Source organism: Anas acuta, chromosome 1 (assembly GCF_963932015.1).
Source record: "Anas acuta chromosome 1, bAnaAcu1.1, whole genome shotgun sequence".
In the NCBI taxonomy this organism is placed as follows: Eukaryota; Metazoa; Chordata; class Aves; order Anseriformes; family Anatidae; genus Anas; species Anas acuta.
The window spans coordinates 131,820,428-132,108,785 of NC_088979.1; the positions used below are offsets into that span (position 1 = coordinate 131,820,428).

Here is a 288,358-nt window from a genome sequence, read left to right on the forward strand (position 1 = left end):
CTGCCCACAATTCTTGGGAGTCTCTACGCAGGCGCAAGGTGCCAAAAGGCTAATTAGCATGAGAAGCGAGGGAAGGCGGGGATAGGTAATGCATATGTATAGGTGCTTGTAGAATATTGATAGATTGATTGTATAAATTCAAGACTTCTTTCCACTTTGGGTATGCACGATAGGTGGAGAGATCCCCCGTGCATCCAGCGCTGCAATAAAGAATATACCACTTAAAGGAATTTCGGCTTCGATCTTTGAATCACTTTCAGGGATGAAAGATCTCTTAGTAAGCCATTACAATTGTGTTTGTTTATTTACTGCCTTCAGATAAGTGGACAAGCAGCAGCTGATTTGCTTATGTATCTGCAAATAAACTGATTGTGTTGAATTCTCAGAAAAAAGATGTGACTTTGCCAGGCTTAGGAGAATATGATTACCTAATATATTTTACAGCTATGTCTGTGAGTTCTGTCCCAGATCCTACATTATTCTCCTGGGACTTTGGGCAGATCTTACTTCAAAAGACAACTGTAAAAGAAGATGAACTGAAAAAAAGCATTTTAAATGCTTGATGTTGCTCAGACCCTAACAGTCAGAAAGGATGAATTCAGGAGTGTGATTGAAATCTTTCTAATCTGTCTAACAGAAGCTCAATTTGATGCTGAGCTGGCAGAGGTATGCTAAGTCATTGATGTTTATAATAATTTAGGGACACTTCCTACTTCTTAGGTGCAACATTTCCCCATGTTTCAATGGGAGCAGATTCAAGACAAATATTATTTAAAAGATGTTAGATATGGTTGAAATCTTATATGAGTAGCTGAAGTGAAAGTAATAGAGAACTTGCAAAAGTAATATGAACTAAATTCTAAAATTTTGTTCTAAGAGTATTTTATCTGTGGCTTGTCACTCGAGTTGAAAAAGTTGCCATTTACTACCAGATTTTGCAATTAAAAACAAGGACACTACTCAAAGCTTAGTCACAAACATGCAGTGTTATGAGTGTGCATAGATTAGGTTGTGAACGCTGAGATGTACCAGCTGCTTTTTGTCTCAATGGTGGTGGGGGGAGGGGTTCTCAGCACACTTCTCACACTTGTGAGTTTATAAGCCATAGGCAGAGATAGGACTTGAAGGAGTGTTGGGCATTTATATGGTAATGTAACTGACACATTGAAAAATGGGGAGGATTCTCATGCACAATCTGCACCAGTGTTATTGCACACCTAAATTTTTGTATTGAAAATGTAGGAAACTGTAATCTTCCCCACCCCCAGTCTATCTGCTTTGTTTTTTGTAGTTTAAAATGTAAACATAACAGCTCACCTCACCCACATTAAACCAGTCTGTAAAAGGCTAAGCACATTTCAGCTGGATGACATATGCACCTGAAACACTTTAAATACTGTTTTGGATCAAGAGAAGATGCTGATGAGAATGAATATGCTTTCATATATGCACATGAAAGATAAGAGCTAGAGACTTGAGAAATCTCTATTTCATACTATGAAAAAACTTGCAGACTTTCATGTTGGGGGAAGAGGGTTACCAAGTTCTGCTTAATTGTAGACAACTTGCTGAGAAGCAGTCATGCAAAATATACAGAACAAAAGCACAATTATAAGATACTTATTTTTCTTAAGGAAAAGAATAAATTAGTAATGCAAATGAAGTATTTAAAAATATCTGATATCACTATAACACTTACTCATGTATTTACGCATGTACTGATCTATGTATTTTGAAATATAGATTCCAAGTATTGGCAAAGATACTGTGCCCTATGTTGACTTCCTGTTCACTAAAGTTGCAGAAAGTAGCAGCGTGCTAAAAAGGTAAGTGTTCCGTATTATGCAGTTAAATTGCGCCTGACTTCTAGTCACAAATCACTTGTGAGTTTTCTAGCTCTCAAAGCAGGGTCTAGCTGCTGATGTGAGCATCTAGTAAGGTAGACATACAATTCGTTTTTTTCTAGAAATGTTTTTCTTGTATATGTAATTGCCATAGTTGCCATAGGAATGTTGACTAATTGTTAAAGGGAAAGGAATGGTCTGCTAAGCCATTGATCTGCTACTGGGAAAATATGAGTCTTTGGCACTAATCAGCCTGTTAACTAAATTAACATTGTAAATTATTGTGTATTAAAGAAATCATAGCCAATGCAGTTTCATAAGGATTCAAAAATGAAAGGTAGATCCATATTCTACATAAAAATAATAATAAAAATATTATAAATAAGAAAGGTGCTCTCACAGCAGCTTTATTAGTGGAGCACTAATATTTTTTCACCACCACCCCTTGCTACTCCCCCCAGTGAAATATAAAGAATGTAATTTTGAAAAGGGATCTGCAAGGAAATTGTTCTTCCTCAAAAAAAATTTTTGTAAATTCCAGTCCAACTTTATTCCCAGCAAGTGCAAAGCTAAGAAAACTCTCAGACAAAGAAAGAACGAAGGCGTGTAATACCAGGGATACAAAAATAGGATTAAGACTTTGAAAGGAGGCAGGAGGAAGAAGAGGAGCTGCAAAAGAAAAGTAGAAAAAAAAAAGGAGGGACTTTTTCCTAGAGAGACAGAGGAGCTTAAAAATCCTAATTAATTAGTGGAAACTAATTAAATAACAAACGGGGGGTCTTTTCTGGAATAAAAGGTTAATCTTTTCTTTATTACATGAGACATAATAAATTGGTAAATCTTTTTATACACTTAGGGTTGGATTTTCCTCTAACATTCAAGGAGAATAAGATGTTACTCTTGATTTCCTTTTAAACTCACTAACATTTGGAACAGATCATTAAAAATTTGTTTTTTGGCCACCTAGAGATCTTTTGTTAGAGATCTTTTCTGAAACTGTGTGCAGTGTAAAGAAGTAAACATAACGGTAGGATTGTGAAAGCTATCAGAAACAGATATCTATACTTCCACCACTGGAGGGCAGTACAGGTGCTGTTTTCCAGAAGTTCTGATGGGATGAATTATGAGATACTTACTTTTCCTGTTTAAAACTCGAGAAATTCCACTGAATTCAGAGGCTGAAAATATGGCAAAAGTTAGCTTTGAGGACTCCATGCCACAAAACCAGATATGAATAACATTGTGCAAAGCTTTTCAGAACCAGTTACTTAAGGCTGAAAGCAAAGACAAATATGCAGAGACTAGAATTTTGCACATGTAGAGCCAGCTGTAGAAAGTAGACTTGGCTGGCCTGTTGCAAATCAATGGGACGAGGAAATGGAATTAAAGCAAGGTAATACATCTTTTTCATCTTTTTTTTTTTTTTTTTTTTAATTTCAAAAGGATTTTTCAAATTTTCAAAGTTACTGGTGAACAATAGGTACAAATAGATTTCATTTGTGCTTGGAGAGAAGGGGAGGAGGCATGTTTATAGTTTGAGGGACACTTGATGAGAGAGAATTAGCACTATAACTAGAAGGGAGAACTAGCTCTATAGCTTTCTTGACCTTGGGACTCTTGTATCATTCCAAGGGCCAAATACAGCAGCATATACGTATAGATATATCCTTGAACAAAAAATATTCTACACTAAGTCATCACACTGGTGAAAGAGGGACAGCTGCAACATCTCTGTTCTGCTCAGGGATCCAAATTAGTGATTTTGTTTACGAGCAGTGCAAAGCTGTGAGGAACAGCTAGAACGAAGGTAGGATCAAGCCACTTTCTTGCATTTGTAGTTCTTTGCATGCCAAGCCAAAGCTCCCCCATTCGTGTCCCTACAGTGGTCTTCAACAGTACTATTGTGGTTCATGTTCATCTATACTTTTTCTGTGTTTTCAGATCAAACAGCCAAGGTTGCCAGACAACGACATTAAGGCAGCTGGAATTACTGCTCAAGGAGAAAGTATGGTGACCAGGGTGATAGCACAAACCACGTGCTGGTATCGTAGGTCACTTCAGATAAGTAGATGGTGCTCTTGATCTACTGCTATCAATTTAGTAATGTGCATAAATGGATGTTGCCCTGTTGTATGCTTAAAGTGTTGTTTTTGTTATTATCATGCTAAAGTACGAAGTATTTTAACTCTCCTCTCCTAATCTATGCTATGAATCCCTTTTTAGCATCAAAAAGCTAAGTACTCTTCTCTTTCAAGCAGTCTCGTAACAAATCTCTGGCTTAGGACTGGCATAGTCCTACTGTGATTCTATTTCTTCATTACTAGATGCTTGTGGCTCGAGTAACAATGCTTGTTTTATATAAGAAACTAGATTCTCCACACCAGGACAATTCCTGAAATCATTTAGCTCTTTGCAAGACTGGTACAAAACATTCAGTCACATCACAAGCATAGTATTTTAACTATTTTGTACTCTTAAAATTATTCATCCACCTGAGAGCTCAGGCTACTTAAATCTCAGACAGGGTGGAACAGCATCAAAATACTTTTTTTAATTGGGGAAGACGTGGAGGTATGACTATGGAAAACCTAGACTTATTTATTCCACAAACTGAGCCACAAAAACCTGTCCATCAGTGTCATGATCTTATTATATTTGGACATTTTCAAATTAACCTGTAACCTGATGTCACATATCATGTCTGACTGAGAGAGGGAGTTAGGAGAATCTTAGCAAATAGAGATAGAGCGCTGATGGTATCAAACTAGTGGATGCTACTTAGTGTCTTTGCCAACTAGTGTGCATTCTGCAAATTAATTAAAGCAAGAAGCCTTGGGCCCCTTACCTCTCCTGCTAAGAGTGTGAGCCTATCTTAAGAAACTGGCAGAAACTGGTCCTTTTCAGGATGGCCAAAAGCATTCCCGACCAGAACAGCCAAGTCTCGGGAGGTAACTAAGATATTACTACAAGAAATAATACCTCGTGTTGGAGTTCCAGCAACTATATACTTTATCACAAAAGTGGTTCAACAAATTAGCCACCATTTGGGTATAGACTGGCAAATTCATACCCCATATCGCCCTCAGTCGAGTGGCCAAGTAGAAAAAATGAACCACTTAATCATAAAACAAATTGTGAAACTGGGACAAGAAGCAAATTTGGTCTGGCCTCAGCCTCTTCCTTTAGCCCTTTTGCATATACCAAGGCAAAGGAAGGGCTAAGCTCCTTTGAAATCTTACATGGACAACCCTATGGAATACAAAGAGGAACGTCCTTGCAAGCTGGGGATGAAATTATGACCTCCTATATAGCCTTAGGTAAACAGCTCAATTAAATTGGAAAGCATGTGAGTGGGACTTGGGGTAGAGGATTAGATGGACCAGTGCACAATATACAACTTGGAGATTGTGTGTATGTAAAGTCTCTTGCAGAGAAGACTTTGGAACCACAGTAGGAAGGACCATTACAGATACTCCTTACCTCTTTCACAGTGATCAGAATCAAGGAGCAGAATGCCTGGATCACACCAGAGTGAAAAAGACACCCTAGACTCCATGGAAGGTTACTCAGGTGCAACCTGGAAGGTTACGTTTTCCACGGTCTTATCATTGGTCAAGGAAGCTGAACAGTGGGAGTACAATACCTAAGAAGTGGAGCATGTCCATTTGGCAAGGTCAATTGTGAACATCTAGGGCAGAGATATGAACTTGAAAATGTTAACATATACACTTGAAAATGTTAACATATACACCAGATGCTAACTTCCTGTGTATATGTTAAGAAACAAAAACAGACTGAGGCTGCAGTAGCTCAGGATGATACACCCTGGGGATTTACAGATTTGATAGAAAAATTGACTTCTTGGTTGTCAAAATTAACATGGATGAAGCAATTGTTTATCACAATAATCATGGTCATAGTTTTATCCATGGTTCTTTGCGTGGTGAACCGATGTACCTTATGGTATTTTGAGATTACAGGAAACTCTTACAGCAAGTGGAAAAAGAACCAACTCAGACGGAAACTGAAGTCTAACAAATATTTTGAAAGAGAATTAGATGGGGAAACACTGTACTGAACCTAGAAATAGTAAAAAAAATTACTAACTTTTTAGAAAAGGGGGGACTGAGAAAAGGAGTTAGGAGAATCTTAGCAAATAGAGATAGACCACTGACAGTATCAAAGTAGTGGATGCTGCTTAATGTCTAACTATTGTGCATTCTGCAAATTAATTAAAGAAGCCTTGGGCCCCTTACCAAGGTTAGTATCTTGATAAGAGTGTGAGCCTATCTTAAGAAACTGGCAGAAACTGGTCCTACGGATGGACAAGAGCCAAGAAGCAACTGAGTCAGCGCAAGGACATGAGGTCAACTAGCGGTGACGAGGAAGAGTCACCAACCTTCATCCCCATGAGCCCTGGCAACCACCACCAGGAGACAATGTGCAAGTGCAGAGGGGAGGAGCTTATGGAAATGACTTCTTGAACTAATTTTAACGTGAAGTGGGAACAGGTTATGCCTATGTATAGGCACATTGTGAAACTTCATACATATGTAACACTTTACTGCATATAACCATGGTAAGTTGCCACATCAGGTGTGCATGACTTTGGTGGGACTTCCCCCCATGTTGCCCAGCACTGAATAAGCAAACCTACTTTACAATCTTACTGTTTGTGGAGTGTGTTTTCCACAAGTCAAAACCACCATCCTTATCAGTCTCTGTTAATATGTCAACCTGTACATCATAGCAGCTGAGGAGGCAGCACACATTTGTGTCTGCTGTCACTCCTGTATGGTGGCCATTTCTAGCAGGGAGGCAGAGGGCAGTTGGAGGTTGTGGCTTCTAAAATTGCTCTAATGTGCATTGCCAGGGTTTGTCATCTGCGCACAGGGAGAACTCCAGCAAAAGTTGTTGCATGGCATAACAATTTTACTCACCGATCAAGTGGCAAAATCCAGAAAAACAACTGGCAGTTTGTTACAGGAACCTCATCTAGGTCCCTCCATTAGCAGGGAGTACAGAGGCTTCTCCTCCCTTTTCTCTACTCCACTGGTTTAAACAGCTTCACTGTTTCTGAAGTCAGTTTATAGTATGGAGTCCTAAGCTATTAAAAAACAGTAATTCCCACACACTGGAGTCATAAACTACACAGAATCACCCTGCATTTTCATACACTTTTCTTGCGTTCATGTACTCTTGCAAGTCCACACAGCTCAGATGTTATCAAGACACTGGCTATTGTACGCACCTGTGTATAAGTTGAGCCTGATATCTGAAAAGAGGCTTTGTTCCAGTCTGCCTACAGAATCTGCCATCATTCTTCCATCTTTGCAAAGGATAATCTATACACAGATAAACTAGAACAGAGTGGAATTGGTGTTGTTGACTTCCTAGCCACTCCCTGAAGAGAGAACAGCAATTTTCACTGGAGTAGGACTCAGCATTTGAGGTCTAAACCACATTACGCTGATATCTGTCCAAGTTCTGTTTTTCAATGAAGGCATTCATTTTTGCAGATGCTCTTCCCATCATCACAATAAAGCACATAATTGGTTGCAATTATTTGTCTTATCTGTTTGATACACATATACAACACCACATGTAGCAGAAATACTCATCTGCGTGTTTCGTAATTCAGACACTAGGGAACACGAGTCTGCAGATCCTGTGGTAAAGAAGAATGCATTATTTAGTGATCATACTGACAGGATGTGACAGGATGTATTGAGATTACACATAATAATTTCTGTACTGTGTCCTTTCCATGGGTATGGTTCTTGGGTTTGGGATGTTTTGTTAATATTATTTGATTTAGCTAAGTCTCTGTTATTTCATGCTCCCTCTAAACCTGTACTTGTAACTGCTCAGTGGCATTGTGTATAACCAAGGAAAGACTAAATAGCATCATAATGGTGACTCAAGCCTATGAATCATTATTATTGCCAGAACTATTGGTGTCATGTTGTATTGGACTGAAATGCTTGCAAAGATCAGATAGCCAAAGTCAGAATTTCAGCACGGTGTCTGTAGGAATGGGCTTTGACCAGGCATTTGACTCCTCCACATAACAGCCAAAAGCAATGTGATCAAGGGATAGGAAAGATTAACTCTAGGTGAAGGCAATCCTTCCAGGTCTAGAAAGCAGATTCCTAGCACACAGCAACAAGTCCAAAATAAGGAGCTCCAGCATAGCTGTAGATACACAATAGATTATCACAGAGGTTATTCCTGTTATATTAAGTAAAGTTTTTTGGTTTGTACTAGCTGCTCCTCCTCCAGGTTGGTAGCTGGTGGCTCTCATTCAGCTAGATTCAGCATTGGCATGTATAGACACTTGGATGTTAAAAACATGGCCTTAGAACCCAACAGGTTTGCCTTTGGGGGCTGGCAATTGTTTTCTCATGCAGCAAAGGAGACAAACTGTGTCTAGGAATGCGAGTAGGATTCACTGCTGTCTTTTGAAACTTTAGAAGCCTTTTGAGCAGGTGGTAAGGATGTATTGCTCTTATGCCCTCAGGATTAAACAACTTCAGTGGATTTTTGGTGCCAATGATGTTTTCTTCTGACTCACATTCACAGGAATTGTTGGAAAATTTTGTCTTCCTCTGCAAAACTTCCACTGCAGATGTCTACTCTCTTTAGTTGTGTCTTCTTGTGGCTCATCACATTTTGTAGGTTGTAGTTTTCTGTATAAGACTAGGACTCCTCAGCATGGAGCTGCTGAGACCTGTAAGATAGAAGTCTACAAAATTCCAAGTGAACAGTGGATGGAATAGTGACTGTATCATCTGTTACAATGCGAGAACAAAGGAACATCACATTACACTATCTGTTGGCAGTCTCTAAGAAGACAAAAGGAGTCCTTTGTCACACAGTGTGTATTTAGATGATGAACTTACGGTCATAGGATGGTGTCAATACCAGCACAAGGGAATAAAAAAAAATTTAAGTACTACTAAACAACAAGATACATAGTCCTGTACTCTCAATTGTATTCTTGCACAAACTATTCCCCCTCTACTCTGCCCTGGTCAGGCCTCACCTGGAGTACTGGGTCCAGTTCTGGGCTCCCTGGTACAAAAAAGACAGGGATCTCCTGGAAAGAGTCCAGTGGAGGGCAACAAAGTTGATACAGGGCCTGGAGCATCTTCCCTATGACGGAAGAGTGAGACCTGGATCTGTTCACCCTGGAGAAAAGAAGACTGAGAGGAGATCTTATCAATGCTTATAAATACCTGAGGTGTGGGAGACAGAAGGATTTGGCCAACCTCTTTTCAGTGGTTTGTGGGGACAGGACAAGGGGTAATGGCCCCAAAATGAAGCACAGGAAGTTCTGCACCTACAGGCAAAAGAACTTCTTCATGGTGAGAAAACGCCTGGAACAGGCTGGCCAGTGTGTTTGTTGAGTCTCCTTCTCTGGAGATATTCAAGGCCTGTCTGGATGCCTACCTGGACAGCCTGCTTTAAGGAAGCTGATTTGGCAGGGGGGGTTGGACCCGATGATCTCTTGAGGTCCTTTCCAACCCCTACAATTCTGTGATTCTGTGTGAATCTGTGATTTGTTATAGGCTGCTGTCAGAAACAGCTCACTGGGTCAGACAGTGGTTTGATTTAATCTGCAGTTCTGTCCTAAATTAGGAGGTGTGGGTAGTGAAGCAGATCTGTATCTGAAGACTACAAGGCTTGAATTGGAGGTCTCCAAAATGAGCAAACCATAATGCATGGAACACATCTTTTATTCAATAAGCAAGCAAGCACAGAAGTATAATGTGTAGTGCTTAATATTCATACATTACTAAAAATATAAAAATAGAAATAAAATTTCACTGAAAGCATTTTCACCCACAAATATACAAGGAAAAGTGCTGTCAAGCCACATCATGCTACACCATTTGCCAGTTAAACTGACAGTTTGTTTTCCAACAGAACCGAAACACCCAAAATCTGCTAGTCTTTCCTCATGGCTTTTGGTGAGACTGAATATTTAACTAGCAAAAATGGCCCTCCTGCAGCTGAGAACCTAAAAGGCATTGATGTAATTACCTAACAGAATAAAATAATTCTGGAGAGTTTTACAGTGATAGGAGCCTGCTTCAGGCTGTTTGTGTACCTGTCACAGAAAATAAAAAAGAAATCAGCTTGCATCCTGATCATAATCCAGACCAACTAGCCATGACTAACAATTACTGAAACCATTCTGCATGAATATTTGTACAATACTCTCACCTGGTGGTGTATTTTTAAACTCTCTTCCCTCACTGCCGCCATTTCCTCTGCCTGCTAACACTGTCACACATATCCACTTTATCTTAGGTCTGAGGGAGTCCAGCACCACAGAGAACAGTGCTGAGTGTCCTTAAGTTTCGGTGGAACAGGAGGATATCCAGCACCCTATCTTCTCTGATTGTGTCTAATAGGTGAAATTCAGATCTGCACAGTAAACCAACATGAGTTAGAGACTGATTCCTGAAGAAAGACCTCTGCACCAGATGCCTTGGTCCCCATTTTGAGGGACTAAGCTAGAGCTGCAGGCTGAAAGCTTGTTTGCTGACCTTCTGCATGGAGCTGAACTTCTTCCGTCAAGAAGACTGCTGTGTGCAGTCATCCATGAAAGCATGCATGGGTTTGGGGATTAGTGACAATCACAACTATATTTCATAACAAGGCCTGTCTTGCAGAGTGTGCCAGTACACAGAATCTACTCAGAAATTACAGAGATAAGGGTGTGCAGAACTTAATGTGAACCCCACTTTGATAATTTATTTTGGAATGGGATTGATTTATACTTGATTTACCAGCTATAAAAATAAATGTGATGATTAACCCCTGAGATCATTCTAGCATACAGTTTTGGCCTGTTACTTGTTCCCCTCTGAAATAATTTATTTGGTTCATTGACATTTATAAAACATTAAATAAGCAAGATGGGCCTGAAAAGGTGTACATTCTAGTTGCACATTTGATACATACCTTATATGTATATAATACAATTCCTTAACAACTGAATGTTCTAGTATTGTCTAGGAAGTTCTTGCATGTGGACAAATAATCAAAATACCAGAAGATGAACAGGTGTTTAGGATCAAAGATAATCGTATCTGGTTTACACTTAAATTGTTTAAGGTTTTCTTAGATTGCTTACTTGATCTATGGTTTACTTCGATTGTTTTTCTTTCTTTAAATCTGGTTACACATAATAACTACAGTAGTTTGTCCAGCAGGTAATAAATGAATGCATAAAGCACTTCTATATTTGGATATCACATGCATGCATTTTTATAAATAAAAATCAAATGTGAGGTCACATTTTCCCATCTTCTGTTTATAAACTAAATCAAATTTCTCATTCATAGAAACAGTGAAGATGTCTTTCCATAGCCCAACTCGACCTGAAACACAGAGAGGGAACAGTCAGACAGTGGAGAGAACACCAAATTTTTACAATCTAATTGTACAGAGCACCAAGAATAATTTGTAAGAAGCTGATCAATCTTAACTTTCACTGAAACCCCAATGAGACCTGATAGTATTCATTATCTTCCCCAACTGCCTTGTCATCTGCACTGGAAGAGTACTATAAAAGAAAAATTAAGATTTTTATGAGATACTGCTCCAGCTTTAATTAACTATAAATACAGATTTTGTTTTGGATATTAACTTACAAGTTAATTTCTGGTGTCAGTTCAAAGTACGGATGCTTAATAATGCCATCAGATAACAACAATACATTTCAAAATGACCGTGCCTTCACCATATACTCATTGGAAAACAATTCAGAAACATGAAACACAGAGCATTAAGCTGATTATTGAATTTTGATCACTGAGATTTTAGCATAGCTGATTTCTAGTATTTTACATTTAAAGATAAGTTCAACAGATGAATTTATGTTTCTTAGAATGGAAAGAAACGATTTGTAAAATACCAGTGAATGCCCAGATTGTATCTATTGACAAGATATTGACAAGAACGTGTGCCATGCAATCAGTTTATGACATTTAAGTTTAATTTTGTACACGAGGAAGACGAATCTTTTGGTGGATACAGTATGAACACTGAACACTTTTACCTTGTATGGAGTATTCTTCTATTTTACTGAACCCAGCTAGTGATACAACCTGATGACACTGCTGAAGTCACCAGTCAAAGGCTACAGTCCCCTTATCAACAGTTACTCTGCAACAAATTTTAACTTGTATTCTTGTTGGGTTACTTATTGATGAATAAGCCCCATGGAATAACCAGAATGAGATAAACAATTATCTTCTCACTTATACTGGGTGTAAATAAAGACAAGGCTAGTTCAGCTGGAATAAATGAAAGGAAAACTAAGACTATGCTACCACAGAGTTTAATCATAACATCAAGAACAAAACTACGTGCAGGGAACTTAATTAAGCATCTGATGCATATGAAGAGTACGTATTTAATTACCATTGTTTTTATGCGGCAACTCTATAATTGAATCCAAAGATAAAACTGTTTGAAACTTCTATAAATTACGCATTAACATGATGATACAGTATGTGTGACAAGGGCCATTTAATGAAATCAGGATTTTCCTATAACTCTTGAAGGTATGATAGTGTTGTGGTTTGCTTCAGGATCAAAGAGTCAAAAGAACCTGAAACTGACTAAAAATGTAGCATTTTGTTTTTGCCAAGTTTGTCCTGTATCAAACATGAAGAAATTTCTTGCGATCAGAAACATCTGATAGTCAGTTTTATTCTGGTAACTCTAATTGCATAAAGTGCAGTATAAAACATAAAAGCCTGTATTTATCTTTCAATAATGTTAAGAAGTATTTTCTTCCTCTACTTCAGAAAGATAAATATTTTTTTTTCTGAATCTCCCTAACCGCACATATGAACAAATAACAACTTTTACAAAACACATATGCAGTGGATTATTTGCAATATATTTTTTTAACCACATGAATTTATAGGTTGTCAAAAAAAAGTCACCCACCTGGTTTATGATTTGAATCATGCAACTGTGTAAGTTATGATGTGATATGAGTCAAATGTAAATAATATATCTAATCATTGCTCTGCTTTCACAGCAGCTCAGGGTTATCTTCAGAATATAGATGAATGTGCTAAAAGAAAAAAAAATGAAGAACTAAAATAAAGCAAAATAATGTAAACGTAACTAATGACAAATTAAAAATATTTGAAACAAATTACAATAAGCTGTCATGTAACTGCCACAATTCTGTCACAGAAATGAACAGAAGAACAAAGCACTGTCAATGAAGCTACATTCTAAAGCAACAAAATATTGTAAAAGCCAGACACAAGTGAACAAAATAAATTCAAAATAAGGATTTATTTTCTAAAAAGCACATAGTGAACAAATGACAAAATATTAAATCAGCTGTTGTAGCTCCCTTCCTTCTTTATTACAAAACAGAAGCATCTTTTTGAAAGGTTTGTTAGAAGAGAGCAGTAAGAGGCTCTGACCCTTGACTGGGGCTTGCAGGCTCCACTACAGAACAATGAATACTAACACCATGCACAGAATGGTACATGCAAAAGTGGGCATCACCCTGTTTATCTGAATGGAGATGACCTGGGCAGCAGGGGCAGTTGTTGACCTTTCTGCCTGTTGAAGGACTCAAGAGCAGCTGTGTTCCCTTCTCTCTGGTTTCTCTGATATTGCAGCTTCACTTCTCTCTCACAACTGCCTTGCTGACTTTCACTGGGCAAAAAGGAGGGATTCTGGCTGTGCTGCTGCTCCACAGATCTCCAGGTAGCAGAGGTTAGATACAAATCTAGGTATTTGTGTTACTTCATACAACTGAACTGAAGAAAACATGGCTCCGTTGTTTGTAAGATCTTAAACTTATATCCAACACTTTCTCTGAGGCATTCAAGATGTCTTACCAGACTTATTTTTTGATCTTGCCTTCACAGTAGAGAAGTGAGCTGATAATATGAGTTTGGTTAATATGAGTTTGGTTATCTGCTGTAAAATTCTATGGCAAATTAGATGGTCTCTGTTTTTTACAGAAGATACAACCTGTATTACATGTTGAATTTTTCAGTTTGAACAAGCAGGAGGAGGGCAGGATGAGAGTTGAAAGTAAGATATCTAAGAGCAGAAAAACACACTATGCACTGGAGACTACCAAAGACTATAGAGATTACATTTTCCAGCGAAACTACAAACTTCTTTGTCTTTACCAAAATTTTACCTCAAGCCAGCAAACTTTAGATAGATTTTTACAAAGTCACAGATAAAAGCAAGGAAGTCTAAGCAATAGCTTTTGTAAAGTGTGACACTCTGAAATGTTTGTGCCAACATACAAACAGCATAAGTTACTGAGGGGCAGTTACCCTGACCACAGTCTGTGTGGGGAAATGAAAACTGGCATAAGGCCTGCCAAGACAATAAAGGTCATACAGAATAGCAGTGAGCTGCTTCCATGGGAAACATCCTCTCAAACAAACCTGACTGCATGTTCATAAGATTACAGTCTGACTGAGTAAAGGTAAATGCAAAGATAAAATGGACTTCTGTAAGGCACGTGATGTTAGTGTTTTTTAAGGCAATTACATAATGTTGTATTGGATTTACGTGGAAAGGTTTGGGGAGGGTGAAGGGGAACTGCAAGGCTGGCCTCTGTGAGAAAAGATAAGGAGCTGCCCATGTTGGACAGAATCAGTTCCAGCTGTCTCCAAAGCACTGTTGGCCAAAGCTGAGCACCATTAGCTGGTGGTACCTCTGTGATAACATATTTAAAAAGGGACAAAAAACTGCTGTGAAGCAGCTGTGAAAAAAGTTAGAAAAAAAATGCGAGAGAACCAACCCTGCACACAACAAAGTCAGTGAAAAAGAAGGGGGTGGAGATGCTCCACATGCCAGAGCAGAGATTCCCTTGCAGTCCATGTAGAATACTGTGGTGAGACAGGTTGTTCCCCCACAGCCATGGGAGGACCATGTCGGAACAGAAATCCACGCTGCAGCCCACTGGCACCCAGACTCTTCCTAAAGGACTGTACCTAATGGATAGGACCCATGCTTGAGCAGTTCTTGAAGAACTGCAGCCCACTGGAAGGAACCATGTTGGACCAATTTGTGAAGGACTGTATTTTCTCCAGGCCAAGTCTGTTTTGCCCATGATGGTAACTGGTGAGCAAACTCCCCAACTTTATCTTGACTCAGTTTTTTCATCCTTTTTTCTCCTCCTGTATCACTGAGAAAGGGGAGTGAGAGAGCAGCTTGGCAGGTATCTGGCAGCCAGCCAAGGTTAACACTGCCCCCCCCCCCCAGTCAGTAAAATGCATGATAAATGAGTAAACAATTGGCTTACTCAAAATCAGCAGTCAAATGATATTTGATAGAGATTTGATAGAGATTATCAGAGATTTGAGAATTATAAAAATTACAGCTAATAAAATTTGCACATAACAAGAAGATTGGCTGAGAGAAGTAATATGGAAGGGACTCCTACACAGAAACTTAAGAACAAAGCATTCAGGTCATGCTCCCTGAATAAGGGACAATAACCTTTCAATCAGTTCCTCTGAAAAGACTGTGTGGTCACGATAAGCATGAGCTTCATGTTTGATGCTGTAGCAAAACGTGCTAACGTGGCCACAGATAGACAAAAAAGGGAGAGGGAAACAAAGTTAAACTTAAAAATGAATTAAATTAGTGCATAAAGTGATTTTTATCCTGAACAAGGCACTTGTGACAATGACATAGGAAATCTGTCTCATTCTTTATGCTCTTGTTTTTAAGTGTTGTACAGCAGTCCACAGAAAATATGTAGAGGGAGATTTCTTGAGTCCACTTTCCTATGCTTATAAGAAAGAAGACTGAGAAAGGACTTGATTTCTTGGCATTGTTGAAATACATATGTATAAACAGATCAAAGGACACTTCAGGTTCCTAGAGAAAGACCTCAAAAGAATAAACGTCTATAAGCTACACACATTTTAAACAGCTGAGACAGACAATGAAAAAAGGACATAAGGAAAACTAGAAGTTCTTGTCATTTGATGCCTTGAAACTAGAATGATTTGCTATTCTAGAAAATCTGATAAAACAAAACACAAGCGTTTAGGCCAGGACAAATGGAATTGTATGGGCTTTGGAGTGCCAAATGTCAGAAGGAGCCAAGCAATCTTCCCAGCATCAACAGCTCAATCAGCTGAAGTAAGCCAAAGACATCTTGTCTTCTCCAACAGAGCAGTTTGGATGATGCTCAATATGCACTGTTGATCTTAAATGTTTCCATTCTTTTAATCACTTCCACCTGACTTTGTTCCGAAACAAACCTCAAAATTGTACCCGTTTCCTCACATCATTTATAGAGCAATATTTTGCAAACATCTTAGTATATCTTGAATGTACTAAGCTGTCAGATGCTTCTTTCAACTTCCACGCTTAAGTTTTACTGTGGGTTTTAAACATACCCCTGCCAACAGGAAGGGCTTCTGCATTACAGCACTGATCGATGAGTTGATGGCAGTGTTCCACCATGGATTCCAGCTGTGCTTTGTCATAAGAAACTCCCAAGAACCTCACGAGTTGTTCAACCATTGTTGCTAGGTCCTGTAAGAGAGCATTTAAAGATGAGTTTATTTTACAGTATTTTAAATGATTTTTGTGTATGAGTGTAAATACTTCAAAGTGAATTACATTCTGATGAGTGCAAAAAATATCAATGAAAAAGTTGCAGAAACATTACCATAAAAATTTTCCCATCTTCCTATTTGCTGAAAGTAAACCCACATATTCCAAGTAAATTAGGGGAGAAGAGATAGGAAACGGAGTGATGCTGTGATGCTACCAGCTTTCAGCAGCATCCCTCAATGAGGGGTTAGGAATATACTGTTATTCAAAATAATGGGTTTGAAATCATCATTACTGAATTATTAACATTCAACTCTAGCATCCAACTCCATGAGAAGGTTTAAGAAAAAATACAAGCTCAAATTATATAGATGTGCATTTTGAAATATTTTCACTAATTCTCAAAAATATATTATTGCAATAGGAAATGGAAATTGATGTTCTATGTAGTATTTCCATTACATTTCTGATTTAAAATACAGTGGATTTGTTATCCAACACACTGTAAGGACGTTAGAATTATGTTCACCTTATGCTACATGATCATCCCCAATCATTATTCAGATAGCTCACCATATGATAGTAAGAACAACTAAATAATCAGAATAAATGCGAATAAACGCTGAATACATAGGATAAACCCCCTGACGAGAGAGTGATACCTCTGTTCTCATTGATACAACACACACTGTAAGACATTTATTTTAAGTGAACACCAAATGTTGAGGGTAGCAAGCATTGAGCAGTTACACCTCTCTGCCTTCTGTGTGAGCAATGGAGCACCTAGACATGCAGGTGTATTCCTGAGTAAATTACTGCTTTTACAAAAGTGCTGACAGTCCATGGAATGAATTGAATGCCAGCACTTTAAAAATGCTATCAGACATTAGGAAGCCCAACTATGGAAACATGAACCATTTTTTTCCCTTCATATGTTTTAAATTCTGCAATGCTAAAAGCAATTAAAAATACCTCTTTGCTACATGTAACTTACCTTGTGCATATCTTCATATTTGAGGAAAAGCACGTTGGCATCCATGTGATGTTCCCAAAACTCTTGGACATGTTCAAACCAAGAACCATATCCTACTACAGGTAAGAAGATATTATGATAGGCATATAAAAAAAAAAAAAAAAGTTATTAATTCCTCTTCAAAAAAAGGAAAGAAATAAAATAATTGGAGAGGTTCATAGCTCACAAGAGAACCACCTAGTTTTGACCCACTGCCATGCACATCAATTAATTTAATTAAAAAAGACTGTTTCTATCAGTTTGGAATATTCAAAAGAGCTAACCTGTCAAAGAAAAAATGTTCAACTGAAAATGTAACTATATTTCACTATGAACCACTCTAGAGCTCAGTATTAGTAATGCCTGACTACTGCACAGAAGTGGAGCCAACATAAACATAAATTATATAGATAGTTTTTGCAGAAGGCAAATTTTTAGTGGCTTTAACCTGTGTGAATTTCTGCAATTAGCATTATCACACTGCACCTTCCATCATTTTGAAGCTAGATATTCACTAGTGGAAAGTTCCATAGAGCATCTTTTATGATGGACAAAAAACCTGCTAACAGCAATAATCTTTTCTTAATTAGATAAGTATTGAGGAAAGAGACCTATATGTTTTCTCCACTGTCATTCTCAGAAAACTGAAGATATACTGACAGAGTATTCTATTTATCGTTACATCTTTTGTACACTCTAAAATTTAAGGCCTATTCTCTTCTGTTGTAACTTTCTTAGTACTTCCATGCAACTGACACAGTTACGCCAGAACATGGTCTCAGGAATACTGTAGCCACGGTGCTACACTGGGAAGGCCTAAGTTCCCAGTTCTGCTCCAGCAGTGGTTACTAGAAATTCTAACACACACACACACACAACCCCAAACTTTCTTTCTTTATTTTCCAATTCTCTGATAAAGTCCATATTTGTGCTGATTTCAGTCCGTCTACATGTGTGCAGCAGAGCTACAGACACTAGCATTTATTACCCAGAGAGTATCTTTTGCTGCTATTATTACCAAAATGAAAACTGGAGGAGAAATGCATTCTGGATATTACTTTCTTACCAGTGATAAATTCCCCAAAAGTATGTCATATAATCAAGGCAGGAGCCAAGCAAATATGGTGAGCAGTTTTACACATTTTCTCAGTATTTTTAGTCATGTTTATAGTAAACAGCACTAGAAAACATTTAACATTTTAGCTTTGTATTTTGAAGCTGCCTTTTCCCTTTGAAAAAGAACAATATCATTTCAGTATATGAAAAGTTTTCAATGCACAGAAGTCAGTTTCATATGAAAAAGAATACAGAACTTCCGTTCTATATTAGGTCTTTTAATGTATCTTTCATACGTTTCCAGTCCAGTAGTTCATGCTCACAGGCTACAGACAAGATTCCCATTCCTGGGGAATGTAGAAGAAAAAACTGAACAGAACAGAACTAGAACAGAAGGAGATCATTCACCCTGCCTGCACAAAAGAAAATGACAAAGGTTATAAAGCCTGTTAACTAACCTCCACTGGCAGGCTTTTACTTTTTAATTCCCTTTAGTATTATATTGATTCTTTAGCATCAAGCCCTCCATACACCAACTTTAAGGAAGTTTGGATCTAGAAGAGATCCTGGTCTCAGAGCAGATCACAAGGTGTCTGGTGGCTTCTTAGCATCACATTAGGGTATCATAGAGAAGATTTTGTAGAAAAATAAAGCAGTAAAAAAATTGCTAATAATTTATTTTTTAATCTCACTAGCTACAACATGTAGCAATCCGTTAGCAAAAAGCCCAATGATAGCCAGTTACATGAGAACATAGGGCTTGCCCTCTCCCCTAAGTTTACTGATTTGGTGCAACAGAACTACTTAGGGTAGTGCAGTTGGAATGAGAACAGTTGGTGGGTGTGTCGCAATATAGCCCTTGCTCAAAGTAGTTACTTGGTATCCATCTACTGAGCTGCTGTAATGTATTCTCATTTACGTAGTATATATTCAGACAGTGGCAGCCTACAGCTGCTTTCTTACAGGGGCTCACTTCAACTTACTGATATATTTCTACAGATGTACTCCATGAGCTCAGTCTCATGCAAACTAGAAATATTTGTACATTAACAGATATCTTGCTAGCCACAAATTTCAAGTTTCAGAATTAAATAAGAATACTAAAGGAATTACCATAGCAAATGTTTCTTCAGGAGCAGAAAGACTACTCAGAAGTAGGTAAGCATAGAGAACTGAAAGCAACAGGTGCCAGGCACATTCACCACTTTTTACAGGGTACCCACTGCCTTGCAAACTGAATTTTAAAAAATAGAGTAGACCAGAATTTGCCTGAGTGAAGTAGAATGGTATCGGACCCATGGTGTGAGTAATTGTAAGGCAATTATTAAGAAGGCATAGCCACAGTTCACACAGTCCATGTGTGAACTCCATCCATTTAAGTCCATGCAGTGCTTTATCTGTAGCAACCTCCCTGCTCTATAAACAAAACAACTGCACCTTTATCCACTTCATTTCTGTACTTGCAGAGGGAATGCAGAGATGAAAATACATGTGTAACAGCATGTGCACATGCTCCTTACACTTGTCATTCATAAACCTTCTGCAGAACTCCTGAAATGTTCCTCTGTAGCTCATGGTTCTTAGGGAGCGGTGAAACTGGTAATAGGACACCACCAGGTCTTTGGGGTTGCGAGCCATGTATATTACCTACAACAGTGAGGGAAAATCATCTTAATGAAAGTTCCCTCCCCCCGTTTCCCAAAGCATGTAAACAACTGCTGCTAGTTCAGTTAAATAAACATGAATTAATTTTTACCTTTGAATTGCCATTATGGAGGTCTGAAGGCAAAAAACGATATGGTAGGTGGCTTTTTATGAGGCGAGGAGATGTTAGTTCCTAAAATAAAGCAAAGAAACATTTCTTATTGTGTATTATTTTTTGGTACATCCTGAGCTGTCCTGAGCCGTCACACTTGATGTCCTTTACTGTCCTGAGTTACATTCACTAAGTCACTTATTAAATTAATAGGGGTCTGCGACTAGATATTAGGTAAGGGAATTGCATCTGTTTTTTAAATCAAAAGGACAGATAATGTGTATATGCAGAAATTGTAGAAACTGTTGTGTGGGGTTTTTGTTTTGTTTTGAAACTACTTCCACTTGTAGGACCTTCTCAAGAAAAGTGTTATCGGTGTAACACTAACTTTGTTTCCTCCAATACTTCCACTAAAATACTAAAATTCTGTGTGTGTGTGGGGGGGGGGAAAGAAGCTCTAAATGAGGAGCTTCAGAAAATCCTTAACTTCTTAACTTATAAATTATAACCCTGCAATTTATTTTTTCCCCAAAAATAGGCCTAGACAATCGAGAGGTTTATCTTGAGTATATTAACACTTTTCAAAACAGAAAGCATTTTTCTATCATAATTTCAGAAAAAAATGTCTTATGACACAATCTCTCAGGAGTTAAAAGCTGCATAAACTAGTATTAGATCAAGTTGGTAGCACATAGTATTCATAATGTGTAGCCTCAAACTAAACCTCTCACTACTGCCACCACATATTTGCACTGAAGTAGCACTGAGGTTTCACTGGAATAGGGTCACACAGTGAAAAAGAAAAGCAACCTCTGACCTCTAAATGCTCTCAGCTTAAAAGCAGGCTGATGCTGCAGTTGTCAGTGACCAGAACTAGCTTAGATCTATCCATGTCAGCCTTAGCTAGCGCAATTCATTAAGCACTGTAGAAGTTCTAGAATGGAGCCTAGTATTTTGGCTAATCATTCCAAGGTATGACTATATTTAAAGTAGTTACAGCAATAATAAAATCACACATGCCATGCCACTAGTGTGAGTGATTCTTAATAACACGGAAATCATTACAGGTAGAATATTCCAAACTCCTCTAGGTACACTACAGAGTCTACAGATTCACAGACCCTAGGTCTCTAAGGATCTAGACATGCAAATCCAAAGTACAGGGTCTATAGATCCACAGATCTCTGTATAGTTCTTTTGCAAATTCAAGAAAGGGATCAAAGCAAATCAGTCTTATTTGGGGAGCTTCCAAGGAAAGGAGGCTTAGAACTCTCTTATTCAAGAAATCCATTCTCAAGATATTTAGGATGTTGAGAAACATGTTTTAAGACTTTACATAGAGTATAAACAAGCTTAATAAAAGCAACTTCAAAATAACCCAGTAATATTCTGAATCATTTCTACAAACTGAGCAAGTCCAGTGATGAAAAGGACAAGGACACAGGATGAGATGAAGTGACAAATATGGAGTCTACAAAAAAAGATATCCAAATGCTGAAAGACTTTCTTTGCAATACATTGTACCTTGATGATGTCCAGACCAGGCTGAGGATACTCTAGGACTGGAAGTTGTTCATCTATATTCATTAGTCCAATCTCATCTGGATCAGCTCCCTGACTCACTAGATAAACCACTTCCTGTAGCAAGCCTGTGCCTGCATAAACCAAACAATGAAAGAGAACAGATTGTATTACAGTTCTTATCTAAACAGAAGCATATGAAGGGAGACCTAGACATACAAATAATGATAACTTTTGTCCTTACAAGTCTGCTCTGAACTCAGTGTATAGCTACTGTTTTCATGTAGTATGTCTGCTCCCTTTGCTTTGTTCTTTTAATACGTGAATATCTCCTTTCACATAGAATATCTGAGGTTTATCTTTGGTGGTAACTTAAATATAACTATGTTTTTGTTTCCCGGTCCTTTTACCTGACTTGGAAAAGTATTTTTCCTGAACTGGAAAGCATTTTATATATACTGAGTCTTACCCTATGAATGTTAGTTAGGCAAATACTACTATCTCACTTTTAGAAATTAAAAAAAAAAAATGAAGCTGACAGAGGTCATCCAAGTTCATTATAGTGACCAAGTTGCATTATAGTGACCATACCAGGAAACAGCCACAGTGTCCTCTATTCTAAACTGTAGGCAGTTCTACTGTTATATACTTATTTGAGTCTATTTATACTTCCATTTTATGGATTGGATAAACCACCGACCACATCAATGTGTAGTGAGTTAGTCATAAGCTTTAGAAGCCCTAATTATGTACCTTTCTCCAGTCTGAAGACACTTAAAAAGCAACCAATAAATAATATAGCCTTAATGACTGCACATTGGAAAGTTAAAAGGTATTCCAAACATAAGTTTGAACAGGGAAACTATTTCAACTGATTTCACCTTCAGGCGGGTAGGACTGGAAAGCAGGAAACACTCTAAACAGACTAACAAAATTCAGAGATATTCACCAGGGCCTTAAAAAGAGAAAAGCATGGGCTTTTGGTGAGATGGAGAAACAGAATGAGACGAGATCAAGTTGATCTAACAGTCAAGGGACCCCATGGTTTAAAAGACAAGTCATGTGGACATGGGAAATCCTGGATACTGTGACAGACTTACCAATTCTTTAACAATTATGAGTAGTAAGGAAAACTAAACCAGGATTTATTCTCTTGTTACCTAAAGGACCAAATAACCCAAACCTATCTGCTTCATGACCTTGGAAAAACTAGCTGCAAATTTAGAAATCATGCCTTTTGGTCCCATTTATGTTGAAAATAATTTGCAAGTTGCAAGTAATTCGTAAATTCATTAAGTAATTCATGTTAGATATTATGACTGTACACATGAAAAAAGATACATGAACAAAGCACAAATTCCTGTATGTTCTTCCAACAAAAAGAAAATTGTTGTATCATTATTCATATTATTATTTTTTTTAAATCTATGCTAGGAGTAAGAAAAAAAAGATTCGCATACTGTAGAGGCTGGTTACAGTGAACACAGTCTGGATGAAATATGAAAGAACACACCTCTCTAAAAATTGCTTTGGAAAATAAGTACTTTAAGACTTCTGTTTCCTGACTGATTGGTGAGTAAATTAAAATTGCTTGAAAAAAATAAACTTTTACATTATCATCACTCAGAGACAGCTGTCACAGACTTAATACACACTTGCCTTTGAGGCTGTTCACTCTGCATTTTTAAGTCCAAGCATATATTTCATGTATTAAAATTAAGATACATAGGGTACTTCAGTATCAGTCCTTGTGACTCTGAATAAGCACAACCTTTGTTCTCATTAAATATTTATTCTGACAGAAGACATCCTGGTTCTCTGTAATTTATTTCTGTATTTCCAATTCTGCTTGAAAAAAAAAAAAGAAAAAAAAAAGAAAAAAAGCTATTACAGCAACCTTGTTCCATGAAAGGAAAAGGAATAACTGTGTAGGGATAAATACCAACACCAGGACTTTCTAAGTCTCAATCTATCTCCTCTTAGCTGCTCTCTAGACAAAAAGACACCATTTCCACTGTGCCTCTGAATACAGGATGGTTGAGGCAGGACTATGCTGAAAAATTCAGGAAAGCAGCATGTTCCCTCACAGCTCTTCACCAAGTCAACCAGGTAACTAGGAGGTAAAGGCTGAGAAGAACATTCCCCATGGGCTTACCTAGTTCTGCTCAGATCTGTGGCCATGTACTAGACTTGCCTTGTTTGCCAGCAAGATCCACGAAGCACTGGAGAGATAGGAAAAGACCTACTAAATGTCTTATAATCCACATAGTTTGCAGGAGGAATGGGGAAGAAGGTTTCTGATTTGGAGGAAAATGAGCCTCTGGAAGCTCAGAAGTCTTCACTGTTTTCATCTAAATGTGCTTCCATCAAAAATAATTATTCATTAAGAGTAATGCTGGGCACATGGCAGACAAAAAAATCTTGATCTTAAGACAGTACTTTGAATCTATGAACCTCAGTGCTAATAATAAGTATCCATACACACATATACATAAACTACTATAGCTACGCATGATTCTATGATTCAGTAGGATGCTGCACATACTCTAGTATCCTATTCTAATTCATATAGTCATCAATATTTCTGCAAACTCTTCTACAACAGGGAGGACTGTAAACTGATAGCATAGATACTTGGCTTCTGGCCAGCCAGCAGGTTAGTTTCTCCTCCCTACAGATGCATTAGGATCTCTGATCCTGAATTCTCCCACCCATGAACTCTGTGCTAGTTTTCGCTTTTGACACCAAATATATTAGCCTGATTTTCTTCTACATTAGTACTCAATTTATCCTGCCTATGATTTTTATACCATAAAAATCATTTTATATCATGTCCTAATGCCAATCAAAAGCAGTGATTTAACTTTTGAGAACTCTGATTTTGTTGTACTTGTCATCCTTTTCATTTATCCTCACCACAAACACAAGCCTCAGGTACAAAGTTATCAACCTGATTTCCTCCATGTAAAAAAAAAAAAAAAAAACTTGTTTAAAAAGAAAAAATAACTAAAAACATTTATATAAAATTATATATATACAACCTTTTCACATCTCCATTAGGATTAAGAACAACTCAGATCGAAATTACAGATATCAACAAAGCTGAACATTCGTTTGCTTTAGAAATGTTGGCTTAGCCTAGCAAGAGACAAATGGCAGCCCAAATTCCAGACCTAAATCCTAGGGCAGGATTTTCTACTCTGTTTTCTAGATGCCCGAGCCTACACTGGGGCTAACAAAGTTTATTAAATTTGCCACTGTGGAAGGTGAATGTGAGTCTTCTGTTGTTGCCCCTGACTTCCCATCTGGGTATAAAGCATATAGAAATGGTCTATTTAAACCAACTGACATAAACTGATGTCCGTGAAGTATGAGAACTGCCATTTTATGGGGTTGGACCTAGAGTAAATTGCTGAAAATTAGGTTTTCAAAAGAAATTATGTGAATTGGGTATTAAAGCTGATTTAATCCCTCTGATAATCCCTGTTTATCACAAAACCTGGGCAGATTGAAATGTTACAGAAAATTTCTTAGTAAAAGGGGCAATAATGACACTTGTTGGAGAGAAGAGGAAAGCTAAAGAAAATCAAAGAAAATAAAATAAAGGAAGCTAAAGAGAAAAAAAAAAAGTGCAGAGCTTACCTTTATACTCCCTAGATTTCTAGCCTGGCTGCCAACCATGATGCATTGTCACTTGAGGGCTCCTCACTTTTTAAGTGAAATTAAAGAAGCAGGTCACTAAGTGGAAAAGCTATCATTGATGTATATAAAGCCAAAGTTTTTTCTTGGAGCCAATCAGGGGATCTTGTGAATTCTCTAGTATTTTTCATCACCTTCTCCTTGTGTTTATGAATGCATGCACTTGTACTTGCATGCCTCACCTGGCATGGTACAGAAAGAGTGAACAGTCACAAACAGGATAAATCTGTCAGCCTTTGGGCATGAGGCACCAGATGCAACATTCGTAAGTACCCAGTGATTCTATTCTGCCTTCTTCTAACTGCTGCAAATCCACATTTCATCCTAGAAGACTACTGTCCCTGCTAACTCCAAGGTCATATTGCCAAAACAGATGTGAAACTCATTAATGCCTATCCAATTTCAACTAAAATGAACCTAGTCAGCAGAGGAACTTCAAAGTGCAAGTGCTGTACCCAAGAAACACTCTTCCCTGACAAGCTTTTCTGTTATGTCTATACAATGCCACGGGAGAAGCACTGTTCCAATTTATCATATAATATCTGGAAAGTGATGGAATGGGAAAACAGCAATAATAAGCTACTGCCAGAACCTGCAGGTTTTTAAGAGATCCTTTTAAGTTACCCATGAACCTATATTTCTACTCTGTATAAGGGCATGTACAAAAGAAACCGTACATCACAGCAGTTTGAAACTGTGCTAGTTGGGCTGTGCTGTCCTTTGCAGCCTAATGACATACAGAATCAAGACTCACTAAGAATCCTTCCACCCCACAAACACCCCTACAGAAACCCCTGCAATGAATGGGAACCCTCTTGCAAGGCCAGTGCCTCAGCAACACTAGCAATGTTAGTTCACAGTCGTAATGTCCCTGCTTATCAGTAAGTCTAACTGCTCCAGCAGCAACCAGACAGCATAGCAAGATAACCAGAACTTTGAAACACCTCCCAGTTATTCCTTTCTGTTTCTATACGTTATTTTCAACATGAAATACAGCCTCTGTAAGAGAGAGCATTATTTGTTTTGGGCAGATGTTCTCTGGCTCCTCTAAGTACCTTCTGGTCACTGGCACACTCACATGCAGCTATTGCACCTCACAGATTTCTTCCAAGTGAAGTGGCAGATACAAAGATGGATGCCTCCAGTGAAATTTTCCTTCCCTCCATTGTTTCTATTGTAGTTTATTTCAGTTTTCTCCCCCCTACTAACATGGGACAAGCCTGCAACTCAAAGATGTCAAAGTCTTTTGTATATTCTTTCTATTCATCCCTTGTAAGGAAAGTCATACTGAAAAACATAATAAATACTAATGTTAATATTAACAATTTTGTAGTACTCCCAATTGGTTGCACCTCATTTGATCTACCAGTGCTTGATCAAGTTTCAACTAATACAATGTAACAGACCCATTATGACTGATATGTGGATTTTTTTATAGCATTGGTAGACGTAGAGTGCTCATTAAAAATGAGGGCTGCAAAGCTGTTACAGATTGGTCTAGCAAGTGCTGTAAAACAATTCTCACACACAATTATAATTGCCTGCAAGCTCATTCCCCTTTCACTAATTTCAGTGTACATCTGCAGGTAAATATGGCAAATTCATCTTTGTCCTATAGCAGGGGAGGGAAAATCAGATTTTTCCATTAGAGGAAAATGAATAAAAACCATAAAAACCAACCATAAAAATCTCTCTTCTTCAAGTCCATATGTCCTTGTTCTCCTATACCTTGGAATTCCAACTGTCCTAAGAACATGGATTTTTATTTTTATCACTTAAAGTTTTAATAATAAAAATTATATGTAGACCTTGATATTCCAATTCTTCTGTTCCTAGATGAGACTCATGATTCAGAATGAAGGCTGAAATTATTATGTTTATATTGCCAATATTTTTGACTGCCTCATTATGGTGCTGATTTTCAGAAGGAACTGAATACTTATGCTGAGATTAATGCCCCCTTTACTTGGCCTAAATGACTCTAAATTCAGTATTCACTTGTCCAAGGAATCTGTGGAACATGAGGAAACTGAATCCAGATCCTGAAACTGATAGCAACAGCTTAAACATATTTGGATTTAAAACAAATGTTAACTGTACGATTTCCAATAACATTCAGTAAGTAGGGTCTTAGCTTTTTGGACTTATTAATCAGTTTAGTTTTCATTTAAGCTAATGGCTTTTAAAAACAGAACTAATAAGCTAAACTCTACTTGTCTTTCGCTAGACTTATATCAGAAAATACAGAACTGGGTCCATTGGGTCTGAGCTGTGTTTTGAATATACAGCACCAGAGGCTGTAAACCGTATTCTATAAAGTGTATTCTATTTGGAGCTAAGAGGTACTTTTATTTGGTTAAAAAAAAAAGCTATTGCTGAACTGTTTACACACATCTATTATCCTTAGAAGCATTACTACCATGTATAAGACCATATCCTAAAATAAAAATAAATGGTTACAAAACAGTGTTATTTTCAGTTCATGCAGTAGTACTGTTTTTAAAAGATGGCCCAAGTCCTAATTCTCCCTTACGTTAGGGCACTAACTACTCAAGCAAGTGTGGGATGAGAAATGCAGAATGAGCCAAGGTGCATCCCAGACCAGGCACCGACTGTAAAGGCTTCACCATTGCCAAAAGCAAGGCAGATGATGCAGTGTGTTCCACTCCTAACAACAGCAACAGGAGCAGCTCAGAAAAAGGCCTCCTTACACTAGTAACTGAAACATGCCAGGGCCTGTTCTCTGGGAGGACATGTTGGGCAGCCAAACTCGCATTCATAGAGATGAATTTCCCAAAACAAGACAGCCCCATCTGTAGCTTCCTGGAACCGTTCCCCGGCTCCAGCTACTTCCCACCCCATGCTAGGGAGCCTGCAGTCTGGGAAAGGGCTAACTCTGCCAGGGAACAGGCTAGCAACAAAGCTATGTTGATGACAGCCTGCCCCTGGTGGACCCTGTCTTCAGTTTACCAATGTAGACATGGAGAGCAGAAAACTAGATTGTCTATGTTCACTACTTTAGACTTCATAAAACCAGAAGATAAACAGCTTGGGTCACAAGCTCCCTAAAATCTCTATCCAAACGGTTATAAATGAAGTCTCAACTAATCTGAATTTAGTAATATTTATAAAAGAAATATTTATAAAAGGTATAAAAGGCAAGTAAACAGCGCTGGGTGTGTGGGGAGTCTACGCTCCACCAACACACACGCAGGAGCATCAAACATTCTAAATATATAGAACATTGATTTTACTTACTAAACCCGAATATGCCTATACAGTAAGAAAAGGTAACAAACAATCCTTTAAATTCCATGACTTAACAGTCTCCATTTTCCATTCCTTTTGAACAATAAGTCTCGCTTTAAGTTGTCAAGCAACTCGGCCTTCGGGCCTTATGTATCCTATTCTTCCTGTATCGACAAAAAACATATCAGTTTCCTTTTCAAGGCCAATAGGGCCTGGGTCAAAAGGCACTAGGGGGCATAACAGCAAAAGCCTTCGATGGCTGTAGCAGCAAAGGGGCCGATGGCTTAGTAATCGGTTCAGTAAAGGAGCCCGCAGCTAGTTCACTGTCTGGTAAACCACACGTTTATGATTGTGGCCCCACATGGCTCTTCAAGGCCTCAGAGATTGCTCGCCAGGTGCCGAGCAATCCCACTGCAACCTTGTCTTTTTTAGTTGCAGAGTCCCACACCTTGACCACAGTTTGGTCCCATATTTCAGGATCATAAACTGTCTGATTGTTAATAAGGAGAATAAGCTGAAAGGTTACCAGGACAGTCTTTGTTCCTAAGGATGTATTTCCCCATAATGCGCAACTGCTTACCAGCGAGGGGCAGTTGTGTGCGCAGGTCCGCTTCTCTCAACTTGAGCTTCTTTCCAGCTCCGGTGCACCTAATTTCCAGCGACTTTCAGTACAAGCTTCTTTGAGCTGTTTGCTGACTGGCCGAACCCATCTTCATGAGATGATCAGTGTGCCTGTTCCCATCCTGGTCTCTGTCTTGCTTGCCTGTTCATTTTCATTCCTTCTTTCTACTTCATAATTGATGACATAACTTCATCATATTTCCTTTTTTTTTTTTTTTTTTTTTTTTTTAATCTTGAGGGCAGACTCCCCTCTTATACCCTTCTCCCCACAGCAGTCCTTTTCAAAAAACAACTTTTCATTGGTCAAACAACTTTGCAAATAACAGCAACAGCAAACACCCAGAAACTTCCATGCCTTAACTGCTGGAGAACAAGCAACCCAAGACTGCATGGAGTCTCCTGAATCACCCTTTGTTCACTCTAAACTCTTTTACATTCCTGATGGCCTCATCGTTAAGAGTCTAATGTTATCTCAACCACGGGGTTTTCCAACCCCCATGGCCACATTCCCAAATCTCCCTCTTCTTTATTAATATCAACCATTTTCTCAACATGAATTACCACTCCATATATAACACAAACCATGGTTATGCCAATCCACTCCAACAGGCTGCAGACCACAAGGCAAAGGCCTCTTGCTGGGGACAGCTGGGGCAAAAAAATATTTCTCTATCCCTCTCAAATAAGCCATAACATCCTCACAGCCTCTGAACTACAGCACAGAGTAGGTGCATACTACCAGCACTACAAACCAAGAGACAGGTCCAGGTCCACAGATTGTTTTTTATCCCTAGATTTTGAGTAACAAGACAACACTGGTTTGTCTCTTTGCCTTTTGAATGATGAGTCAGGATTTATGCTCTCTAGCTTGTTCCCACATCCACGATTTTATCGTACCTAGGTGTTCCAGAATTTGTTACAGGTTCTTTACTGATAGCTGATACTGGTTGGTAGCTGAGAGGGGTGAAGGACTTTACTCATGGCCGTTCTCTTTAGGCCTTAGCTGGTCTGGTAAAATATGTCCCTGTCCATAGATGCTCCTGATGTCAGTACCAGATGACATCACCAATGGAGTAGCTTGTGTGAAGTTGTTCCAATTCACGTGAAACCACATCAGCTAAATTAACTTAAGGAGTTTATCTTTTTGGCATAAACTCACCAACCTAATTCTCCTTGAGATAAATGAGAATGCATTCACACAAAATGCTCTGCAGACATATCTTTAAGACAAACAGCAGCCTAAGGACACTAAAACCCTGCACTACTGCAGATGCTTTTAAAAGAGGTTGTCTACGCATATCCTTAGATTAATCCTCTCTTCCTGTTTCCACTCACCAAATAAAATATGCTGCCATGGCATAAGATAGCACAACACACACCTCGTTAAAACAAAAAGAAAAAAAAATTATGGTATAACATCTCTGGAAGGAATATTACATGTTGGGAATATGGAAATAACATCTAGATCAATTAAAGCTGCGGTCTTGCTTGGTGCCTTACTATCTGACAGACAGAATTACATCCCTCTTTGCCCTTTCCACACTTATTCAAGGTTGACTAGGCCTGAAGTAAACCTAGTCCATTCAGTTGTCACCTTCTTTCCCTGGACTTCTCTCTGAACATCCTACTTTGGGCATCCTCATGACACAATTCAGAGAAAAGAGCCCTTTTGTAACTGCAATGTGAGCACAGGATCATGCAGTCATGCCAAAGGGTAGGCCACCAGTAATTCATGGAGGAAAGACTGCTTTTATTGCTTTAATTTTATGCTACTGGGCAGATTCTGTCTCAAACATCTGGAAATTATCTGGCAAACTTTGTCCATATAAACTAGCAATGATAATTCTTCACAATGATGTGCCAATGGTGTACTACTAGACTTTCAAATCCTACTTTATCCCTGGAGCATACATAAGATACATGCACTTACCTCAATCTAACCTCAACTGTATCCCAACCCCTGCTTTCTCTGCAGTCCCACTCCCACAGTCTTTTAAGGCCTACATGAAAAAGATGACCAAACTGCAGCACTCATTACCCCAGCAAGCGCTCAACGTAATCTCCAGCAAAAAGTTCCCCCATGGCATCAAATTCACCTCCATTTTTACACAGGTGACACAACACTGTACCAAGGATAAGGCAGAAAAGAACACTGCTGTAACGACAAGTCATTGTTTGTTTGTTTTTTAAATCACCCTGAAGGACTTCCTCATGTTAATGGGAAGTCCTTAATTACCCTTAGCGCCACTGTTTTCTAGGTCAACTATATCACTTTGTCTTGTACTACAATGTTGTAATACAGACTGCAGCTAAAATACAGTGAAGGCAGGAGACAACAGGGCTTCTGTATCAGAAACTTGTGTTGAGGTTGTTCTCATACCATTAGTGGTGAATCTGTTTCACTTCCCCTATGGTAAACATATCTTGGAGGATGCCTGTCACCACTTGAAGTGCTTTGGTTGGCATTCAGACTTGTGTTGTTGTGGTTTAACCAGGCCGGCAGCTAAACACCACACAGCTGTTTGCTCACTCTCCCCCCTCCCTCTCTGGGATGGGGGAGAGAAACAGGAAAGCAAAGCCCGTGAGTTGAGATAAAGATAGTTTATTAAGAGGAAAATAATAATAACAATAATAATAATAATGATTATGATAATAGTACTAATAATAATAATGTGTACAAACAAGTGATGCACAATGCAATTGCTCACCACTTGCTGACCGATACCCAGCCCAACCCCGAGCAGTCCGGCCCCCTCCCCCAGCTAGCCACCCCTATATATTGTTTAGCATGATGTCAGATGGTATGGAATACCCCTTTGGCTAGTTTGGGTCAGCTGTCCTGGGTCTGTCCCCTCCCAGATCCTGCTGCACCTCCAGCCTGTCCGTTGGCAGGACAGAGCAAGAAGCTGAGACGTCCTTGGCTTGGTGTAAGCACTGCTCTGCAACAATTAAAACATCAGGGTGTTATCAGCACTCTTCTCATCTTCAGCCAAAACATAGCATTCTACCAGCTACTAGGAAGAAAATTAACTCTGTCTTAACTGAAACCAGGACAGTTGTGAACAGAAATGCAATTCTATGCCTCGGTTTCAATCCCTTCCAGGAAAATTGTTGGACAAAGCTTGCCTACACATTAATGTATATTTGCATATATTAGGTGGTTAAATCACAAGAAGGATAAAGATCTAATCGGGAGTACAAAAGGGGATCTGCCAATCTATCACCATGGGTTTTATCAGTATTGCTGCAAAATCCTTGAAGAGAGCACACTATTTCTGATAGGAAGTGCTGCTGATCCAACAGAAGCACTCACATTGATCATTTTTAATGTGCACTTCAACTACATATGCATAAAGCAATCCAATTTTAGCAATGCCTGTAGCAGTTCTGTGCTACTCTGGCAACCCTTATCAGCAGTAAACAGGCTTTTAACTGGATAGTTAACCTGGGTTTATGATTGCCTTGCATCAGCAGGACATTGCAAAAGCAGCCACTGTACTAGCAAATCTGGACTGCTGTGTGTATCTTCTGAACATGTGTCTCATCTCACCTGCTTCACATTTGTCTCATTTTGTTGGCTTGGATGAATTTATTACTCACATATTTGGACACAGTGAAGGGCTAATTCTGCACCCTTGTCTGTACCCCATATGGTGATCTAATGTTATTATACATCATACGGAACTTGCAGCCTTATAAAGGATGATGGCCTTCACATCCTGCACTATAAATGGTGGGTGGGTAAAAGCACATGAAATTAGCTTGCGTTTTTTTAAATTATAGATGTACTTTGGCATTTAGTAATAAAAACCTCTCGGTAGTTGGTTCTCCGCTGCTCCTCCTTTCACTTTATATCCTCTGCTATCTCAGCCACTGCCTCAGACTTAGCTAGCTAAACATTTCTTACACGCTTTCTGCCTCTGGTATGCTTCCTTTCTGCCATTTCTCAGTACCATGCATTTTCCTCACAATGGGTCTCATAAGCCTATAGTCCCATTTGACCAAAATGTTATAAATGAATGTTTCCTCTGACATGCCATGTGTGTCTATGCACATATAGAGCAAAACATTCTTCTTGCTACTGAATCTGCAATATGTTACAGGATTAACATATAACATAAATGGTTTGTTTGGTCTGTATCAGTTTGTAAAGGACTTTGGTATAGAGAACCCTAATTATTTCAGCTCTTAAGCCACATCTCTCCAGATTCTCCAAAGTGTTACTGAAATTTTGCATGGGCTGAAAGTGATTAGATGCTGGGTGCTTCATGTTATTAATCCTTTGTTTGTTGCTCCCTTCCACCAAGCTAAAAAACAAAAACATTCCCATATAAAGGTATTATTATGTGCTCAGCTCTAATACCTAGATGCTTGATTCAAATTTAGAGCTATAATTTGCTAGTTTATCTACAAAAATATAGATGGTAGATGATACCTTTTCTCTAAGAGAATTTCTAGTCATTTTACATGAAACAAATTCTGTCAGAGATGAAATACATCCATATGCCTTCAATGGAAAATGCAGACAAAATGCTTAAATAACTTGTCCAAGATCAGAGAATCTGTAGCAAAGAAATCATACCAAATGTCCAGCATACAAAACTTGCATCGCTTCTGAAGCAGCACTGATGGGACAATGCAGGCAGTAGTTTCTTCTCTCCGATATAGGGTGTTCAGTTTAGTAGGAATTTAAAGAAGAAATAAGTCATTTAATAAAAGACTGCATAATAAGAATGAAGAATCACTTGTGCTTAATCTAATTCAGTCTAATGTTCAAGCATTTTGCTTTACTTCATTAACATATTCACTATGAAAGATGAACATTAACATGAAATGAGAATGAGTTGGGTTTAGCTGATTTACATTATTTTCTAATTCTTTAGTCTTTAAGGTCATTATCATCTATCTAACCCAGTCAATACTGATTTCACATATGGGGAGAAGGTGAGCAGGCTGAGGAGCATTAGGGATTCAGAGAAGGAGGTCAGCTGGTGGGATCACTCTCTTACCATCCCTGAGACAGAAGCGACAGCACAAGAAATTAAGGATCTCCTACTCTCTCACCACCACGCAGTAGAAGGGGACTTAAGAGATGGGGAAATGGAAGCAGGTTTCTGTTCTGGGTGGCTGGTGAATCCCTCTCCGCTACCTCACCTTCCCAGGTGTTTTTACTCTACTAGATATTAGGACAGGCAAATGATGATGTGGATGAAGGTCAGTCCAGGTTAGAGGGATCACCTAGGGCAAGTCAACCTACCCCCAGTATCATGACCACCTCTGTCACAAGAAAAAGAAAGGTTGTTGTCATAGGTGACAACAACCCCTTTATGAGGGGAACAGACGGCCCCATATGCCAACTGGACCCGACCCATAGGGAAGTCTGCTGCCTCCCCAGGGCCTGCGTAAGAGTCATTACTAGAAAACACTAGCCCGGTATGGCCCTCTGATTACTATCCATTATAGTTTTTTTCATGTCAGCAACGAGAAGTTTTTTCATGTAGCAATGTAGCAAAAAGAAGTCCAAGGACAATCACAAGGGACTTAGGGCCTTGAGGCAATTAGTTAAAGGATCAGGCACACAGCTAGTGTTTTCTTCTATCCCTCCAGTACCAGAGAGCAACACTAAAAGGATTAGGCAGACCTAATATGTAGATCCACGGCTGGTGTCACCATCAGAAGTTGGGGAGTTTTTGATCATGTGATAGTCTGCATAACACCAGGCCTGCTGGTGCCTGACAGACCACACCCTTCTAAGAGGGTGAAAAGGATGTTTACTCAACAGTCAGCAGGGCTGAGTTTAAACTAGTTTTGAAAGGGGAAATGGACAAAAACAGGCTTCTGGTGATAAGCTACAGTACAGCTTAAACAAAACAAAGTGTGGGGTACAGTGAAGCAAATTTGAAATAATTCTACACAAATGCACGCAGCCTGAGGGACAAGCAAGAGGAACTAGAAGCCTTGGCTCTGTCCCAAACATGGTGGGAAGTCATGTGACTGGTGTGTTACAACAGACAGTTACAGGCTCTTCAGACAGGACAGGCAGGGCAGAAGAGGCAGGGGGCTGGCACTATATGTAATGGAGGGCTGGGCTGTACAGAGCTTGCCATTGGTGATGACAACATAGTTGAGAGCCTCAGGGTAAGAATTAAGGGACAAAATAGTAAAGCAGATGCCCCTGTGGAAGTCTACTACAGACCACCCTGCCAGGATGACAACACTGATGAATTATTCTTTAATGACACCTCTAGATCAGCCACCCTTGTCCTTATGAGTGACTTTAACTTGTCAGATATTAGCTGGGAATACTACACAGCTGATACAAACATCCAGGAGATTCCTAAAACACCCTGATGATAACTTCTTGGCACAGGTACTAAGGGAGCCAACCAGGAAAGGTGTCCTCCTTGATTTGTTGCTTATAAAAAGAGAGGGTCTCATGGGTGAAGAGGCAGTTGGTGGCTGTCTTGGCTGTAGTAACCATGAAGTAGTTGAGTTTAAAATCTTTGGTGATAGGAAGAAAACTGCCATGAAAACTTGAACCCTGGACATGGGAAGAGCAGACTTCAGGCTCTGCATGGAACTAGTTAGTAACATCCCACAGGCAACTGCTTTTGAAACTATTGAGATCCACCAATGACGGTCACTTTCTAAGTACAACTCCTTGAGAGCACAGGAACAGACAATCCCAAAATATCAAAGTCAAGCAGGTGGGGCACAAGACTGGCCTGGCCTAGCTGGATCTTTTCCTAGAGCTTAGGCAGAAAAAGAAAGTGTATGGCCACTGGAAACAAGGTCAGGCGACATGGGAGGACTACAGGGATGCTGCTTGCATTGTAGAGAAAAAATTTACACAGCCAAAGCTCAGAGTTGAAGTTGGCCAGTATCGTGGAGGACAATAAAAAGAGCCTTTTAAAATACGTTAACAGTAAAAGGAGAACCAGAGATAACATTTGTCTATTACTTGATAAGAATGGTCACCTCACAAACAGGGACATAGACAAGGCAGAGACATTTAATGCCTTCTTCAATTCTGTCTCCGGTACCAACGATGGTAGGACCATGATTGCAGGAATGATAAACTCCCAACGAGCCCCAAACTTGTGCAGGATCTGCTGCTCCAGCTGGATGCATGCAAGTTTTTGTCCTCTTCCCTGAGTCTTCTTTCACAAAGCAAGTCACTTGAGTTTTGCACTACTTCACAGTAGGGAAGCAATTATGCTAGAGACCCAGCAATACCTAATAGGTATTAGGTAACTAGAGAATTCTTCCTCTTCTGAACCACTGGTTCTTTCTCTAGTAAGACCTCTTCACTGTCTTGATAAATGACTCATAAGAGAAAAATGAGAAAAACACTGCTAGCTAGATAACAAAAACAAGTTTTCCTAATGACAGATCTTTCCTCACCACCTTTAGTTCCTGCTTTATGCATGTAAGGACATATTCAATTTTACTCCCACTGAAATCAAGCCAAACGCATCAGTGGCAAACATCTCATTGTCTTCAATTCCTTGTTATTTGACATTTTTATTTATCATTTCTTTGCCTAGTAATAGTTAGGATTGAGTCAATACCAGATGATATTTTGAGCTATACATAAATAAAACAAAAGATAATCCCATTTCAAAAGGGTTTTCAAAGCACAGGAACCCAATGGCCCTGACCCCTACAAATAATTGTTTATAGGTCTTGCTTTCCTGTACCTGGGTGGTCCTCAATGGAGTGCACTTAAGAAGCAGTGTATTTACTCTTTTAATTGTTGGAAAGAATAAGGCTTCAGTCACCAAAAACCAAGAGCATGAAATCAAATTCAAATGTACCCTATATATCAGTCCCTATGACAGCTCACAGAACACTTCGCCATCACCTAGTGCAGTTTGCTGACTCCTTTTTGTTTGTGCTAGAAGTCCATTCTTTCTGACTAGCTGAAGTAGAACTGAAGTACACTCATACCACATAAAAGAGGTTGGATATCTGAGTTTTACAAATTACTTAAAATAAGGAGAAACTGAAAAAATGACAGGATTAGAAAAGAGAAAAAGTTAAGTACCACCATTCTTACTTCCAAAATATTAACTTGTTCATGAAACTAACAGGCATGGTATCATTGTAAGTCACAGGGAAGAGCTTGTAAGCATGCATAATGTTGCCTTACAAAACAGAGGACAAAGGAAAAAAATCCCAAATGTATTTTGTGTAAAAAATCTCTCAATTTTTAAGCCAACCTCATGATTTCTCAAGGCATGTCTCTGGGCCAGTAACACTTGAATTCACTCCTAAAAGATAAACCAATTAAAAACAAATTGATTAAACTCAAGTGACCAAAATCCTGCATAGAGAATAGGACTATAAATCCAGAATAGCAGAATATGGCTATTCTGCAAGATAAGAAACTGTTGTCAAAAAAATGTAACAACAAAACTCTTCCCAAGAGTTCCTTATGAGAACACTGGAAATTAAGCCAAATCAATCAACTTAACACACAAAACATCCATGTGGATGGCCTTGTTCCCTGAGGAGCCCTACTTCAACAGCATAAGGCTTTCTTAAACCTGCTATTAACCAGGGTAAACCTCTGCTACCCACTGCAGCTGACACATCGCTGTCTGACAGCTCCCAGCCCAGAAACGCCCACAGACTGGACATATCCTTGGGCAACCTTTCAGCCTGATTCTCATCTTGTTTTTGTCTGCACAAATCAGGACTGTCAGCAGTGTTGGCCCTGTGTATGTCTGGGTCAGTGTGAAGAATCTGATTCCTTGTGCCCATGCTTATCAGTCTGCCACACCATGCAGGGGCAACTGGAATGCGTTTGCCAGCAAGGCAGCAACAGAGGTACCTCAAAAAAGTACAACTTACCAAGCCACATCTGGGATATGCTAATGGGCAGGTAAGAGGACACAAACACTCTGATTCCCTGACATAATACAATCACTGCAGCTTTGTGCAGACCTGCCACCTACTCACTGATTGCTATGTCAGGTCAGTGCAGATACATTAGCTAGTGAGTTAGATATCCACAGAGTGCAGGACACCCCTACAAGCACAGCTCACATGCAGCTATGTAAACCTAGCCAAGCGATAATGCTCTTTATATTGAAGGGTGTAACATCCCTGCCAAGAAATCACATAATCTGAGGACAACAAGAAGGATGGGATTGGAGAAGACGAAGCACAATTTCCACAGTCATTTGGTATAACTTCTACAGTATATTTACTAAAGACATTTTTCCCCTGTATTTTATAATACAGTCCCACAGACAATTGAAACTGGTCAGAAGGTGAAGGGGAAGAAACAACTGCCTAGAAATAAGAAGTCCTTGAATGAATTTCACAGCCAAAGAAAAGCACATGCATCTCAATCCCCAATGGTTCAAGCCTCCTTTTGCCTGAAGCACTCCCTTTGCGTGAGTGCTGAGTCTGATACAAATAATATTCTAGATGTTGATGAACAGATGTCTGTTGATTTTACGAGGAAAATCAGACAAGCAAAGGAAAGTGAGGATTACACTGAAACTTCCATGTCTGGTTCACAACCCAGAAGCTTCTTCCACTGCTCTAACTGTCTAAGGATCAAAGAACTGTTTTCCCTACAACAAAAGAAAAAACATGAGGCACATGGAAGGAATAACAGATTACAGTACAAGGGAAATGGAAGAATGCAGACAGAGCCCCAGGACATGGCAGGGAAAGGGGACGGACAGAACAATAAACAAAGCTCCTTCCAGCCAGGGAGGGAGGATGGGAGGGATACCACTGTCCCAGCAAGAGGTGTTAGATTCAGGAGCACTGGAAATAGAAGAGGATAAGAGACTGGCATGCCTGCAGTGGGAGAGGTATACACAACAGGAGGAGGCACAAAACCCATGATGTACACAACAGGAGGAGGCACAAAACCCATGATGCATGCAATGCACTTTTATCAGCAGGCACAACACGAAGCAAGACTTTCTTCTGTACGTACAGAATCTTTTATGCAAATAAAATAATGGCAAGCTCAAACAAACCTTCTCCAGTTCATTTCATACAAGACTGAAGGTAAGTGTTAAGAAAGAATTTGAAAAATGAGAACTCAATGAATGAACACACAGGAAAGCTGTCCTTGAGCTGATGTGCAAATTTACTGTTGGTACTTCATTAAGCCTAAGGCCTAAAGTCAGCCATCATATTCCCTACAAGCTATTGGGTAGTTACTGAAATCCAATGCTGCAAAAAAAATCCAAAATGTCGTCTATAAAAAGACAGGCCTACAGACAGCTGAAGGCCATATCCAGCACTCCATTTCACAGCGGACAACAGATCAGAGAGCAAGAGTTCTCATAAACTGACTGGACTTAAAGCTGGTATTTGCCCAGCAACTGACATTTTCCCACACAGAACTCCAGAACATTATTTGGCAAAATAATTGAAATTGGAGAGACAGCTCTGCTATTAATGTAAATAGCTCACTTTAACAAATTAACAGTTTTGCAAAAAGGTATTAATTTGTGGGCTTTGACCCAGGAACATTAAATGCACACTGATGCAGAACAGGTACAAGAGGGTATTAAGAAAGCTTGCCACTGCACATCAGTTATGATTAAAGCAAACAGAAAGATCTACAGTCAAGGGTTAGCATCATAAGCCACAGCACAATACCTAAGTGAACCTGGAGTCAGTACTATACTTTAGGTGCTGAATTAATTCCACTGAAATCGTTGACCTTAGCAGACAGATAGTCTAACTCTTGGCATGGTGACTGGGGAAATAGCATGGAAGAATTTGCTTGTTCACTAATTCTGTAGTTTATTACGTTCATAGAGAATAATTCCAATTTCCACCTAGGGTACAAAACCCCCGCAGTATGAGAGGGTTCCAGGAAAGTTATGACAGAGGTAGAACGTGCTTCTTCCCTAACTTACCTGTGAACCAAACTGTTGTGTGGGCTCCAATTATTTAATGCTATATAGAATAGTATTACTATACACTTGTAGTTACCATAAATCTCATTGCACCCTGCTTGCCGAGGCTCCGGGGCAGAAGCGTTCTGCAGTAGAGCGGGAGATCGGACAGGCAGGGCTAATTTGTCCGGCACCGAGCCCGCTCGAGACAGCCACCAGGACGCGGCAGCCCTCGCGAGAGAGGTGAATGAGGCGAGAATGGGGCGTAGGCGGAGCCAGGAGCGCCCCCTCCCCGGCCGTTCAAAAGCTGCCCCTAGGGAGTGCTGGGAACAGGACGGGCAAACAGTGCGTGGCACGTCAGAAGGGAGTGGCGCAGCAGTTAGCGCGGCAGTTCGCGCAGGAAGGGCAGAGCGTTCCCCCCGCCCATACGAACACCTCCTCTAACGGCGGCTTACCGCTAGCTCAGCTGCAATGGTGTACACCAGGCACAGCGCTCTCTTCAAGTCTGTACACACCCAGACTTGACTGCCCACTAAAAAATGCGGCAGTTCAGGTCTCCCGGTGCAGGGAGTGCCTGACCCTGTTGCTACCACCTGCGGGGGGCACAGAGACTGTGTGCGTGAGGTGCGAGCAGGTGGATGACCTGGTTCAGCTCGTGGCAGAACTCAAGGAGGAGGTCAAGAGGTTGAGGGATATCAGGGAGTGTGAGCGGGAGATAGACTGGTGGAGCAACTCCCTGCAGGGCCTGAAGGACAGGTGCCGGGCTGAGACACCCCAAATGGGGTGGACCCCGTGCCCTGTTGCTGTTGGGCAGAGGGAGAGGACCTAGGAGTTGAGGAGGAATGGAAACAGGTCCCTGCTCGACCTCGCAGGCAATGCCCCCCCCCCCCAGCCCTACCTTACCAGGTGCCCTTACACAACAGGTTTGAGGCCCTGGAGCTTGAGAGACCGGTAGCTGAGGAAGAGGTACAAAGTCTACCCAGGAGGATGCCTAGGGTGAGGAAGTCGACTCCATGCCTCAGGACTGCCTCCACCAAGAAAGACAGGAGGGTTATTGTTGTGGGAGACTCCCTTCTCAGGGGAACAGAGGAACCTATTTGTCAGCCTGACCTTACCCATAGGGAAGTCTGCTGCCTCCCTGGGGCCAGGGTCAGGGACATTGCCAGAAAGCTTCCCAACCTGGTTTGCCCCTCTGGCTATTATCCTCTTTTAATAGTCCAGGCTAGCAGTGATGACATTGAAGAGAGAAGCCTGAAGACCATCAAACGGGACTTTAGGGGACTGGGACGGCTAGTGGATGGAGCGGGAGTACAGGTGGTGTTTTAGTCCATCCCTACGGTGGCAGGGAGGGGTACAGAGAGGACACGGGAAGTCCACCTGATAAACACGTGGCTCAGAGGCTGGTGCCAACACAGAAATTTAGGTTATTTTGACCATGGGGCGCTTTACTCAGCACCTGGCCTGATGGCCACAGATGGGTCCCTATCTCTAAGGGAAAAACGCATCCTAGGCCAAGAGCTGGTGGGGCTCATTGAGGGGGCTTAAGCATACTGGCATATGCTTCATTGGGTTAAAAACTGGCTGGGTGGCCAGGCCCAAAGAGTCATGGTGAATGGAGTCAAATCCAGTTGGAGGCCGGTCACTAGTGGGGTCCCCCAGGGCTCAGTCCTCTTTAATATCTTTATCGATGATCTGGATGAGGGGATCAAGTGCACCCCCAGTAAGTTTGCAGATGACACCAAGTTAGGTGCGTGTGTCAATCTGCTCGAGGGTAGGAAGGCTCTGCAGGAGGATCTGGATAGGCTGCACCGATGGGCTGAGGTCAACTGTATGAAGTTCAACAAGGCCAAGTGTTGGGTCCTGCACCTGGGGCGCAATAACCCCAAGCAGAGCTACAGGCTGGGAGATGAGTGGTTGGAGAGCTGCCAGGCAGAGAAGGACCTAGGAGTAATGGTGGACAGTCAGCTGAATATGAGCCAGCAGTGTGCTCAGGTGGCCAAGAAGGCCAACAGCATCTTGGCTTGTATAAGAAGCAGGGTGGCCAGCAGGGCTAGGGAGGTGATCGTCCCTCTGTACTCTGTTCTGGTGAGGCCGCACCTCGAGTACTGTGTTCAGTTTTGGACCCCTCACTACAAGAAGGACATCGAGGTGCTCGAGCGAGTCCAGAGAAGGGCGAGAAGCTAGTGAGGGGTCTGGAGAACAAGTCTTATGAGGAATGGCTGAGGGAGCTGGAGTTGTTCAGCCTGGAGAAAAGGAGGCTCAGGGGTGACCTTATTGCTCTTTACAGATACCTTAAAGGAGGCTGTAGTGAGGTGGGGGTTGGTCTATTCTCCCACATGCCTGGCAACAGGATGAGGGGGAACAGGCTAAAGTTTGGATATTAGGAAGAACTTTACTGAGAGGGTTGTGAGGCATTGGAATGGGCTGCCCAGGGAAATGGTGGAGTCACTATCCCTGGAGGTCTTTAAAAGACATTTAGATGTTGAACTTAACGATATGGTTTAGTGGAGGACTTGTTAGTATTAAGTCAGAGGTTGTACTCGATGATCTTGAGGTCCCTTCCAACCTAGACAATTCTGTGATTCTGCTCAGCCTGCCCATTTTACACTACAAACTTGCATGAAAGATGAAATGATCTTTATCTTTGACTTGATCTTTTCAACAGAGCAGAAGCCCACCTGATTTTAAATTATGTACCATGACAAAAAAGGGTTTCTGTAATTAGTCCTACTAATATACATATGTAAAAAGCATACACGCACACTGACATATTTACACATCTGTTTAAATGAGTCTCTGGGTTTTAGGCACAAACTCATCCTAGTCCAGCAGCTACCAAAGTTGTTACCATTGATTGGATGCAGGTGTTAGGATCAAAGATGTAAGGAGTATCATTATTTAAGCATCTCTCAGTGGAAATCACATTAAAGCAGAGTCATCTTCCATTAGGCTTATTGCATTACTCCCAGTAAGGCCACTGGTACATTCAGTTTTCAACCATTATTGGAGCAGCTTTTTCCTGGATCGCTCCCAATTTGTCAATATCCATAACTATTTCCAAGCAATGTCTCCATCTCATGTTTAGAGCAGAAGCATCACCTAGTGCACAGCATGTCTTCAAAATGGCATACATACTTCTACATCAGTCACTAGAAATACTGAAGCAGTCGTGATACCCCCACCTCCCGGAAACACAGACTGTAAGCCACTTGTGTATTTTCTTTGCCAGATAAACCAACACATGGTCAAAAGCTACTGATGGAGCCTTTTGGTATTAAATTATGGGACAGGGCTCAGTAGGAGCTAGAAACACTTGCCTCTCACATCTAGAAGAAGGGCTCGTTTGTATATTTCTTCCACAATTCGTACAGATGGAAAGGTGGTGAAACAATGAACATGATTTCCTTTCATAAAACTATTCCATTAGACCTATCTGAAATTAGTGTATTTTTCTCTTCCTAAATTTGTTGTCAAAAATACTCTTGAAATTTTGTTCAAATGTAATTTATTAACAGAAACTAGGTCCCAAGCATGTTTTACATCTGAAGATTCCCCAAGAATGCCAAGGTATTTCATCCCTGTTAACTACATTTTGTGCACAAAACATGTTTTGTAAAACTATTTTTTCCATTATGAGAATTCTGATCAGCTCCAGTTAACAGAAAAATCTGTCAATGCTGCTGAGAGACAGGAGGATGAAGCTGTAGTTAAGGTAATGGAGAAGAGCATGCGGTTCTGGATTCAGTTTCTGGCTTTGATGTAGACTTCCTCTGTGACCTTGGGTAAATCAATGGAAACCACATTCAGGTTGTCTAATTTCTAGTGAAAGGACTGTCCCTAGTTAGCAGACCCTTTCACAGTTGATTCTTTCGCAGTTGATTCAGAAACCCTAAATAAGGCACCAAGCCATAAGCCATGTAGGATCAATGGACAAAGCACGTTCCAAGGGTTTCAGAAGACCTCAGACCACCCAAAGGTGGTCTGTTGTCTCCTGGAGCTTGCAGACATTATGACTGTGTTTTAAAGTCTATTGCTGTGACATGAACAGACTCAGGACCCATCCTAAATATTATCTGTCCTAGCAAGTAAAATACTACGGCACCTATTTTATTGTGAGGTGAGGCTGCCCCTCCAGTTCCTCCACACAACCCTGTACCTCCAGCTTCGGTGGTCCAGTTCTGCATCTCCCTTTTCGTCAGCTTTCACACTGTTAGTAAACCCTCCTATAGTAAGGCACTGCCACTAGCTTTGTTAAGTGAGCAGTTACTTGTCACTGACCTTAGCTGGGGCTATGTGAGACCTTCTATATTCACAAAATAATAGCAAATTACATATGATTATGCAAGTTGGCTTTCCATGGCCAACTGTATAGCCACCAAAACTAAACTATTCCCAGGTGACGTATTAACAGCTATTTTGTGCCTGGCTGCTAGAAACTGAGGTTAGGTGAGGATATTTAGCAATCTGTCAGTGCAAGGTTGGGGTGCTGTATTAACAGACGTGCCCAGATTCACAAAAATAAAACCTTAAAACTGAAATAATTAAATTGTGTGCTTCCTGTATGCTATATAAGTCTTTACAAGAACAATAAGGATGCAGCTGCCTGGTCCTAATCCTAGCATTCTCAGGGCCATTTGCCAGCCTACAAACTAGCCCTATCCTCTCTAATACATGCATTTGTCAAGCTCTAGGTTGTCTTTAATAGCATAATTTTTAGCTAAATGTTAAAAAAAAATATTTAAAACTCCTTGAGAAATGGCGTCGCAACAGATGCTGCTTTTTTGAAAATGCATTTGTGCAGACTGAGGAGAAAGAGCAAAGAACCCTTAATACAGCGAAATAATAGCTAGTCAGTAAGCTGTGATACTGAAACATTTCACAAGGGCAATTACAGAGCTAATATCTGTGATCTCCACTGGACTTTGAATTTTCTAGAAAGCGATCATCCTGTTACCTGGAAAGAACCTCACTCCAGAAAGGGCTTCCGCAAGAATCCTTTGTGTTTGCTGCTGGTTTGCTTGGCCGCCTCGCCGAGCTACCATACTGCCGCCTCCGTGCGGTCAGCACCGCATCCCCCCGCACCACTTTTAGGCGTTTCTGCACAGGAATCCAGGAGCTGGCAGCAGACACCCCGGCGGCGTAAGGCCGTGCCGGCGGCAGCGCAGAGTGCCCGGGCACACGTCCCCGGGGGACTGCCGCCCGCCTACCTGACTTAGGATAGGTGACGATCCAGACGTCGCTGTCCCTCACCGGGAAGTTAGCGATCTCCTCCATCTTCCCCCGGCAGAAGGGCGGCAGCCGCACCCCATTGTACTCGAAGTACTTGCTCTCGAACTCCCCCGGCGTGCTGGGGGTCTCGGCTTCACTCTCCGCCATCCTCGGCCTGGCCGACGGAGAGGGAAGAGACCGGAGGTGGGGGGGGGGAGGGGTGATGTGCGGGAGCGCCCGGTTGCGGCGGATGAAGCGAGGATCAGCCTCGGACCCCCAACACGCCTCCGCCCGTCCGCGCGCCCGCACGGCGAAGGGGGAGCGCGCGCGGTGATGTCATGCGCGGCGCCGCCAACAGCCGCCAAACGCCTGTGGGTTATCACCCAGGCGCTGCTGTTCAGGGTATTTAAGGCCTGCTGGCACCTGACAGGAAAGTATGAAAGGTCTAGCCATCAGTTAAACTACATTAAAGAAATCAGGAGAATTTTAGCTGTTTTGTCTGTTATAGATTAAAAGCCAGCAGTTCAATACACTTAGGCCTCTGTTAGTTCCAGGAAGGTTAGTAAAGAATTTTTATTTGCTTCTTTTAATGGTTGTTTGGCTGTGTGTATGCTTCTAAAGTGATATTAAAGTATAACATTCTTTGAAAGTTTCAAATACAAGGTGTCTACAATAAATATAAACTTCAAAAAACAACAACACATAAACAGGAAATTTGGGGAGGAGGGGGCAATTGCATAAACAAATGCAGTTCTGAGGGAGTAAAATATAGCTAACTTCAGGTTAATGTATTAAATTGTGAAGAACAACCAGATGGAAGTTGTCAAACTGTCCCTACTACAACCTCAGCAACCTCAAGGAAAACAACAATACAAACAGCTCAGAGCAGTAACAACTTTGAGCCTTTACAGTTCCATCTGTTATTTAGTAGAAATCAGTATCTTTACTGTAGTTTACTTGTTCTTGGTCCACTACTAAACTACAGGCATTAAAACTGTAGTTGGAACAGGTAGGAAGAGTTCACCAAAAGCTACTATTAATATATATATATATATCTCCCTTGAATGAAAATAATTTGTAGAAGTGGGTCAGCTTAATATGTATATATATACACACACATATACACTTAGAGCAATTCACCCTGGAGTGTTTTGACTAGTAAGAACTGCTGTAGAAGTTGAGAATATATGTTTAAATCCCTGTGATGCCAGGGTTAGTTTTGAACCTGTTCCTTCAAGATACCAAAGTCAAAATTCTCTCTAGAAATCTAGAAGAACTTTTGCAGCTTAAATAAAGAAATACATATTTGTGAAAGGTGGGTTAACAAGATTGGAGAATCCAAGGATCTGGGTGGTTGGCATTCTATATTTCAAGATAATATTGTGAACTCAGAAATGACTGGTATTCTGGGGCTGGGGCTTCTTATTTTCTTCCCATTGGTGTTTCAAGAGGTCTGTTTTCTTTTTATTCTTCCATTGCTTAAAAAAAAAATTAAAAAATAGTTCAAAGCTGCGATTTTCTATGGGAAGCTGAATTGTGGGGTTTTCTAGATAACCATCAAGACAAGATTTGTTAATGTTTTCTGATGCTTAAAATCATTAAATTGTATCAGTGATAACTTCAAACCCCAACAAAATAGACAAAGACTTGAATTCTAGTCTCTGCTGCTATTTATTGATTTAATTTTGCTTCTAGAATTCCTAACTTAGCCCTCAGGTGTGCACACAGACCTTTCTGCATATATCACGAGGAGGGAGCCATCCTGACAGTAGGAAAACTATATTTCTATTTTCCTTTTAAGTTAATAGGAGTTGTCCAAATGTGTCTTGGGGTGGAATTCTTTTATATAGGGAAAAAAGCCAGGCAGACATTAGCACAAGGTGTACAGTAATAATTGGAGCATCCTTCTAGCAGTGAATGCTTTCATTTACCTTCTGTTTTGAATGAAAGAGCAGTTGGAGCCCAATGGGGATGAGAAATTGGCTGTCATGGATTAACTGTCCTTGGAAAGATCTGGTATGGTGAATCCTAATATAAGCACATTGGACCTATAGTGCACCAATTGCACAGCTGATGTATGCATGTGAATATTCAACATACTGGATTTGCTGCAGGTATACAGATCACCTGCCCAGCACTTACCAAGGTCTGATGTATGAGATGTGCACCATACTTGCTGGGAATTCAGACTGCTGGACTACAGGATGTTTGAAAGACTGTTACTAGAAGTCACTGGACCACCCTCTGTATAAAACTTGGATAAGACTTGGAAAAGGAGATCCTAGAAGAAAAATGAAATACTGACTTTGGGGAAAAGTTTTCATTTTAAGATCAGTGGAAGCAGGATTCAAGCCTGGAAACAGATTAACTGTTCCTATGCTGTTTAGGTATGTCTGTATTTTTGTATTCTGTCACTACAAAAAGCACTTCTATAACCTTTGTGCTCCTGAAGAGTTAGATGTCCTTGTCTTTGCTATCAGATTTGCCTACTTATCAGATGAAGCTATAGTAAAGAACATTCCTGTCTTGAGATGTGTATGTGTACTGTTGCAGACACAAATAGTTCTTTCAAAAATCTGTCTGATGAAAAGATAAACTTGGCAATGTTCTGCCTTACCTTTTTATTAAAGCATTGTAATAGCAACCTGCATCAGGGTTGGAGAGACAAGCTTATTCAGAAGGAAAGGGTTCAGAGGAAGCTAGACCACTCCCACATGTTGAGGTGCCAACTACTGTTTAGTTTTAGACCTGAAACCTATAAATGCTATCACAAGCATGTGATGTTTATAATACCTTGCTTTCTGAGAGATGCTTGCTTGTTCAGGGAATACACATGAACTTCCAGTAATGTTTCTTACAGTCCCAGCCCATATATGAGTGAGAGCAATGTGACCTTCAAGCACACAGTCCTAGTCCTAGTTATTTAGTGAATGGGGCTGAGAAATAAGCCATTGATCATCACTCACTGTCTTGGGTTTTGTCTCTGGTACCCCATAAAGAGTGAACACTCTGGCCTCAGCCAGGACAGTAAGGAATTGTATCTCTTTTCTGCATAACATTAACAAAGTCTCCCTGTGTTTAAATTCCCACTTCTAAAACAGTGCAAGTACTCAAGCGTTTTCTGAAGGGATCTCTTATTATTATCCAAGTGCAAGATTCAAGGTCTTTCTAGGAGACAATATTGATGCAAAGCATACATTTCCCTGATGTAATCCTGTTCAATAGAGTCAGAATGCGAGGGTTTGTATTTGTAAAGTGTTCATAGCTGATACCTGAAAGAGACCATTGCTCAATGTCCCAGGTTGTGGAAGACCACTCAGCATTAAATTCAGAAGTATTGCAAGTCACCTTCTGGTGTTTCACTGAGACAGGTCCTTGCAACATGCAACATAGCAATTTTTATTTTTATACTTTTTACAAATTTAAAATGCTTCTAAAATTATAATATGGAGAGTTTCAAAGTTAGCAGACTTGTATCATGAATACTGGTAGACTTCATGCATAATATTTATTCTTAGCACTACACTTCCCAGAAGGCCATGTAGGAAGATGTATATACAATAGGAGCCTGTCTTACTGCCAGTTTAAACAGTGTAAGAAAGCATGTAATCACTTTGCTGGTGCATTAAGCTTGAAATGAGGAGAGGGAGACAAAAGGCAAGTGACTAAAACCAATCAGCATACTGTGGGATCACTTCAAAAGTACAAATGGAAGAGGTGCACCAGTATTTTGGATGAGTCAAAGCAAAGATCACATGAGAAGATGATGAGCAGGAAACAAGTCAACACTGCAGATTAATGGCTTTCCTTTCCTGAAAGGTCAGAATGGGAATTTTGTAAACCAGCATCATCACATCACATAAATTACACAATGATAATTCCACCAGGCAAGACAGTATGGGATATCTAGCATACCTCAACTAGCCACACTGTAAATATTTCCCTAGTGGGCTGTAGATCACTTTAGCTATCAGCATATTTCCAGCTATAGTCTATCATCCCAGAATTTTGAGCTTGGAGCTGTTTTTAACATGATTTTTATTCAAAAAATGACCATTAGGAATAATTTTTGAGGCACAAATATTTGTCTGGGACTGAGCCATAAGGAAAAGCAGATTTCTAACTTAACATGCTCTGTCTTTCACTGGAAATCTTCTTGGAAGCCAAATGGCCTTGTAGTCACAGTGCTGGCCTGGGACATAGGAATCTAAACTCTGTTGTAAGCTCTTGGTATTTCCATAGATGAACATGGATGTGTAGCTTCACCACCTTTAGCTTCCATCAGCCTCCCTTAAAAAGGGGTGCAGCAACAGTTGGTCATATTTGTTTGTAGGAGAAAGTATAATTTGATATCAATATATAACAAGGCTATCATTGATGCTTAATTATTATTATGGTTGCTACTTATGCCATTATTAAAGCTGAAGACATAGTTTGGGGATAAATAATCTCTTTAGCAAGATGAGGGCACTGGAGGTGAATGATGATTTCAAGACAGCAATTAATGTGGCTTTCACTGTATTCTTATGGTAACTATTTCTTAATTCTCAGTGTATTAGGAGAGGCAGAAAACTGAGTAGCCTTTGGGTATACTAGTTTCACTATCTTGGCATAGTAAGGGTAGTGTATCTTATAAAATTGCTTTACTTTTGAAGGACTAGATTTGAACATCTCCAGTGATCCAGCCCTACAGATCTACAGGATTTATTGTATTTACGGTTGTAACCCCACAGAAACAGTAGCCAAATAAGCAGTAAACTGGCCATGGCTGCTTTAGAGCTAGGGTCTCAGCTTTACTTTCCTTTCTGAATGCTTCTGAATTTAGCTAGAGAAGCTATTTCTCAAAGCAATCTGTTCTAGAAATGGCAGTTGCTGTTGTCCCTGATGAGAATTAATGAGAACATTTTCATATATTTTATGTTTCTAAAAGTATATTAGATTTTTTTTTTTTCATATCTAGACATTGGCTTAGAGATATGATAATCTTCAAATCCCGGAACTTAAACACATAAGACCCTATGAGTTTCTGAATGGACTTCATAGTGTGTGCTTTCATATCAGTTTTCTGCTATTCAAACAGCTGCAGAATGTCAAGTGCAGTTAACTGGGAGCATGTGTAAATTAAAAGACAAATCTGAGCTGACTCCACACAAGCCAGGCAGTGGCATAGTCAGGTTTGTGTAGTGATCCAGAGAAGTTTCAGTGCTCTAAGGCAACAGCTCAGCTTTCTGCTTACAGCTAAGCAACTGTGTGGATTTACTAAATAGAAACAAAACACATCTATCATATAGACAGCCTGTTTGTGGTGTACTAGAAAACTGAACGTAGCTCTTACAGACTAGAATTGATGAAAAATCCTCATTCCTTCTCTTTGATCAGCATCTTTGGGGCAGGTGAGGCCTGATACATATTACCTGCAAACTTTAGACACAACAGTGCCTCCATGCAGCACTGTTCTTAGCTGAACAACTCAAATTCTCAGGAAAAAAAAAAAAAACAAAAAACAAAAAACAACAGGTAGTACCATATATGATTTAATCATACACCTAGAGTACTACTTTCACATCCTCAGAGGCAGTGCTGCTTTTCGTTGCCTGAGGCCAAAGTTTGTCTCCTGTGCTGTTTTCTAGTCACTCATTTGGTTCATAGGTGCATAGTAGAGAAAGATGAATTGTAAGGGACTATTTTTATTTCCTCTTCTGTAATTCTGGGCAGTCTGCAATGATAACCCCTACAGGGCTAAATATCCTGGAGACCTATCAAATTGCTGCTTCTGCAGTTAATTTGAGGAAAGGGGGCTGGTAGATTCTAGTAGGAAGCTCAACAGCAGGGAAATGGTATTTGGAAAGAACTTGAAAAGGCAGAAAGAAATGTTACAGGTGCCTTGAGGAAAGATAGTTACTCAAAAATGTTCATACTAGAGTTCACATTAGAGAGTACAAGTTGCAGGTGTGGACTGTTACCTTGCTGCATAGTGAACACAGGGCAAAGTAAATCTTCCTCACATTTGTTCAGGCATTGGTGCAGCAGCTGATGAAAGGAGGAAAATATTTTCTCATACAATTGTTTGAACTACACTTATGTAAATAACAACAGACAGAACAGCTGTTAGCACACGAGAAACTGTATGCTGGACTTCCCCTGTGCTTTGCTAAGGCATCTTGTGTGAGTAGCAATAGCCATTTCATGACATCTCCTTTCTGATCCTCTGTTGCATCTCACGAAAAGCGTACTCCCTGAGGGCCTTTGTGGAGCAGGAAGCAGAAGCTAGGCTCTTCCTTTCTTCCTGCCACAAAGAATCTGTTCCTCAGGGAGCAGGACAAGCTGTGAGCAATGCCTGCACGGACTGTGTAAGACACAGGGGGAAGAACCCACAGGTTCGTATGAATAACTACACAAAACTAGCAACCTTCCGTATGTAAGAAATGCCGTGACTGGTTCTCTAACACTAGCAGCATTAATTCATGGTGGCCTGATTTTGACCAGGTGTATGTAATGGAGACTAACAAACTGTTACCACTGTACATTGATTGCTATATGCCAGGATTCAAAGCCACTCTGCCCCACAAATTCTGAAGTGATATGTGAATGGATGAGCAGGCTGATATATATATATATATATATTTTTCCAATGGCACTGTTTAGATCACAGGCAGCATTTAGAAATGAAATAGCTCATCTTTCAGCTTCTAAATCCACATGTTGACTATTGCAAAGTTCAGAGATTTTGTTTGTAAACCATTTTCGGCTACAACCTCATCCTAATACATCTAGCAATATGGTTCTTTAGTCCAAAGACTCACAAGGACTACAGAACAGTATCTGCTGGCATGTTGGTGGTATCATAACAACACTGGATGTATCATCAGCTGTGTCATGAAATCACCTGTAAACAGTTCAGATGTAATGTCTTCCACAAATGGCTACAGTCATCTCTGGTGGGTGGACCTTTAGTGAAGACAGAGGTCACAGTGTTTCAAGAATGTCATCTGTTCAGATGTAATATGACTCAACAGTACTTATTAATTTTACTTAATTTTACTGACAAGTAGATCTATGTTTTTCTGAACACTGTGCATTACTGTCAGTAGCAAGCCTAGCTGTTAGGTATAATTTAGAGCCTTTGGAATATAGCAACCTGGTATTATTCCTACCTTTATTATCATTGTTTAGGTGCTGAGGACTAATAAAGCACAGGTGCTGGGTGCTATATATATATATATTCAATTATATATATATATATATATATATATATTATATTATATTATATATAATTATATATATTCAAAAACAGAAAAACAGGTGATGTATATATATATTCAATTTAAATGCATAAACTCTTTTCTCACTAGTTTCTGTGGAACTCTATCATATGAATTAGGGATGTAGACTTAATTTCTTGAAAGAGAAACAATACTAATCAGTTATATTCTAGGAGACATAGTATTGTCCTGAATTTTAAGCACATGGCTGGTAAAAGGAACTCTTAATTTCTAACCCCAGTTTTGCTCTGATTTACTTGACTTTCAACTCAAGCTCTTCAACCTCTTCTTTCCCTACTTATGAAATACACAGAATGCTTTTGTCTCAGGAGTATTTATGATGGATTTGCCAAAGCCTCCTCACTTACAGCAGCCTCTTCAGAGCTAAACGTAACAGTATGTTTACCAGAATATGTTCAGTGCGAAGTTCATTCCAGCACAAACTAACTTGCAGTGTTTCATGGTTGTTCAACCTTCAGCTATGTGGCTGGACAAAATGGAATTTAAACTTGTTTGTATCAAAGACTGCCACAGAGGACAATTGCTAGGGAAAGAGGCTGGTAAAGAAGCTGTTGCCCAAGAAGTTCTGTATTAACAAGTATGGGAGTCTGACCTCATACTTTGTTCTGTGAGTCTGCCTGTGTTCTGATGCCATCTAAAGCTACTACATTAAGTCTAAGAAGTATCTGATTTTCTTGCAGGTGAGCCTCTCTTGTGCTTACACTGAAGAAATCTGAATGAGGGTCTTGGTAAACAAAATGCAAAACACATTTGTGAGACGTTCAAATCCCATCATCCACCTCCTCGGAATGTGGCCTAGTCATCAGATTATACACTAGGTAAGAATGGACTCCCATGCTTCCTGTGGATGCTGTGAACTAGAAAATTCTTTGGGCTAGGAGCAAGAAAAACTTTAGAAGTGTATCCCAGGAGTCTGACTTCTTTCCCCTGGTACTGGGCAAACAGAATGCTGGGGATCCTTGTCTGTTTTAGTGACCTGATTCTGAGCAAGTCAGGACTTAATACACAGCTCTAGGGCTCTACAGGTAATGCTTTTTATAATTTTAATTATTTTATTTTTTTTACTTCGATTAAAAATCATGATAGAGAGTTCCTCAAGCTGAATGTCTTGAATTACACTAGAGTCCTAACAAATACAGCTCAGATCAAACTGTAGACATTCTATATGTAATCGAAAGTGCTCTACTCAAAGTATTAAATAGCAGATAGAAATCAAGATAAATAAGCTGTCACTGAATCTTTCTCACTGCTTTGAGATAAGTAGTAAAAGAGATTTCTTTGGATATGCATGAAAAATCAACATGAAGTAAGACAGCCTTGAAGGAACTATGTGCAGATGAATACAAAGGGCTTTCAATTGCTGTTAGTACAGATAAATCTCCTGGACAACATAGCTCTAAGGCAGTAATACTAAATCAATAACAAGCATTCTGGCAGGCAGTGGCAGGAGGAGTTAACCAAGGAGGCTGTGATGGGTGATTTGGAGAGAGGTTTTCTCTAATTGCAAAACCAAATCCAAGGGTCTTCTCTTCTGAATCTTTGAGTCAGAAATAGAATGACATAAGCTTCTTAACCCTGGTTAATCAAGCTAGCATTCTACGGAGAAATTTGTTCTGTAAGTCTCTAAATACCAAGGCAAAGTGCCTTAATTTTTCATATTGCAGCTGTGAAGTTCATATTACTATGAAGTTAAGAGCTGCAATTGGCATTGACATGCACATCGTTTTATGCTTTACAGCTGTTCTTGTTTGCTTTTTTTTTTTTTTTTTTTTTTTTTTTGTAACAGTCATTAGGAAAAGGGAAGCTTTAACAACAGAGAATTTGCCCAAGTCCTTACTGTTTCCTTGCTCAGCTGTAGTTTTCCAAAGTACAGCTCTCCCCTCTCCAGAAGCTCAAGCTCAGGTTAATGTCCTGGACTGTAGCTGAACATAAGGCCTTCTTTTGAAACAAGGATAAGGGCTTCAGCTGTGGTGGTACATCATTGGGCAGGAGATGCTCTTTGGGTAGGTCTGATCTGCCTTTCACACATAGGCCCAAATTCATTATTATTCATAATGGAGGGCTGTATGTTCAAAAAGCATTCATGTTTCTTAAACTTTTTAGTATTTACAGCATGAAACAGTGAAAACTGTAGATAGCCTGTACAGAATTTCTGGAGCACCACTGTACCTTCATTACAGGCAGTGCTGAACAAGTAGCCTGCATTATTCTTGTCAAAATTATTTTTTTCAAATTGAACTGTATCTTTGACCAGTCCTTCTTTATTCATTCCTGATGTGACCACCACCTGAAGAAAGAGCCATCTTTCAAATGATGGGAAGTTGCCATGTTTTGGATGAGTGTTCCTGTTCCCCCCAGCAAGACATTTCTATTGTAGCAGTGTATGTTCACTGTGTGAACTCTCCTCTGATCTATTTTACTACTAGGTCATCCAGGCTAGTTCAGTCACTCTTGTGCCTGTGTAGCAAATAAATTAAAATGAGTGACTTTGCACTGAAGCAAATAAGGTATGCTTCTACTCCTCTCAACAACTGTGCTGTGGGAGCATTGGCCTTCAGAAGAGGATAACAGAGAGACCTGCTCTGTAGATTTATCACATGAACTTGTGGCCAGGCTATTTTACAAATTAAGTACCAGGTCCTTGTTCTTCATTTTTTGGTTTGCATTGAAAGTCATTACCAGAGTCAGACTTGCATGTTTCAAAATGATTAATTTTAAGATTGCAAAAATAATCAGGATGTACCCAGTACTCTTATTTAATCTGGCAATCATTTCCAATGCTAGAGAATTCACTTAATAGTAGTATAGCTCCATGCAATTTAAAAGATGTTTTGCAATTTCAGACAATTCAATCTGCATTCACAGACTGAAATTGTAGTGCCTGATGAAACTTCAGATGCTTTCTTTTTCAGTGGGGTGGTTTCCTATTGAAGGGTACAGATGTGACTATCAGATGCCTTAACAGTAGGGATGCATATTGGGCATAAACTGCATTGCTTTTTACCTCTCCTGTCACAGGGATGAACAGGTCTTGGATTTAAATATGGTTTTAATTGTTTTTTCTTTAAAAAAAAAAAAAAAAAAAAAGATTCCTCATAAAGTAAGCAATATGTGGAAGGAGAAAGCAAATGAAAGAATGGAGCTTTAGCTGTAATACGGAGTCTGTTTTCCTCACTAGTTCTAGGTATTGTATGACCATGTAACTCTTGTTCGAACTACATGTATTCTTTAATTATATTGTTGCACTTCCAAAAGCCAGTCAGGTGTCAAATGGGCCTTTTTGAAAATCTAACCTAAATGGAGTTTTTTCTTTCACAACAAGCTAAATCCATTTCTTAGTTCTCTTGCACCTGTTTTTTTCTCACATGCTTAAACCCGCATTACTTTCCATAATGTTACATGCAAATGAAGCCAGAAAAAAAAAAAAAAAAAAAAAAGGAAGTAAAAATTTGTCTTAATAGATCTGTTTCTGGAACTGAGAAACCGGAAGAAACATGTATGGGCCTTTAGCTGCTGAGTCTGTAAACTCTGCTTTCAGAGCAAGGCTGTGCTTATCTGTGTTATAACTACTTTCTAGATTACTGTTGTTATCCTTACAAAGGAAAAGCTATAAAGCTATAGAATTAAACAATGGTGGTTACTGGAATACATGTCACACATTTACTGGTAAATACTGTAACACCATTCACGTGTATATACCAATTTAGCTCCTCTAAATACTTGAGCACTATGTTTTCCCTGGTGTAAAAGTGTAGTGATAGCCCATTAGATCATACCAAATCTTTGATTCAAGCTTAAAGCCTAAAGCAACAAAGGTCTATTTGTGTGATTCCTTGTACCTTGCAAGAAGTGATTGACTGTTTAGGTCATAGATGTGCTTTTTTGTTCATTCTCTGTAAAGGAAGGTAAAAGGGTTAGAATGAGAAAAATAGTTACTTTTCCATGCATGTATTAATAACAAATGCAGAGGAAACATTCAGTGGCTCTTTGAATCTGCATTTAGAAACCTAGAAATCAAACTGCTGAAATTTCAGAAAATGGGCTACATGTATGACAAAACATTTAGAAATTATATCTGGTTCTTATGATCTGCAGCAAGTTTTTTTTTTCTATTATTCTGTAGGTTGTACTTGCAAATACATATATGCTGCAGATGTATGCCTCAACTTACGAAAATGACTACTGCAATGCAGTGTTCTCAGTGCAGTGTTCTCTGCTCTATCGTGTTTTCTGTTATTTTTAAGAGTTGTTTCAAGAAATAAAGGTCACTCTGCTTTGGTCCTTCTTTATCCTGTACTCTTCTAATTATGAAATGGACATTTGACGGACACAGTTGCATTGTCAAGATGTGCAGTGTTTTGAGAATCTAACTCGTTCATTTCAGGAAACTACAGATTAATTAAAGTTGACATTGGGATTTTTTAAACAAAAGATAAATTTTCAAATAGAGCTAGGATGGTTTCTTAAACTTGAAGCAGCTGCTTTGTGTGCATTACACTTAACCATTTTTGTTCTGAAGCCGTTCCAGACTGCCATTCCACCATACTTTCTCTTCAGCAGCTACTTCCCCATCTCCTTCCTTTACCCAACATCAGCTGTTCATTCTTGCTTATTTGCTTCTGTATCAGCTTCTTGGTTATACTGATTGCTTCTGTAGCTGCTCTTTTGCCTTACAAAGCAAAAAAATGAGAGGATAAGCTGCAGTCTTCTGTAAATTCAGAGTTTATTGGGAGGAGGAAATAAAAGGCTCAAAGATGTTGATAGTAAGTGCTTCAATGAGAATTATTTTAAATTAGGGAATCAGGCTTGATGTCAGAATAACAGTATGTAAGTTAATTATATGATATAAGAGATATTTATTTATAAGAAAAACAATATATGTATTAGGAACAATGCAACATAGAAGTGGTTCCTGTTGCTGCTGCAGGGCTCTGTTTCTTTAACCTAGAGCCTGTGTGCTACTGACAGTCCACAGTACATGAAACTGAATGGACAAAACCTTGGCATAAATGTAAACAATCTCGCATTAATTCTGTTCCGGAAAATAAAGATTTTGTAGTCTAACATTTACTTGGCACTACCTGGTGAGTATGATGGCCATACTGAACAAATTTCCTTGGGTTTATTTTGAAAACAGCTAAGTAGTCATTCAGTTGTTTCTTGGCATTTTTAAAGGTGATGGGATCTGAGGAATTAGTCATTTAGCTGCAACTTGAAATCACAGGGCGATCTAGTTTTCACTTCCTTCTTTCACCTTTTTCATAGGTGTTTTTGTAGGTGTTGAACCTGAAGTGTTCACACTTTCTTCAGAACTAGGAAGTAATATGTTTCTAGCTTTGAAGTACTTGCTTCAGTCAGGAGATTTACTATATTCTGAGGACAGACAGCTTTGATTTGATTCCTCAGGACAGAAAAAAGTATAATGGAGTTGGCATCAAGCAGGAGAGTGGAACTTAAAGTTCTGGGGTTACTAAAGCTAAAAACAGATACCAAGGAAAGGATGTGTCCCTTAGGGGACACATCACAGCCAGCTCACAAGATTAGGAGCTGTAGGAATATATCTATATATTGGTGTTGATTGGATTTTGAAAGGTTTGAGATCCTGGACTGAGAGCTGGCTGAGTTCTCTAGAACTGAGAATCAACAAACTGCTTGGGCAGCTTGGGATATACACTAGGCAAGATGTGTGCAATAGGTTTCCTTCATCTGATGTTGGACCTCTTATACTTTTAAGATTCATCAGTGAGTTAATAACAGCTGGACAACTGAGAGCTTCACTCGGGCCTTCACATCAAACTGTAGGGAAAAACCATTCCATGAACTCTTTCTGTTGGACATTGCATGTGGAATGTAGATTACATGAAATTGTGTTTTTTGAAGTAGATGGTAACTTCAGACTTGTCTAAAGACTTTCAAACTACTTGCATCCCCCATCATCCTGATTTAAATACACATGTATGTGCATGTTTTAGAAATGGAAAAGGAAATGTGGCTTGTCTCCACAAGCTTCTTGAAAGAATTATAGAATTATAACTAATCTGAGTTGACCCATCACTGGTGACCTCCATGAAAAATATTTTTAGCTGGAGACTGAGTAAACCTCTTAAGGATTAAAAACAAACAAAGAAACTCCATGTAATTTTTTTTTTTTTTTCCTGGATTTTGTTTTCCATGTGTTAGACAGTTCCTGGAGTATTGATGCTAGGGGTAGCTTTCACAGTTCACACATTGCTGATAGGTATTTCATATGAAGAGAATACATTGCTTGCACCTGACAACAGGAGAAAGTCCTATCTTTATCAACATTTTCTCTTTGAAAAGCCTTTTGGCTAGATTAACGAGGACAGAACTGTAGTGTGTGCTAGAGGAAGGCTGGAGGGCTGCCTTGTGTTACGGCAACAGAGCAAGGAGTCTGCTCCCTAAAAAGACAAGGAAAAAGGGGTGTTCAAGGACAGGCAGAAGTACAAGTATTAGCAGTCCTAATGCCTGTAAGAATGCAGACCTGGTAACAAAAGCCCAGCTGGTGTCACGTTCTCTGCCAGCAGTCACTGTAATGAGTCACCAGAAGAGCAGCTGATGAGCCTTGAGCAGGTGCTGCAGTTTGTTCAGCTGTCTGAAGTCATGAGGAGTCAGCCTGGCTGGCTACAGCAGACTTCATGAGCCTAGAGGGCAGAGCCAAGTGTCTACAAAACACAGGGCACCCAAGACCCATATTTGTTTCCAGTCTGACCTTCTCTGCCTTGCTCTCTGACTTTCATCTTGTCCATTGTGTAGCTTTGCCTAGATAAATATGCCCCTAAGCTAGCCTTTTTACATGCAGCAGTGTGCCTTAACTTTCTGACTTTGGAGCACACAGGTGTCAAGTGCCTCTTCAAGAAATAACCTCTCATGTTGGGATAGCAACTAGAAACTGAAACGTCAACTTCAGCTATTGCTTCTTAGAATGTCAGTTGTGTTACCAAATATACCTCAACCTCAGTAACTACTTGATGGGAAATGCAACCATTAGACAGATGTTTATACAGCTCTGGATATGAAAACACTTGCTGTAGGGTGCATTGTGGTCTCTTGTCTGCCTGTATGGCTGTGGTCAGGGAGATTTGCCAAAACTGAATTAGCTGCCCAGTAAGAGCCAACAGGCTTGGTGTGAGATGAATTGTATTAATCTGTGTGGCAGCTAATCCCAACTGAATCTTGGTGTTTTTGTATGCTGCATCTTGCTGTTTGGGACCAGGTTTCTATGCTTGGAACACAGAGCAGCATTCTCAGTACTCAGAAAGAGCTGAATAAAATGTAAGCAGCCATCAAGGTTGAAGCATTTGTCTATAAGTACGCAGGCACATACGTTGTTAAAGCATTTATGCTAATAAACTCAGATCACACAGCTTGTCACACAAAGTTTACACAGGTATTTGAATGTCCAGAAGGAATTAATTTGTGGTTGGGTAACACCTTAGCTTATAAAAATGGGGCAGGGAAAGACCTAAAGTTGTACTTCAGTACTTATGCTGTTAGTTCTGTACAAGTATACTTTTCTATGGTACAATGGAGGTGGAAAGTCGCATGGAAGTCTTCTCTGAGTAAAGAGGAACAGCTTACCCTGACATTAGACTGAAACTTTATGCACATAATCATAATTTTCTAACTGAACTTTGAAATGAACCCGTGAAGTCATGCAAAGCTTCTAGTTCTGCTTGGCAAATTTAAGGCAAGATTAACTAACTAACTAACTAACTTAACTAACTGTATTCTTTCTTCCCCCTAGTCTCCCAGTTAATCTTCACTTATATTGCTGTGTGTATAGGGGAAAGAAAAGTAGTGGCATTTCTTCTGCCCTAGTCTAGAATTGGGTTCCCCTTTCCATGGAAAATCCAGAAATGTTGAAGCGTTTTTGCTGTGGCAGGAAAAAAAAAAAAAAAAAAAAAAAAAAAAGCTGCAGTACTGGGGGTGGGAGGTGGAAATGTAAGGATTGGCTGTAGGAGAGTGAATCCTCTTCCTGGCATGTGTTGTTGTGTTTACAAGCTTCCTGTGACCTTGTGTTTTTTCTTGGGAATAATCAGTATTATCTTCATTTAGTGTACAATGAGATATGTTGCCCCTTTTAGAGGCAGCAAAGAAGGCGTTAATTTAGCAGGACTGTATTACTCTGTGTTTACCTGTGGTTGAGAAAAGAAGCACAGTCCACCTCTGGGTTTTAGGGATTGAGGACTGCACTGTGCCTGGCTGTGTGTACATCTGGAGGGCTGAGTGGGAAATCAATGGGTAGCAGACATATACAGCCCTGCCTCAAAGTGTGGATAGAAACAGGGAATTTTCTTATTCAGAGCTTCACTTTAGTGAGACTAATCTCCATTTGCTTTTGAAATTAACTGAACCAAATACCTTGTTCTCGTGTTGACCAAATCAATGCTGTAGCATTATTTGGTTAGAGAGGTTGTTGTCTTTACTTCTGTTTCTGGAGTAGTATAATCCATTCCATGTGACAAGTCAGGACCAGTCCTTTTAATGGAGTAAAGTTTAAAATAGGAGTTTCTCTGAATCTACCAGCTAAGAACTGAGATAAATTCTGGCTATTTCACAACCTAACTGACACATCTATCACTCCACAGTCAAATTCCCTTTAGTAAATCAACATTTGGCAGATGGGAAGCTGGGGAGGGGTAGGGGAGAAACAGTGACCTAGATTAGTAAACACGAATGGATTATGGGAGGGAAGAAATACTGTGCATTCTCATGCCTTAGATTCTTTTCCACATACTGAGAAGACAATGAAAATTACTGTGTTATATATAACTTAAGTCTTACATTTTACAGGGGGTGGTCCACTGCAGTATTACAGCCATCAGAAGTGCATAGGGCTGCACCTGCATGTGCCTGGGTTAAACAACGGATTTGGAGGTGCAAGGGAGGGATAGACCAAAACAAACAAATAAGATTTGTGGATTTTTTTATTTTTTTCACAACTCTTTTGTCATGGCAGAAATAGAAGCAAACAACAACAACAAAAGGCTTCTGAAAGAATTGAAGTCAGATACAACAGCAGTCTGTTTTCAATGGCATGTTTTTTGGGAGTTAAAGAGGGCAGCAGAGGTAAATGTCAGTCACTTCTCATACCAGACGCAGCTGACTCGCCCACTGACCAGCTTTGGCTGGCACTGTGCTGTGCCTTTTGCCCCTCACAGCCGATGGAGGGAAGGAGGGGCTGTTCAAAGTTCACAAGATGAGATCACTGTAAGTGCATCAGCATCCCTAGCCTCACTGCACTGGCCCCAGTCTTAAGCTGAAGTTGTGTTAGACCAAAACAATCAACCAGTTGGCTCCTGACAAGAAGGGGAAAAGACGGTCGCTGTTTGTCTGGTTCTTGCTAAGCCAATTCGTCTTTTTAAACCAGCAAGCTATTCACTCCTGTTGTTCTGAGCTTACATGGCTGAGCTGGGTAAGCATAAGATTAGAGAAGTGGCAGAGCAGTGACAGGAGGAGGAAAGGAGACTGGGGAGCATGTAAACATGGAAGCAGAAGAGGAAGGAACACAAACTGGAAGGATGAGGGGCAAAGGGACAAAATATGGACGCACCAGGAATCTGAGAGTCCTTGGTCTTGCAGTAGAGCAGAGCTGGGAAAGATGTCAGTACTCCTGGTCCAAAGGAAAAGCTGCCATAAGCTACATAATAACTTGTTTCAGAATAAGAAATCTTACAAGGATGAAAAGGTGAGGGAAGTCCATGAGCATGGGGTGTCCTTCTACGTGAGGAGCTTGTGCAAATCTGAGAAAATGGACAATGAACAATAAAATGAACAATAAAATTATCAGTGAAGTAGTGATAACCACCCGTAATTTCTGGAATACATTCACATATTTCTATTACAAAAACTATTGTTGTCCAAAGATGCCAATGGCCTGTTCTAGTGAGGAAAGAACAGATGAAGTTGAATAAAGGCCATGACTTGCTTAATGTGGCTCTGAGCTAATTGCCACTGTTCTTGTCTACCAGCACAAGTGAAGATCAAAAGCAAAAGTACAAGTAGTTAAACATTATCAATTTATATCAGTTTCAACTAAATAACACACAACATAGCATCTTTCAGAAACCCAACTTCATAGAAATAAGAGTAAATCACAGGAATGTGACAAATTCAGCAATATTCAATGGAAAAAGAACAAAATAATTGTTTCTACACTTACATTTAACTTTAACAACCAATTCATTTCCAGTAGGGTAAAATATTTCATTTAAACTCATTTGGTTTTAGTTGTATATTACACTTCATACAGTTTAACATTACCAAAACTGCTTATTCAAAGGAAACACTTGCATTTTCACACTGAAGTATTTCCAAATAGCCATTTTTTCTGCATTGTTAAGAAAAAAATAATCTGGGTTTATATTCTGAATCAGAATGCAAACACAGGTAACAATACTAGACTTTCTCAGAAAAAGGAAGCTGTAAAATCATTAAAAAGGGAGTGTTAAACAACCATGAGGGTATGCATTCATTCTGTTGTTATTCTTCAGCTTTTCTTTTGGTGATACAAAAATAGGTTTTATCAGATATGAGTATCAAGTCAAGAGGAAAAACATGGTAGGGAAAGTTTTATATTGAACTGCAGCAAATACTTCAGTGTAGCATCTGATCTTCATTTAAATAAATTTAGAACATCAGCTATAAAAAAACAAAAAAAAAAACAACAAAAAAAAACAGAGCATCAGTGTATGAATTGACACTGCTTGCTTGGAAAATCTTCTGTATTAGTTTTCAAGAATTTAGCCAAAACTTTGATGTGTGAATCTATTTCTCTGGTGACAAATTCTGAACATATATGCTTACCAAAGTAAAACCTGAAAATCCATACTATAAAAGGTGTATTACTATGGGAGATTCACTTAACACTAGTCAATGAACTGTGCAGTATGAATTTAGGACTGAAATAACTGTATTAGAAATACAAAAATAGCAAATGTACAATGGGAATGTGTATGCAATTTTTTCTTGAGCAACAGCAACAATAACATCTGTAGCAGACAGATGTTACCATTTAATTTTACTTACCATTTAAAAAAAAAATCTCTAAACTGAACTCTCTGAATATACAAAGTCAAGCTCCTGGATCAGTTACAGGAATTAGTTTCAAAATTATTCAGTTAGCAGTTAAATCAGATGTTTGTATTTTAGCTGAAGTATCTTGAGATGGGCTCTAATCTAGATAGTTTTGGCCTCCCCGGTGTGTTAAATGAGGCCTTCAGTCTGTTCCTGTGGAGACGGATAGAAGTTTCCTTAATGATACAGGCCCTTACCATTGCTTATGCAAATTGTCTTTAGCCAAAAATGTAACCCTACTTACATTTTGATTATAAACACTAAAAAGCTAGAAAAAGTCCATTTTTCAGTTGACATCATACATGTTCTGAAATCCTTCATTAATTTGTTCAGCTGTGTTACTTACAAGACTGTTGCACAACAGTGGGAGAAGTGGCAAATCCTGACAAATGCTCGCTTTGTCTAGAGATTAGTTGTTTAACTGCTTCTTTACCATCACATCCTACATTTTTGTCATGTGAAAGCCAGGCTTTAATCCTCCAAAGCCCTATGCCTCTACTTTATGGATGTGTTCCAGGGTCTCTAGTAAAAGGAAAGACTTTCACTGACTTGATTTATTATGAGCTTGAGTACCATTAGAAATTCCTTCAAAATTGTTTCAAAATTGTAAAGTGTTACATTGGTCAAGCACACTTATCATGGACTAGGGACATTGGGCAGCTCTTCAGCCTTGTACATGTAGGAGAGAACTGATGTGACTACGTATGTTTTTTCTCTCTCTCCTTTGTTCCTTTTTGCTGTTTTCTTTGAGGGAAAGTGGACCTAGGGTCCCTTTCACTGGACATATTTCAATGGCAGTAGTCCCCATGCTGTCATTCACCACCCAGGACAGCATGTTTGCTCAGCATCACAGCTCCCTCCTCACCTCAAACTATAGCAGAACTACATGCAGCCTTTTTTTTTTTTTCTAGTTACCCCTGATCCTCAGCTGAAGTTGTAGCAGACATACCATGTAGGTGATAAGTCTCTTTTCAGTTCATCTCTGCCATTCTATTTTATGGGTATAGTACATTTTGTCTTTCTGGCACAAATTTTATACTATTTTTTCTCAGCAAAAAGCATCACTGAAGCGAGGGGGAAGCACTGAAAGTAAAGGTATAAAAAGTTACTGAAAAGTAAAGGTTACTTTGGATGACCTTTAGTGACCTTTACTGAAGTTTACTTTTTTTTTTTTTAACTTTTTTTTTTGTTTTTACCTTTACTTAAGTTTACTGAAGAAACTGAAAACTTACTGAAAGTAAAGGTGCTCTAGCAGAGTAGTTGGCCAAATTCTAAAACTAAATGCAAATTTACCAGTAGATCTGAAGTGTGAGTGTGTTGATTTGCAGCAATGGAAGATCTGGACCTGGCAATACAAACAGATAAGGAGTTGTTGATTTAGAATGGCACTCAAATAACCAGTGACATTGGAAATCTAGAGTAAAATTTTTGCTGGTAGTGAACTTCCATAGGATTCCTGGGAAGCTGGGAGCAGAATAGGTTCCCACTTTCTGCTGTGCATATCACTTGCCTGTTGAACAACTAAACAATTAGCTATTATCTAGTGGCAGCTAGATGAAAATGAAACAATTAGACCTGCATAGAGAGATGGGTGTTCTATTTGCTGTTTCAACATCTAACTTGAAATGCTTGATGCGTGGGGCTAAAATTTACAGCACCGAGTTAAAGCTAAGCCTAAATTTCCTATGCAGCAAGAATTTTGAGGAATTGCGAATTCTTCAAAATGGGATTTATAATAGCCAGACCCCTGCACAGTTAACTGCCTGAAATATCTGACAGGAGAATGATGAGGGCGGATGTTTACTTTAAGCCAATGAGACATGCATAGCTTAGATGCCTTCCTTGATGAACTTACACAACATCTTTCCTCTGTAAACAAAAAGGTCTCTGTTCCTGTTAAAGCATTGCTGCAGGGAGGTGAGCCTTCCCCATCATCCTCCTCACACTAATTCAGAGATTAAAACAGAGGTGCACGCAGAGGAAGGTCACTGAAGATTACTCCTGTAACAGCTTGTTGACACACAGATGAAGCTGTAGCCAACTGTGATGGTTTCAGCCACTTTCCTCTAGCAGTATTCTCCACTATTTGGTCCAAACTTCTAGCTCTGCAGCTTATGTCAGTAACAGAGTCCTCTGAGACCTTTTGGGAAAAGGCAGACCCACTGAGTTGTCTTCGCTTTTTCATTCTCGTTTTTAGGAGAACTAGAAGCCTCCAAGCTGCAGTATTAAATTAGCGTGAGTGGTCATGATGCACACAGAGTAGTTGTCCAACTTCTCCATAACACAAAGATAAGTTAAGACCCTGAGCCTACAATGTTGTTGTTTTGAACAGAAGGGTCCCTAAACACTGTGCAGCATAGCATACATCACATCCACCTAGGCTACCCCCAGCCTCAACTTGCTTCCCCCGTTGTGTGGTGAATGCTCCTTCCTTTTGGGGTTCTTGGCATGGCCCCTTTTCTCCAGGTAACCCATTTTACAAAAACAGCAAGGAAGCTTGTCCACAGTGAGGCCATGGGTTTAGCAGTTGAGAAGCAGAATTGTTTAGGTTGAGAAACACCCCATAGGAAAGAGTTTTTTCTTGGAAGATTAATTCTTCCAGTCACTCCACTGTGCATAAATGCTCGTATGAGCACAGGAAAAGGCAGTGACTGATCATGTTGGTATTACTACCCAAGAGCTCACTAGGAGTCTTTGCTTTGACAGACTAAGATCATCTGAACTCCTTTGTGGCACCTGAAGTCCCTGCTCCTGCTGTGCTGGCATTACATAGCTCTTGTGGTTTGGTTTAGCCATCTGCAAGGTACAACTATTTGGTATCAGCTTCGTCCTTTCTCTAACTGCAAGAAATACAGAACTTTTCAAATCTCTGGTATTTAAAGAATCAAGGGAGCCACAACTACTACTATAACAGAGACCTATGTTCATGCACCTTGTATATGTTTGAATCCTGCTGACATACTCTGCTGACAGCATCTTTACCTGTGTTCATCTCCTTAATCCTTTCACCGTAATTTCTTACCGTATCTTCAAATGTAAAGAATAGGGCTAATGCATGCTAAGCAGCTTACTAGTTACAATTTACACAAGCAATAATTTCCTTTTATTCCACAGTTTTCTCTTTCCACCTCTCAGTGGTGCTGAATGAAGGACCAACTGTTTCTGTGACCTATTTTATATAGAATGGAAACCTGGTAAGTAGGTGAATATAAAATAATCTTCAATCTCGTCTTGCAGCACAACAAACCAACCAGTAAATATTCAAAATGTATCATAACTCTGGGGAAGTTTTCTGCTAGAGAAACAGTTCATTATCTACATATCTATCTTTAGAACAATTCTCCGAGTGTTACTGGTCTCGGAGTTGGGAAGACAAATATCTAGTCTTCAGAGCAATAGCAAGTTTAAAGTCTTCTCTTAGGTCAAGACCACAGAGGGAGGCTTTGATTATCTCTCAGTTGTTGTAAGGTGCTGATTATTAAGATGTTAGGTCTTTAAAGCACATTATTTGCCACAAAGCAGTTACCATATATAGTTATATCCAGAATTGCCATTAAATAATAAATATAGTTAATGTAGAAACAGCTGAAGAGGAAACAATACATTCTAATAGCCCCACCACAAACAGAAAAAGGAACTTTTTCTCTACAAGACAAGATTTGAAAAATCTAACTCTGGTGGCTGTCTGAATTTTTTTCAGAGTTTGTTAGCCATTCTCTTTTTTTTTTTTTTTTTCCTAGCATCCTGTCTTTAAACAATTCCAAGTACTTTAAAAATAACTAATCAGAAGAGCTAAGGTTGCAAATTAGCAATGGGCATGGTCATTGCTGTATCTCATTTGTAGGATATATAAAGCACCAAGGGGTCTTTGGCAATAAACTATTGCCACATACAAATCAGGCCACAAAGTTGTGAAACAAAAATGCTGTGAAAATATAGCTGACTTAAAATTTGACCTTGTTAATGTGAAATAGTTTAAGCTATTTGTTCTGTGCAATAGTAATGAAGACTAAAGGCAACAGCTGTGGTATCAGACCTGAGAAGCAAATTGTTACCCTCAAGATTTAACTTTGAGAATGAAAACCACATGTTGCACCAAGGAATTCAAAATAGGAAATGTCATTTTCTTCTACCAGAACCAGTTACACTGGCTTCCAGACAGCCTCTAAATATGAAAATATGCTATGTGCAGAATTTCTATTGACTTTTAGAAATAAATTGAAAAAGCAAGACTCGATAGTAACACAGTTCAGTCACTGTTTTCTTTAGCATGCGGTGTACAGTTCTACCTTTGATTATAGCCACCTCGTGACTATCAGTGAGTGGGCTGCATGTGCTGTGGATTAACTAGACTCCTGCTAGCAGCACAGTGATGCAGTGTGTGTGATGGAGTGCATGTCCCTTGCACCCCACTTAAAACCTGTTCTGTTCTTCACAGAGACCTGTTAACAAGATGGTCAAAGCCAAACGCGCAGAATGTTTTGTTACTTAGAATATACTGTATATTATCTTTTCAGAATTTGGTTTGCTACATTTCCCCATCCCCCATTGCTTTAAGTGAAGGTTGGCAGTAGAATTCAGCATTTGAACAGGTAGCATTTTTAAAACATGGGATGCACCCAGATCTAAGAATCTCCTGTCTGTTTTGAAGCTCAGTCCACCATCAACTGAAAATCAGAACAGGCCTCTTAACTTTAGTTCAAAGCATGCATAAGGATTATCCTGTGAAGTTTAGAAGCTGCACTGAAATTGCTTAAACTACCAGCATCTGTGTTAGTTGTGTACAGCACAGTTTTTGAGAACATACTCCATAATTTGTATAGTTTTATTACTCCCTGCCATAATAACTTAGGAACATAATTACCAAAACATTAACTCAGTCCCAAAGTCTTTCCCAAAGGGTAGCAGGATCAGGCCCAAGGGAAAAGCAGGTCAGTATCTTTCACTAAAAATGACCTACTTTCCATTGCTTGCCAATGAAACCTGAGAGTAGTTAACCTGAGATGTCTGCAAGCTTAATGAGCCATACTATGACATGTGAACAGAAAAAAATAACCACACAAACTACTCATGTCTTTGCTCATTGATACCACTGTTTTAGAAAGAACTGGAAGCCAGTTATGGACCAAGAATGATATTTTTGCCAAGAGCAAATTCTCTGCAAAGGCTAATATAGAGTAGAGGATATTTCAGGTGATGCTGCAAACTGATGATAAACTGTAAAAAGCTATATTCAGGAAAGTTTAAATAATGTTCTCTGTCCTTGCTCCCCAGAAATGCAGCCCTGTGGCAGAAGTCAGGGAAGAGAGCAGCACAGTGTGCATGTGGAGCCTTGGCACAAGGAACGTAAAGGGATTCCTGGTCCAGGTGATGATTAGTATTTGTCCTCAGTGCACCTCCTTCTGTAATTCAACACTCTCCTGTCCTTACCCTGTGGTTTCTCATGCATTTTTAACAGTCAAGGTTTCAGTCCTCTGGCCACCAATGGTGGTATTCCCTTAGGGTGTGCCCAAATAACACAGGATGACTATAAGAAAGAATTAAAATTCATCTGTAAAATATTTAAATTATTCCTCTGGTAAATTAGTATATTCAGGATGCATAAAAAGGAGTCACCTGAATAACAAAGACACCAGGGCTCATACTCTTTCTCCCCCAAGGTCTCAGACCTGATCACTTGTCACCTGTCCAGTAATGCTTCTTTGTTGCCTCCTATTTGTGCTCAGTCCTTTGTGGTTCCTTTACCTATAAATTATATGCCTTCATTAAACTTAATATTTAAATGGTATCTTTCTTCTAAGGAGTTTAAAAGCACTTTACAAATGCACTATTGCTTTTCTCTCTTCTTTTCCAATATATTTAATCAGTACCTTAGGAAAATGACACACCTAAATCATAATAAGTATTGTAGCTACATGGAAAGGATTAAGGGAGAAGCTTTCAGCAGCTAAATTATGGACAGATGGCACACCTGTTGAATTTATATGCCCAGCCCCTTGACTGGGCTGGGTTGACATCTGTTACAGATGTTTAAGCTGCATGCAAGTTTCCTGGTAGATTGTAATTCACTAAATTTCTGTTAACTTGCTTGAGGCTTTACTTCATTTCCCTGTATTTACTGGGAAATTATTACGGAGTAGATTCAGTAAAGGATTTAGGATGTCTGCAACACTGATTGCAGCACAGTGTATGTAGTGATATGTGAGATAAATGAGACAATTTTGAAACCATGTATTGTACAACCACAGTAGGGTTAGTTGGTAGTGCTTGTGATGGGTTGCATCATCTTTCTCGGATGGCCGAGTTTTTAGAGCTAGCTTGAGGATTTTTATCCTAAACATCTTAGTGGTGCAGGACGGATAAATTTGTACTTGGAATTAAATGAGTAAACTAAAAATGTGAAAAACAACAACAACAAAAAAGAATTAGAATAGGTTTTGAGAGGAAGAACAATTATCTTTATAAGCCTGGAGATAAAAGGGAGGTGAGATAGCCAAGTGATTAGACAAAGGTTCAGTGTGTCATACTAATCTATGCTTTTGATGAAACAGCTCATTTTCCAGGCAAGGGAGCTAGCAGCCATCTTGTCTGTGTACTTCTGGTGATATTTTGCATGAAAAACTATGCACTAAGCAGGAGATGATGTAGTGGAGAAATTGTAAGATCTGTTATGGAACAACCAGAGGAGATAAAAACCGGTACTGAAAAAGAATAAGCACATGCAGGAAGGGGTGTACCATGTAGAGAGAAATCTTGGTGTTGTGTACAGGAGAATTGAATTTAAAAAAAATAAGCAGAGATGAGGAAGGACCTGAATTTATCAGCTGATCACAATATGACTATAACTAATCAGAGCTAGTGATTCAGTTTCCTTAGCAAAGGCTGTAAGGCTCTAGTGATACCTCATCTGAAGGACTGGTTACTGGACTGGTCATGGCACATTTGTAGTGCCTTTCTGGTGACAAAGGGACGGAGGAGCCCAGCTACCCAAGTGTTACACGTGAGGACTGGCTGAGAATAAGGTTCATTGCTCCAAGCATTGCCAGTGAAAGAAAGGAGTTACTAAAGTCAAAAGACAGTGAAAAAGTAGATAGTTATGAACTGGCTGTGTATCATTTTATGGTAGAAATGCAAAGACTCCTCCCACCTATTAAAGAAATGAGGTTCAGGAACAGCTTTCTAGTGACAGGTTAGGACTAAAATTACTTTTTAAATGGAGTTGATCTCAGCCTGCAAAACAGATTAGTCACAAAAAAAATAATGATGTGATAATCCTTTGAAAATCCTCTACCGTTTCACTGGTTCTCCATATCTAATTAATGAAACAGGTTGCCCAGAGAGGTTGTGGATGTCCCATTCCTGGAAGTGTTCAAGACCAGGTTGAATGAGGCCCTGGGCAACCTGGTCTAGTGGGTGGTACGTCAACTCATGGCAGGGGGTTTGGAACTAGATGATATTTAAGGTCACTTCCAACCTGAGCCATTCTGTGATTCTATGCATTTCTGCAGTCAGACAGAAGTGTTCCTCTCTGAGCATCTGTGCCTCGTTTCAAGAAGTATGGATTAAGAAATGGTACTCTCTTGTACATAAGTTCTGAATAAATACACACACATGGATAGAATACAAAATACAGGAGAGCTGGCCTTTTAGAAGAAAATGGAAGAAGAAGAAGAAGAAAAAAGTGGTCACTGTATTTTAATTGAAATAGGACTCAGGAACTGTGGGATGTGGCTCCCTCATTATTTACAGCTCTCTCCTTCCCTCTGAGCTGAAATAGGTTCAGTCTTACGCCTTCTTCCCTAAATGAAGAGAAATGCCTCAGTGACAGACATGTTTGGGTTTAAGACACTCTGCTCTGCCTGTTGAAATGGTGAGATGACGAATGGATGAAGATACATGCCGCAAATAGATGTAGGTGGCTGGAGAGCTGAGGTAGAGACAGGAAAACTGAAGGTGTGACCCAGTGCTTGTGGTGTTCATTCAGACAAAATCCAGAGTTTCTCCTGATAGTGCGTGTTTTGTCCAAGGATTATTCAAGATCTTGCTGGTAGAACTACCTAGTAATTTTTCAGAATTGGCTTCAGGCCCACCCAGACTGAAAAAGAGCTTGATTCCCTGTTCTCTCTCTTTCTGGCAGCGTGCCCTGCAAATAAAAAATTGCACAACACAACCTCTCTCCTAGGTGTATTTTGGAGGTGTGAGCTCCTTTGTGTCTCTTTCAAGATGTTTTTGAATTCTGTTGTTAGGATAGGGTGATGCATGCAGATAGCTAAAGAGGGTTTCATTAGCCCTGACCAAAGCAATTAAATCCTGAAAGATTTCACATATGTTGTTCTGTTTTTCTCATAGTCCAGCCCTGGAGAACTCTGGGATTTGTGGAGGGTTGTCACATAAAACTACCAGTTCCTCTTAAACTATGAGAGGATACCAGCACCTTTCTCCAGGGAGATAAATCATGCCTGGAAGCAGTCAGGTGCATTTGAGACTTCCAGAGTATTTGTTTTCTAAATGTTTCTGTGCACCTCTCTGGCCTGCAATGGCCTACTCCACAGAAGTGTCTGGGCTAGCAGGGAAGGTGGTCTACAGAGCTGACACAGTGGCATTACTACACTGGTGTAGACCAGAGTCAGGGCTGGCCGACACCTCTTCATAGGGGTGTTATGTGGCTATGAGACAGCTCTTCCGTAGCATGTGTTGGTGAACAGGCCTGTTTACTGCTGGGCTAGATGTGGTGACGTGGTGGGGCATTAAGCAATTCTGTTCAGGCAGTTGCAGATGACCCTACGGGGAGGGAGGTGGGCTGGTGATGGGATGTGGTTGGATGTGTGGATAGTTGGATGTATCCAGCCTAGATGCTGCTATGGTTCTCTGTTAATCACTGATGGCCCGTCAAGCTGTCAGGACGTTCCAGGCTTTCTGGCAGAACTCAGCCACCTCAAGATGCCGATGTGAAACCTCCGGAGGCCCCTCTGTGCCTGGCTCCTGCGGTCGGTCGCTCAGTCTGCCAGGGACCTCACAAGCTCCGTCAGACGACGCTGGTTGTTTGGGCTGGGGGTGATATTTACCTCCTCTGCCCGTGCTTCTGTCCCTAAAACGCCGTTGGGGCGTGCCACCTAACGCACTCGGTGCCGAAAGCAAGCTGTAGGTCCATCCTCGCTTTTATTATTTAGCCCGTCATCCCCTCAGCCAGGCCCCGCCTCACAGCCGGAGGGGGGACGGGGACACCTGGAGGGGGCGGGGCTTTATTTGCATCCGCCTCGGGGTTGGCTGGGCCGCCGCTGGGCCATGGCGAGGTGGCGGGCGGCAGTTCGCCATTGGCTGTCCAGCGGGGCTGGGCGGGGCAGCGGCGGAAAGCCGCAGGATAGCCCCGCACTCGGGTATCGCGCCGGGCGACGGCCGCCGCGGTAGTTGGAGCAGCAGCACCGCGAGCGGCTGTAACGGCCAGCTGCTGGTGGCCATGCTGGACCGCGAGCGCGGCTGGAGCGTGTCGTTCGCCGGCTGCGGCTTCCTGGGCGTCTACCACATCGGCGCGGCCACCTGCCTGCAGGAGCATGCCCCGCATATCATTCGCGACGCACGGCACATCTACGGCGCCTCGGCCGGAGCACTGGCCGGCGCCGTGCTGGTCGGAGGCGGTTCGCTGGGTGCGGGGCTATGGGGCTATGGGGCTATGGGGGGGGAGGGGAGGGGTTCCCCTTCCTGCGGTCTGTGCGAACCGTGTAGTGCGGGGAGGAGGAGACGGACCGGCTGATTTTAACTGATATTAATTGTGACTGAAGTGGCTGAGTTGTTGGTGGTGTGTGATAGCAGATATTCCGTGGTAACAAATGCCAGTTTGCAGCTGTAGTCTCTCTCGGGAAATAAGCGCTCATTACCTGGCGGGAAGCAAAACCGTATACTTTACTTCGACTTATTTGGGACTGACAATAACCCAAATAAATGGTTATCTAATAAATTAGATGTGCTAATAATAAAAAAATTAGAAGTTAAAGCAGCCTGATGCGTGAAAAATATCCGGGTTGTTGGGTAGTGACTAAAGTGCATTTTAAAATGTGTATGAAACATCTGAAAGTTATTTTCCTTTTAAACCAGAGATCCACGGAATAAAGGCTTGGGATGCAAAACTGATAGTTTTTGTTCACAGGAGCCATAAGAGGTTTAGAACTAGGAGATTTCTTAAGTTCACGTTTCATCTTGCTCAGAGATAGAGGAGGAAAACCACTTATGTTGAATTTGGAGAGGGTTTGGTGGTGTTTTTAAACTTCTGAGCTCATCACTAAAATGTAAAAAAGTTCTCTGTAACTGTGAAGGGCTTGTGCTATGAAATGCTTGTCCCTGCAGCTTGGCCACTTATCTGTCACGCGTAACGTCTTCAAAGCTTTAGCAATAAACTTGTATTACTTAAACACTTTATTTTAAATTTACTTGAAGGTACTAGCACAGCATACATAAATTGTTATGAGCCTCATACCAGCTTTTAAAACAAGCCATGTTTATCCACAGTAGCTATTTGTTTTTAGTATGTATCCAGTGCTAGGTTTTTAGATATTGTAAGTGATTCAAGAAGACTTGAAAGCTGCTATAAATATAAGAAGTGTTCTGAAGCACACAAAAAATATTGTTTACCTGACAATATGTGATATTAACAGCTTTAAACATTTTTAGTATTTTAATAATTAAGAGTTGTAAACTTAAAATTATTCCAACATCTTTGTTATATGCCAAGTGGAATTTTTGCTTTTCTATAAGCACTAGATTAACTAGTGCATTTGTCACCACTGCCCAAGGTATTATATTTTATGTACAAGTGTATTTCTTCTGGAAACATTTTTTTAAGGCACTTGGGAATGTTACAAGACAATTCAAAAACAGCCATATTCTAAAATCTTTAAGTTATTAGCAGGAATTCAGATGTTAACTCTGCATCTTTTTAGTTGTTAATTTTGCGTTAACTGATATAACACGCAGTATTAATTTCTGCACTTATTGTTCCAAGGCCCACCTATTTTCACAGTTGCATTTCCCAGTGGGAAGACAGAACCCCAGGCTCTTCTTGGAGATGCCTGGTTTCCATCTGAAATGGGAGGCAGCAGCCACAGTGGGGAAAATGGGAAATTCTGATTAGATCAGAGGAAAAGGAAAATGCCGCAGCAGTGACAAAATACTGCAGTAGATGCACAGAGAAATTGTGGTATCTCTATCCTTGGAGGTGTTCGAGACTTGACTGGACCCAGGCTTGAATTACTATGCTTGTCCTCACACATAAAACCACAAGTGTGGATGTGTAGCTCTGAACAGGGTTTTTGACTAAACCTGGTTCACATATTTTACCTCTTCGAGGTTTGTAGCCAGATGTTTTGACTAAAGGGATTTCTTTTTGTTACCTGTTGGAAAGACAAACTTAGAGTCTGTAGGTTTTCAAGCTTGACTTACTGTGAACAGACATTAAATAGAGAAAACAGAATTGTACTGCTCTAGACTGAGGGAAAAGTTTCCTTCATTGCATTTGGAGGAAGATGAAGGTAGAAGCTCAGAGGCAGCTGTTCTTTTGAGGATGATACACATTTTGGGTTGATCCAAATTCGAACTGTTGAGGTGCATTCATCTTAGATCTTCTCCATAGATGTCTTTGGACATGCAGTATTTTTGTGGTGAGGTGGTAATCAGTTATAAATCTATTGGCTCAGGTTTTTTTGGGTGTACTTGTTTAAGCATAGGTTTTTGTTTTAGTATGCTAAGAAAGGCTGAGGTGTTCCTACTTGAGAGGAAAAAAAAAAAAAGCTTTGTAGAAAGATAGTATTTTCAAAAATAAATCTGAACTCAAAAGCGAAGTTCTTTTCAGTGAAGTGTTTGTGGTTGGCTTGATAAGTTGAATCCTATCTATTCCAGAAAGAAGCTATGTGAGTTAAAATATGCAAGTTCTGAACAGTTTTTTGAATGACCTTGTAGTGTATCACTCAGGTTAAACCTGTTACTTTGACCTTCCTCCTCCTCTTTTCCCAAGCTGACTTGCTTATCAGGCAATACCCACAAAGTATGCCCTGGAGAAGCATGGTACTAAGTATTTAAACAAAACCTTGACAGGAGGATGAGCTGTTATTCTCATTAAGCATGACTAGGTTTCTGGCTGATAGAATGGTTTAGCTGTTCTTCAGGAACAATCATGTCCTCTGTAGTGGTTTGATCTAGTTCCTAAATGCTGATTTAACTGAAGAAAATTCGATTATATGTCTGTTACATATTGGTAAAAACACCTATTGAAATGGAGACCTGTGTGAGAGGTGTTGCAGATCTCCCCCACATTCCTTATCCACTGCTTTAAAAATTTCCCTCTTGAAGTTCCCTACTGGAAGTTCCCATGTAATGTCTCCTTTATTGTGTTTATGTATAAAAGAAGATAAATGATGCCCTGAAATTTTAAGTTGGGTTAAAGTCCAGCAGGTATTACTAGTGGTGGTGAACCCAGGCTGTGATGAACTTCTTCAGCAGAGATACTGCGGAACTAAGATCTGTGCGTTGTATAGTTTTTATGGATTTCTTTTATGGATGTTGCATGTGGAATACTTCTATGCATACATGCTTATGGAAGGTTACTCATCTTGCTTTCTTGCTTGCTTGCTTCCTTCCTTCTTAAAGAATGTGTTTCTAGAATTAATAATTACAAACAGAAGCATATTACATGGCTATTCTATACCTATACTCAGAAATAACAGATATAAATAACTTAGTGGCAGAGTCTTCATGAGAACAAGTTCTAACTATTTGAAAGTCTTAGGTGACTACTTTTTTCCTTCTCAGAATACTTCTCAACTCGCAATTAAATGCTAGTGGACAGTTATTTCATGTATTAAAAAGCTCTTGAATTTTCGTATTGGCAATCAGAAAGAAAAGTTGGAGCTCTAGAGATGATTTAGTTATATAAAAAGTTTAGTTATATAAAAGTTTGGTTTGGAGGGGTATCTTTTTCTTTCTTTTTTTTTTCTTTTTGTTGGCATATTTTCTATTCTTAAATGAAATGCATTTTGTTTGCAGCTGAAGCTTGTGCAGATGTTCTGGCATTAGCAAAAGAAGCTAGAAAGCGAAATCTTGGACCTCTTCATCCTTCCTTCAATGTGATAAAGATAATACGAGATGGACTGATGAGAAATCTTCCAGAAAACACTCACCAGTTGTCTTCAGGCAGACTGTGTATTTCACTAACCAGAGTATCAGATGGTAAAAATACACTGATATCTAATTTTAACTCTAAAGAAGAAGTTGTCCAGGTATGTTTATTTTTGGCAACTTTTTGACATTTTTGTAATCTCAAGTCCATTTCATATCTTCCATTGGGTTTCCTTTTAAAAATTTAAAGATATTGTTACTTTGAAAGTATTTTAAAAAATAATTCAACCTTCATTATGCCAAATTTATTCTGTTTTCCCAGTTAATGTATCTGTGAACTGAGGGAGTAGGTATGTGAGATCAATCTTAAAATGGACAAAGGCCATTTTAAGACTGGACAAAAGGATGAAATGCTATGTATCTAATGACAATGTCTTTCATGAAGAAATTTTTTTAAGGTTATTCTTATAAAAGCAGTCATCAGGAAACAGTCAAAAATACTTTTTTTTTTTTTTTTATTTCTTAATATCCATGAATAACCTAGTTCTATATTATTACTCTGGGATAATACTAGTGTCCCCCATTAGTTATTTTGGTTACTCAGAAAAGTACTTCTACTTCCTTGCCCAGGGAAGCAGCTGAGTCACTATCCCTGGAGGTATTTAAAAGAAGTTTAGATATAGAGCTTAGTGATACATACGGTTTAGTGGAGGACTTGTTAGTGCTAGGTCATAGGTTGGACTAGGTGATCTTGGAGGTCTCTTCCAACCTAAATGATTCTGTGGTTCTGTGAAAATGTGTAGCTTGAGGGAATGATCATAAACTTTTTCTTGCTAATTAGCATTTCTACAAATGGTCTTTTAGTGAGTCTTATCTTTTTTTTAATGGATTGGGGTTGCATGCCAGAAAGAAGTTTGAACACCCTCAATTGTCTATGTAAAATAATGCTTGTTAATAATATTTTTTTTCTTTTTATTGAAGAATACTTGCTGTTGTTTGTTTTTTTTTTTGGTTCAGTTGTTCTTGCCAACAACTAAAGAGATAAAGATAAATGATAAATATAATAATATAAAAATTACCATTTAATTTATGTAATCTCATTTTTCCACAGGCTTTGATCTGTAGTTCATTTGTCCCCATTTATTGTGGCCTAATTCCACCATCGTTTAGAGGTGTGGTAAGTCCTAGTTTTTGATTTTTAAAAACACTTGTAGCTATTCAGAAAATAATAAAAGACAATGTATATTCTTTTTTGGTTGTTGTTGTTACCCTACAATAAAATAAATAAGCTCTCATCAGAGCTTTTAGTACTGTAGATGTATATATGTATACACTTGTGAAAAGAGCAAGGGAACAGTAGATGTGTTGGAAGTGGAAGATGTATGTCTTCTCCATCCTGGAAAAAAAAAATCCCCCCCTGAAATGTCTCATTTGCTGATGTAGTAATTAAAATAGAGTATTCTAAGCTAGCAAAAGTGAACATTTTAGGATGAATATTTAATGAAGACAGTGATGATCGCTAACCTGCATAAATTGATAGGAAGGGTCACTTGTTTATTTTGGGGAAAAAAAATCTGAGAGGTTATATTGTATATCTGCATATTCTTTGTATAGATAAATCTGCCTTAAAACTGAATTGAAGTTCAATTCAATTAGATATAACCAAAGACTTTTTAATGTCTTGTCATTGGTGTTAAATATGAAAGAGATTGATCATCAGTCTGTTCCCATTACTTCACAGGAACTCTTGGTTACAAAACCTCTTAATATTTCATGGCTATACTGGGTTTTCTAAAATCCCACGTTAAAGGGGCAACAACTGCAAAAAAAAAAAAACAGTATAGTTTGCAGATGTTTTGATTAACAAGTCTGAAAGTGGGCATGCACTTCATCATTTTTTTTTTTTATGGTGTTGCACTAACTTGCAATTTCTTTCCTTTCAAATTTGATGTTCCTTACATAAGGAGAGGGCAAGTATGTTGAAAGAAAACTCAAAACTTCCTTAACAGTGTTTGATTACAGACTGTTCTGAAGGCTATCTGGAAGTGCTAAAAGGTCAAGGATAGCCATTAAATGCATCTTCTGCTGCTGCTGAAATTAAAGCAAAAGTGATTAGACCTGTATAGGGATTTATCTTTATCTGTATTTCTAAACCTTGTATGTCTTCTTAAAATCCTCCAGATTAAAGGTGTTATGAAAACAGGACGTTGGACTGAAGCCAAGGTTTAGGTGGATCCAGGATAATCTGGCTATTCAGTCCTTGTCACCAGACAACAATGTTATTTTAAAAGGCTTAGTCCAGAGTACAAAAACATAGAAGAGACGTTTGGTTTGGTTCTGTTTTGAGGCAAGGGGAAAGAAGGAATCGTATCTTTTTGTTCTTTGTGATTATTTTGATATGATTTTAATGCATAGAAGTTATGTTGTAACATGGTAATAGTACTACACTTCCATATGCTTGGTGTGAGACCTGTAGGGTATAAACACAGTGGAATGTCTAGTACTTAAACTTTGTAGCATCTTGCTGTTTATTGGCTTGATGCTTTGTGTCTTTATACCCTGTCTTCCAAAGACTTGAGGATAACTTCCATTAGATGTACAGTACTAGTAATATGCAACAGCATATGCAAGTGCATCTACTGCAACAACTGAAGCTCAGAGTGTTTATAGAATATTACTTTGCAGACCACGTTGCATTCAATAGCATGGTAACGGTCAGCAAAAGAAACAGGTTTGCTGAAGTTTATTATATAACACAACTTCAGATCTGGGCTAGCTATTCTGTAAGCAGTAGAAATACCAAAGGCTAGTTTCTGTTGGATTTGAGGTGCTTCTCCAAGATGAACTTTTTTTCCTTTTTTGTGAAGTGTTTGGGTGATGTGTTTGTTTTACACTTTTCAAACACAGTGTTTGGGATTAAACATTTTGTGGGGGAATAAGTGGACAGAAACTGAAGAAGGAAAAAAAGGCAAAAAATAACAAAACCACAACCAACAAGTATTTATGTAGAACAGTAAATCAGATGTCTGCTTCCATCCTTGAATAATTTAATGAGAAGACTGCATGCTATGGTTTCACCCTTGCTTCTTGACCAAACAGCTCGCTTAATAATTCCACAAAGGACATGGTGATTGCCTGAGTACCTTGGTGATTGCATTATACACCTGGAGGAAGTTTGTCAGCAGCTGCATGTTGCTGAGTCTAAAAAGTGTTTGAGAAAGCTGGTAGGTAGGAACAAGCTGCTCTAAAACAGTATGTTGGATAAATTGCTCTGGAGCTGTCCTCTTCCTCATTCCTAATGTGTTTCTCAGAATACTCAGGGAGTGAGTGTCAAGACAGGTTAAATTGATAATCCAGGTTTCTCCTGCTCAAAACATTACCTAACCTTTACATTTTATGAAGGACCTTCAGTTCTCTCTGATGCCTAGTTAGGAGGGAGGAAAATGTAGTAGAACAGCAAAGTTGGTAATGAGGAATGGGCTTTTGACGTTGTCAGAATAAACTGGCTAAAATTCATCCTACTGGAAAGAAGGACTTTTTCTTTCTTCAGTGTCCAGAAAAGTCACAAATAGAATGCTCTTAGACTATCTATGGAGCTATAGGTACAAATGTTTAAGTGACGTAAGAGGACAAAACATACTACTCAAAATGTTTAGTCTGGGAACGTAAACAGAGACTGTACTATTTTTTTAAGTGATATTTAGTTCTCTAATGGGAAATCTGCTAGTTGGAAAATTTCAATGTTCTTTTTACTTCTTTTAATCTTTGTAGCGCTATGTGGATGGAGGAATCAGTGACAACTTGCCTCAGTATGAATCTAAGAATACAATCACAGTTTCACCTTTTGCTGGGGAGTGTGATATCTGCCCAAAGGGGAACTCAGCCAATTTTCATGAAATGAACTTGACCAACACCAGCATTCAGCTCAGTTTGGGGAACCTTTATCGTTTAACACAAGCACTCTTTCCACCAGAACCCAAGGTAACTTAATGTAGTTACTAAAACATTTTTCCAATATATAGGCTTTGTTTTTGCAGAAAGCTACGGTAATCTTAGCACTTCATCTAGTCATATAAAGTTTTCTGTTGACGCTTCTCTTGTTTCTATTTTATTCGTAGCCTGTCTTTATTCTAGAAGAATGAAGTTGGAACTAGATGATCTTTGAATCATAGAATGGCTTGGGTTGGAAGGGACCTCATTCTCCTTATTTTTAGTCTCTCTGCCTAAAAATGGTATTGGCTTTCTCTGTTTATTTAGGAATTAACACAGGATTCTATCATAAAATCTACACTGGTAAATTAATAACAGGCAGTTTAGAGTCCTTTCATGTTTACATGCTAATCAGTTTCTTCAGAACTTTGCAGTTCTGAAGCAACATGTCTTTGTAAACTTATTAATACCTGATGCAGGCAGCTTGCCTTTAAATTCTGCTAAGCACTTGTAATTGCAGATCTGATGAGGGAAATAGCTTGAATTGCAGTTGCTGAAGCTGAAAAAAAGAAAACGGACTTTGCCAACTGGTTTAGGATATACTACAGAGTAGAAATGTTTCTGACTACTATAGATTTTTTTTTTTTTTTCAATTAGGAGGGTTTTACAACTTGGAAAAAAAATTAATTTAACTTATGTATGTGTTAACTTTTTTCTTTTGTCTAGGACTGTGTACGTTATTAGCTGAGCTGGTGTTACATCTGGTGAAAGATGCTTTCATGTGGAAGGTTAAGTTTGAACTTGAACAAGAGAATTGCATAGCTGGCTTCTCACTGTTTTGGGAATTGGGAAGCACAGGAAGGGAAGAGGGGAATTGGCATATTCTACTAAGCCACCCTGTTACATTGCTTCTAACGTAGACTAGCCAAAGGAAGAAACTCTTGCGAACAGTTAGAATCTTGTCCTTTTAGCTGAGTAATTCAGTACATCTGTGATAATTGAAGAATAAGCTTACATATGCATGATTGCATGTGTGTCACACAGTAGGTTTATTGATGTGACTATGTTGAATTAGAGCAATTGTAAGAAACTTCTACAATTATAAAGATGAAAGGTAGATGTAGGTGGCTTTCCATTCTGTGAACTGTTGATCTTAAATCTCCTTTTATTTGGCTGACTAATTTACCCTCTGTTTGCAGGTACTAGGAGAGATTTGTGAGCAAGGATATTCAGATGCTTTTAAATTCTTGAAAGAGAATGGTATGTTACACTTGTGGACAGTTAGTGATGATATGGTCTTAACCTGGGTTTAAAAATAAAAAAAAAAAATGGGTGAAGCGGTTGTAAGTAGCTAAGAGGGGCTAAGTCATAGAGGCTTTTTGAAGGCATCATGGTAAGTTATATTTTCATTCTGAATTTCAGTTGATAGAAATTATCGTAGTCACTAGTCATCTGAGGCAGTTGTGCTGTCATGTAAAAATTGCACTTTAGGGGTTTTGTCAAACTTGTATGAAGTGAATATTATGGTATTGTTGAGTGAAATTACGAAGAAATTCTAATTCCAGGAAAAATATATTACTAGTTTCTTCTGTGTTATCCTTAAAGGATAGGAATAGTCTATTGTTACCCATTCCTGTGTAACCTGCTTCTCATAGCTTCCTCTTCTGTATCATCCAAATAAATTTGTAGGTGAACTCTTTAGTCCAGAACTGAGAGCTGCCTAACAATATAAAATCAGTAACGGACCAATACTTTGTATTATGAAAGACTTTAAAAGAAGAGGAATTGTACTGCAGCATTTACTGGGATCTGGATAAGTTTATGAATAAGAATTAACAGCTGCTTTATCTTGCTCTTCAATTCCAGTAACATGGTTTATATTGATAAATGCTATTCTTTGATCAACTTGGGGACAGACAACAACTTAATATTAGCATGAAATTAACCATATAATATTAAAAACAACAACTTAATATTAGCATGAAATTAACCATATGTAAGGTATGCCTACTCCCTGTATTTGTTGGAAGCAGAAGCAAATTGGAGATAGTACTTGGTCAGATTAGAGAAATGTAAATTGAATTGTGATACTTGTACTGTTAGAGCTAGTACTATCTGCAGTGCTGTAATGTAGTCATAGCTTAATGTGCTCATTACTCATTCTCTGTTAAAACTACGTATTAAATATTCAAGTTTCCTTGAAACAATTTCATCAATGTTAAAGAACAACACAGTTCAGATTAAGAGTTTCATTTCTAGTAATATTATTATATATTTACTGAGAGAGTCCCACTTTAGATCCTTTATGAAATTATTAAAAGCACAACTTTTACAAAAAGAACCCAGCCTATCATTTGAGGTTGCTCGTGCTAAGATGGGCTGTGTTGCTGTACTGTTTCACAAGCTTCTTGTGTGCACATTTCCATCTGACGCTGTCTGAGATTACTTGCAGGTCTTCCATGCTGTCTTTCCCACACATCTTCTCTGTATTGCACTATTGTCCTCCTTCTTGTACTACTGATACCTTTGTTCTTATTCTGTCACAGGTGTGTGAATCAGTGATAATTGTAGCCTCTCCAAACTCGTTCATTATTCATCCTTTCTTGTTGAGCTATTTCAGCTGTAGGAGGTATTCCCTGCTTTGGCAGGGGGGTTGGACCTGATGATCTTTCGTGGTCCCTTCCAGCCCCTTCAAATCTGTGATTTCCTCCACTCCCCCCCGCCCCCCCCCCCCCCCCCCCCCAAGAACATGTTGATTTAGATAACTTTCTGCTATATTCATTGTATGTTCTTTTGACTGACATTTATCTTTTAGGAGTACTTGTAAGTAGGATATAGATTCAATTGCATGTAGGTGTGGGTCCTAGTTAAACTTGGTAGTCTTTATATACATGTATAGTAACTTCATGTTGTTTTTCTGGAGACTGAATGTAAATACTCTTTTTGTTATAGTTCACTTTCTACTTATTTTCTGATGCTCAATTCTAAGGCAATTAGAAGTGCTATCTGTTAATTGGAATCCACTGCTTTTGCAAGGCAACAGATACCGATTTAGATCTATACTTTGAATAAATGTTTAAACAATATTGCACCCTACTTGCTTTCCTTTTTTGCCTTATTGTGACAGTAGCTCAGAGTACTCTTGTGAAAACTGCCATGTCAAATTTCTCAAATTGGTCTCATGTATTGAGGATATTTTCTTTCAAGGAAAAACAAAATCCGTTTTCCTCCTGTTAGCTATTTCCTTTGTTGCTGGAGAACAACTTTGGCAAATGACTGTGTGTTTCCAATGCAGTTTCAGTTAATTGCTCACTTTTTCATTTTCTTTAGAACTTGTTTTAAAATAAGACCTAAACCTGCAAAAGAGTGTTCATCAATATTAATAAATGTTTGAAGACTTATAAGAGCAAGTGTGTTGGACGTTGGGTAGATAATGTTCCCTCAGGATAAGGACTTCTGTAAAGATACAGAGTATAGGTACTCTGAAGATCTGTGGAGTGAGCCTAAGTGGAAGTTCTTGACTCTTTCAGGTATTCTGAATGACTCAATTTATGTCAGCTTGTCCTTCACTAAAAGAAATCCTCATGAGGCTATGCAACATGTTGGCTATATGAAGAAAAAAAATAGTTCTGAAAACAACAGGGTGGAAACTTCAAAACTGGAAGTACTCAGTAACCAGAAAAAGCAAAATTCATGGCCTTTGGAGAAGAGCATATTTGAGAGTCTACCTCCTAGGCTTCGTAAAGGTATGTTCTTCAGACTGTTCTGTAACTTTAAATGACAAACTTTGATTTTCCAACTTGCCCCCCTGCCTTACTGTTATCTTATAATTTGCATTAGGTGTTTTTTATTTAATCTTATAATTCCCTATGAAACTAGAGACTAGCTCAAGCCAAAAATGTTGTTTAAATGCTCACAAAATGTGAATGTGTACATTTTGATTTAGCTACAAAAATAAGATTGAGCTTAGAAGGAGCTACTTTTAACACTGTGGAGTCAGGAACAGGATTCTTATTTGGATATATTTTGCACATCCACAGTATCTTTATAAGTATATATTTCACAACAAAGTTGAACCTCAAATCCAAATACCAGTTACCACCATCTTATTTTTAAACCATACTTCAGTAGATTTCTAATTGTCTGTTTCTCTTGACTTTTTAATAAGATGTTAATAGACCAGGAACACTTCTAATATTTCTTAATCTATAATTTTTACCAAGGTTTTTTGTAGATGCTGAACAGTATTATCAAGATCTGAAATTTCTAGTTCCAGTGACCTAGGGGAACAAAATCCAAAGTGTGAAACTTCTGAAACTATATATATACATGTATAACAACTGGAATGTGTGGAACTCCAGAATTTAAACTCCTTGAAGTTACACAGTCTCAGATAAGACAAGGATGCTGTATAAAATACATAAATATTTTTTGGAGAGGGGAACCTTATATCCTTTCATCATAAATTAATGCTTATATTTATTGCTTAAAATTTCAGGGTAATACCTTTTTGTCCCTGTGGAATTAGTCAGTGCCTCACGTATTTTGAAGTAGCATAGAGAAGATTTATGATAAGAGTGCCTTGAGATTACCTTTTTTAGTTTCTGTCTGAGCATTGTTCAGTAAGACTTCACAATATTGACTGAAGATTACCAAACCTTGAGCAAATTATTTAAACAGTTTTCAAATAATCTTTTTTTTTTTTTTTCAAAACAATTATTCTTAAGCACTGCAGGAAGCATGTAAAGAACCAAATGGATTCTATGCTCAGTTCTCTAAACTCTTCCCAATACGAGTGATATCCTATCTGATGCTACCATATACACTGCCTGTGGAGTCTGCTTATTCTGCTGCTATACGGTAAAACTTTTTCATGAACAATTTTATATTTATTATACTTGAGTATAAATGAATGCCGATACTTTTTTTTTTTTTTTGTAGGCACTCTGGTACTCTATTATTCAAGTGTTAACTGTCTAAAGACCATAATATCTACCTACATAATACATCCTCCTAAAACCTGCATAGTCTAAGGATAGATAAACATACATGCATTAAGATTTCTAAAAACAGCAAACTACTAAAAGCTGTATTTTAAGGGGACTTTTTTTGAGCAATTTATTGTGTTTGCCAGGAGCAGATTCTTTACTACTACTGCTATATTATGCAGTAAAATATTTTTTCTCTGCCACTTAACATGGCCCTTCTGCATTGTATTTGACAGATGACAAGCAATCAACAGAATTACGTGGTGTTCCCCCCTCCCCCAGTGTAACTGACTGAGGTTAAGAGCACTGTAAGGAAAAAGAATGTATTTGTGACTTTGTTCTATTTCTGCCTTCTCTTGTTCTTCTTTTCCCACGTAACATTAAACTGACCACCAAGTTCCTACTATGCAGAAAGGTCTCAGAGACCGGGAGGTTCCTTCATTTTTCCTAAAAGTTGGTAACATTGTATAGAATACACACTAGTCAGACACTAAGCATAGATCAGAGACATAGTGTTGTGTGTTGCACTTTTTTTCTTAGCTTGTAGAAAAGAGATGAGTGAGATAAATGAAAATTTAGAGAGGTTGAGAAGACCTGGAGATACTGGTATGGGTGTTAACACAGCTTTCATTCTCCCCGAGTTACTTTGTTGGATGCGGGACTCGGTGTGTGGAAATATGATGTACTTCAGTTTTACTGCATTCAAAGTACCCTGTGTATTTTGATTTTGATTGTAGGTTAGTGAACTGGTTTCCTGACATGCCGGCTGATGTTCGATGGATGCAAGAACAGTTTTGTCAGATTGCTGGTACAGTTTATTCCCAGGCCAAAAGGAGGCTTTTCTGTACATACAGGTAAACTGGTGTGCTGCTGCATGTGGACGATGTATTTTTTTGGAATTCTCTCTTATCAGAGCTTCAAGAACTACTAAGTTTCCCCCTTTAAACAGGATTTAATAATCTTCTCAAGGGTAGCACAAAATGGTTCTCACTGCTTCTAACCCTCATCTTTGTTTTTTAAGAACATTGGGTGGAGTTTGTTGTTTATAACTGATCAATGACTGCTACATACCTGAGATGCAGAGGTGTTGCCTGTTGATAGGTTTATGCTTTTGGGGGTGTTACAGAGCAGGCATTGGACTGAAAAAGACCTTGTTTCTGCTCTGCTCCATAGCAGCTGGAAGATTGCTCAAGAAATTCTGAATCAGATGTGGGAGTTTGGAACTGGAAAATGTTGGGAAAGAGCAAGCTCTTGGTCATAAAACGGGGCATGGTGGTCACATGGCTTTTCCTTTGTGCTTTTATGGTATTTTAATGATGACTGATTGATTGTCCTGGTTTTGGCTGGGATAGAGTTAATTAATTTTCTTCCTAGTATCTAGTACAGTGTTGTGTTTTGGACTTAGGATGAGAATATTGTTGATAACACCTGTGTTTCAGTTGTTGGAGAGCAGTGCTTACAGTAAGCCAAGAGCTTTTCTGTTTCTCTCACTGTCGTGCCAGTGATGAGGCTGGGGGTGCACCAGAGGTTGGGAGGGGACACAGCCAGAACAGCTGACCCAGGCTGACCAAAGGCACATTCCGTACCATATAATGTTGTGCTCAGTGTAGTGGGTTTACGTGGCAAGGTTTTGGTAGCAGGGGGCCATAAGGGTGGTTTCTGTGAGAAGGATCTAGAAGCTACCCCATGTTTGGTAAAGGCCCCACTGCTGACCAGAGCTGAGCCAATAAGCAATGTTGTTTTGCGCCTCTGTGAGAGCATATTTAAGACAGGGGGAAAAAAACCGCTGTGTGACAGTAGCTGGGAGAGTGAGAGGAGTGAGGAACAGCCTTGCAGGCGCCAAGGAGGTGGAAGAGGGTGAATATGGAGGGGAAGGTGCTTTTGGTTTCTTTCCTTAGTTTCTCACTTCTCTAGCTTGTTAGTAATAAGCAATAAATCTTACTATCTCCCTATCTCCCTATGCAGAGTCTGTTTTGCCCATTATAATAATTACTGCGTGATCTCCTTGTCCTTATCTCAACCTTTGAGCCCTTTTCATCATATTTTCTCCCCGTTCCTCTTTGAGGAGGGGGAGTGATAGAGCTGCTGTGGTGGAGCTCGTTTGCCCACTCAAGCGGAACCACGACACTCAGCGATAAAAGCTGGGGGGAAGAAAGGAGGCAAGAGGGAGTGGATATTTGGAGTGATGCCATTTATCTTCCCAATAAACTTACGTTTAATGGACCTTGTTTTAGTAACAAATAGCTGAACTTCTCCTTGCCGATGGGAGACAGTGAAGAATTTCCTTTTTAAGCTGCTTTTAAAGCAGCTTTTGCTTTACCTAGTAAAGTGTCTTAATCTCAACCCACAAGTTCTTGTGCTTATACCTCTGACTTCTCTCTCCCATCCCACATGGGGAGAGTGAGCAAGCAGTTGCATGGTACTTGGCTGCCTACTGGGGTTAAACCATAATAGTGATCAACTCCCACAGAACTGTTTACATTGTAAAAAACTCTCAAAGTTTTCTGAAGCCTTTCTTTAAGTGGATTTCATCTTCAGGTAGCTAGGTCCCAAGGCTCTGTATGTAGAATCCTGCACTGTATTCTACAGGCAACCGGGCATGTGCTGTGTTTCAGCATCCATTAAGAACTTATTGCTGCTTTTGCAGAAAGTAATACCCATGCTGTTTTTTAACTCTCTTCTTATGTCATCAGATCTGGATTCTCTTGCAGTCAGACCTAAATCTTGTGAAAATTTGAGCTGTTTATAGTTTGGACATCCTCTTAGGAAACCTAACCTTCTGGATGGTATCTCCTAGTGCATGTGAAATTCAAGTATGGAAACTGAAGTTGAAAAGTGTGATAGGGAGGGAGTTTGTTTGGGGGGGGAGAAGAGAGGTGGTTTGATATGTATTTGTAGGTGTTTTTTTTTTTTGTCTATTTGCAAAGACACTGAAAGAGAAAAGACATAACTTTTTAGGAAAAAAAAAGTGCATTCTTGGTGACAACTTCAGTTTCCTATTTCTCAAATTACAAAGGACTAACCTGGTGGTTCAGGTGCTGTTGTAAAGCTTAAAGTTCTGTTCCAGCTATTTAAGTTGGTGATACATAGCTGGTTGTGAAGTGTAATGCAGAGATGGTGTTCATAAAGTCAAACAACTATCTTTGCTTGTGAATGTTGAGACCATGCTATTTAATGTCAGCTAACCGCTGTGATTGGTAAGTGACCAAATACTCCAGGTGGATAGCTGGGGGAGATCAGAACTCCTTAAGTGGTAACTTAAGTGGTATCAGAACAGTATGATGATTTTTGATATAACAATTTTGTACCTACATCTATGGAAAATACATAATGGTAGGTTACCTTATTCTAGGTAAGATTGCTTTAAGATTATTTTCCTGTTGTCCTATGTCCTAACTCAATAAATGCATTTAGTATTAACCTTTTTCCTGTAGCGTTCTTCCTCTTGGAGATTCCCTGTAAAATATCTGAATAGTAATAGAATTGTCATTGAAACATTATTAATCTTTTTTTTTCTTCTTAAACAGGAAAGACAAATATGCATCATTAAGGAAATGTCAAACTGCCCCATCTGCTGTGGAATTTCATTCCTCATACTGTCATCTTAAAATGCCTCACTCTTCTGCGGACATTGAAACCTGGCTCTGGGAATCTTCACAATACATGGACTCAGTTTTGAAACATGTTTCTGGTAATCCAAAAGAGCAGTCAGACTCCTATGCTAATTTTCTCCCAAATTCTGATGAGTCTGGACTGGAAATAGATTTTGACTCTTCCTCAGAGACAAGTTTCCAAACTTGTCCAGAATTAATTCCAGAAAATTAACGTGGAAATCGATTCCAAACTTCCAAAATTCCAATTTGGCAGAGAAATTTAAATCCTAAAAGGCTAAAGGTCATTTTCTTTATTGCCAATAAGTCTTGGAGTATTGTTTACAGTTTCCTAAAAAATCTGCCTTTAAAAATTCTTACATATTATGGATTATAAAAAAAAAAAATAAATGTGGTTGCTATTACAAAGTAACAGACTGCATGTCTGTCAAAGCACCAGCTCAGTGAACTATAACAAGGATTGCAGTAAAAAAAGTCTCTCTGGAAATTAGCTTTTTAAAGTCTACTTTCAAAATAAAAAATCAGTTCTGTAAGCAGCTTGTTAGACAAACAAACACTGAAAACAAAAGTTTTTTAAAAATACAATTCCTAATAGTATGTTTTGGGATTACTTTTATAACATTGAAATGAAATTGGATGTGTACTACATAAAGGTAGTTACACATTTTGAGCTTTTTAGTGGCTTCCTATGTCTGTTTGCCTTCAGTTTGAACATACTGGTCTATTTATGGAAAAGTTGTCTGTATGAGATGCTGTAGGAACAGTATTATTCTAGGTTATTCTATTTACTACACAATTCATATTACTGCTCAAGTTCCTCTATGGCTCTTTCTTGTTTTAAATACTTCAGTGGAAAAAGTTGTAAGAACTGGGACATTTCCACATAAAGTGTAAACAGGTGCAGTTTCAGTGACTTCACAGGACTTTTGTGTACTTAATAAGAGCTTAATACTTGACTAAGTATTGAAAAGTAGGCAAAATAGTGGCTGTGATTAGTAGCACAAAGTAATTCTCAAATTAGTGTTTAACTTTATGGCAAATATTAACATACATCAATGTATAGAAAGTGGTGGATGTTGTTTTGGTCTTCTAATTGCTACCCAATCATTCTTGATAATTTCCCCTGCCTTGCTTGAGATATTTTTTTTCTCTCCTTTCACTTCCCTCTTGCTAGAGGGGTGAAGAAAAAAAGGTCTTTTCTCTCAGTGAGGTATGATAGCACAAAGGAAGCTTTCTAAGAACAATTGTTGGAAGAAGCAAAAAAGACTTATCAAAGTAGCAATATCCAGGGCCATGTGCAAAGGCCTCAAATAATGATTTGAAAACCAGCCAACTCTTATCTGTGTTGAGTGATGAGGATTTTAAATACCCCACTACAAACATTATGTATAATTTTAATAAAGACAACATATCAGTGTATGAATACTTCAGGAAAAATAAGTAACTGCTGAGATTAACTCCCCTCTTGATGTTTTGGTATCATGTCTTTGACACAGTTGTTTTTACAGAAGAAGGCAACAACTGTGTCTTCAGAGATCAGGTTATGCACGTGGGATGGGGCAGGTCTATGATGTTTGAAGGCTTCGCTTTCAAGAATATGAATTCTGGGCAATCCAGGTGCAGTCCAGGGAAGAGACTCTGCATGCTTACTGAAAGCATCCTGTAAAAGGAGTAGCAGGGTTTAGGAATGTGATGCTCAGGAGGGAAGAAAAGGGCATGTCTGTCTCTTGCTGTAGTGTCAACTATGCTATGTAGAAATCTTTCAGATAGCAAAATCTAGCGTTTCTCAATCAGACCAGCCTTTAAATGGTTTCTGTGTTTCTCAGATTTCGCTACGCTCGAAGTGCTAAATTTTACAACATTAAAATGATTTCAGAATGGTGGGGGACAGGGGAGAAACTGTCAAGCTATCAATTTTATGTTACAGAAGACTGGTGCTATTTTACTTCAACTGCTTTATTCACTTATTGTATGTATTTTTAAATTTGCAAGAATTGTAATTGTAACAACATTTGTTATTGTAACCACAACTAAAAGATAGAACTTCTGAGTTTTATTGTCTCAAGTTTTCTGTAACATTTAACAGAGCATCATACAATTAGTTTTAACAGTATTTTTTAGTATTTAAGTGTGATTGCCAAGTTCTGCTTTCTATGTACTGAGGTAGTTCTACTAAATAGATTTAAAGCAATCTTATCCCCTTCTTCCATTCTGCATAGCTCCAATTTTGTCTAATTCTTCTAAAATAAAAAGACAGTCTTTTGTTACCACATTTTCTTGTTACTAAGCTTTCTGCAGTATAACTGACTGACTGCAACTTAAGTCAGAATGCATTAATTTCATAGAATCATAGAATGGCTTGGGTTGCAAGGGACCTTAAAGATCATCCAGTTTCAATGCCCCTGCTCCAGGGGCAGGGATGCCACCCATTAAATCTGATTGTCCGGGGCTTCATCTGACCTGGTCCTGAACATCTCCAGGGATAGGGCCTCCATCGTTTCTTTGGGCTCCAGTGCCTCACCGCCCTCTGACTGAACAATTTTCTCACAAAATCTAATCTTAATACACCCTCTTTTAGTTTAAAACCAATCACTGTTTTCCTGTCATTTGCCTGAGCAAAAATATGTTCTCCATCTTTCTTATGAGCCCCCCTGTAAGTATTGAAAAGCTGCAGTGAGATCAGCCTGGAATCCTCTCTTTCAGGCTGAACAGCCCCATCCCTCTCACCTTTTCTTCATGGGAGAGGTCTCCAGTTCTTTGAGAATCTTTGCAGCCCTTCTCTGGACTCACTCTAATATCCCTGCATCCTTCTGGTGTTGGGGATCTAAAAGCTGGACACAATACTCCAAGTGGGGCCTCACAAGGGCAAGAGGGATGATCCCCTGCCTTTTTTTTTTTTTTTTTTTTTTTTTTTTTTTTTTAAGCCAAGTCCTTGCCCACTGAAAGGTCTGCCCTTCACATCCAATTTTGAGAGATCTGGTTGTCATGTGGGACTGTCAAAGGCCTTGCAGAAGTCCACCTAGGTGACAGGTCAGTCTTGTCACCTGATACAGTCACTCTACCACTGAAGGCCCAGATTGGTCAGGCAGAATCTGTCCTTGGTGAAGCTTTGTCTTGCATGTACCTTAACGTTGCTTCTAGGAGGATCTGTTCCATGAACTTCTCAGGCACAAAGGGGAGGCTCCTGGTCTGCAGTTCCCTGGGTCCTCCTTTCTACCCTTTATTAAAAACGGGAGCAATGTTTCCCTTTTTCCAGTCATCGGTGACTCCACCTGACCGCCACGACTTTCTAAACACGACGGAGACAGCCTCGACGTCTCCCGCGGCCCCTTCCCCTCTACCCCGCCATCAAGCCCCACGACCCCGCCCGTGTCCCGAGCGCCGCCATTTTGCGACATCCGTGCGCCGCTGGCTCCGCCCCACCGCTTCCCCCCCGCCACCCAATGAGAGCCGGGGCGGTGCCACCTGTCATGGCCACCCCCGCGCTGCGGCCTTGAGCACCAGAGGCCTCTGTCGTCGATCCCGCCGCCGCCATGGGCACCGTGTACGCCCGGGTAGGGGCAGCGCCGCGGGCAGCGGGAGGGCAGGGACCGCGAGAGGGTGGCCTCGCTGCCTCCACCAAGCTCTCCCTTCGGCGACCTTCGGGCGGGTCCGGGTTGCGTCACCGGGTGGCCGAGCGGGTTCCCTCTGGGGGGGCACGGGGACATGGGAGCGGCCTGTCCCGGCCGGCGACTCCCTGCGCTGACCTTGGGGCAATCAGTGGCCCCGCGGAGCGGCCCAGCTGTCTTTCCCTTAACGCGACCCAGGGGAGCCGACCTGGAGGTGCCTGCAATCGCGATGTGGGTTAACTGTGGTTGTAGTCCCAAAGCAGAAGTGCTTCAGCCTTCTGTGCATCTTTGTGGTTCTCGTCTGGACCCGCTCTAAGAAGTCTACATGCTTCTGTTGCTGGGGGCCCCAGAGCTGGCTGCGGCACTCCAAGTGGGGCCTTACAAGGCGGGGAGGGGGATAATCCCCTCCGTCGACCTGCTTCTGGCCACCCCTCTTGTTACAGCCCAGGATGCAGTTGGCCTTCTGGGTTGCAAGTATGCATTGCTGACTCAGGCCAAGCTTTTGGTCCACCAGAACCCCAAGTCCTCTCTGCAGAGCTGCTCTCAATGAGTTGTTCTCCCAGTCTGTGCTCGTGTGGGATTACCCCGACCTAGGTGCAGCACCTTGCACTTGGCCTTGCTGAACCTCATTACCGTGACTTAACTTATGTTTTGATATTTTTCTCCTATTTTTGGTTTCACATTCATCTGTGAATTGCTATTCAATATCATGTGGAGGGAGTGCATTCCGTATTTGCCTTAGAGCTATTGAGAGCAAGGAAGGACTGTTTTAACTTGTTTCTGTTGTGTAACAGGAATTTGCTATTCCAGTAATTCTTAAATAATGCAGCAAGTACTGAATTAGTGATTTAAGACTAAAAGTGTGTTTACAGAGTTATCCAATCCTGACTTCTGATTTTGCAGGTAAACCTATATTCACTCTTGCTTGATTCCATTGTCTTCTGTTAAGAGTCTTATTACTGTAGGGCTCTTTCAAGACAAAGCCATAATGTACTGCAAAACATTTTGATTACGACACTCACCTGAAGAGCTCTGATGGATGGGGACTGAGGTTCTTGAACATTACTTAGAAGGAGAAGGATGCTTTTAAAAGACATTAAAATACAAAAGTATGTAAAAATGTACGTAAAGCAAAGTAGTGCACTGAACACACCTCTTTTCTTCATTGTTCATCCTTTTCACTCCTCTTACTCCCAGAAACCCAAGCTAAGTGTTGGCTCACTTATTTTAAAATAATAACAAAACAACAAAAAAAAAGGTACAGTTCATACTTAACACAGGATGCATGCTTTACAAATAAGGTTATTCTTGGAAGAGGGCAGTATTATTTCGATAAATCATGGAAGCTATTTTTCTTTCACTAAAACTGTCAGTAAGCACATAGTTAACAAGTATGCTGGTAATTCCCCTCACTTTAGTTGTTCTGTTTAGCTTTTTTGCTCCCCTGTGACCTGATGAGCACAGGGTCAGGAACCATCATTTTTCTTTAAATAAGACAACTTGCAAATCATGGACTATATTAAATGGAGCTTTTTTGTATACTTTCAGAGTTTGGAGCCCCTTCCAATGAGTGGGCCAGACTTTGGTGCCTTGGGAGAGGAAGCTGAGCTGGTTGAAGTTGAACCAGAAACCAAGCAGGAAATTCTTGAAAACAAAGATGTAAGTACCACGTCAACATCCTTATGTTTTTTTTTCTTAACATAAATGTCTTAGAGCACTTTCATGTTTTTCCTGAAGGAATTTTTTAAACTATGGTGTGAGATGTGAAAGAATTAAATATAGTACCGTAAATTTAATCTGTTATTGGCTAGTTTCTGTCCTTTTTTAACTTGCCACAGGGGTTATTATTAAAGTTTGAGCTAATAGACCTGTTTCTAAATGCTGTTTTCTTCCTTCTTTCATAAGAGATTTCTGCCCTGCAATACTGTTTAGCAGCAAACTATGTAAAAGTCCTTAATCTGCTTGAGTGCAGTATTAGGGGCATAGTTTAGTGGGGGATATTGGTGGTAGGGCAGTGGCTGGGACCAGTTCTTGGAGTTCTTTTCCAATCTTAATCATTCTGTGATTATATGTTTAGCCATGTTTTGGGTAAACGGCCACTGCATGAATTATGTCACTATGGTAAATACCAACTTCAGCAAAAGATGTTTTTCTGTTCTATTTTGCTTTTTATTTCATATGTCTGCTTTGGCTCATAATAGTTTTAACCATACTAGTGGGAAGAGATATCATGCATCATCATAGTTTCTGTATAAGTTTCCTTTTCCTTATTCAATTCAGAGTTATTGCCCTAGAAGCTTGGTAATATATATATTTTAATTATTATTTTATTTTGTTTATTTCATATTTATTCTGATTATTTTTTTTTATTATGCAATTTGCATTAATGGTAGATTGTTCTTATTCTGCTATCTTATTCATTACAAATACATGAAGCATTTGCAGGATTTTTTGGTAGTTATCCCTAAAATTATAATACACTGAAAAGATTGTAGTGCATTTGAATTTCCCTTATTTTTCCAGTTACTGCATCAGCTAACCTGGAATCTGTTGTGATTTTTAACATAAAATGGTCTCAGTTGATGATACAAAAAGATTAATATATTTAAGAAAAGAGATAATGCTGTGATATTAATATGCACTTTAAACTACAAAACTCCAGTGGTAGTAAGAATTTTAATAGTTTAAATATATATGATTTGAGGTGGGTTTTGTTGTGTTTTTTTTTTTTTCCTTATGTGTAGCTGATGCAAGAAATGGCTAAACTACAGCTAAAAACATGCTTTGCTTTAAGTGTCTCAATATGTTAATATTATTTCTGTGGTGTCTTATTTCACCATCTAACACTTAGGAAACCCCAGCAGCAATACTCCACTACTGTCTCTTCTGCTCTAAACAGTATTAGATTTGGTTATTCGAGTTTTTTCTCTTTACTTTTCTTGTTAAAGGAACAGTTTTCCAGAAACGTAGATGGCACTGATTTCTCCTGATGTAGGCTAGCAGTAATTGATCTAGGAATATTCAGGATTTTTTTTTTCACTTAAAAAAGTAATAATAATTAAAAAAACAAAAAACAAAACAAAAAAAAACACTTTTTTATGTATAGCTGGTTTTGATGCTCATTGTTAGATGCAAGCTCAGTATTTGTGTTTCAACATCTGTTACGTTTAGGTGGTCGTTCAGCATGTACACTTCGATGGACTTGGAAGGACCAAAGATGACATTATCATGTATGAAATCTCTGATGTTTTCAAGGCTAAAAATCTCATTGATGTAAGTACTATAGTGAATGACACCTCGATTTAAAAATTCATGTTATGGTTTTCTATCTTCCTGCATTGGGCTTTTCTCAGATGTGATGAAACGTTGCCTAGTTTTGTGATGATTCTAAACTTGTCATATGGAAGACAAACTTAAATGTGCAATACTGGAAGATACTGTATTTTCTGATGTGTTTGGCTCAAAGGCATTGAGAGATGGCAAACAGTAATCGCGTATTTTCAGCTTCACCGTTCCTGTTTGAGAATTGCTAACAGTATAGGGGAGGTTTTCATAGAATCATAGAATATCCCGAGTTGGAAGGGACCCATAAGGATTATCAAGTCCAACTCCAAGGCACCCCACAGGTCTACCCAAAAGTTTAGACCATGTGACTAAGTGCACAGTCCAATCACTTCTTAAATTCAGACAGGCTTGGTGAAGTGACTGTTTACCTGGGGAGCCTGTTCCAGTGTGCAGCCACCCTCTTGGTGAAGAGCCTCTTCCTGAAGTCCAGCCTAAACTTCCCCTGCCTCAGCTTAACACCGTTCCCGCAAGTCATACAACTGGTATTTACGGAGAATAGGTCACCTGTTTCTCCACTCCCCATCATGAGGAAGTTGTAGACCATTATGAGGTCCCCCCTCAGCCTCCTGTTCTCCAGGCTGAACAGGCCCAGTGACCTCAGCCACTCGTCATATGTCTTCCCCTCTAGGCCCTTTGCCACCTTTTTCGCCCTCCTCTGGACACTCTCCAACAGCTTAATGTCCTTTTTGTACTGTGGTGCCCAGAACTGCAGACAGTACTCGAGGTGAGGCTGCACCAGAGCAGAGCAGGACAATCTCTTCCTTCGACCAACTAGTAATGCCGTGCTTGATGCACCCCGGAATACAGTTGGCCCTCCTGGCTGCCAGGGCACGCTGCTGGCTCATATTCAACTTGCTGTCAACCACAACCCCCAGATCCCTCTCTGTGGTACTTCTCTCTAGTGTGTCGTCATCCAGTCTGTGCATATAGCCATGGTTGCCCCGTCCCAGGTGCAGGACCCGGCATTTGCCTTTGTTAAACTTCATGTGGTTGGTGATCGCCCAGATCTCCAATCTGTCTAGATCTCTCTGCAAGGTCTTTCCACCCTCAACAGAGTCCACAACTCCTCCAAGTTTGGTGTCGTTGACAAATTTGCTCAAAACACCTTCTAGTCCTACATCCAAATCATTTATAAATCATTGAAGAGGACTGGCCCTAAAATTAAGCCTTGAGGGATCCCACTGGTGACCATCCGCCAGCCAGATGTGGCCCCATTTACCACAACCCTTAGAGCCCTGCCCATCAGTCAATTGCTCGCCCATCGTATGATGTTTTTGTTTAGCTGTATGCTGGACATTTTGTCCAGTAGGATCCTATGGGAAACCGTGTCAAAAGCCTTGCTAAAGTCCAAAAAAATCACATCAATTAATTTCAAGTAATTTGCTTAAGAAAAGTTACTGGAGCTCAGCAAAAATGACCAGTGGCAGTCTCTACAATGGATGAAAGCGTAAGTTAGGTTGTGTGTCCTTGCACTTCCAGGTGGTGATTCCTTCTGGAGTACAGCTGGCAGTAAATTATCTTGCTCTGGCTGTGAAGGTCAAGTACACAATGAAGACAAAATTCTTGTTTTGTGTGTATTTTCTGACTAGATGTCCCTCTGTAGTGCTTGATTATGCAACTGAATTCATAATGAGATTCACTGGGTTTTATCTCCAGTTGGGGCAGAAAAAGAGTGTGTGTTTGAAATTGGATGAAGTGTGCGTGCCAACTTTTTAATTTAGGCATCTTTCCTTTTAGCACTGTAAAAAAGTGCAAAGGAGTCATTAAGTCTTTACGTGTAGACTGGTCTAGATTTTAATAGATTAGGATAATGTGTTTTTTTTCTTTTTTTGTGAAAAGCATGGGTCCAGTAAATAGATGTGTAAGATTTAAGTACTGAAACAAATTTGAATAATAGGTTTAAGCATTCTAACAATTAGGATGCAAGCTAGGTAGGAAATTAAGCCAGATGCTCTGGGTTTAATTTCTTCATAGATTTGGATAGATTTCTTGATAGAAGTGGGTTGTGATTATTTTGAAGGCACATACATATATGTATATATCTGTGTATACAAAATCTGTGAATATTGCATGATTTAGCAGCATCTTGTTTTATACTAGTTATTCTAGTAAGCTGAAAGACTGAGCTATTTATCTCATCCTGTAGGTAATGAGAAAATCACATGAAGCTCGTGAAAAGTTGCTTCGTCTAGGAATCTTTAGACAGGTAGAGGTTCTGATTGATACCTGTCAAGGTATGTATTGCCTCATTAATTCTCGCCTTTTTTTCATACACACAGACACACATAATGTACTTTTCCCTGTGCTATAGGTCAGGCATTTTTTGTGTATATAACTTATAAAGGTATATGAGAGAGCTTTGTATATTTTAGGTATACGTGTAGGTGTGCTATGTATAAGAATGTATGTGCCTACATCTGATATCCAGATGAAAAAGACGTATTTGCCTGTATTTGCATATGTGTATAATTATTACTTGTATATTTGAAAAAATGAGTGAATTTCAAGCATTGAAATAATTACAGTACACATCCCTTAATGCAAATTTTTAGAGGAAGGATAAACGCTTGAGGAAGAGTTTGAAAGTACTTCCTGTACTTCCATGTATTAAACTCACTTAAGTGATATTATATCAACATATTTGTTGTGCTTAATGGAAATACTAGTAATTGTATCAATGCTTGTAATTAAAAACGGTCTTACACATATGGGGCAGCTGTGTGTATGCAGGTTGCTCAATAAGGTTCATTTGGCATCTCCAGTCTTGTGATCGCTTTGCAACCTCAGTGTTCTTTTCAGCAGAAGAAGGTGGCATTATTGAGAAGGAAATGCAGTGCAGTTGCACAGGCTGTTAGTGATGGGCTGCTGTCCCAGTTGCTTCAAGCAGAATTAGGTACCCCTGACAGCTGTGTTTTTTGAACAGCTGCCTCAGCCAGCGCCCTGAGGGAACCGGATGGTTTTTGTTGTCCAGCACTTAGCCACAAAGTGCTGGGAGCTCTGCTCTAGTTGACAGCATTATTCTTGACGTGTCTGGACCACTTTAATTTATATTTCATGTAACGTAAGAATTTGTGTATGGCTTTGTTTTTAGTAGGTGGGTAATAAATATTGCTAATTCATTATTAAGCTAGCATGTTGATGATTAAAGCCAGATGCACTTTGATTGAAAAAAATTCTGAATGCACATCCAAACAACATCTCAATATCATAGAATATCCTCAGTTGGAAGGGACCCACAAGGATCACTGAGTCCAACTCCTGGCTCCACACAGGACCACCCAAAAATCAAATCAGACCCCATGTCTGAGAGAGTTGAACTCTGTCAGGCTTGGTGCTGTGACTGCTTCTCTTCCTCATACATCTTGCCTTCTAGACCCTTCATGATCTTTTCCTCGAGCTGTTTATCTTTGTAATGTTGGGGTTTTATTATTGTTCAATTCAACCAGTTTTCAAAAAAAAAAAAAAATCAAGTAATCTTATGTCTGTGGGTTTGGATTGATTGATTGATTTATTTATTTATTTACGTAACCATCTAGAGATGATGCTTCTTATTTATTTAGGAGATGATGCCCTTCCAAATGGTTTAGATGTAACCTTTGAGGTAACAGAATTAAGAAGACTAACTGGAAGCTATAACACTATGGTTGGCAACAATGAAGGCAGTATGGTACGGATCATTTCAAATATTAATTGATTCCTGTTGATATTCCTCTTGCTTTCACGTTTCAAACCTAGCAAGGAATTTGATGATTAGATAAGTGAGGACTTGATCCAATCCAAATTATTTTCTTGATCCAGCTTTACTAAGGCTTTGTCAGACTTTTGTCTATGAAGAGCCTTTGTATTAGTCAGGCTTTCACTCAGCAAAAGCCTGTTTCACATGAGAGAAGAACTTCGTATAAACACAAATTAGTTGTTCCACCTCAGTATGTTTTTTTTTTTTTTTTTTTTAATTCTTAAAATGAATTCAGTTATTTATTGATAGTATTTAAGATGCTTTATTTACTAGAGAAACCATTAAGCAGTTTGGCATCTAGCTTCTTTGAGAATTATTTAAATGTTTTTTCTTCTCAATCAGAATACTTGAGGTTTGACTTAAAAATTGTTCTAATTTTTCACTTATTTTAGCTCACTAGTAGTTATAAATATATATATATATTTATATCTGGGTAGCAGAATGCTAGGTTTTTCCATGACCATTATAAACCATGGGACTTATTTCCATTTTATTCACTTAAGAATGCATCAGATTAAAATATGGTGTGAGAAATATATACCGACTAACACAAAAACTAACAGACATACTGTTGTTCTGTTAACATGGCTTTAACAGTGGTGCTAGTTTAAATAGATCCTGCTTTCATGTGCTCATTCCTGTACCTGTTGTGTCTTCTCATGTGCACAGTTTAGCTCGTCTTGGGCCTGCTAGATAAGCCAGATCAAGGGACTCATCTTTTTCTTCCTAGGGGTATTTTTAACTGGATAAGATACTGCACAAGTATAAGATACTGGATAAGATACTGCACAAGTCAGGTACTGGTCTTTTGTGAGTGCAGGGCAAATAGTAACCTAGTGAACTGAGAAATGGTTATGCAGCTCTGCTACTGAGATCAATGCCCAGGATATCATGGTCTGAATGAAATTGGTACAGAATTCTGCAACTGGCTCTTACCTGACTTGGGGCAGTTCCTGGTCTCCTCTTGGTGAGACCATCCCTGCAGCCCCCCTTGCTATGACAACCTTGACACATAAACCCAATGCTCAGGTCTAGTGCAATTTGAAAACAATCTGAAAACTACCTTGGTTTCTCTCTCTTTTTTTTTTTTTTTTTTTTTTACACAGCTTCCCTATCAATTTAATTTTCATTTGTTACAGAGAAGTAAAACACTTGAACAATATAAAAGCATGTTCATGTATACAACTAATTGTGGCAGCAGAGATTGTTTCTTTAAGAGTTAAATTGATTTGACATCTATTCTAATCCCTTAAATTCATCTGAAGCCTGTTGATATAATATTTTGTACTAATAGCCCTTTGGATTAGTGGTTTCTAGTTGGATAATTGCATAGTAGCCACCATCACAAAGTTCAGATGACTGATTTCCTTCCAATAGCTGTTAGCTTTAAAAACCTGATCAACTTTGTCTTTTTAATGTTATTTTAAAATAGTACACACAACAGAACAATCCTGGATGTATCTGCGACTGGGGGAAACTCATTCCATCATTTCTGCCAAAGGACCAAGTACTGTGAATAGGATACAGGGAATTTTTGTGTGAACGGGAAAACATTTAATTACAGTTTCTGGAAAATTGTGATGGTACATTGTGCTGCTGTCAGGACTGATTGCAAAAATATTTTGTTCCTCAAAACAAAAATTTGTAAGTGGCTCTGTATTGATGATTTTCTATTGGCTTACTGCTGTGGTACCAGTGAACCCTACCTGGCAGATAGTTTTCCTGATGATCAGCTGGAAACTCTGCAGTTGCCAAATATTTGTTATCCCAGACTGGCTGGGAAATTTTGCTTGAAATAATAGCAGTACTGATGATACAGAGAATGCAGATTATGTCAGCAGGTATTGGACAGCACTAAAGACTGGATGATGATACTAAACGTAACTTGTGCTACTGCAATGGCTGCTGCCATTGCAAAGAGAAACCTAATTTACAAGAACAACACATTCAGTTACAAGTATTTTTTAATGCCTTTATTTCGCATTCTTAGGGTAGATGTGCATATCTTCACCATATGTTTAAGACGCAATTTAGCAAACTGATAACTGTATTTTTTTATTTTTTTTTTTTAATTTATTTAGGTACTTGGGCTCAAGTTCCCCAATCTCTTTGGACGTGCAGAAAAGGTAACCTTCCAGTTCTCATATGGAACAAAGGAAACTTCATATGGCCTGTCGTTCTTCAAACCACAGCCTGGAAACTTTGAAAGAAAGTAGGGAATGCATTTCTAAGTATTTCTTTTTTAATGAAATTTTAAGATATTTCATTGAGTAATAACTAAAATTATTCCTTTGTTGAGGGTCCTGAAGTAACGTAGTAGATCTGTTTTTTTTTTTTTTTTTTTTTTTGTGATAGTGTGAAATTCCATCTACTTAAATAGTTTCACTTGCAAATCTACCAGTAATGTTGTTTCAGTTTTTCAGTTAACCTGTATAAAGTAACTGGACAGTTCCCTTGGAGCTCTCTTCGTGAAACTGATAGAGGAATATCAACAGAACTTAATGTAAGTGTAGCAGAGGTGTTTGTGGAATACATGCTTCATTTACATTTAATTCAACTCACAAATATTTGCAAATATATTGCAAATATATTTGCAATATGCAAATAAATTTGCAAATATATTGCAAATATTTGCTTTACTGTGTGAAAAGTGACTGAAACACTTGTGCACAGGGCAAATTTGTTACTATTTAAAATATGTCAATTTTAAAATGACAGAGGTAATACATTGTAAGTCTTTTCTAGAATGTCATTTTATTTTCGCCACATAAAAATGCTCAATGTGTTTTTCTTCACATTTTTAATGTTTAAAGCAGCATTTTAGAAAGACAGGTGGTTGCCTCACTCAATCTAGTTCAAGATATTTTTTTTTTCAAACTCTCTTGGTTGGAGCAGAATTATTCCCACATGAATTATTTCTCCCTGAGACAAAAAGTTTGGAAAGAAAAAGCATAGACTCGTGTATAAATAAGATTTGAGAGAGCCTTGTTTATTTTAATTTTGTAGCAAAATTGCCCTTTTTTTTTGTAGTTTCCAATCTGGAAGACCAATCACACACTGAAGTGGGAGGGTGTGTGGAGAGAGCTTGGCTGCCTTGCTAGAACAGCGTCCTTCTCCGTTCGAGAAGAAAGCGGACACTCTCTGAAATCTTCCCTCTCTGTAAGGCTTTTACTCATTTTAAATGTGGCATGTGTTATTGTGAGTAATCTCATATTTTTGAATGATTGCAAAGGAGCTTTTTGATGTCTTTTGCCATGCTTGGTCATTCATGCACTCACCCAGGAGGTCCAAAGAGAAGACACTTTGAAAAATTGACTGTTGCATTTTGACTGTTACATAGGCTGGCCCATTCTTTCTTCAAGGCTGTGTAAAAGAACCTCCTTGTCATCTGCCATCTATCTTCGCAGTATTATCTTACTTTGCAGAAGACAGTATCAGTCATGTTCTTCATCCTATGATTGTTCTGCTGTTTCTAAATACAAGCAATTTTTGATTGCTTGTCATCTTTGATCTGTAGGTCACATTGTAGGAGATGAATTTTGTGACAGTAACTGCAAATAGTTTCTGATACACGCTGAGGCATTGTTGCCATATTTCTGATGTGTACCATGACCAAAAATTACAAATATATATGATGTGGCCTCTAAAGTCAAAACGAAGTTACTCTGTTGGAATATTGTTTCCAAATCCATGGAGCTACACAAGCCTTAGCTGGAACTGTGGCTGTCTTCCACTGTGTGCACAGATTTTGGTTGAAAATAATAGTGTCACTCTGTGGTATTCAATAGATAAGTGAACTGAAAAATAATCAGTTGATTCTTTTCAGCATGCCATGGTAATTGATTCCCGGAACTCTACAATCTTGCCAAAACGAGGTGCTTTGCTGAAAATTAATCAGGTAGTATTAAATCATTTATACATAACTGGATATTATATGTGTGTTTGAGTAACTCTTATTTTATTTAACTACCATTCATATTAAAAAATGCCTGAAATTAAATTAATTGTAAATTGACTAAGATACAATGAAGACTAGTAGTTACTTTTTAAAAATTGTGATTTTTTAACAGAAGCAAATATTCATTTGTATACCATTAGTAAAACAATGCAGCTCATTTTGTGCCATTAGCACTAAATTATTTATTAGCTGAGATGCATTATCCCTGACAGTTTCTACGCTAGATGGCAGATACTAGTCTCCTGTTTCCTGTCACTGCATGGTAAAGCTACCAGACTGTGGTCATATTGCTACTTAAAAAATTTGCAAATCTTAGAATTAAAATTGAAAGATAGGGTAAAAATAACTCTCAAAGGCACATACACATGTATTATTTTAACACAGAAAATGGTTTTTACTCTTGTTATGTTTAGAGCTTTTAGAAAAGCTAGCTTTGCTGCTGTATGGGTTAATGCTTCAGAAGCATTAACTTCTGGAGTGTTCCAGAAGCAGACTGCTTTGAAACGCCGTTGGAAATAGAAGTGCTACTGTTCTATAAGCAGCAGTGAACTATTCTGATTAAGGAAGGTGCTTATAATTCAGAATTTAGTTAGCATATTGTTACACGCTGCCTGTAACGCTGCTTCAGTCACTTATTCTATTCAGCTAGTGTTGGTGTAATACAGTCATTTGTCTTTGTCTTTTCAGCCCTGTTTTAGTGCATATGAAATCTCAGGTCCTAGGTATATAAAATGAGGTTTGATTTCAGGTGCTGAATTTTCAAGCTCCATTCTCTTGTATCCTCATTTATGGAAATGGTTTAGAAAGCAATAGCCTTATACAGTATTTGGGAGAAAGAAAATGGTTAGAAAATTGATTTTTTTTTAATGCCTTATACAGTAAATTTTCTAATAGCCTTATACAGTAAATGGGGGAAAGAAAATGATTAGAAAATGGAAAGAAAACGGTTATGTTTGTTTTTTCATTGCTCCAAAACTCAGGTGTCTCAATATCCAATGTCTGTGTTTCTTATTCAGAAAACACTGCTTATGATGATGCAGGCATGGTGATTTTGTGTTGAAAGAAACACATAATACGCTTTAGAACTTTAAATTTCTGTCTTTGCAGGAGCTGGCTGGCTATACAGGTGGAGACGTGAGATTTCTGAAAGAGGATTTTGAATTTCAGTTGAATAAGCAGCTTCTCTGGGATTTGGTAATTTTTTTAAAAGATATCTTATTAATTGAATTAACAAATGAGGTTACTGAATCAATCAGTGTCTTATGATGATTTTTCACCATGGATTAGAAAAATATGATGAAAGTGAAAGATTGATGGTGTAGATACTTTGATTTATGTTTTTAGAAATGAAATATATATTTGCTGACCTTCAGTTGACCAAGACAGGATATCCTACTATGAAGTAATTCAATGACTTCTTGGCTAGATAAAAAGGATTTTGTTCTTCCCATGGCTACTAATATGAAATGAAAGCGAATGAAAGTGAAGCAAATCTCATCATAAGGTGTACATAATTTTATGTGATCCCTTGTCCATGAGTGTGGACTTGGGTACAACTGGCCTTTGCATGTGCTGTGTAACGAGATGTGCTTGTACCTCATGATGAGTTCACATGTGCTTATGACAGGGGAGGTGTCTGGGACTCTCAGGGCAGAACATAGCAGGAGTGGTGTGTAGACCAGGGGAATTATCCAACACTCGTAGCCTTGGTATTAGCAATAGATCTCACCATTTGGTAGTAGTACTTCTGCTTTGTACACAGACAAGAGGCAAATGAATAAATATGTTTGTTAGAGTATCTGTCTCCCAAGAAATAGATAAATAAGCAGTTATTATGGAGTCACCATCCCTGGCTGTCTTTAAAAGATGTTAAGATGTTGAACTTAGCGGCATGGTTTAGTGGAGGACTTGTTAGTGTTAGGTCAGAGGTTGGACTTGATGATCTTGAGGTCTCCTCCAACCTAGGCAATTCTGTGATAATGTGATATGGAATGTATGTCAACATAGTGAGTTATAGAAGATAGATGTAGTTTGATTTACTTACAAGGCTAATTTACAGGCAGGTAATAATTGTACTTTACTGGTAGCTATTTGCTGGACTTAGCCTTCTACAGGTTTAACATTGCCAGAAGTAATTTATGTCAACAGGTGTTGTCTTACTTCAAGGCGCGAAAATTTGTAAGTAAGTAGGAGCTGCATGAGTGTTCCCTTAGCTATTGTGAAAGTAGCTCTTGGTTTAAAGTCCTACTTCGAGATGTAGCACTGCATAGTGTAGAAAGAGGGCAGCAATGAGTTTCCTGAAAATACAATTACTGAAGGTGTGATATCCACGCATGCACATTTGCAACTTTCTGTCAGATTAATGGGAGCTCTGCCTTCACTAAGCAATGGAAATTTACTAACACCGTTTTTAGGGAAACTAAATAATATGTATTTGTTAAAAAATAATATATATTTTATTTATTTTTTTCCTCCAAAGGTGTTTTCGGCATCCCTTTGGGGTGGAATGCTAGTACCTATTGGAGACAAGCCATCCAGTATAGCTGATAGGCAAGTTTGTTTGTTTGTTCATTCTAAATGTTTCTTAATTTCTTGCAGTCAACCCAGGTAATATATGAAAAAAATGGTATAGCAGAAGAGAGAAGCAGAAGTAGCTCTGATTTTGAGGATAATAAAATGAAATTTGCTTTAGTTGCATGTTAATAATCAAAACAAGTCTTCTGTTTTTCATTTTCGTATTGGGGAGGGATAAATTTGTTATTGCTAAGTAGTAGCTCTGCCTGCTAATGTTTGCAATCGCAAACGAGTATTTACCATCTCCAAAATTTCATATTGGGCATAGTTAGCACTGTAGTTAGCTTTACCAATAAAGTCAAGTTAGAATAATAGCTTTATTTCTAATTTTGCCTTCCAACACCTCCTTTTAAAGATCACTAGCAGAAAGCATTTATATTTAAATTTATTTACAAGAAGTGCTGAATGTCAGTTGTGTTAACTTTGCATATAATGGATCTTAACTAGAGTATTTCTATCAAAATTCTTACAACAGATTGAGATTCAGGGTTCTGATTCTTCAGTATTGGGGTACTTTCTATTTTCATCTTTGTAAATGATGGAAAACTAGTTTTGATGTTTAATACTTGATTTAGTTTGAAATTTTTGCTAAATGTGTCAGGATTTTGATTTTTATGTAATTTATTTCTTTAAATGTACTGTACAATGCTTTTTATAAGGTCACCCATAACTCTGAAAAGCAGTGTTAAAAGTATGAGTAGATAGTTTCAAATACACCCTTACAAGTAAAGCGTTAACCTAAATTTGACTGTATTCACTAGGTTTTACCTTGGTGGACCAACAAGCGTGCGAGGATTCAGTATGTACAGCATTGGACCCCAGAATGAAGGTCTGAAACATTCAAATCCCACTCTTCCAACAACGCTGGAAGTATTAGTGTGTAACAAAGACTCAAATTCTATCCTTTAGCTTTTCATAGCTTTAGAATAATTGCTCCCTTTTAGGACTTGTTAGGTCTTTGATCTGTCATTATATATTCGTTTTCAATGGAAAAAAGCCCAGTTGCTCTTAGTTAAGACATAGTTACATCTATAAAACAATCCTGTGTTTGTACTTGCGTAGGTTAATGTTACATTTGTTCTCTTTGTACTGACTTTAGACTTTTTGTGCATAAAAATACACACCATTTTCTAACATTTCTTAAAGGGAATTTCACCAGTATATATTTTTTCCTAAAATAAGTAAGTAGGTGCCAGAGTTCCCTTCTCCCCTTTCCCTCCTCCCCCTTCCTTTAAGAACAACTTGGGGATGTACCTTTAAGAGCTGGGTCTTTTCGTGTATTTCACAGTAAATGCTTTGATTTCTGCATTTCCATAAATAGGTGATTACTTGGGAGGAGATGCCTACTGGGCTGGAGGCTTGCATCTGTACACTCCTCTACCTTTCCGGCCAGGTCGAGGAGGTTTTGGAGACCTTTTCCGAACACATTTCTTCCTCAATGCTGGAAATCTCTGCAATCTTAACTATGGTAAGACTCAGTAGCCTTGTAAAGTAGAAGAGAACTGTTATGAGTATTTATTCAAAAGCAATTTGTTTACTACCCATATTTTGGAGGCTGTCAAAAAGCTGTTGCTGTTAACTTGCATGTTTGGTGGATTGCCAGTGGTTTGTGTTTTTGTTTGTTTGTTTGTTTGTTTGTTTTTGTTTTTGTTTTTTTTTTACTCCTTGCATAAATCATAGCACAACTTATAGGAAAGAGAGCTAGGATGGCAACATCAAAATCTGTGAATTGCTGGTGTTCATAAACTAGTGTGGGGTAGTTGAATCATGCCTGCTGTTTTATAACATTCTAAAAGGAGACTGGAAAGTGATGTTACAGTGATACTCTCACGTTTTTGGGGATGGACTAAATAAAAAGTGGTGGCACTAGAGGATAGAAGAAGGTGTGGTAGTTGAAGGGATTTTTCTTTGATGCCCAGCTAGGCCCCAAACAACAGTAACACCGGGCAAACTTCAGCCTGGTTTTATTACTGAGAGTGATGTTATATGGTACAGAATATCCCTTCGGTTGGTTTTGGTCAGCTGTCCCAGGTGCTTTCCCTCTGATTCTCATCCATTGCCCACCTATTTGCTGGGGGGTGGAATGACAGAGATATGGAGAAAGCCTTGGTGCTGCATAAGTAATGTTCAGTAATAGCTGAAACGTCAATGTGTTATCAACACTGTACTGTTTACAAATCCAAAACAAAGCACCATAGCACCCATATGGGCAGCTATGAAGAAAGTTAATTCTATCTCAGACAAAAACAGTACAGGGATATTGTGATATTTGATATAGTCTCCCTTGCTTGATGAAGAGAGATGGCATCCATGTGGGAGGGTTGTACTCTATGCAGTGCAAAAAAAACAGATGAATCAGCTTTAAAACTAGCAGAACTAGCTAAAGACTTTTAGTTCAGTTTTAGTACTCATTTCTGGATTCATGCAAGTAGGTGCCCTGTGATGAGAAAGGAAGCTCAAACAGAATCTTAGAAGTGGGTAGTTTGAGTCCAAACTACTTGGCATTTACAAGATTTGTGGGTAATAAATTTTTAATCTTCAGAAGGTGCTCCCAAGTAGTCAGACTTCTAGCTCTGGCATTCCAGCTTGTCTTTGAACATCTTGGCCATCTACTTCGATTCTTGTTCTCCTGGTCTTTTGCTTTTAGGTGATGGTCCCAGAGCTCACCTGCAGAAGCTGGCAGAGTATATCCGATGGTCTTATGGTGCCGGAATAGTTCTCCGACTTGGAAACATTGCTAGATTGGAACTTAATTACTGTTTCCCCATGGGAGTACAGTCTGGTGACAGGTTTGTTTTTTACACCAATTTCTTTAACAGTAACTAGTTTTTAAAGTGACTGCACTTCTGTCTGGTTTTGGCAGAGAGAACTGCTGTCTTTTATTTATTCAGTGACAGTTCAGAGATTTTTTTTCAATACTTGATGCTCTTTTCTTTCAGCTGGTTATATTTATGTTGGTTTCACAATACTTCTTAGCTTAAACCTGTTTATATCAGGTTTCAGAGTTCATTTAACTTGACATCAGGTGTTGAAAAGTATAAATAGCTATGTAGCAGATTTCATTTCTTTAGGGGAAATGATCACTCAGACAGCTCATAGGATTTTCCTAAGCCTTCCAAAAACAAATGATTGGATAAATAGCAAGCTCAATGTCTTTCCTTGAAAAATGAACACAAGTGTAACTGTATAGATAACAAGAAAGGGAGAACAACTTAATCTAATTTGTTAGCCACCAATTACCCTACACCAAGCAAATATTAAAATATGTAATAGAAAAGCTTAACTGGGGCTCTTGCCTGTGAAGTACCATGAATAGTGTAGGAGAAACTCTATTTTGTACAGGAATCAGATTATGTTTCTATGTGTCGTTCATGTGAAATGTGAATGAATCACAGCAATTTGAAAATTATGGGCTTTATTTTATAAATGTAAGCACTCCATATAGATGACAGATTGGCAAAGCATTTATTTGAAAGAGCCTTTGTCAGCTGAAGTTTGAACTGTAACTTTCCAGAGACTGAAAGCCTTGGAAGCCTGGGGGTAAGGCGAATTAATTTTAATTTCATCAGTATGCTATAAATCACTTATGTTGTTTGTTATTTGTGTCTTTTCAGGATATGTGATGGTGTTCAGTTTGGAGCAGGAATCAGATTTCTATAATACGGAAATTATTTACATAAGTACTACGAAGTTGAGCTCTGTAATTGAAATCAAGACTATACAGCTTGACACGGTCTATTTTTTTTCTTGAAATACTGATACACATTTGAATGATTTACCTCAGACTCCACAAGAAACTATATTAAAAGAATTATGCTCTAAAGGTTCATTGTACCTCTGATTCTTAACAAAGATGGGAGAATGCTTGTAAGATTCTAGCTATTTTAGTTTTTACTTAGTAGTAGTTTCATAAAAAGTGAGACAGTTGTGTTGGAAATTGGTTCTTGAATACATTCGACATGACTGTAATTGTCATTGGCCTGCATAGCCTTCAGTCTTCCAACTGGAAGTCTCTCAAGTGCTGGGATGATCCAGTGCGTGTATGGTCAGAGTGGAAATTAAGGGGTAACAGTTTTTCTCCATCTTCAAAATGCATCAAAAATGATTTGGTACAAAAATTAATGGTATTTAGTGAAGCAGAATGTTCTGATTCAGGTATGTTTCACTACTGTAAAATCATCCATATGTAAATGTGTTCTTTGCCTAGCATTGTGAATGCTAGAATTCAAGAATAACTTTGAAAGATTCTCAATTCTGAGGCAGTTTTGAGTCTTTAGTGATCTTAGTCAAGCCATTGATTTTGGGTCTTGCTGGTTAGATCTTCTGTAGCAGTTGCAAAAACAGACATCTGGAAGTGATCACATTGCTACCTTGTTTGCTTTTGTGTCAGAGGCATGCCTCACTACTAACTTTTTTAGATGCTAATCATAAAAGTGGCCTCTGAGACTGGAGTAATTCACTAGTTCAGTCCTAATGACTCAACTTTGAAGATAGTTTAGATAGGTTGATAGACCTACATCAGTCTTCAGTTGTTATAAGAGAGTGAACCTGTAATCTACTTTTCCTGCATCTAAATTTACTTTTCTGTTGTTGTTTTAGGCATTGGAAAACATAGAATTACAATACAAATAATATTCTGGGAGAGTAGAACTTCCCAGCTTTGTCCAGTCTGTCCTTGACTCTAAATCTCCTAATGTAATTGTATACTTCTGCTCAAGAACCAGTGCTAGACAAACTATTATACTCCCACTTTCTTCTATCCAACTAAAGGCATGGCTTTGCACATACTGAGAAGCTGTGTGACTTTGCTGAATGATGTCAGGATTCATGAAATCTTGTTCCCAGTCAAGTTAGTGCTGGCAGGCACGCTGTTCTTTAAAGAGCCTACAGTTTTATGCACTGCTTTAGCAGTGGTATATATTGCTATTGTACTAATACAGTGACTAAATCTGTTTATGTTGATAACTCACTTTCTAAAATACAAAGCCTAGAAACTGGTCTGTGTAGCTTTGCGGAGCTCCACTTGACTGAACATCCTTCCCCTTTTTATAAAGTTTATCAACAGGATCACAGATGTTCAAAACAAAGTGTGGATTACAGAAGTCAGACCTACTTCAAATACCAACATTTAATACAAAGATTTGTGTGTGTGTGTGTGTGTATCTAACAGGTTGTGTAGCAGATACATATTTAACAAAGCATTTCCGATGATTTTTTGTTGTTACAAGATAAAATATGACACTATGTTAAGAATGTCAACAAATATAACTGTTTTTTTCTCCAGCACCATCTACATTTTGACATACAAAAATATTTTTAGTGGGAATAATGGGAATGTTTAGATACTAAAATATTGTTAGGATTTTCTCCCAGGAGTTCCAAGTTTATTTTGGTAATGTTGATAAAATTAGATGCATTCTGATACCCTAGGAACTCTATTTTGTGTGCATTGTTCATTGAAGTCTTCTCACATTTAGTCTTTTAATATTGCGTGAGAGTCCTAAACTATTATCAGTTTTTCATTCTAGAGGGCAAGGTAGCCTTCCTGAGTAGAAATAGTCTTAAACTGTGCACTAAGAATCTAGCTTACAATTAAGTTTTGAGAAAACTGATCTATACAATAAATTAAAGGATGAATGGAGAAATTCAGATGCCGTCTGAAGCAGAGCTTCATTGGCTGTGGTGTTTTTTCAATGCCTACAGTTCTTTCTACAGGCTAAAAAAGATCTGGAGAGGGGAGAAGAGCACCTTCCTTATAGTCAAGAAGTAGCAGGAGCTTCTGGGGACAAGGACTGTGCAGTCTTACTGCTGCTGTATTGAGGGCACCTCTGAGCCAGTGAGAGCAGAGAAATGCGTCAGTAACAGGGCTAATGTTTCTATCAGCAGTTCTAAGGCAGTGATTTATTGGAGCTGTTCCACCTGCATAAAACAAAGTTGAGAACATTCTTTATGTTTGGGAGAGCTGGTGGCATGAGGCAATGCTAATGAGTAAGCTGTTAGGGGGACTTTGGGCGAAGGTAGATGAGGAAACAGGGAGGTTGTTCGAGTGTAGGGGGCAGGTTTGTTGTGATATTGAGAGCAAAACTGCATTTGATTTGAAAAATACAAGCTTTAAAAATAAAATAGGATGCCAACTTATAATATGGTAATGTGCTTCAAACAAAAGTATGTTTGCTATTGGCCTGTGCTTTTCTTAATACAGGTCTGTACCTGTTGTTAGTGAAAATCTCAGCAGAGATATAGCAACTAATGTCTGATACTCAGTGCCTTTCCAAAATACCTATTGAATTTTGTAGAAAGTGTTGTCCCTGTCATGTCCTTGGAGGGAAATGTGCAGAACTGTACTTGGCCATGTACAATAAAATATACAGACAGATGGAAAAGTGAGTATGGGTCAGACTGGGTCTCCCTTCCCTGGTATGCATGAGCAGTTACTTGAATGAGAAAATAGTAATTTGTACTGATGTTGCAGGGGAAAAAAGCCTCATTCCTTAATGGGAATAGTGAAGTTGGTCATATGCCTGGCATATTATCTTGAATTTTGTATGGGATAACTTAAGAAAATCACCTAAAATTACAGAATTTCAGTGTGCAGGATAGCAGTATTTTTCTGGCATTCTCATCTGCTTAAAAAGCCTAGAACCTGGCAGCCCCAGTGCTAGCGATAGATTTGAGAAGAATTTTTACACAATTTCTCTGCCATGAAAAGGTTTTTGAAATTGTGGAGTTTACTGCATGATTTATGCCATCAGTGCTAAATTGCTGTTAGCAGCTGCAGTGCTCTTGGTGATATTAAGTTAATTGGGACAAGACTTTATGAAGAATGTGGTCTGTGCAAGTCAGAGCACTCAGCTTCCTTCCATTGTTAGAAAATACAAACTGGTCTGCAGCTATAGAGCTAATGTCTGCATGGAATAAATGGTCTTTGTAAAAAATTTTCAACTAGAATACGTAATATAAATTATTCTGAAGCAAATCAGTAGCATCAGTTAAGAGGCACATTTCTACCTCAGTAGTGAATAAGTACCATTATTTAAAAATAAAACCAAAATGACAACAACAAAAAAAGCATTTTCAATCATTTGGTAGACCAGAGAGAAAAAATAATAGCATCTCATGTCTAAATTATCTATCATCTGAGAAAAATCAGTATGCATATTATTATAATAGAGGAAGACTGTATGGAATGATTTTCTGTTTTGAAAAGCCATGTGGTTCTGCTTTAATTCATTATGTGAAGAACTATGAGAGACCATTGCCCCATATATCCCAGGTCACCATTACTTTGTGACACACCTAATTACAGTAATCTCATTTTGAATGGAGTATCAAATGCTAAAGTAGAGGAAGCAACAACAACAACAAAAACCTATAAAAAAGACTATCAATGTTAAAATGAGCAAATGTCAATCCAGACTTTTAAGTGTTCAGCAAAACGTTAAACTTAACAATTTTGGGATTAAATTAAAATAGATTTTTGAACTAGATTTGTTTTTTCCAGTGTAATTTTTTTGAAAGACGTGTATTCTTAGTGACTATACTCTCACAGAAATCTCCTGACAGAAGAGGGTACCAGAGAGAATTTTCTGGGTCATAAACTGCTGGTATCTCATTCTGTGTGGAAGGTTTCAATAAATAATGTAACTGGCTGCCTCAGTACTCCTCTTTACACAGAACACAGACTTCAAATGGAAGGCCATTCAATTCATGCAGCAGCAGCTGTGCCACTTTGAATGGCTATCAGCCAGTTAAATTATTAAAGACTAAGAAACACTTGATGAAAGTCTTCACATAAGCTCTTCATATCCTATTTAGAAGAGCACTGTTTGTTTGAACTTTGTTTTGTTTTCTTTTTTTGAAGTGTAATATTGCTTTCTTTTGCCATAGACACTCTCTTCTTGTCTCAAACAATCCAGTGTCCTTTTATTTTACAATAGGTTGACATACTTTTCCTACTTAGGCTGTAAATTTAAACATTTCTGTTATAAACATATAGGATATCAAAGTGAGGTGAATGGATGTATTTGTATGGTTTTCTTTGAATTATTGAAAGATATTTGCATATAAGTCTTTAAATTTCAAGTGCTGTACTTAGGTTGGTTAAGTTTTATATGCTGTTTGGACTGTGTGTATAGCTTGTGAACCAATTTGTGTGCTTTCTTGGTTGGAATTTGTACTTACAGATTTTCAGATTACAATTTCATAAAAACATTCTGGTATGTGAAGTGATTGATTTTTTTTTTTTTTTCTCTAAAGGTTGGATAAAAAGTTTTTTCCACAATGCAGTAAAGCTAAGTGTAATCTAAGACTTCAGTGTTAATTTTATGAAATGAAACAACCACTGTGGTAGTCCTGCTGTTAATTTAACATCTGTATGTGCTGCAGTGATACTAGTGTTTGTTTTATGGATTCAGGTTATTTTCTATGCACTGAAAATTGCATTTGTAAGCTATCTCACTTGGCCTATGCCTGTTGAATGCAGGTAAATTCCTTGCTAATTACATAATTTTGCAAAAATATGTAATATCCTTAAATGAAATGGGCAACTTAATCAATGAATAACTTTGTGTACCTCTTCGGCATAAGTAAGGCTACCACTCTATTTCCCTCCCACCACTGTCTTTTTTTGTTTGGTTTGTTTTCCCTTCTGTTTACCCAAAATACTTATTTTAACATGAACTTACAAAGTGGAAAGAACTGCATGGACTCTTCTCTGTGGATGCAGTGTATGCCTGGTCTTTGTCCTGAGCCATCTGCTGCACAGGAGTTAATTTTACTGCCAGTGCTTGTATTGTAACACAAGTCTTATAGATCATAGATCTTTCACTCTGTGAAGATTTTGAGAGCGTTCCCCAAAAAAGCTGGAGGAGCTGTGTTTAATAAATTATGCAACTCTTCAACACCCACAGTACTGGCACTACCATTGCTAAATGATGCAAAAACACTTGACTGGCCAACTTGGTACTGAGGGATTTAGGCAGCTGCGGTTTTGGATAAGTACACTCAGAACTGTGTGAAAGATGCATCTATTCATACCGTAACTGAGTCTGACTGGCAAAAATGCATCTTGTTAATGACTTTAAGTGTTGAAATATTCACTGGAAAAATGTGTATTAACTGAATTGGTTGTAGTATTCTACACAGTAAAATACCTGAAGTTTTTGGAATGTTAATCCATTTTTTCCACTAACAACTGAACAGGTTAAAACTCCTCTGCTATGGGCAATATACTGTTGTTTCAGGAAAACAAACATTTGTCCTTCCCAAGAAGCCATATCAATAAATAGTATTCATGAAAAGATCCTTCACAGGCAAACACAAGACAGGTTTTTCTTGCTGTGAGGTATAAAGATCAAGTGTTTGCTGGAAAGAGGATGTTTGATTAAGGCTGGAGCAGTGGGCTGTCTAATCAAGAACAACTTCCTCAGTTTTTAGTTTAGATTTACCATACATTACAAAATCAGAGTAGCATAGCATAAAGTTCACAGATTCTTAAAGGCAGGGTAGGGTTACCCATGAATTAAGACAAACACTTTTGTAACAAAGCATGACACGAGTGAAGCAGTAATCTTTAAAGAAAATCTGAGCAGATTAGGGGAGAGGAGTATTGGTAGACAGGTACATGGAGCCAGGATGTTGTGGAGATGATCGTGTGGTCACTGCAATTTGTATCAGCTACGTGTTAAACATTGACTGCGGGCAGATCCTTATAAAATCCCTTTTGTATGCTCCATGCAACATTGATCACACGATGCTTCCTCATATCTTGCAATAAAAAAAAAAATCAGATTGAAAGCCGCTGGAAGGTCTGGGACATGCCAAGGAAACTGGAAGAGAAGCTGAGGTTATAACCAATGTCTTAAGCAGGATTTCCACTTATTGAAATTACTTTCTGAAATCAAGAGGAAAAAAAAACACACTTTTGACAGGAATAAGAAAAAAAAAATCTGTGTAAGTTTCAGGACTGACCATTGCTTAAAGAAACAATTTAAACATGCCCTGTGTTTGTGCTCTGTTTGGACACCAATTTATCATGTCACTAGAATCACCTTCTGGTTGCTGTTCCTAGCTTGTGCAGCTCTTCAACTTGGCAAAGTGTTTTTTTGTTGGTGTTGGTTTTTGTTTTGTTTTGTTTTTTAATGCCAGGCAGTGCAACTCATATCCCAGGGCTGCACATGGCTCCTCACAACTGTTAAACCACTTCGTACCCTTCCAAGGCAGCTCACAGGCTGAGTGAGTTGTGCCAGTGATGGGTGCCTCGGGAATTTGCTGTGTGCAGAACCTGGGGAAGAGGAGGCGGGCACCACTGGTCCACCCTGGGGGCTAGACCTGCTGGAAGCTGGAAATTGTGCAGAGCATACTGGTGGTGCACTGGTACATCAGGGGACACCCCACAATGCTCCCTGAGGACCTGGGAGGGAGCAGGGCCGCTGAACACCAAGAGGGCCAAGTAGGCCTCATTTCTGTGCTCTTTGTAACGACCATTGCTTCTCTTTACCCAAACAAAAACATAAAACAAAAATGTTTTATGACAGTTTTTGTGATGGAGTCTGTGATCAATCAGAGTGAATCTATACTGACTCACAGAAAGCTGACTCCACAATCAGTAAGATTGTAAAGTAGGTATGTTTATTCAGTGCTGGGCAGCACGGGGGGTAGTCCCACCAAAGTCGTGCGCACCTAACGTGGCAACTTGCCATGGTTATATGCAGTAAAGAGTTAGATATGCATGAAGTTTCCCAATATGCATATACATATGCATAACCGTTCCCCACTTAGTATTAAAATTAGCTACAAGAAGTCATTTCCATAAATTCCTTGTCTGTGTTTGCTCAGTGCCTTGTGGTGGTGGGCATTGAGGGTCATGGGGATGAAGTAAGATGTCTTCATCAGGGTTGAACTTTTCACCTCATGTCTTTGCGCATGCTCTCTGAGGCCTTGGTCACAATCTGGGCCATAAGGTTGGTTTGATCTGGTTCTTGGGGTCTGAGGGGCTCCTGTTATCTTGAGGCCTTGTATATTTAACATTCCTTATCTTGTCCCTTTGTAAGCAGTCTCCTTATCTCTGACCCCTTAGTTAAAGTCTGAACCATGAGGGGCTCCTGTTACCTGGAGGCCTAAGCCCAGCACAGGCACAGTACATCGCAATATAGCATTTATTCATTCGTAATCAATCGCTCTCTAATTTCTAATCCCAATGATTCAACACATTGTACTCATGTTTGGGCCAGAGGTGAGGGGTTGCCCTAATGTACAGTGGGACTCGCTGTGCTCCTTGAAGGTCTCAAGCATGGGGTGTTAACAACTTTGTTTTGCCTCATTTGTTTTTGGAGGAGTTGTACTTTCTTCAGAGAGACTTTGTTCAGGATTTCCTGAGAATTTTGTTTGTCAACAACCCATTTTTAAGCTCAGAGTCTCCAGGGCTCCTGAATGGAGAAGCTCAGCAGCCTGGCCAGAGAAGCTGAATGCAAGAAGCATTGCTTGCAGGAACAGCTACTGCTGTTAAAATCCGCAAAGCATATTATTTTGTGAGATATTTAGTGTGTGTGGAAACACAGAATGTAATGTTAGTGTGGGAAAATTAGAGATGTGGCAGTATTGCTCAGAGAACGTTATTAATCTGAGGAGAAGCCCTGGCTCAAGCTATCTGCAACACAGGACATTGGCGACACGTGGCCAGCGCTCCCAACTCCCAGTTGCTTTTGCCAGCGATGCACAGCAGTGCTGTGGGTGACTTTGTCTCGTGCTGGAGCAGTAGCTGGCTTGAGCAGAGGGACATTATAGCCTGGAAACCTAATCCATTAAAGGCTAACATTCAAAGCAGGTCCTGCTCCAAACCTGTGACTACCCCTTGATTTTGTGTGTTGCCAGTCTTTGTTTTTCATGCTCCTGTTGATTTGCAAAATGCAACAGCAGGAGTGGAGACCCTAAGGCGAACCCATGGTTCAAATGCAGATAGAAAATCAATTAGAGACACAATGATGTGAGAAAGCATTGTGTTCTTCAATGTCATTAGCTATTGTATTAAATAATACTTTCCACACACAAAACAAAAACAACAACAAATATTTTTATACAAATGCAATATAGGTAATTAATGGTGTCTCTGTGTGTAGAAAACTGTTCCAAGTAACAGTAGTTACAACAGAAATGCAAAACACTCAGTCTCCTTTCTTGAAAACACAAGGCAAAGTCAAGGATGCGTTGTGTAGTGCTGCTCCTGGGCCGATCAGGCAGGAAAATGTGTCCTGCAAGCTGCCCTAGGCTGGGTGTGTGGACCCTGTGTCAAGTCGCCTTGACTTGACAAGTTCTGTGCTGGGGTAAGGGCTGCTGATGGGGAGCTGTGGCAGGAGCATGGCCACGGGCATGTGCATAACTTTGGGTACCCAGTAGTCTCATTAAAGTCAATGGGATCGCTTCAGGAGCTTAAAGTTAAGTATGCGCATCAGACTTTGCAGGATCAGAGCCTAACACTAGGAACTCTTTTAGGATGTTTCTAATGTGTATTCTACAGAGCCCTCATCACGCCATCTGGTGCCGTAATGAAAACTTCTTTGGGATCACAACTATCTGGTTTCGGCTGTTTCTCTGCCTATACGCTTTGCTTACGGTGGCGGTGCTGCCGCTCCGAGGAGCCCAGGGAGCCCCTCACACCCTGCACCGGGAGGGGAAGCTACAGCTGCAGTCCGTTCACCCCCCCCTTTTCTAACCCCTATCAGAACAGCTCTCCTCCTCAAATTTGAACATTTGAAACCTCAAATGTTTTTATTTATTCATTTTTTATCCTCGAGGCTCTCCGGGTGCCCGGTACAATCCACCGGAGCGGCCGCCACCCGCGTCGCATGGCCATGTCGTCCCGCCCCCGCCGCCCGCGGCCTTCGCCGCCGTGGAAGAACGCTGTGTCCGGCGGCAGCGGCTCCCACCCCGCCCCCTGTCCTCCGCGCCTCCGAGGCTCGCACGCCCCCAGCTCCCCACCGCGGCCAGACGGGAGCTTTCCCCTTCCTCGCCTCTCGCAGAGCTTTGTTCGGCTTCGCGGGACGCTCCACACTCCCGCACAGGGCACGGCGGGGCTCGGGCCGGCTGCCTCGGTACTCCCTTTCCCAAGTCGAAACCCATGTCCTCTGCTCCCATCCGCTCGCCGACGCTGCGGCCCCACAGGATGAAAAAAGACGAGTCGTTCCTGGGCAAGATCGGCGGCACCCTGGCGAGGAAGAAGAAAGCCAAGGAGGGTGAGTTTGCCCGAGCAGGCGGGGGGGGGCAAAAAGTGCATCCCACCGGAGCCCCCTCAGCAGCCCCCGAGCAGGGCAGACACCCTCTTTGTTCTCCGACCGGGCAGCGCCGCCCGGGGCAGTGGAGAGGAGGGCGAAGGAGTAGCTGAGTCCGCGGCGTGCCCGCCTGCCTGCTCACCCACCCGCTCTCAGGCCTGTGAGCGGGCGCTGCCCCGGCGGGGCGTGGAGCCTCAGCCGTACCTGACCTGGGGCTGGGGTCGGCGCGAGGCGCGGAGGAGGAGCGGCCCCAACCGCCGCGGGCGGTTGCTGGGGGCGGTTGGTCGCCGTTGGCAGTTGGTCAGTCAGTCAGTTAGAGGGGCGCACTCGGCCGCTGCCTGACTCGGCCGCTCGCTGTTGGGAGGGGAACCCGCTTTACTTCTGTAAAATAAACTTCTGATGACGATGTGGGGGTCTTTTTTTTTTTTTTAAATTTAGTTGAAGTGTGAGGATTGTAAAAGCTGCGAGGGAATGATTAAATCCACCTGTGTTTTGTGCCTGGTTTATCCATGACTTTTATGTTGGCACAGATATTTTGCACAGGGGATTTCCATAACTGACTGACTAACTTAAGCAAAAAGGTGTCTCCCCCACACACGTCAGAATGAAGGCGTTCACCTTCCCCTTTGGCATGGGGCACCTGGAAGAAGCTGTGTCAGCCACAGTACCAGCTGATGCTGCACCCATCTTAGGGGCATGGAGCTTCATGGGGTGCATGCTGCTAGCTGCCCACAGCTGGCCTTCTCATCTAGATACTCCCACAATGTGTTTTCATAGCTGTCTGTTTACACCAAAGGCTGCGCTGAGATAGTACTACTTGTACTGAAACAACATGCCTCCCTATCTACACAAAAAAGTTGTCTTTGGGTTTCTGGCTGGTTAAAATTGGCCTTGTCTCTGTTGTGGTGCTAGAGGTGTGTAGGGTAGGAAGCAATTCTAATTTCAGTCTCCTTTTGACTGGCTGTTGAGTGAGCGTGCTTTGCCCATGTTGAGTCTATTAATTGCCTGTGATGTTTAGAAGGCAGATTTTAATACTTAAAATATTTGGCCTCAAAACCCATCTCAAGGAAATTGCTTCCCTTTCGTTCTCCTGGCTGTTCTGGTGTGGCTTACTGGTATTTCCTCCATTATGTATTTTAAATCAAGTTTCTGTATTATGGTTCTGCTGAGGAGCAGCAGAAGCAGTCGTGCCTTTACCATGATTCATTTACTTCTGAAGGAAGATGGTGGAGAAAACACATTTCTAGCAGGGGATGGCAACTGCGTGCTTGGGAAGAGTAGTTCATTCGAAGGTGACTTTTAAACCTAAACAGGTTGGAGGCACCTCTTCAACAAGAATTGTCATTGTTGTGAGACCGTGTTTTTAAGGAGACCAGTCACGTGGTCAGAGTGCTGCAGTCACTCAGCTGGGGCCATTTTGCTGAGTTTGTGTATTATTTTTTTGTCAGATCCTGTGGCCACAGCTCCCCTTGCTGTAGGATGGCCTGTTGTAGTTGCTGCTTTCGTGTTCACTGGGGAACTAATGCTGTGGTGATATAGAAAGCATGGCTATGCTTTTGCCAGCATGATATGAAGGAAATGGAAACGTGTGACTCAGCTTTTAATCTGAGTATTCCTTCCAGTTTGACAAGGGGAACAGAGAAAACAGTCCCCACCCCGGGAGCTGTCTTTTGGTCATGATGTGCTTATGCACAGCACTATGGTGCTGTAGGCCATTGAAGCCCTTCATTTTAGAGGAAAATCGCTTACTACCCTTCTACTTTTTCCTCATTTGGCAGATTTAAGGCCCACGGAAGGTGTTCTTTGAGCTGTCTTTTGCATTGTGTCTTGTGCATTGGTGGCTCTCATGCAGGTCATTAAGACCGCAGCCCTGAAACTGGAGGGGACCCAGGGCTAAGCTGTGAAGAGGTGCTGAGGTGGGAATCAGTGTCAAGGGAGAGAGGCTCTTCAAGCCTTGTGCTAGGACTTGACGGGCCACCAGAACAAAATACAGGGCTAGAAGCTAAATCTTGGTATGAGACTGTGAAACAGAAGCAAAATGGAAGTTCACCTAAGTGACAATGAGTTGATAGACCACATAAAAACAATATGGTCAACCTTTTCTGTGCTTGGGAACCACTTCACCCTTGGGGACTTCTGCCTCCCTTCAGGCAGTTTCTGCTCAGCTTCTCTGAGCGGACCAGCAGAGGTCAGAGCGATCTTCCAATACTGTAGACTGCCTTTTACACCAGCTAATCTCCACAGTAAATGAAATGTTGTTTGCTGACTTGCCACAACCAAACTATCTTTGCCTCCTCTTCCCCTAATAGCATGAGAAGTAAGCAAGCCAGAGAGCTCTTAATAATTCTTGCTTTTGCTGGCCTGTCTTTTTTATCATAGTGTAAATACAAGCCTGTTATCACCATCTTGACTGTGTGTATATACAAGACCTTTAACTTGGTCCATGCAGCAGTTGCAATGCAGTTAAATTAATCCTTTTAGTCTTTGTGTACAACTCACCTGTGAGCTACATAGCTTAGAGATCTGTAGAATAATACTGATTTTTTTTTTTACTTCTATGAGTGTGTCTTTTTTTTTTTTATCATAGGTGGCAGCCATGTCATAAATAACCATAATATGTGGCTGCTGACCTATAAGCAACTAAGTGTAAATATTTTTTGGCAACCTTACATGCTGTGATCTATTTTTAGAGAGGTTGTATTTAGAGAGGAATATTCATTAGGCTTATTAAAACTACCACTGTAAGCTCATAACCTTGCTTTATGATGGGACAATAAATACAATTCCTAGGTATCGTGGAGATAGTAACTATGGTGGTATTCAAAGTATTTACTGTGACATGTAAGCAACTTTGCTGTTACTCCTGCTTTAACAATATGGCATGATATGATGCTTTGTAAGCAGGTGCCTGGAGATCAAGTGTGGTTAAGATTTCAAATTCTAAAGCATTTTAAGATTCAAAGTCTATACGTTATTTAATTGTCCAAGGAAGTCTTTGAATTTGTACCTTGAACTTTTGCTTTATGCTGTTGAACGTTATATTCCTGTTTCTGAATTTTTATGGATGGAACTGACTTATTGTTCAAACCTGACTTAAAAGAAATAACAACCACAGATGTTTGTTGGGAAAAAACATTTTTAGTCTGATTTCCTATGGCCATGGTATATGTGATCTCACTGTCTGACTCCTTCCTTCCTCTTCTTTTCCAGGAATGTTTTTCACCCATCATTTGGCTAAAAATGGCCCTGAGAGAGAACTAGCATGAGGATTATTAAGTGACTACAGGTTTTGTCAAAATGAGCAACGCGGTTAGAACAGAAAGACCTTAGTGGATCAACATTGCAGGAAAAACTGCAAATGAACTTGACCAACTTGACCTGTGTAAGATATGAGAGTTTATGTGGGAGTGAAGTGATCAGAAAAATTAAGTCTATGGGGAGACTGTGACAGTGAGCATTTCTGTATGTTACAATCAGTCATGGCACACATCCTGGGGAAAGCGGGATGCATTAGTTCCAGTGCTCATGTGACCATGTGGTTTATTTCCCCCCAGTCCTCCCATATTAGGTTATATGGAAATGCGTATGAAGTCTAAGTTTGCCTGGTGTGACTGTGAAATGGTTCTGTCTTGGTATATCTTGGGCTTTCAAGACGTGCCAGATCTGCATTGTGATTAATAAAACTTCAGCACAGCTGTTCTGTTTGATCACGGGAAGGTCTATGCTACACCGGGCCTGATGGCACCGGATGGGAAGGGCCTCTCTCGGAGAGGGGTAAGGATCTTTGGTCAGGAGTTGGCAGGGCTGATAGATAGGGCTTTAAACTAGAGTCGAAGGGGGAAGGGGCTAAAACCAGGCACGCCGGTGAAGACCTAAGGGATGGTACGCTAGAATCAGAGGGGCTGTGTGCCAGTGAGGTCCTTCGGTTAGATCCACAAGGTGCTGAGTGTAAGGAGACGCACCTGAAATGCTTCTACATGAACGCACGCAGTATGAGGAATAAAATGGATGAGCTAGAAGTCCTGGCCCAGTCCCGCAACTACGACATCATCGGCATAAGCGAAACCTGGTGGGATGAGTCCTGTGACTGGGGTGTTACGATAGATGGTTACAGGCTCTTCAGGAGGGACAGGCAGGGTAGGCGAGGTGGTGGGGTGGCGATGTATGTGAAGCAGGGGCTGGACTGTGTGGAACTTCAGGTCGGCGATGGCAAAGTTGAGAGCCTCTGGGTAAGGATCAAGGGACGAACGAATAAAGGGGATGTCGTTGTGGGAGTCTATTACAGACCGCCTGGCCAGGACGATAGCGCCGATAAATTATTCTTTACAGAACTAAGAGAGGCCTTGAGATTAACTCCCCTTGTCTTTATGGGGGACTTCAACCTGCCAGACGTTAACTGGGAGTGCCACACGGCTGACACGAGCAAATCCAGGAGGTTCATGAAGCACCTAGATGGTAACTTCTTGGTGCAGGTGCTAACGGAGCCAACTAGGAAAGGTGCCCTCCTAGACCTGTTGCTAGAAAACAGAGAGGGTCTGGTGGGAGATGCGGTGATTGGTGGCCGCCTCGGTCATAGCGACCATGAAGTGGTTGAGTTCAAAATTTACGGTGACAGAAGGAAAAGTGCCACCAAAACCTCATCCCTAGATATGGGGAAAGCGGACTTCAGGCTGCTCAGGGAACTAGTCAGCAAGGCCCCCTGGGAAGCTGCTCTTGAAGGCCTCGATGTCCACCAGTGCTGGTCATTCTTTAAGCGATGCCTCCTAGAAGCACAAGATCAGGCAATTCCTAAATATCGCAAGTCAGGCAGGCGGGGCAGGAGGCCGGCGTGGCTGACCAGGAACATTCTGATGGAGATTAGGCGGAAACAGAGAGTGTTTCGCTACTGGAAGGAGGGCCGGGTGTCATGGAAAGAATACAGGGATGCTGTTCGTGTTTGTAGGGAGAAAATTTGTGTGGCTAAAGCACACCTAGAGTTGAAGCTGGCTGTGTCTGTGAGAGAAAATAAAAAGGGTTTTTTTAGATATGTGAATGGAAAAAGGAGAACTAAAGAATACATAGGGCCGCTCCTTGATAGGGAAGGTCTCCTCACAGACAATGACATGGGCAAAGCAGAGACGCTTAACGCCTTCTTTGCCTCTGTCTTCAATGCCGATGATGGGCTTCGGGACCCAGGGTGCCCTGAGCTGGAGGACCGGGACAGTGGGGATGACAAGCTCCCAACCGACCCTGAACGTGTGCGGGATTTGCTACTCCACCTGGATCCCTACAAGTCCATGGGTCCGGATGGGATTCATCCCCGGGTGCTGAAAGAGCTGGCGGATGTCATCGCGGAACCTCTCTCAATTATTTTTCAACGATCCTGGGAATCTGGAGAGGTCCCGGTAGACTGGAAGCTGGCAAATGTTGTGCCGATTTTCAAGAAGGGTCAGAAAGAAGACCCTAGCAATTACAGGCCTGTCAGTCTCACGTCAGTGCCTGGTAAAATCATGGAGAAGATGGTTCTTGAACTTATTGAGGCGCACCTGGGGGACAAAGCAGTCATTGGTCCCAGCCAGCACGGGTTTGTGAAGGGTAGGTCCTGCCTAACTAACCTGATTTCCTTTTATGATAAGATCACCCGTATGGTGGACCAAGGGAAACCAGCTGATGTGATTTTTTTGGACTTCAGCAAGGCTTTTGACACGGTTTCCCATAGGATCCTACTGGACAAAATGTCTACCATACAGCTAAATAAAAACATCATACGATGGGTGAGCAATTGGCTAACGGGCAGGGCCCAAAGGGTTATGGTAAATGGGGCTGCGTCAGGCTGGCGGGCGGTCACCAGTGGGGTCCCTCAAGGCTCCATTTTAGGGCCGGTACTTTTCAATATTTTTATAAACGATCTGGATGTAGGAATAGAAGGTATTTTGAGCAAGTTTGCTGATGACACCAAACTTGGAGGAGTTGTGGACTCTGTTGAGGGTGGAAAGGCCTTGCAGAGGGATTTGGATAGGTTGGAGAGCTGGGCGATCACCAACCGCATGAAGTTCAATAAGAGCAAGTGCTGGGTCCTGCACCTGGGACGGGGAAACCCTGGCTGCACATACAGACTGGGCGATGAGACGCTGGAGAGCAGCCTAGAAGAGAGGGATCTGGGGGTCGTGGTAGACAGCAAGTTGAATATGAGCCAGCAGTGTGCCCTGGCAGCCAGGAGGGCCAACCGTGTCCTGGGGTGCATCAAGCACGGCATCGCTAGTAGGTCAAGGGAGGTGATTGTCCCGCTCTACTCTGCGCTGGTGCGGCCCCACCTCGAGTACTGTCTGCAGTTCTGGGCACCACAGTATAAAAAGGACATGAAACTGTTGGAGAGTGTCCAGAGGAGGGCTACGAAGATGGTGAAAGGCCTGGAGGGGAAGACGTACGAGGAACGGCTGAGGGCACTGGGCCTGTTCAGCCTGGAGAAGAGGAGGCTGAGGGGAGACCTCATTGCAATCTACAACTTCCTCGTAAGGGGGTGTCGAGAGGCAGGAGACCTTTTCTCCATTAACACCAGCGACAGGACCCACGGGAACGGGGTTAAGCTGAGGCAGGGGAAATTTAGGCTTGACATCAGGAGGGGGTTCTTCACAGAGAGGGTGGTTGCACACTGGAACAGGCTCCCCAGGGAAGTGGTCACTGCACCGAGCCTGTCTGAATTTAAGAAGAGATTGGACTGTGCACTTAGTCACATGGTCTGAACTTTTGGGTAGACCTGTGCGGTGTCAAGAGTTGGACTTGATGATCCTTAAGGGTCCCTTCCAACTCAGGATATTCTATGATTCTATGATCTTGGGCTTTCAAGATGTGCCAGATCTGCATTGTGATTAATAAAACTTCAGCACAGCTGTTCTGATGCTCCAAAATCTGCTTTAAATACCTTAGGAAACTGTTGGGGTCCTGGCAGAGCTCATAGCAAGGTACAGTTTTTAAACTTCTTTTCAGACCCTGTACAAGATGCTGTTTTGGATAATGCTCTATTTTATCCTGACCTATAAAAGGAACTTTAAAAAACTTCCCCTTTCCTGTCAGTCAAAGAGTGATGTCCTTGAACTGAAATAAAGGAGGTGTTTCGATGTAAGTGTCCCTTCTGGGTTACTTGCAGTGCTTTACTTGCAGTGCTTTTTTTTTTTTTTTTTTTTTTTCCTCGTAACACACCGCAGGAAAGATTTGAGTAGCAGCTGTTTGGCTAAATAAACCTTCTATTATTATCTGTGCACGTGTGTCTGTGTGTATATTTATATATAGTCTATATGGAGGAGTCATCCAGAGAAATACAAGAGACTCGCTTGCTCAGTTGTTTCCCAGTGGAATGATGGAGGATGAGCACAGAGATTTGCAAAGTGCTCCAGAAGAGAGCAGTTTGTTGTGCTGCCTGATGAAATCAGTGGTGGTGGGGGAAAGGAGGGAAAGGAGCCCAAACTGACCACTACAGAAGGCGGCAGCTGCAGGATGATACACAGATTTCATGCATATCAAAGCAGGTTAAAGCACTGTAGTTAGGGTCTGTGCCTCAGTGTAACAGTCAGATGGTGTGGTACTGCAGTTTCCTCCTGTGTTTGCCTGCAGGCATGCCAGCTTGGTACATAGGTTGGTAGGTGTTTCACTAGAGGGCAAGTTCCTTTCTCCCACAGAAAGGCAGCAGTCCTTCCCTCTGCCTTGCAGCAAGAAAAGCTGGAGGGTGAGTAACTGTTTGTTGGGTTTGTTGAGCCAGCTCACGGTCAGCTGGCGAGACAGTGACAAAGCTGGGGAAAGAAACTTTGTGAGTCCTCTCTGGTGCCATGGTAGTTAGGTAGAGGTGCTGCATCATCTGCATCTGCGCTTTCCACAGCTCTACACAGGTTAAAGCCCATCTTCAAATTGTTCAGATGGAACTGTTGTCCACTCAATTTTGGCTTTCTTGAGGGAAGAACATGAGGAAATAGGCTCTACAACAGAATTAAATTGGAGCAAATGCTTTTTTTTTTTTAATCATTCCTATGTAATTGATGGAGCTGATTCTGTATGTAATTGTTCTCTGGAGGGAAAAGAGGTTCAGAAATAGGTTCCTCAGATCTACTTAATTGCCTTTGTATGTGATAAGCGCATCTCAACTCAAAGGCATCCCCTTGAACACAACAGGATAGGAGAATCGGACTTAGCTTGGAAAACAGATCTCTCACTGGAAGAGGGTATACTGAAAATCATTAAAAGCTCTCTTTTTAATGCTATCTGCTGTGTAGTCTCTAGAGATACATCAGTGTGAATGCTCTGCAAAAAATTAAACTTCTCTGTTTCAACATGCTGTGACTGCTTAGCGACTGCTTGAGACTTCTCACAGAAGTACTTTGCTTGAAAATCACTTAATCACCTAGGTTGGAAGAGACCTCCAAGATCACCGCGTCCTCTGACCTAACACGGACAAGTCCTCCACTAAACCATATTGCTAAGCTCTAAATCTAAATGTCTTTTGAAGACCTCCAGGAATGGTGACTCAACCACTTCCCTGGGCAGCCCATTCCAATGCCTAACAACCCTTTCCATAAATAAGTTCTTCCTAATATCCAACCTAAACCTCCCCTGGTGCAACTTTAACCCATTCCCCCTCGTCCTGTCACCATGCGCTTGGGAGAATAGACCAACGCCCACCTTGCTACAGACTCCTCTAACGTATCTATAGAGTGTGATAAGGTCACCCCTGAGCCTCCTCTTCTCCAGACCGTCTTCTCGCAGACAATCCCAGCTCCCCCAGCTGCTCCTTGTAAGACCTGTTCTCCAGGCCCCTCACTAGCTTCGTTGCTCTTCTCTGGACTTGCTTGAGCACCTCAATGTCCCTCTTATAGTGAGGGGCTCAAAGCTGAACACAGTACTCGAGGTGCAGCCTCACCAAAGCACAGTACAGGGGGACAATCACGTCTGTGGTCCTGCTGGCTACATGATTCTTGATACAAGCCAGGATGCTGTTGGCCTTCTTGGCCACCTGGGCACACTGCTGGCTCATTTTCAGCCGACTATCAACCAATACTCCCAGGTCCTTTTCTGCCAGGCAGCTTTCTAACCACTCATCTCCCAGCCTGTAGTGCTGCTTGGGGTTGTTGTGCCCCAGGTGCAGGACCCGACACTTGGCCTTGTTGAACTTCATACAGTTGACCTCAGCCCATCGGTCCAGCCTATCCAGATCCTCCTGCAGAGCCTTCCTACCCTCGAGCAGATCGACACACACACCTAGCTTGGTGTCATCTGCAAACTTACTGGGGGTGCACTCCATCCCCTCATCCAGATCATCGATAAAGATATTAAAGAGGACTGGCCCTTGTACTGAGCCCTGGGGGACTCCACTAGTGACCGGCCTCCAACTGGATTTAACTCCATTCACCATGAAGGAGATCAGGTTTGTCAAGCAGGACCTGTCTTTCATAAACCCATGCTGACTGGGCCTGATCGTCTGGTTGCCCTGTAAGTGCCACATGATGACACTCAAGATAATCTGCTCCATGGGCTTCCCTGGCACTGAGGTCAAACTAACAGGCCTATAGTTTCCTGGGTCTACTTTCTGGCCCTTCTTGTAGATGGGCGTCACATTTGCTAGCCGCCAGTTGACTGGGACCTCCCCTGATAGCCAGGACTGCTGATAAATGATGGAAAGCGGCTTGGCCAGCTCCTCTGCCAGTTCTCTCAGCACCCTCGGGTGGATCCCACCTGGCCCCACTGACTTGCATACATCTAAGTGCTGTAGCAGGTCGCCACCCATTTCCTTGTGGATTGTGAGGGCCACATTCTGCTCCCCATCTCCTTCCACCAGCTCAGGGTACTTTGTATCTAGAGAACAGCTGGTCTTGCCACTAAAGACTAAGGCAAAGGAGGCATTAAGCACTTCGGCGTTTTCCTCATCTCTCGTCACAAAGGTTCCGCCTGCATCCAATAAAGGATGGAGATTCTCCGTAGTCCTCCTTTTGGTGTTAATTAAAACATTTATAATGCTTTTTATAAATACATTATTTAACATAATAAATACAAAAAAAGAAACATTATAAATAAAAACATTTATATTATTATAAAATAAAAAAAACATTTTATAATGTATTTATAAAAACATTTTCTGTTATCTTTAACAGCAGTAGCCAGATTGAGCTCCAGATGAGCTTTGGCCTTTCTAATTTTGTCCCTGCACTGCCTCGCAACATCCTTATAGTCCTCCCTAGTGGCCTGCCCTCTTTTCCAAAGATCATAAACCCTCTTTTTTTTTTTTTTTCTCCTAAGCTCTAGCCACAACTCTCTGTTCAGCCAGGCTGGTCTTCTTCTGCGTCGGCTCGTCTTTGGGCACGTGGGAACAGATAGCTCCTCAGCCATTAAGATTTCCTTCTTGAGAAGTGCCCAGCCTTCCTGGACTCCTCTGCCCTTCAGGACTACCTCCCAAGGGACTCTGCTAACCAGTGTCCTGAACTGCTCAAAGTCTGCCTTCCGAGAGTCCAAGACAGCAATTTTACTCATCCCCTTCCTGACTTCACCAAGAATAGAGAACTCCACCATTTTGTGGTCACTCTGCCCAAGACAGCTCCTGACCACCACATCTCCCACCAGTCCTTCTCTGTTTGTGGTTGTATTATTTTTGCCTAGGATTTGACCTAGTCACAAGTGTTTTTCACCATTGCAGATGGCATTTTGTGCTGGCTGTGCCCAGGTGTTCTTTATGAATGGGTGCTGGCGGAGTAATTGCTCCAAACTCTGACTGGACTTTGTCATTCATCTGGTGCCCAGAAAGGTCAGGATGGAGTGTGCTACTGATGTGGTGCCTGAGCTTTTGTCATGAAGCATGTCCACATTTCTTAATAGCAGTAAAGTGCCAAGTAACTTGCAGGATGTTGGCTAGTCTCATGGTGCTTCTCACCTACCAGGAAGCTTTGGGAGCAAATCAGCCTCTTGCAGATCCTTGGGGTACAATGTGATAAAAGCTTCAACTGGCTTCTTCCTACTATCTCGTGAGCTGATACTCAATATATGTTCAGGCTGTTCCCTTCAATAGACGTGTGTTAGAGCTCACCCCCTCCTGAACTTACTCTCAGTGTCCATAGTATGGGGCAGTGAATCCCATGTTGGCTGGAGAGACAGAGTATGTGGCGTCTGGTTCTGTGGTTCTGGTTCACACAGGTAATTTTGTTGTAGCCGGAGAGGTTACTTGGCTGGGGAAGTGTATTTGTGCATCATAATGTGCTTGCTGCTGAAGGTGAGATGAATGCCAGCTAAGCAAAACTACTTGCTTTTTAAGAGAGGAATTTGCATATAATTATTTTAAATAATTATAAATTAATATATATATATATGTTAATTAAATTATATACCTTTCTAGATATGTCTATATAACCATAGGAAGACTGTGCGCAGACATAAGCAAATTCAAGTTGAACTTATTATCCTTTCTGCTATTAATTTAAACAGAGACTTAAATTTCCAGTCAGAACCTGTGCAGCCCAATTGCTGATTTTTTCCTGAAGGGCTCATTTGTTCCTCTGACCAGGTCTGTCTTCAGTTTTGTCTTGCTGGAGCAGTGCCAGATTGGGTTCTAATACTGAGTTCTGTTCTGGCAAAAGTTTTACTGTAGATAGTTTATGTCAATGTCTCCACCAAAATAAGCTTAATGTGCACAAAAATAGTCTTTTTTACAGTGTCATAAAAACATGTTTTGTTCCTGTAACTGCATCAAGGCTGGGATCATTTGCCCAACACAGCTCTAGGCGTAGTCTCGCAGTGAGACGGTAGAGTTTTTAATTACAGTTGAAAATTTTTCTCCCAGACAGGATGCAGCAAGTGTATATAAAATAGCTCTGTAGCTGTTCAGTCTCAATTGAAAAAAGTGACTTGCTTTTATTTAATACAATCAAACATTCTAAAATTGTTAATTTTCAATGTTGAAATCATTAAAATGAGCATAATTGTAAGAATATGGGTATGCTTTATCATAAAGCCTTAGCAAGGTGCTTATAAAGACTTCTAGTTTTACGAAGTCAGATTCCAGAATTTCTTAAAAGTACTAATTCAGGGAACTGGACAGGTAGTTCTCTTTTCCTTAAAAACTAATTCACACTTAAAGGCAATGTTCCAGTGATATCTGTTTCTTTTCATTTCTTCTAAAGGATTTGTGAATGTTCATATCTTGGGAGAGGCTTCTAGACACAGACATCTGGCTGTTTCTGTTTCGAGGAGCGTGTGTGTGAGTCTTGTGAGACTTAGATGTGTGGAGGACTACATGCAGACCTGATCGGAAGCGAGGCAGCTGCGAAGTTGTGACCTCATGCAAAGTCCATGCAGATGCTCTTTGCTGGACAGTGTGAATGTGCCATTCCTGGTCCTGTTGGTGAATCTGTGTGGGGAGATTAGGCTGTGTGCTGCAGTGCATGGCATCATACTATCTTAAGTGTTTTTAAGAGTTGTGGTATGTCAGAGCTCTGTATAAATACAAATGCATCCTACTGATTTGCATGCTGGCAATAGCCCAGAAGTCTTACTATTCTTAGGCATAACAGTGCTAAATGTCTTTTTGTGTACTTTAAGAACTGCTACAGGTCAGCAAATCCAAAACCCAGATGAAGCTGGTGGAGTTTTTCAATGCAATGCATGGGTTTTGGATTAAACCTTGATGTTAGAAGATTTGGGAGATTATCTGGCAAGCTCTTTCCATTGCAGAAGCATGTCAGAACAACTTGTTGCTAAGGGATGCAAGGTTATGTGGCCTGCAGTGAGACCAGGGTAAGGCAGAGTCTTCTGTTTACAGGAATTGGTGTTTCAACAGTTACAGCTTTGCTGTTCAACTGAGATGAGAAATTTTTGTGTGTTCCTTATGTGTACAGGTGTTATCATCAGAGCTGAGGAGACTCTAGTTTGTAGTTGCAGAAGCAGCAGTTGTTGCTAGTACTTCAAAACTGCTTACCAAGTGGCTTAGTTTTCAAAGGAAATTGTGTTCAGATTTCTTGGGTACCACTGGAAGTACTGGCCTGCCAACAGGTACCTCTGAGGTGTGGTTTCTGTCAGTGTTCCCGGGACATGATGTCTCAATGGAGACATAAGGGAGTACTGACATACAGACATAAGACACTAACATATAAGGAGGGGGAGTTTTCCACCTTTCATATAGCATAATGATTTGTTGTTGCCCTTGCTGCTGCTGGTAATGCAGAAGGCTCTGTACTTTCCTTATAACCCTGCAGTCTTGCTCCATTTCCAGCATTTTCAGCCTTTCTGTGCTCTTATTCCATTGAGCTTAAGTCTTTACTGAAGCAGCATGCCAAGGGCCAGTCTTCAAGCTCTGTTCAGTTATTTCTGGAGACCTGAAGACCAGCAAGAAAGAAGGAAGGGGAGGCTTGTCTTGCCAAAGGCTTTTTCTTATGCTGACCTCTGTTCATTGTAGCAAATGTCCATGTTCCTTGAACAAATGGGTACTTTAATGTAGAAGGCAGTGACTTAAAAGTCAACCACATGGCTCCAGAGAAAGATCTGATCTGCTGTCAACCTGTGCCAGTGCCTGGATGTGGCTGATGGTACTGGTCATCTGCAACGGTGTCCACTGAAAGATGCCTTACTCTCCACTGCCCTTCACTTGAGCTCTTTGGTATGGTGGCTTCAGTAGTTGCTCATCCTCTTTCTTGTACATTCTGTTTGCTCTGTGAAATTGAAATGTGCTGTACATGCGCATTGTCACTGATGAAGCTTAGTTTGACCCTCGGGGACACTGCAAAATCAACTGATGCAGTCATCAGGGCTGTTGAATGTATCTGGTAAAGTATGCATCTCGGTGGCAGGTGTTCTCCTCAGTGTATGACACATACAGGGAATGGCCCTTGCTTTATGTACCGCTTGTGTGGCTGCGGCATACCTGTCTCAGGCAATGACCAGAGGTGATGTTAGCACTTCTCAGCCTTGGCTGAGGGACAGGAGGTGGAGGGAAGTGTGGCATGTGCTGTAGTGCTGCTGTTTGCCAGGGGCCCTTCTGGGCTGTTCTCAGGAGCGCTGGCTTCCTGGGAGCTCTGCTGCAGGACAGGCCACCCGGTGACAGCGCACACTGACCCCACCATTGCAGGCAGGGCTGTGGGCTGGGGAACTAAACCAGCACGTCTCTTGGGGGTGATGGTGACCCCAGTTTATCTTTGGGAGCAGGCTGAGAGTGGAGGGGAAGTGGGAACAGGAACCTCTGTATTGCAGAACTTGCAGGTCAGTGGTCAAGTGATAGCTCTGGGGTGTATTCAGCCTACTCAGGTGTCAGCTTCCTGATTTGGACTCTTTCATTGGCCAAGTAGAACGCTGCAAGCCAAAATTCGTAATTTCTGTTTTAGGTGCATGTATATATATATAGATAGATATAGTTTAACTGGAGAAGTATTGTGGCTAATATATGTGGTTTTAGGGTTTTGTAGTTTGAATCCATGTAAGTCTTGCTCTGAAAACCAGATGTGGAGAGAACATGCACACCTGGCAGAGTGTGCTGGCCTGGAGCTCTGGGCTCTTAAATCACTGTCACTTCCTTGTGGGGAACATACATCCACAAAGAAGCTTCTAATTATAAATGCTGGACATTTGTTTCCGTACACCAGCTGTGGACTTCTCTCCGGAGCCTTTAGACTCAGCGGCGCAGAACGTCATTCTGTATGTGGCATTGCCAGTGGCAATCAACAGGATGTTTGGGAATTCAGGTTTGCCTCTCAGTGATTGTTTCTCCAAGTTAAAAGTCTTCTTTATAATCCCTGAGACGTGTCTGGTGATCAAATATAGCTTGTATTTTGGTTGTAAAATAAGCGAACTGTTCTGGCTCCTGGAATTCCAGTTCCTTCTTTAGTCCTTCTTTCTCTGAGTAGCTGAACCATAATCATAGAATATATGATTATGCTATATATATATACAAAGAAATAGTATATTTTCTATTATAGCTGCCATGTAGCCCTGTTACTTTTTTTTTTTTTTTTTTTTTTAGCTGAGGTGGTTGCATACACAGTCAGTGAGAGCTGGATGAGGAGAGTGATTCTGATGGCTACATGGAGCGTGGTGTCTTTTTCACTGTCGTTAAATAGAAAAATGTGTAATCCTCAGAAAGTGTCTTTCCACTAGGTCTGTTTGGCAGATGTATGCATGTGTGTTACTAAACAGATGCAGACTCCTGTCACTTTTAAAATAGAGTGGTGTTATGTGGTCTCAGGCTTGCCTAGTCCAGCACGTGGACAGCGAGGCTTCGCAAGGTTGGCAATGTATTGATCAGAAATGGTAGAATAGGAGAAAGTACCAGGGCATCCAGGTTTGCTTGTGCTGTTTAATGTTCTTCTTTCAGGTACAGGGTTGAAAATTTGTTCCTCATAGCTATGGTTGGCCTTATTCCCTGTGTATTGCTCCCAGTATTGTTGCAGTGAATTGGTTCCACTGGAAAATCAGTCAGGACACAAGAATGCTAACACTGTAGATATGTCTTGGATCTGTACTGAATTTGGTGTATCAGGTATTTTCACTCTAATTAGGTGACCAAACAGGCATGTATAATGGAGACCCATCATTAGGAAATTGTATGTTAATTGGGTGCAGGATGTTGTGTTCGGAACAGGTGACAACACCTGGGAGAAAACCAGGCTGCTTCCTCTACAGCAGGTCTGACATTGTCTGTTTTACAAACTGATACTGTTTTTTGGCATATGAAAGTGGAGACTGGCCTTGAGTATACTTTGAAGGAGAAAGGTATATATATTTGTTTCCATGAAGTGTCTGGGATAACTGGGTACTTGTGAGGTTTTCCTCTTACTGCTCACACAGATTCAGGTTAATAGTTTCCCTCTTGACCATTTATTTACAAGATTGTGCTGAGATTAGGCCACTCTCTTGAAAATGCCCATTTTTACTGCAGTACTGCAGATGCAGTTGTATTAATGTAGTGAGGGGCCAAAGTTTAAATCATCACCTCGGATCCTAGGTATCATTCAGCTTAATATTGTTTAATATAAAAAAATTACCTGTGGGGGCTGTTCTGTGCTGACATTAGTATTATGAGTGGTAAGAAGGCTAGGGAGCAATGTTTGACCAAGCCATGATTCTGACATATAAGGTGTTTGTTTTATACTCTCTTTCCAGCTGTATATTTCTGTTTCCTTAATTCCTGACATTTACACATTACCAGAGAGCTCACAGGCACCAACGTTTGCTGATACAGTTCAGGACCTGGCAAGGAGCCTTAATCCATCTGCTCTTTAACCAAGGGAGAATGAGCATGTATTTCTTTTCTGTAACTGTAATTTTTAGTGAGAGACTTTTCTTCCCATTAATGGTGTCACATGCCAGAATCCTGGCAGAAGCATCCTCGCTCATCTCCATTATTTACTCAGCAAAGGTGAAGTTGATCCAGTGGTTGGTAAGAGGATTGTCTGAGAATGAAAGTGCAACTCCTTTGAAGCTGTCTGAGCTGAGGAATTCCAGTTTTATGCTGAATGCACAGGAGATGAGCATCGCTGTCCCAGGGAGGCTGACCAATTTGCTGTGTCACAGCATAGCTAGCAAGATGGGGTGGTACTGGGAGTGGGAAAGATTTTGTATCTATTATATTGGAAGAATAAAAGCAGAACAACTGATTGCTGTGCAAGAGAATGGGCATAAAGGTGTCTGTCTGGGGAGCAGCTCTGCTGACAGGCCTTGGGAGTCTTGGTGGGCAGCAAGATGACCACAGGCCAGCAGTGTGCCATTGCAACAAAGATTCCTATTAAACAGAAGCACAGCCAGTAGTTTGAGTAGGGTGGTTACCTCCCTCTACGCAGCACTCATTAGATTCCAGTTCACAGAATCACAGAATCATTAAGGTTGGAAAAGACCTCCAAGATCATCTGGTCCAACCATCCCCCTACTACCAATGTCACCCACTAAACCACGTCCCTGAGCACCAGATCCAACCTTTTCTTAAACAACCCCAGGGATGGTGACGCCACCACCTCCCTAGGCAACCTGTTCCAATGCCTGACTACTCTTTCTGAAAAGAAATGTCTCCTAATTTCCAACCTAAACCTCCCCTGGCACAACTTGAGGCCATTCCCTTTAGTTCACTAATAATTCCACTAGTTACCTGTGAGAAGAGGCCTACCCCCAGCTCCCCACACCTTCTTTTCAGGTAGTTGTAGAGAGCAGTAAGGTCTCCCCTGAACCTCCTCTTCTCCAGACTAAACAACCCCAGTTCCCTCAGCTGATCTTCATAGGAGTTGTGTTCCAGGACCTTCACCAGCTTTGTAGTCCTTCTCTGGACACACTTCTCTGGACTCCAGGGCCTTGATGTCCTTCTTATAGTGAGTGGCCCAAAACTGAACACAGTACTCGAGGTGCAGCCTCACCAGAGCACAGCACAGGGAGATGATCACGTCTGTGGTCCTGCTGGCTACATGATTCCTGATACAAGCCAGGATGCTGTTGGCCTTCTTGGCCACCTGAGCACACTGCCAGCTCATGTTCAGCTGAGCATCGACCAACACCCCCAGATCCTTTTCCTTTGCACAGCTTTCGAGTCACTCTGCCCCAAGCCTGTAGCGCTGATGGGGTTGTTGTGACCAAAGTGCAGGACCTGGCACTTGGCCGTGTTGAACATTGGCCTCTGTCCATCAATACAACCTGTCCAGGTCCCTCTGCACAGCCTTCCTACCCTCTGGCAGATCGACACTACCCCCCAACTTGGTGTCGTCTGCAAAAGTTGACATACATGTACTGCCAGTTTTGGGCTCCTCAGTGCCGGGAAGACATGACTAAACTGGAATACATTCATCAGCGAGCTGCCAGGATGGATGGTGGCTGGACCACTCCTCCTGTGAGGAGAGGCTGAGGGAGCTGGGCTTGTTCAACCTGGGAGAGGAAGGGATTTGGGGAGATCTTCTGTAAGCAGTCTGCTAGTACCTCTGAGGAGATCACTGGGAAGATGAAGCCAGCTGTTCATAGTGAAGGAAAGAGACAACAGGAATAAACTACTGCAAGTGAGGTTCAGACTGGATAAAGGGAGAAACTTTGTCTTGATATGGGGCCTATGAAGCAATGGGACAGGATGCTCAGAGTTTGTGTGGTCTCTGTTCTTGGAGGCTTTAAGATGTTACATGATAAAGCTCTGAGCAACTGAGTTTGATCTCAGAGCTGACTCTGCTTTGAGGAGTAGGGTCCAACTGAAACCTCCTGAGGTCCCTTCCACCCTGAATTTTTCCCTATGAACTTACGTGGCTCTCTGGGAAATTAGATCCTTCTAAGGCTGGAGTAAGTACATTTCTTGAACAGCATGACAGTGAAGAGCCTGTGGCATAGTGATTTCTGAGCGTGTGAATACAAGGATGCGCAAGGACCTGTTTTCTCATCAAGGACTGTTGATTTTTTGTACTAGCATACTAGTAAGACTACATTTGTTTTTTTCTTTTTTCACTGCCTACCCTTTTAGTGGGAAGGAAAGCATGGGTTCTACTGGACTGCTGCTGTGGCTGCTTCTTTATGTGAAAGGTGAGTCAGAGAGGCTGTGTTGTTATAATGCTCTTTAGGACTGACAAGTAGATGAACTTGAAGGTCTTTAAGATGTTTAGCCCCACTGGCAGACCATGTTTTCTAGGTCATAGGACCTGATACTGGCTGTGCAGTCTTTAAATGATACCACAGAAAGCTAGAACTGCAGACTGTGTGAAATGTTTGCATGCTGTTTAAATAAACAGATAATATAGCTATAGGTCCTTTGATTCTTGGCAAAATGTGACATTATCTTGTGCCTTGGACTTGTTTTGATGTGATTCTTGGGCTGGCTGTTGTTTCACGATTTCGTTTTGTTATTCCTTATGGGCTGTGTTTGGGAGACTGGACTGAAATAGCAGTCAGAGGCCTGGGCTCCTCTTTCTGTGTGGTCTTCAGCATCTTGGTTAGAACGTGGTAGTGTATTTCTTTAAGTATTTCTTACTTAACCCAGGCAGAGTTAAGCATCTGACTACTTCCATGGGAGACATTATTTTCACTGTGCTTTTCCCTCATGGACTGGCTTTTATCTGTCTCGGCTCTGAGATGCAAACTTTATTTTACTGTGAGGTTTGTAGCTCTTTTCACTGAAGCGTTTGTCTTTGCAGGCTCCCTTGGTGCTCTAAGCAATGTGTAAAATAATTTTCCACATATGGCTGTCGTTTTCCTTATCTTTCTGGGTGATGTTTGGGCAACTCCATTAATTAGGCACATGCGCTTTTTGTGGTTTGCATTTATCTCAGCTTATTCTTCCTGTAGAATCATGTTGCACAAGCAAAAAAAAAAAAACTTTTTTTTGAATTGCAAGTCACAGATGTATCCTCCTTTCCATTTGTGAGAAGGCTGCTTGTTGAGTTCTGTACCATCAGCTGGAGAAGACTGCCTTTCTGTTGCTTCTCGTGTTCACCTGCCATCACTGCCTTCAGAAGTGAGTCTGTTCCTCTTTACTGCTCTTGACATGCTCAGAAGAAAAGGCGACAGCAAATGTTGTGTTTGTACAGTGAACTGCTATTGGTGGTTGTCAATCTTTTGGTGCCTTTGGAAAGTAGGGTGATGGATGTGGGGAAAGCAGTAAGCTGAAGCATGTAAAACTGCTCAGGTCATTAGTTGACTGAATTGGTTTCATTCAGGTACCTGCAAATGAAGCCTCAAATTGTGAGGAGAAGGTGGAAGGAAGGCAGTGGAGGGATGGAAATGAGCTCAGGTGTAAAACATATTACCATGTGCAGTAGTAGTGACTTTTTTGATACCAAGTGTTTGCTTCGTAAAGTTTGGACGGTTTGATATGTGTGGGGGATCAGAGAAAAGACTGTGGGTAGTGGTAAACTTCAGTGCTGTTTTCTCCCTGATTTTGTTATGCTAGAGAAATCAAGAACTGAATGAGTGGACTAGGCATCTTTATGCCAGAGTAATGCTTTCAGCTCTGCTGCCTTTCTCTTGTCAATTGGCTTTGGCTGGACCCATCAGACTTGGATACCTTACGTAATGAGTTGATTCTGTTTTCTTCGGGTTGCTTTTGGTTAAGGAAGATTTTTGATGCTTGGTGCTCATTGAAATCAGTCTGCTTAGGTAGGGATCTCAGACCAAGTTCTAGACTGAATGTGTGTTTTCCTGCCTACTTGTGCCTGTTATCTTTGGCTATAGGAGTACACAGAAACCTTGAAGTACTAAGTGCTGAATAGTGGAATACACTATTTCATGGAGAATCGATAGCAGGAAATTTAAAATGCCTTGCAGGTTTTCCAGTGGGGGCATATTAAAGCCAGAAGTCCCCTTTGGTTCTTTCCTCTTCTCGTCAGACTTCGTTACTTGTATTCTCATCTGACAGATTTGATTCTGCATCTTTCTTTCAGGTGGAAGTTGTCTAGGCGCTCGTACAGAGTGTGTGGGAGAACAAAATCCTCCAACATTGCTTCTTGGGAAGAAATGACCACTTGTATGTTGTGATGGAGTTTTAACTAGGGGGACTGAGGAAGTGCATTTCCTACATTTTCAAGTAGAATTTGTGTGCAAAGGGAGTGTAGCTTTCCCTAGCCACTTTTAGGGTGCAGTTACTACCTGTGATATTTGAGGACGCAGCCATGTCAAAGAACGCTGGGCATCAAAGCAATCTTTTTACAATCTCAGCACAACACAAATGTCAAAGGTACATCCAGTTTATGTCCTGGAGTGTAGAAGCTGTCTAGTTTTGGTTTATATTCTGTTAGTGCTTAAGAGAGCCATGCAGTTGCTTTAGAAATAAAATACACACTTGAGGGCTTGAGACCATCTCTTTACTGGAAAGATATTTTCATTTGTTAGCAAGACTGCAAAATACTAGTGCAAGAGGCAGGAAACAGGAAGGAAATCTCATGTAATGAGTGGATAGATGATGTTTAACTTAAGGAGATCTGCTCCTACCCAAATGTTAGTTCCAGACTTCAGAAGTGCACATGTGATCACAATATTGAATTGTAGCAGTCAATATGCATCCTGAGAATACCGAAAGATGCTACAAATAAAAATTCAGTTTGTTGTCCTTTCCTTGCTCAACTGCATGAAGGGGAGCATTGTTTCATTTTGGGCAGGGAAGACAAAATGTCAGAACTGTTTGCTGTGACCTGCTTGAAAATATACTTGAAAATACATAAATATAATTGAAAATACACTCCTGTCCTTGAAAATATACTACTATCTGGCAAAAAGAAAGGTATTAAAACCTTGTGCTATTTTCAGAGCTCTGGGATGCTGCTGTACGGCCAATGCAGGGAGGGTGAAGCAGAGCTGACCAGGTCGGCATATCTGTTCAATGTGCTACTGGGTGGCTTTTTTCATTCTTGAAAACCTGACCTCTGGAGCTGTAACTCTGTAAACACTTTAAAACACCATTCCTTTCTACAGTCTTACTTCTGCAACATTTTTTTTTTCTCAGCCACTAGTGTTTGCGCATCTGTACAGTGAAAATTAAATTACTATTTTTTTCTGTCTTAGCTGGTTGGTTTTCAGCCATGCTGTGCCTCCACACTGTGTCATGGCATGGCTTCCGCAAACAAAGAGGAAGGGGTGAGTGGCAGCTAGGGATGGAGGGGAAGTCTGGAGTGCCGGTTGGATGCCTACCAAAGAAAACAGTTGCATAGCTATGGCTCAAGGCAGTAATTAAGGAAACAGGAAGCAGGGGCTTACTGCAAAATAGTGGATCCTGACTTAGACTTTTAGGTTTAGCTCCACAGCTTTCTATATGCTTCTGTCAAAGTCTGTGTCTTGCTTTTCTGCCTTGCAGAACTGATTTCTGAGGATTCCTGGTTAAGTTCTTACTGTGTGGGTGTTAGACCTGTTGCATGAGCTGAGCAGAAGGGGACTGAAATAGATGAGATGAGCTCTGGCCTTGTCCTGTGGCAGCTGTGAAGCTTGGGAGGATCGATTTGACTACTTTGAAAACCCCAGCACTGTACCGATGCAATGGGCTCACCTTGGCTCGTAGCCCTGCTGATTTTTGCCCATGCAGCTGTGGTCTGGCTCTAGCTTTGTAAATTGTTATCAGAGCCAGATTAATAGTGGGTCAGGGGGCCCTTCTCAGATACCTCAGCAGCAGTAGCAGTGGTGGCCAGCTCTGCTTTTTCTGTTCTGTTCTGTTGCCCACAGAAGGTCAGAGCTTCCATTCAGCCAGGTAGGGCAGTGAACTGAAGCAGAGTTGGTTCAGCAGGCAGCAGCTCGCTTTTTGTAGGATTCTGCTTTCCTGCTGTGTTGAAGTGTGCTGTGCAATTAGGGCTAAAAATCTTTCTACTTAGTAATAACAGATTCTTATTTTGTTTGGTTTGGTGTTTAGTTGCCAGCACTGGTGATGCTGAAAGTTCCTCATAGTTGCTGCGGTCTGCTTTGGTCTCTTTTCTCCCAGGCTATTTTTTCTCTCCCCCTTCTGCTTTAGCACACCCTTTTTCTTTTGAGGAGAGCTCATACACGTGAAGGGCTTACCCAGGACAGCTGCAGCAGTGTTAATATTATTTGACTCAGCACAGGTGTCACCCATCAAAAATGCAGATTTTCTTTTTTCACCACAATTAAAAACAGCAGCACTCATACGTAAGGATTTTGATGGTAAAAAACTGAAAACAATATTTCATCCTCCAAATCAACACAAAGGCCCATTTTTTCATAAAAGTTTCTGGCTAGCTCAAATGTTACATGTGCTGCTGACACCGTAGATATGTATTTTCCCACTGACAAAAATACAGGGGTGATCTTTGTTCTGTCAGTCACAAAATAGGCCATTCATCTTTGTAAGTTTAACATGTCCATATAAGCAAGTGTGGCTTGGTCTTTGCAACTAAAACAAAAAGATTACTACAGCTCTTTTCTGAAAACTGTCTTTAGCTGTAAATTTCTTTAAGTGACAGATCCTGGCCATTGTGAGTGCTTTCTTTGCTTGCTGAGGCATATCAATAATTTCCTTTATTACTGTTCTGGTTTGAGTGCAGTCCCTTGATACAGTGCCATTATGTGAATGAGATCAAATATTTGCCTTTGATCTGCACAGGGATTGTTAATTCTCTATTGTAATTAATGGAGGCTTTGTCTTTCTCCTGCATTCTCCACCAAAAGATCTCAGAGCCTTTTGTAAATGTTAAGCAATTATTAATGCAGCAGCAGATTGGTGAATTGCGTGTGCGGTTTGCCCCTAGAAAAGAGACGGTCTAAAGTGTGTCAACGCACACCATGTTTGGGGCTGGTTTGACGTGTGCCAGTACAACCGTTTTTATTGGAAAATGCCAGTTTTTGCAAAACTTTTTTTTTTTTTAAGCATTCCTAGAAAGCTTACAGTTTTGAAGACTTCTTTTTAAGAAGGGTATTCAGGTGTCAGGTAGAATTTTGTGCTTGTGGCTGCATGTGTTGGTATGTGATGAGCAAGGGGAGGAGCAGGCCCTTGCCCCCCAGGGCACTATTGCCCTCTTGTCTCAGACCTCCCATGGGAAGTGGCAGCTCCAGGAGATGTTTGATCTTTTGTGTAAGGTTGGTCAGCTTCCTCAGGAGGAATTGTCTGATGTCTGCCTCTCACCTGAGGTGCATACAGATGGGGGGTCATGCCACTGACCTGAGTTGGGTAGAAATGGAGTTTGACATTGTTATAAATGAAGTCTCAACTCAATCTGAATTTAGTAATATTTATGAAAGAAATATTCATAAAAAGTATAAAAGGCAAGTAAACAGCGCTCAGTATGCAGGGAGTCTACGCTCCACCAACACGCACACACGAACATCAAACATTCTAAACATATAGAATATCGCTTTTACATATTAAACCCGAGTACACCTATACATACGTACAATCAGGAAAGGTAACAAACAATCCTTTAAGTTCCATGATTTACTAACTCGAGTACACCTAAACATATGTACAATCAGAAAAGGTAACAAACAATTCTTTAAGTTTCTCCATTTTCCATTCCTTTTCTTGTACAAACAAGTCTCAATTTTCCATTCCTTTTGAACAATATGTCTCGCTTTAAGTTGTCAAGCAACTCAGTCTTCGGGCCTTATGTATCCCGTTCTTCCCGGATTGAAGAAAAGCATATCCATCTCCTTGTGAAGGCCAAGAGGCCTGGGTCAAAAGGCACATCCAGGTCAACAGGGGGCGTAACAGCAAAGGCCTTCGATGGCTGTAGCAGCAGAGGGGCTGATGGCATAGCAGTCGGATCAGTGAAGGAGCCCGCAGATCCCTCACTATCTGGAAAACCACATGTTTGTGATTGTAGCCCCACATGGCTCTTTAAGGCCTCAGAGATTGCTCGCCAGGTGCTGAGCAATCCCACTGCAACCTTGTCGTTTTTAGTTGCAGAGTCCCACACCTTGACCTGTTTGGTCCCATATTTCGGGCTCATAAACTGTCCAATTGTTAATAAGGAGAATAAGCTGTAAGGTTACCAGGACAGTCTTTGTTCCTAAGGACTTATGATTCCCCATAACGCGCAACTGCTTACCAGCGAGAGGCAGTTGTGTGCACAGGTCCGCTTCTTTCAGCTCGAGCTTCTCTCTGTGAGAAACACTCCGTAGCCAATAACTTAGGCTCAGGTGAAGTAGTAATTTATTCGCGATTGCAATGGCGGGCGCCCCACAAGCAGGAGAGAGCACATCTACTAGTTCCAAAACACAGTTTATATACTTTTTGATGACAGGACCCTACCCTGTTTCCCCACTGAGTTGAGTGGGTAATCCAGGTTCACAATCTATCTGATGCTTCACAAACAATGCATGGCCTTCAATTGCCGGCCTGTTAAATTTCAATTTTCTTTTGACATTTTTACTGTTTGAAGTGGTAATGTTTCTTCACTTATCTGACTTAACACCGTGATTTTCACCTAATTGTCCTAAGCAGTCTGGTTGTCTGCATTTTACAAGGTCGCCTGCTTAAGCTTTCTTATCACTGTAAGCATATCTCAGCACCACATTCCTTCCTTCTAAACAATGTAACTCTGTAAAAACAACATTTATATTCCCACATCTCCAGCTCCAGTGTGCCTGTTTCCAGCGACTTTCAGTACGAGCTTCTCTGAGCAGTTTGCTGAATTTGTCCGAACCTATGTTCATGAGGCAATCAAAGTGCCTGTTCCCGTCCTAGTCTCCATTCTGCCAGCCTGTTCCCCCTCACTTCTTTTTCCTGCTTCTTTATTGATGTAACTTCATCGTGTTGCCTTTTTCTTCTTTTTATCTTGAGGTCAGGCTCCCCTCTTATACCCTTCTCTCCACAGCAGTTCTTTTCAAAACAGCTTTTCATTGGTCAAACAACTTTGCATATAACAACAACAGCAAACACCCAGAAACATCCATGCCTTAACGGCTGGAGAAAAAGAAACCATCTGGAGAACAAGAAACCCTGAGACTGCATGGGGTCTCCTGAATCACCCTTCTTTGTTCCCTCTAAACTCTTTTATATTCCCGATGGCCTCATCGTTAAGAGTTTAATGTTATCTCAACCATGGGACTTTCCAACCCCCATGGCCACATTCCCAAATCTCCCCCTTCTTTATTAATATCAACCATTTTCTCGACACGAATTACCACTCCATATATAACAAAGGAAAGCACCATATCCACAGTCCCATGATGAGCACTACAGCAGCTACTGCTTTCTGTGGGGTGAGATTCAGCCCTGCAGTCAGAAATAACTAGAGCTAAAATTAAGTAGCATTTGGTTTTGTAAGAGGCAGAAGCTTGTGGTCAACTTTTTAATAACAAAGCAGTGAACAGTAAAGATTTAAGAGGTGAGCTGTGCTATGTACTTATTTTTTTTTTTTAAATCATACTTATATTATTAAGAGTGAAGGTAGAAAGGATCAAATAATTTGACAATGGCTTGCTCTTTCTTATAAAAAGGAGAAAGCAGGGACTTTTCTTCTTGTCACAGTGCTCCTGCTGACTTTAAAGATCATTTATTTCCCTACTTGTGAGAAATACTCAACAGCCTTGGTGGTGCTTCCACCTTTCTGCAGCTAATTGCTGAAGTTTGCCTGTACTCCATGCACTGAGGCAGCCTTCCTGGTTTAAAGATGTCATACTGTGTAGCATGTGTGTATACGATCTGCTCATTATATTAATTTTTTGGAAAGGCCACAATAGCTGCCACTGTGACTAAACCATGTTGATTGCCGATACTGCCAGGAGCCTGTTAAAACATTGGAGAGCTTCCAGGAACCGTTGCTGCTTTCCAGGGGACTAGTCAAGAAGTGACCTTTTAGGTGTGAATTTAAATTTCTGGTTTAGGGAGATGATCAAGGCTGTTGCTGAATACCTTGGCCACTTGCCCATCCCTCCTTGCACTTGGATGTTGCTAGTGCTGGCTGCCACAGTCCTGAGGTGGTTCAGAGGACTGGCACTGCCTCCTAATTGAGGATCAGCTCAGAGAAGGAATCCCAAGCCAGAAATGAGGCAGGCTGTAACAGATGTCTGGGAGAAGTCCCCGTTATTTCTGCCAGAGGTCTTTCCAAGGCATCGTCTTCCTGTGCCCGTGGTTACACCGGGCCCACCCTGTGCAGGTTCATGGCAGAGTCATTAGACTGTCTGCAAGTGTTATGTTAAAGCTGTGACCATTCAGCAGAGCCTTGTGGGTCATGGTGGGGTGAGGTCCATCTGCAGGCAGGAGAGCTCTCCTGGGTTGCTGGGGCTGCTCGCAGGAAATGTGCTGGCACTGAGACATCTGCTGGTGGAGTGATCAAACCAGCCTGGAGCAACAGATCCGCATCGGCTGGAACCAGTCTGGTCTAAGTGATTGCTGTCCCAGCCTGTACTCAAACTACCTCTGCTGTCTTCCCCTGCTGCAGATTCCGTGACTGACCTATGAAATAGAATTATGGGGCATTGTGGAAAGATGTTTTACTCAGATCTCATTTAGAGAGCATACAAAGAATTGCTCCAGAACAACAGGAGAAAATGTTTCTTGCAGGAAAGGGCAGAGGAAAAGAAGAATTCCTGCAAACAGGCAGGTGAAGAGCAGGCAAGGAGCAGCAATGTGTCATGGGGGACTTAACGTGGCTGAAACCTGGTATGCAAGCCGAGCTCTGATCTCGCAGTAAAATGCCGTTTTGCATAGATGGATCATTCCCTGTAAGCGTCCAGTGTAAGCCTTACAGCTGAAACCACTGTGGCTGTTACGAAGTAGGAGAAGTTGGTGTTTGCCAAACTAGGCGTATGGGCATCAGTCTAATCATTTGGAGTACATCATTTGGGTTTGTGAAGCACGGGCTGAAACACATTCTTTGGTGTGTTGCATTAAAGCATCATTCAGATTCTTTTCAGAAATGTACCTCTTGCTCCATCCTGGCTAAGTTTTTGTTTGTTTGTTTGTTTGTTTGTTTGTTTGTTTTTTATCTGTTTCCATTTGCTTATATTTGGATTCTCTGTTTTTTCTCCCAATGATGTGGGGCACTTTCCTTTTACTGCTCTTGTTTCTTTGTCTGTTTGACAGAGATAAGTGAGTACTGGGGGCAGTGAGCAGGGAAAAGGTCCTTAGCATTTCTTCAAATGCATTATGGAAAGGTTCTGGAGTTTGACAGGTACTGAGAATACCTGGGCAGATTTATACTCCTAAGCATGACTGCTTTTCTGCATGCTGACTGTTGCTGTGTGAACCAACGTGTCCTTGGGGCAGGCTGTCAGGGTGGGGAACCCAGCCATGCTTTGGCCAGAGGATGAAGAGGGCTTTCACTATCCTCACAAAATGCCGTCTTGGAAGGACTTGTCTCTGTCCTTGCCCTGAGGCAGGCAGCAGCAGGCCAAGCCAAGCACATGGTCATCTGCAGAAGTGACGGGGATAGGAAGGATCCTGGCTGGCAGCAGTGCTCTGCTTGCTCCCTCCTCTGTGGCTGCTGCCCCAGCCTGACAGCTGGGAGGCCATCTGAGTGTCTCCTCCCGTGTCAGTGTCACCCTGCCTGAGTTAAGCTGGGGCTGGCAGCATCGAGGTGTCAGCCCCTCATCCAGTTGCTGTTGCCCCTTCAGCATGCAGACTGCCCACGTGATTCATCTGCAGATGTGTGTGATGGACCTCCAGGTGCTGGGGGGCTGAAATGACAGGGCTCCTGTGTAAACGTCGCAAAAAAGGAGGTATGACAGATCATGTTTCCAGCAAGAACCTCTTCATAAGCTTAGGACATGGCGTATGGGCTCTCTGTGGCTAGGGCTTTCTGGGCAGCAAGCACTGGAAGGCTTTCTACCAAAGCGGCTTTGCTTTGCTGTTAGCAGTAGGGCAGGATGCTCTGCTCTTGTTCTAGACAAGTCTCGCTGGATCTGAGGGCAAGTATAAGGGTTTTACGTAGCTCTTCATGTCGTGAGTTTCTGGAGGGAGGGGGCTTAGGGCACACATCCGTCTTGATGTTTTCTTTTGGTTTAGTAAATTGCTCAGAAACAAGGTGTTTGTGTTAGGAAGAGTGTGGAGATCATTCTGATATTAAAAAAAAAAGGGGGGGAAAATGTATCATCTTAAATGAACATTTGGGAATAAAAACAGTTTAACTGCATTTAAAATTAGTCTGGCTTGAAATGTATGCAGTATTTTATTTATATAGCATACACTGAAGACAATACCATGCATTCACTGCCCTGAGGCAGCTCTCTTCTGCATTTGCAAAACATTAGGTACACCAGTGCTCTGACCTTACCAAACACTAGGCATTCCCAGAATGACAGAAGTGCTTTAATAATGAAAAGGAAGTTACATCTATAAGGAATTATAATTTAAGTGGAACTTCGGCATTTATAGACCTAAGAGTACTTCAAAAATCTTCCCCTTTAATGTCCGTTTCCCACACAACTTTCCTTATGCCTCCTTGTGGCTGTATTCCTGTTGGCATCACAGTGCAGGAGCTGCTTGAGGGAAGAAGCTCTGACTTGGCAAGTGCAAGCAGGGCAGGGTGAGGCATGCTGTGAAAGCTGTTTGGTCTGATGTGTGATGTCTCTTAGCTCCCTGACCTTTGGTTGGAGAACTTTCCAAAAATATGAACGAATGCAGAAAAGGGACAATTATAGCTTTGCTAATAATGACGTTTATTCAGGAGGCTAAATCTCTGTTCTGCTCCTTTCCCTTTTCAAAAGGAGTACAATACAGAAAGCAGCTGTGCTGGTGGCTGGCAGGCCCCCTGCCCCCATGCTTTGTGCCACCTCAGCTCTGACTGGCCTCTTCAGCACAGTTCGCAAGCTGTAAGGTCTCAAAATGCAAGACTGGTGTTTGCAGCTTGCAGAGCATAGGAACAGCTTTTCGTAATTGAGGATTTTAGTCATGCTCAGTATCATGCTGTGAAACAGAGCTAGCTTCAAAATGCAGTTAAGAGATGTACTAACTCATCTTAAGTGCCTTCATTTCAAGTATCTGTGAGAGGAGGAGTGGGGACTGCAGTATGCTGTTGTTCCTGGCCTCTTCTGGGACAGTAGGATTGCTATCTTTTCCACTAATATTGAGCTGGAAAAAAGTGAGTACTTATGCAGGATTTTATAACCTTTGCAGAATGCATTCGTATGATTAGTCAGTGATTTGATTTTCCAACAGGAAAGGGGAATGCTGACTATTCTTGACAAAAGTGCTTATTAGTAGTACACTGTGAGTATTAGTTAATTGCCCTCATTTGCTTCCCTCCCCCCCGCCTCCCCACAAAAGCTTCCCTTGTAGATCTTATAATTATGTGTCTGGAAATCCTTGCTTTACCCATGAAAGAATATGGGACTTGGACCCCTCTCCCAAAGGAGACTGAAATACAACAGTGCTGCCGCATGTGATTTTAGTCCGTGCTAACACAGACCTGTGACTGAATAGATGGGGTTACTGCAGTCTCCTTTTATCTCCTGCTTCAGATGCATGTATTTTAATAGGTTGCCTTATAATAAGTAGTTGCTATCCGAGTTTAGGGGCAGATAGACCGTGGAGAGTATAGAAATGTTATAGTACTGTTACTGATTTTCTTACTGTTGAGCTCTATAATACTAAACAATTTTTATTTATTTATTTTTTACTCAAATTCAGTTTCTCCCATGTAGCAACATGTAGGGAAGTATTTTAATATCCATTTCATTGATGCAGCATACTCTGCTGACTTGTCCAACTGTTACTGAGTGGTACATTTGGGAGTTTGAAAGATTCCAAATTTGTGTTCACCAGACCATGCAATATCTATCTTTAGCCCGTTGCAATGCTAAAATTAAATACATTTTCATCATTTGGCAGGTCTCCCTGGGATTCTCTGAGGCTTTTAATGAGGCCAGTGGCAAATAGTTCTTGGTGTTCTGCAGTTGTAAAAGGTGGTAATGAGTGATGGTGGTGCTATCAGAAAGTGAGTTTGGTTTTACAGTTTGCTGTCTGCTGTAGATCTGGGCCATTCTGCAGACAAAGCTTACGTGCCTCCATTCTAGAGAAACAAGCATTCTGACATTGCTTTTACCATAGGATCGAGTTTCTTGCAAAATATTTTCAGCTGGTAGTCTGGTGGCTCAGTTTAATTAGCTATAGAAGGATGTTCTGTTGAATTTCTTTTCAACTCTAGCTGCAGTTCTTCATTCCATAAACTTTGGGCACATTTTGAAATGGATCTACCAGATGTTTGTTCTTACTATGTCTTCTACCCCTACATATCCAGAAACTTTGCATTTATTACAATCTTTCTGTCTGTTTTTTCCTTCTCCTCAGTGAGTGACCTGCAAGAAGAGGGTAAAAATGCAATCAATGCACCAATGAATCCAAGCACTGTGGACATGCATCCAGAAGATACTTTCTTAGGTATAGTATTCATGCTACAGAACTCAACTATGTTATTATTAATGAAGGCTGCCACTGTGACTCCATATCCACTTCTTATTTGTTGAATATAGATGGCTAAGTTGAAATTGACAGAATTGAGAATCATTGTATGTCAGACATAGACTAGGAAATAGGAAATAGAGATGCTAAAATGGAATTTAAAGAGCAATGCCACCTATGCAGCTACACTTAAAGTAAGCGTAGAAGAAAATAGTCTTGCTCAAGGAATTGGCAGAGGACTTGAATTTTTCTATGGCCATACTGAAAACATAGAAAATTGGGATTTGCAAAGAATTAGATGGAAAATACTGCTGAGTTTGTCTACTTAAGAGTTGCTTCAGTGTCATTAATCCATTGTCTAGTTGTATCTCAGTCTTTATTTGTCCTTTATTTCGACATCCTTCTTTGGTAAGGAAGTGGTATCTTTCCACATATAGATGCAAAACTGAAGGATCAACTGACAGAAAGTCTGTAGCAGAAGTGTGTGTTGTGGTTCCTATGGAACCATTAAACTGCCTCAACTCAATATAGGTGCTACACTTTTGTTAACAGCTGGATGCCAGGTTCTGACTTTGGTTACTGCTGGCACTTTGCAAGTGATGTTGCAGCACAATGGGACCTGATAACGAACAAATCAACATTTATTTTGTTGAAAACAATAATGTGGGAATATGTAAAACGAGGAATGCTTTATAGAAAGAAGGCAAGTATTCAAGTTCCAGTTCCCCTCCCTTCCAAGTCCATCAAAGAGCAGCAACATAATGTAATAGCAGTAAGTGTTTAAAGCTTGTTGGAAAAAAATGTATTTTTTTTTCTTTCCTGGACATAACTTCCTTAACCTACAGAATTAATTGAAGCAAGCTGAAGCAAGCTGTCATGGTGGCAAATAATAAAATCAGTTTTGAAGACCTGTCATGCAAAGCCATGACCACCGGTGATCCTTAAGCAAAACTTCATGATGAATTGTATACCCTTATGGGTCTTGTTCAGGATTTCAGTTTGCGGCTTTTTGGATGTATACTGGGTGTCACTTCCTTATAGCTAGAGTGCCTGACTCATCCCAGGGGGTAATGAGGAAATAAAGGAACAAGGGAGGAAAAAAAAAAGACCAAAAAACAAAACAGCTGAAGAAATCATGTGTCTTCCTAGATTTGTGGAAATTTGTCAAGAGTGTTCAGATAAAAGGGTCTTATTTTTTATTAATATTAAAGGCACTGCAAAATACCAAACCCAAACGTCTGGGAAAAGCCTAAGGTAACCCAGTAGGATAGTATAGTTTGCCTTGTAGCTATGATTTGCGAGGGTCATGTTTCCCACCTGAGAGCACTGAGGTCTAGCACTGTATTAGCAAGTCATGGTATGTTGGTCATTGTCAGATTTTAAAGAGTTCCTCTATGAAAAGTAGCAAAGGCCCAATCTGTGGTCATACCCAAGACCCTCCCTTGTCATCGTGTTGGAAGGAATTGGGAAATCAAATGGAATATAGGATTTCAAATTGCCTCTCTAGACTCATCAAAAGATAAATCTACAGGGTCTATAAATTACTGTTTTAGCTGAAAGCATGTGGATCTCCTCATTCGGTTGTGACACTACCACCTGTTCTTGTGTTCCTGTTGTGTAGTAGCCAAGGTTTGCTCTCCACTTGAACAAATCTAACCTTGATCACAGCTGTCACTTGACTACTAAAGGAGCTAAAATGAAGGTTGCAGGGAGAGAGGTCTACTACTTGAAAGCAAGCAACAGAATTTAAAATACAAGACTTGTTCCAACTGTTTCTTAAATACTGATATACATAACTACATAACTACAAGAGCATATAAACATCGAATGCGATGCATATATTCACACATGCTATTGGGAAGATAAAAAAAGCTGCCAAAAGCTGTTTGGTTGTTAGCTTTACAGATTTAAAGTTGATTTTTCTACCTATTTTTTAGTATGAAATCATCCATTCTAAAAGTTAATCTTTACATTCCTACCTCTTGTAGTTGAATGGTTGGCCATTGGAGAGCATTTTCCACATCTTGCCATCCCACAGTAACAGAAGAAATAGAAGACTATATACCTGAGAGATGTATTTTATGTCCTTCCAGCACACATAAGCAGAACTGATGTAAATTGGGGTAATTTTCATTTTCTGTGTTACCCAGAGATTAAGCAGTTCCTGCACCCAGGGCCACATTTGTGTGACCCTTGCTACGTGTCAAGTTTTAGGGAAGCACAGACTGTTAGTCTGGGTCTCAGCAGCTGCACTAAGTGCAGTGCCATAAGTTTGCTTTACTTTTCAAGGTAGAGTAGTTTGGAAAATATCCTTATATTTTCAAATACAAATGACATACAAATTGAGGAGAAAGAGGAAAGTAATTGTCTGCCCTTCTTGGTTTGTTAGTATTAGTATGCCCTGCAGTATAGAGGATGGTGATTTTTCTGATGTATTCTGCATACACAGAGCAGGATCTGATTTGGAGGAGGTCAGTGGAAACAATTTATTTTAGGAAGTCGTATTATCTTTGTTTGACTATTAAAAAAAATCCCTAATACTTGATCATTGGATATTCTCTTGCCAGGGTGATGACTGGGCACTGTTATTTCTTAATCAGCTGACAGGTCACTTCATGAATAGTAATTGTTGCAGTATTTCAGCAATGTATATATGATCTAACTCGTTTCCCATTTCACTTGGACAGAGGAGAATGAGGAGCGCACTATGATTGATCCTAACTCCAAAGAAGACCCCAAGTTCAAAGAACTGATCAAGGTAGGATATCAGTACTTGGTCTTTTTTCAGATCTTTAACCACTGAGCCAGAGCCATTTACAAGCTGGTTACCATGGATACAATTGAGGAGTAACAACTCATTACTGAAGTACATCTGTGAAAACTGAGGAGACAAACAAGGATGCTGTTGGTAAGGCTAAAAGCAACAATGAGAGAAACAAGAAACCCTGAATGTCAGAGCGCCCATGAAATAGAGCTCCGCTATCCATTTACATCCTTGTGGTTATTAAAGGGAAGATCAATACTTAGCTTTGATCTACTGTAGTCATTGCACATAAACGTAGGTTCTTCCTCTCTACAAAGACATGAAAGGAGCCTTGGAAAGATTTAGAGAATTTTCTGGGAAGGAAAGAGTAGGACTACATGAAAAATGAGCAAGCACATGGTAGGGTAGACTAAGGAGACCTATGATGTTATAGGAAGGTTGGAAATGAGATTCTTCTTCCTTCATACACTGATGTTTTCTTTTTTTTTAAAAAAAAAAAAGTAGAAAAAGGGTAAAGAAGGATGCTCCCATATATTATTAGTTAAAGCCATTAGAATTTTTCAGTTTTCATACTGAATAGCATACTGATCTCCAGAGCATGGATGGAGACCAACAGGTGAGTGAACTGATGGACACCTTAGCTAATAATGCCTACTTTCTGCCCATTGTGTATGTAAAGAATAAGGCATTCAGCAAAACAATGATTTTGAATTTCATGAGAGCTTGCTAACTCACAACTTGATAATTCAGTTTCTCAAAAATTATTAAACATGAATTTGTTTTGATTATCTTTTGTGCAATTCCTACTGTTCTTACTTTAACAATGGATAACTCAAGATTTGTGAAAAAGAGCCTACTCTCTTCTAGAACTTCAGTTATGGTTTTTTTCAGTGGCTTCTTGGAACAGAGAATTATATCTACTCTACATTCTGAGCAACAGCACTGCACAGTGACTTTGTTTTGTTTTGTGTGGTTCTGCCTCTCATGATTCTTCTTCCCTGGTTATCGCTGTGTCTGTGTTTATGTGGCAGGGAGGTAGAAAGTCCCTGGTTTACTTGTAGTCTTGGGCAGGGACCAGAGCATCCTGAGTCGGTATTGTTGCTGGAGACACTTGCCCAAGGTGCTGGTGATAATGTGTCCCCAGCTGTGCTGACATGAGGTGTGGCTTCTTCCCTCCTGGCAGTGCTTGTAGTTTCCACCAGCTATGATGGAGGGTTTGATCTTGAAGGACTGCTATTTTGGAGAACCTTTTCTATCTGGTAGGTTGTTGAAATTAGCATAGTGAAAGCTTGGGCAGAAACAGAAGTGCTGGCAATTCTGAACAGATACGATCTTTTCCCCAAAAGTGTTTGTGCTTATGTCATAATTCCCGGTACACTTCCTCTTTATTTTTTTTAATAATTAAAATTATATATATGTGTATGTTTTAGAAACAGCAGTTCAGCTGTGGCTAGGTGGGTCTGAAAACTTTGGCTAGTGTTTACCCACTCCAGACAGGGGAGTGAGCTGTGGCACATTCCTGTTAGGATACTGTCATGTCCTCTGTCTACAAGCATACGCTTCACAGAATGCCTCAGCAAACTGTTCACCTGCTACATCTTTAAAACAAGCCCAATGATCTGTTATTAACAGTGCAATAACATGTTTAGGATTACAAAACCACATCAAATAGGGTTTAGCAAGGAGCTGTGTTCAAATTTCTTTGTTATTCTAATTTACCTGGAATACAGTGTGTTTTTAATTTTTTTGCACATTCTGTCTTTGTTAATACCTAGATCCATTAATTCTTTCAAAATGTACAGTGGTCTTGCACCACGCTTTCAAAGTACACTGTGGTTTCTTTGCTAGTGGAGCGGTAATATTACCATGAATAATTCAGTTGAACCAGATTTGCTGCAGTGAAGAAACCAAATGTACTCTGTGATACAGGAGACTTGATATTGAAATCATAATTGCTTTTAAATTGGAAATGTTGCTTTTGAATTTAATATAAAGTGGTGAGTCTTTCCTGGATGTCACAGTCTAGCAAGGTTATGCTTTTCTTTTTGAAAGGCTGAAAACCTTCAGAAGGAATGAAAATCAAACTTAGAGCAGGACTAGAGATTGTGTCTGAGTGCCTGAAGTGCATTGCAGGACTAGGCTCTGGTTCAGTACACCAGTTTGCACTTGCAGGAAGTGAGGGTACCTTATTACCAATTAAACTGCAGCAGCTGGTGCAGGGAACAGCATGTAACTTCACAATGTTTCCTTGGGATCATCTTCCAAGGAGAGAGATGTGTCCTGCAGAGTGCCTACTTGAAAAATTATGTAATTTAGGTAATTGTTGAACATTTGCATACCTCTCTGCAGTTGAGTTTTTACAAGGATGTAGTTAGAAAAACATTTAACACTATGTTGTTGTGAATCTATAAAGCAAGGAGAGGTTTGAATCATGTTGGCAAAATCTGTTTTATGCCACAGAATGAGGGTAATACAAGCAAACGAGCAATTTATTCCTAATTTTGTGTTCCTCAGTGGTTAATGAAATTTTCTGGCAGCCCCAGTGCTGGATGAGAATTAGCCATGTTAATACTCTACAGCAGCAGCCAGGAGAAGAGACTGTCTGCCCCACAGAACTTGAAATCAAAGATCTCCATGGCCTCGCAAGGAGCAGGGAATTGAATAGATTGAGGTTGTTGTATTTCAAAGTAGTTCTCTCTTTTTCCTTCAAAGAGGGAAATATGTATCAATAGCAGCAACAGAGCCTGATGCCTCTTCAAATTTGGCAGTATAACATAGTTTCATTGGTGCTCTTTCAACACCAGAGTAAGACATGCCAATGGTTTGCCATCACTGATTTTGAGTGTTTCTGTTCCCATCAATCACATGCAGTTGGGGTAGATAGAACTCAGTGCAGAAAGGAAGCAGAGATATCTGTTGCTGACACTGATTTAATACCTCTTTGTCTCTGTAAAATGTTGTTTTAATTTCTACTAGCCTAGTGTCATAGGAATTATAAGCATAGTGAATTGTTTGGTGTAAGCTTTTGTGAGCATTTGGAAGCGATTTTGACAGAGCTGCTGGGATTCAAACTGTGTAACACTGTGGTGATGAAGAATCCAAAAGGAAAAAAAAACAAAAACTCGTTCTTATTAAAGCAAGTATAGAGTAAATCCCCTCACTGAAGGCTGCTTTGTTGGGGATGCAAAAATATACTCTTTAAATCCTATTGCTCATATTAAAATCACTAGGAACTAAAATTACACATTAAAGTGTTGTTTGTTATCATCACTGACAGTATTCTAAAAATAGTTAACCACAATTTGTCACTATGAAGTGATATGTTCATATGTGTTTAGATAAGTTCCTTGCATGGCCTTGTTTGCTCTGCATGCAAATGCAGTTTGGGACGTGGCTAGACAGACCCAAAGCTGAAAATTCAGATCAGGAAAAGATGTATTGTTATTTATATGTATAGTATAAATAATTTACTCACAAAATACTCTGTTTCTAGTGTCTGAAATACGTGAGCTTCTTTTACATATCATCCAACATTTGCTAAGTGGCAAGAGAACAACTAAATGAAAGAGTTTGAGTTTTGCATTTGGGCTGTTTTGTGACTGGATCCTGAAGTGTATCCTGTGATGTATCTGGAGCAAACAAGAAGAAACAATGTCTGTGATACTTAGAATCAAGTCTAGTTTGCTATTATGTTATTGCAAATCTGTTTACAGTTCAGTTTCCATTAATACCATATATAATAATACCATAATAAGGGAATATAATTCCCTTAGCTGATCCATGTCGCTAATTCTGAAGAGTGTTGGTGGGCTCTTCTAGCTCTCTTTTTAAATGTGTTCAAAACTTAGGAGGCTGATCTATGTGTGCTTTCCTTGTTGTTCATGGATTTTTCTTTGTGTATGGGATGCAAAGGTAGAAGGAATCTTTTTTATCCCCTTCTGGCTCAGATGTGACTGAGGTAGAAGATCTGAAACATAGTTGTACTTAATAGGCTGTAGGAATTGAATCAGAATCTTAGAAATATACTCACACATTTCTGATCTGACAATTATGCCACCAACATAAGTGGCAGATTCCCTAGGCTTTTCTCATGTATTTTGATAGATACAATATGCTTTTACCATTTGAATCCAAAAGTATACAATTGGAGCTTACAAAAATTGGGTTCTGTTAGTAAATGCCTTACCTTGACCAAAGACAGCAAGTTAGGAGTTGCAAGGTGACTTGTAAGATCAGAGACTTGGTAAGATCAACTGATGCTGCAACAACCTTTGGCCCTTAAAGCTAAACTTCAATGTCTAAACTTTGCATGGATCAAACACTGCTGCTCTAGGTACTATCTGAAATGTGTAAGCATTCTGAATTTGTAGTAAATAAGTTACTTTCCAAAAAATTACCACCTTTTCAATGTCAACACTTACGGCTTTTTAAAATTCACTATGGTGAAGAGAAAACCAAAATGAAGCTGTTTCTTTTTGGTAAGGTTTCATGTGTGACCAAATGAAATCTTGTTTCCTGTATGCTCTTTCAAAGGCCTGCCTTTAAAAACAAGAAGCCTTCTCTCTGTTTGCAGCTGGCCAGTACTTTGTACTTACTCAACAGTTTCCGGACCTGAGTAAGAATTTCTAATATTAATTTATATGTTCAACCCTGAAGTCACTTAAACCTTTATACTTTTGATTTGTGCTTCCTAATTCTCCCTGGGTCATTAAAATCAGGGCTTCCTTTCTTTGCTGTTTTTGTGACTGGGGTTCCCATTTTCTCATTGTGCCAGATACATTCATGCTGTTTGTCTTGTTATTAATTTTGTTCATTAATCTGTAGAGTGGCTGTGGGGTCCTTATACCCTTGAACTCTGCAGATTAACTCTGAATGTGCCTCGCCACTATGGCAGTAGCAAACCTGCAGAATAAAATACTTCACGGAGCTGGTGAAGTTTGATATAAAAACCCATATCCTGAGGATTAAAAACTAAATAGGCCAGGCAGATGACTTATTTTTCCTTCTGGATTTCTACCACTCTTTTCTCAGAGCTTTCTGCCTCATGCAAAATTTCAGTTTTAAACACAGTGTTTAGTAATGCAGCATGGCTCATTAAATCAGGCATATGCATTTGGCCAAAAAATGATGTAATAAGTGGATGTGTCAGAATTTAAAGCATCACTGGAAATTTTACAACTACAAACACGTGTCTGAGCATTTGATGCAATTCAGAGATGTTTTCTATGAGTGTGAATATGTGTGAAAGGACAGGCATGATTTTGAGGACACAGGGATATATAAAAGTTTTAAAATCACTGCTAATCCCAAATACTATGCTGCCTGCTCTAGTGATTTGCAACCCTTCCCAGAGCAGGGGAGTTGAAACTAGATGATCTTTAAGGGTTTTTTTCAACCCAGGCCGTTCTATGATTCTATGAAAAATTCATAGAAAAACAGCTTTTCATAAAAGTGTGCTCTAGTTAAGAGACATAACGAACATTTCCATGTACCAGTGTGCTACTTTGTGAGCCTGCAAGTACTGAACAAGGTGAGGCTGAGGTGAACTCAAGATCGTTAGCTGTATGTGGGATCTGGTGGTGGTTTCACCAGCCAGTGCATGTAAGGAGAAGCATGGTGCTAGGGCTGACACTGGGACTACAGGCTTTGCAGTCAAGCAATTTCTCAGTCCAGCAATGCATCTCTTACACACATTTTAAAGGGAGCAAATATAGCCCTACCTTAGAAGTTAATACTGAAGTGAAGATACGTAAAGTACAGATACACAGATGTGAAGGAAAGGGTAGAGGAGTTTGAGGCCAGAGAGATCCAAATTAAGCATATTTTCACACACAGGAAAAACTCTGGCTTCACCTTATGTCTGCTTCCCACTCTGTGCCTGTATGAAACGGTTTAAATTTTTAGAAATTCAGGTTATTGAATATTTTCTGCTTCTGTCTTTGCATGAAGGAGCAATTGTAAAGAGCTGGAGCATTGACTCTCCATGTAAAAAGAGTCATAATGTATTTCTGTATGTTAGTCATTTCAATAAGCAAAATGGTGCTTTACATCCCTTGCAAAAATTAAAAATTAAAAATAAAAATCAGTGCAGAAAGATTTTCCAGGCTCCTGATTAAGACACACGCAAGAAATTAAGAATTACAGCAGGAAAACTGGGGGTGTGTGGAGTTCGTTTGTTTTAAGTTGCAACATTTGTCACTCTTCGAGGATGGTATAAAAACTTTTTTTTTTTGTTTAAATATAAATTACAAATTTGTTTTCCCACCAGAGCTGGAGTTGTAGTCTGAATACTAAAGAAGTTAGAACAGTCTTTAGGGTATTTTTCTTTCATTCAGGTGCTACTCTATTAAAAAAAATAATTATGGCTAGACCTCGTATCGTTTGTATCCTTTTATGTACTTTTTTCCCAAAATTTTTTCAGTACGAGATTTCTCTGAAACATTTAAGTACTACATAGTGTAAGTATTTCCCTTTTTAAACAATCTATACCCATATGAGAATATTTCCAGAGCTGCTTCATAATTCTTCTGTACCTAAACTTTTGGAAATAAGATGTTGGCTCCTATATTAGAAGGTACTTCTAGACTTTTGTTTTTAATTCCTTGGCATTTTCTGGATTTTGACTTCAATACTATTCAGCACAGGAGAAAATAACATGTTAAGTACAGGTTTCAAATAGTTTAGCATCCTAAGTCATATTTAACAATGCTTTTGAGGGCTTAGGGAAATGAAGCATCTTCATATTAGGACTGTAAGGGGATTTGATTGTCATATGATAGTTTCAGCTTAATTTCAGGTGATTTTTTGAAAGTCTGCTCTGTAAATCTCTGTAGTCCCATGGATTGACCCAAATCTTCTGTGACTTCAGGTGATTTTCTTTTGGTGTCTACGAATGTAAAACTTTCATAATTTTGGAATTGGGTGGTCACTTTATTGAAAGACTTCAAAAATCTCTTCTGAGATGATCTGCGACAAGAAAATACCTCATTACTTATGAGTTGCTTTTCTGTATCACTGGTGAATAGTTTTCAAGGCCAACAATAGTATTCCTCTTCTCATTGTTTTTCAGATAAGGCACAGTCCTTTACTAACTTGTCTCATGTCTCTCTCCAACCATTTACCATAAATGTCCGTCTTCTGAAAAAGATTGAAAGAGACAAGAATAGCTAATTGGAGTTTTCTCTTCAAATGTGGTTGTGTTTTCCCACCTGCAGAGCAGAACTCTGCTGCTTTGTTTAGACTGCATCTTCTTGCATTTAACTTTTGCTGGCTATAATCTCCAGTGAACTAATTTTCAGGCTAAAGAACTAATTTGGGCTGCCCAGAGAAGTGGTTGAGTCACCATCCCTGAAGGTCTTTAAAAGAGATTTTTTAAAAGAGATTTTTTTTTTAGATGTAGTGCTTAGTCATATGGTTTAGTGGAGGACTTGTTAGTGTTAGGTCAGAGGTTGGACTAGGTGATCTTCGAGGTCTCTTCCAACCTAGATGATTCTGTGATTCGGTATAAATTGGATGATCCCCCTGCCCAACAAATGGTATTAGGTGGGTGTGGGAGCATGGGTCTTGGATGCACGTGTTGAAACAACAGTGTTAGTTATAACCACACAGAGGAGGCCGTCTGATGGAGGGAATGACCCATAATAGATAAGGCTCCTGCAACATTACAGGGCAGCAGTAGAGCAACTAAACTGGTGTGGAGCTTATCCTTTTATATCCACATCTATTTTTTGATGTCACTTTATCTTTCTTTTACCTGCAGTAGAGAGGACCACTTTTGATACTTAGAGTTACTTTTATTTCAATAAAGGAGTTTTCCTCCTTCTGTGCACTGTAGGGGGCAAAAAGGATTTGAGTTACCTCTATGTGCATTGATGATGGTCCTTGCTTTCTGTGGATGGACTGGTTGCCATATGACCCAGCTAAAATTTGCTGCTTATGCTATTTAGAGCTGAGTTTCAACCCTGTACTTTTCAGCTTGCTTTGTAAGTGCTGAAGATACAGGTTAGAGATGAAGCATAAGAATTTCATATTTGGACTGTGAACTTACTTTTGAACATTAAGCCTAACAAAGCTTCCTTGAAGTCGGTAGACTCAGTGAACCTCAGTAAGTAGGCTGAATTACTTAAATATCCATGTGACCAATATACTCAAATATTCGTGTTTGTAGGATTGCCAACGCATGTGTGTTTCAATGCAATCCTATCTGTGTTTTATTTACCTTTTTTTCATAATGTCTTGAATATTAAACAAAACAAAACAAAAAGTTCTTAGCTATCCTGACTGCCAAAAAGATGCAGAATTATGGGGCCTAGTCAGAAAGTGAATGTAAAGCATCCGCAAATTGTATGTGAAGCAAATTAAAAACTGTAGACTTTTTAGTTGATGCTCATTTTTTTTTACGTAGCTTCCCTTAATGTATTTTAAACATTTGTGGTTGGCAATACTCTTCTCCCCTTATGAATCAAGAATTTAGCAGCAACTTTACATCTCTTCCCACAGAACTATATTATTTTGCAAATAATTTGATTTTCCAAATAATTGATTGGAGGAAAACATTCCTGCCAACTTAAAACAGTCAATGCGTTTTTTCCTGACTTTGTGCTGCTGAGGACACTGTTTGATAGAGTCCCTTGGGAGGCGGTTCTGAAGGGCAGAGGAGTCCAGGAAGGCTGGGTGCTCTTCAAGAAGGAAATCTTAATCGCGCAGGAACGGTCTGTCCCCATGTGCCCAAAGACGAGCTGGCGGGGAAGAAGACCGGCCTGGCTCAACAGAGAATTGTGGCTTAAGCTTAGGAGAAAAAAGAGGGTTTATAATCTTTGGAAAAGTGGGCAGGCCACTAGGGAGGACTATAAGGATGTAGCGAGGCTGTGCAGGGACAAAATTAGGAAGGCCAAAGCTCATCTGGAGCTCAATCTGGCTACTGCCATTAAAGATAACAAAAAACGTTTTTATAAATACATCAACACAAAAAGGAGGACTAAGGAGAATCTCCATCCTTTACTGGATGCGGGGGGAAACTTAGTTACAAGAGATGAGGAAAAGGCGGAGGTGGTTAATGCCTTCTTTGCCTCAGTCTTTAGCAGCAATACCGGTTGTCCTCTGGATACCCAGTACCCTGAGCTGGTGGAAGAGGATGGGGAGCAGGATGTGGCCCTCACTATCCACGAAGAACTGGTTGGTGACCTGCTACGGCACTTGGATGCACACAAGTCGATGGGGCCGGATGGGATCCACCCAATGGTACTGAGAGAACTGGCAGAGGAGCTGGCCAAGCCACTATCCATCATTTATCAGCAGTCCTGGCTATCGGGGGAGGTCCCAGTTGACTGGCGGCTAGAAAACGTGACGCCCATCTACAAGAAGGGCCGGAGGGCAGACCCGGGAAACTACAGGCCTCTCAGTTTGACCTCAGTGCCAGAGAAGCTCATGGAGCAGATCCTCTTGAGAGTCATCATGCGGCACTTGCAGGGCAAGCAGGCAATCAGGCCCAGTCAGCATGGGTTTATGAAAGGCAGATCCTGTTTGACGAACCTGATCTCCTTCTATGACAAAGTGACACGCTGTGTGGATGAGGGAAAGGCTGTGGATGTGGTCTACCTTGACTTCAGCAAGGCTTTTGACACCGTCTCCCACAGCATTCTCCTCAAGAAACTGGCTGCCCTAGGCTTGGACTGGTGCACGCTTAGTTGGGTTGGAAACTGGCTGAATGGCTGGGCCCAAAGAGTCGCGGTAAATGGAGTCAAGTCCAGTTGGAGGCCGGTCACTAGTGGCGTCCCCCAGGGCTCGGTGCTGGGGCCGGTCCTCTTTAATATCTTCATCGTTGATCTGGACGAGGGCATTGAGTGCACCCTCAGTAAGTTTGCAGATGACACCAAGCTAGGTGCGTGTGTCGATCTGTTTGTGGGTAGGAAGGCTCTGCAGGAGGATCTGGATAGGCTGGACCGATGGGCTGAGGTCAACTGCATGAAGTTCAACAAGGCCAAGTGCCGGGTCCTGCACCTGGGGCACAATAACCCCAAGCAGAGCTACAGGCTGGGAGATGAGTGGTTGGAGAGCTGCCAGGCAGAGAAGGACCTGGGAGTGATGGTTGACAGTCAGCTGAATATGAGCCAGCAGTGTGCTCAGGTGGCCAAGAAGGCCAACAGGCTTGTATCAGAACCAGTGTGACCAGCAGGGCTAGGGAGGTGATCGTCCCCCTGTACCTGGCTCCAGTGAGGCCGCACCTCAAGTACTGTGTTCAGTTTTGGGCCCCTCGCTACAAGAAGGACATTGAGGTGCTTGAGCGGGTCCAGAGAAGGGTGACAAAGCTGGTGAGGGGTCTGGAGAACAAGTCCTATGAAGAGCGGCTGAGGGAGCTGGAGTTGTTCAGCCTGGAGAAAAGGAGGCTCAGAGGTGACCTTATTGCTCTTTACAGATACCTTAAAGGAGGCTGTAGTGAGGTGGGGGTTGGTCTGTTCTCCCATGTGCCTGGTGACAGGACGAGGGGGAATGGGCTAAAGTTGCACCAGGGGAGTTTTAGGTTGGATGTTAGGAAGAACTTTTTTACCGAAAGGGTTGTTAGGCATTGGAAAGGGCTGCCCAGGGAAGTGGTGGAATCACCATCTCTGGAAGTCTTTAAAAGACATTTAGATGTAGAGCTTAGGGATATGGTTTAGTGGGGACTGTTTGTGTTAGGTCAGAGGTTGGACTCGATGATCTTGAGGTCTCTTCCAACCTAGAAATTCTGTGATTCTGTGATTCTGTGATTCCTGTAACTGTTTGGAAAATATTATCTTTGGCACCTGGAAAACTTAACTCTGTTCCTTTTCTTTTTAAAGGTTCTTTACATTCATTCCTGTTTTGCAGGTGACAATGATTTTTATAGTTATGGTGGTCAGCATAAGAGAACTATTACATACATACATTTTTGAATTGTTATCAGACCCAGTTAACCGAAGTTTTAATTACAGTCTTCTGTAATAGCTGAAGATAAAATGCGTAGTCCATTTGCTTAATAGCAAGGATCTATCTAGTGGGTCTGTTTAGCTCCTATTAGTGGGAGCATTCACTGTTTCCTCTCTGAAGCTCTTCTTCCTGGTCTACTACTCATGTCTGTTCAGGATAGGGATGACAGTGGGAGTGCCGGGAGCCTTTGGGTTTGTGGGACTCTTGTTCTCTACTGGCAGGTCTGCTGATTGTGTAAAACAGATGACAGGAGTTTTTGGACTTGGAGAGCAGGTTTGTTAGATACTAGCAAAGATGATTGCTTTAGAGCTGCTAGTTGCTATTTGCTTTAGCATTGGTGGAATGAGGAGAAATTTTAAAGAGGAAAAACAGAGGGCACTACAGTTGCCATGTTGCCAGACCTGAATTAAAAACAGAAAAAGCAAAAATATCTCTTTGTTTTTTCTCTGTAACTTGGAAATACATAAATACAGTTACTCCTTCTGTTTACTATTCCTGTTTATTGCATGGAATATATTTCTGTTCCTGATCACTGCTCAAAGGAACATATTTCAGTATTTTTTTTTACACATTTGTCTCCTCTTTCTGTACTTGCAGGTTCTAATTGACTGGATTAATGATGTGCTGGTGGAGGAGAGAATCATTGTCAAACATCTTGAAGAGGACCTTTATGATGGGCAGGTGCTGCAGAAGCTGCTAGGTGAGTTCACAGAAGAGAAGGTGGCCCCAAAGACTGGAAGGAGTCCAAAATTGATCCCTTCCAAAGCTGCAGACAGTAGGGAGTCTGTGCAGTAACTTAGCATCTCACCAGGGATACCGTTTGTTTCAGTGATAGCTACACTGTCATCTTTTCCATCTGTTCTTCTCAGGCAGTCTGCTAAAAGGGGTGGAAATTGGGATGAGTCTCATTTACCTGATTTGTGGACTAAGAATAATCCAGAGATCTGAAATGTGGCAGAAGAAAGGTGAAGAAATTTGTGTTTATAGTGGGAGACCAAGCAGGAGACATGTGGCCCAAATTTTTTTCTGCAGTTTGATCCTGAAAGCTTTTTGGACCAAAAGCTATTCTTGAGGCCATAACTGAATTACTTTTAAGGGAGGAAAAAAACAAAACAAAATAAACAAAAACAACAACAAAACAAGGAAAAAAGAGAATGCATGACACCAGGCACATATTTACAATGTGCTCTTCTATGCAAATAATACATGAGGGGATATACTCAGTTAAGCAGCTGTGATTTTGCAACCCCCTTACATCTCTGCAGTTGGTATGTGTGCTTATGCAAGAAGCACAATGGAGAAGAACTTTAATGAAGTTGCATTGATTTATAGGGGTATTTTTAGCAAACAAAGAGACTTGAAGCTTCAAGTGCCAATGTAGATCCACACAGTTTCTTGGAAACAGCTAAGTAAGCTGAAAGCCATCTGCCTATGACATGTTTTCAAGAGTGGGCTGGGTTATGGATACGTGTGTCAGAGTGGAGCAAGAGGACTTGGTGTTGCTTTGGTGCTAACTGATGCTTCTTACTGAATTTTCTGCATATGCTCCTTAAATAAGGTTTGCAGTGTTTTGGTGAACATAAGCTTTTACAATTGGTTAATAACAATTTATGTGCCATTAAAAGTAGCTTGAGGAATGAAATGACAGTACTTCTAATACTTTTTGGTTAGACTGTAACTGGGACCTTCCAGCCATAGTGTGGTGAGGTAGAGTATTGTTAGTTTAGCTGAGGAGTATTTGTGTGAATGCAAATTAGTTCCAGGTCTGGGATAGCATCTGGTAGTTTTTGTCTCTCACAGAGAATTTCCAGTTGAACCATTGCTCTGGTACTCTTACATAAAGGCATTCAGAAAAAGGAGCTGAAGTCTTACCCTGTTACTTAAATCTCTCAGTAAATTACCTTGCCAGTCCTAACATTGAGGTGTTGTGGATTTACACGACAAGCATTTGGTAACAGGGGGACTGCAGGGATGGCTTCTGTGAGAAGAATCCAGCAGCTGCCCCATGTTAAATAAGTGCCAATTTCAGCCAGCTCCAAAAGGACCCACTGCTGCCGAGAGCTGAGCCGATATGTGATGTTGTTTGCACCTCTGTGAGAGCAGATTTAAGAAAAAAGGGGAAAAACAAAACAAAACAAAACAAAACAAACCCTGCTACACAACAGCAACTGGGAGAGCAAGGAGTGAGAACTAGCCCTGCAGCCACCAAGGTGAGTGCAGGAGGTGCTCCAGGCATGCAGAAGAAGTTCCCCTGCTGCCTGTGGAGAAGCCCCTGATGGAGCAGGCTGTCCCCCTGCAGTCCATGGGTCCCATGGTGGAGCAGATCTCCATGCCTGTGGAGGAGCCCCCAGTGAAGCAGGTAGACCTGCACTGAAGGAGGCTGTGGCCCATGGAGAGCCCCCTGCAGGAGCAGGCCCCAGGCCAGAGCTGCAGCCCGTGGAGAGGAACCCACAAAGGAGCAGGGGGTCTGGGGGTAGCTGCTGCCCATGGGGGACCTAGATTGGAGCAGTATGGTCATGATGGATAGAGCCTGTGGTACCGACCTATGTGGGAACAGTTCTTGAAGAGCTGTTGTTTGTGGGCAGCCCACGCAGGACCAGTTCGGGAAGGACAGCATCCTGTGGGAGGGACCCCACATGGAGCAGGGACAGAGAGTGACCATGAAGGAGTGGTGGAGATGAAGCATCAGGGACTGACCGCAGCCCCCATTCGCCTATTCCACTTTTGGGGGGTGGAGGTAGAAGAGGGTGAATGGGGGGGAAGGTGTTCTAGTTTGTTTTCTTTGTTTCTCACTTCTCTAGCTTGTTAGTAATAGGCAATAAATTTTATTAATCTCCCTGTGATGAATCTGTTTTGCCCATGATGATAATTGTTGAATGATTTCCCTGTCTTTATCTCAACTCTTGGGCCCTTTGCATTGTATTTTCTCCCCCTTTCCCTTTGAGGAGGGGAAGTGAGAGAACAGCTGTGGTGAAGCTCGGCTGCCCACCTGAGTAAAATCACCACAGGTATGTGCCTTCTTACTGCTGCTTCTCTGGAAGCTCTTTGAAATAATTGAGGTGAGCTGGCATTGCTCTGAGTCCTTTCTGGGATGCAGGGTGAAGTATTGCAAATGGATTTGCAAATTGGTCTCAGTGCTGAAGATAGGCACTGGTGTGTGACATCAGTCTGACATTAGAGGATAAGAACAGGGCAAAACTGTACTTCCTGTGCTTACATGCCGGTGTTTGGGCAGGTGGTAATTTATTTCATAAAAGCCATTTGCTGTTGGGAACGTGTCTGTGGAGGCCTTGATTTCCACCCTCTGGCTTGCATATGTGTAGAAAGAGCTTAGTTGTCTGTACATACATGGCCATACAGTTGGACTTAGCTTATCCTACAGGAGGAGAGGTGATCATATACATCTTGCAGGCCTGAGACTTTTGACTGGACTGACTTTTCTTTATTTTCTTACTGTTGGGCATCTGACAGGAGACCAAATAATTTTCCCCTAGCCTGAATCCATCACAACTCCGCCCCAGTCTCTCAACATGATTTTTTCAGTGGTGCCTTGATTTCTTCAGCAAGACTTATATTCCTGAATTTATCTATCTTCATAATTCCTCAGTGATGCAAGAGGCAGCAAAGCATGTCATGCTAGTGGTGCTCCTGGTGATTAAGGCCTCACAATTAAGTCACCCCACTGTTTTGTAATAAGTCCTTTATACCTACAGGAAGGGCTGACAAACCAAGATCATTAAACCTCAAGTAATAGTTACTACTTCTTGTATGTGAGAGATGTTTCCAAGAAGATCTGTCTTGATGGGCAGATGAAAGACAACAGTTTGTTAGTGGGTTTACTCTGAAGCTATTTGGAGTATGAGGTTTGCAAGTGACTGTTAGATTGATTCAGGTGGGGCTCCTTTCTTAGTTAATTTTATCAAGGTACTGTGGTGCAATTGCCTAAAGTAACTATGAAAATAAAACTAACATTCACATTTTAAAGAAAATGTACAGTATTGAAAAGGCTTTCAGGGTAGGTCATAGCTGCATTACCTGAGTATTCCCTAGGCTTCCAACCTTAGATGCTATTGCACTGGGGGAACCTGGTGGAACTCTAAGGAGCAGTATGGAGCATAGAGTGGAGTGGAGACACCACAGCTAGGCTCTGTGACCAGGTGGAGCCTTGATTGTTCTTGTGCGCACCGAGACCAATAAGCTGCACTTTTTGCTACCCTAAACCAGACACACACACACACACACACACACACACACACACACAGACACAGACACAGACACACACACACAGACACAGACACACACACACAGACACACACACACACACAGACACACACACACACAGACACACACACACACACAGACACAGACACAGACACACACACACACACACACACACACACACACTGGAATGCCTTTGGGTGAGATTTGAACACTTGGTTATGTTGTGTGCCTCCGCAGAAACTTAGAAATTCCTACAGAGTCTTTGTGCCTTTTAATGTGTTAATTTCCAAGCTGTGTACTTGTGTATTTCATGCATGCTAGCTTGCTTTTGCAGACAGTAACTATCACTAGCAATACAAAGAACCTGTGTACCTGTTGCTGTAATAATTCATGCATTGTTCCTAGCTGTGGTAGTTCTCATTGAATGCAACTAGAGTAAGGGCGGTTATATGTTATTGGTGAATCTGTGGCTCTGGTAGTTCAGTGTTCTGAATCTGACCAGACCCATGATGGTTAATGCGTTATTGGTGAATCTGTGATTGTGATAGTTCAGTACCCTGAATCCTACCAGACCCGAAACGGTTAATCGGCTACACCCCTTAACTCAACAGGTACAAGTTGTGCTACCGAGAGAGGCTAGAGTGGCTTGGTGCACATGGTGTCAGGGTAAAGAGAAATAAATTTCTTCCTGCTGACTGGAAGTTCACCTGGGCTGAGAGTAGATAGGAACAATAACATAACAAATTAATCTTCTAGGACAGATTATTAAAAAAAAATAAAATAAAATCCAAGATTGTTTAAAATAATACTTAAGTGTTTTGGCAGTCAGCTTAAGAAAGGCTCAGAGATACCTTGGCTAAAGAACTTTTTTCCCATTAAGATTATTTTGGTAATGATAAAAATTTCTTAATGTAGATTGATAGAAACATTCAAAATGTTAAAAGTACTCATGAATTGATAAACTACAAATCTCTTCTGTTTGGGTTATTAAAATGCTTCTGTTTTTCTGTTGTTTTAAAATATACACAGCTATGAAAAATGTTTAGAGGACACACTCTTGAACTTGAGACCAGAAATATTTTCACTATTGGAATAATGTGTCTTGACAACTTAGGAATGTTTCTGAAGCCCATACCATTTTGTGAAAACTGCTTTGATTAAGTATGTTATTTTCTTTTTTTTTTTTTAAATACTTGAATACATAGTTGGAATATATTGATCCAGTCCTGATTTCCTAGTCCCAGGAGCGTAGTGAGTTTGACTCTCTAGAGTGGAAGAAGAAAACAGATAAGTGGTCTACATCACTCTGGCAGCTGGAGAACTCTCTGCACCTCCTCAGCTTTCTTTTTTTGTGAGAGGGACATTCAGCTCCTATGTCTTTGGCAGGAGGGTCACAGTGGAGAGGAAGAGAAGAATTGGCTTGTCTATGAATTTAACAACTAATAATTATATTACAGAAACAAAGTTCAAATCTTAGTAATGGCCTTTTACAAAATTTGCTTCTTTAGTTCATTTGTGGAATTAATCAACTATGATGTGACAATGTCATGACAACATGACCATATTGTACCAACGTATTTCTCTAAATCAGTTCCAGTAAGTCACTATAAATCTGTGACTCTTCATGAGTTGAGAAGGCATGCTTTCGTTTAGATTCCTTTAGACCTTCAGCTAACCTGAAATAGATCTCACTAAGCTGAAGTAAATGTCCACCCAAGCACTTTTTTTTTTTTTTTTTTTTTTTTTCCCTAAATTAACTTTGCTTATTAGAAAAGTCCATTGAACTAGTGGAAGTCCCTTGTGTAGAGATAGCTACCTTGTGCCACATGTTTTTCAGCAGGGAAGGAAAAGAGGAGGCACAGTAAGTATTATTACGAACTTGTTGCCTGTCTGAAAATTTTATATTTTTTTAATATATTTTTTTATATATTTTGACACCTGATTGGTGAGCATGTTCTGCCAGACCTTACCAGTTTTCTATCACAGGGTTTATTGGAACTGACACACTTTGATGAAAGGTTTGCTTTCAGTGGAAAATTACTCTGCTGAAAATATTCTATCAGAGCGCAGCTTTGATTCCCACCATTCTGTGGTTGTTATTCCCACCCAGCTCCTTGTTTAATCTGATACTGCCTGTTTCTTTTTTTGTTGCTTTCCTCAAATACAGAAAAATTGGCTGACCGTAAACTGAATGTAGCAGAAGTGACGCAATCTGAAATTGGTCAGAAACAAAAGTTGCAGACTGTTCTGGAAGCTGTCCATGATTTACTTCGACCCCATGGCTGGACAATCAAGTGGAACGTTGACTGTAAGGACATAGCTATGCTTTCTGTCTCAGCTTCACAGGCAGAGGAGGGCGTGATAATCAATAGCTTGATCATACTCTTTATGATTTACCATGTTTTTTTATTTATTTGCATGTATTGCCAAATCCATGTATGGATTGTAACTGGTACCTTCTTCTGTGATCTTTGTTTAAGGACAGACAAACATGGATGTGGGATAATTGAAGTGCTGTTTCTTTAGGCATATGCTTTCGTTAGGCATTTTTTTGTTTGCTTCCTGAATTTGAATCCTACAAACATGAGAATTTTTTTAGTCATTCAATTACAAGAGGATGATTTAAGCCTTCAGGCCACCACAGTGAGAGTCAAAAAGATGCTTCATCCTGTGTAAGGATATTGTTTCTGACAGGCTAAGCAGAAAATGCCCTGTGTTCCAGCTTGGCCTGTTATGATCCAAAAGTGAGAATGAAGTTTGGGAAGTTGGTTCACGTAGGTTGTGGGTGTTTTTTGTCTCTTACAGCTAGGTAATCTTTTGTTAACACATTGAACATTTTCTAAAAGCAGAATTATCTAGTATTCTCCAGTACAATGGAAGGAAAGTGATTAAGTCCATTTGTTTTTATTTCACTGACTAGGGAGGGAGCTGAAGTGTCTGGAATCCTAAATTTGTTATGTAGCTTGAAGGGAATTAAATCTAGGCTCTGCTACCTGTAAAATTATTTCCTAAACTTCGTTAATTTAGGAAAAGGAAGAAGGAAACAAGAAGACTGTCTTCATCAAAAACATTTTTTTTAGTTCTTCTACCTTTTTCCCAGAGGTATTAGTTTAAAATAAGGCATCAGTGTTCTTTTTATTTGCTTCCTTTTCCTTGTTCCCCACAGCAATCCATGGCAAGAATCTGATTTCCATTCTTCACCTTCTGGTAGCTTTGGCAATGCATTTCCAGGCTCCCACTCGACTGCCTGAACATGTGTCTGTACAAGTGGTGGTTGTACGGGTGAGTATAAAGTCATATGAAAACTTGATCAAAATAATCACTCTAATTTTACACTACCAGGCTGCTCCTATCTGCTTCTGACTTATTTAGAAAATTATTGTCCTAGTTGTTACAGAATCACAGAATTTCTAGGTTGGAAGAGACCTCAAGATCATCGAGTCCAACCTCTGACCTAACGCTAACAGTCCCCACTAAACCATATCCCTAAGCTCTACATCTAAACATCTTTTAAAGACTTCCAGGGATGGTGACTCCACCACTTCCCTGGGCAGCCCGTTCCAATGCCTAACAACCCTTTCGGTAAAAAAGTTCTTCCTAACATCCAACCTAAAACTCCCCTGGCGCAACTTTAGCCCATTCCCCCTCGTCCTGTCACCGGGCATGTGGGAGAACAGACCAACCCCCACCTCGCTACAGCCTCCTTTGAGGTACCTGTAGAGAGCGATAAGGTCACCCCTGAGCCTCCTTTTCTCCAGGCTGAACAAGCCCAGCTCCCTCAGCTGCTCCTCATAGGACTTGTTCTCCAGACCCCTCACCAGCTTTGTCACCCTTCTCTGGACCCGCTCAAGCACCTCGATGTCCTTCTTGTAGCAAGGGGCCCAAAACTGAACACAGTACTCGAGGTGCGGCCTCACTGGAGCCGAGTACATGGGGACGATCACCTCCCTAGCCCTGCTGGTCACACTGTTTCTTATGCAAGCCAGGATGCTGTTGGCCTTCTTGGCCACCTGAGCACACTGCTGGCTCATAGTCAGCCAACTAACTGTTCCGTGAGTCCCAGTCCTGGGATGCATTTTGTGTACTTAAACATGATTCCAAGAACATATCTCTCATATGCTTAGGATGCCTTTTTTTAGGATGTGAGGAAATGGCCTCAGGTTGTGCCAGGGCAGGTTTAGACTGGATATCAGGAAGGATTTCTTCATAGAAGGAGCATTGGAACAGGCTGCCCAGGGAAGTGGTGGAGTCCTCATCGCTGGAGGTATTTAAAAGATGTGATTGTGGTGCTTGGCGAAATGGTTTAGAGATGGACTTGGTAGTGTTAGGTGATGGTTGGACTTGATTTTGGAGGTCTTTCCCGACCTAAATGATTATGTGATTTTCTAATGCAATATGAAGCCAAAATCATGTGGTGGGATTTTATGTAAAATAATTGCGTCTCTAACTTTTGGCACTTCAGAAAAATTGTTTTTGCCGTGTGTGTGTGTTTTTTTTTTTGTTTAGAGAAACCATTGACACAGATAACACAGAAAGGATTTTCAGCACATAGAATCTTCTCATTCTGGGAAGCCTGTTACTGGTGTTGTTTTTCCCCAGTGGCTTATTATTCAGACATGTTGTTTTCCTTGGTTAACTAACAGAGTTTCATCATTTTTTGCGCAGCCTTGCATTTTTGTTAGCTTTCCTTAAATATGGAGAATAGATCTGACCTTAGGAACCTTGACTTCTTCCCTCCTGCCCTAGATATTGCTATAGTTCTTCCTTTCCCTGCGTGGTGTTGACCATTTCCTTTCAGTGTACAAAGACTCTGCTTTCAGAGTATACTTACTATTGCTTTTTATTTTGCCTTCTATCCCAGATGAAGCTGGGTGGTTCCATCTGCAGCATGTGAACCCAGCTTTTCTGAACAGCTGTTGGAACTCTAGACAGATTTGTTGCAGCTGGCTACTCTTTCTGATCATGCCATGACTGTTTGCTGTGGTGCTCAGCATTGTTGTCGCAAGGCAGGCTCAGCTTCTGGCAAAAGGCTGAGGAAATGCTCCTGTACGTGCCAGTTACTGTTAGAGCTGTCAAGCTGTAGTAGGATTCCTTTAAAAAATCAAGAAGATAAAGTGATATTGGTCTCTATTTTGCAAATGTAGATCCCCTTACAAGATGCAATTGCATTGTGGTTGGTTACGCAAGCCCCATTTTGCTTTAAGTTTAAATAATGGCATTTTCTAGGCTGCATGCCTGAATGCACTAGAGGTACAGGGTATGATGTAAGTGGGTAATTGACAGATGTTCCTTAGCTCACAGTAAATATTATGCATTCTCTTTAAGAGAGGATTTTGAGCTGCTTTCAAGCTCCTATAGTTCTCTCATTTTAAGAAAGGTGAATTAAGTATAAAGTAACATGAATGTAAATAGAAGACTAGTTTGTTTTTTTTTTCTTGACTACCTTAGAAAGGTAAGGAGGAAATACAAATATAAAGTGGTCTACAGTCTTCTGTCACCCTGATGCCTAAAATTTCCTTCTGCCCAGTACAGTAAAATGTCTTCTGTAGCTGCGATTTGTGAGGGGAAAAAACAAACAAACAAAAAACACTTAGGTAAAGAGGGAAAGCTTCTCTTTCCTCATCCTTATTTCACATCTTCAGGACTCTCCATCTCTGTAGTGTTGGCAAGTCTGTGGAGAACATATTTTCACATCCTTTCCTGTTATATATAATGTTATGTGTGTATATGTTATGTATATTTATGGGTGTGGTGGTTTTACTCAGGTGGGCAGCTGAGCTCCACCACAACTGCTCTCTCGCTCCCCCTCTCCTCAGAGAAGAAGGGGGAGAAAATACAACACAGAGAACTCAAGGTTTGAGATGAGAAAGGTTTAATGAAAGGGAATGGGGAGGAAAAACAGAAACAAAAGAAACAATCAGTCTGCGCGGAAGCACAGAGAGAGAGAAAAAAAAATTATTCTCTACTTCCCATCAATGAGCGGTGTTCGGCCACGTCCTGAAAAGCAAGGCCTCAAACGCGTAGTGGTTGTTCAGGAGGAACAGCCACCTCCCCCACGAGAGCCCCCCCTTTTATTGCTGAGTGTGACGTCAGGTGTTATGGAATATCCCTTTGGTTGGTTTAGGTCAGCTGCCCTGGCAATGTCCCCTCCCCATCACTTGCCCACCCCCAGCCTGCTGGCTCTTGGGGGCTTGGAAGGAGTCCTGATGCTGTGCCAGCACTACGCAGCAATAGACACAACACTGGAGTGATATCAGTGCTGTTCCAGCTACGAGTGCAGAGTACAGCACTGTGCGGGCTGCTGCAGGGAAAAGGTGACTCCAGCTCAGACAGACCCAACACAATTGGCTATAAAGTGGACACCTAAATGGAGGATCTTGTTCCCTGGGGCCTCTGAGCCTCAAGATTAGACAGGGCTGAGATGAAGATGGAATGCAATGAATGCTGACAGGAGGTAGGGAAAGAGGAAGGGAAGAAGAGAAGGAAGGAAAGGGAGGGAGGAAGAGAAGGAAGGAAGGAAAGGGAGGGAAGAAGGGAGGGAAGGAGTGAGGAAGAAAACTCCCATGTTATTTACAAGGAGAGTTAATTTAAGCTTGAGAGCTGTAAACTCTCACTCTTGGACCTAGAGCCTTGAGTCCTGGAGATGGTTATGGCAACTGCTGGTTCTGAGCTTACCTTAGCTGGGCCTGTGTAAGAGGAGACTTGTTTCATTGCTAGGCTTCAGCTTGTTTATTTAAGTGGAAAGCAAAACACAACGTATACTGAAACATATTTCTTCTGCAGTGTTCCTGCAGGTCAAATAATACACTGTCTTCTTTTGGTCCTGCACAGTGTAGTTTGCTTAGAAAATCCACAATTGTTTTGGAGAGGACTTTCCGTTTTACTTTCCCTGGCTGGAAGAACTTTTATCTATGTATCTGTCTACCTACTGTATTACCCAGAACAGTAACAAGACTAGCCCAGCATAAAAACACTACATTGTTTTATAATGGGCACCATGAGGTAGCCCCTCTCAAGAGTGAAGCTTCTGAAACCGAGTTACTTTCAAACCTGTTTTGAAATCAACCCCCAGATTTGTGTTTTTTATTTTTTATTTTTTTATTTTATTTTTTATTTTGTTTGATGTTGGCTGTTCTTTTTTGAGTGAAATAGAAAATGTGAGAATGGCAATAGAAGTCAGAGTTATATCTGAAGTGTCCTAGCAGAGCAAGGGTTTAAGTGGGTCTTTTACTTAAGATCCTGTTGACAGCTACTTCAAGTGCTAAGTTATGAATCTAAGATGGTACGTGTTTTAATACTGGTTTCAATGAGCATTTTCCTGTTCCAGCCCTCCTCAGTGAGGGCAGGAGGGGTTGAAACTTTATGATTTCAGTGAGCGGCTCCAGTGAGAACTGAAAATGCTGTGATTTTTCTTCTAGCTGACTTCACCTTCTGATAACTGAAACATGAACTTGTATGATGATAGAATGCTGTAATTCAGGAAAGCAATACTGTTCTCAGGAGTAAGGGTAAAAATTGTTTTTAAGGCTCTCTGCTTGTTGGTTATTTTTGCAAGGCTCAGTAATTGCTTCCTTTTGCACTTAGCTTTCCTCTCTCCCATTTTAAAAGTTGCAGCATGTCCCACCTTGGTGCTGCTGGGAGATCTGAGGTATTTTTGCAGTAATTCCCTTGTAGTTTGAGTTGCAGACTGAAAGGTCAGAGGCAAGGCAGCATGAAGAATAAATGTGTCTGGTGGCGCTTATGTAAAGAATCCAACTTGTATTGAAGGATGACATTTGTTTTTGTATTGCAAGGCCAGGGGAGCTATGCTCATACGAGCAGCATGCTCAGCTGCCTCTGAGAGAGTTGCATAGAAGTGCTGTCATTTTCACCCACTGGGAATCAGAGTGGGCATCCCTTTCTCTTTCTTGTCAGATGCTTGGAGGCATTACTCACTGGTCACCACTCACTGAGGTTTTTTTTCACAGGGCATAGCATCTTCTCCCTGAGGTACACAGTGAAGGGAATTTCCAGAAACTGGTGCAAGTACAACAGAGTCTCGGTGGAATGCAATAAAGACAATACTGTTCCATTTGCAAGAAAATATTGCCCTGTCAGACACTGCCTAATTTTCCCATCTATATTGTCATCCTGGCTTGTTTTACCAAACTTTCTGATGCTGTTTCCCTGGCTCCCTCAGGGGAGCAGAGTAAGATGCATTTGTGATATGGAAGTAAGACATTGAAAAGACACGGCCAGCGGGCTGGATTCAGCGTGGGGCCTGGCTCAAGTGGGAAGCTGCCACAGCACAGCGGTTGGAGACAGCAGCTCCCACCCTGCTTTCAGCCAGGCTCCCTGGGTGGTTTGAGAAAGCAGCGCTGTGTTCTTCTGTTGAATGGGGAGTGGAAGGGAAGAAATTCTTGTTACTGTTTTTTTGATTTCAATTTGTATTTCTTAGATTGCTTGTGGGGAAGGATGTGCTTCTCTTCAAAGCTGTTCTCCATAATAAGTTCTTGTTTGGGGTTCAGCTGGTGAAAATGATTGAGATGGCATATGTGTAAAGAGCTGTGCCTGGGGGTGGTCGTTACCCTGCTTACCAGAGCTAGCAGCTTTCTTTATTAATTGTGTTGCCAGTTACTCTGACAGGACCCGGTTCTAAGATGCCTGCTGAGATTTGAGCTCTTGTTGCCAGCTTTTTCAGCGTAAAGAAGGTAGGGAGAAATTCCCCCTTTCAGGCATCAGGCTGTGTCCTGTAATTTTAAAAGAGTTCTACTGACTCAGTGGAAAGAGATGCTGAGAAGTTTTTTTGAGTTAGGTTAACATTTCCAGCCTCCAAGAGGTGTGTCCCATGTGTCCAAAACTTTGGGGAGACTCAAAACCATTTGAGTCCCCTCGTATCATGGGGCTGTGTCTTACCATGGAGGAAGCTGCTTTGAAACTGGGTCTCAGTACATGCTAACTCTGTTGGGTTGTAGAAATCCTACTTATGCAGAAAGCTATCTATCCCAAGGAAACAAAATCCAGTAACGGGGGGATGCTATCTATCATGAAATCACTGGTCAGGTCAGTCTTTTTGTGTTCTTTGTGTTTCCATGATGGCTCCTGACAGGAGTGTGACTGGTGGCCTGCTCAGTGACTGATGGCCTGCTCTAGGAGAGACCGCTTTGTGCATAGAGAGCTTTGCCAGCACATGAAGGCCCTGGCATGGGGGCAGCAGTCTGTGTTACTTCAGCCCCAGACCTGTCCTGAGAGCCAGGCTGCTGGTTGTGTCAAATTGTTGGTTGACATTGACACAAACAAATATCCTTGGGGACTTTAAGATGGGGCTCACATACTCTTTCTAATTTGTGTTCCAGGTATGATGTTGCCTCTAGTCTCAGGAGGAGAATTGTTAACGAGTTTATTGGCTGCAAATATATACACATTTACCAAATATTCATCTGGCTGTTAAGTCTGATAAATGCCACTGTTGTAGAAGTGAACCCTCCCAAGTCAGGTGTTTCACCTCTGTCCCTACAAATGTTCATCTTAGTAAACATATTTTACTCAGTTTTCTCCCCCAGGACTCTGAAAGATGATGAATGCTGCAGAGCCCTTGTTTATCTTCTCCTATACTAATTCAGTCTCTGTTTCTATTATCACTTCCAGAAACGTGAAGGCCTTCTTCAGACAACTCATGTTACAGAGGAGCTGACGACTACGACAGAGTAAGCACAAAATGCTTTAGTTTCAAACTGTGTTTCTGTGGTGCGTGTTGTGAATTTCCTCACAAAAACAAAATGGAGGCATAATTTGCATCACCTCCCCCTGCTCCTGCTAAATTAACGAAATCCCTTAATGTGTTGCTTTTGTTATAAACGAGGTCTGAATTCAATCTGAATTTTTTAATATTTATAAAAATATATATATTTATAAAAGGTATAAAAGGCAAGTAAACAGCGCTGGGTGTGCGGGGAGTCTATGCTCCACCAACATGCACACACACATCAAACATTCTAAATATACAAAACATTGCTTTACATACTAAACACAAGTACATGTAAGCCTATACATACATACAATCAGGAAAGGTAACAAACAATCCTTTAGGTTCCATGACTTAACAGTCTCCATTTTCCATTCCTTTTGAACAATATGTCTTGCTTTAAGTTGTCAAGCAACTCGGTCTTCGGGCCTTATGTATCCTGTTCTTCCCGGACCGAAGAAAAGCATATCCATCTCCTTGTGAAGGCCAATAGGCCTGGGTCAAAAGGCACGTTCAGGTCAACAGGGGGCGTAACAGCAAAGGCCTTCGATGGCTGTAGCAGCAAAGGGGCTGATGGCATAGCAGTCGGATCAGTGAAGGAGCCTGCAGCTCCCTCACTGTCTGGAAAACCACACGTTTCTGACTGTGGCCCCACATGGCTCTTTAAGGCCTCAGAGATTGCTCGCCAGGTGCCGAGCAATCCCACTGCAACCTTGTCGTTTTTAGTTGCAGAGTCCCACACCTTGACCTCAGTTTGGTCCCTTGTTTCAGGATCATAAACTGTCTGATTGTAGAATAAGCTGTAAGGTTACCAGGACAGTCTTTGTTCCTAAGGACTTATGATTCCCCATAACGCGCAACTGCTTACCAGCAAGAGGCAGTTGTGTGCGCAGGTCCGCTTGTCTCAGCTCGAGCTTCTCTCCAGCTCCAGTGCGCCTATTTCCAGCGACTTTCTGTACAAGCTTCTCTGAGCAGTTTGCTGAGTCTGGCCGAAGCTATCTTCATGAGGCAATCAAAGTGCCTGTTCCTGTCCTGGTCTCCATTCTGCCAGCCTGTTCCTCTTCACTTATTTTTCCTGCTTCTTTATTGATGTAACTTCATGGTGCTGCCTTTTTTTTATCTTGAGGGCAGGCTCCCCTCTTATATCCTTCTCTCCACAGCAGTTCTTTTCAAAACAACTTTTCATTGGTCAAACAATTTTGAATGTAACAGCAAACATCCGGAAACATCCATGCCTTAACGGCTGGAGAACAAGAAACCATCTGGAGGACAAGAAACCCTGAGACTGCATGGGGTCTCCTGAATCACCCTTCTTTGTTCCCTCTAAACTCTTACATTCCCAATGGCCTCGTCGTTAAGAGTTTAATGTTATCTCAACCATGGGACTTTCCAACCCCCATGGCCACATTCCCAAATCTCCCTCTTCTTTATTAATATCAACCATTTTCTTGACATGAATTACCACTCCATATAAAACACTTTTTAACTATATAAAAATCACTTTGTCTCTGGAAATGCGTTCCAAATGACAGAAGCATCTTCTTGACGTTCTTGCATCACAAAAGCTTTTAACTGGATGTTTCATTGACAGTAATCCTTGTGGGCCTTTTTTCCTGCCTTCTGCAGGTCACCATTTTAAACTCATTTCTGCCTGGTGCTGTTGCCTCACCTAAATAAAGGGCTATTGTAGATAATTTGAGGGCAGATTAGTTTGACAAAAGGCAGTAACTCTCAAAATTGAAATGATACTCTAATAAAGTTATAAGGAGAGATGAGATTGCTATTTTCATGTAGTACCTGAGGACTAGAGTAAAAATAAACAAAACTCTTCACTCTCCAGATTTTGCAGTGGGTTTACTTTGCTTTATATTTTTACAATCCTTTTTATAAGGAGAAGGCAAGACATACACTTTAGCTGCAAATAAAAGCTGAGATTCTCCTTCACATGGCCTGAAGGCAACTTATGTCACAGGGGCTTACATGAGCCCTCCTTCAGTGTATCAGTGCTTTGGCTTCCTGTGGAGTTGGCTCAGCTTTCTCTGACTTTGAAGATGAATGAAGTACCATGTGGGTTGCTCAGTGGGGAAGATCTTTCAGATGGAAACATTCAAAAATGAGATCATAGTATGTATGTGTGGACATTAAAGTTCCATAGTGTTTTTTGTAGGATCTAAGTTCTGCCTCTGTACTGTGGGCCAAAATTCTTCCCTTCTCTCCCATGCTCTTGAACAGTATAGTCAGCACATCCTCTCCTTCTGATGTGGTTTGTGAGATGTGATCTGTGGAGTGGGGCTTGGACATTTCTTAGCAAGAAAGATGTTTACAGATACTCCTGTGTGTTTATGCATGTGTTTTATTCTGAATGTGTTAATATTATAGAAAAGGAGGTTACTGTTTAATGTGTTGCATACCCACATAGGTACAGAAAATGCAGTAATCAGCAGAAAGCAACATTCATTGAATACTTTAAAAATTCCTCTGTGCAAACTGGGGCCTGATTCCTAGCTGATAAATATCTGCATATGCCTGGTGATGTCACTGGACTGTATATAATTCATATGTGGCGGTATTGTTTACATTATATTCATATACAATAGACATTTTATTTCTTCAGATAAAACAGACTAAAGTGAGATAAGGTAGCCTTGCTCTTTCTGAGCTGTGTGGTTTAGCTGGTGTGGTTTCTGCTGACCCTGTATGTGGAAACTGTCCACAGAAACATATATATTCATTCACTCTTCATCATAAAAATAGTTAAACATAAAAAAAAAAATAACAATTCTGTATAAAACATAAGTATGCATTTCCATTCATTTCAAATGCATCTCCTTGACATCACTGGTGGTCTGCTGAGGACATTCCTGCAGCACTTTGGGTCCAGTCTGCAAATACTCAGCTTCCTGACATGGGAGGAGTGGTTAGCCCTCAGCATCTTGCAAGAAATAGCCCATTAAGCCCATGGTCTGGTCTTTTCAAAGTGATTATTCATGAACTAACCCAATGTCTTTGAATGCTTTGGCTTGCAGGATGATGATGGGAAGATTTGGTAAGTAACAAAGTTGACTGCTTTTTTTTTTTTTTTTTTTTAAATTTAAGTCAGGCACAGAAATCTTGTCTGCTTTCCTTCAGCAGATCAAGACAATGAATTAAGCAATTGCACAGGGTTGGAATGTATCGTGGGGGCAGGTTTTCTTACTCCACACAAATGTGGAGCATAATGGGCAGAACCAGATCATTCAGTGTGCTGCTTTTGCTCTTTAGACTCATCTATGTTGGTCTGTTTTCATTCATATGTAACAAATAGCAAAAATGCTACACAGGGCGATATTTCCTAGTACCATTGTTAATGGCTTTCAAGCAAAAATCTTTGCAATCCCCAGCAGTAAGTGACACCTTCTTTAGAATGTGACCGTCTAATTTATATATAAGTGAACATGTGAAAATTAGTTAAGCAAAGGTACATGCTATGAGGTCTAAGAAAGCTCTTCTTATCTGTCTGTCTACTTTCAACAACTGGTACTAATTGCTTTGCAAGGAGTACTGTCTTCTCTCCTCCATGTTCACCAGACTTTAGAGACGTTACCCGCCATACATCTGGTCTTCTAAACAAAAATTGTTTAGCGGTGCTTCCGAGAGACTTCTCTTTCTTTTTCCATTTAGTTTTGTTAGCAGCAGTAAATCACTTACTATTCACTGGAGAGATCTGGATTTCTCTGAGGGACTGCATGTGATGATGAATAGGTCATTTAGTTTCTCAGTTTCCCAGTCAGAATCTGTGAACAGTACCTGCCTTGTAGAATATCTACATTAATATGTAATTAGGTACCTGAAATATAAGTAATGGAAGGGGGCTAAAAAACATATCCTTGGATACAAAAGGAATGTGGATAATAAATATGTTTATTTAGCAGCAGAGAATCATCAAAATCTACGCTAATGCACGCAGCATGGGCAACAAACAGGAGGAGATGGAAGCCATCGTGCATCAGGCTAGGGTATGACTTGGTTGCCATCACTGAAACGTGGTGGGACACTCCCATGACTGGAGAGCTGCAATGTCTGGCTATAGGCTCTTCAGAAGGGACGGGCAGCACAGAAGGGGTGGTGTTATGGCTCTTTTAGAGAGTGCTTTGTTGTGGAACTCAAGACTGAGACTGGGAATGATAAGGTTGAGTTCCTATGGGTTAGGATTGGCAGGAAGGCCAACAAGGCAAGCATCCTGGTGGAGGACTGTAATAGACTACCAAACCAGGATGAGGAGATAGATGAGGAGTTCTACAGACAGCTGGCAGAAGTTGCAAAACCATTGATTCGTGTCCTCATGGGGGAATTCAACTTCCTTGGAAATGCAATACAGCTCAGAGGAAACAGTCTAGAAGGTTTCTGGAGAGCGTGGAAGATAGCTTCCTGATGCAGCTGGTTAGTGAGTCTACCAGGGGAGGTGCCCCTCTGGACCTTCTGTTGACAGAGAAGGACTGGTGGGAGATGTGGTGGTCAGGAGCTGTCTTGGGCAGAGTGACCACAAAATGGTGGAGTTCTCTATTCTTGGTGAAGTCAGGAAGGGGATGAGTAAAATTGCTGTCTTGGACTCTCGGAAGGCAGACTTTGAGCAGTTCAGGACACTGGTTAGCAGAGTCCCTTGGGAGGTAGTCCTGAAGGGCAGAGGAGTCCAGGAAGGCTGGGCACTTCTCAAGAAGGAAATCTTAATGGCTGAGGAGCTATCTGTTCCCACGTGCCCAAAGACGAGCCGACGCAGAAGAAGACCAGCCTGGCTGAACAGAGAGTTGTGGCTAGAGCTTAGGAGAAAAAAAAAAAAAAAGAGGGTTTATGATCTTTGGAAAAGAGGGCAGGCCACTAGGGAGGACTATAAGGATGTTGCGAGGCAGTGCAGGGACAAAATTAGAAAGGCCAAAGCTCATCTGGAGCTCAATCTGGCTACTGCTGTTAAAGATAACAGAAAATGTTTTTATAAATACATTATAAAATGTTTTTTTATTTTATAATAATATAAATGTTTTTATTTATAATGTTTCTTTTTTTGTATTTATTATGTTAAATAATGTATTTATAAAAAGCATTATAAATGTTTTAATTAACACCAAAAGGAGGACTACGGAGAATCTCCATCCTTTATTGGATGCAGGCGGAACCTTTGTGACGAGAGATGAGGAAAACGCCGAAGTGCTTAATGCCTCCTTTGCCTTAGTCTTTAGTGGCAAGACCAGCTGTTCTCTAGATACAAAGTACCCTGAGCTGGTGGAAGGAGATGGGGAGCAGAATGTGGCCCTCACAATCCACAAGGAAATGGGTGGCGACCTGCTACAGCACTTAGATGTATGCAAGTCAGTGGGGCCAGGTGGGATCCACCCGAGGGTGCTGAGAGAACTGGCAGAGGAGCTGGCCAAGCCGCTTTCCATCATTTATCAGCAGTCCTGGCTATCAGGGGAGGTCCCAGTCAACTGGCGGCTAGCAAATGTGACGCCCATCTACAAGAAGGGCCAGAAAGTAGACCCAGGAAACTATAGGCCTGTTAGTTTGACCTCAGTGCCAGGGAAGCCCATGGAGCAGATTATCTTGAGTGTCATCATGTGGCACTTGCAGGGCAACCAGACGATCAGGCCCAGTCAGCATGGGTTTATGAAAGACAGGTCCTGCTTGACAAACCTGATCTCCTTCATGGTGAATGGAGTTAAATCCAGTTGGAGGCCGGTCACTAGTGGAGTCCCCCAGGGCTCAGTACAAGGGCCAGTCCTCTTTAATATCTTTATCGATGATCTGGATGAGGGGATGGAGTGCACTCCCAGTAAGTTTGCAGATGACACCAAGCTAGGTGCGTGTGTCGATCTGCTCGAGGGTAGGAAGGCTCTGCAGGAGGATCTGGATAGGCTGGACCGATGGGCTGAGGTCAACTGTATGAAGTTCAACAAGGCCAAGTGTCGGGTCCTGCACCTGGGGCACAACAACCCCAAGCAGCACTACAGGCTGGGAGATGAGTGGTTAGAAAGCTGCCTGGCAGAAAAGGACCTGGGAGTATTGGTTGATAGTTGGCTGAAAATGAGCCAGCAGTGTGCCCAGGTGGCCAAGAAGGCCAACAGCATCCTGGCTTGTATCAGGAATCATGTAGCCAGCAGGACCACAGACGTGATTGTCCCCCTGTACTGTGCTTTGGTGAGGCTGCACCTCGAGTACTGTGTTCAGCTTTGAGCCCCTCACTATAAGAGGGACATTGAGGTGCTCAAGCAAGTCCAGAGAAGAGCAACGAAGCTAGTGAGGGGCCTGGAGAACAGGTCTTACAAGGAGCAGCTGGGGGAGCTGGGATTGTCTGCGAGAAGACGGTCTGGAGAAGAGGAGGCTCAGGGGTGACCTTATCACACTCTATAGATACGTTAGAGGAGTCTGTAGCAAGGTGGGCGTTGGTCTATTCTCCCAAGCGCATGGTGACAGGACGAGGGGGAATGGGTTAAAGTTGCACCAGGGGAGGTTTAGGTTGGATATTAGGAAGAACTTATTTATGGAAAGGGTTGTTAGGCATTGGAATGGGCTGCCCAGGGAAGTGGTTGAGTCACCATTCCTGGAGGTCTTCAAAAGACATTTAGATTTAGAGCTTAGCAATATGGTTTAGTGGAGGACTTGTCTGTGTTAGGTCAGAGATTGTACTAGGTGATCTTGGAGGTCTCTTCCAACCTAGATGATTCTGTGATTCTGTAAATGTGTTCTGTTCTGTAAATAAAAATAATTTAAGTGCAGAAAAACTGTTAAAGCTATGTTGAAAAATTTAACAGCTTAAAACCAGCACACTTCAACAGTGTTTTTTATATCTTTTTAAAACATAAATGTAATTGGTCATAAGTGGTTATATATATATTTTTTTTCTTGTTTCATCTGACGATGACAGTTCAATTTTAAATATCATCCGAACAACTCAGTATTTGGAAAATTTCAGTCAGCCTTGAAATGCCACTATGTGACACATTGCACAATTCTTTTCACTTTAGTAGATTTTAAGATTGGATTAGATGTTGTGCAATGGTAAGGCTTAACTGTTCTACAGTAATTTAAATCTTTATACTGTATGTAAGCTTTGCTCCTTAGAGAGTGCTGAATCAGGTTTTACTTATGTGGTCATTTTTAAGCTTTGATGAAGTTAGTTTTACTAAAAGTAGGCTTAAAATTAACCATAGGAGCATCTGATTTTGATGCTGACCAGTGTGCACAAATGTAGCCATGATTGTTTCTGTAGTGCAACAAAACCAGATGATGTTTCAGTGGCTCAGTGATTAGGTTATGATTGAGTCAAAATTTGTTTTTAAGTTTTCTTCCACCTACGTTATTTTGTGTAACAATTATGAATAACAGGAAATGGCAATCAAAGAACTATATGTTTATTTGCAGTTACTCCTAAAATTCCCAGTGCAGTTTTGCTTTGGTGTTTAGACACCAAAATGGGGTGAGAACTTTTAGCTTGAGTCTCTGGCTTTCTGAAACTGGCACTTAAGCTTGTGACAAGTAACCTGCTTCTCATTCTTGGCTATTAGCGGTGTATTGATTTTTTTTAATATTTTTTTATTTTTAATTTTGTAAAACCAGAGCGTGATGCCTTTGATACACTTTTTGATCATGCGCCAGACAAACTCAGCGTAGTCAAAAAGGTAAGAAAAATAAAGTAAGATTTTCTACATTTTTTTTCTTTTAGTAGAATATCCAGAAAGATCTGGAAATGGCAGAAAATGATTGTGAAGTAATAAAAAGGGTCGCTGTTTCGGAGCCAGGTGATACCTGGATTTATTGGCTTCAGTCAGGCTCTTCTTTGATTGCTCTTGTTAATTGATACAGGCTCTTCTGTGCAGCACCGATAGATACATTGACTCTTAGATTGCAGCCACAGGTTATTTTGGCTGCCCCTGGGGCGCAACAACCCCAAGCAGAGCTACAGACTGGGAGAGGAATGGTTGGAAAGCTGCCAGGCTGTGAAGGACCTGGGAGTATTGGTTGATAGTCGGCTGAATATGAGCCAGCAGTGTGCTCAGGCGGCCAAGAAGGCCAATGGCATCCTGGCTTGTATAAGAAGCAGCGTGGCCAGCAGGGCTAGGGAGGTGATCGTCCCCCTGTACTTGTCTCTGGTGAGGCCGCATCTTGAGTACTGTGTTCAGTTTTGGGCCCCTCACTACAAGAAGGACATCGAGGTGCTTGAGCGGGTCCAGAGAAGGGTGACAAAGCTGGTGAGGGGTCTGGAGAACAAGTCCTATGAGGAGCAGCTGAGGGAGCTGGGCTTGTTCAGCCTGGAGAAAAGGAGGCTCAGGGGTGACCTTATCGCTCTCTACAGGTACCTCAAAGGAGGCTGTAGCGAGGTGGGGGTTGGTCTGTTCTCCCACATGCCCGGTGACAGGACGAGGGGGAATGGGCTAAAGTTGCGCCAGAGGAGTTTTAGGTTGGATGTTAGGAAGAACTTTTTTACCGAAAGGGTTGTTAGGCATTGGAACGGGCTGCCCAGGGAAGTGGTGGAGTCACCATCCCTGGAAGTCTTTAAAAGATGTTTAGATGTAGAGCTTAGGGATATGGTTTAGTGGAGGACTGTTAGTGTTAGGTCAGAGGTTGGACTCGATGATCTTGAGGTCTCTTCCAACCTAGAAATTCTGTGATTCTGTGAAAAGGTTACCATCCCCAGCCAGCTACTTGTCCTTTTATCCCCCTCCTGCCAGAGATCAGTGCTTCACGCAACTGTATAACTGCCTCAGCAACTGCTCCTTTATCAGATTCAGTCAAAATGGTGCAGTTTAGAAGAGATACTCTGCACAGTATTTGCGGTTATCCAGATCATTCTGGCTGGACAGTTTTACGGGCTTTTATATCCCAGATTCTGTCCTCCATCAAGGAAGGGTTGGGCTGCAGGGTGACAAATATCTGATGGTGTCAGAAAGTCTTCTAGAATAGTGTTGCCAAAGCTGATAGAGAATTAACTTAACTGTATCCATGTGATAGAAATGTTAACTTCCAACTGTGTGTCTGTCCCCTTGGAAGTGTTTTAAGCAGGCTGACAGATCTCTGCTTTGATATGTTATCACCTGTCTGGCTAAGCAGGATCTTGCATGTCTGTTTCCTGCAGGAATTGAAATGTGTAGTACAGATTTGGGTTATATTGTGACTGTCATTTGGAAATTTATAAGTGCACATCACTCCAAGAAGAGAGGTGAGTGCAGAACTGTGCGCTGTTGGTATTTTCTGTTGGGAGTCTTAGGTCAGTGTTGCTGATGCCTTGCTTCCAGGCAGTGGATCTTCTCCAACAACCTCAAGAGATTAGTGTGGACAGTAACTGCACCTACTGCTGGCTGCATCTTCACAAAGAACTTGCAAAAGAACCAATGTCGTCAAGTTTTTTTTTCCCCACAAGACAGAAGTATGCTTTCTGTACTAGAAAAATAACAAGTTATAAGTATGTAATAGCACCACCTGGTGGCTTCTGGCTTATGTTGCAACAAAAACGACTGCTAAGCGGTTTTCAGTTTAAAGTACTTATTTATGCCAAAGCAAATAACACACAGTCATATTTATTAAGCTTAATAATGCCTTATAAGAGTATGTTAACCCTTTCACATAAGCATCGTCTGTAATTTCAACATTGCTGGTTCTGGTGTTCTCTTTTTGTAGTCTCTGATCACCTTTGTGAACAAACACTTGAATAAACTGAATTTGGAAGTAACTGAGTTAGAAACCCAGGTAGGAGACTTGGTCTTTTGTTTGTAATCTAACTGTGTAAATTACAAATGTAGGTCCTTTCCCCATAAAACTGTGTTATAGGATTGTTTATGTTTGGGCATGTTAATTTATAGGATCAGGGCTCTGTCTTTTAAGTAGTAATGACATTGACTGATGTTTGCTTCCTTTACTCATGTTTACATATGCTTCATATTGTTGTTAATTTGCATTGTAAGGTAAAATTATTGGATATTTATTATGTCTATATTAATGACCATAGAATATGGCTGGATCTCCAGGCAGCTTGTCTCCTGGATCAAAGTGGTGTGGTATAAAGCAGTTGCTATAGTTATGAGTGGATGGTGGGTTTGTGTTTCTGGCAGTGAGGGTTCATAATGAACTGGTGTGAGCTCTTAATAAATGCCTGGGGCTCTCAGGAGGAGTTGGCACTGCAGTGTGCAGTTCATCATAGAAATACCAGTGCTAGCTTTAATTGCATCAAAGAGGGACTGGAAAATATTTTGATGTTGCAGCGAAGGCATTCATGTCCTCCTCTTTATCCTGCTATCTTGTGAGCATGTGAACTGTGCTTGCTTCTCAGCAGTGTGGATTAGCAACTGAACTCATGTACTGCCATCGCTTGACTGTCATTGGTATCCAAGTTAGTTTATTTAAAGCTAGCTGAGGTAACTCTCTACCACCACAGTCAGCTCTGTAGGAGTTCCCTCCCTCTAGCACATAACCAGGCATGGAATATGCTTAGAAACTTTAAGCAGGTGTGAAGTGGGGATAGTTCTCAGTGAAGTGTCAGTGGGGTTAGTTCTCACTTTGCAGGTCAAGTTATGCAGTTTTCAGACTGGTTCTTTGGCTGAGTTTTACAAACAGAAACAAATATTCTTTCCAGAGTTCAGTGAGCTGTGGAAAGAAGGTTACCTTATTGTCCTGGCCAAAATAAAATAAAATAAAATAAATCTAGAGAATTATTCCTGGAGTATTGGTAATTGATTTTGAGTCTGACTTGGTTTAGTACCAGTCATCCACTGCTATTTTATAGCTTTGCTGAAGTAAATGGGTGACTGGATCTGATTTGTCACAAGAAATTGTTGCTTAATGCCTTGGAAGTACCCAGCAATTTACTTTTGAAAAGGTTAGAGAATGTCACATACACCATATCAGGATCACAAGTGAGAATTCTGTTTAAATACACAGCATCAGCCCCCTCCTCCAGCCAGTAAATAGTCTTCCTGTCTGGTAGGGATACTGAACAGTATTGCTGAGAGTATTTGGTATGGTATTTAGTATTTACAGAAACTGTGAACATTTTATTTTGACTTGAAAGAATTTATTTTGTGAAGTTAACCTTTCTACCTGTGACAGGGGAGATTTAATTTCAAGTTCAGATTAAGGGCAGTGTATAGAATCTTCAACACTCACAATTTGAGAAGATAGATTGTGATTGAAACTGTCATGTACTATAGTAGTAGGACTGGAAGTATATAATATGGAACAGGGTTTCCCAGGAAGTTTTTTTTTTTTTTTTTTTAATGAAAAAACCTTTGTTAAATACTGCAGTGAAGTTGGCAAGATTCCTCAATAAAATAAAATGAGCAAAAACTTATTTTTAAAATGAACTTTTTAAAAAAATTGAGCAAAAGCAAGAATGGGTATATGTACTTTTACCTCACCCCAACGTATTCAGTAACCTAATATATGGAAAACTGGCTGGAGATGCAGAAGATTTTTGCTTTGGTCTATGCCTGTTCAGACTGAATATTCAACACCCCTATGGAGTGCAAATTGTATATAACTCCCAGGTGAATTGCTTCTAATTTCTACTGCCTGGAGTTATTTACTACGTATAAGTAATTTAAATATTTGTTGGCACATGCTCTTGAATGGGTTAGTGTTATAGCTAGTGGGCTTGTTTTATTCAGGAATTGAGGGTAGAGGAAATAATGCTATCATATGTAGGGAGAAAGCCTTGTATCTCGTTTTGTTATTGTTTAAGAACTGATAAGAAAGCAGCTATAGGAACAGGCTCCTAAAACAAGTCTGATCCAGCTTGCGCAGCTGCAGTGATGATTACAAGGGTATTGGTGAATCCAGGGAGCAGATGAATTAAAGTCTTAAATGCTTGTTACACTTGCTGTCAGTTTCTTGCTATGCCTGAAAGGTGCAGGCAGTGACTTCTGAACTGTCTTACGCCTCTGTGCTAGCAAACAACAGTGCTAGAAATCAATGTGCATAATTTGGTCCAAGTATTCATTGTTCTGTATGTTTATGAATGCTTATTAGAAAGCAGATGCTTCAACCTAGAAATGTCACTAGTGTTTCTATTTAGTTTGCAGATGGTGTTTATTTGGTTTTGCTCATGGGTCTTCTTGAAGACTATTTTGTTCCACTTCACAACTTCTACTTAACGCCTGAAAGTTTTGATCAAAAGGTGGGTAGAAATTCTAGGTTGTATTCCTTTTGCTTTATTACCACATGATATTTTTCAATCATTGTTTGCTTTCTCTTTGTGCCCAGTAGTTATAATCTTCTCTTCAGGAGCTGTAGCAAAGGTGCACTGGTTGTGACACTTGATAATTAATACTACAAAAAGTTGATTGTGAAATAAATTGGTAAATTCCCCATAGTTAACCAAAAATAACATCATATGCCATACAAGACTCGTGAACTTCCAAAAGGAATAAATCAGTAATAAGTGCTTTGTACTGTATAGTACTTTTCATAATCAAAGTGATTTATTAAATTGCAGTACTGCCTGAAGTCTTTTTGTGCTCAGGGATGCTTTACTATGCTAGACAGTAGAGATGATGCCTGGCATTGCTTAGTGTTTACCATGTAAATAGAGAAGAAAGACAAAAGGTGAGAGTTGTGAAGCTCCGCTTCATCTGCATTTTGTACACTGGGATTGATGTAAAGATAGAGCTTCTTCCTAAGGTCACAAAGTGCCAGCCCTAAAAACTAACCCCTGATATCAGTAGTGTCAGTTGCCTAACACCCAATGTTTTTTTTCTATAGTTTATTTAATGTTCTTAGAAACTAAATATCACTGGTTGATACGTACTTGATAGGCTTGATATGCGGTAGTATAAGAAGTGGTACATGGGCCATGATCTTTGGTTGAACTGGGATTAGAAATTGTATGTTGAGTGCCCATGTGTTTTGTAGCTGATCTAAAGCCAAGATGGAGGCCCTAATCCTGCTAGGGAGGGAGTTGCCTGTCTGAAGCCAGTCTGTGAACACAGACATGTTTTTGTGTCCAGTTCCTAGCAGGGTCATTGCCAACATCGCTGTCTTAAATTTTTGAGAGAATGTACTAGCTTGTCTTTTTGTTGTTGTCTTCTTCTCTTTGGTCAGGAGTGAATGACTTTCTGTCTAACAGTACCTTAGAAATAATGAGCTTTGTGGAAAAAGAATGGGTTATTTGAAGTCTTGGATGGTCTTAGTCTTAATCAGGGTATTAGAAATGGAAGGGGACAAAATAAGTGTCTTGCTTTTATCCATGCACTCATTGCACTATCCTGTGTCATTCCTAGCATTAGTGATGAGAGGCTTAACACAGCATGTGTGCTTTATTATCATATGCAAGTTTGCCTCTTTCTGCAGTTGTTCCTGGACACTCACACATATCTGGGTATATTCAGTACCTGATACTGGAATAGTCTGAGCCTGATTGTGCTGGAGTAATGCTTTGGCCCCTTGCTTTTCATTCTGCTAGGTTCTGTAGGGAGGATGATACAAGTCTAGTGTTGGCTGAACTGGAGCCAGGATGTGCTTAGGTCAGGAGTGGAAGCACTGCAATAAGTGAGAAGATTGAAAAGGCTTTGTTTGGTAAGGGCTGCTTACAATGGTGGGTATTTTGTACAACTTCAGCGTGCCCCTCAGTGCCAGTAATGCTCCCTGAGCGACAGGGTTTACCATTGGTACAATAACCCATATTTGACAATGTGGATCATCTCAGCGTTGCAGGAGGAAATTGAGGTATGCCAAATGAGAGCTGTTACAGACCTAGCCTAATGCGTTGAGCCTGCTGATTCTATGGGTTATGTAGCATTTTTTAATTCATTGTTAGGTGACAAGTTGCTATTTGGGAGCTTAAAGAGGTTCTCTGAAGGCAGACTCTGGCAAGAGAGCTTCTTTAGGTGTTAAGATTGTGGAAAGAATGGGGATTAGTTCATTTAGAATGTTGTATACTGTACATGAACTTGATAGAGCAGTGGGAACATGTTTGTCTACTGTCTGCTAAACAAGCTCGCCTTGATAGCTTTCTCTTGCTTTTTTTATCCCAATAGCTTGAGTTTTCTGCCTTTTAGAAATGCAGGATGTTGAGTCATAGCCAGTACTGGTTCAGTCAAGATTTTGTTGTTAATAGTTTAAATTCATAATAATTATCCAGTATTCCTGAAGTAATGTGGTTTTGAGTGGAGACTTTGCCTTGCGGAAAGGGAGTTTGTAAATCAAAGAGTTCAGGTACTGTGTTTTGGGAGGGGAAAAAATATCTTCACCTGCAGAATTATTGTTTTTGTTCCAGTGAATGAGGGGAAACTGAAGCAGGTAAAAAGAGATTAATAAAGTCCTGAGCAATAAGTGCCAGTGAAGGGGGCCTGCCTTCCTTGTTGCAGGGAGCCTTTGTATGCTAAAGTCCCTGATTTCCAAGATGAGTAGCTTTAATTAAATCCCTTCCTCTTACTATGTATTTCCAGAACTGTCATTTGCAGAGACAAAACTGCACAGAACTCATAATCCAAATTACCTTGCTTAAATTTCATTAAGCATGACTCAGAAAGCTTCTGTGCAGATCTCTCTAAGCTATACAGTTACCTCCTCATGAATATTTTCTTTTAGTCTCACCTCTTTTTTTTCCTTTTTCCTTTTTGTCTGTTTTATTTTCTTTGACTTTATGTTCATGTGTGGTCCTTGGAGGCTTGCTCAGGGTGCTGTCTCCTTTTCTGCACAGTTGTGCCTAGATTGTTTTTGCAAGTTCACTGCATAGTCTGCCTAGCAACTGTCACCACAAACTGTTTCACTTACCTTCATTTGAGAAATCTGATTTGAATTTTGTCTCTTTTCAAGCAGAGGAAGCTAAAGTACCAAGATGCCTCACTCCCTGATGATGTGATGTTTATGTTGCTTAGTATACAGCTGATAATGCAGAAGAGTAATATTAATTGAAAATACTTAGTTTAGTCTTCTTATTTCTGACATACCCATGTGTATTTTGTCATCTCTGTTCAGTTGTGTCACTTCTGTTAATATTGCTCGTTGCCAGGATTGCAACAGAACTCCTGCTTTGTAGTTGGAAATGCTGAGCTTTGGGTACAAGCAGAAAGATCTCTGAAAATGCATCCATTTGTTACTGGGAGCTCTCAGGCCTGTGCTGAGATCAAGGATTACTGGGCTTTTTTTTTTTTTGGTATTTTTTTACACTTGGAAATTTGAAATTACTTCCTGTGTATCAAAAAATCAATATTTGCCCTCTAATGATACAAGCTTTAATTTCTTAGTCCCTCAAAAGTACTTTCAGTCATGCATGAACATGTAGATGTCTTTTATTGATTTAAATGGAATTGTCATTTCATATTCCAGTGTAGAAAGAGCAAAGCATTTTTTTAAATTTCATAAAAGGTTTTATAATGCCTGTATAACTTCAGGGTTCTAAGCAGTTTTCCTTTTTCAGGTCCACAATGTTTCCTTTGCTTTTGAGCTGATGCAAGATGGAGGACTCAAAAAACCAAAAGCTCGTCCTGAAGGTATGGTTGTGACATGTGGCTTTAAACCATATATAAATACATAATAGCAGATGCATTTAAAGTGCAACTGCATTCAAGATAATGGGAGTATTAATTGGTGGAGAGTAAATGTGAACCTTGACAATTTTCCAAAGGATTCATCGTCTGCATCTGGGGTATATATTTACCTCTGTTTCTTGTCTGGAATAGGTTTACTGAGGTGTGCACATCTAGTTTTAGTGAATGATTCAGAAGCTGTTCAGTGCTATATTATACATTTATCTGGTATTCAATCACAGTCCAAGCAGGAAGCTTTGCATAGTCTAATTCTAATAATTGTTGCTCTGATTCTCTTAACTATTGCGTATGCTAAAAAGAGGAATTAAAACTTTCTGACTGTTAATTTTTATTCCTAGAGTTACAAGCTATTATATGTATTAGAGGCTTCTACAGAACAAAGTGAAAAATGAGGAGTCCCCAGGAGATGTTCAGTCTGACTTAAAATAAGACAAATTGGTGATAGCAAGTAGATTAGTGGACAAATAGTGGAGCTGGTCGTAGTGGTTAAAAAAAGACAAAAAACAATATTAAGTGAGTACATATCCTGTCAGAGTGCTGTTCTTTTACATTTGGGAATGAAAAGTGCTCCTGAAAAAGAATTCCGTGAAGCAAGACATTAACTTGGAGTTGAGTCAATAGCTGTTTGAGAAAAACAGGGAAAATGGAAAAAATATGAATGCAGGTGTTATAAATGGCTCAGGATTCAAATTAGGATTAAATAAAAAAATAGGATTTATTAAAAGAATATAAAGGAATAGAGGTAAGCAAACAGCGCTGGGTGCACCGGGAGTCTCTGCTCCACCAGGACACACACCAGTTACATCAAGCAGCTGATTTTTATGCTCCTAGACTAATACATATTCATTACTATTTCTAAAAAAATAGATTATTATAATTAGCTTCCGGGGTCCAGTCCCTCCTACTGGAGCATGCGCATCAGTCTCCTCTGGGGGTCTCTAGGGGTCTTTCATGCTGAAGGCTCGTAGTCTTCCTCTCCCCTTTGTACTCACTCGGCACCATACCAAGTTTATAGAACATTTTCTGCAAGTCTTGTCTCCCAGCCGTCCTTCAGCTTCTTTTTCCTTCCGCTTAATCTCTTGGCCTCCTAGCCAGATACCAAAGATCCGCATAGTATCCCATAACAGTCACTAGTTGTTATCAGTTGTTCTGAAACTCCCAGACATCAAACACAAACAGCTTTCTTATTTGACGCTTCATGAGTAATTAAAACATCCTTCCCCAGCCATTCACAGACACATCTATAGCAGTGTTAAGTTAATCTCGAAGAAGACAGGAAAAAAGGCTGTAACTGTTAGAAATAGAAGTCTGGAATAACAAAAGCAAACAGGTTCATAAATTTAAGGAGTGTTTTCTGAAGACGTGATAAATTGACTAGAATGAGGGGCAGACTGGGACACACTGCATCTGTGGTTCAAGAATTAAATTGCCAGTGCAGGGCCCAGAGGCAGACAGGATTCAAACAGAATTGTTCTTTATGGACACGAATTGTTAAAACATTCCTCACACAGGATTGGGAAAGTAAGGTTTTTGAGTGGAAGGGTTAAAAAGACGACAAAAAGAAACCGGGTAAGCTAGACAAGCCTGTCTCCAGATACAGATTTTGTTAAAAACCTAGAAGATAACTTGTCTAACTGAAAACTTGCCGCCCCCCCCCCCTTTTTTTTTTTTTAATTATATTCTCATCAGTTGTTCTACAGAGGAAATTACCTTCTTGTAGGTCTGTTTTATATCCTTACCCTATCATGACTGGTATTCTACCAGAGCAGACTTTTTTGTTTGCTCCAGACAAGGTGTGTAGATTCAGTAGGCAGCAGAATATATTTGTGTTTTTTCTGACTGAAAATGTAATTACTAATAGAAGTCAGAGCCAAACTAGCTCAATGAACCCTGCCTGCTGCAGGGTTTGTGTGTATTCCTTTCTCATCTGTCTGTATACCCCTTCCCATTAGCAGTGTTTCATGTCTGTTAGTGAGTATGCTTGTGTGTGTGGCTGGAATTTCCTGTAGAACTGACTGTTTGAAGAGCTCCTCCACTGGGTGAGACAATAATGTATTGGGCTCTGCTTGTCACTAGTTTTTTATCAAATCCTCTGTAGCATCAGGATCTTGACAGTACAGTCATGTCGTACATGACTGCTGGAGATTAGTAGGAGTCAGCTGTATATGCCTCCTGCAGCATTGTGAGGGTGGACGGACAGTGTCTGCCCAGCACAGTGCCACTGGTCTGGGCCCCCTTCCAGCTCCTGCTTGTGCCCCAGCTGAATCCATAGCTTTTGCAGCAGCTCTTTGCTGCCACTTAATCCCATCACATCTTAGCATGTGCCCTGGTTTCTGTGCTTCTAGCTATGTTTCTGTTCTACCCTTTAGATTTTTATTTCTCATCATTAGCATCTTGATCTTGGTTTATATCATAGGCAGTTCCTGCCTCTGAAGCTGGATGTCAGCCAGAGGCAAGAACTGAACCCCACCAGGCTTGATCATACCTCTTCATGCTATGGCAGCTGAGCTGGGGTTAACAGTGGCTGAGGGAAAAGACCCACCTTGCTTTCAGTGGAAGACTGAAGATGTATGGCATGGGGAGAAGAAAAACAATTAGAAGGAGGGGGACAGATTCCCTAAACATCTCTGACCACTACATTCTCACTTAAGGCTGACTATTGAGGCCTTTATATTTTTACACATATATATTTTCATATATATATATATATATGTGTGTGTGTGTGTGTGTGTGTATTATATATATTCATAGTGCCAGGAGTGTTTGATTTAATTGTTTTGCAAACAAAAGAGGCTGTCAGCATCCTTGGTCAAATCTGCTGATAGATGTCCCTTATAATCATAGAACCATTAAGGTTGTAAAAGACCTCCAAGATCATCTGGTTGAGCCGTTCCCCTACCACCACCATCACCCAATAAACCACGTCCGTAAGCACCACATCCAGCCTTTCCTTAAACAACCACAGGGGTGGTGACTGCAGATACTTGCCTTGATTTGCCAGCTTTATAAGTGCATGGCTGTTGCAAGGTGTTGTTTCTCATTTGGGAGTGGTTAAATTTATGTATACATTTAAAATCCATTCAGAGGGAACTGGGTTTTGATGCAGAGGAAGCAATGATTGATTCTGGCTCATGTCTCACTGGGAATGCTATAGTAGTAAGCAGCTTTCTGTGATACCTGGAAAACTTAGAAACATATTTCATACATCCAGGTAAGATCTCTCTTTTTTTTTTTCAGGATGTATTACTTCACAGCAGTTAGGATCTTACCTTTCTTTAGGACAGCAAAAGATTCTTTTGCAAATGCAAAATACAGAATCACAAATAAGTTAGGTGAAACAATACATGGAAAAAGTTTGAGAGGTTACTGAAAATACCAGATGAAGTGTGGAGTTATATACAGTTATCCAGTGTGGGGTGGGGGGACGGGTGGGGATGTCCTGGCATCGATTGTGGGTATATGAGGTTCAGGATCTACTAAGATGTGTGTGGCTACTTTGCTTCTTCTCTGGCTAGCAAAGTCATTGGTGAAAACTCAGAAGGTACTCTACCTATGATGTTGCCAGAAGGTAGCATTTCCCAGAGGCTTTATCCCAGGTTTCAGGCAGAAGCAGGCCTTCTCAGTAACCAGTATCAGATGAGGAAGGGAATTCTCTTTCTTACATTTCCCAGAGAAGTTAGCTGGGACTGTAATATCATGAGGGTGTTTTGAAGTGCATCATGCATAATATGTAAAAAGCTTGGCTTAGGGAGATCAGGACATTTTTGTAGCTGTTCCTGCAGGCTCAGAGATGTGGGGACTTTTGCTCCTTTGAGGGTAAATGGTGGAGAACAAAAAGCAAATTAAGAATTTCTCCTTTTCTTCCACAGATGTTGTCAATTTGGATCTGAAGTCTACCCTCAGAGTTCTATACAATCTGTTCACAAAATACAAGAATGTGGAATGATCTTGGAATCTGCTGAGGTCTTCATCATACCAGCCTCCTTAGACAAAAAAAAAAAAAAAAAAAAAAAATAAAAAAAAAAAAAAAAAAAAAAAAAAAATGCCCTCTGCACACTCCCTTTGTGCCTTATGCTATACTTCATGCATTCTTTCTACAGTTGATGTGGTCTCTCTATAGCTGTTTATATGACAATCCCACTAAAAATAAAACACATGTACTCTCTAGGTCACTTGAAAATGTGTAGATATTTCACACTTTTACCAGAAGATACTGTTGGGTCTGATTTGTTATGATCAACAAGTGTTCTTTTGATAAAAGAAATATACCACTAACTACTTAAATAAGCAGGGACAACATGAGAACTTATTAATGTCTGTCTGTAGACTCTGATTTTATAATAACCTTTCTTTAGCAAACTTCTTGGTTACCATTACCATTTGGAGATTTTCCAGGCTTAAGCATTAGTGGTACAAAATCGGCATTGGAATTTATTTAGAAGCTGAGCCCCTTCTTTTAAATAAGGTTTTGTATGTTCTGTTGGGTGGGTGGGGTCAAATTACAGGCACTATCTGAAGCTACATGACAAAACCTTCAGTTTTTGTGTTCACCTCATAATAACCAGTGTTATTTCCATTCAGTGTTTACACAGAATAAGTCTTGCAGTGGGATAACCATCTAATCTTTTCATGTCTATTTTTATTTCTTCTCCATTCTAGGAGAAGTTTGGTTGATAGAACCACTACCATCCTTTAAGCATGCAGCTTCTATCCAGTCAGTCAGTCAGGAGCTGGTCAGATATGCCCAGGTTGGATTAATGCATTTTGCCCCCAGCCCTTTTTGAAATGTACATGGGGAATTAATGAGTTTGGCAGTTTAAAGACTGGCTCTTTGTTTTGTGTAGCTAAGATGATGGGTCAGATTCCTCTTGAAGTTACTGGCAGCTGTACAATTTTTGTGATCATGCATTTATAAACAGTTTTTATGTATTTTCTTTCCTAAAGAGTGAAAAACTATTTCTGTATAAATGAGAGATTGCCTTTACTTGAGCATTGCGCTGGGTTGTGCTAGACAAGGTGTATCCAGTGCAAGCCAATGGTTAGTGCTTCAAATTTGAAGCTCTTCGGTGATGTTCAGTTGTGCTTTAAACTAATTTCATTGAGTTGCCCTGTGTCATCCCAAGAAATACTCTGCTATACCCTGCTCTAGCACTCTAGTCTCTAAGCTGTTACAGATTTTAGTGGGAATGCCTTTTAAAAACAAAAGGATTGTTAGTTTTATCTGATAGACTGAAGTTACCTCTTAGTACTTAACAGGTTTCATCTGCAGATCTGTTCCTGGCTGGTGGTGTACTTGTTATAGCTGTGTGTGCAAGGAGGCTGTGCTGGCACATGAGCTGTCTGAGTAGATTTTGGAGAAGAACTGTGCCAAATAAATGGAATTGTAATTTCCAGAGTAAATTATATGTATATAATAGCACTCCTTTCCTTGGAGTGCCTAGGGGAAGGATTTGACTCCTGCTTTTATGCATCACAGAATCATAGATCCTATGATTAGAATCACAGCAGCAACTTTTCTTCTATGGGCAGCCATGATTTTGTGTGAAACATAAGGCAGAGTACCCCAAAGAGGAAGCAGATGGCATTGCTCTGCTCTTTGGGATCACTTGAGTCTTGTAGGTTGCCTTTTTTCCCCCCCAAAATTGATTTCTTTGGCTAAAAATCATTTACCTTTCAAATACAAGAGGAAATGTGCTATTTGAATTGTAGAATTTTACATCAGGAATTTTTTCCTTTCCTCCTTAAACATTTTTTAAGTTTAGGAAGATGGGAAATGAGCTTCTGCTTCTTCGTTTCATATTTTGGGGTTCTGAGTTCTGGTGATGAATTATTTATGCCACCTCCCCTTATGCCTCCAAACCAAAGGTGAAGGGAAGTTTTCCCCCCCCTTTTTTTTTTTCTCATGAAAAAATTCAGGCCCATCTCTCCTGTAAGGCTTTGTGGGAATCAGTGGTTGTTTGTACTTTAGGAGGAAGCTGACCTCTTGCTGTTTATACAATGCCTAGTACAATATGACTTGAATTTCAGATGGGGCCTTTAGACTCTACCATGGTGCTGGCAATTATTACAGAGACTTGCAGAGGCACTAAGGCCAGGTGGGTCAGCTCTGCTGGCTAGTTAATGAGATCGGTCTAACTTTTGTGCTGTGAAATAGGTGTATCATGAGGCTGGGAAATGATTGAACCAAAGGTTCTCTCAAACTTTTTTTTTGTTTAATGCAATGTACTTGTGGGAAACAAGTCTGTTAAAGAGCTCTTATTCCTCCTACTTCCCTTCAGCTGATGTGGAAGTGCCAGTGCTATTTATATTCTCTGAGATGTTGGCAAAGACTCAGAGAATCTAGTTTTAAAATTGCTGGCAGTATTAATATCAAAAGCAAACAAAGTAACACAAGGAGATTGATTAGAGCAGTTTCCCTTTGGGAGAAGGAATGGCTATTTCTGAGATGGAAATTTATAGCCGATATTTAATTGCCTATGAGCAGATGTGAACATAACACATTTTAAGAATCTGTATTTTGTTCAGTTAGGTGTTTCTGGTCACTATGCAGAAACCCAAATCCCTCCTCTGCAACCTGAGGCATGGGCCCCTGCTAGCATTCCTTACATTAACATTCCAGTCAGTCAAGACTGCAGGCTTGATGCATTGGACAGGCTGGGGGCAGGTGTCATCTTATGGGTTGTGTTATGTTTTTAAGTCTATTGGTAAATGTTGCACGTGGAAAATGCATTGTTCATTCCCTAGCTCCTTGCTGTCTACCAGGTCACTCTTAGATGCTGTCTTTATTGCTAACTGGTCTGGGAAGGGAGTGGATTTAACTGAACTGGAGCTTCATCCCAGGCAGTTCAGTTTACAGGAAAAGCAATAAAGGTAGAGCCATCTCTGAACACCTGTTTTTGGCACGACTTTGTTACATAGCTGTGATACTTACTCTCAAAAGGTAACTGAATGGTAAGAATGTTATTCATGAACTCTGCATTTCTACTGAAATTTTAGATATGTTTCCGGAGGTACCAGTGGATAGATCTGAATCTGGTTGAGTTCATCTGGATTGCTGAATGCTTTGCAGTGTTAAAGCTTCCATATTTCTAAGTACTTAATGAATGTCTGTCTTTTCAAGCCCATACATCTTTGCCTGTTAGGTGTATCTGCTTGACATACTCAGTTCCAGTAAGCTGTATTACCACAGAAGAAGCCCAGATATTCTTCAGGTGCATCCCGTTTCTCAGGCTGAAAAAGCAGCAATGGCAGATTTTCTTTGATCAGCTTAAACCTTAAAGGGCTTCTTACATCTCCTCCCCCAACCCTTGTGCTTTCAGTATTAATGTATTTTTAAAGAATCTTTTCTACTGTTTTTAACAGTGTTTACTCTGGATTTCATACTTAAAACTAGCCTTGCAGATAAAATTCTGGACTTGTCATATGTTGGACACATCCAGCTTTGTGACAAGAGTTGTGTACTGTAAGCAAATTACAATGCAATGCTATGTTTGTTAGAGATCACAGTAGGAGTGTTCTGCATGGTTTATGATAATTGTACTATTTATTCAAATAAATAAATGATGATCACTTGGTTTTCTACATCTTTTTTTTTTTTGTCTGAGTGGGCAAATCAGTGGGAAGAACTTTTGAAAGGTGGGCTGTAGCTGTCTTCTTCATCGGGGGGGGTCCTAGATACATGGTGATCCACGTAGACCTAGCAAAGCAGTGCTCTCAGGTTTCTGGCTTTGGTACAGGTGACGCGCAGGCAAACCAAATCTGTCCGACTCTTATGTAGGTTTCATCAACTGTTTTTTTGGTATTTCCCTGCCACTGGACGTGGCAGGTGATCAAGTTGTTCACCTTCTCCCTTCCACGGGAGAAAAATGAATACACCCTCTAATACCTTTAGAAGGCTCAGGGCCAAGTTCTGCAGCCACACAGGAGGGAGGCCTGGCCTTACAGAGCTGAAGTCCTGCATGTGTCTGCAGAGCACTTGGGAAGCCAGAAGCACAACCAAGAGTGGCATGACATTGAAAATGCCTGTATGCTTGCTCTGGTACGAAGGGAACAGAGAGTGGCTCACTTATAAAGCAAGGCCATGCGGGAGAACAGGAAAATGCATTATCAGAACTTGTTATTAGTGGGAGTACTGCTGATTCCTTGAATTGTTCTTCAGTTGCTATTTTTATATGAGGGCCAGGTGTATGGGGGCATGTGCATGTGAGGTGTGCTTTGGGAACATACAGAGTTTTGTGGGGGGAGATGGGCATAAAACCAAATGCAGAATTTAGTAGTGTTGTACTACAGAAGACTGGCCACTTCATGCACTTCTGACAATATTTTAGAGGAAAAAAGTGCCTGTCTACCACGTGTGCTTGAGACTGCTGTTCTTTTAGTATTGTCACATTGTACTGTGAATGAAGAAAGAAACAAGATAAATGTTGAAGCACTGAGAGATCTAGTAATTAGAGGTCAATTTCCCAATTTTTAATTCTTCATATTTCCTCTGCCTGCTGGTATGAAACTGGATTTCTCTAAAGGTTGCAACAGCATCTCCAACGGTACCTTCTTTTTGGTTTTGCTCTCTACATTTCTAGGCTGTGGCAGGCACTCCTGCATAAATAAGAAGGTACTCTAGGTCTTTTCTGATTTGCTGTAATGTTGTGCTTATCTGCTTAGAAAATACAGTTAAGTTTTCACTTCGACCTTTAGATGAAAGATTTGGGATTAAATTCTCAGTCACTAGGAATTCATGGCAGCTGGAAATCTGTTTTCAGCCCACTTTCCTTTATTCCATTTAGCTCATGCAGAACTATCAGTTTTCATCTATGGTGTGGAGCTAAACACAGGAGTCAGTTTCTTAATAGCATTAAACCAGACCAGCTTAGTGTGATTGTCTGTTTCATTCTGGGATTTCATGGAGGACTGCAGAATCGTGTTTCCTTTCCGAAAGAGGTAACAACTGTAAATGATACCCGAAGGAGATGTCCAGGGAAAGTGATGGCTGTGGGGAGCTTTCCCTCTTTAATCTGTGATAAAACAGGGAGTGCAGAGCATCTGCACTACCTAGTAAAGGTAACTGTTGTAGCAGATGAGCATTTTGGACCCTGGTGTGGCTAACTAGCTGTTCAAGGACAAATGAGTTCATTTCCTTCTGCCTAGGCTCCCTCTGCCAGGTAGGAAGAAAAATGACAATCTGCGTTAGAAAGTGCTCCAAGGACCAAGAGTTAAAGGTGTAATGTAGCATGATGATTTTATCTGCTGTTGGTTGTTCAATTATTAAATGCAAAGAAAATTTGCTCTGTGAGTCACCCCCAAGAGGCAGACTAGTAAACAGTGTGGTACTGTGGAAGAATGACAGTATCTCAGGAGTTGCAGGGATGCATGTTTCCTGCATTTGTATTTCTGTTTATTCCAGTCTCCAGCAGGGACCAAGCACACAGACAATGAAGTTCCGGATGCAAATCTGGTTTCATTTTTGAGCGCAGTCAGTATTGCGCGGTGCAACTTCCCTTGCGCACAGTGTATGTGCTTCCTGCTGCCTTGCACAGGAGCTGCAGCTTCAGCACAGAGCCAAGCCTCAGGGGCAGCCTCAGCTCCTGGCAAATTGCATCCCACTTCCTTTGAGAAGATCTGCAAAGAACTGCCAGAAAATTACTGAAGGAGAGAATAGTAAGTCTGGGCAAGGGACTCTTATGGGTGTGGTTTTGTTTATTTTTTTTTATCTGTAAAACTTCCTGCATCCATGTGGATTGTTCTTGCTGAGACAATGTCTCTTCTGATGCTAGTGAGCAAAAATAGCTCTTGAATAGTCTGGTACTGAATGAGGAAGTAAAAGTAAGTTTTAAACTGGATGGACAATGCATGTTCTCCTTTTTTTTCTTTTTTTTCTTTTTCTTTTTTTTTTTTTTAATTCAGGTTTTCTGAAGGCAGAAATATTATCATTGGCATTCAGAATTGTTTTTTATTCCCTGTTTTGTCTGATCTACTTAGAAAACTGTTCCTAGGAAATGTGTTTGTGCTAATGCAGAGTAGGGCTTTCGTGTTTTTCAAACAGGAAATTCAACAGTTGAAACAACTTGGTAACGTCAGTAAGTGTCTTGCATATATTCGATGGTCAGTTTGGATGTCAGAGTCTGCTGTTCACTTGTTAATGCTTTATATCATATGTAAGGGGTATCTGGGAGCCGGACTGTGTGAAGGCTCAAGGAGAAGTGAATTGATCTGGCCCACTTAGAGAATTGTTTTATCTGTCATTGTTGCATTGCAACATTATGCAATAGCCTAGTTCTTGGCTAAATAAAACTCACTTGTTTGTACCTCAGCAGGTGGCACAGGAGAAAGACAACACCTGTTGCCTTTAAAATGGACAAGCGTGTGTACCTGTGATGTCTCAGTAAAAGACAATGAAGGACCAAATTAAGCCATTTCATTTGAACAATTAAACAATTAAATAATTAAATAATAATTTAATTTGAATAGTTAAAGCTGAATGTTACTTTAAAATTCCATTGTGAAATGCCACTACAATCAATATTCAAGCAGTTGTCTACTACAATGATCACTTCTCCAAGTAGCCATAAATAATTCATGCAGGAGGCTGGAGAAAATAGCCCATCAGTAACAGGCATGGACAGTGAATTTAGGTGATGATCTGCAAAGGTTAGTTGCAGCGAACAGAGGCTTGTAGTTAAGAACCAAATCTCCCATCCCTTCCTATTTCTCATTAAGCAGCTAAATTCAGGGAGGAGTCCAAACCCCGTCATGTTCAATTTCATGCTCTTTCTGCAGCAGGTTATCTTTTGAAAGATTACTGCCTTGGATCAAGCCTCACAGCAATGAGTCTTGCCACATGAGGGACTGCTTGAGAACACTAATTATTAGGAATAAGTAATGAGTCTATTAAATGCTAAGGAGCTGCAGTTCTCAGGCCCTGAAATGGCTGTTGAAAATCAGTGTGGATAAATGTGAGGAGGGGGAAAGGAACAATACAAGCTCTACAGACAAACGATAAGCTCAGAGTGTAGTGTTGCTATTTAGGAATAAGATCTTGGGGATATAATGGAGACTTCCATTAAAGTGTCAGCTCAGCAGCGATCAAAACAGCAAATGACATAACGAATTGGGAGGAAAGGAGTACAGAATAGTGCAGTGAACATTACAGAGCATCTTCCTAAATCTGCACGGTTCTCCTTCCCAGCAGTACAAAAAGCGTGTGGTAGCACTGGAAAGGGTTCAGAAAAGGGCACGTGGGATGACCAACGGGTCAGACTGCAAAGGATGACTAAGACATAGGCTGTGTTTCTTCCTCAGCTTTGGAAAGGGATGACTGTTGAGGGTGTAGGGTAGTAGTACAGTAACAGTGATGCGAAGAAGGTGAATCAATGGGTCTCCTTTTCACATGCATAGTGGGAAGTTTCAGGGGGAGCTAGCCCTCATTCAGAGTGAGCAGGAGGGGGTGGTTCCCCATGCCATGTGAAGCCATGCTCCAACTCCTTGCAATGGTGAGAGATAAACGCCTTCAAGGGCTGGCTGGGAAGTTTGTGCGAAGTAAACTTATTGGCAGCATCTACTAGGACCCCACTTCTGCTTTAGGAAGGCTGAACTGCAGGCTGTTGAAACTCATGAGAGTGTTTTAGGGAAGTATCTTGTGTATGCTCTGTGTTATAAGTTAGACCACACAATTTTCTGGTCTATTGAAATTATTTTATTAATCAAGTAAGCAGACACAAGCAAAACAGCGCTGGGCGGCTGGGGAGTCTCTGCTCCACCACAGCACGCGACTTCCCCTTTCCAGTGTCGCTGTTTTATAGCATTCAAGTTCTGGCTTGTCGAGACTTGACCTGTCGACTTGTCGACTTGTCGAGACTTGTTCTGAAGCTGCGCAGTCTGTTGTTGGGGGTCGTTATTCTTCCTCCGGTGATCATGCGCTGTGCTTGTGTTCAGGTGGGGGCAAAACAGGATGTCTTGCGGTGGGTGGGTGGTATCTTACAAAATCCTTGTTTTAACAAGGATGTTTACCCAACCCCCCTTCCCCATTTGTCCCCATGTTACAATGCCGTGAATTGTGAAACCTTATCTCCTCAGTAGATTCTTTAAATTCTCAAGGACAATGAACAAACCCCTACTAATTTATCACACTCTGTGTTGTTGTTTTTTTTTGTTTGTTTGTTTGTTTTTTCCTAAGCATCTGACTTTGGGTGCTGTAAGGGTCTGGGTATGAGATATTTTGTCTCCCTCAGTATGGCCATTTGACTATTCTGACCAAGTAGGACACACGGGACTGAGGCCCTGGAGTACGTTAGCTTTTGTTGCTGCAAATTCTCAATTTCAGACCATTTTCTACAGGTTTGCAAATGTTAAAAGACTAGCTTTCTGATGTTTGGGTTCCTTAGCCCAAAGAGACCAAGGATGTGGCAGGCAGTATGCATTATTTTTATGTGTAAATATTCAAAGAAAGTGTAAGAGAGACACAAGCTTAGTATTGCAGCAAAGCTGAGTTGGTATAAGCTGTGGTTTACATGGACTATTACATAAGGCTTATCAGCATGACTTCCCAAGACATAACAGGTGTCAGAAACCTAATTTAAAAGTAAGTTGGACTTAAGTTTCTCTGTATTAATTACTTTTTCCCTCCCAGTTTATTCCAGCTGGACAGTCTTGTCTCAGATTGTTCAGCTGCTTCTCAGGCACTTAATGACTCAATTTGTCCTAACTATTTTACATTACCAACCATGTTTCTAGACACAGCATTCAGTTTTGCAGCCGCTATAGTGAAAGATTCTCTTGTGACCCTTCTACTCTAGTGGTTTGGTGGGTATTTGTTTTATATTGGTTTGTTTTGCAAGACTGATATGGCAATTAAATGCTTTTGCATTAGTCTTGCCATTAGTCCCAATAGTCTTGACTTTGCAAAATCTGTGATAAAATACATGTTCATAATGCACTTTGACTGGAGCCTTTAATGAATACTCAGCCTGCAGAGTGGCACTGTGCTTTTTGGAGTATGAAGCTATCAGAGAAATGCCACTTTGGGGACCATCTCTTGGGCAGTGTGAATAGCAACTCTCTTGCTCTACTGTGTGTATAGGGCTGGGTAGTCCTCGTGTCTAACTGCAAGCACCTGCCTTAGCAGCTCAGACTGTCTGGTAACAGCATGAAGGAGTAGTTGAAAAATGCAAGCTGGGCCAAGACCCTCATTTAAATGCTCTGGATTGCTCTTTAAAGGTGCCTATCCATGGCTACTGACTACATAGGGAGCCTTGAGAGACGCAGCTCCTAATTTAGGTGTCTGAGGTAGACAGTAGAAATTCTCTCCTGTGTGACCCTGCCACATGAGGCATCTTGCTTTCTTTTAGAAAGGAACTAAACCTGCCTCCTCTGTCCTTCAGAGGCCCTGCAGCACTGAACCTCAGCAAGAAGAGAGTGTTTCTCTTCCACAAGGAGGTGGCACTATTGGTTAGAGAGCAGCATTGGTTAGAGAGCAGTCCATCCTGCTTGGAGCTCCACTTCCACCAGCAGCTAGGAACGCGTGGTTCAGAGGAGTGTAAAAAGCCTTTGGTGCTCATATTGCTCTCTGCTCTGGTTTTCATTAGGACTGTAAGGAGGGATGAGACCTCTGGCCTGTGCTAGTGCATATGCTGCCATGATAGACCGGGATTCAGAGACACAATCCGTCTGTAGTCCTCACACCTCTGCAGGCAATCATTTATACATACAGTTGGAGTATATAACTCTGCTTTCTTCTGCACCGAAGTTAACCTACCTTTGGTTTAATGAAGAGTCATCCCACTTTTTTGAATCTATTTTTAAAAGAGACTACTCAGGTACTACTGTCCCTAACTTTTACACTTTGCCAAGCTGAAGCATCCTAGTTTTCTTAGTCCTGTAGGCTTGAACGAATAACCTTTACGTGAACATGAAGACTACAAAAGCAAGCACTTACAAGTGAACATTTCTTACTCTGTAAGATGCCTGTAGAGCCTGGCTCTAACTTTTGTGCTGTGTAGGCAGCATGGCACAGCCTTATGCATGGAAATTTATACATGTGGTTAAAAATTCAGACTTGTCATTGCTTGCACTGTGGTTGGATTTGAGACTGAGAAAAGTAGGAGATAATCTTGCCAACCTCTTATTTGTGAACTTCTGTTTGATGGGACTTATTTGGAGGGTTATGTGGCTTCTGCCCTGCTCCCGCAGCCCAATTCTCTGGCTTCTGCTGTCCTTCTGAATTACTCCTAGCTATCTTGGAAAACCTCACCCATAGTTTGGGGTTTGTTGATGAGGAATTTTCATCTCTGTGTTATGTAGTGCTGTTCTGCTTTCATTTCAGGACAACTGGATTGGGTAGGAAAGTTGTTTTCCAATCTGTGTATGAAGTACGAATCCTGGAGAGGCTGTGCAACAGCTTGTACTTCTAACATGAAGTTGGAGTTTTATACACAGAAGTATGCCATTCTTTTTCCACAAATATGCCAGATGGTCTAGTAGCAAAAACTGTTTATAAGCTTGTCTCTAATTTAACTACCACATTCTTGATTTAATAATTCTTAACTATTGGTCATTTTTATAGCATATGTGTATTGATAACAAGAAAACAGATTTTTTCTTTTCGGTTGAAATAGGATTTTACTAATCTAATTCAAATGAAATGATTGGAATTAAGGCGAGATTTAGTACTAAAGAGTTCTTTTCCTCCTATTGTCTGATTATTAGCAGAAAAAATAAAAGGTATTTTCAGATTGATGACCTATGGATTACTTCTAAAAATAAATAGTAACTTAAAAAAAACCACAGCCCTTCAGTTTGTTTTCTTCCTAGCACTCACTTTGATCTTTTCATGTATTCTTTAGTCATGTTTCCTTTTCTCTTTATCTTTTACCAGTTTACCAGGAGTGAAAAATATACAATGGATCCAGACATCTTAAATGTGTTTACACAGCCTGCTGCCCTTAATCAGTTCCTTGTTGAGAATGTCATCACTCCAGGTACATACTTTGTGAGCCAGGACAGAAAAAGGTCCAAGGAATGACCTGAATTGCTAAGCAGAAAACTTGCAGTACAAATGAATTGTTTATTTTTCAGCAGCATTCCCATGGCTTTATCAGCAACAAGTAAACTCTGTGTGTGTGGTTAATTTAGCCTCTCACTCTCTACTCTCTCGAGGCAGGTCATTAAGAAATGACACAACTCACAACTTCTAGCTGATCCTTTAACTGAGATTTAAATTTTATACATGCCCAAGGTTTATTTTTTTTTAATTTGTTTCCAGAATTGTCCCTGTAGATTTTATTGATTTGAATTAAATTGAAACATAATTTCTGACAGCAGTCATAATAGTCTGCTTAGCCATTTTCTTCCTCACAGAGAATCAGTTAAAATAAAAAAAAAATGACAGTTTCTACGTATGTCAGTTAGTGATACTGGATAATGTAAAACCAACAGCAGATTTTATAGAAAACTTGAGTCATGTCTGATAATTTTAATGGATCTTGTTTACTTCCTTTCATAGGAGAGAAGAAGAAACTCATAAAACCCACTGCAAGCAACAATCCGAAATTGGAGGAGTTAAAACTGGTACCGTTTCTTTTGCTATAGCACTTAACCCTCACTTTGTGTTGCTATCACCTACTGCATGGTTGTTCAGCCATGTAAATTACCTGGCTCCTTGGCCCCCGTCCCACCCACTCTCAGGACGTGGACATGTCCTGGTGCTGGCACTTGATCTGTGCACAAGGGAGCCAAGGCTTTTGCCAAGTGCAACTCCAAGCTTTTGAGTGCTGATAGTGCACCAGAGTGGTCACTGCTGTGTGTGAAATGGAGGGTAGGTTTAAAATCTGAGTTCTTTGCATAATCTCTCTTGTAACCTGGGACATATGGATGAGTTGCACCTGAAGTACCTGGTTGTGACTTCACTGTATCAGTAGCGTAATGGCAACAGGAATCCAACTGAGACAGATGGATTTGAAAGCAAATCCATGTCAGCACTTGCTGTGACTAATGGGAGATGTTTGAATACATTCAGGTTGGCTTTCCTGATCCCATGATAACAGGCTGTGGGATTGCAGTGCTGATTGGCAGCAGTCTTCTCTTTTGTCCTCTGCCTCCTGTCTGCTGGCTACCAGTGACCACCAGCTTGGGGCAAGCTGTGGTGCAGCCTGAAGGGGATAAGACAGCAGAGTAAGAAGGGGTGAGGGTATGCAAGTCACCACTGTAATTCAGGAGTAAAGCCTTCAAGCAGCTGTGCAGTTCATTGTCTTCTTGAGGTAGCTGTGAAGGAATCCTATTTCACAGGAAAGTGCTTTATTTCTGAGCAATTTTGAAAATTCCCCCGTGCATTCAATCACTGTGTTTTTCTAATGCCATAGCCTGGGGGAAGGCTAGCATACTGAAATTTCCTGGAAGAAAAGTGGCATGTCTCTTTTGAAACCGGCACTTCTTGCATTATGGAGATCCTAAAATGTTATTAATGTTGCAAAAACAAGCTTAAGCTTTGTGTTGATGTGTGTGTTATATGGCATTCATAAATCCATAAATATGTGTGCTTCTGTATTACATTTTCTTAAACATTCATGCACATTTGATCAAAAAGATTTAATTTTTGTGTCAGGCTTTCACAATGTTTTTATATTTAGGAGAACATCTGAAAGGTAGTGCTGCAAAATGCAATTATGTTGTCTACGTCGTCACTGAATTTGTTCTTTTCAGACTGACAAAAATGAAGAGATTTCCATGCTATATGAAGATTTCTGTTAGCTTCAGTGCTTAATCCATTTTCTCTTAGAGACTCCTGAAAGACTGTTTTTCATTGTCTAATTTCCTCTCTATGGAAGATGGGGAGGTAGAAATTGGGACCCAAAGGAGGGAATCCTATTGGTGCCCACCAGTGCCACCACTAGCCTTCTTGATCTGAAGAGTTTGTGGCTCCTTCAGAGAAGAGGTTGGAGTGTGGGGGGACATGGAGTTACTACCTTCGAGGGAAGAAAAAGGGAAGCAAAGAAACTCATTTGGGAAAATAACCGTTTTGCATTGCATTTTTGTTTTGAAAGGTTTTTGGGAACTAGGAAATGTGAAGTGACTATAAATATTGACCAGCATGTAAAAGAGAATATGGTTACGTTTAGAAGCCAGTAGCAAATGTCTTTAAATACTCATTTTCTGATTTACTCATTTTAGACACAACTCTGCTCTACAGCTGAGTAGAGCCCCAATAACTGGGCTTGAAAGAATTGTCTGAGCTGTAGGCTGTGGCCATGGCTGTGAAGAGCTGAGGTAGCAACAAGGAATCTCAGATATCCATGTCTAGCAGTACTTTCTGCTTTTCTGACTTCCACCTGCCTGTACTGTGACACCTGGGGTACAGGTTTATCCCTTGCACATCTACAGCATCACCAGATCTTAACCTGCAAGCTGAGGAGCACAGCTTTCTGCTTTAGAAGACGGTGTATACTTATTAGTTGAGGAAGTATGCTACACATGCTTTGTCAGATCCTCAGTTCAGGGAAGTGCCTGAGCTAGGCTTTTTTTTTTTTTTTTTTCTCCTCAAGCAGTTTCAAGCATCTCAGAGATTTATATTTTATTTTTACAAACAATTTCTTATATTTTTGTTACTGTTGGCTAACTTACAGGGGTTTGCTATGAATTGTCTTCTGTTTACATCAAGTGAGGAGGGTGTTGTCCATACAACAAACTCCAAATATTCATTTACAGTGATAACAATATCAGTATGAGCAATATCCATCCCTTTGAAAGTAGTTCTTATTTACAGCCAGCTGGTGCTGCTGCTTTTCAGTTCTGCTTCAGCAAATCCTCTTCCCTTTCCCCTTACATTTCCCCCAAATCCTCCTTCCCTGAAGCCTTTTCCCTAATAGAATTGGGAATAGGGTCTGCTTCTCTATCTGTATATTTATTTCTACAAAATTCATAGGAATATAACTTGAGGTGTATACCACGCTTAAAAATTTGCCTCAAATTGGCCAGCGAGCCTTGTGTTACTAGGGAGAACTAACTGCCACTTAACTTTCCTTTTCTTTATAAAAGAACCAAGAAGCACAAAGGAAGTAGAGGTTGAAGGCAAAATGAGATGTGAGATAAGGGATGAAAGAAAGAGGTGAAACACAGCATAGCACTGAGGACTTGTCCAAACAACAGGAGTCTAATTCTCAGCTGCTTTGTTTTCCTCCACAGTTATTGATTGACTGGATTAACACAACTCTGAAACAGGAGCACATAGTAGTTAAAAGTCTGGAAGAAGATCTGTACGATGGACTGGTACTTCATCATCTCTTGGGTAAGCTGCCTCTTTGGCTTGAGCTTGCAAATAAATCTTGGAGGAACTTTTTGAAGAAAGAATAAACATCCTCTTGAATGGAAAAAGCTATGAACATTGTGATAATGGTAATTCTGAACAAATGCCTGATGATCCACTATTGTTTTATACAATTATTTTTCTTCTCAGAAAGTCTTTTTGTCTGCTAGTTAATATCATAAAAAAGTTGGAAGTGTGAAATTACAGTCCTTCTGAAGGTGACTTGTGATGCTGCCAGAAGCATTGGATGGGATCAGGGGATCAGCACTATAATTCATGTTTTCCAGCTTGGAAAAAAAAATAAAAAGGAAAAAAAATAAAAAGAAGGAAGTAAAAGTTTCCAGGTCTAATACACTGAGCTGGAACTGGTGAAAATCTAAGAGGCTCTGTGTGTATACTACAACGTGCTTTTATATGTGCTTTTTATATGTGCCCTCTTGGAACGGCCTCTTGAACCATTTCTGTTTCTCTGTCTCTCCCGTTTCTGCTTTATTTTTCTTTCTCCTTTCACTCTCTTTGGGGATGCCTTTCAAGTCATATCTCCTTTTTCCCAAGGCTGAAGAGAGCAGTGTGAATTGGATTGGCTTATTTTCACAGTTTTCTTGCCTGAGCTGGATTTCTTCTATATATGTGAGTTGGTATGGCCTTTGTGCAGTATCCCCAGGAAGGATTCACTTGTCAGATTCCTGTAGCTTCCACTAGGAAATGGAGCAATGTGGAGTGCATTGTGTGGATGGGGGATGCTGCTGTAAGGAATGGGCTGAGTACTTCCCCGTGAGTAGAGCTTCACTGATTTTACTGAGGCTTTCAGAGAGTTCAGGAGTTTAACAAGGCATATGCCTGTGGGTCATGGGTCTGTGCCATGGAAGCTATTAAATGGTACTGGTATTTAATACAAGACTTTGTGTGCTTTATTATGACTTCATATATATATATATATATATATTATTTTTTTTCTTTTTTTTTTTTTTTTTCCTCTTTGGTGGTGTTAAATGCAACCTTATTGATATGGGCTCTCTGTCAAAGAAAAACTAGGATCTCTCAAGCTGGATGTTGACAAGATTGCATTAACAGAAAAAAAACAGCGGCAGAAACTCTCCGTGATTCTGGAAGCTATGGATAAGTGTTTGCAACTGGATGAAAGTCAGCTGAAATGGAGTGTGGAATGTAGGTTCCGAAGTGAAATGGGACAAAATTATTCACCCCAGGGCTTCCCTGGTTATAAGACTGCTGTGAGGCAAAGGGGTGCCAGACCAGTAATTTAATGATCTGTTTGCAATTACTATTTGAATCACAAGTGAGACAGGAATATCTGATGCTGACTGGGTGCAACTCCATCCTCTGAGATTGTGGCTTAACAGCCCTCAACATCCTTGTGTATGTCTCACAGAAAGGACTTTTAATTTGTGTTATTGCTGAATCGTCATGATATAAACTCCAACTCAGTGTCCTGCCTGTGCTATAGCCCTTGATGACTGTGGGATGCTCTGCACAGGGATATTACTTAGGATATTATGATGAGGTTTAGTTGTTTTGCACACTAAATGTTGTTTATTTTCTTTACATGGAATAGCTATCTTAACAAAGGACTTACTGAGCACCCTGCATCTTCTGGTCGCAATAGCAAAGCACTTCCAACCTAGTCTGGCTATTCCTCCAAATGTTCAAGTGGAAACAATCACCATTGAGGTAATTATAGTTTTAATATTTGTCACTGAAGATCCTAGAGACTTAGTTTGTTTAGAATTAGGGAGAATTGTGTGTGCAGCTGTAAAAGAGAGATTTTTATTTTCTGTGAACTATGCCCTTTAATTTAATGACAAGACCATCATTTTATACTCAGTTCAGATACTGTAACTTTAAAAGGATGGAAACACTATGCCATTTTTTCTCCTTGATCCAAAAATGGATGGTTCAAACTGAAAACAGCTGTTGATCTCTGTAAAGAAAAAAAAAAAAGAGGAGGAAATTTTGCTTGTGCTATCTCTAAGTGTTTTAAAGTAGAAGCCTGCACTCTTTGATCATGACATTAGTTTAATTATGAGGATTTGTTTCTATAGTGAAAGGGTGTCTTTACTGTCCATTAGGGTCACATTTTGATATTTTTCTCTACAAGCTGAAATCTACATTCTTTCTTCCTCTGTTGTGTTTCTTAAAGTCAGCTCTGGGACTTCAAGAGAACATCACATAGCCCACAATTTGGGATACAATTGCAAAAATTAGCACCACTGTGTCACAGTTTTAACAGTACGGTTGCAATTCATTCATGTTGGAAGTTCTGCACACTGTATGGCATTACCTAACACATTGCCTCTTTGGAGGATCATAATTGGAACTGGGACCATTTATGCACTTAAGCTGTGTATTTCACTTTAGGAGGTTTCAAAGTGTCCAGCAGGGACAGCCTTGTCTGGGACCCCATCCCAGCCTACCACTTAAGCACAAATAGACCCTCAGATTTCTAATTGGAGTCTAATTGCATGCTGCTGTGCCACAGTCAGATGCTCTTGTCATGTGGATCCATTCCATCAGTGAAAAGTCAGACTCTTTGTAAAGGAGCACTTCCTCTAGTGCCCTGTGTGGCTGCAAGTGCCTCAGCTGCGCAGAAATCAGGTGGGATTATCTATGAAACCACAGCATCAGCAATGGATATTAGCCCTGAGAGATAAACAGAGAGAGAGAGAGGAGTAGCTATGGAAATGATGGGGTTATGGTTATGAGCTGGTTCTTCATAGGAGAAATTAATGGACCCAATGGAACAGTAATTGTTAGGTGAAAAGTGAGGAAAGCCCATGAGGCATAGGCTTGGAAGAGGGGATTGAGAGTGTCTTAGGGCAGGAAGGGAAAATTGTTGAGGAAGGTGATAGATGCAGAGGGAAAAAGGTATAAGGACATAAACACATTGTGCCCAAAGAAAGGCAATGAAGCTGGTGAAGGCTCTAGAAAACAAGTCTTATGAGGAGTGGCTGGGGGAACCCGGGTTGATTAGTTTGGAGAAAAGAAGGCTCGGGGTTGACCTTATTCTGCTTTACCTTAAAGGAGGTTGTAGCAAGGGGGAGATGGGGCTCTTCTCTCAAGCACCAAGTGATGAGGGGAAATGGTCTCAAGTTGTACCAGGGGTGGTTTAGTTGGATATTAAGAGAAATTTCTTTACTGAAAGGGTTGTGTGGCACTGGAACAGGGAAGTGGTTGAGTCACCATCCCTGGAGGTCTTCAAGAAACACTTAGATGTAGAACTTAGCAGCATAGTTTTGTGGTAGACTTTAGTACTAGGTTAAGGGTTGCACTAGATGATCTTGGAGGTCTTTTCCAACCTGAATGCTACTATGATTCTGTGATTCTGTAAACAAAGGCCCAAAGTACCTTCAGAAACAGTGAGAATCACCATCTTAAATCTAAGCAACCCACCAAACCTAAGTCCTGTGCAAGAGGATTTGTTGATGGGTTGTAGGCTATGGAGCAAGGTCGTCACAAGAGAGAGGTGAGCATCTGTGGTGCTGTAAAACTGAACACTTAATGCAGGGAGGCTCACAAAATAAATCAGTGTCTGCCCTGAACAGCTTATTACATTCATCAAGGCTCCAAGTGAATGGGTCAGTCTCTGAACTTCACCAGCTGAGGGGCCTCATGCTTTTGCTTTGGCTTCCTCTGCTGGGCAAACAGGTCATTTGTGGTTGAAGAGTGAAGAGAGCAGAAGGGAGCAGTAACCTCTGAAAGTGCCTATACTAATTGTACTGGACTTCTTAAATAAATGCTCTCTGGTAATCATTTAAGACAGCAAACAGTTTGTGAAAGTGTGATTAATGCTTTCAGATTTTTGTGTGTAACTAAACCAAAAATACTTTTTTGCTTAACAGAACACCTCCAAAGGATTAAAGACGACAAGTGCAGTGGAGTATATCACAGGAAGCAAGTAAGAAGGAATGTATCTGGTTTGTACACTGTCAATCAGAAAGGAAATACTGTGGGTATTTTCCCCTTAGAAAAAAAAGCTGGCATCACAATGATGACAAAAATCGTGAAACCAGACATGTATATATGCATGTGAACTGTTTCTGGTTTGTTTCCTTTTTTTTTTTTTTTTTTTCTCTTCAGATTGGGTATTAGGTTATAATACCCTCCTGTTCTACTCTTTATTTAAACTTCTGTAAGAAAATGTATATAAGTATTTCTGAGGTTGATATTGTCAAGGACTATAGTAACATATAGTAATAGACATCTAGTACTGTAAATTTGTACAAAAAAAAGTCCCCAATTAAACAGGAAATTTTATAAAGCCACAGTAGTTTAAATCTACTATTAATTCATTGCTATTGTGCCCATAATTTAAGATAAATTAGTCAATTTTTTCCTTATTTTACTGTTGAAGAAATAAGGTTTGAGCTTGTTGAGTTTGTGAGGTGCTATCATTATTAAAGGAGTTGAATAGTAGGATACCGTTTATACACTGAGATAATACAGAGATCATTCCAAGAACTAGAAACAGATTTTTCTACTGTCGTCTTTTATACGTTAGAACATCTTCAAATTCTAATATCATGAGCAGCTTATTGAAAGAGGTTATTATAGATTGTGCTTATAAAATAGATGTTCATTAGGCGAGTTAAAAACTCATATGCTTCCAGATGCCTACACAGATACATAGTGTGTTTAAAAATGTCTGTTGGAAAGTTACTCTAACATAAAGTTAATGGCACTTTGTACTGTATCTCCTGCTTTACAAGATGCCTGATGGTACAGATAAGCTTTGTTTATGAATAAGATTAGTTCTGCTGAATGCTTTTTCTAACTTTTTCTTTTTATTGCACCTCTAGAGAGAATTTAGAAGAGCAGTCAAGTAAGTATTGGCATAGCCAAATTCAGTGTTGCTCTGTCTGAGATTCTGATCCATTTTTACCTCATGAAAAAATCAGTGTGTTCCCACTACATTTAGTGAAGATTCATGGATTTCTCCTAGCACTTTTTTTCCAAATGACTCCTGTTAGAGTATGTTGAGATCAGCACAATATAGTTTGGAAATGGGGTGGTTGCTTTGCTCACAGATTGTGGGCAAAATATGGATGGGTTGTGAGACAGAGAATGATACAGTGGGTTGATGATCCAGCAGAGAAGCCCCGAGTAAGGGACAAAGTATGCCTTGAATTAAAAGAAATAATCAGTGTGCACTGATCACATTCTCTCTGTTGGAACTACTTATGAGTACAGTGCCATGAGGATTGTGCTTCTCATTGCCTGTAAATAGTTCCAATGTCATTTCCTTTCTGCAGCTTGCAGATGAGATTCTGGAATCTGCTGGTGGGAGGCACCTCAGTAGAACAAGCAGCTTCCACAGAGATTTTACCCTTAGGGCTTTCGAGGGGCATGAAACACCTGAGGTGAAAAATGGCCATGTGTGCAAAGCATGCAGGAGGTATGGGCACTGCTTAAGCTTCGGTGTGAGGCTTTTGGTTTGTATACCATGAGCTGCTCCTCCTTTCTGGAAAGGAGCACATTTCATCACCAATGAATTAGAGCAACTGTTTAATTCTCTGCTGTGCCCTTTATGTTAACATTTTAATCCTTCGCAGAGGTGCAAATGTATCATATGTATTTATCACTTATTCTGCTGAGTGGCCTCTAGTGTGGGCTGAAATAGTGAAAAAAAAATATATAATCAGGTATTTCTTCCAGTAGGCTTATTCTGCTGGAAAGAGAAATCTGAAATTCACTCTTTGGAATGCTGTCTCTATTTTTAAAGCAGCTTGCTTAATAAAGAACAAAGTCCCAGAGCATGGCTCCAGAAGAGGACTCTCTAGTTGGTGAGACTATTGCGGGCTGCAGACTGTGGCTCAGAACTGTGATGGATCCACCTGTTTCTTAACAGTGCTCCTGCAGCAACACCCTAACAGGGAAGGAGGGCAAACCCAATGAAGCTTCTTCACAGCAGGGGCTTCTCTGTTTCTGGCTTTTAGGAGGAATCTTCCTTAAGCAAAGCTGTACTTGCTTTCCTGCACTGTAGAAACCCATTCTCCAATTAGTTTTGCTGCTAGAACTGGTGCAGCACAGATCTTGAGAATCTCTGCAGGTGAGAATGGGAGAGCTGAATGAAGCAAATCGTTTTTTACTGATGTAATCAGGCCAAAAGGAAGCCTCTACTACTGCCCCATGTTAAATTCAAAAGTAGGATTTTTTCCCCTTCTCCCTACAGTTTTTGTTCTTCCCTGGCTTATAAGGTGTGATCACCTTTTTCCTCAAGCCTTCTTAAACCTTTGATATGACAGTTGTTCCAAATAATACCAATTAATGTTGTTTTGATGCAGCGGATGATGCCTTTGATGAATTATTTAGCCGTGCTCCAGATAGGCTGGATGATGTAAAAAAGGTAATTTATTTATTCTTTAACAGACAAAATCTGTAGGGTAAAACATAATTAATAACTTCACTGAATAAAATTCTCCTTCCTTCCCCTCTCTACTCCCCTTATTTTTTTCTTTAGGTATTTTTGCAATTTGTCAACCAGCATGTTGGAAAATTAGGATTAAATGTGAAAGACATGGAATCTCAGGTAGCCTGCTCTGAGCTGTATGTCAACATGTTTTGTCATTCGAGTGTTTCCTCTTGCCATTAGGTTTCCTCCTTTTTGTTGTAGCAGTTTTTTCTTGGCAACATCACAATTATATCTAGCTTTGGGTTAGGATGTGAGGCTTCAGTCTCTGAAGTTTCTGAAGCTATTAAGTAGTGGTAAAATATAACGTTGTATTGAAGAGTGCATGGTCCTTGTAATGCTACAGGGAATCATTTTCAGAGTCCAGTTTTCAGAGAACTCCTGAATATTCTTTCTGTCAGGATGGAAATGACAATTACACTGAAAGCCAGGTTGGTTGCTGGTGTTTAGTAATCCTTAATGCTGGATTTGCTTTAGGGTAGGAAGGCCTGACTTTCATTAAATTTCAAAGCCCCATCCTCTGAACATCAAGCTTCTTTAGAGTCCATGAAGTTGCAGAAGTGCTCATTGCACACCTGAGGATCACCTTCCCAGGTCCCATAAACACACCTATGCTGTCTCTGGGGAGTGAGCAAACATGAACTCGGGGACATCCCCAGTGGCATTTTCTTTCTCTGCTTCTGCAGACATGTGCATAGTAATGACAGAAGAAATCAGCCATCAAGTCCTGCTTTGCTTCAGTCACTCAGCCCCTGGATGCAGTGTCAGTCCCTGTGATTTACGCTGCATAGATGAGGAGTGGGGCCATGCTCCATCGCTCTTCTGGGTTTTCCTGGTGGACAGCTGTGAGGAAGGAAATTCTGAGAGGGTTTTGTCATAAATCTCAGCCCCTAGGCATAAGTGTAGTCACGTGTTTGCTGGTTGTGGTCGTCTGAAGTCTTTTCACATCTGGAACAATTTGTTTTAATAGCTGTCCTTTTGCAAGGTCATATTTTTACTAATATGAGCTTAGCAACATTACATAAGTACATACAAAGCTCACTGTTTAAGAGGTCAAGAAAGCTGAGTCATTGGACCATCTGGTTGCTAGAGTACCATTGCAATTCTTTTATCACTAGAATGGCATTTATCTGAAGAATGTACTAAAAGCCCACATAATAAATAATATTCAGATTGTTCCTTTTTTCAGTTTGCAGATGGAGTTCTCTTACTTTTGTTAATTGGACAACTGGAGGGTTACTTTCTGAATTTAAGGGATTTCTTCCTGATTCCAGCCAGCACCACAGAGATGGTAACTTGTTATTTAATCATTTAGAGCTTGAAGCTTCAAACATCTTGTGTATTTATTGCTTCCATATGCCAGTGAAGAGCCCTATGTCTTACTGTTACTCCTGCCACTTAGAGTCATATGTGTGCGTGGTATTTGCTGATAGTTCTTTGGGACAATCCAAAAGCAGGCTTTAGGTACTGTTGAAGTACTTTGGGACAGGTTGTTTCTCCTTCAAAAACTAAATATTGTCTCATGTGAGGCAAACTATTATTACTTGCGCTTATTTACGTAGATACATGCTTCTGAAGCCTTCCAGTGCAAATCAGAGGCTCTCTGTGGCAGGGAACTGATGTGCTATCCTCCTACAAGTCTGTCCTACAATTGACATCTTTAACCAGATGACATACTGTGCAAAACAGAACTGGATCCATATAGCTTTCCTTATGCCATACCTTAATTGAGACATGGCCAGAACATTTTGAAAGTCCCCTCTGTGCTTCAGAAGCTTTTGAGAGAATCTTTTCCTCTCCCAAGGCTGGGAGCTGTAATCTACCCAGCCAGCTTTGCCTGGCTCCATTCTCAACCTCCAACAGGCATATTTTATCAGTGCTTCCAAAGAAAAAAAAAGGATCAACCAGAAGGTAGTGGATGTTGGGATGCTGCTGTGAAAGCCTCATCCACAGATCCATGATATTGAAATATTTTTGGATATTTGAGATATTTGCCGAGGCGATCGGCTCCGGGGCAGACGCGTTCTGCAGCGGAGCGGGGGATCGGGCCAGGCAGGGCTAATTTTTCCGGCATCGAGCCTACTTGAGGGAGCCGCCAGGACCCGGCAGCCCTCGTGAGGGAGGCTGACGAGGCGCAGGCGGAGCCAGCAGCGCCCCCTCCCCAGCCGTTCAAAAGCTGCCCCTAGGGGGCGCGAGCGACTAGGAGTGCGGCGAACAGGGCGGGCAAACAGGGCGTGGCGCGTCAGAAGGGAGTGGCGCGGCAGTTAGCGCGGCAGTTCGCGCAGGCAGGGCGAGCAGGAAGGGCGGAGCGCTCCCCCCGCCCATACGAACACCTCCTTAACGACAGCTGTTCGCTAGGCGATAATGGTCTCCACCAGGCACGGTGCGCTCTCCAGGAAGTCGGTACACACCCAGACTGACTACCCGTTAAAAAACTACCCGTTCAGGTCACCGGATGCAGGGAGTGTCTGAGCCTGTTGCTGCTGTCGGCGGGAGGCAGAGAAACTGCGTGCGTGAGGTGCGAGCAGGTGGATGACCTGATCCGCATGGTGGCGGAGCTCAAGGAGGAGGTGGAGAGGTTGAGGGATATCAGGGAGTGTGAGCAGAAGATAGACTGGTGGAGTAACTCCCTGCAGGGCTTCAAGGAGAGGTATCGAGGTGAGACACCCCAAATGGGGGTGGATCCCCTGCCCTGTCGCTGTCGGGCAGAGGGAGGGGACCTGGAAGTTGAGGAGGAATGGAAACAGGTCCCTGCTCGACATCGCAGGCGATGCCCTCCCCTTCTGGCCCCACCTTCCCAGGTGCCCTTACGCAACAGGTTTGAGGCCCTGGAGCTCGACAGACTGGTGGGTGAGGAAGAGGTAGCAAGTGTTCCCAGGAGGATGCCTAGGGCGAGGAGGTTGACTCCACGCCTCAGGACTGCCTCCATCAAGAAAGACAGGAGGGTTATTGTTGTGGGAGACTCTCTTCTTAGGGGAACAGAGGGCCCTATTTGTCGGCCTGACCCTACCCATAGGGAAGTCTGCTGCCTCCCTGGGGCCAGGGTCAGGGACGTTGCCAGGAAGCTTCCCAACCTGGTACGCCCCTCTGACTATTATCCTCTTTTGATAGTCCAGGCAGGTAGTGATGACATTGAAGAGAGAAGCCTGAAGGCTATCAAAAGAGACATTAGCGGACTGGGACGGTTAGTGGATGGAGCGGGAGTGCAGGTGGTGTTTTCATCCATCCCTACAGTGGCAGGGAGGGGTACAGAGAGGACATGGAAAGCCCACCTGTTAAACATGTGGCTCAGGGGCTGGTGCCAATGCAGAAATCTTGGGTTTTTCAACCATGGGGCACTTTACTCAGCACCTGGCCTGATGGCCGCAGACAGGTCCCTATCTTTTAGGGGAAAAAGGATCCTGGGCCAGGAGCTGGCGGGGCTCATTGAGAGGGCTTTAAACTAGGTAAGAAGGGGGATGGGGCTGAAGCAAGGATTGTTGGAGCTGTGCCAGGGGAAACAATAGCAAGGCCGGGGGATGAGGTAATGGCCCAGCTGAAGTGCATCTACACCAATGCACGCAGCATGGGTAACAAACAGGAGGAGCTGGAAGCCATCGTGCAGCAGGCAGGCTACGACTTGGTTGCCATCACGGAGACATGGTGGGACCAGTCTCATGACTGGAGTGCTGCAATGCCTGGCTATAAGCTCTTCAGAAGGGACAGGCAGCACAGGGGTGGTGGTGTGGCTCTCTATATTAGAGAATCTTTCGATGTTGTAGAACTCGAGGCTGGGAATGACAAGGTCGAGTCCCTTTGGGTTAGGATCGGCAGGGACAACAAGGCTAGTGTCCTGGTCGGGGTCTGCTATAGACCGCCGAACCAGGATGAGGAGACGGATGAGGAGTTCTACAGGCAACTGACAGAAGTTGCGAAATCTCCAGTGCTTGTACTCGTGGGGGACTTCAACTTCCATGACATATCCTGGAAGCACAACACAGCCCAGAGAAAGCAGTCTAGGAGGTTTCTGGAGAGCGTGGAAGATAGCTTCCTGATGCAGCTGGTTAGTGAGCCTACCAGGGGAGGTGCCCCGCTAGACCTTCTCTTCACAAACAGAGAAGGACTGGTGGAGGATGTGATTGTCGGGAGCTGTCTAGGGCAGAGTGACCACGAAATGGTGGAGTTCTCTATTCTTGGTGAAGTCAGGAAGGGGATGAGTAAAATTGCTATATTGGACTTCCGGAGGGCTGACTTTGAGCTGCTCAGGACACTAGTTGGTAGAGTCCCTTGGGAGGCAGTTCTAAAGGGTGGAGGGGTCCAGGAAGGCTGGGCACTCTTCAAGAGGGAAATCTTAATGGCGCAGGAACGGTCTGTCCCCATGTGCCCAAAGACGAGCTGGCGGGGAAGAAGACCGAGAACAGAGAATTGTGGCTTGAGCTTAGGAGAAAAAAGAGGGTTTATAATCTTTGGAAAAGTGGGCAGGCCACTAGGGAGGACTATAAGGATGTAGCGAGGCTGTGCAGGGACAAAATTAGGAAGGCCAAAGCTCATCTGGAGCTCAATCTGGCTACTGCCGTTAAAGATAACAAAAAACGTTTTTATAAATACATCAACACAAAAAGGAGGACTAAGGAGAATCTCCATCCTTTACTGGATGCGGGGGGAAACTTAGTTACAAGAGATGAGAAAAAGGCGGAAGTGGTTAATGCCTTCTTCGCTTCAGTCTTTAGAGGCAATACCGGTTGTTCTCTGGATACCCAGTACCCTGAGCTGGTGGAAGGGGATGGGGAGCAGGATGTGGCCCTCACTATCCACGAAGAACTGGTTGGTGACCTGCTACGGCACTTGGATGTGTACAATTCGATGGGGCTGAATGGGATCCACCCAAGGGTACTGAGAGAACTGGCAGAGGAGCTGGCCAAGCCACTATCCATCATTTATCAGCAGTCCTGGCTATCGGGGGAGGTCCCAGTTGACTGGCGGCTAGAAAACGTGATGCCCATCTACAAGAAGGGCCGGAGGGCAGACCCAGGAAAACTACAGGCCTCTCAGTTTGACCTCAGTGCCAGAGAAGCTCATGGAGCAGATCCTCTTGAGAGTCATCATGCGGCACTTGCAGGGCAAGCAGGCAATCAGGCCCAGTCAGCATGGGTTTATGAAAGGCAGATCCTGTTTGACGAACCTGATCTCCTTCTATGACAAAGTGACACGCTGGGTGGATGAGGGAAAGGCTGTGGATGTGGTCTACCTTGACTTCAGCAAGGCTTTTGACACTGTCTCCCACAGCATTCTCCTCAAGAAACTGGCTGCCCTAGGCTTGGACTGGTGCACGCTTAGTTGGGTTGGAAACTGGCTGAATGGTTGGGCCCAAAGAGTCGCGGTAAATGGAGTCAAGTCCAGTTGGAGGCTGGTCACTAGTGGCGTCCCCCAGGGCTCGGTGCTGGGGCCGGTCCTCTTTAATATCTTCATCGTTGATCTGGACGAGGGCATTGAGTGCACCCTCAGTAAGTTTGCAGATGACACCAAGCTAGGTGCGTGTGTCGATCTGCTCGAGGGTAGGAAAGCTCTGCAGGAGGATCTGGATAGGCTGCACCGATGGGCTGAGGTCAACTGCATGAAGTTCAACAAGGCCAAGTGCCGGGTCCTGCATCTGGGGCGCAATAACCCCAAGCAGAGCTACAGGCTGGGAGATGAGTGGATGGAGAGCTGCCAGGCAGAGAAGGACCTGGGAGTGATGGTGGACAGTCGGCTGAATATGAGCCAGCAGTGTGCTCAGGTGGCCAAGAAGGCCAACAGCATCCTGGCTTGCATAAGAAACAGTGTGGACAGCAGGGCTAGGGAGGTGATCGTCCCCCTGTACTCTGTTCTGGTGAGGCCGCACCTCGAGTACTGTGTTCAGTTTTGGACCCCTCGCTACAAGAAGGACATTGAGGTGCTTGAGCGAGTCCAGAGAAGGGCGATGAAGCTGGTGAGGGGTCTGGAGAACAAGTCCTATGAAGAGCGGCTGAGGGAGCTGGAGTTGTTCAGCCTGGAGAAAAGGAGGCTCAGGGGTGACCTTATTGCTCTTTACAGATACCTTAAAGGAGGCTGTAGTGAGGTGGGGGTTGGTCTATTGGTCTATTCTCCCATGTGCCTGGTGACAGGACGAGGGGGAATGGGCTGAAGTTGCGCCAGGGGAGTTTTAGGTTAGATGTTAGGAAGAATTTCTTTACTGAAAGGGTTGTTAGACATTGGTACAGGCTGCCCAGGGAAGTGGTGGAGTCACCATTCCTGGAAGTCTTTAAAAGATGTTTAGATGTAGAGCTTAGGGATATGGTTTAGTGGAGGACTGTTAGCGTTAGGTCAGAGGTTGGACTCGATGATCTTGAGGTCTCTTCCAACCTAGAAATTCTGTGATTCTCTGATCTTTTCAAGTTGTCTGTTGTGTGGCTAGGATCACAGAGGAGACAAAAGCTCAGTTGCTGACCATGTTGGATCACTGGCACTTCTAGGAAGCTGACCAATGATGACCGTTAGTTATGTTGATGATTTTGTATGCCTGCGCACCGTAAAATCAGTGAAAGCTGTGGAACTTTTTTCCCATGAGTCACTGGACAGCTCAGAAAAATATCAAACCCTGGCTGTTTTTTCTGGATTGTGTGAGTTTAGATCTCTGAAGGTGAAATGTGTCAAATCCTTTCTGCTTGAGAGCTGGCTGAGATGAGAATCTCTCCTCTGATATGATTTTCATTTGGGGTTTCCCACACAAATTAGTCTTTCTCTTGATTCCCAGTCTAACCACAGTTAATCACCTTGGGCACTATTTATCTGTGATGAACATTCTCAGGGGTCCCTTACTAAATAATAAATACTTCTGTGGGGCTTTTTATTAAAACATTTAAAAGCATGACTATCTGAGACCTAGGTTCAGATTTTGTCAAAAAGTCACTGTTGTAAGCTGATGATTGTTAAAGGTATTAAGAAAATTTAGGTTTTATATCTAAGATGATTCAGAACAGGAAAACGTATTTTGAAGGGTTGAGTCAAATAAAATCAAAGCACTTATTTGCATTGGTTTTCTTTCCCTTTCTCTTCCTCTGCCCTGTTTCCAAAATTGTGTGCTCTGGTTCATTGAATTAGAAGTAAACTTTTAACATTTCTAGTAACTTCATTCAGAGGAAGTTGATTACTGTTTTTTTTTTTTTTTTTTTTCATTTAATATTTTGTAGGTAATCTTTTTCTTTTTGGATTAGTCCTATTCAGGCCTTACAGATCTCTTTCAAGAAATGAGATGTCCTAAAATGTTAGGTACAAATCAGAGCTCAGACCTTCTAGTAATTCTTATGTTGTTGCATGTGCTGTTCACTGGCCCCAGAGAAGGGGATACAATGAGATTGTGTACTGGTTTGATACAATAATACACATTCTAGCAATGTTTCTTTAAAGTATTGGACTTGCAGTTGAACACTTCGCCAAAGTGATACTTACCATTTATTTCTTCTCTATTTGTTTAAAAAAAAAAAAAAAAAGAAAAAGGCAGGATGACAATATAGCTAATATAGCTAAAAATATTGAACTGCCATTGTTCAGCTGTCATTTGTACATAAAATATGTCTTTCATATGCCATGCGGCGTCTTCCTCCCAAACATTTTTGATGTTAATTGGTACAGTAAAGTGTGAAAATATAACCTTTGCTAAGATTTAAAATATCTCATTTGTGTTATAAAAATGGTGACAACCATGCACGCAATTGAGATCAGTGTGGTGCATCAACTTTTACTCAAGCTGGAAGCTTGAAGCTTGAAGCTGATACATACACCTTGTGAATCATAAGGAGAGGGTACTGGGATGAAAGCAATGGTACTGAAGAGGAAAACAAAAACAAAAAATGAAAAGGGCAAGGAGGACATTAGAGGGACCGGAGAGCTGAGGAAAGAAGGAGCCAAAATCCTGGAGGTGACTGGCCCACAGGTGCAAGAAGTCCATGTTGTGAGTGGGTAGATTTGGTGCAGGTTTTCTGGGTGTTTGTTACAAACAATGAGAATTATAAGAAATTGTAAATAAGGTTTAGACCTATATTCTCATGTTGATAGAAAAGCATATGTCCTGATACAAAGGATATAATTATGAAATATGTCAGGCTGGAAACAAGGGTGAACATTGGTAAGGAGATGAAACCTGGGAGGGCGCCTATATATATTAAAACTGCAGACTTGGTTTATTTTGTCAAAAGAGTCCTGGAGTTGAAGTACCCCAAACATCCCAATCTCTGTCAGATTGTAAATCCTAGAGAATTTGCCAGCTCTTTAGAGTCTGGAAATGCAGCTGGATGGAACAGCTTATTTTTCTAGGTTGCCTTTCTTGGGTTATCAGTATTTCTGTCTGAAGGTTTATTTTGGAATCTGCATGTTTTCTTTCCTTGTAAATCTCATATGCTTACAAAGGGAAAAATGTGACCCTTTTACCTGTGCCAGTTAAATAAGAAAACATTTTATTTATTCATTCTGATCAGAAAATTGTTTAGATGTGTATGAGCCTAAGCTCTCCCATGTGCTGACTATGAAAGGAAGAAAACAAGCTTGAGTTCAAACTGTCAGTTACAGTTACTTGTATATCACAGAACCTGGTAAAACAGAAATCTGTTACTTCACTTGAGAGCACAGTTTTTTTCTTGGCTTATGCTAGTGGGACCCCAGTGCTTGTTGTCAGAAGATAATAGGGAACAGCATGGCAGCGTTTTATGATGTACCTCCTGAAGGATAAATTGCTCGGTAGCCTACGGAATGTATGAAGAAACAATTTGAAGTTCTTACAGGTATTTCATTAGAGCAAGGGAGCCTTCTAATTACCATCCAGATAAACAGCTGCCCTTAAACTAGTAAGAAGCTAGTAAGTGGGATATTATATTATTTTAAAATATCATTCATAATTACTGCATATGCCTTTGTTGCTACTTTTATGTGGGGAAGTGAAAGAAAAACAGGAGAGAAAAAATAATCAGGAAAAGATCCCCAACCGTTATTCATAGAGATGTGCTTGATTTCTCTTGAGTAATATTAAGTAGATATCATCACTGCTGTTACCATGCATATACATCTTCATACATTAAAGCAGAAACTTCTACCTCACAAATGTAGCTAATCAGAAGATTTCTAATCTTTATAATTCTTAATGAAATATAGACATCTTTTTACTTCATTTATATATAAATATATATATAGTTCCAAATGCAGTAAGCATATGGATATTTTAAAAATTATTTTAATTTTAAAAATAAGTAGACATAAATGCCATGCATCTATTAGATCCAGTTATGAATCTAGCCTCTTTTCCCCATGGAAACATCAATTAGCACAAGGCTTTCACATGCAAGGTCTATTTTTAAATAAATGGATTGTTCTTCCCACCTCATGGGATACATTTTGTTGGAGATGGATTTTACATCTGATTTTATGTGATAATTGATAGAAGTTCTGAAGAGCACCTCCATCAAAACTAATGAAGTGAGTACATATTTATGAATCAGTATCTTACTCCAGCTATTAGAGAAATGCTTTTGAAAACATCCTGGCCACTGTGCTGCTAGATGGAAAGTACTTTCTGTTATGTTGATCTGTCCCTCTCTCATCCACAGCTTCACAATGTTAACCTTGCATTGGATTTGCTGACAGATGGAGGTCTTCTAAATTTTTCTGTGAACTCTGAAGGTGAGTCATGACACACAGACTAGTCTGGAATAGACTTGCTAACATCCTGGCTTGCAGAAGTTAAAGTAATTGAAGAAAGTAGGTTCTGCAGTGTGGCTCTTGTGCATTTTATTATATGACTGCCCGATAGCTCCTCATTCAGAATGAATAATAATAAAGCTGAAAATTGTTTTTGAACAATTTTTATTCCTATGCTAAAAATGTTGCATTGCTATAACTTTAGTAACTTTACACTAAATTTCAACCGTTTAATAAGTTAGTATTTTTTACAGATTTAGAACAGTGGCAATTTTTAGTGAATGTGCAGCAGCTGAACTGGAGGGAAAGCTGTTTTCCTATCTCACAAAATGTTTTAGTGATTTAAAAACAAACTTGTTTCATATGGGAAGGCATTTCAGAAGATGTCCTGAGGATCAGAAAGACTGACTGCTCTACCTAAAGCTAGAATAGCTGGTAGGTCATAGGGAAAATTCTCAGCTAGTGACTGAATTTAGTATGATTTAGAAGTACTTATTACAGCTATGCTATTTACTGTTAAAGGATTTCATCTGCTGGTGTTTCATTGTTAGTGTTTCTTCTGGTGATTTACAACAATGTAAGAAGAACAGTAAACTTTCTAAATCAGTTATCATCTTCCTTTGTAATTATTAAACACAAGAGCAGGTTGCCTAGCAAGAACATGGAAGCTGAAAACTAAAAGAAAAAAAACCAACAACAACACAGAAAACAAACTACAGCAGCAAAATGTGATAGAAACATTACAAGCAAAAAATAGCGTAAGGTAATTTCCAACATGAGTCATGCCACAGGAGAATCATAAAAAAAAAAAAAAAAGGTGTAAAGTCCTATTAAATTATCTACTCTTTCCTCTTGTTCTGAGCTAGCTAAGAATTATTTATTACTATGCATTATTTATCTTGTCTTCCAGCAAGATAGTGCAGCGAAAGGTCCCTTTTCCTTATGTTCATTTAATACATAAATAAATTGCTAACTCTGTGGTTCCTGTTCTGCTTTTTGTTGCAATTGGACAGTCTACGTTTGTGTTACAACTAGGCAAATGTGGAAGATTCTTTGGCTTGGATTTGGCTTGGATTCTTCCCCTTCTTCCAGGGATTGCTAATACTTCTCATCTTTTTTTGTTTTGTTGTTGTTGATGTTTGTTTGTTTCTTGTGCATCCACAGATATTGTGAAAGGAGATATGAAGTCTACAATGCGGATTCTGTATTGCTTGTATTCCAAATACAAGACTAAAGAAACATGAAGAGCAAGACCAAGAACTTGGATACTCTGTTTGCCACTGTGTATGCACTTGTGTTTGACACTTGCTGTATTGATATTGTATGTTCAAATACGTATTTGTGCAAGGTTTCACACACCCTGAGGACCTGAAAGTTAGTGCATGTCCAGGGCCAGTAAATTGTGTAGTTCTGTGTCTGTAGCTCCTTGTCTCTCTCTCTCTTGTTTGTTCTGAGACTCCCTAATGCTGCAAAGCGTAACACATGCTTGTAAAAGATTCTGGAATCTTTGCTTCTGGAAATGAATATGGAAGATGTTATTACAACGCCCCTGTGTTTCTGCTTCTGGTTTGCTCTGGAAACAGGAGAAGGGGAAAACCAACCATGGCATCTCCAGGAAGACTGCATATAGTATGAAAGTTCAGGTTCAAAAACTTATTTACACAGGTGGCCAGCTGTTCTCAGACAGGAGACTGTATATTGGACACCAGATGAATAGCTAGCCAAAATGAAATTGGAACTTACCACAGTCATTGATAAAAGTTTCATCGCTTGCTCACTTGAATCTGGAAAAGGGACCTAGGCTCACTGTTGCCTTCAGGGGGCAGTGGCGACCTGGTTCAGGAATGGCACGGCGGCCAACCCCAGGCCGCTCGGTCCATCGGCTCACAGACACCAATGTGGTGGATGGCAAATGGCGTTTATTGTCGAGTCACATGGGCTTATATACCCGAGGCCCATAGCGTCACTTCCGCTTGCTTACAGCACAGGCCACACGCCACTGTCCATCAAGGGAGGGGCTCCACCTTTCCGTACATCACGACATCTTCCGGCCGCCAGACCCTAACTACCCACATTTCCCCCCTCCCTATGCACAACCAAATTAGCTAAAATATAACAATCTTAAGACGTAGACATCATAACTTAACTAAAAAACATAAGGCACAATAACCAGGAGAAAACTAAGAGGTAACTGGTAACCCTGAGTAAATACACTCTTAAAGTAGTTGTTGGTGTTCTACCAACATAATGTTAACTTTCTCTAACCAACTTTTAACAAACAACACAAGCATATTTAGTATACAAGGTCCAAATATAAGATCACACAAACGCATTGCAGCCCCCCACCCACGGAGGCCGCTTCGCTGGTGTCTGGATTCTGCCAGTGTGGAACTCTCAGGCTTAGACAGGACGCTTGCTGACTTATTGTCTTCTCATGTCGCCGGGGTATACAGACTACGGGGGTGCCCGATGATCCGTTCCTGTGAACAGAAACTCAGTTTTCATTAGTTTTGTTCTGAAGTTGGGGCGTCGGCTGTTTGGAGCTTCTCTGGCTGCACGAGTTGCCATACCTTCGTGGGCCCTCAGGCCCTGGACTTGCGCCCGGGGGGTGATCACTGTTGGGTCCGTACCCATTAGCCGCTGCAGGCTAGAGCCATACAGTGTGTGATCCGTCCCAGTTACTTGGGCCAGTTGTCTCATACAGTTGTCCCCCCATTCTCGTTTAAAAACGATCATCCCACCCCCGTCAAAGATCAGTCTACAAGTTTGTTTTATATCAAACGGGAGCATGTCGTCTCCCCTGAAAACACCATCTATGAGGGTGGAGACCATTGCAGAATGAAGCCCTTTATCCACAATGGCTTTAACAATCGCTTGTACATCCTTAGGGTTTGTTGGTGAGTGAACCCTCTGCCCCCCGTCTGTCACCCAGACCGGCAACGCTAGCATGCCCGATAAAGCCAAGATGGTGCACGCAATCTTAATTTTCCTCCTATCTGTGAGAGGAATTTCTCTGTCTCGCGGTGCAGCTTTATTTCGGATGGGGATATTTTTGCTATCTGTCCCCATTTCCTCCTCCGAATTTGAATCGGTATCTGATCCGGAGTCAGAGCTCGGCTGACTGCTCACCTCCACGTTCCGGTACCCTCCCATCGAGTTCCGGCCCCGCCCCCCACCCCTGCGGGCGGGCCGCTCTCTGCCTCGTGGCTCGCCCCGCCGCCTTCTCAGCGAGGCGTTTGTGCCACAGGAGCGTATTTTCGGATGGCCGTTCCGATCGGCTCTCTGCCCCTCTCTCACGCTTCTACCTCCTCCCCGGTCGTCCCCGCAACCGTTCTCTTTCTCGCATTTCCACGTGTTAGTAAAACCTAACGCTTCATTTCCGTTCCCGCCGGAGGCTTCTTCACCCGACTCTTCGTCTCCTAGTTCAGCACCGTACTGGGGCGCACATGGCCGTGGTCTCTCCCAGATTTCCCCAGGCTCTGGTTCCCCACCGGCATTCCTGGCTTCCTCAGCCGAGCCACCCCATAGCTTCCACAACTTTGATACGACCTTCACAAGGGTTTCCATCTTCCTTGTTGGTCCGGGAGCTTCCTCCCCGCCGGGCTGGTCCCGCCGCTCCGGCCGCCGTTCACCCGAATCCAGGAGTTTTCCCGGGTTTCAGCACCACTTGTTGCCTTCAGGGGGCAGTGGCGACCTGGTTCAGGAACGGCACGGCGGCCAACCCCGGGCCGCTCGGTCCATCGGCTCACAGACACCAATGTGGTGGATGCCAAATGGCGTTTATTGTCGAGTCACATGGGCTTATATACCCGAGGCCCATAGCGTCACTTCCGCTTGCTTACAGCACAGGCCACACGCTACTGTCCATCAAGGGAGGGGCTCCACCTTTCCATACAGCGCGACATCTTCCGGCCGCCAGACCCTAACTACCCACAGATCACATGCTGATGTGAGACAGTAGTTACAGAAGGATCACCTGCACAGCTATGGAAGGATGCCCTGATTTTCTTGCTAAGCTAATGCCAAACTGGCCAGCTTCAGCCTGTTGCAGCCCTAGTGTAACATGCGGCTAGCACAAATGTTGATGTCAAGCATGTTACTGCATTTCCTTCCGGACAGAGGTGGACAGCCCTTGGTTTGGCTTACTCTGCAGCTGGTAGAAGAGGGAAGCATTGCTGGAAGTAACAAAACTCAGTTTGTGCCACTTCTAACAGCATACTCATGATGTGGGAGCTCTCAGACTCTTGTGGGACTTTCCTAGCTGCATTTGTCCAGCAAACACCCTCACACAACTCAGCAGGCCCCCCTGGATGCAGCTAGCTAACCACAGTTCATGTCAATTGTCACCCTTGCTCTTTCTCTAAGGTTTTAAATCTGGACTCCTTCAAAACCTTTATCTGCTCCCTTGACCTTAAGATTATGTCATGTTTGTGTTACATAAAGCTTGGGATGTGATTAAAAAACAAAAAATCTTGATATTATTTTGGCTTCTATCTAAACTGATTTAGTTTCCTGCAGTCAGTGGCTCTGACAATTGGTCTCTGATTTGATCCTCCATCTGTGTATTAACAGGACACCAAAGCACACTGCAAGTGGTGACATTAACAGATGAGAATTTGTTGTGTCTAGTTCTTCATCACCTAGCCAAAGAAAGATCCTTAGATAGCAATGATGATAAATCTTCAAGTCCTGCCTTTGAAAATGGTAATAATGCACAGCTGCTAAAGGAAAGCATTCTGCAAACTACTGTGAGCGTACTCCTTTTTGCACCAATAACTACCTTGTTACATTTTTACAGAGAAAAAAACAATGTGTGGTGCAAATAAACTGCAAGATCAAATTGCTTCCCTAACACAAATTAGTTGTATGTGACATTTTGAAAGACTTAAATCTTTCATGTGCAAGTCAAGTCTCCATAGGTATCTTGCTTTATTCCTTAATGGGCTCAAACAGTTTACCGGAAGACTTTTAAAGTTTGTTCTGGCTTCACAGATCCCTGCTGCCATTGCTGTAATATCTTAAGTAGGTTGTGCAATATGTCATTACTGAGCAGGTAAAATTGGGCTATCTCTGGTGGAGGGTAGGGGTGAGGGAGCAGAAGAGCAATTTGCAGAGATATGGTAGCAGTGCAGCCTTTTCCACCAAGTCTGTTAACCTGAATTTCGTCCCTGTTGCTTGTGACCAGAAGTCATTTCCAGTGTGTGGCTTTTTTATAGCCTCTGGGCTATGCCTTGGGTAAAGGTGGCATGGGGGGGAGGATTAGCTGGTGCTGCCTGGTTGGGAGGTTATCACTGCTCAGGGAATAGTTGATTTTTCTCTGTGTGCTCTGAGTTTTGTGGCCCACACCTCTGGTGTAAGTAAATATGGTGCTTGCACTTCTGCAGATTGTTGTCAGGGGAACCAAGTCTAATTCTTGATATTTAGTAAAAGAAAGGGTTGTATTCACTTCCCAACATCATTTTGTCTAACCCTGTTATAAACAACTCATTCTTTAGAAAACAGCTAATGTGCTTTAATAAAAAATACAGCAAGACCAAATAAGAATGTTTTAATCTGTTTTTCTATTCTATGAGCCAATTTATAACACACTTGATGTCTCTGAACATTTTGATAAGGAGCCTGTGTTTGATTCCTAAGTCATGCTACGGAATTTTACTAATCCATTGTATAGGCACCTACTTCATAAACCAGTGCAGAATATACAAGTACATTACATTTGAGATACAGTCACAGATTTGGCATGGTTTGAATAGTAAATATAAACTGACAGAGGTAAAAAGAATACTCCAACAGTATGAAACTGGGGAAAATGGAAATATATGTTATTGTTTTCAGATATTACTTTTGTCTTACATCAAGATACTGTGTTTCCATTTCCTGTTTGAAGTGTATACATGTATTAATGAAAAGCAAAGCTGCTTACTGTTTAAGCTTGCAAATTAACTATATTTGGATGAACTAAGTTTTGAACAAGCTTTTTCATTAACATATAAAGTTTGCAATATTCATGTTTAAGTACCAGACAGTAAACCATCTCTGATGGAAAATGGGGGTGGACTATTAAGGTGTTGAGGTTTTAATTTATTGTGTCTGTAACTAGGTTAGCAAGTTTACCTGCAGTGACTGTTCATTTTTACAGTGAGGTCATTGACTGACTGTGTCAAAGTTTTGCTGAGAAAGAAAATACAGCCTGTTTCACTCTTAAATGGCCAGTATGTTGTCCAGGAATTTTGGAGCCAGAAAAGAGCCCTACAGCAGCTTCTGTTGTTGTCCTTGTCTCAAAGGTAAGTGACTTGTGGCCGTGTAGCAAGGCCAAGAATTGGAAGAGATCTGAAGTGTTTCTGACTCCTGCTTAATTTCATTTTTCAGTTGTCCTGCCTTTCCAAAACACTCTGCCTTGTAAATATAAAGGTGTCTTTGCAGAGGTGAAGTGGTAAAGGTCTATGGAAAGAAGAGCAGGTGCAGGGGGCAGAGCTACCGTGATGAAGTGAAGTGGAAGATGCACAACAGCTTTAATTACAGCTAGTTGACCAATTACAGCTAGTTAATTACACGTAGTTGACCAATGGAAGCCAGTTGATATTCTTGGATTTCAGTAAAGCTTCTCACAATATCCTTCTGGGCAAAATGTCTAGCATACAGCTAGGTAAATACATAGTATGAGTGGTGAACAACTTGCTGACGGGTCAATCTCAAAGAGTTAGAGTATGTTGCAGGAAGAACAGCTGAAAACACGACAGACACAGGTCAGATCATGCTCCATTTTATTACCCGAATAGCCTGACTTTTATAGTGAACTTAACAGGGGCGGATAGTGTCTCACATAAGATTATTGGTCAAAAGCACTCAGACAAACAACTACAAGAAAACAACCCCACCTGCAAGAAAACAACCCCCTTGTGTTTAGCAGTCATGTAGACCTTGTCCTTGAAGCCAACTACTGGCAACAATATTTTTCTAAATTCCTCAGTTGGGCAATGTGGAAACACTGTCATGGGAACTTCTCATAGTCGTCCTGGTAGCTAGGTTTGCTCAGCTGCAGCAAGCCATGGGATCTTTGCTGTTTCAAAAATCCCTCAACAATTCCCCCTTTTTCTTTTTGAGCAAACCAAGCCCGATGTAACAGTTTTGCAAGTAACCCTTTAACCACATTTATTACAATACAACATGCAATGATGGTTAACACCACAACAAACAGAATCCTTAATCCCTCTTTGACTAATCCCAGTAAACATCTATGCATCGTTTCAAACAAATCAGTGAGCCATTGATTGAAAGGATTGATATCATATTGAATCTTTCTCATGTGCTCTTTCAGGAAAGAAATGGATTTGTGAATTGACTCATTATGATCAAAATGGTTTAAACAGCACATTCCCTCAAAGTCCTCACACCCATGCCTTTGAGCCAAAAGCAAGAAGTCAATAGCAGCTCGATCCTGTAAGAACACATGTTGCAGGCGATTTTGATCTGGCAACATCTCCTCAAGTATCTCTATGGTGGTATGGGCTTGCTTCTCGGCCCAGCATACCAATTTTTCTAAGTTGTTAAGTGTGGCCGCAGATGCCACTCCTGGCACTAAAATTGCCAATGCCGCCCTAGCTGCAACACCAAGTAATTCAACATTATCATTGCAATCCGGTGCGAGCAATGCCCATTTATGTCTGGTGATCTCACACAACAGTGACAAGCTAGGAGCAAATATAGTGAGTTTATCTAAGTAACATGGACCTCCGATAGCATTTACAGGGATACCTTGCCAGGCCCTACCCCCGCAAATCAGAAAAACATCAGGAGGTAAGGCCATAGCTGTAAGATTGTTCCAAATGCTATAGTTGTTGCCCTTTGTCTCCATGCCATCAGCCCCTAAAACCTGCCTAGCAGTGTCATTGTAATCACAGGTGTTAATTGTATTTCTGTACCTGTATGGCCCTTTCCAAGTTCCTGTAGCAGGATCTCGGTAATTCATTCTTATTTGTGGTAACACATTTGGTGCTGCTATATTTATTGTCTGAAAATGAATACTCGCAGGAGGGTCTTCTCAGTCACTAGTCAAACAAGTGATTCAAGACAACCAATGCCTTGGACAATCGCTCATCAATGTTCTTGATCTCTTTTAGTTTCACTAATTGTTCCTTTAAAACCTGATGTGATCATTCAACCATCGCTTGGCCCATGGGAGAATATGGAACACTCATTTTTGGCTGAATCTGTAGAAAAATCAATTCCAGAACTCGAAAATGCTGCCCTATCATTCCACCCTTGCCATCACCTGTGTCACTTATACTACTCCTATTACCCATGCTGTTAGTGTCAGTGGCATCCTCCTGATACCGTTTCTGTCTTTGTCGCCCCTTACTCTCCCCCTTCTCTTTTTGCCACTGACCAATTACCGCAAATTGAAGAGACACATGATTGCTAATTATGAAAGAGAGTGCAACAGCTACTATACGTCTGCAAGCAATGCCGGCTGCAACCTTAGAAGCTATTTGTGAAAGAGCCTGCTGGTGGTCATTTGTAAGTGTAATCTGCATCTCCGCAGTCCTGCACTGCAGTAAAGGTAGTAATATAGCTAAGTCGTCATTAGTAATCCATACAATGTGGCAACCCCACTGAATATTATCCAGGAACATTCGTACATTTATCAAGTTATGTAATACCATAGTTATATCACCTATCTGGGGATGAATAGTAGAGTCTGATATTTTCCATCTCAAGTATAGCCATGTCTGTTTCTGTTGAACCTTCTCTAGGGCTATCTTCAACCCTTTTGGTTCCAAAGTATCCCAAATAAACTTTAAATCTGAATCATGGAAGCATTCTGGCCTACCAAACCGAATGTTATCCATATAGTGGTAAATAATTACATCACACCATGCTGTCTGAATTGGTTGTAATGCCCAGGCCACATATAATTGACATAATGTAGGGGAATCCCTCATCCCCTGTAGAAGCACTAGCCATTCATAGTGCTTTGCTGGGGCCTGTTTGTTAATGGAGGGTACCATAAAAGCAAATCTCTGACAGTTCTGTGCCACCACATCTGGTTGCCTGGACTGATTGATAAATTTAGCATATGGTTCCCCAGGGCCTGTTCTACAGATGCAAATGGAGGTGCTTTCTTTTCCTCTAGGAGACCAGGAGGAGCCCTCAGTGCAAGCTGCACAACTGTTTGGTGAATAATCACAGGGAACTGCAACTGAATCTGGGTATTGAGATAAGGACCCGTTCCCTTTACCATCTCTGCAGTAATCCCATACAAGGGGTCCCCCAGATGACGCAGTTGACCCGCTTACCCCTGTGGTAACTGCAACCATTCCCTTTCAAACAATGACAATGGGGAAGGAGTTAACAATAAGCACGCCAAGTTTCAACAGTCAAGTGGACACATTGGTTTTGCCTGAAAAATGCATTGAATTATCTGTCGAGCCACCTGGGATTGTAATCCATTGTAGTCCAAAACCATTTTTCAAGCTTGTTGTACAAGCTTGCAGTCATGCGGCTGCCACAACCCAGTGCCTTGCACAGGGTTGATAATAATAGGGCAGGCCAAGGATGTAGCATGCCTATGCCCCTCTATGAAAGCATCACGTATGACGTCGGAGCACCTGTCCCTCCTTGGACAGATGGAACCTGCTGTAACAGCTGACGTTGACACGGCCAGGGGTGGCCCAGCAGTCTGAAGCGTGCCCTCAAGCATGGTCATTATTTCTCCTGAGGAAGTGGAATCCAGGTGGGAACGGAACCTGGCACTCAGATCATCAGAGGAGCCGGCTCCGTCCAAAGACACTTGTTGCAAGGTGCTCACAGTGCAATGGTATCCCTCTAGTGAAGACCGGAAAGTCAAAGCCCCAAGGACTTTTGTGGGCTCAGCTGGAAGGTCCAGAGACACAGGATCAGAGCACCCTAACCTGTGTTCAGAGCTTATGGTTGAAAATATGTCTTTTTCTGCAGAGAGATTCCAGCTTGATGGGTCAGACATGAGCTTCAGTGTGTTCTGAGAAAGCAGAGATTTGTCCGCTCCATCCTCAGTGAAGGTGTCATTGGCAAGGACGATGCTTGTTGTAGAGAAGACACATTTGGTAGGTCTTGTTTGACATAGCTGCCTGAAAGCAGGTGCAAGAAGCATAGATTTCTGGTCTATCCTCTCAGGTAAAGAAGTCTGTGTTGCTCTGGACTTCAGAGAATTACAGCTCCAAAGAGATTTAAAGGGAGAAATGCTGGTCATACCTTGCAATGTATCCTGAAGGACTTTAATTTGCTCTGTCAGCCTCTGACTGAGTTTTTCAGGTGGTAGTTTTCTAGCTCAAGCTCTCTCAGCTTAAATGTTACCCACTCTTTGATCTTGGCAGCTTCCTCTTGAATAATTTTGAGTTCCTCAGTCCTCAGCTGTTTCTGTTTTGCTAGCTGAGTCTCCACTCCAGTCTGTTAATCAGCTCTTTCAGTGAAGGTCAATTTTCGCAAGCTCAGCAGCAGCCTCTCATTGGCAAAGCATCCCGAGTGGATTTATTGCTGCCTGGCAGCGGCACTGATGCTGGCAGCACAGCTTTATCAAGATTTTCCAGCACAGGGGCTGGGGAGGGCAGCCCCCACTCCCCATCAGCACTCCTCTCCGATAGTCCCTTAGTTATTTCTGCTGCTGATTGATTTATTGGAGAGGTCATACCCCGAACTGGGGTAGGAACCAATGATAAAGATCGTGTCAGCCGCATTTCCGAGGTCTCAGGTTTCATACTCGGCGGTCTGTCAGTCCCAGACAGTACTGAGAAAGCTTGCGCTGCTGCCATAGCCGGCTGCTGTTCGGCTTTTATACCACACAGCGCGTTAAGCACTGCAAGCCAGGTCATACATAGATCTTTATCAAACTTTCCGCTTGTGATGGTTGTATCCCGTAAATGATCTCCTACGAGCCGCCACTCATCTGGACTAAAAATTAGAAGGATTTCCTTTAGAAAGCCCTCCGCCTGGGCCCAGTGTACCAAGGATTTGGTCTTTTTTGCATTGCAAGATACGCCTCTCTTAGAGAGAATGCTAGAGGGAAGCTGCATAGCCGCTTCCTCCATGGTTACGTCAGACAGGCTGCAGGGTCGTGATCTCCACCCCTCTGCTATGTGCCGACTCGCCACACGGGGGGGGGGGTCGTCTGCCGTTGTTTACTGACGCCTCCGATCTCCCGTAGCAACTCGATCCCGGATGTCCCGCGTCTCACCGCGATTACGTCACTTTCCCGAGTCTCACCACGATCTCGGTATCAATCAATTAATCTCCGCGTCTCACCGCGATCTCTATCAATCAATCTCCATATCTTACCGCGATTTTTCCCTGCGTCTCACCGCGATTTCTGTGTCCGGGTCGGTGCTTGGAGTTTCTCAATGTCTCTCAGGTGTTTTGGCTTCTGTCAGGTCTCTCCGTGTCTCTCAGGGCTGTCCATGTCTCTGAAGCGTCTCTCAGGGCTCTCCATGCCTCTAAAGTCTCTCTGTGTCTCTAAGCGTCTCACAGGGCTTCTCCGGGTCTATGAAGTCTCTCAGCTTCTCTCAGCGTCTGTCAGGTCTCTCAGCCTGTTCGGGCACCATGTGTTGCAGGAAGAACGGCTGAAAACACGACAGACACAGGTCAGATCATGCTCCATTTTATTACCCGAATAGCCTGACTTTTACAGTGAACTTAACAGGGGCGGATAGTGTCTCACATAAGATTATTGGTCAAAAGCACTCAGACAAACAACTACAAGAAAACAACCCCACCTGCAAGAAAACAACCCCCTTGTGTTTAGCAGTCATGTAGACCTTGTCCTTGAAGCCAACTACTGACAACAATATTTTTCTAAATTCCTCAGTTGGGCAATGTGGAAACACTGTCATGGGAACTTCTCATAGTCGTCCTGGTAGCTAGGTTTGCTCAGCTGCAGCAAGCCATGGGATCTTTGCTGTTTCAAAAATCCCTCAACAAGAGTTTAAATAGGGTTACATCAGGCTGGTGGACGGTCACTAGTGGGGTTCTACAGGGCTCCAAGCAAATGGCATGAATCTGTGACAGATTAGGTTCAGGGTGGATATTAGGAGAAGGTTCTTTCCAATGGGTTGTCAGGCACCGGAACAGGCTCCCCAGGGAAGTGGTCACAGCACCAAGCCTGATGGAGTTCAAGAAGCATTTGGACAACGCCCTCAGACATGGCTTTATTTTAGGGTGGTCTTGTGTGGAACCATGATTTGGATTCAGTGATCCTTGTGGGTCCCTTCCAACTCAAGATATTCTATGATTTGATTCTATGATTTAATGGCTGGAGAACGTGCAGTTTGAGACAGCAAAGCATCTCCTGAAACACTCTTCTTTGTTCCTTCTAACTTATTTACATTCCTCCTGGCCTCATCATCACCAGTCTGATGTTATCGCCAACCACAGAGCTTGTCGACCCCCATGGCAACACTCCCACATCTCCCCCTTCTTTATCAACAAAGAAACAAAGAAAGCACAATTAACACAAATCAAGACACAGAGAAAAACTATCAGGCATACTAATCCTGTATTTAACAATCTTTGTAACCACTTCCCTGGGAGAGGCAGGCACTGAGTGCTGCCCAGCTGGGGGGTTCTGGCTGCCCCTTCAGCTCCTGGAGCCCCTGTTTGTTGATCCTGCATGAGCCAGCGGGACACTCCCATATGTTGTTTTTTGGTTGAGCTGGAGTCCAAATCACAGAGGAGAGTGCTGTGATCATGTTGAGGCAGATGAGACTGATGACACCCATCTTGGACTGGCTCCTGTTGAAAGCCAGGCATAACCTCAGCCCCAAGTGATTAGAGAGTAGGGCCTTTTCCATTGATTGGTGCTTATTTTTTTTATCATGACTTATGCCCTTTCTTTAACTGACTTTAACATAGTATGATTAAAATGTCTGTGAATTGGAGGACCTTCCTCTGTCCATTGATTAAAAAAAATTAAGAACATAGCATGCTTTAGCTATCCTTTCCTGGGGGGTCATATCCATACTTCCCCTTTTTTGTTTTTGAAGCATAGCTGTTGTGGTTTAACCTGGCTGGCAGCTAAGCACCACACAGTCATTTTCTCCTCCTGCCTCTCTGGGATGGGGGAGAGAATCAGGAAAATGAAGCCTGTGGGCTGAGGTAGAGACAGTTTATTAGGACAGAAAAGAAAAATAATAATGATAATAGTACTACTACTAATAATAATGTACAAACAAGTGATGCACAATGCAGTTGCTTACCACCTGCTGACCGATGCCCAGCCTATCCCCAAGCAGCCAGTCCCCGTACCCCAGCTAGCCACCTCTTTATGTTGTTCAGTATGATGTCAGATGGTATGGAATACCCCTTTGGCCAGTTTGGGTCAGATGTCCTGGGTCTGTCCCCTCCCAGCTCCCAGTGCACCTCCAGCCTGCCTGTTGGCAGGACAGAGCGAGAATCTGTAAAGTCCTTGGCTTACTGTAAGTACTGCTCTGCAACAATTAAAACATTAGCGTGTTATCAACATTATTCTCATCCTAAATCTGAAACAGCACCCTACTAGCTACTAGGAGGAAAATTAATTAACTCTATCCTGGCTGGAACCAGGACAATAGCTTTTAGGGTACTGTGGACCCTTTTTTTTTTTTTTTTCTTTGGCTTGACCCGTACTTGACCCATGGGAGAATGGGGTATACCTGTCAGATGTTGAATGCCCCACTCTTGAAAAAAAGTGGGTTGCGTGGGCCACATATCCTGGCCCATTATCTGTTTTAATTGTTTTGGGGATTCCTAATGTCGCAAAAACTAACAGAAGATGTTTACACACATCCTTTGCCCTTTCTTCTGCATGGACAGATGCAAACATGCAGGCAAAAAGGTATCAATTGAGACATAAACATAGTGAAGTTTTCTGAATTCTGGCAAATGTGTAATGTTGAAAAATAACCCTTTAAGTTTATTATTATTCATGTCCATGACTGGGGGAACATAGTTGGAGATGACAATCCTGGTTGAAGTGCTCCCATATCTTCCTTGACTTCGTTAATTTTTCTCAAATCATGTAACAGTCTCCGCTTTCCATTTTTTTTCTTGATTACAGACACTGACAAGTTTCAGGGGCTAGTCATGGAAACAATATGTCTCACTTTGAATTGTTAAGCAACTCAGCCTTCAGGCCCTACATATGCTATTCTCCCTGGATCGAAGGGAAACAGATCTGGCTCCTTTTCAGGGTTTATATGGCCTGGATCAAAAGGAACATCCAGGTCATCAGGGGGCATAACAGCAAAGGCCTGCTGCAATGGTGGTAGTGGCAGGGGGGGCAATAGTGTAGCAGGTGGATCAGTGGATGAGCCTGCAGCTCCCTCACTATCTGGCAAACCAGATGTTTCTGATTGTGATCCCACATGGCTCATTAAGGCCTCAGAGATTGCTTGCCAGGTGCCGAGCAATCCAGCCACAACCTTATTTTTTTAGTAGCAGAGTCCCAAAGCTTGACCCCAGTTTGGTCCCATGTTTCAGGATTGTAAACTGTCTGATTTGAAATAAGGGGTCATTCGTGGTAGCCCATACAAGAATTTGCTTCAAGGCTGCAGAGGGCACTGGTTTTCCCTGTTTTTTTGGGAATAAGCTGGAAAGTTCCCAGGACATTCCTTGTTACTAAGGCCATGTTCCCCGTGGCTTGCCTTAGCCTGGTGAGAGGCAGTTGTGTGCACGGGTACACTTCTCTCAGCACGCTTCTTTCAACAATGTTTCTTTCAGCTTGAGTGCACTTCCTTTCAGCACAGTCTGCTTCTCTCAGTGGCAACCAGAAGTCGCTTTTTTCAGCTTGAGCTTCCTTTCAGTTGGGTACGTTTCCTTTCAGCTTGCTGGGTTCAGCTGAACCTATCTTCGTGAGGTGATCAGTGTCCCTGTCTCTATTCTGTTAGCCTGTCCCTGTTCGTTCATTTTTGGTTTTGTCCCTGTTCTGTTAGCTGGTCCCTGTTCATTCATTTTTTTTGTCCCTGTTCATTTAGGGAGTCCCTGTTCAAGCACCATTTGTGGTGAAATAACCACATGAACACCAGGGTAAGTTTAGGGATGGTGATGCTCCTACAGGCCTGAGATCGGGACCTGTCCTCCTCCTTGGGAGCTGCCTCCTGCAGGGTCACATGGCCATTTCTTAATGCACTGGGCTGGCTAAAGCTCTCCCATGAGGACCTCGCTGGTGTGCCTTGCTGGGATCTGACCAGCAGAACTTTGGAGGGCAAGCTCTGGAGATCATAAATGCTTTTGGCAAGAAGGAGAAGCACCTGTGCTCCTCGGAGGGGATGCCTATTCTTTGTGTCTGTCCTTCCCTTATTCTTTTTTAACTCTTGTTCTTTTCCTATGATATCTATTGTGTTGCTTCTTTCAGGAAGACATCCCCACAGTTGCTTCTAAAAGTCTCCTCAACAATTAGGCTTTCAAACCATGCAAGCAGCTAATTCAAATTCTTCCTATGTCTTTGAAGGGTGCGTGTACATGCGTGTAAAAAGATCTTGCTGCTCTGTCTCAGGCTTCTAAAATCTCCCTAAAGAATAACAGCCGTTGTCAGTTTTTACCCACTTTTTTTTCCTTTTTTTTTTCCTACTTGATTAATATTATGATAAAGAATAGATGAAATTGACAGTTTTTACACACTTCTTTTTCCTTACTTGATTAATATTACGGTAAAGAATAGATCAAATTTTTACTTTGCAGGCTTCGCAAGCAAAATAGTATCCATCTACTTGCCATGGAGATAGATGTGTTTCTTGCATTATTCTATATTTTCTAGGATTATGACAAGGTGAACAGGACACAGAGTAAAATATGGAGTGATGAGTTTAGAGCCTAGAGATAATCAAATCAAGAGAACAGTTCTGTAGGCTGGAACATCCTCTCTCCCCATCTTCTCTGTCAGCTGGTGGTACTTTCTGTAATTTTAAAATAAAACCCCCACACTTCTATTTCATTGGCACTTTGAATTTGAAAAAGGCATATCGGGGCACCTTTTGCCCTGATATCTAAGTGCCTCCAGATATCTAAACCTTTTCCTGTGCCATGCCATGACATCTGGAGTCACCTAAGCCATTCTGTTCCACCCACCACCTAAAATTAAAAATTTTAAGGGCATTATCCACTGGTGTTCTTTCTCAGGGTGTACTAGTTTCACACACCTTGACAGGAAGTCAATGTAATAATATGAAATAACAGATAAATGTTAGAGGTGAAGGGAGGAGTTTGGTCAAAAGCTGATGAATTTTATCTGGAGAACAGCAGCCGGCTGCTAGGGTGAGAACTGTCAGGTTTGGGGTTCTAAAATCCTCCTGTCATATAATTCTGGGGAATTGCAGTTGAGGTGTTTTATGATCTCCCCTTCATTTATATCCCAAGCACCCATCAGGCTTTACTTCTTCTGGGGAGCTACAGCCCACACTGGGCTCTTCCTCATGTTGTGGGGAGGAAGGGCTCCACAGCAGCTGTATGGTTAAGTTTTTCTTGTGAAATGGAGCCCAACTACAGGGTTGTGCCCATGATGGGAAGATGGAAACATGAAATATAAGAACTCAGATGTCTGTGGTGTACTGCAAATACATTCCCTTCTCCATTGTTCATCTTTCCCCTGACTCCCTCCCCTTCTTTTTCTGTTTAAAGACCATTTTTCCCATAGGAGAAGTATTTTTATTTTAATGATGAATATCAACCATCACATTCAATCATCCCCCTCCTTCCAGGACAGTCCAGGGCATTGATGGGTGCAAGGTTGTCCCTTGGTGTGGTTACCTTTCTGAAACACTTGTTGCATAGCCAATTGCCAGCTCTAGGCTGGAGAACATGACAAATATTTTAGAATCTGTACACACAGCACTAGCCTAGCTTTTTGAGACAAAAGCCAGGAAAAATATAAAATGTGTAGAGTCAAAAGACCACAAGTTCTTAGCATGGATGTTTTTACTAGAAACAGTGTTGCAAATATATCATATGACCTTAACTAAAATCTAAAGTGATCTAAAGAAATGTGTTTCTAGTGCAATTTCACCTCTGTTATGTCATAGGAAAGAGTTTAGATAATTTGGACCATGTTAAGTTACAATGCAGTTGTAAGAATATCAAGAAGTCTTAGCAAAACCAGATGTATATATTCTGTCAGCTCTTTCTGCAGACATACCAACTAAAGACATGCAAAAACATGAATAAACCTCAAATCACAGACTCCTTCAAGCATCTAACTTTTCTGTGTGTTCTTTCTCCTTCGTATTTCAATATTGGGGCATTCTGACTCCTTACCCCCCAAATTTCCTTCCATCTAGTGGCCCCCCTGTGCTGCTTGCCTGGATGGTCAAGCAGCTGCCTTTTTGCAGTGCTTATTCCTTCCCCTCTCCATGTTCATTGCTTCCAACGTGTCATTGGGAAGCTGTCTTCTAGAAAAGTCACATTTGCAATGCAAAAAAGCTGTGAAAAATTTCTGGAAACACCAGCTACCTGCTGTGTATAAGAATTTAAAATGTTTCTCAGTGGTATGCAAGAATAATACCTTTGTCCTTCCTCCAACATAAAAAAAAAAAATAATGTCATAGTGTTTTGACTGAAGCAGTATGTTAGGGATGCAGATCACATGTCCAGATCACACTAATGAGCTAATTTTCCATCCCCATTTTACCTTCTTATTCAAGGTAGTGAGCATGTGTGCATGTGTGTACTTTCCCAGGATGTGCTCTCTTTGTGGCAGGAAGATGTTGAATAAGGAGGTGTTGAATAATTCTGAATTTTTGAGAACCCCAGCAGATTGGACTCCTCTTATGCAGTTTGTTGTACACCAGGACTTTTTGTGTGTAGGATTTCTGGATGCTGTGAGACGGAACAAGATAAAAGATGGCGATTCCTAGGTCTTAGCTAACACAATTATATGTTAATGACCCAAAGATGAGGGAACAGAAGACTGTATGAGTAGATAATGGAACCAGCAAGAATTGGCTTGACTGCTAGGTCTGTCAAAGACAGGAAAGGCCAGAAGATAAGCAGAGAGGAAGACTTCTGGCCTTCAACAGAAGACCACCAGAGTATGCCAGACAACCGACCACCCAAGGATGCTAGTACGCATACAAATAGAGACAGAACCTATGTTAATGATTCTTCGGAGACCTGATGAATATACAAGAGACTTACAGGAAATTAAATGAATATGCATTTGTCCCACTAATATAAGCACACTGCCAGTACCCATTGGTGCACAAGTTAGGTGGAGCTACCCCCTTGTGCTCAGTGTGTGTGTGCAGTGCCGAATAAACATACTTACTTTACAATTTTATAGGTTGTGGAGTCTGTTTTCTGCAAGTCAGCTGGTCTCCCACTGATGGGAATGTACCTTCTGCTGTATTGTTATGTGTAGTAGTGTAACTTCTAGAAGAGTCAGGTTTGCAGTGTGCAAGTAGAGTTAGGTATGTGTAGAATGTACCTCAACAGCTGACACCTCTTGTTTACTGTACACTCTGCAGATTTTTTTGCATGTTTACTGTGCAAGAAATCTTGTAATGACAAAGGACTTTGTCAATATCAAACAGTAATACCAGGATGGGTATCTCCAAGGCAAAGCTTTCAGGTTGTTACTGGGACAACTACAGCACAGACAAGAAGAATATAGCTCTCACACTAAGACTCCTCTCAATTAGAGTGTCTTAGGTAAGAGAAATCTAAGCATGTAATTTCTACACCCAACCATGTGTAAAGCTTGTGTCCTTACAGCGTTTCAAGAGCCACAAGTTTTGTCTTAGTGCTTTCTTAACCCTTAGAGTTACTCATGAGATCACCAACAGAGATACATGTATGCTTTGAACCGTATTTTGGTCTCCCTGAGGGTATAGAGTCTGTAAGGAAGGGCAACAAGTCTAAATGGAAAGGGATTTTCTAGGATCTTGGACATGAAGCCAAAAGGGCAAGAATTGTTGATAAAATTTCTTACAGGGGATCCCCACTGTGAAAGTATTGACTCTGGTTCATTGCTAAGTTTAGAAACCATGTAAAACATGTACCATGCACGTTATATAGAGCAGATGGTACAACAGGCTCTACTGGTTGCAGAGTGTCAAATAACAGATTGTCTAAAAAAGTTTGCTTGCTTTTGGCAGACAATTTAATTCAGCTCATAGTATGTTACTGAAGTTCATTTTGCACCTCTGCGAAAGTAGGCAGCTAATGCATTTTATGTCATCTGCTATAACCAACGTTTCTTAAATAATGAAAATGCTAGAAGTTATGCTCTTGAATGGAGGTAGAGGAAGGACTCTTGAGTATGTGAGTAGAAAAAGCAATCTGAAATCCATGAAAATGATTCACGTTCCAAAGCCTCAGTCTCTTTCCAGTTGGTACAAAATTGTATTTTCATTACCTTTTTTTATACTTTTTGAAATAATTCCTCCCTTCTATTTTGGAATGGGAGCAACATAAAACATCTCAGAATTTATTGCAAAAAATACATTTTCTACAAACTCCTCATGTCTGTGCAGGATGGTGTATTAGATTCAGTACCAGGTATGATCAGACACATTCAGTAAACTGTATTAAGAGCTAAGCAGGCATGGATCTTAAACGAATATTAAAGAAATCTTTGTGTACAGCTTGATCATACTGAGCATGAATGATCACATTTCTAAGGGATCTTAGGAAAAACTAGTTTCTTCAGGTCCTTCTCTGTGTGTCATTGAATGTTTTTCCCTTCTCTGAAAGTGTTTCTTGAAAACACCATAATGTAATCCAAACAAAAGTACTTAATTGAGTTGGCCATCACCTGGACTGGTCTTATATATGTCCAGAAAGCACGCTCAGCTGTTCTGGATCTTGTAATCTTTTAGCTTTGTCAGATGAGTGACAATATGTAGCTGCTGTCAAGTTACCTGTTTGTCCTGGAGCTGAGCTAATATACTGAACATCCCAAAGACCAGGTCACAGTAATGGCAGGCCAAATGCAGTCTGCTTTAATGTCAACTTATACCTGCTACTAAGGGTCTCATCTTGTCCTGCTCCTGCTGGCCAGAGCCTGAGAAATGTGTCTCAGGTCTGAATCTTTGCCACGGTCCTACCTTATATAAGCTGACTTTTCAATAATGTGGTTGTGACCACATCATTTGCAGAAATGATCGCAGACAACCAGTACTTCCAAAGGAAGTTTTAAACTGATTTATAATCACATATGGCAAAATCCATCAGCAAATGAATTTATTTAGTGTGCTAGAAAATTCTCTATTCTCTGACTTCTCACAATCTTGCTCTGTGTGAGTTTTTTCCTATAGAAACTGGGTATGAAATGGTGCCAGCACATAAGAGAAGTAATTCACAGTCAGCTTTGCACAGAAGTTAAGTGACCTTGCAATATTCAAGGCAGAAGAGAAGAAAGTCTCTCAGATAAGACCATGTGCAAGAAGAGATGGAGTATACACTGGAGCATGCTATGCTTTCTGTTCTCCTCCCTCTACCCTAGGGAAGAATTGATATTGTCCAAAACTTGTACTTTCTGGGTCCTTTGGATGCTTTTTTCCAAGACACCCACCCTTTACTTAATTTTAAGTTCAGTGGGAGTAGAGCCAAATTTAGAAGACTTTGGAAAATCTTTTTTGAAATATGCAGTCTGCCATTCATAGGGATGTTGTCTGGATGTCTTCCAGAGCAGCTCCCAGGCCAAACAGGACTGTCACTGAGTGCTTGTGAGAGTGACAGACACCATCCGTTAAATGCAAATGTAGCAAACGTAGGATGAGTGTGGAAACCTGGGTGCTTACTTACCTGTTATGAGGGGAGCTACTAGCGTGGGTGCTGAAGGTGATTCCACCTCCTACTCACAACTTTCCTCTGGAACAAAATCTGTTATAAACTTTGTGGCTCTAGAAAATCCATTTGTAGCTGGCTTGGAGCCAGTCAAATCAAGAAACACTCCTTTGCAATAATAGTAGCAGCATGAAATGTTCACTTCAATTTTACTCATAAGCTATTTTTGATTAACTGCAGGCATTTGTGCTGACTTTGCTGCTGCAGCCTATTCACATACGTAGCCACATTTGCATGTAGCAAAGGTATTTGGGCATGAACAAGGATATTTGCTTATTACTTTCTGATATCTCAGATTTACTCTCATCTGAGTGCAGAAGCAAAACCAGTATTAGTGGTTTAAGAATTAATTGTCTATCAGGCAGCTGAAGAAGTTTACAGAAATCCTGTTTGCATTATCTTTGGAGAAATGGCTGTAGACAACCAGTACTTCCAAAGGAAGGGGGTGGGTTTTTAACTGATTCATAATCAAACATGGCAAAATCCTGCAGCAAATAACCTTTCTTAGTGTACTGGAAAATTAACTGATAGCTGGAGGTATGTTCCTCTCCAAAAGTTTTCTTTCTGTGATTTGACAGCTCTAGTAAGCCAATTGCTGCTAGTCTAATTTTATACCTGCCTGTCAGTGAGGATGGATTTTAATGGATGCTTTTAGTGGTTGCTGCCCTCTAATGAGGGATTTTATTTTTTTTAAGGAAAGTGCTTTGCAAGGTGGATTGATTTTGTAGCGAATGACATACTGGAGAAGGCAACTGATGTCTCCAGATGAGGTGTGGTCCCCCTGCCCAACTCCAGGGGTGGAGGCAAGGTCTCTGAAGGTGGTGAGCATGGTGGGCTTGGTAAAATGGGCTTGGTAAATGAACCAGCTTTTTAAATACCTGAAGACAGTTAATTGTGCAAGAGAATGGTTAAGGCAGATAATAGTAGCTTGTGACTTTTGTAAGGAAGTTTTTACAGATGAAAGTTTGACAGATTAAAGGTAGTTTCTTGTTGGTATTGTACAGCTAAGATTTTAAACACTGAAAGAAAACTCCGTGTTTTTGTAGCACTCTCATTGGGAAGTGAATTAACAGGGAAATACTCCATAAATCAAGGAGAGTGTTGGTGAATGCTTAGTTTTTTGTAGACCAACAACCCAGCTTGATATGCTTAGTGCAAGCTAAGGATGCTAGATTTAATCTCAGTATGATAATTCAAGCTTCCCAGTACTGGAATCCACTGTGTGCTGTAGGTGCTAGAACATGATGAGATGTTGTGAAGACCACCTGAGAATTTCTTTGTCCATTTTTAAATGACAGTCCTCAGGTAGAGACATAGAATGCTATGATGGAAGGATTTAGGGGTACCTAATTTTTTTGCTCATGCCAGTATGAGGCATAGGATCCAGTCTTAGGTGATTGAGCATAGCCCTGGAGCTGTGCATACATAACTCTGTGCAAGGCCACCAAGTGAAATTCATCCTGGCTTGTGGTGCTGTGTACATGAAGTGAGGCATGAGACATCATACAGTTTAAGCTGAGTGTATTCACAAGTACATTCATTACATATATGGCACTGCTGTTCTGTACAGGCTGATTGTGTCTTGGTACCTAGACCTAACATTCTTCTACCTGTCAATTTGTGCCTTGGATCAGCAGTAGGTGGTTTGAATAGAATTGGTTAGTTTTAAGACTTATCCCTAGTTTTTGGGTGGTGTGTGTGTTGTTATTATTTTCCCCAAATATATATTTTTCAGACTGCTGGAAGATGCTCTTCTGACTTTTCTTCTCTAGATTTAAAGGAGATAGACAATTCTGCTGGAGAATGTTTTGCACTTTTTTACCCAGGAAGGACAGAGGCACTTGTAGTTTAATGGAGATTGTGTTATTTAAAGACTCCCGGTGGTACTCACTACCTTGAGGTGCATTCTGCTTTTAGTAGTTCTTGACAGTAACCAGCTATCTCATTAAGAAATAGTTTAACCATGTCAGCCAGGGATGTCCAAAGCATGTTTATCTGGTGTGGTCCACATCCTGCAAGAATGTTGCCACTACATTAACTGTATAGGAACTAGCTGACTGTGCTCCCTGGCCTTTTTGCCATGAGGTCCAAATGGCATCAGCATTGATATGGCTTTCCTCTGCAAAACTCTAATCAGCTAAAATAGGCAGAATCCTCTTAAAATGATGCTGCACTTTTGAGAAGGAAATGGATGTTAAAGTGATTTCCTTCACTCCAGTCCTGGCCCTGCACTGATTTGAGGGCAACACCTGACCCTCCATAGAACCCACTAGGGGTCTTGCTGATTGCCACTGATTTCTTTCTGGGAGGTGCTTGGATTGCGCCATTGCCCTGAAGAATAGAAATAGTGCAAGAGACAGATCAGTATGGGCTTCATGTTTAATGACAGGAAAGTGCCAGGGTGTCTGCACAGGAAAGAAACAGATGAACTTCAACCACATTAAAAGCAGCATAGCAGACACTGATCTAGCAGCCCTCCTCAGATGTGCCCTCAGGGTTTTTTTCAGGCTGGCCAAAGCCTAAAAACCTCTCCCTGAGCTCCTTTAGAAAGCAGTGATGAATAATGCTATGTGCCTTTTATGCCTTATTTTCTCATTTCCACATAGGACTGAGGTACAAGAGCTGATTATGCCACACAGTGAACTTGAGCCATGTCAGCTGCACCTATGCCACTCTTCATGAACACAGGTAAGCTTAATGCAGATATACTTATGTAGCACAGAGTGGAATCAAGTGGTAGACACGCAGGAGATGAGCATCTATTACTTGGTTAGTGGTGTGCTGTTGGCCCAAGGACTGCTGTGCTGGGAAGCAAATGATTGTAGTTAGCAAACAGTTTCTGCTCACAGCTCCTGTCTGCTTGCTAAAGCCATACTTAAAAGGCAGCACATTAATGACTGAAATTGTTTTTTTATCAACAGGTGAATTATCAGAATGATCTGTAATGCATCCCCACTGGAGTAGGGTGGTTAGTGAAGACAAAATCCCCTTGTGAGTCAAAACAAAGCAGTGCATCACAGCTAGACAGGGCCAGACTGATGGTGATGGAATTATTTGAATTAGCCTTTACGATGTTTGCTTGAGTTACCTTATTAAAGAGCAGCAGAAAAAGCAATTTCACTATCAATGCCTATTTCAGAGTCAGGTTCCCAAGGGCATGTGAACAAAACATGGAATATGGCTTATTAACTTGCTGGATTGTTGCCTTCAGGGGGCAGTGGTGACCTGGTTCAGGAACGGCACGGCGGCCAACCCCAGGCCGCTCGGTCCATCGGCTCACAGACACCAATGTGGTGGATGGCAAATGGCGTTTATTGTCGAGTCACATGGGCTTATATACCCGAGGCCCATAGCGTCACTTCCGCTTGCTTACAGCACAGGCCACACGCTACTGTCCATCAAGGGAGGGGCTCCACCTTTCCGTACATCGCGACATCTTCCGGCCGCCAGACCCTAACTACCCACACTGGATAGAGGGGGAAACAAAATCAGAACGAGTTACCTCCAGCAAGGAATTACAGAATCAGTTCTTTTGGCATATTTTGCTGCCAGAAGAGTTCTGGGGCCTCAAAGAACTCCCCCCACCAGTTCAAATCCTCCACATGGAATGAGAATGACGTCAGTGATGCTCTCCTTTCCTTGGGGCCTGTGGCAGCTATGGAAAGTAGGTTTCTCCTGGCATAGTATGAGGTCATTTTTTTCAGTGAGTCCCTGCCAGACTGTGGCAGTCACTGAGATGAACATCACTGCTCCCATTGGCTCTGCAGAGGTTTTGATGGCTCATTGCCACATTCATTTTCCTCTTCTGTTACAAGTGTGTTCATGTGACCCATTTACTGTCCTTTTTCTCAGTATCCAAATGGCAAGTGTGGAGGACACCCTAGCGTGGCTAACCACTGCCCAGCTCTGTTTCATTATTTATGTTTGCATAGTAATTCCCCCACACAAACACCTTACATAACAAATTCCATTTTTTCTGAAGCCATAAAGTGCTTCTTTAATGTCAGTTAACTGGTCTGCACATTTTTTTCATAACATAGTCTATGAATATTATGCCCATGATATTTACTAGCAACCTGTTGAAGACAGAATATTATTGTACCTACATCCAAGTTATGCTGATTTTGTACCCTACTTATCTTATTTATTTATTTATTTATTTTAACTAGAGATGCCCCAAACACCTACCTTCCACTCACTGAGCTTCTCACAGGGCTTTTCTCTGCTGAAAGTGGCCTGCATAGAGGACTTCACAATATAATAAATTTACACACACACTACTCTTTGCAGTTTTTCACTGTCTGTCTTCACTGTTACTTTACATGCTTTTTAGTTTTTCTTGGGCCTAACATATTTAGCTAGCTTATTTTTTCTTAAGAAACAAGTTCAGTCTTCTCAATTGCTCCAAAACTTGGTCACTGTAATTTCATTCCTGCTTCATGGGAGACTTCATACTTCAAATGAGACTCTAAGAGGGGAGGAGATACAAAATATGAATAATAAATAATAATGAAAGGTAACTGGACATATTAAATTACATAATTGGGCAAGAGTTGCTCTGAACACCTGATAGGTCATTTGCTGCTTGTTGCTATACAGATCCAAGGGATCTGCAAGTATCTTGTTGAATATTCATGTGGTACACCATATCGATACCCGTGAGAGGATTTGGGGTTGTGTAATGGGAGACAAATAGCCCCTCGTGGTACACTAGGTGTTTGGGTGAGTAGGATCTGCAAACAGGTGTGGTAGAGACTTTGCACAGCAGGAGAGAAATTAAAATTTTGCATGTGTTACTGTCACCTGCCAAACCATTGAAAAGAACCCATACATGACAGGAAAACAACTGGGAGTTTTAAAATGAAAGAGGAAAAATGTTTTAGGGGAACATTTTCACGAAGGATGAAATTTTGAGATTGAGTATTTAATCATGAAATTACAGATGGTTTAGCTGGAAATGGGATTTTCAGGTGGATTGCTACAAGGTACCCTAAGGCCTTGCAGTGGCTTAGCTCTTTACTCATTTATAGACATTTTTTTTTGTTGTTGTTTTTAATGCAACAGGAGAATAAATCTGTTCCATAGAGAAAAATCACCCTGGGAGTGAGGCAGAAATGCACCTGGAATCACAGTCACTTCCTGTAACTGAGTTAATCATGTTAGTTCATGAAGTTTATCGTGTAAATAAGTATTTTCTCTAGTATCAGTTTAAAACAGACTTCTGCGCTCATTCAGTCCTGTATTAGCAGAGGTGAAAGTAGAAAGGATCCAAACATAGTCAAAGCTGATTATCTGAGGACTCCATCTGTCTGGTTCTTTTTTCTCTGGTGCTCAGCTTCTGTAGTTTGAAAGATATAATGAAAAACCCCGCTCAAAGCCTGTTCACTTTCAAGGGTTTATGGAGTGAGTTCTATCCAGTTTCTTTTACTAATTTGCAGTAAATTCACGGAAAAAGCACCTAGGTACTTCAGTTTGCATATCTTGTAAAGTGGGTAAACTAATAAGCCTTCAGAATTGTGCTAGTAGTTTGAGTTGCTACTTCTAATCTTTTTTGAGATTTTTTTGGATAACACTACAAACTATTTACATTCAGTTCACGTTTGTCTGATTGTAGGTTTCTAAGTTTCCAATAACGTGGATAAGAGTGAAAAGTATTGCTGGTATTCAACAAATAATGACAACTTACTATCACTGCAGTACTATCAATAACAATCTCTCTCCATCTCTAGGACTCCCTTTTTAATATATTTAAGTAGGAATATGTGCTAAAGCATAACTTTGCATATCTCAAATGCTTTACTCCCATGCTATGGGAACCCTTCCAACTTGTTGTAATCCAGGGAAATCACTTCAACAGCAAAAAGCGTATTTCCATGATTATGCCTTCTGTCTCAATGAGGTGTGCTTTCTTTGCTGTGCTTTCTGTATCTGCTGTCTTATGGAATTAAGTATTTATAAGCGTGCTGCAGAAATAGTATGTTGACTTAGCTCTCAGTTTTATGTAGAAATGGCTTGGAAGGAGGAATTAAATTTTTGGATACTGACAGATACCATTACAACAACAGAAACTCTAAATTGAGAGCCTCGAGGCATCAGATGATGGCTTCAGAATGTTTTGTTCACCTTAATTCTTAGTCTTTTCTCACCACTGCAATGATCAGTAGAAATCTTGGGTACTGGTGGTCAGTGTGACAGTCTGTTTGGAGAATCCTGACAGTCTTTGTGTGACCACATTCCTAATCTGCAGGTTAGGGAGTGAATATGATGCTTCACTCATGACACACTCTTTTTGCAATTTGTATATAGCCAAATATATACATGCATATACATATATTTATGCACACATATATACTTTATAAGTATATATGTAAAATAAATATTTTATATATAAAATCTCTCTATTTTTTTTCTGTGATTTTTTCCCTGTGAAATATTGGAGTTTTGGAATGGGCACAGTGAATTAGATTCCAGAGGTTCAAAGAGAGGCAGGTTGATTGGAATGTAAGTAGGTTTGATCTTCAGTTCTTGTAGCTGCATCTGATTGTTCTTTTTCCCATTTGCTTTCACAGTGACTCTGTGGTCAGCAAAAGCCTAGAGGAGGGTCTGAGTATCAGAAACCTGTGCTGAAGGATGTGGAGCATTCTTTGATGGAGACAGGATGATATGCAGCTTTCTTGTGCTGTGGTTTTGTTGGGATCTGTGATTATCTTTTGTTTTCCTTCCATCCTGAGAGTTTCACATTTAAGTTTTACACATAAAATCAAAAATTGCTTCAACATCGGACTTGTCAAGACTCTTTTTGAGAAATATCAGAATTTATAAAAAAGCTGCAACTTATTATAGAAATATAAGCACAACAGTGGGTTTCAGAACAAAACCTCTTAAAGTTCCAAGGTCAGGGATTGCCATCATTTAGAAAGCTTGTTCAATTATCATGCTGTTTTATGTGTACAAACTACAGAAAGCCTAACATAATCACATAAACGTATTTTCCCTTGCCGTAGTACTTCAGCAAAATAAGTTATCATGCGTTTGACCCTTGCACATTTGTTGGATACTTGTTGAAGCAGATGATTATCTAATCGTGACAGTTTATTTCTGTCCTGGAGCTGTGGATTCTGTCCTTTCCCACGGAAAACACTGAAAGAGCTTGTTTTCTGCAATTTTGTGATGAAACTTACTGGCTTCTTAGTATGAAATGTCATTTTTGTTGAAAATTGACATACACTAAATGAAATTAAAAGGTCTTAAACAGTTATCCTGAAAGAAAATTAAACTGATCTTTTCTACCTGAAAGATACTGTGTAGGTTGACTAAAAATGATTATTTTTTTTTTCATGTTGAAAACGTTTGCATCTGGTATATCTTTTCAGATATACCAAGTAATATTGATTTTATATGTATAACTCCTACCTCTGTCCACTAAAATATACTACTACTACTACTACTACTACTACTACTACTGCTACTCATCAAACATGCCAAATTTTCAGAGATGGTCACTGTCTCCTTATTTGAGACCTTGGTATCTGGAATTACAGATATGCTGAGCACAGCTGGAGTCAAGCTACTCTGTGTGTATATTGATTTTTATATTCATTCACCAAGTGGAGGCTATTTATTTAAAAATGGATACAGTACCATTGGCGGCAATGTCGAAGAGAGACCATAGAAGAGCTAATTGCTGCAGTTTCAGCCCAAGCTGTGAACAGCGGGTGGTGCATAGAGCCTGGAGACATTAGAGAAGCAGAATGACTGCCCATGCAGGGCAGCCTGTGTACACAGATCTTTAAAGGTGATTTGTGGAAAAACTGCCCAGGATCAGATATTTAAAGATTGTGCTGCCTGTGCATGCATGAGGGAGACAAATTCAGATTCCCCTCTTTGCCTCCAACTTCATACACTCCAACTTTTGACTGCCAGCTCCTTTGATTCAGAATATATTTTTTAAACTTTTTGTGTGTGTTTTCTGCAGCCGTGGAAGATGAAGTGGAAATATTGGTTTGATGCTGACATGGGTCATCAGCAGGACTGAAGGTCCTCCACCAGGAGCCAGAAGGCTAGGGGTGGGCCAGTAATAGTGGTGGGTGGTTACACTCTGTGAAGCAAGACCAGCAAGGGATGATATAATGCTCACCAGCAGAGCCTGGCGTTTACAGTTCCATGCCTTGCACTGGAGGGAAATGGTCTAACGTGCACAAGTGCTTTGGCTTTCCCACTGCTCAGTTCTCCTCTGCTCTTCCCACCCTCTTGTTCCATTTTTGGCTCCTCTCTGCCTTTCTTTACTTAGCATGATCTTGTTCTTCTCTAGCCCACTCCAGGCTTTCAAACTTCCCATGTGGGTTTCCTTGCTCAGCAAATGTAGGTTGCCTTCCCTCCTGCCTGGCTGTGGTGCCAGGAGGCTGTGTCAGAGACAGACTGTGTGTCCTCTGTCAAGAAATGTAAATGCTTGGTGGCACCAAGCTGATTGTGCATGTGTGGGATGCTCAGCCATAGAAACCTTATGAGATGTGATGAGGCAGAGTGTTTGGTTGTTTGTTAGTTCTTATATCTTAGCTGTTGTACTGATTGCCAGGACAACATGGGATGATGAAGAGGTACCTACTGCCCCAGCCAAGGTGCTGACCAAACGCAGAAAGCATCAGTTTGCCAAAAAGATCACCAGAGAAAAACACATCCCATTCACAAGCCCACTTTTTCAGGAGCAATTAAATTATCTTGTTTCAAGCTTTAAAAAAAATAAATAATAATAATAAAAAAAGGAAGGCACGGCTCTATAAGCAACTGCAAGTGTGGCTCTGTGTGGGTGATGCTAGGCAATATTAATAATAAATGGTATTATCAGCCCCACCTCCAACTGTTGAATGCATAATTTGAGATTACAGTACAGCACCGTTTTTCAGCTGTTGCTGAGACAAAGAGAGAGACTACTGTCATTATGCATATGAATTATGGGACATGAAGATTAACGATGTGCAAATTAGCAGCATTCTGCTACAAGTGATTTTTGCTTTCATTTGCCACTGTTATCCCTGAATGCCAACATTTGCTTACATTTATAATGTTCAATGGTATATTAAATACCGAATTAGGTATTGACTCATCTAATTCTCTGTGATGAAATGCATCTAGTATGGAGAAAGTTTTTGCTTCCAGGAACCTCTGCTGCCCTTTTCTCAACAATTTGTATCAGATAACATTCACAATGTACAACTTTATTTGATTTACAAGGATTTGTGACTACCTGGTTTTCCTGAACTTTTCAATTAGAGGCAAAGCATTAGTTCTGTCTGCAGGTTGTTCTTTCTTCTCAATAATTCTCACCTTATTGTCATCATATCATCATTTTCCATGTTTGTTGAATTCCTTAGGTCAAACAGATTTTTTTCTTGAGGGATAGATAAAGAAAATTATTGCTTTGACTGCCACAACAGATTGTTAGCTGCTAGGCATTTTTTACCTTGTGATGCAGCTACGAAGTGGCAGCACTTGCCTTCTTCTCTCTCCCCTGAATGCATTGTCCATGGTAAAGGAACAGTCTTTCTCTTTAATTTAATTGTTAATTCTTCCCCTTCCCTCTTAGAATTAGTATTATAAGTGGTATAATCTTTAAAAGCAAACTCAGTGGGCAACAGATTATAGCCTTTATCCAGTAGTGCTAATCTTGATTATTGGGTGAGACTAGATAGAAAACACTGTGATGGTCAGGGGTAGGGTGGTTGTTTTGGAAGACAGAAACTGTTGGGGTAGAGCTCATTTATGTATTTTTTTTTAATAAATTTTGAAATATGTCCAAGAAATAAAAATCCAAAGGAAATTTGGATTTAAGCAGGCCAGTTTCCTAAGAAAGATGATAATCTCTTCCTTCATGTATGGACTTCTGAGTGGAAGACAACCAATAGCTCCTAATGCCAGATTCTAAAACTGAAATCAGGCCACTTCAGCAACCTTCTGGAGAAGGTAAGCATATCAGAGGGAGCTAAGGTATGTAATGGAAGTACTGTTTTTCTCTAATGTCTGAATTAACTTTGAGTATACATGCCAGCATTTGTGCTGGCTTCAAAAGGAACAGAATCAGTGCTTATGGAGGTAGTGTTGCAGTTACTTTGATGTGTTATGAGTTTTCTCTTCTAATTTGTGATCTTATTTTTAATTAAACCACTGGAATCGTGCATTATTTGCATGACTAAAAATGACAGAGTATATTCGTAGCAGAGAGGATGTTTTCTGAATCAGTAAATCAAGAAGGGAAAAATAATCAAAGCAATTAGTTGAGCGATCCTATAGGAAACAGTAGCATTGTTACCAGCCAGCGTACTGGCCTGTAGTAGTTGCAATGCCACACTTGGGTCATGGCCTGGCGATTTAGTCTGGAGGTTGTATGCATGCATTTACAAGCCTCTAATTTACCACATAGGCTACTGTATAAATAAACCTGAAAAGGAGGGAATACTGTCTGATTTTCATACCCAGGTCTGAATGTGCAAAGCTGGTAATTAGAAGAAACTATACTTGCCTTTGTGAAATGATGTGGATGTTGCTGCACAAGTGGGTGAAAGGACAACATCTTTGGAGTAGAACCTCTCTTTTAGGATTAACTCCCTATAAAGAGCTGTAGGTACTGTCAGACTGTTTCCTTATCAGATACACATTTGTGTGCATCTCCAGCAAAGTGAATTCATGTAACTCTGGATGCAGCTGGAATTGTATTTTCGGCCAGAGCCTTAGTAACATGTACAACCATTCAGTTAATCTGAATGAATTAAAAATCAGCCTGGTAAAAAGTATCTAAGTTGTATCTCGTAGCTTCTGTACAACCAATGCTTTCATCTCATGCAAATTAGCACTAATTAACATGCTCCTCCCTAATGTACATTCAGCCATTGTGCAAGATGAACAAGCCAAACACAGTTATTATCATTTTAATTTGGTCGTATTGTAGAAATTTCAAAATATTAACTGGAAAAATTAATTCCTACAATCAAACATATGTTTTCCTGAAATGAAATCAAGGGTAGCAGTCATCTTGCTTCAAGTTGTCCATCATATTGCAGGAATTCTCTTCAAAAAATTGACCTGAAATGTTCTCATGCACTTAACTAGCAGGAAGTCAGAAAATATTTACATTGATATATTCCTTTCTGAACTTCCTTTCCAATGAAAACACAAATAGGCAGGAAGTTGCCCAGAGGGGTGGTGGTGCCTACATTTTAGAGGGAGTCGAATGCTGGCCAGACAATGCCCTCAGGCACCTTATTTTGGGAGCTGGCTCTGCTTGGAGGAACAGGCTTGGCTTGGTGATTGCCAGGCATCCTTTTCAGCATAAGCCATCCTGTGATCTTCTGTGGCACCTTCCTGTGCTGAATGGAGCTGGCAAGCCAGACAGGATTTGCATCTTCACTGCAGCTTGCTGTGGCAAAGCAGGAGACAATTCATGCTGCAGCTTTCCAACAGTAGAGATGTTAATATCGAGCAAAAGCAGTCTGTACCTCACATTGCAAGACAAGGTGAGAAGATACATGTTTTACTAAGGACAAAGTGAGTTCAGCTCCGTCTGAATTGGCCATGCTTGTCCTTTGTTAAGCTGCAGCCCAGTACTCCCTAACAGCACTTCAAAAGCAGTAATGCTTAATTTTACGCTGTCCCAGCCTGCCTTTTCAACAGTGTTGGTTTGCATCTTTGGAGAGCTAAAGGTGAGTGTTTCCAGGAGGGCCCCTGTCCCTCACAAGCTTCAGTTCGTGTCTGGAGGGTCTGTGTGCTGTTAGAGGGGGAAGGGAAAGAAAGAAAGGGTATTTCTTCAAGTCTGAAAGTTTGGCCAGTGAATGAATACACTTACAGGCACTTAAAACCTAATTTTAGCTACTTAACTGAAAGAAAAGCTGTGTGTTTTAATAATCAGGGAGATTGATGCATGTGACAAGAGGGAATTGCCTCAAGTTGTGCCAGGGGAAGTTCAGGTTGGAAATTAGGAGACATTCCTTCTCAGAAAGAGTAGTCAGGCACTGGAACGGGACCTGGTGCTTAGTGGGTGACACTGGTAGTAGGGTGAAGGTTGGGCCAGATGACCTTGGAGGTCTTTTCCAACCTTAATGATCCTATGATTGTATGATTCTCTTGGCCTCCCATTTGCACACAGCAGCTGCCTGTATCTATGGTACAAGAGCAGCCCCTGTCACTGAGCAGTCCTACAGCTTGACTGGGTATTTGAAGAAAGAATTGTTGCTTCATTATTTTTCCATACAGAAGCTCTTAGAGTTGGAAGCTCTTAGTGTATGCTTCTCTCAAAGTGCATTATTTCTTTCTGGGTCACAAGACAGGCCCTTTTAAAACTGTATTTCCTTTTGTTACTTCCTGTGCAAATATCACAGCTGTTTCAAGGTCTGGTGCACTTTTGTCCTAGAGGTGTCATAAATGTGGACTTCTTTGTGTGTGTTCACTATATATTGGCAGAAGTCAGAACTTGGAGATAAAAAGCATTAACATATTTTAAAAATCACAAATATTACATTAGAATGTTATTCAAAGTGATTATAAGGTTTACGTGCTAATTAGAACAATATTGGTTGCAGAGGACAGTTTGTGCATAACCCTTATGACACATGGCCCAGATGAATGCAGGATGCGGTTCCTTTCTCTATAAAAACCTATGAATTGTTGCAGCTTTCTCTATGAAAGAGTGTTAATAACTTGCCGGATCTTTAAAAGGACTGTACACAGTGTTTTGTGTACCCTGTCCCCCCTCACCCCAAGAATGAGCAATGCTGCCTAGAATTGACTTATGGCATCTGTATACATGCATCTTTATTTCTTTAAGCATAATGACAGAAGCCTGTATAGATATGAGCCAAATGTGAATCTCACCTGTATGATCTCTTTTTAGTACAGGACCATGGAATATTAGAGAGGGAATTGCCCAACACTTCAAATTGTAACTGTGGAGATTTGTGACCATTCAATTGTTGGCAATTTATTGGAGTATGCAATTTGAGTTAATTACACTTATTTTCAAGTGTTTTAGGAAGAGGACAAAGACTGAACCTTCTATCAGTTCTCTCTTCTATGACTTTGAAAATTTGCCTGCAGAAATCAAGTATTGCCTCCACTGGGAAGAGGCAAGAATAAGGAAGGTTCAATCCAAACTAAAGGAGTCTGTTTCCAAATGCAGACATTTGGGAAAACAGGATTTTGGCAAACTGTAAATAGGAGGCTTTGCTTCTTCTAATTGGTCATGTGCAGGGAACGAAAACTTGCAGGTGTAAAAAATACACTATTGAACAATTTCTACTCAATGTGCACAGGAACATTTTGTGCTGCTGCAGTGTTCACTCTATTGCTGTTCCTCCTGCATATGTAACAAGTAGTATGCACCTTAATTCTTGAGAGGAAGATATTTATTCAAAATTCAGTGATACTATCTGAGCTATTGTTCATTGAGAAACACTGAGAAGGATTGAAATCTCCCTGGGAACAAGTGGCTGAAAAATTAAGAAACCGAACTCCAAATTAATTGGAGTTAATCAACTGATTGGGTGTCTGATCAGCACAAATTATCTGACGTTGTGATTTTCATGGTTGCTAGGTAGCAAGTTGACGACAATCTTGAAACTGCAGCATGATATGATGAATAAATCTCTGACCAACAGATGTGTATGTAATCAGTGATAGGGGTCTCTGTTGTCTTAGTCTGTGGAAGGAATGTATGCAGGCACACACAACTATTCATTTCTAAGGAGTGCTCTGGACTTGAGAAAGGACATTTTGCAATGCAAAAGATACATTCCTTTCCAAAGCCATTGCAGTTTATCAGAAAAAAACATGTGAGGGAGTCAGTGGTTGCTCAAAATACTTGCACAACACTGAGCAATGTTACATAATTTCACTGCTGGGGAGAAAAACCCAGGATGCAAATGAGTATTAAAGACTGGTGCACAGATGTGAGGGGGAAGGTAGTCTGGTATATTGTTATGCTGTTGTCCTGGAGTGAATAGAGGTGGGCAGTTAACAGGGTGTTTTGTAAGAAAATGTGCCAGTTGGACTTCATCACTTGCTTTTGTGATTATTTTTATTTAGTACTTATTTAATGACACAGGTAGAAAAAGTAAGAATACATTAATGGAATTTGCTGCTGACACAAAGCTGGGAGCATATATTTATCTATCTGAGGACAGAGGAGTAGCAGGCAGCTGGATGGAAAAAAAAATGCTGCTTGTAATGGAAGAGTAAATAACTAACAGGTGCTTGCTGGGTATGCATGTATTTTGGCTGACAATTAGAAGGTTTTCAGCTGCCAGGACAATAAGGTTTTTCAGTAACCTTACTGCAGCAGTAGTGGAGGAAAAACTGTTCTTGAGGTGGAGGTTGGTCAGCTATAAAAGTATTTATATAGCTGCCTGATCGCAACAACCTTGATGCAGGAGACAGTTCTAGTTCAATGTGTCTGCTTTTCTAGCCATACCACCTCAGCTCCCCTCTGGCCACACAACACCTTGTGCTTGAGGGACACAGGTAAGGAAGCTGGATTTGCCTCTGCAGACCTATAAAGAGTAAGCTAAGAGCAGATAATACACTTGGGGAATGAAACTTCCAAACTCTCTCTCTATGTACCTATAGCCAGAGTGGCAAAGGCACAGACAAATACTGGAAAAGTCTCTGCAAATTTGTCATATAATCCTTCAAATTGTGGGAGATATCATCTCAATAATTTCTCAATAAAACACTTTTCCAAAAATTTTTAATAGCAACATTTTCCCCCAGCTTTATGCTAAGAAGCAATATTTTTCTTGTTGCTTTCAAAAAGAAGCCTCGGAGCTTCCTCTTCAGTGCTTTAAGTTCAATTAATCTGTATATCAGGGAAGAGTTTTTTAATAAGAGAGTCAGGTTATCACCACCTCCACTATCAATAAAAAGATGATGAATGGTGTATATTCATTTACTAGTTATCTATCTGTCATTAATAAGGAAAAAAGTTAAGCTGCTACTGCTTGTCTGCCACATTCTGAAAGTACTAAGTAAATCTATGGGATTTAAGTGTAACATTGATGTGAAATGCATGTCTCTGTGATTGGTTCAATAGGGATAGATATAAACTTGGATATTTTTCTGATTTAAAGATAAAAAGACCAATGTGTTAACGGAGTTGTTGAAAATGAGAAAGGAAAAGAAGATGGAAAACGATTTAAGGTAGAGACTTTTTTTTTTTTTTTTTTTTTTTTGTACTTCTATAGTCTTCTATAGTTTCTCATGGCAGAGCTGGATGCCGTGTGGAATTTATTTTTCACTGGGTGAAGGTGAATTAGTTTTATGTCAAATACTGAGAAGTCACTGGGAAGATAACATATTGGGAAGAGTTGGGGGAGGGAAAAAGGTTATATTGTGGTGTTTGGCTCAGTGACTCTGAGTGGCTTTGGTTTAGGTGTGTCAGAAACATCTAAAAACTGTGCTGCAGTCTTTGGATATTTTGTCACACAAGGCTGAATGTTGAAAGAAGACTGTTAGAAATGTTAACCAGCTGCAGGGAGCTGTTTCTGCATGTCTTGGAGCTTTGGTTTCTTAGCTACAAAGCGTGAGGATTTATTTCTCCTTTTTTTCTTCATTTCTATATTTAGGCTATCACAGGGAATATTTTTAATCTTGTGAATAAGCAGGGCTTGTTGCAATGAGGCCTTAGCTGAAACTGTGTTTTCTACATGCAGTTGTACTACAATATTTTCATAATTTCAGAGCTCTATGGGAGCAATGAGGAGGAATTCGGACATGGTCAGTGTGGAAACGAAACCATTTTTGATAGAAAAATTCTGAAATATGAAAGCTGTAGAAGGCTGTGTGATATTTATTTTTTTAATAAAGACATCTTGTTGAATGGTCAGGTAGAGTTAATAACCCAAACTGCAGTCTGTCAAGCCTCTTACACGTGGCTCCTCAGATTACTTCTCTGTTTGTTCATGATAGTATTAGACTGGCTTGTGGAACCTCCCCCTGAAGGACTTAGCATCTAGCCATGGTATTAAATGTGGTTGCAACTCAGTAGAAAATGAGGGAGAGACAGAAATTTAATTCCTTAGTTTCTCTGAACTAGAAACATGAACTAGAGAAGGTAGAAAAGATGCAAACACTAATCAGGTTAAGACCTCTGGAGTATCTACTTCATCCTTACTCACCAAAATTACCTAACAGTGTCTTTCAGAATTTACTCACAGAAGAGATTAACTGATGTCTGCAAAATGGTATTTTACTTATGCTCCTTTAAACCTGACCCTTTCAGTATTTTGTCTCTAGTCAGGACACAATTTCTTGTATGCAGGTCCTCCTTTAGTGTTTTCAAGCACACTGCATGTCGATACAAGGTCCCATTTTGCTCTGTCACAAGCAGATGATACAGGACTAGAGCAGTCAAGGCTTTCTCTGTGGTTCTGTATGCTTCAGCTTTCTAAATCAGAAGCTTTCACTAGTTGTCCTCTGACTTCTTAATTTCTCACTCTTAATAGTGTTGGGGATAAGCAAACGCTTCAAAATGTGCCAACAGTTTTGTATCATTAGTCAACATGTTATCCTGTAGCAATGGTTCTTAGCACTGTCTTCCTCCCTCCCTTCCTTCCTTCCCTCCTTCCTTTTCTGAGCTGTATTTTTGGGCTATATCCTTTTTGTATTATTTTTTTTAAATTTAAATAGGGCGTTATTTTAATGTGTATTTTAATGTACCAGTTAAAGTATGCCAGAGTTGACTGAATATGCCTTCAGCCCTGCTAAGGAATACAGAGCTTTTAAACGTACTGGGAGAAGAAAACATTTTCATGAATTTTCTGTGAGGAAAACAAAACTGCAGTAGTTCAGAAATGGAAAATTTTAAAACCTTTCCCACTGCTCCTAAAAAGCAAGGAAATTCCTCCTAACACAAGAGGAAGTTACCAAACTCTTGCTTCCAGTGACTGAGAGGTCTCATCACTTGCTCAACTACATACCACTGTTCACACTTAAAAGAAAAAATCTGGTGACTGCTGGGGCAAACCTAGTGTCAGCTCAGCCCTGTTTCCCTCCTCACAGACTGAACAAGATGACTGGGCTCTCAGAGCAGTCTAGTTCAACTGCTACTGCCAGCAGGGGGCACCAGGCTGACAGAGGGCTTGCACTACCTAAGGGAACTCATTTAAACCACTCCTTTAAAGCAGGCTTGGATCTCTCTGTAAATTGCTGCAGCTGAGAGGACAAACATATAAGATGTCATCTATCTTCCTTTTTTCCCTACCTATTTGGACATTGTTTTAGTAATACTTGCATGTTTTAGAGTGTGTCTCCTTTACTTTTCTTTCTTTCTTTTTTTTTTTTTCTCTTTTCTCATGCCCTGTTCATTTTCTCCTCTATGGAGGATCCTATGAGAAAAATAACTGGGAAAAAATGAAATAAAAAAATAAAAAAAAAAAAAAGGAAAGCACCTGCTGATAGAGGAAACCTGGTTAACAGCTATGCTTATCTGTCTGGAAAAAAGAAACACTGTATGAAAGCTTTGCATCCACTGGTACAACCACATGAGATGTGTACATGGAATGCTTATGCTTATCCAGGACAAAAAAGATTTGGAGACTTTCCACTGAAAGTAAATGAAAGCAAATAGATAGCCTAAAGCATGTCTGGCATTGTCCCCAGCAAGGACCTGTGAATATTCATGTGCATAAGGCTGTACATTACACAGCCTATATCTGCCAATGTTCCTCAACTTTCCATGCTCTTCTGAATTTGATTTCTCTCTTCTGTTTTCTGTGCTGTTCCAGTCATTTACTGTAGCTCACTGTTGAGACAGCTGTGATAACATCTACAACGTTTTGTTACTTTCTCCCATGTTTCTCCTTCTGGAATGCTGATTTTTGTTCTTTCTCTTAAATAAAAGGTATTTCTAGGCTTTTCCTCTAATCTTTGCTTTATTCCTGGTCCTATTTGATTGCTTTTATGTAACACAACTCAGTGCATTATGCTGTGGATCCTTAATGGAGGTGGACTGTCTGGAGTTTGAGGAGCAGCACTGGACCCAGTTTTTACACAGTAAAAACAAAACAAAGGGCAGAGATTTGTTGCGTGTGTGATCCCTCAAGGTCTCAGGCCAAGCTGTTTCCTGACTGCTAGCCCAGAATACCAAATCAAGTGCTCCAGTGTCCTTTATTAATACTTGCCTCTTAAACATTACCACGTTTAGTTTTGGTGTTTCTTCTTTCATAAGTCCATGTAGAAGTTTTTTTCAGGCTAAGTATTCGGGTATTTAGGTCTGGCTGCTCTAATTGATATTCTCTCTGCAGCTAGTGATCAGATTTTACAGTTTTAGCAGTCTCTAAATCTGTGGTGAAGCTTGAGGAGACCCAATAATTTTCCTAATTTGTTGTTACCAGCTTGGTTTGTCCTAGTTCCTACCATCTCCTCCTGAAAAATAAAATTCAGTTTCCTTGACACCAGTTCACATCTCACCATGTGATCAGGAAGGTAAGCAATTAATTTACATACTCTGTTAACACTGTCTCTGCTATCATAATCTTCCTTCTACATTCCTTGAGTTTCTACTGACTCTTTCAGTTGACCTCTTTTATCTTATTTGCTGGAAATGACATCTCATTATCTCTCAATGGGGGCAGTGCAATCTTCATTCTGCTCCTTGCTTCATTTTTAACTGTAACACTTTTATCTCTGCTTTTCTAGGAAAGCTGCCATCCGCCTCCTTTGGGTGATCTGACATGTTACTCAGCTCTAAGGTGATTTTATTTTTTCTTTTTTTTTTTCCTTGTTTCAGATTACTTTTTGCACTTTGTTCGTCCAAGTTGGCTGTGGTCTACCTCCATCCCACATTCATCACCATTTAGCAGTGGAGAACTAAACGGCAGAGACAACACTGTGCTGTATCTTTTTGAATGCTTTGTTTTTTTTGTATCTTTTACTGAGTGTTTTCCATCACTTGCCTTATTCTTCAAAATGTGCCTTGAGCTTCAATGTCTTTCCCAAACAAAGACTTCTCTGTGCTGAAGAGCTGCTTGTTGCAAATCTAGTTAGAAAGCGCCTGCTGCTTCTTGGCCTGTCCTCAGGTTCAAACCTGACAGCACCAGCTGTGCTTCTGAAAAGAGCCATGCTGCCCTTTTACAATGGTTTGCACTGCCACTCCTCAGGCAATACCTAGAAAAGGTTCTCTCAATGTATATCTAGCACTTAGTACATTTTTCCTCTTTTTCTTATTCATAATAAAACCCATAACACAGGGAAGGAGTTTAATGCCATAGGCAGTAGATCGTGTTTTGTTATAGGTCTGAAATTTTTAGAAAAGAAGAAATTGTTTGTGAAGGCTGGGTGCTGTATCTATCATCCCTAAATAACTGTGTCTGTTTTTGTAATACATCATAATAACTTGTTGCCAGTGCAATCTTTGCCATCTTTGTTGCCTGCCTCTCCATAGTGAAGTGTTTCTATTGTACTGTGATTAATTTGGAACACAGTAAGAGAATTCAGCTCTTTTAGATCTAAAGCACAGCTTACCAATAGCCTGTAAAGTTCATTAGATTTCTGAAAAGGAGATGCACATGTCCAGCAAATATCACAAAAGATAGTGACATGGGAAAGAAAAACCAGCTGTTGTCACATTTGCAAATGATTCTAAATACATAAAGGAAAAAAAACAAACAAGTAATTTTAAAACACAGAATGTCTTGAAAATAGGTTCTGATTTTGAGATCCTTCTGGGAAAAAAAAAAAAGAAAAAAACAGGCTCATGTGGAAAGACCACGAGCATTTAAAAACTAGTCTGGATGCTGAAGCAATGTGGCTGTACATGCTGCTTGTTAGAGCTGTAATAGGTAGTTGTGTATGAGAGAGTCTCTGTGTTATGAAATGTTTTCAGTTTAATTGTTCCAGACTATACCTCGATTTATTCCACTTTTAAATAGTTCTATAAAAACGGGCAGATGCATTTTTGTTATAATAAGATTGTAACATTACTGATTTTGCAATTGTTCTGAAACATAAAAGGAGTTAAGGACTTTGTTGTCATGAGGCTAGCCTCTATGCTCTTAAAAACAATAGGATGACTCTTATCTCATAAAAAGTCAGATTGTCTTGAACTGGTCGTGGACATCCTCCACTTTTTTTCTTTATGTTGTCTTTTTTTTTTTTTTTCCTAACTTAGTTGCATTTTGATCAAAGTTTTTTTCATCTGTTCTGTGAAGATTAGCATGGCTTTTGAAACCAAGCTACATCCGTCATTACTGAAGCTAAATTGTTGCCTAACACCCACGCTCAAACACCCCTTCCCAGCTACCTTATGAATTTATTTAATCCAATTACCCCAATTATAGGGTAAAGCTAGCCTTTGAGACAGACTCATGGACTGGGGAGCAAACACTTTCCCTTGAGTCCTTTAAGAAGGACTTAGGCTCTTAGAACATCAATACTGATAGCCCTGCCAGATGCTGTCCCAGTTCTGATTAGATCCTGCCTCGCTATATCATCTTGTTTACAGTGAAATTTTCCTTCAGAGGAAGAATAAATAAAACAGCTTCTTTTCTATCAAATCTCACTTGGGAAAGGTAGTACTGTCAATGGATATTTTTAAAGTTAAGACGAGAAGATCTGCTTTCAGTTCCCAGCTCTGCTATTCATTCTTTCTGAACTGAGGCAAATTACACATTCTGCTTTTTTGGCTGGGTTTCTGATATTATCATTTTTCTGCTTGCTTTTTTGAATCTGTTTAGATACACTCCTGAACATCATGCAGTCAGTTCCACTTTGCAGTGAGACTGCTGAAGCACTGAGACAACCGATGCTGTGGCCTTTAATGCAATTTCATCCACCATGCATTGGGAAGCGTTTCATAAAGTGTCAAGGCACACGGTTCCTTTTGTAATCAGGGAGACATGTTGAAGGTCATGCACTGGTTAGAGCCTCAACAAGGAAGATGGGTCTCAGTGGTTGTACCCTGGTACCTGAGACAGTCGTCTTCCCACCCTTACAGGCAGAAAAGACATTGGATAAACAGGAGCTACAGATGATGCTATGTGAATTGGGTAGAAAGACATGGTTCCTAAGTCTAATACCTCAATTCAAAATTGCCTGTAAGGCAGCAGATTGCTAGCAGAATTTAATGAGTCTCCTATCTGACTTCATAAAGCCCATAGCACCTTAATCCTTTTTATCATCTTTGGTTAATGCACAGCATCCCTTTGGATGAAATTAGTGTTCAAACTAAAGTGGTAATTTTTTGGACTCACAGAGGAAAAGGAAAGCAAGGCAGAATAGAGAGGATTTTTATTTATTTATTTTTAAATAGGTGTAAAATAATTTATTAAACTAGATTTTTGTAGAGTGGTAATTTTTGTGGTGCACCCTCTCTATTTTTGACTCACATTGTCTCACAAGTACTATATTAATTTCCGATTCTTACTTTTTTTTTTTTCATGCTGATGTTATTGTTATTATTATTACTTGAAGTCAAATGAAGATGACATTCTGACATGTTAGATTTCAAACCATTTCCTTATCTTTTTCATTCTTTTAACATCTAGTGTTTGTAGAAAACACTTGTTTCTGAAAATAAATATATTTATCAGCATGTACCCAGGCAAAAGAGTGCTTTCACCAAATATTTCTTCTGTACATGCTAATCAGCCATTTGGAAGCCTCTTGGGGAGGGGAGAAATATTTCTCAGTGACTTCAGTAATCAGCCATACAACATGAATTGCAAATAACTGATACAGGTCATGCTACACCATAACAGTGGTGACATCCAGCATATGGAAACATCCAACCTCCTGTTCCTTTGCATAGTAAAGATATTTCTAAAAGTTTGATGGCCATTTCTAGGACAGAGCATGAAGAGGAGGAAGGGCTGAATCAATTCATTATTTCAGTAGGTATTTACTCTCATGCTGGCATTCTCAATGATAGCAGGACAACATGCTGTTATGGCCTAGTACACACTGGACTTGCAGTGCACCAGTAGTTTTATAGGAGTCAGTGGGACTTGCTCTTAGGTGTCTTCACAGAACCGAAAATTTGGGAGCTGCCAGTTCCATTCCCATTCAGATGTCCCAGTACAATTTTGGCCAAACTTTTAAAGGCTTATGTGCTGCTGTGGGATTTCCTAGTGCTTCTGATAATCTCAGTATGCCAATAACTGTGCTTTTGTCTTGCTTAACACAGATTTAGTCTTGAATGACCTCATTTTTTAGAACCAGTTTGCTATTTAATTTTGTTGCAAGGGTATAAGTTGAAAGACAAATTGGAAATAATTCCTTTGAAATCCATGAGGATACATTGTTTTAAACCAGACCCAAAGATTAAGTTGTGATGCTCTATATGCCACATACTGTGCTCATCAGCCTCATATTTAATCAATTAGTGCAAATGGCAGAAATAATTTGTCATGGAGACAAAGAGAGATTATTTTTTTTTTTTAGAGTTTTGCTGCTTGCAGTGTGTTCAGTAGCCTATATTATATTCATAAACTACCATTTGCATTAGAGTACCTCGTCCACAAGCTTTTTCATTATGTTTAATAATTAAATACAAGAGAAGGTGGGGGAAATGCTATCACATTTTCAGTAACAGGTTCATTAACTAAATTCTCCTTTATCCCTTTCTTTGCAATGTGGAAGTTTTGCTGAGATACTTCTGCCCTAAATTAAATAATTAAATATTGGAAAGAGCACTTTTTTTTTTTTCTTTCTTTCGTATAAACCACAGAAGTGACAAATAAATCTTTTTTGATGGAAAAGAAAGGCTACTTCTCAGGTCCAGTCTTTTGCTCCCTTGATCCTATTAAACATCCAGTTCTGGGCAGTGGATGGCATCCTTACTGTTATCGATATACCTAAAGGTATGGTGGCAATCTGGGTGATGTCAAATTAAGACCTTCTAGCTATTTCTGTTTTGTAGGGTCAGCAGTTTCAGACTGACATGTATTTATCAGTCTGATGCTAATTTGGATGCTAGCATAAATAATTTTGGCTGATCAGTAGCTATTTTGATAACTTTTATGGATGGTAGTCTAATATTTTATAGCAAAATTTCTTGAGGAAATTATTATTTTAGATGGGAAACAAGAATGGGAGTGTGTATGTATATAAGGAAAAGAGAGTGGTTGTTTACATGAACATATTTTGTAAGCAAGTAACGAAAAAGGGATTAATTATTCTGTGCATAATTTCTCACTCTAAGACAATCTTTCAGCCTGGTTCCCAAGTGTTCTTTAACAAGGTGCAGAGAGGTGATCGTCCCCCTGTACTCGGCTCTGGTGAGGCCGCACCTCGAGTACTGTGTTCAGTTTTGGGCCCCTCGCTACAAGAAGGACATCGAGGTGCTTGAGCGGGTCCAAAGAAGGGCGACAAAGCTGGTGAGGGGCCTGGAGAGCAAGTCCTATGAGGAGCGGCTGAAGGAGCTGGGCTTGTTCAGCCTAGAGAAGAGGAGGCTCAGGGGTGACCTTATTGCTCTGTGTAAGTTCATTAAAGGAGGCTGTAGTGAGGTGGGGGTTGGCCTGTTCTCCCATGTGCCTGCTGACAGGACGAGGGGGAATGGGCTAAAGTTGCGCCAGGGGAGTTTTAGGTTAGATGTTAGGAAGAATTTCTTTACTGAAAGGGTTGTTAGGCATTGGAATGGGCTGCTCAGGGAGGTGGTGGAGTCACCATCCCTGGAAGTCTTCAAAAGACGTTTAGATGTAGAGCTTAGGGATATGGTTTAGTGGGTACTGTTAGTGTTAGGTTAGAGGTTGGACTCGATGATCTTGAGGTCTCTTCCAACCTAGAGATTCTGTGATTCTGTGAAAGCAGCTGATAGAAGCAGACTGGATATCTGCAGCCGTGTGGCTTGTTTGTATAAATATTTGGTCTCAGTTTTCCACTCTAATTCTCAGTTCTGTAAGAGTAATGGGTGTTTCAAGTGTTTCATTAGTAGTCGGTCACTCTGCAACCAGTCACCCAGCTTCTGGTGTTATGAGTGCATTGCCAGGTGTCTGCAGAAAAGCAGGGAGCATGTAGGGACCATGATGGGGAAATCATGGAGCCTGTGCATTTCTGCTTCATTCACAGCCCTCTGCACCAGCCCCTGAGAGCAGTCTTTCCACTTGGGCAGGTGAGAAAAACTCTCTCTCCCACCAGAATCCTGTCAAATGCAGCTTGCAGAGGAAGCAGTGGTGGCAGCATGCAGAATTGTGCAAGCTAACAATCTCAGTCCACCACAACTAAAAATTTAGAAGGCGTTTTATGAGATTTCATAGTATTTCCCATTTGGAAGCAGCCTAAGTCAGCTAAACACTGTTCATTACACACTGACAGATACAGTTAAAATTGGTGAGTTGATTTATAGAAATTACTAACAGCTTTTAGATATGTCACTCTAATGTGAAAGATCTTTAAAAAAAAAAAAAAAAAAAAAAAAGACAACATATTGACACCACTCCTTGAATCAAATGTGCAGTAGTCCTACGGTTAATCAAATGGCAACATATGCTCTAAAATGTTGCACCACAAAGAAACACAGTTTTTTAAAGAATTCTATTAAGTGCCTGCAAAGCATGGGATGAAGATGTGTAAGACCGCGTGGTATAGAAAAAGCAGCTTTTTAGGAGCCATCTGTGTTTTTACTGATAAGAATGAATTTTAACTAATGAAAACTTCAGTGATAAATGTTGTGCATACTGCAGATACTACATAGTGTGATTAGATTTTGTGCAATAACTTAAGAAAAAGGGGTGGAAAATTCTGCAAGGAACATCTGCCTTAGTTTGAGCTGCAGGTGTTTATTATTATCATTATTATTAATTTATTTATTATTTCTACAGTCCTAAATTGATATGGCCCGCTGGAAAATTTTAGAAAAGTATTGCAGATCTTATTTAAAGAGCAAGTGATTGAAGATGTGGAGTGGACAAATCCTTTACAGTGAAGTAAAGTGATCTCTGTCAATTAAGGTCAGGGTTGGTAATCATATTCCCAAATATCCCCCAAATCTAAGCTTCTTTACATTGCAGCTTCCCAGAGCTCATAAAAATCATGAACAAAGGAAATCTTAATGGTGACTATTGATCCTGAAGCATATCAATACCTCTTATGGGATGCTTGGAGAAAAAAATCTTATCAGAAATAATTTAGGTCACATATTGCTTATTTTCTGTGAAGGGGATAATGTGTTGATGGAATATCTCATGTGTTGAGGATCCTAGTTTTTCATATGTGTTTGTCTTCCCTTTCTTGCAAATACATAGTTTTACCTTCCAGATACTGGCTGACTAGTCTCCAGACCCTGGAAAACTCCACAGGCTGTGTGTGGGATCTCAGTTATGTTGGTGCTCCTCATATTTGTACCTTTTTGAACTGCTAAGACTCCCCTCACAGTTGGGGAAAAAAAAGGGACTTCTGCTGTGAATGTACCCCTATCTCAGCATCTAAAAGAGCCACCAGTGTGCCCTAGCCTGCAAACACTGATTTCTTTGTGTTAAATGTAAAAGGAGGAATGGATGGTAATGGCAGACAAGAATCCCACCTTACCTCCTTGCTCACCAAAGTGGGGGTCCTCTGCCTGTCCCTTGTCTCCCTGGAAATGAAAAAGGAAATTATTGAATTCCTGCTTTAACCTAGGTGCCATTTTACAGAAGAGTTTAACTCAAAGATTTCTCCTCTCTCTCTTCCCATTGTCACCATAATTTTCTAATCTTATCTGTGATGGCAAAACACTACAGAAATAGTAGCAAAGGTCCTGGTTGCTCATTTGTGCTTGTACATGCCATGTTATTTCAGTTCTTGGTGATGTGACTCTGATACACTCTTTCCACGCTCTCTGTAACCTTCCATAATCTATTACTTTACATAAAAATTAACTGTTCTGGTCAGTGTGTTTCTAGATAACTGCTGCTTATCTAAATGTGAAACAGAAAAGGGTGGAATAAATTCAATTTTCAACTTTAAGCATGTAGAAAATGCTGGATGTTTAAAAAATGGGAGATTAAAAATAAATACTAGGGACTCTCAATTTTTCCTCTGAGCTTTTGAGCATTTGGGTTATCCAAAGTTTTTGTCTTGGGAAAAAATCTTATTTTTTTTTCCCCTCTCAAGATTCCCTTGAAATAATGAAAGAAAAATAATGAATATGTAAGAGGTGGCATTTAGAGAAAGCATGCAATGTTACTGAGAGAGCAACATCAGGGTGTAGGCCCACCCCATTGCACAGCACCTCTCTGGGACCTTTTTCTTATAGCTCTGTTGCATTAATTTCTTCTGAGGTGCTCATCACCATCTGAGTTGCCAGGAGCTGCAACCATTTTCATGAAAAACATATATCCTCAATGTCTTAATTATCAGTTTGTAAAGATATTTGTAATCAGTGTAGTGGGTTCTCAGTAATAGTATGACCCTTTAAATGTGCTGACACTATCATAAGTATTCCTGCTATTTGAACTGGACTGCAACTACTGCTTTCTGCCACGCTGAGCTGATGCAGTCTTTCACAGGTGACCTTTTTGAAAGAAAAAAGAGGGGAATAAGGCTAGAAGAGTGCGGAAGGCTGGGAGAAGTATCTTCTATTTTCCTTCTTTCCTTGGCTCTAAAAGACTCAGGAAGATGTGTGGAGGGATAAAAATCAGTAAGTTAAATTAAAATGAATGTTCTTGAATTGGGTCTTTGTTACCAGCCTCTAAAATGCAGCATGTCAATATTTCAGACTTAGGGATTTGGGTAAACACAATTACCTCAACAAGGCTTATAAATTATTAGTATTTTGCAGGGAGATTATAACACATCATTAGAGATGAAAAGTTATTTTCAGAGCTCAATTAAATTTTAATTTGCATCCTTTGAGTCTGTGGATGACCTTTTACTGAGGCTGGGACAGACAGCAGTATCTGAAACGTGGATCGGAGCAAAGATATCTCTTGTGGAGGGGGAGCGGGTCATTAGATGGGACACTTAGAGTTTTGTGTTGTTCACAGTCAAAATGGTTTTCAATACACTTGTTACCTGGCTTATTCTTCAAAATGAAAGAAAAATAAAAAGATTTTTGTTGCTCCTGGTATAAAATTGTTCTTCAAAGACTGGACATACGCACAGACTCACTCCAGTTAAGCTAATTATTTGGTAGGAAGAAGCCTGCACGGTTCATTCTAAATGGAGCACAGAACACTCCCCAAACTTTGTTTTAATCAAATAGCATTTACATTTCTAAAATCCATTTTGATTGGATTCCATGATTTTTTTTCTCTCCCACCAATCACTGAACAGTGATTATTCCTCCAAAAAATCTTCCACTAGATATGTTTTTTAATTTGGCACTACCTTTACACAACTATTAAATATATATATATATATATCTCTCTCTATATATATATATCTTTCAGTATGTTGTTTCTGTATAACCAACACTTCATAGCTCCCATACTTACGTAAATGCTGAAACCCTTGGTTTTAGCAGTATATACCCTTCTATATTGCTGCTGGCAATTCTCATGTGTGAGACAACTGGAACTGCCTCAGACACTGGATTACAGTGGCTGCACACGTTGTAGTTTGGGCTGAAGTACGTACAGCTGACTGGTCACAATTTACCTGGTGAATAATTACGAGAGTAGATTCTAGCTATATGAGGGAGCCATTCTTGATTTCTGGTTTGTTAGTGGCACTCAAGGTCTTTGATATTTTATGGCATTTCAAACTCCTTCTGGCTGGAGTAACTGCATCTAACCATGCTGTTCTGATTAGCCACATTTTCATACACCTAAATAATTTCAGGGTTTCATGGCTGACTGAATTCCATCTACTTTCTATAATTATAATTGTTGGCTTGCTCACCACAATGATTTTGTTGTCGAGTTATTTTATAGGATGACATGGAAATTTATGAGATGGCAAAGAAAGAGAATTGCCTTCATATAGTATTTTGTTGTACAAATATGACACTAGAATTTGGACTTAAAGGGATTTCTAATAATTCTTTTTCTAATTCTGCCCTTATGAATGGCTAAGTTTTCTGCTTTATAAATTGACAGACTTTTGAGACAATAAAAGACAATGAAATATTATCAATTCTGATAGAAGAAACTGCCTGAACAATTCAGGAGCAGAATGAATAGGAATACAGGAAATTATGCTCTATAGAGGAAGAGCAGAGCAAGGGATACCATAATTTTTCAAGCTTTTGTTGATTTTATATTGATTTTTTTAAAGGGCATGAGTGGGAAGGGCAACCTCTTTGCCTGTTTATTATTAGGTTGTTTTGAACTGAAAACATTGCATTTTAAAGCCTTGTCTTTATTTTGTGACTTGTGGTTTTAAATCTAATATATTTCACAACTAAGTTGTGAAAACAAAAAAGGTCCTCAGCCTCCTTTTTAGAGCTGACGCAGTACACTGGCTCAGCCTTTTTCTCTAGAGCTTTAGGGCAGTACTGTGACATTTTCAAGGAGGTATCAGTGCTGTGAATACATTTTCCCTATGTGAACTCTGCATCCATAAGCAACTCTGTGTGCCAACCATTTAGCTGGCTGTCGAACTATCTCATTGGTACAAAATAATCGTGCTTATAATTATCAGGCATAAATTTAGATGCTCTTTGAAAAATATGTTCTTCAATATCAAAGCAATACAACAAACAGATCCTTTTTTGTTGTTGCTGAAATGAGCCTGGGTCTAATTTGGGCTTTAAGCCAGACTAATTACAGCAGGTTTCAAAACATGGGCCATTCAAGATTCCAGTCCCATTTTTCTTGGGAGCTTTGGTTTATGTCCCCCTAGGGGAAAGATGGCACATATTTATTCATAAGCACCTCTGTTTTTGTACTTTCTAAAGATGTGCTGTAGGTATCCCATCCACATGATTCTGTTCCACCCCTGCTTAGCTTACATGACCTGACAAGGTTAAAGCATATGATGGCTTGTATTGCTTGAAAAAAACGTGGTGTGAGATACATTAGGAAATGAGGGAAGTGATTTTTTCAAATATAGAACATATAAGAAAAAGAAAATTGGGTGACTATGAACAGATTTTCAAGGCCATATGTATTTCATATGTGAATACATATTCAAAAGAGAAAACTGGTCATAATCTAGTATTGTGGGCCAACTTTTTGACTGGTGCCTTTGCAGTAAGCTTTGCATATACTCCCTGGAAAAAAGGGTCTACAGCAACTTCAAAGTACACTTCTCTTCTTCTGCTTGGTGTTGGGAGGGCCTCCATGGCCCTCAGGAGAGACTGTTTTCTATTTGTTTGTCTGGGGCTGAGGGACAGCCCTAGTGCTGCTTCTCTTCACAAAATTATTTTGTGATCTAGAAAGAAAATGATTTTCTCAAGCTTCACCACATAGATGCTAAAAAATACTGCTCTTCGGCACAGAGGAGCACTGAGAGGACCACTCTGGCTAGACAGGAGTGAAGTGCTCAGTCCAGGTGGGAGATCTGAAGAGCTGGCCACTTTCAAGATGGCAATGTGGGGTGCTGTGATAAAATCCAGACTCTCTAATTCTAAAAGGGAAGCTCTAATTCTGAAAGCGAGACAAAATGTTTTGCTGCTGTTCACAAGGCATGGCAGTTCCTGAAGGCTTAAGAAAGCAAGCTCAGGAACATAACTCTTGGACCCCTGTCTGCCACTTAGTGTCTCCTGCCCACCAGACAATACATGCAGGTTGTTGTAATTTTGAAGCTGTAAAGCTACTGTCTCCAGTCTCTTGCCTGTTCTGGGAAATGTGTTGCTATGCTTTGCTCCTGACAGTCCCTCCACCAAGTGTTCTGCAGGGAAAGATGTTTCAGTGTTTAGCTGCTTGGCCTCAGCCTCTTATGCTTGGCTGATGATGTTGAGTGGTGTTACAGGGAACAAAAGGGCTTGTTGAGTGGTTCTTAGCTGTGTAATAATTTCCTGAGTGTTAGTGCTCAAACTTCCAACAGATTAATTTTACACTGAACAAGGTACAACTTGTTTGTGCATACAGTCCCTGATCTAACTGCTGTAGCTAGAGCTGCACTGAGCTGGTACATTAGTGACCTTTTCTGTCTGAAGATTGGCTAGACTAGGACAAAATATTCCTGGAAAATAACTTTATCTAACCTTTTTGAAAATAAAATGAGATATAGTTCTCTGATAGTGGTTTTTTTTTTTTTTTTAATTAACTAAATTACTTAGGTGAAACTACCTAATACTGATTTTATTTGCTTATTTGTTTGTTTTTCCTGTAAGGGTCTTTGGATCATACATATCTCTAGTATTTAAGTTTTGTGATTGCAGTTGTATTTGAAAGTAGACAAACTCTGCAAAAGCCTTTTAAGGAATAGACCCCAGGATAGGACAGAAAACATTCTGTCTAACTTCTGAGACTGTAAAGCCCTTCAAAAGGATTTCATATTTCTCTCCCATACTGTGAAAAACCTTCAGCTGCTGTTTTTCCAGGTGAGCTTTAAAATGTTGTCATGCGTTACATACCACCTTTTTTCCATGGCCTGATGTGACCAATTCTGAGCAATCAGAAACACTTCGAAATATTATCTGAGGCCTGAAAGATTTTAGGGAAATTTCTTGATATTGATCCATCAAGACTATGAAACCTCAGATTTCCTTTAGTCTGTGGAAGAAAAGGATGCTCAAGAAGGTATCAAGAATGTACCTGGGGAAATTCAATCTGGTTATGATTACTGCAAGGCCACAAGCCAGGCAGAACATGCTGAGTAGCAATAACTGAGCTATAATACACATCTTCTGCTTTGAAAGAATCACAGAATCACAGAATTTCTAAGTTGGAAGAGACCTCAAGATCATCGAGTCCAATCTCTGACCTAACACTAACAGTCCCCACTAAACCATATCCCTAAGCTCTACATCTAAACGTCTTTTAAAGACTTCCAGGGATGGTGACTCCACCACTTCCCTGGGCAGCCTGTTCCAGTGTCTAACAATCCTTTCAGTAAAGAAGTTCTTCCTAACATCTAACCTAAAACTCCCCTGGCGCAACTTTAGCCCATTCCCCCTCGTCCTGTCAGCAGGCACATGGGAGAACAGGCCAACCCCCACCTCACTACAGCCTCCTTTAAGGTATCTGTAGAGAGCAATAAGGTTGCCCCTGAGCCTCCTTTTCTCCAGGCTAAACAAGCCCAGCTCCTTCAGCCGCTCCTCGTAGGACTTGTTCTCCAGGCCCCTCACCAGCTTCGTCGCCCTTCTTTGGACCCGCTCAAGCGCCTCGATGTCCTTCTTGTAGCGAGGGGCCCAAAACTGAACACAGTACTCGAGGTGCGGCCTCACCAGAGCCGAGTACAGGGGGACGATCACCTCCCTAGCCCTGCTGGTCACACTGGTTCTGATACAAGCCAGGATGCCGTTGGCCTTCTTGGCCACCTGAGCACACTGCTGGCTCATATTCAGCTGACTGTCCACCATCACTCCCAGGTCCTTCTCTGCCTGGCAGCTTTACAACCACTCATCTCCCAGCCTGTAGCTCTGCTTGGGGTTATTGTGCCCAAGGTGCAGGACCCGGCACTTGGCCTTGTTGAACTTCATGCAGTTGACCTCAGCCCATCGGTGCAGCCTATCCAGATCCTCCTGCAGAGCTTTCCTACCCTCGAGCAGATCGACACACGCGCATAGCTTGGTGTCATCTGCGAACTTACTGAGGGTGCACTCGATGCCCTCGTCCAGATCATTGATGAAGATGTTAAAGAGGACCGGCCCCAGCACCGAGCCGTGGGGGACGCCACTAGTGACTGGCCTCCAACTGGACTTGACTCCATTTACCATGACTCTTTGGGCCCGGCTATCCAGCCAGTTTCAAACCCAACGAAGCGTGCGCCAGTCCAAGTCAAGAGCAGCCAGTTTCTTGAGGAGAATGCTGTGGGAGACGGTGTCAAAAGCCTTGCTAAAGTCAAGGTAGACCACATCCACAGCCTTTCCCTCGTCCACCCAGCGTGTCACTTTGTCATAGAAGGAGATCAGGTTCGTCAAGCAGGATCTGCCTTCCATAAACCCATGCTGACTGGGCCTGATCGCCTGCTTGCCCTTCAAGTGCCGCTCCCAAGAGGATCTGCTCCATGAGCTTCCCTGGTACTGAGGTCAAACTGAGAGGCCTGTAGTTTCCCGGGTCAGCCCTCCGGCCCTTCTTGTAGATGGGCGTCACATTCGCTAGCCGCCAGTCAGCTGGGACCTCCCCTGATAGCCAGGACTGCTGATAAATGATGGATAGGGGCTTGGCCAGCTCCTCTGCCAGTTCTCTCAGTACCCTTGGGTGGATCCCATCCGGCCCCATCGACTTGTGCACATCCAAGTGCCGTAGCAGGTCACCAACCAGTTCTTTGTGGATGGTGAGGGCCACATCCTGCTCCCATCCCCTTCCACCAGCTCAGGGTACTGGGTATCCAGAGAACAACCGGTATTGCCGCTAAAGACTGAGGCAAAGAAGGCATTGAGCACCTCCGCCTTTTCCTCATCTCTTGTAACTAAGTTTCCCCCCGCATCCAGTAAAGGATGGAGATTCTCCTTAGTCCTCCTTTTTGTGTTGATGTATTTATAAAAGCGTTTTTTGTTATCTTTAACAGCAGTAGCCAGATTGAGCTCCAGATGAGCTTTGGCCTTTCTAATTTTGTCCCTGCACAGCCTCGCTACATCCTTATAGTCCTCCCTAGTGGCCTGCCCACTTTTCCAAAGATTATAAACCCTCTTTTTTCTCCTAAGCTCAAGCCACAGTTCTCTGTTGAGCCAGGCTGGTCTTCTTCCCCGCTGGCTCATCTTTGGGCGCATGGGAACAGACCGCTCCTGCGCCATTAGGATTTGCCTCTTGAAGAGTGCCCAGCCTTCCTGGACCCCTCTGCCCTTCAGAACCGCCTCCCAAGGGATTCCACCAACTAGTGTCCTGAGCAGCCCAAAGTCAGCCCTCCGAAAGTCCAATACAGTGGTTTTAGTGGTTCCCTTCCTGGCCTCGCCAAGAATAGTGAACTCCACCATTTCATGGTCACTCTGCCCTAGACAGCTCCCGACAATCACATCCTCCACCAGTCCTTCTCTGTTTGTGAAGAGAAGGTCTAGCGGGGCACCACCCCTGGTAGGTTCACTAATCAGCTGTGTCAGGAAGCTATCTTCCACTTTCTCCAGAAACCTCCTAGACTGCTTTCTCTGGGCTGTGTTGTGCTTCCAGGATATGTCAGGGAAGTTGAAGTCCCCCACGAGTACAAGCGCTGAAGATTTCGCAACTTCTGTCAGCTGCCTGTAGAACTCCTCATCCGTCTCCTCATCCTGTTTAGGCGGTCTATAGCAGACCCCGACCAGGACACTAGCCTTGTTGTCCCTGCCGATCCTAACCCAAAGGGACTCAATCTTGTCATTCCTAGCCTCGAGTTCTACAACATCGAAAGACTCTCTAATATAGAGAGCCACACCGCCACCCCTTCTGTGCTGCCTGTCCCTTCTGAAGAGCCTATAGCCAGGCATCGCAGCACTCCAGTCATGAGACTGGTCCCACCACATTTCTGTGATGGCAACCAAGTCATAGCCTGCCCGCTGCACGATGGCTTCCAGCTCCTCCTGTTTGTTACCCATGCTGCGTGCATTGGTGTAGATGCACTTCAGCTGGGCCATTACCTTATTCCACGGCCTTGCTATTGTTCCCCCTGGCACAGCTCCAACAATCCTTGCTCTGCCAGGTTTCAGTCTGTCTCAACTGAAGGACGGTGCTAGTGGAGCTAGGACAGAACTTGCTCATCTCCATGCTGGAATGCAAAAGCATTGAAAGTTCACATGGATACATTTGCTCCAAGCTGACTGCTTCAGTGCCAAGCTTGCCTGGCTGCTGGTCTTCATGCTTTGCTGCTCCTGCTCAACTTGTCGCCAGGGACTCTGCCTTCCTATGGAAAGGACAAGAGGAAAAGGTATTTTGGGAAGTGAGTCCTGATGGGGCAACAGTGACAGCTTGCCACTGCAGTACAGCGCACTTCCTCTCCACTTACCTTCATTGCTGCTGATGGTTAATTAGCGAATCCTATCTGTGGTTGTCTACTAACTTTCCTGGCTTTCTTACACTCATAATTTTCTTTTAATATATGCCATCCTTCATATCTTGTTGTGCATATCCCCATCCTAAAATAGAAGAAATGAACTCATCTGCTTGTCTCCCTTTGTACAGCTTCTCTGCAGGGGTAGGAACAGTGCACAGCAATACTGTGCATATACTCCTATGTGTATACCTTGTTCTGTAGGAGAGATGGTCACCTCTTAAAAACATTTGCTTCCTAAAGATAGCCAAAAGAGGATGATTATAAAACTTCAAGTATCGTAAGTATCTCTGACACTCATATAGCACAGAAGAGGACAGTTTCTTGCTTGCTTAGTGAATTTCTTGTCTCATTTTAAAAGATGATTATTTTGATAGAGAGATATTAGGTCCATTTCAACATATTTCTTAGCGATTATGGATGATTCTTAATTTTTCAGGTGAGATGAATTATGTTTTTAATGAAGTAAGAGAGGTAAGATCAAAAGCAATTAGGAATTAATAACTTTTTTTTTTCTTTTTTTTTTTTTTTTTTTTTTTTTTTTTTTTCCTAAAAGCAGGGGACAACAAGTTAATGGGAGGTGAGAAGTGGATCTGGATGTATTGGTGTAGTGGGTTTACGTGGCAAGGTTTTGGTAGCAGGGAGCCATAGGGGTGGTTTCTGTGAGAAAGATCTAGAAGCCGCCCCATGTTTGGGAAGGGCCCATTGTTTTCCAGATCTGAGCCAATAAGCGATATTGTTTTGCGCCTCTGTGAGAGCATATTTAAGACAGGGAAAAAATGCTGTGCGACACAGCAGCTGGGAGAGTCAAGGGAGTGAGAAACAGTCTTGCAGGTGCCAAGGTCAGTGTAGAAGGAGGGGGAGAGGTGCTCCAGGCGCCAGAGCAGAAGTCCCCTGCGGCCTGTGGTGAGGACCATGGTGAAGCAGGCTGTCCCCCTGCAGCCCATGGAGTACCACGGTGGAGCAGGGTTCCACGCTGCAGCCCGTGGAGGAGACCACGGTGGAGCAGGTGGCCCTGCACCGATGGAGGCTGCCGCCTGTGGAAGACCCCTGCCTGAGCAGATTCCGGGTCGGACCTGTAGCCCGTGTAGAGGAGCCCACGCAGGAACAGGTGATCTGGCAGGAGCTGCTGCCCGTAGAGGAGCCAGGTTGGAGCAGTTTTCTCCTGAGGGATGGACCCCGTGGTACAGACCCATATCTGGAGCAGTTCTGGAAGAGCTGCTGCCTGTGGGAAGCCCATGCCGGATCAGTTCATCAAGGACTGTATCCCGTGGGTGGGACCCCACAGCACAGGGGACGAGAGTGACCGAGAAGGAGCGGCAGAGAAGAAGTGCTGTAGACTGACCATAACCCCCATTCCCCCGTTCCCCTGTGCCGCTCGGGGGGAGGAGGTGGAAGAGGGTGGATGGGGGGGGGAAGGTGCTTTTGGTTTCTTTCCTTTGTTTCTCACTTCTCTAGCTTGTTAGTAATGAGCAATAAATCTTACTATCTATCTTCTTATGCTGAGTCTGTTTTGCCCGTTACAATAATTATTGCATGATTTTCTTGTCCTTATCTCAACCCTTGAGCCCTTTTCACATATTTTCTCCCCATTCCTCTTTGAGGAGGGGGAGTGAGAGAGCGGCTGTGGTGGAGCTCGGCTGCCCACTCGAGCAGAACCACGACAATTGGTTAACCAGAAGTGGTTGTAGCTGACTGTGCTAAAAACAATCCAAAGAACACAGAAATACCAGTATTCTCCTTCAAGGCCATTGAAGACATTTGAAATATTGTGTTTAGTCCTGGTTCCTCATGTTACAGAAAGATGCACTTGAACTGAGACAAAGTGCAAAGAAAAAATGAATAGGGAGCAAGATCCTAGGTAACAAAAGCTGTTGCACATTTAGCTTGGGCAAAGAAATGCAGCAGAAGGTTGTGATACATACTACTAAGACATTCAAATACACTGTGAGCATCAAAAGTGACAAAGAGCTCTTTAAGATGTTACAGACAAGCAGCAAACTTGAAAAGCTAAGGTAAATTTTAAATGAATGTTATTGAGTATAATTTTGGTCAGAGGCTATAGACAATGAGGTGGTTGGACCAGTTACTTGAGACTAGAGCCTTGGTAAAGCAGATTTAGCAAGATTTCCTAGATTGTCTCTTGGAAAAGGACATGAGTGGATGGGCAAGATCACTTTCAGCCTCAGAGGCTCTGACTTGTGCTTCTTCAGCTTAAACTTGTCTCATGCACAAAGCTTATGTCAGAGACAGCACACATGTTCAGCAGTTTTACATGCCATGTGTTCTCTAGCATGTTATGTGAATTTCATCACTTTTAGAAATATCTGTAGCTGGCTATTAACAATTTTGGACTGTTTGGGTTCCTACTGAAATTTCTGTTATTTTCAGCCATCAGTCAACAGGTCATTCACAAGTGAACAATCATGTTTGCTCTTTGTTGCACTTGGACCACTTTGTCTGGATCCTCCTGACTGACTGTTTCAGGTGTGCTCTGCTTTAGGGAATGGCTGCAGCAGCCTATTAGGGATTCTGCTCCTTGCTCTGATTTTCTTTATTGTCTGCATTAGTAAGAAAGGTAGTTTCCAGCACTCAGAGAGATGGACTTCTGGGCAAAAGAACCCATACTGTAAATCTCTGAGAACAATGACCCAAGCTAGAGCATCACAACCTTATGGAAGGGATTTTTAACTCAACAGCGGAATTAATGCAAGCAGCAAATAGAGCTTGTGATTCACATATAGGTATTTCTAAGGGTCTTTAGAAGGAGACTGGGTTGCTGGTTGCATCATGTTGATATGGTACTGATCTTGTGCCTTAGGGCTTCAAATGGCTGCTTGCCAAAATTAAAAAGGAATTTTTCTTATTTGGCTATAACTAAATGCAGGAGATGGTGGTGCTTGTACATCTTGCTCTGTGAGCCAGAGTGAAATACATCAGTGCCTTCAGAAACTGAAAGGCTAGTTTCCTCAGGTGAGACTGTCAAAGACTACACAGATTGCTTTTTGGCTTTCATTTCTAAAACAGAGTGTGGTTCATCTTGCTTGTTCTGTGTTGTTCTTCTCTTATTACAGAGACTTAGGATATTGGTAACATCATTGAGATTCCCTATTCTCTCTCATATCTGCTCACAGTAAATGGGTGCTTTCAATCCTTTGCTACAAGCCTTAAGCTTATTTGTTGCCAGGCACTGCTGTTTATTCCACCCAAGTGTTCGGGTGCTCTCATGCTATGTTTTTCGTGGCTCTCTGTGCTCCCATAGGTGAGCCTACATCACCCTTTACTATCTTTCAGTCATATAACTATCTTTGGGTTTCCCTTCATGAGACCTACACTGGGTTTTGTATGTGGGAGAACAGAGACTTTTGTATAGGAGGATTTTCATGATGTTAATAGGAATACTACTAGTATTACTGTACTGTGTTATTATAGGAGCTGTTGACTCTGGAGCCACCTTAATGTTTTATTTCTTATTGTACTTAAAGCCTCTTGCTATTCACCTGGGGGAAGAAATGCCATGCTTCAAACGTAAGCTGATTAAAACTTCAAAATGGGGATGATGTTTCTGTTGAAACATCATAATGGTCTGATAATTTACAATGGGTTTTGTAAGCACCTGTGGCTTTCTAGGCTGCTGCACACAACATTTTATAGGGCCTTTGTCTTAAGGCAACAGAGAAGGCTGAAGCTGAGATTTGGCAATGTGTAAACTTGGATGCCTTCATCTCTTTGGGTTTTGTGATTTTGTACCAGGAATATTGTTGCATACAGCCTTTTGACAGTCAGCTTGTGTACAGGCCCCTGAGCTGTGCTTTGCCATGTCTGTTGCAGTGTGTCTGCTGGGTTCCTGCTGATCTCAGTGGCTGATCTCAGATACAGGTCTTTCTCTATGACTGAAACAAAATCCTGTTGGAAAGGTGATGAGCCCCAAATCTGGGATACCAGTGCAGCTATGACCCAGTCATGTAGATGCTCATTCTCTGTTATGTCTGGGATAAACTCCTGGTCCACAGACCTATTGAGAATTCAAGGTTTGATCTGTGTGTGAAAACTTAGGCCATCCTTAATTTTTCTTCTAGGTTTAAAAGCAACAAATTATATTCCCAGCATTTACATTAGCTAACACAGTGACTGCTTTTTTGCTGTTGTACTGGTTGTGGAATGCATGCAGCTGTGGATGGGTTTCTGAGTTTAATAAAAATCCTCCCAAATAATGGCTAGATGAGGATAATTTAACCCATGATCTGGAATAGTTAGCACTGCAGACCAAGACTTAGAATGATGCAAGGAACAGCAGGATAACTGTGAAGGTCCAGATTCCCTCTGCACTCAAAGTGACAGCAGTCTTTTTTGTACTCGGCTCATTTTATGATTTACAAAAGGAAAACAGTATTGATGAACACAGAGGCTGTCTGAAAAGCTTTGAGGCAGACACAGATGCATATCAAGGGTCTGAGAAGGGATAAAGATGCTAATGCCTAAGGCTTGTCAAGCTGTTGCAGATATCCTGAACAGAAGTAATTAACTCTTCATGAATAGTTAAATTTGGGGAGCTAGGAGGTGACTGAGTTCCACAGCCTGCTTAGCAAAATAACTGCAACATGCGGGTTTTGCCACAAAGTTAGCTGAATTTGGAAAGCGAGTTCTACTCAGGCTGTTCATTTAATATATGCAAATTAATGTTAAATCACTGTGTCTCTGTGGTAGTGAATAATATAGAAAAAGCAAATGGGATGCACAGCAAATGGTGGTGATCCACCTCTTAGATCGTGCACACAAAGATTTCCCCAAACTCTTCTTTAGATGGAGAGATTACAGAAGTACAATTTTACCTAAAAGAACAAATATTTAATAAAATCAAAATTGGTGACATTATTATGTTTCTTTCCACTCGGTCCTGAAGTGCTCTGGCTTGAACTTTAATGTTTGAGCTTGATAATTTATTTATTTATTTATTTATTTATTTTTTTAAATAGGATGCCAGAATATGCCTTAAATTTCATTTTGTTATGAATACTCCTTTGGACATTCCAGGCCATAAAAGTAAGCCTCCAAACTCACACTGTCAAGCAAATATTGTTCTTTCCTTGTGTGGATGAATTATTAATTGAGGCTGGGCTTTTTGGGGGCAGGAAGTTCTGATGAGTTCAGTTTTGCAACAAGAGTTTTAATCTTTTATCTCCAAGCTCTTAGTGCAAGCAAGTAGACATAAAAAGATTAATTATAAATATTTTTTTACTAATGCTGCCAAACTCTGAGCTAAAGGAAAAGGTGCCGGTTCAGAAGGACATGTACCTTGGGTCCCTGAGGGCCTGGTGCACAGGTGGAAGCCCTGGCCAGGGCTGCACCTTTGCCCTGGGTTTTGTCAGCAACAGAAAGAGGCTCAGTTTTTGTCAG

The 288,358-nt window shown here is 41.0% G+C and overlaps 5 protein-coding genes and 4 long non-coding RNA genes across 22 annotated transcripts; 5 read left to right on the forward strand and 4 right to left on the reverse strand.

Moving 5' to 3' along the window:
• The first annotated feature begins 1,440 nt into the window (after positions 1-1,440).
• On the forward strand, positions 1,441-3,973 carry LOC137842742 (uncharacterized). The gene is made up of 2 exons (XR_011089197.1): positions 1,441-1,826; positions 3,786-3,973. It is a non-coding gene; the product is annotated as an uncharacterized lncRNA (long non-coding RNA).
• A 5,592-nt stretch (positions 3,974-9,565) lies between these two features.
• Positions 9,566-45,778, reverse strand: SULT4A1 (sulfotransferase family 4A member 1). 4 transcript variants are annotated; one of them, XR_011089194.1, is made up of 8 exons: positions 45,429-45,774; positions 21,779-21,909; positions 20,255-20,335; positions 20,019-20,145; positions 17,425-17,519; positions 16,271-16,409; positions 12,816-12,945; positions 9,566-11,236 (listed from the first exon to the last, which is right to left on the reverse strand). XR_011089194.1 is itself a non-coding variant. In XM_068657098.1 (8 exons), the coding sequence occupies exons 2-8, from the start codon at positions 45,261-45,263 to the stop codon at positions 11,124-11,126; spliced, it is 774 nt and encodes a 257-aa protein (XP_068513199.1). In that variant the 5' UTR covers positions 45,264-45,337; positions 45,429-45,566; the 3' UTR covers positions 9,566-11,123. The 4 variants fall into 4 exon arrangements, 3 of the variants coding, with proteins under 3 accessions (XP_068513199.1, XP_068513208.1, XP_068513190.1); XM_068657098.1 differs by lacking the exon at positions 12,816-12,945 and adding an exon at positions 45,176-45,337 and having other exon boundaries at positions 45,429-45,566; XM_068657107.1 differs by lacking the exon at positions 12,816-12,945 and adding an exon at positions 45,176-45,318 and having other exon boundaries at positions 45,429-45,538.
• A 23,305-nt stretch (positions 45,779-69,083) lies between these two features.
• Positions 69,084-91,714, forward strand: LOC137842697 (1-acylglycerol-3-phosphate O-acyltransferase Pnpla3-like). Of its 4 annotated transcripts, XR_011089174.1 has the most exons (10): positions 73,147-73,453; positions 76,842-77,074; positions 78,025-78,090; positions 80,685-80,894; positions 82,043-82,103; positions 84,374-84,589; positions 85,571-85,703; positions 86,068-86,139; positions 86,569-86,685; positions 89,359-89,462. XR_011089174.1 is itself a non-coding variant. In XM_068657036.1 (9 exons), the coding sequence occupies exons 1-9, from the start codon at positions 69,086-69,088 to the stop codon at positions 89,654-89,656; spliced, it is 1,425 nt and encodes a 474-aa protein (XP_068513137.1). In that variant the 5' UTR covers positions 69,084-69,085; the 3' UTR covers positions 89,657-91,714. The 4 variants fall into 4 exon arrangements, 3 of the variants coding, with proteins under 3 accessions (XP_068513137.1, XP_068513129.1, XP_068513147.1); XM_068657036.1 differs by lacking the exons at positions 73,147-73,453; positions 86,068-86,139 and adding an exon at positions 69,084-69,176 and having other exon boundaries at positions 89,359-91,714; XM_068657028.1 differs by lacking the exon at positions 86,068-86,139 and having other exon boundaries at positions 73,149-73,453; positions 89,359-91,714.
• Positions 90,801-92,560, reverse strand: LOC137842732 (uncharacterized). Its single transcript, XR_011089195.1, has 2 exons — positions 92,170-92,560; positions 90,801-91,102 (listed from the first exon to the last, which is right to left on the reverse strand). It is a non-coding gene; the product is annotated as an uncharacterized lncRNA (long non-coding RNA).
• A 288-nt stretch (positions 92,561-92,848) lies between these two features.
• Positions 92,849-114,874, forward strand: SAMM50 (SAMM50 sorting and assembly machinery component). 3 transcript variants are annotated; one of them, XM_068657075.1, is made up of 15 exons: positions 92,849-92,996; positions 94,599-94,709; positions 96,222-96,323; positions 98,542-98,629; positions 99,956-100,062; positions 102,213-102,343; positions 102,547-102,634; positions 103,162-103,290; positions 103,958-104,029; positions 105,197-105,283; positions 106,569-106,639; positions 107,425-107,492; positions 107,985-108,131; positions 109,311-109,452; positions 110,278-114,874. In XM_068657075.1, exons 1-15 carry the CDS (start codon positions 92,976-92,978, stop codon positions 110,321-110,323), a joined length of 1,410 nt encoding a protein of 469 aa, XP_068513176.1. In that variant the 5' UTR covers positions 92,849-92,975; the 3' UTR covers positions 110,324-114,874. The 3 variants fall into 3 exon arrangements, with proteins under 3 accessions (XP_068513176.1, XP_068513178.1, XP_068513165.1); XM_068657077.1 differs by lacking the exon at positions 92,849-92,996 and adding an exon at positions 94,147-94,171; XM_068657064.1 differs by lacking the exon at positions 92,849-92,996 and having other exon boundaries at positions 94,545-94,709.
• A 4,430-nt stretch (positions 114,875-119,304) lies between these two features.
• Positions 119,305-120,545, reverse strand: LOC137842798 (uncharacterized). The gene is made up of 2 exons (XR_011089222.1): positions 120,138-120,545; positions 119,305-119,864 (listed from the first exon to the last, which is right to left on the reverse strand). It is a non-coding gene; the product is annotated as an uncharacterized lncRNA (long non-coding RNA).
• On the forward strand, positions 119,758-201,386 carry PARVB (parvin beta). Of its 4 annotated transcripts, none has more exons than XM_068657151.1 (13): positions 119,758-119,892; positions 150,545-150,634; positions 153,343-153,413; positions 164,961-165,063; positions 170,752-170,892; positions 171,751-171,866; positions 178,212-178,270; positions 181,335-181,354; positions 185,896-185,957; positions 187,954-188,022; positions 190,343-190,444; positions 193,688-193,760; positions 197,687-201,386. In XM_068657151.1, exons 1-13 carry the CDS (start codon positions 119,778-119,780, stop codon positions 197,761-197,763), a joined length of 1,098 nt encoding a protein of 365 aa, XP_068513252.1. In that variant the 5' UTR covers positions 119,758-119,777; the 3' UTR covers positions 197,764-201,386. The 4 variants fall into 4 exon arrangements, with proteins under 4 accessions (XP_068513252.1, XP_068513280.1, XP_068513261.1 ...); XM_068657160.1 differs by lacking the exon at positions 119,758-119,892 and adding an exon at positions 138,385-138,405; XM_068657169.1 differs by lacking the exon at positions 119,758-119,892 and adding an exon at positions 139,213-139,333.
• On the reverse strand, positions 143,530-144,760 carry LOC137850240 (uncharacterized). Its single transcript, XR_011092394.1, has 2 exons — positions 144,360-144,760; positions 143,530-144,106 (listed from the first exon to the last, which is right to left on the reverse strand). It is a non-coding gene; the product is annotated as an uncharacterized lncRNA (long non-coding RNA).
• Positions 201,387-203,291: 1,905 nt separating the features above from the next.
• PARVG (parvin gamma) lies at positions 203,292-229,759 on the forward strand. 3 transcript variants are annotated; one of them, XM_068657202.1, is made up of 13 exons: positions 203,292-203,471; positions 208,684-208,786; positions 209,311-209,375; positions 211,986-212,088; positions 213,133-213,273; positions 213,680-213,795; positions 215,964-216,019; positions 216,921-216,943; positions 218,406-218,467; positions 218,582-218,650; positions 219,720-219,821; positions 228,124-228,196; positions 229,379-229,759. In XM_068657202.1, the coding sequence occupies exons 2-13, from the start codon at positions 208,708-208,710 to the stop codon at positions 229,456-229,458; spliced, it is 969 nt and encodes a 322-aa protein (XP_068513303.1). In that variant the 5' UTR covers positions 203,292-203,471; positions 208,684-208,707; the 3' UTR covers positions 229,459-229,759. The 3 variants fall into 3 exon arrangements, with proteins under 3 accessions (XP_068513303.1, XP_068513293.1, XP_068513312.1); XM_068657192.1 differs by lacking the exon at positions 203,292-203,471 and adding an exon at positions 205,710-205,745; XM_068657211.1 differs by lacking the exon at positions 203,292-203,471 and adding an exon at positions 208,228-208,246.
• The last annotated feature ends 58,599 nt before the right edge of the window (positions 229,760-288,358 follow it).

Excerpts from the sequence above, each read along its gene's own strand:
- SULT4A1 (XM_068657089.1), bottom strand. The coding sequence starts at position 45,597 with ATGGCGGAGAGTGAAGCCGAGACCCCCAGCACGCCGGGGGAGTTCGAG. Across the intron at positions 21,910-45,428 it reads CGTCACCTATCCTAAGTCAG|GCACAGGCTTGCTACAGGAA; the intron begins GTAGGCGGGCGG and ends TGGTTTATGCAG. Across the intron at positions 20,146-20,254 it reads TCCATAATGGCAATTCAAAG|GTAATATACATGGCTCGCAA; the intron begins GTAAAAATTAAT and ends TCACTGTTGTAG.
- LOC137842697 (XM_068657028.1), top strand. The coding sequence starts at position 73,267 with ATGCTGGACCGCGAGCGCGGCTGGAGCGTGTCGTTCGCCGGCTGCGGC. Across the intron at positions 84,590-85,570 it reads ACCTCCTAGGCTTCGTAAAG|CACTGCAGGAAGCATGTAAA; the intron begins GTATGTTCTTCA and ends ATTATTCTTAAG. Across the intron at positions 86,686-89,358 it reads AGGCTTTTCTGTACATACAG|GAAAGACAAATATGCATCAT; the intron begins GTAAACTGGTGT and ends CTTCTTAAACAG.
- SAMM50 (XM_068657064.1), top strand. The coding sequence starts at position 94,560 with ATGGACTATATTAAATGGAGCTTTTTTGTATACTTTCAGAGTTTGGAG. Across the intron at positions 107,493-107,984 it reads CATTGGACCCCAGAATGAAG|GTGATTACTTGGGAGGAGAT; the intron begins GTCTGAAACATT and ends TTCCATAAATAG. Across the intron at positions 109,453-110,277 it reads GGAGTACAGTCTGGTGACAG|GATATGTGATGGTGTTCAGT; the intron begins GTTTGTTTTTTA and ends GTGTCTTTTCAG.
- PARVB (XM_068657151.1), top strand. The coding sequence starts at position 119,778 with ATGTCCTCTGCTCCCATCCGCTCGCCGACGCTGCGGCCCCACAGGATG. Across the intron at positions 153,414-164,960 it reads AGTTCAAAGAACTGATCAAG|GTTCTAATTGACTGGATTAA; the intron begins GTAGGATATCAG and ends CTGTACTTGCAG. Across the intron at positions 178,271-181,334 it reads GAGCTGACGACTACGACAGA|GATGATGATGGGAAGATTTG; the intron begins GTAAGCACAAAA and ends TTTGGCTTGCAG.
- PARVG (XM_068657192.1), top strand. The coding sequence starts at position 205,725 with ATGCGCTGTGCTTGTGTTCAG. Across the intron at positions 216,020-216,920 it reads GAGTATATCACAGGAAGCAA|AGAGAATTTAGAAGAGCAGT; the intron begins GTAAGAAGGAAT and ends TTGCACCTCTAG. Across the intron at positions 218,651-219,719 it reads TGAAAGACATGGAATCTCAG|TTTGCAGATGGAGTTCTCTT; the intron begins GTAGCCTGCTCT and ends TCCTTTTTTCAG.